This window comes from Channa argus, chromosome 18 (genome assembly GCF_033026475.1).
Source record: "Channa argus isolate prfri chromosome 18, Channa argus male v1.0, whole genome shotgun sequence".
Taxonomy (NCBI): domain Eukaryota; kingdom Metazoa; phylum Chordata; class Actinopteri; order Anabantiformes; family Channidae; genus Channa; species Channa argus.
The window spans coordinates 20,840,438-21,128,795 of NC_090214.1; the positions used below are offsets into that span (position 1 = coordinate 20,840,438).

At 39.3% G+C, this 288,358-nt stretch overlaps 16 protein-coding genes across 33 annotated transcripts in view; 8 read left to right on the top strand and 8 right to left on the bottom strand.

The window, feature by feature from the left end:
• The first annotated feature begins 6,796 nt into the window (after positions 1-6,796).
• Positions 6,797-38,183, top strand: crb2a (crumbs cell polarity complex component 2a). Its single transcript, XM_067483590.1, has 13 exons — positions 6,797-7,046; positions 16,417-17,109; positions 19,073-19,268; positions 20,216-20,355; positions 21,497-21,667; positions 21,766-21,879; positions 22,505-23,458; positions 26,079-26,650; positions 32,224-32,389; positions 32,916-33,786; positions 33,895-34,011; positions 35,582-35,708; positions 35,953-38,183. The coding sequence occupies exons 1-13, from the start codon at positions 6,980-6,982 to the stop codon at positions 36,172-36,174; spliced, it is 4,410 nt and encodes a 1,469-aa protein (XP_067339691.1). The 5' UTR covers positions 6,797-6,979; the 3' UTR covers positions 36,175-38,183.
• A 1,288-nt stretch (positions 38,184-39,471) lies between these two features.
• Positions 39,472-70,871, bottom strand: dennd1a (DENN/MADD domain containing 1A). 5 transcript variants are annotated; one of them, XM_067483591.1, is made up of 23 exons: positions 70,713-70,870; positions 63,209-63,273; positions 59,696-59,739; positions 58,820-58,869; positions 57,365-57,484; positions 57,132-57,201; positions 56,641-56,721; positions 55,241-55,294; positions 53,962-54,072; positions 52,722-52,822; positions 51,540-51,585; positions 51,281-51,382; positions 51,069-51,194; positions 50,775-50,876; positions 50,172-50,259; positions 49,378-49,418; positions 47,799-47,870; positions 46,261-46,317; positions 45,905-46,057; positions 45,531-45,595; positions 44,277-44,414; positions 43,135-43,381; positions 39,472-42,998 (listed from the first exon to the last, which is right to left on the bottom strand). In XM_067483591.1, exons 1-23 carry the CDS (start codon positions 70,727-70,729, stop codon positions 41,934-41,936), a joined length of 3,015 nt encoding a protein of 1,004 aa, XP_067339692.1. In that variant the 5' UTR covers positions 70,730-70,870; the 3' UTR covers positions 39,472-41,933. The 5 variants fall into 5 exon arrangements, 3 of the variants coding, with proteins under 3 accessions (XP_067339692.1, XP_067339693.1, XP_067339694.1); XM_067483592.1 differs by lacking the exon at positions 53,962-54,072; XM_067483593.1 differs by lacking the exon at positions 44,277-44,414.
• Positions 70,872-71,920: 1,049 nt separating this feature from the next.
• Positions 71,921-95,650, top strand: LOC137103424 (serine/threonine-protein kinase Nek6-like). Of its 2 annotated transcripts, none has more exons than XM_067483750.1 (10): positions 71,921-72,176; positions 86,346-86,446; positions 86,957-87,097; positions 88,233-88,295; positions 88,477-88,587; positions 88,899-89,007; positions 89,494-89,601; positions 90,182-90,276; positions 92,353-92,466; positions 93,315-95,650. In XM_067483750.1, the coding sequence occupies exons 2-10, from the start codon at positions 86,369-86,371 to the stop codon at positions 93,423-93,425; spliced, it is 930 nt and encodes a 309-aa protein (XP_067339851.1). In that variant the 5' UTR covers positions 71,921-72,176; positions 86,346-86,368; the 3' UTR covers positions 93,426-95,650. The 2 variants fall into 2 exon arrangements, with proteins under 2 accessions (XP_067339851.1, XP_067339850.1); XM_067483749.1 differs by lacking the exon at positions 71,921-72,176 and adding an exon at positions 84,412-84,462.
• Positions 95,651-96,228: 578 nt separating this feature from the next.
• psmb7 (proteasome 20S subunit beta 7) lies at positions 96,229-102,586 on the bottom strand. Of its 2 annotated transcripts, none has more exons than XM_067483751.1 (8): positions 102,442-102,586; positions 100,672-100,765; positions 99,335-99,432; positions 99,075-99,215; positions 98,816-98,931; positions 97,858-97,916; positions 97,593-97,744; positions 96,229-96,447 (listed from the first exon to the last, which is right to left on the bottom strand). In XM_067483751.1, the coding sequence occupies exons 1-8, from the start codon at positions 102,501-102,503 to the stop codon at positions 96,336-96,338; spliced, it is 834 nt and encodes a 277-aa protein (XP_067339852.1). In that variant the 5' UTR covers positions 102,504-102,586; the 3' UTR covers positions 96,229-96,335. The 2 variants fall into 2 exon arrangements, with proteins under 2 accessions (XP_067339852.1, XP_067339853.1); XM_067483752.1 differs by lacking the exon at positions 96,229-96,447 and adding an exon at positions 97,163-97,389.
• Positions 102,587-104,563: 1,977 nt separating this feature from the next.
• Positions 104,564-115,599, bottom strand: LOC137104229 (nuclear receptor subfamily 5 group A member 2-like). Its single transcript, XM_067485158.1, has 6 exons — positions 115,498-115,599; positions 114,692-114,833; positions 111,691-112,304; positions 109,420-109,539; positions 107,739-107,886; positions 104,564-106,739 (listed from the first exon to the last, which is right to left on the bottom strand). Exons 1-6 carry the CDS (start codon positions 115,597-115,599, stop codon positions 106,489-106,491), a joined length of 1,377 nt encoding a protein of 458 aa, XP_067341259.1. The 3' UTR covers positions 104,564-106,488.
• A 10,243-nt stretch (positions 115,600-125,842) lies between these two features.
• LOC137104043 (helicase SRCAP-like) lies at positions 125,843-143,977 on the top strand. The gene is made up of 4 exons (XM_067484848.1): positions 125,843-125,982; positions 128,157-128,320; positions 132,486-133,888; positions 143,046-143,977. Exons 3-4 carry the CDS (start codon positions 133,720-133,722, stop codon positions 143,687-143,689), a joined length of 813 nt encoding a protein of 270 aa, XP_067340949.1. The 5' UTR covers positions 125,843-125,982; positions 128,157-128,320; positions 132,486-133,719; the 3' UTR covers positions 143,690-143,977.
• Positions 143,978-146,066: 2,089 nt separating this feature from the next.
• psmb10 (proteasome 20S subunit beta 10) lies at positions 146,067-152,351 on the top strand. Its single transcript, XM_067483694.1, has 8 exons — positions 146,067-146,265; positions 148,625-148,718; positions 148,872-148,969; positions 149,383-149,523; positions 149,718-149,833; positions 150,040-150,098; positions 151,076-151,227; positions 152,086-152,351. Exons 1-8 carry the CDS (start codon positions 146,201-146,203, stop codon positions 152,195-152,197), a joined length of 837 nt encoding a protein of 278 aa, XP_067339795.1. The 5' UTR covers positions 146,067-146,200; the 3' UTR covers positions 152,198-152,351.
• Positions 152,352-153,179: 828 nt separating this feature from the next.
• On the top strand, positions 153,180-164,327 carry thnsl2 (threonine synthase-like 2). Of its 3 annotated transcripts, none has more exons than XM_067483692.1 (9): positions 153,180-153,374; positions 154,687-154,918; positions 155,713-155,907; positions 157,271-157,423; positions 157,506-157,742; positions 158,016-158,164; positions 161,637-161,762; positions 161,887-162,041; positions 163,570-164,327. In XM_067483692.1, exons 2-9 carry the CDS (start codon positions 154,696-154,698, stop codon positions 163,781-163,783), a joined length of 1,452 nt encoding a protein of 483 aa, XP_067339793.1. In that variant the 5' UTR covers positions 153,180-153,374; positions 154,687-154,695; the 3' UTR covers positions 163,784-164,327. The 3 variants fall into 3 exon arrangements, with proteins under 3 accessions (XP_067339793.1, XP_067339792.1, XP_067339794.1); XM_067483691.1 differs by having other exon boundaries at positions 153,181-153,374; positions 157,503-157,742; XM_067483693.1 differs by having other exon boundaries at positions 153,181-153,374; positions 155,713-155,844; positions 157,503-157,742.
• Positions 164,328-165,334: 1,007 nt separating this feature from the next.
• On the top strand, positions 165,335-183,218 carry dqx1 (DEAQ box RNA-dependent ATPase 1). Of its 3 annotated transcripts, none has more exons than XM_067483687.1 (12): positions 165,336-165,637; positions 167,284-167,692; positions 168,284-168,477; positions 169,812-170,217; positions 172,188-172,490; positions 172,624-172,723; positions 173,978-174,136; positions 177,291-177,482; positions 178,957-179,079; positions 179,339-179,529; positions 180,272-180,462; positions 182,247-183,218. In XM_067483687.1, exons 2-12 carry the CDS (start codon positions 167,345-167,347, stop codon positions 182,446-182,448), a joined length of 2,409 nt encoding a protein of 802 aa, XP_067339788.1. In that variant the 5' UTR covers positions 165,336-165,637; positions 167,284-167,344; the 3' UTR covers positions 182,449-183,218. The 3 variants fall into 3 exon arrangements, with proteins under 3 accessions (XP_067339790.1, XP_067339788.1, XP_067339789.1); XM_067483688.1 differs by lacking the exon at positions 165,336-165,637 and adding an exon at positions 165,645-165,898; XM_067483689.1 differs by lacking the exon at positions 178,957-179,079 and having other exon boundaries at positions 165,335-165,637.
• Positions 183,219-184,416: 1,198 nt separating this feature from the next.
• Positions 184,417-194,117, bottom strand: smyd1a (SET and MYND domain containing 1a). Its single transcript, XM_067483690.1, has 10 exons — positions 193,829-194,117; positions 191,332-191,508; positions 189,919-190,132; positions 189,683-189,813; positions 189,452-189,490; positions 188,170-188,365; positions 187,954-188,046; positions 187,674-187,837; positions 184,749-184,917; positions 184,417-184,644 (listed from the first exon to the last, which is right to left on the bottom strand). Exons 1-10 carry the CDS (start codon positions 193,963-193,965, stop codon positions 184,492-184,494), a joined length of 1,473 nt encoding a protein of 490 aa, XP_067339791.1. The 5' UTR covers positions 193,966-194,117; the 3' UTR covers positions 184,417-184,491.
• A 4,328-nt stretch (positions 194,118-198,445) lies between these two features.
• spra (sepiapterin reductase a) lies at positions 198,446-201,737 on the bottom strand. The gene is made up of 3 exons (XM_067484783.1): positions 201,219-201,737; positions 199,846-200,136; positions 198,446-199,621 (listed from the first exon to the last, which is right to left on the bottom strand). Exons 1-3 carry the CDS (start codon positions 201,538-201,540, stop codon positions 199,431-199,433), a joined length of 804 nt encoding a protein of 267 aa, XP_067340884.1. The 5' UTR covers positions 201,541-201,737; the 3' UTR covers positions 198,446-199,430.
• Positions 201,738-207,685: 5,948 nt separating this feature from the next.
• Positions 207,686-219,327, bottom strand: LOC137104174 (excitatory amino acid transporter 1-like). Of its 2 annotated transcripts, none has more exons than XM_067485073.1 (10): positions 219,140-219,327; positions 218,166-218,305; positions 217,931-218,068; positions 214,298-214,502; positions 214,173-214,215; positions 212,728-213,008; positions 212,401-212,634; positions 210,409-210,603; positions 210,156-210,290; positions 207,686-208,416 (listed from the first exon to the last, which is right to left on the bottom strand). In XM_067485073.1, exons 2-10 carry the CDS (start codon positions 218,302-218,304, stop codon positions 208,206-208,208), a joined length of 1,581 nt encoding a protein of 526 aa, XP_067341174.1. In that variant the 5' UTR covers position 218,305; positions 219,140-219,327; the 3' UTR covers positions 207,686-208,205. The 2 variants fall into 2 exon arrangements, with proteins under 2 accessions (XP_067341174.1, XP_067341173.1); XM_067485072.1 differs by having other exon boundaries at positions 218,166-218,308; positions 219,140-219,326.
• A 5,945-nt stretch (positions 219,328-225,272) lies between these two features.
• nadk2 (NAD kinase 2, mitochondrial) lies at positions 225,273-232,270 on the top strand. Of its 2 annotated transcripts, none has more exons than XM_067483912.1 (12): positions 225,273-226,081; positions 226,193-226,281; positions 226,369-226,457; positions 226,718-226,799; positions 227,288-227,371; positions 227,973-228,112; positions 228,294-228,384; positions 230,007-230,150; positions 230,749-230,804; positions 230,895-230,948; positions 231,036-231,159; positions 231,247-232,270. In XM_067483912.1, the coding sequence occupies exons 1-12, from the start codon at positions 225,827-225,829 to the stop codon at positions 231,386-231,388; spliced, it is 1,350 nt and encodes a 449-aa protein (XP_067340013.1). In that variant the 5' UTR covers positions 225,273-225,826; the 3' UTR covers positions 231,389-232,270. The 2 variants fall into 2 exon arrangements, with proteins under 2 accessions (XP_067340013.1, XP_067340014.1); XM_067483913.1 differs by having other exon boundaries at positions 225,274-226,081; positions 230,055-230,150.
• Positions 232,271-232,889: 619 nt separating this feature from the next.
• Positions 232,890-239,425, bottom strand: skp2 (S-phase kinase-associated protein 2, E3 ubiquitin protein ligase). 4 transcript variants are annotated; one of them, XM_067483914.1, is made up of 10 exons: positions 239,226-239,425; positions 238,367-238,617; positions 237,941-238,055; positions 236,836-236,979; positions 236,253-236,387; positions 235,898-235,996; positions 235,681-235,808; positions 234,502-234,553; positions 233,884-233,991; positions 232,890-233,808 (listed from the first exon to the last, which is right to left on the bottom strand). In XM_067483914.1, the coding sequence occupies exons 1-10, from the start codon at positions 239,237-239,239 to the stop codon at positions 233,589-233,591; spliced, it is 1,266 nt and encodes a 421-aa protein (XP_067340015.1). In that variant the 5' UTR covers positions 239,240-239,425; the 3' UTR covers positions 232,890-233,588. The 4 variants fall into 4 exon arrangements, with proteins under 4 accessions (XP_067340015.1, XP_067340016.1, XP_067340018.1 ...); XM_067483915.1 differs by having other exon boundaries at positions 237,941-238,052; positions 239,226-239,423; XM_067483917.1 differs by lacking the exon at positions 239,226-239,425 and having other exon boundaries at positions 237,967-238,052; positions 238,367-238,567.
• A 4,143-nt stretch (positions 239,426-243,568) lies between these two features.
• macir (macrophage immunometabolism regulator) lies at positions 243,569-253,516 on the top strand. The gene is made up of 2 exons (XM_067483918.1): positions 243,569-243,723; positions 247,882-253,516. Exon 2 carries the CDS (start codon positions 247,889-247,891, stop codon positions 248,540-248,542), a length of 654 nt encoding a protein of 217 aa, XP_067340019.1. The 5' UTR covers positions 243,569-243,723; positions 247,882-247,888; the 3' UTR covers positions 248,543-253,516.
• Positions 253,517-274,264: 20,748 nt separating this feature from the next.
• Positions 274,265-288,358, bottom strand: part of pam (peptidylglycine alpha-amidating monooxygenase) — a 40,666-nt gene continuing 26,572 nt past the window's right edge. For all 3 annotated transcript variants that reach the window (XM_067484175.1, XM_067484173.1, XM_067484174.1), the window contains 11 exons: positions 285,339-285,468; positions 284,848-284,964; positions 284,667-284,739; positions 283,357-283,567; positions 282,306-282,509; positions 281,879-281,994; positions 280,211-280,307; positions 279,126-279,176; positions 278,781-279,035; positions 278,224-278,283; positions 274,265-276,869 (listed from right to left, as the gene is read on the bottom strand). In XM_067484175.1, the coding sequence (XP_067340276.1) occupies positions 276,691-276,869; positions 278,224-278,283; positions 278,781-279,035; positions 279,126-279,176; positions 280,211-280,307; positions 281,879-281,994; positions 282,306-282,509; positions 283,357-283,567; positions 284,667-284,739; positions 284,848-284,964; positions 285,339-285,468 (1,493 nt within the window). In that variant the 3' untranslated portion in view covers positions 274,265-276,690. The remainder of the gene's footprint in view (positions 276,870-278,223; positions 278,284-278,780; positions 279,036-279,125; positions 279,177-280,210; positions 280,308-281,878; positions 281,995-282,305; positions 282,510-283,356; positions 283,568-284,666; positions 284,740-284,847; positions 284,965-285,338; positions 285,469-288,358) is intronic.

Sequence of the window (288,358 nt, forward strand, 5' to 3'; positions counted from 1 at the left end):
ATATGCTGCCAGCAGTCCGATGACTGTTTTTCTGACCGTAGGCGCGCATAAGAAATCGCGCGAGACAAAAACATTCTGACATGTATTGACGAATTCTGACCACCACAGTGCGATATAACCCCAGATGTTTGCAGTATAGTGGCCTATTTCATCATAAACAATTGATTTAAAAATTAATTCATAGATTTAGTGTAATGTGTCGTTAATCAATTAAATAAGTTGTTCATTATATAAATCTACAGCTCACTCCTGTTCCATAGTCTCTGGAGAACACTGTGTGTCACATTATGTTCTGTTATAACAAGTTATTGACACAAAAGTGGTCGGAAATTCAAAATAGGTTTGATATTGAACTAGTTTGTTGATATAGTATTGCACTTAGTAGCCTTGAACAGTGTGTAAATGTTTTCACTGCCCTTAACCTAGAAATGTTGTTTCCTTCTTGTCTCCTGGAGCTTGTATGACGAGTCTTCGGTCAAGAGGGTTTTCTTAGAACCAAATCTTTTGTTTCCCCAAGAAATCACATTCCTAGGGTTGTGTCCAAATCTAACCCCTGATGCTGGAATTGTAGTGAAGCAGGTCTGCCAAGTCATGGAACTACAACCTGGCAATCTGAAGAATCCCTTCATCATTCATTAGCAAAAAAAAAAAAAAAAAAAGATAATCTTCTCCAAACCACAAATGTATTATTTAGCAAAAGAACCAATGTAAGAATAGCAACATAATTACTACTTTGACACAAGGTCCATTTAGAGCATTTAGAAGCTTCATGAACAGGAAACAAAACCTCATTCCTAAAGATGTGGGGACACTTTGTAAGATGTGGATAATAACAGAATGTACCCATTATGAATAAAAGCATGTTTCAAAAAACTTAGGACAGAAACATATTTACCGCTCATATTTCAACACCACTCTGGACTCCAGTCAGGCCCCACACTGAGTCATGCTATTGTAATACATGCAGGATGTGGTTTGACATTGTGCTGGTGAAATGAGGACGACCTTCCCTGAAAAAGATGTAATCTACATTAGATGGCAGCAATATTATGTTAAACTTTACTGTTTATGATGAAATCCCTATATATATATCTATATAACTATATAGATATAGATATATAGATATATATCCCCTTTGGAATTTTGTAGCTTGTATGACCACAAGCTTGGCTGCACAGATAAACAGAGAAAGTTAAAAGGCGATGATGGTCAGGAACACAGAGAAACCCGAGACAAATGAAGTGACCACACGAGAGACGCTATTTCACGCTGCAGCAGGAACAGAAAAAAACGGCCAGGAGTCAAATCCATGAATACTTTAGTATTTCATTCTGCTTTTAAGGTGTGTAACGCTCAAACTCATTTTTAAATTGCAATAAAAATTTTCTCAATTGTCTCAATTTTTTCATTATTTCTATTACGCAAGCGTTTCGGTCTTTTATTGCCCCTGTCCCAGCTCACCGTTTGAGTGGAGGCTCCAAAGGTTCACTCGTTTCAAAAGGCGGCACCCACAGCTGCATCTGAACACACCACACGGTTTGTGAGTGAACAGGGATTGCTCTTACCTGACTGAGTAATCAGAGTAAGTTTATTAATTTAGTGCTTCTTATTCTTGCTTAGTCAATGATCAGTTATGTCTGCTCTGTACAGACTGTCATGATCAGCTTAATATAATAAATGGGAAATGTGTTTGTAAAGCTGACACTAGAAATGATCTTGGCTAAATAGCTCATGACCTCACCAGTGTGAGAAGTGCCTTTTCAGAGGGACGGTGACTAATATGTTGCGTTGAAAACACTTGTCATGGCTGTTACTCTCTCCTAATGTGCTTTTTTATCTACTACTGATTAGGTAGGAGCCTCTCAAGGACAGAACAACAGCTCTGCTACATCTTTTTCCTCTGTGGGCTTTAGTAAGCATTAATTGCAGGTTGCATTCCTGTTACATTACGTACTGATAGTCCGATGAAATATGTGTAATAAAGCTGTGACTCAGTTTGAGCTGATGTGTCTTTTTAGTCTTGGAGTTGGGGTTGAACACTGATTAAACAAAAGGAAAATATACATTTTATATCTATTTGTCATGTCTCTCAAAACTGAAATATCTTCTCTAATTGGACTTTGCATTCGGTTTTCTCTCTCTGTCTTAGCTTTTTTACTTGCCTTTTACCTCACTTGTAAGTCGTTGTATAAAAGTCTTAAAATAAATGTAAATGCCACAGGAATGAAAGTGTTACTCTGTGTTAGTGTCATATACTAGTTAACAACTTGAAGTATCAGCTTCTCTACATAGTATTTAGTTTATTGCTTTCCTTTTTCTTTCTGTGGCCCCCTGTGAAAGCCAACCTGCCTCTTCATCCGTCCATTATCTGTAACTGCTTATCCTGTTTAGGGGGCCTGGAGCCTATTCCAGCCGTCATTACGTGAGAGGTGGGGTCCACCCTGGACGGGTCTCCAGTCTATCTCAGGGCCAGTGTAGAAAGACATACACAGAAAGACAACCATTCACACCTACAGGCAATTTAAAGTCACCAATTAACCTAATATTCAAGTCTTTGGACTTTGGGAGTAGTGGATGCATGGGTTTGGTTTCTATTGGTGTTGGTTTTCTACTGGTTCAGCAGGTTTTTAATTGGTTACATTAAAAAAAAGAGAGTGGGGGAGAGAGAAAGAGAGAGTTATAAAACACACATTGATCCAGTAGATCAAATCAACAAATCAAAGAACCAAATGTTACAAAAAGTATCCAAGTGTCTCATTATTCCATAAAGCTGGTGCTCACGTATTATTCATGCTTTCACAAATGTTTTGAAAACACTCCGATGATCCAATACTACTACTTTCTAACTTTTTCTTCCTACCTACATAAATACCTAGTTTTGTCTTTCCAAAGAAGAAATTTATTAAATAATCTTTTTTCTTTCTTGTTTTACCATTCATAAAACCAAACACAACAAAAGAGAACATTACTCACTAATTTAAACAAGGGGCACAACAGCTACCTAAACATTTTCTGTGATATTTTGTTTTGGGTTTTTTTGTTCCATCAACATAGCAAAAGTACATTTTTAACGTATGTGCAGGTTTTGAATTTTAACCACACCACTGCATAGCAAGAAGTACCAATATTTAATCGTGTCCATCAGGGCCCCACATTAAAAAAATATTTAGATAAAAAGATGGCAATTGATTAGGATTAAAACTAACAACATGTTTTTCTAATTTCAAATTTCCAACCTGATCTTAAATAAACTTTGAACCATTCAAAAAACTGTGTATGAACTTTAATCTGAAAGCCTCTCTCCTACTATTAAGATGCACTAAACCTGGCCGCATTTCGTTTACATAGAAATGAAATGCTCTGAGGTACCCAGTGTAATTTGTCCCCCCAAAACGTTCAAAATCATTAACAGTCCTGCTGGAGGTTCTATAACTGCAAGACAATGTCATTACACTGAAGCTATCAGATATTCAGATTGTGGTAATCCATCCTATGACATCTGCAGCAACAACCACTGTCATGTATTTAGATCACTCTCTATTCTTTCTATTTATCACCTAAATGAAATCCACTTTCAGACCAAGTAAGTCCTCCTTGTAATTTAAATGAACATTCTAGACTTTACCAAATCTTTATACTCTTATTCCAATTTCCTTTTGATGATGACCTTTCAACAATTTGAGTGAGCTACAGTATCAGCGTTTGTAACTTTCTCATAGCCTAGCACCTCTTAACTTCTTTCTGGGGGCTCAACAGATTAGAGATTAGAGATATAAAACCAGAGGGGAACCAAAAGAACCAGAAACATTCACGTCTTGCTGATGTTCCACCTGGTTGAAAGCCTTTTATTGGTCTCATGAAATAGGATGATGTTGCTGTCTGAATGTATTGGAGGCTTCCAAATCATCAAAAATCAAAATTATATTATCCCTAATAGATGTGTTTGGATTTGTCAAAGTAAATCAAAGGATCTATGGTATATAAGTATATATAAGTACTTGTTTCCCAGTGTCTTTAAACTTTATAGCCTGCACAGAACAGACTTACTGAACTCCAGTTCATTTTCTCACATCCCCTTTCCTTAGGCACCCAGCTGAGCACAGCCTCCTTTGCACTGTTATTGAAGACATCAAGTAAATCCTTCCTCGGTGGAGGCCAAACTGTCTAGAGGTCCACAGGGAGGCCTTCACTGCCAGGACCTTTTCAACTCTCCACGCTGGACAGGAGCACGTGCAGTTCCTGAAGAGATAATTGACATTTTAGCTCAGCATGTCTGGACACTGAGTGGTCTTTTCTATAATTGCTGGTATTTGCTGGAGTTTAGAAAAAAAAAATACACAGCTCTCTTCTTAACGTCAGAGGACTCTGTTAGCTTCTGCCCATCAGCGGCCTGAGCCGAATGATCTTTCTTCTTCTCCAAACTGAAGAAAAACCTTAAAGTGGAATTTATTTCAGCTACTGTATGTTTCTAAATCTCTATCCAATTACTGTTTGATGATTCCAAACAGGTCTGTTTGTACAGTGTTTTTGGCCTTGAGTGTCTGTAAATTCACGTAAACTCCAAAGTTCCACAGTCTGAGTCCCTAAATCCTTTATTGATCCTTAATTGATTGTTTAAGTTACATGCAAAATCTATTGATTACAAAACTGATAATATCTCATTTCCCCACATCCCACCATTGTTGCAAACATCTAAAATACTCTAACTTTCTAACTTTTTGCTTATTGATCATTTCAAATTGAAATATGTGCCAATATGCACCTTTAGATCTCACATAATTAGTAAACATATCTCCAGGTATAATTAATGATCTGAATACTTGCTGCTGACTATGAACAAGAATTACAAATCTCTAAATGATGCTTATGCTAGCTATGCATCTGGTCGTTAAGATTTAACAGTACTACTACTCGCATATTGTTTAGTGATCAAGTACTTTAACTTTTTTTTATCAGATAAAAGGAAACAACTTTAACTTTTTTTTTATCAGATAAAAGGAAACAATCTGTAAGGTGTTGCAGTGTTTTATTCTTAGAAGCCACCAGATCTCGCTATACTTTCTTTGAAGCTTTAATCGAAGCTTTGAATAAATTTTTGGCACAAATTAACCATAAAGCTTTAAGAGGCTTCCTCTGCCCATCACTACAGTAACCTACCTTTAACGTTACTGCGTTATTGACCTCTTCACATTACTATGAAAAATAGAGAATAAACTCCTCTGCTAGTTGAATTTGTTTAACTAAGAACTACATTACCTTCCCTTTGCTCCTGCCATCCATCCTCACTGTCACCAGAGTTTCTTGGGTGTTAACTCTTGACTTTATTCACACAAGTTGGCCCATGAGCACAATGCACAAGATCCTGATCATGTGGCAGTTACTATAGGTGACACAAAGTTCATGGGTGCAAATGGACCAGGGGGTGTCAGGCGCAGCTGGTATTTAGGGAAAGGAGGGGTAACAGGCTGAGTGATGTATGTCTGACTGCTAAGCTCCAAGCTACAAAGGAGCCACTAAAGCTGCTGAAGACACTAATGAGACAGTGATTAAAACCCGGTCTCTGGATTCACTGGACTGCACACAGTGAAGACAACACAATGCTGGAAGCTAATTGGTTCACACAAACACAACTTGTGGATTTGGCCTTAGCAAGGATGACACAAAATGAAAACTACATGGAGACATGGTCAAAAATAAAATATTATTTAAATTTACTGTAGTTCAGAACAGCATTCAATAAAAACATGATAAACACAGGTGGTTGTAAGTGGTGTTTAAACAGATTGAATTTTGAGAAAGGCACAAACCCAATGTGTTTCACAAGGATGACTGAACAAAATAATAAATGTGATTACACTACTACGTATAAAATGTTTTTAGATGTTTTCTGTGAAAATATGGCAACAAAATTATAATAAAATTATAATAAATTATGATAAACTATAGTTGACATAACCGAAACAGGATTCAACAAAATCAAATTTAAAGGGTGACTTCCCCATTTTTTAACCTTCTGTCTATGGATCTTCTTTGGGGAGAACATATGAATGAGATTGCATTTCCATATTCTTTTCTAGCTGGAATACTCCTTCAGATGATATCATGAGGATGCAATGAACCTACTTTGGAGGGAGTTTTTTGTCCTGCTCCCTCAGAACTCCCCCAAAACCACAGGGAGTGGGTGGAAAAATCATTGAAGTTATCCTTTATTATTATATATTTATCATATTTTACAAGGAACACTGATCACTTCTGAACAAGAGTGAAATCTTCAGAAAATATTCAATTTATTTGTGTTTAACTAGTAGTCAGCAGTGGCTTGTTTCAAAGGTCTGCTCTTGTTTCACAAACAGTGAACTGCATAAGAGTAATTGTTATTTTAATCTTATTGTTTTATTGTTTTACTTTGAAACTGTTGAAAAGTGCACTTCACCTGAATGGAAATTTGCAGTTTGTTAGAAGCCTTCAGTATAATGAATTATTAAAAAGTAATATCTGCATAAATAGAATGAAACTGAAAAGTTATTCTTCTAAGATTCATATTTTTACTAAGATTGTTTAAAAGTCCAGCAAGTTTTTAAAAAATATGCTTTCTTTTGATCATGCATTAGTTTTTTTTGTTTTTTTCTTTCATGGCTGCCACTACGCTATCCTACCTTTTCAATAGCTCAGTGAATGAAGAGTGTTGGCCAGTGTTAGTCCAGGTCACATTTTGTTGTTGTCTCTGTGCTCTCATGGCTGATTAGACTTAGTGAGTCCAGAGCAGGGAGGGCTGTCCGTTTGAATCCAGGGCTGCGCTCATTAGCAGCCAAGCATAGGCAGTGTACAGCATGCCAGCCTGAACACAGGGCAACAGCAGTACAGTGGGAACCTTTTCCATCACACAGGAGCACGGCAGGACAGTAGGGCTTCTCGTGTCTTTTAGATTTAATTTTCCGTGCAGTGTTGTGTCATACAGACCCAGTTCAGCGGTTTAACCATGGAGTTGGAAAAAGTTCATCTGAATCTAAAGACAGTGCTGCTGACAATGATGATGTTCAAGTGGGGTGAGTATAAATATCAATTCTGTCATTGTTACCTGTGATACTAACTATAATTAAATGTTAGTACTGACAACTATGTCCAGTTTTGCATCTTGATGACAAACTTTTTTAGCACCAGGTAATATTGGATTCTCACACTTATTATACCACATGTACTTACTGTGTGCTTACAAACAAAAACATTAGTGCCAGCATTTTTATCCTATGTTGGAAAGTCTAGACAACAATGCCACAACAATTGTCCCTTTCTCTGAACCTCTCAGTTAAGAGGACCAGGTCTCAGGAATGTCAATGTGCTCTCAGAGATACTGGCCCATGAACAAGTATCTTTTGAGAGGTGCTTATTGGGCTGTTTGGCTCTGCCACTATATTGAGACACTCACATAGATGGACATAAGATGGAGATGCTTTGTCGTTTTTAACAGTGAGGAGAGGATTGGATAGTTTCTAGTGACATCTCACAATAATGGGGACCCACAAGCGTTAGTGGAGTTAATTGTTTTAATCACCGAAGCTGTTGGACTTTGAAAAAATATCTTAAAACCTGTCATTTATTGTATTATTGTATCGAAGGCGTCATTTCAGAGAAGAGTTTTTGCTAGTTCCTATATGTCAGTAATGCAAACTGAGCAATGGGCATGAGATGAACAGAATGACCCTCATTCAGATCTGCCATGTTTTTCAAATTTAATACAAATCATACAAAAAATAAACTGCTATTTAAAAATGTGCAGTATATATTGATTGGATTTCACCTGTAGCATTTACTTGGACATAGTTTAGTAAGACAAATGTAGAAGGTCCTACAGAGTTCACACTTCATGTCAGGACATAAATCCAGTCATTCAAGACTGAGGAACTCTCTGTAGACCCAGTCCGAGTAAAACTCAATAAGACAACTAACACTGTTAGTCAAATGGCATTTAAAGAGCTGAGAACATGAGAAAAAAGATTCAAAGAGGACGCTCTTGAGAGCACGTGACCCGAGACTGTGGTGACAGTTCATCTTTCAGCAAGACATGGACCTGAAGCAAACAGCCAAGATAATGGTGACGTAGCTTCAGGACAAGCTCTGACTGTCCTTGAATGGCCTCCTAAAGACAGACTAGATATGTGTTTTGCAGTTAAGGTGTGTGTGTGTGTGTGTGTCCATGTGTTGCAGTACCTGAGCTATGGTCCTCTAAAGAAGAACACGGCTAATTTCTGGGACATGCTTGTCTATACTTGTTCACAAGATGCCCCATGTGTCTCTGTATCAGTAAATAGGACATATACAGTACAGTATGTCCCCCAACTCTCACTATTTGATCTGTTGGACAAAATCAGTACATTCCTTAACAATTGTTGGAACTGTTCTGTCCTATTATGTTTTTATGAAATGTGTTTACTGTACATCCTCCCAGAACAGTTCCCAAGACAACAGGAGTATGGTCAGCATCTGGGTGATGACTTTTTTTGCCCCCTACAAAAAAATAAAACAAATATGGTACAAATCAGAGTGATAATTGTTTGGCGATTTAAACTTTTAAGAAATGTATACATTATTTATGTTGGTGGCAATGTGTGTAATAGAAAGACGTAGTAAGAAATAGTCCAACACACTGGGAAATAATAGTGCACTTAAAGGATCAACATGGATTTAATGTCTGGTTGGAGTCAGTCCGTGGCCTTATTTAGCATAATACTGAAGGCGTGGGGGAGACAGTCTGGCTCTGTCACAATTAATGAGGGTTTGAGTAAGAGGAAGAGTACGTGGGGGAGACTTTTGTGACAGTATAGGTGGCAGAGTGGACACAGGCTTGAGACCGAAAGCTTGAAGCTGTAATCTGTGCAGGTACCTTGACACCAGGAGATTAGAGGAGCAAGGGGATTGGCCCAAAGAAGCCAGAGGGATTACAACATGGAAAAGCTCTGGAGGTCAGGGAGACCATAAAACCTGCTCTGCTGAAAGAGGGGGAGGGAAATTAGGACGAAGAGTAGAAGGAAGGTGGTTGGATAACGAAAAGGGGGTGAAGTCTGGGATCAAAACACAGCGAAAGGGTGTGAACACTGAAAACCAATGTATTGACTGAGTGAGAGAGCGATAGAGAGAAATTAGAGATTACAAGTGACAGGTGTTTAAAATCACAGTGAACTTCTCTGTCATGAAGGTGCTTCTGCTTATGTTTAATTTGTACTTGTGTGCCAAGCGCAGGTTGGGACATAGGCTACACAAGGGGCCTATATTGTTGCAAGACTTACAGCCCTATGTGAGACCTATGGTGTAGAGTCGATGCATTAGTGTAAATCCGGCTTTACAGGCGTAGTGCTACCAGGAAGTGCAGTGGGTAGAGTTTCGAACTTATTGCTGATTGCAAAACGGATGTATAGAGGAGAACTGCTGATTTTATTTTTCATTGTGCAGGACAGGGTTGTTTGAGAATCCCAGTGTGAAATGTATTCAGCACCAACATTCGGTGCCAGTGCATCACAGATATATAACCGCAAACATTTATGTCATTAGTCTAGAAAAGGGGATTCAATGTGAACTCACTGCAAATGGTAAAATTTGCCCTGACTCCTAACATTTATTGTAAATTTTTGGTAAAAATAAACTGCTAATAGATGTTTTTCAAGAACATCATTGCAAACCGATTATTGTTGAAATGACCCTAATGAGTATATGTTGGAAATTAACATACATAAGTTGCAAACGTATTACACTTAGCATATCAATAAAATGTTCCCAGACAGAGTAATTTTGTCCATAATTTTGTAATACAATATCTGGATTATTAAACTTCCTAATGGTTGTGTTAAGGCACTCAAAGCACTTAGTTATGGTTAGAAACACATTATGATTTGGATTAATAGAAAAAAATTATATCTGGTTTTCAACACAACCACAATTTTTCCACAATTTTAACCTCGACTAAGATGCTTTTTTAACCACACACAGGACTTTGTCTGGAGCATGACAGTCCTGCACTTTTTTACAATTACACATTTAGCAGACAATTTTATCCAAAGTGACTTACAACTAAGAAGGAGACAGTAGGAACTACATTGAGGTCAGTGTCTTGCTCAAGGACACTTTGAGACATAGTCAGAAGGAACCGGGAGTAAAACCAATGACCTTGTCTTCCATGGACGGCTGCACTACCAACTGAGCTACAACTGGGCCAGTTTTATAAACCTGCCACCCACACCCACCTACTTTAAGTTGTTTGCTTTACTAAATGTAATGCTTTATTTGGTCAAATATTAAATTGAATGGGAACATATCATCTCCTGACTCCAGTCCTTTCAAAAACATAATCTCGTTTGCAACATACTTGCATAGGAGTCCCATTTTATAGAGACAAGGCAGCAATTATGTTCATGAATCAGTAAAGGTGGACCGAGAACTGAGCCTTGATGGATGCTACATAAGAAAACACTCACAGTAAAACACAATAATCACAACTTCTAATAGAGAGATACTAATAAAGTTTGGAATGTAGAGTTGGCAAGTGTAGACATTCACACAGACTAGTGGTATATGAATCAAATTAATAAATAAAAACTAACTGAGCCTTTCAAATCCATTGAATAAAATAGTTTACGGTTAAAATAATTTCCCATACGACACTTCACTGAACAGTGTAACTCTACTCATGTTTTACCTTATAACTCAAGCAATGGTTTGTCTTTCTCACTCAATTAACACACTTATTCTTGCCTCCTTATGACACCAAGAAGACTAATCTTGACAACCTTGACAGCCACCTGTGACTCTTGTAATCTCCAGGTAGCTAACACTGTCTTATAGTCCACTGTAATCTTTAAAGTTCAAACACACTTAGTGTCTAGAGGGCAGAGTCAGGGGATGGTGCGTCTCAATCCCAATTGGAAATGGCAACAACCTTCTGCTTCAAAGGTCCAAGCCTGGGTCATTGTAGTAGGACTGTCCAAAGAGCATACGGAATGTAGACTGATATTTGTTCCATCATCTCATTATCAGGCATATTCTCACTATGTTATGTCTTATTATAAGAAGAATGTTTTCTCAAATTGTGTATTTTTAATTCTTTAATGATCCTGGATTGTTTCAAATCAGTTTTTTGTTTAACTCAAATTAATAATGTAACTAATACAGAGATTGAGTTAATATTTCACACCCATCAGAATTATACATGACCCTCATGTGAGGTTATCTATGAGGAGCTTTGAGAGGTACAGTACAACTGGTCCACCAATCACAGAGTCGGGTGGTTTAATTCCCAGGTCCTACTGTCCATATGATGAAGGTCCATATGATCTTCTTCTTTTTTTTTCGGCTATTCCCTTTTAGGGGTCACCACAGCGAATCATCTGCCTACAATTTCTTCTCTGAACATGTCCAAACCACCTTAATCTGGCCTCTCTGACTTTAACTCCAAAACATCTAACATGAGCTGTCTCTTAGACGTACTCATTCCTGATCCTGTCCATCCTTGAACTCCTCTGTCACACCTACAGCACCTCACTACGGTCTTACAGCTCTCATACATGTCCTGCACCAGTCTAACATACGTCACTCCAGACGTCCTCATACAATACCACAGCTCCTCTCTCTGCACCCTGTCATACACTTTCTCTAAATCTACGAAGACACAATGCTACTCCCTCTGACCTTCTCTGTACTTCTCCATCAGCATCCTCAAAGCAAATACTGCATCTGTTGTTCTCTTTCTAGGCATGAAACCATATTTCTGCTCACAAATGTTCACCTCTGCCCTTAGCCGAGCTTCCACTACTCTTTCCCACAACTTCATTGTGTGGCTTATCAGCTTTATTACTCTGTCACCAATCAAGCTTATTTGTGAATAGTGGGGGTAAAACTCCGGAGAAGTGAGTGGGCTTGTTGATGACATCCATTGCCTGCGACTGCCTCAAAACTGGGCAAATACAAACAGATGAAGATGAAGAACTCGTTCAGTCATACGAACACAACAACAATGTTGAACTGGAAGGACAACAAAATTTAAGAACTTCTGTCGGTAAGGACAGACCTGGAAATCATCAAACAAATACAAAAAAAACAGCACGAGATTTGGTGGTATACTACCAGATTACAGAGCAAAACACAGTCGCTTCCGCAGCTTTGTTTTTGCATCATGTCCTGCCCCCTGATCAAAGTGCCCAAGGACCACCACCATGCAAAATTACATGCAGTATTTTTTCACAATTGAGAATGCATCTCGCATGGGCTATGTCCCGATGCTGAGAGGGAAACTCCAGACAATGTCAGGACCTGATCCTCCAAACATTCTTTAGAGTTCAAGTTAGAAACGGGCTATAGACACTTCCACTTCCTTTCCACTCTTCATCCTCTTCAACGCCATCCTTGCTTCAATCTTACTATTCTTTGCTACTTCCTGCTCCACACCAGTACTTACATATTGTGTATTTTGGTTACAATATTTATATGTGAGAAGGCATGTGAGTTACTCTGGGAGCTGTAACAGTAAAGCTTCATAAAAAATCCCCCAAACTTTTTCATGTAAAGAGCAATGATAAGTAAAGAACATATAATTAGTGATAACGTGTAATGCACCGTGATAAGCAAAGTTCAGCTGCTAAATTTATGATACAGCATTGTGGCAGTATGTCCCCATGATAAGGAACAGAAATAAAGACAGTTTTACTAATAAAAAAATAAAAAAACTTTAATCCTACAAAGACTTAATTAAGCAAAATCTGAAATCTGAAATGACAGTTATTTGGCTCAACAGATAACAATATGTAATACTCAATAAGAGACAGAGTATACTCGCTGACCACTTCATTGGGTGGGTGCAGGGGCAAAAACGTCAGAACCACCTCTTAATATACTGCACTCAAGTAGACCGTCACCACCCACTATGACCTAAATAATAAACATGTAGTGGAATTGTCACCTTTCTGACAGTTTCAACTTAAAACCTAAGAAGTTATAACCTTCTAAAAAGTAGAATTTAATGAAGAAAAACTTACTCAACAAAAACTAAGAGCAGCCATCTGTCTGACTACTAGTTGATCTCATTAAATACTCGTTCTCTCTCTGCCCCCTCCCTCCTCTCCATAACTCCCTTCACAGTTATTATCTTCCCCTTCAGTGACAATTTGGTAATAGGACACTGATCAAAGTGTTGGGGGTTGGGAGGCTGGGAGTGGTGGACGAAGGTATTTTGCACAGAGAGTTGAGTTGGGCCTAATAAAAGGAATGTGGACTGATTCAACAGAAACCTCATAGCATTGGCTGGTGAGGGGAGACAGCGTATGTATTGTAAATCCTCACTGAACCCCCCCTTAAAGTGTTCACTTTGTGAATTGACATACACAATGGCCTCACAGGCCCAGAGAACAGCTATTCATTGAGGATAAAGCACAGTATGGTCATTCTTGTCAGCCGCTAGCTCAAAGCAAATTAAGACAAGAAACACAATTGTAGCTAATTTAAGGAACAAACTGTTGGACTGGTCCAATACTAGGAAAACTTGTACCTACTGTATGAATGATGACTAGATGACTAGTAGTGGCTCCAGTGGCCATAGACAGATCGTAAGAGACCTGTAGTTATTTCTTTCCAAATATAGTCTATTCATTTGTCTAATATATGTATATATATTTATTAACCCACAGACATTTATATGGACTCAACATGAAATGAGTGTCATGGCATTATTGGGTTTGAAGTCATTACTTTAAACAGTTTAAAACCCAAGAATTTGCACATTGCTTATTTTTATTTATTTAGTTTTACCTCAACACAGGATCAAAAATATACATGCAGCGCAGATATTATTTAGTCATATTCCACAACTAATAAATTTACATTTAACCAAAAGTGCATAAGTGTTTGAGGAAAACTTTGATCTTCACCAGCTTTTTGAATATTGCAAGTGAGTCTGCTGAGCTTGCAGAGTTGAGTAAATGGTCTGTACATGAGTTCTGTAGCTCATTCCACAATTGTGGGACCCCTGAGCTCAGCAAGTTTCCTCTTCTCGCCTTTCAGTTGGTAATGTTCAATTAAATTTGTTTGTTTTGTGGCAAAGATCTAAGCTGGTCCTAGTGATGAAATTCTAAGAGAATTTTTAGGCTTGTGACATTTTCTAAGAACTACCCATAAACCTGACATTGTCTAATAAAGATTAGATCCCAGCAAAGATAAAAGTATCTTAGCCCTTGTAGTTGTAGACACATATGTGCTGCATTCTGATACTTGCCTCACAGTCATATTAGTAGATCCTTCTGTTAATATCAAATATATCAAAAATTAGTCAAACATAAGCAGAATAAATATAACAATCAGCATGTGAAAAGGCAGCTTCACAAACAAGTCTGTGAGGCTGCTTTAAAAGTACAGCTACTAGTAACTTATAACAGTGTTGATAGTGGGAACACGTTTGATTAATTCAATTGGATTCACTGTCAGTAAATTATTATGGCAATTTCCATATGCCATATATCTTATAGGACGACGGCCTTTTTTGTTTTGCATTTACATTGACTTCATAAATAGGACGACTGACCAGGAACACTACCTTGATTATGGTGTTAAAATTGCTTTTACTTACACCCACTGGCACTACATCATACCAAGCAACAAGGTCAACTGCACTTTCTCACAGAGACAAAAGTTTTCGTCCTTTCTTACTCAGATTCTGAGGAAATCTTCCTTCATTATTCCATCCACTCCGTACAAAGCAGCAGTTCCGCTGGCAGCAGAACAGCCTCAGAGCAGGATGCTAGAGCTTATCAGTAGGTCCGCTGTTCTTGGGTTTGAATGTCTCAACTTTACTCCTTCAAACAGATCAGTTTTTGTCTCGTCTGACCCTATAACTTTCCTCCTGAAGTATATTTCTTTTCTGTCCTTCTTTTCTTCTCTGTTTTTTCTGTCCATTTGGCCAGTCAAAACTCTAGTGGAGCTATAAGGTGTTAGCTTTAGAGCAGAAGCTTCTTTCTTGGACAGCAGTCTTTTAGTCCATGTAAAACTCACTTGACTGTAGACAGTGACACTGGTGTTCCAGCAGCTTCCACTTTATGACAGACCTGTGTCATGATGGTTCCTGGGTTGTTCCTGACCATCTGAACCAATGTCCTCTCACCTGACTCACACAGTTCTGGTCTTCTTCCAGACCCTGGAAAGAGGCTCCACCTCCCAATCCCTTGGATTCACGTACAATTGTTTAAACCGATTATGTTGGAATCTGCTGTTTTTTTAGAAATGTCTTCTAGAGACATTTCTGACTACCAAACCCTTTTTATGTTGGTACAGAACCCACCAGCTGTAGTGTTCACTAACAGAAGCTTAAGGTGTCTCAAGCTTAACAAATTAAAAGGCATATTAAGTTTCAGCACCACCACATCAACAAAGGTGGTCAACATGGATGTATGTATTTTTTTGAGCGTCAAGACCCTATTGAAATAAACCCTGAGCACCCTGAGCTTTTTTTGTTTAGAGAAAGTCTCGGCCATTGTAGAGCTTTTTCTTCAAATGTTACCAACTTATCTGGAATGACCCAAGGTAAGTATTTTGACCTACAACCAAACTAACAGACACGTGAGAGGGTTTAGCTGTATACAAAAGGATTGAAGTCTTGTGCCAGGAGCGTGTGCCAGATTGGAGTCAGTGTCAGAATGAGTAAGAGTCACAAGCAGGTAACCACATGTTAGCCATTCTCCAGCCCGTCCATGTCTTTGCTGCTATAAATGAAGACAGATATTTTATACATAAAGTGTATCTACTGAGTAACTACAGACAGGAAGAGGGTGAGAGACTCCACTTTAAATTACAGCCCTCATCTGTTTGTTTGAGCCGTAGGCTTTCTTGCAGAGCACAGTTTGGTGTCCTATTCTTGAAGTCTCAATTCACTGTTTATCTACCAGTAGCTGGTGCTTTGCTTCTCTGGTGTCACTACCAATTCCTTTCTGGGCTCTGCTCACGTATGGATCCATGTGCCTGCTCATCTTAACCACTACGGTGACAGACAGGAGCTTGCATGTTGTGTATAGGTAGGTTATTGGCAAGTAGTTGGATGGGACAGCTCCCTCCTCGGGGTTCTTCAGGACAGTATGGCCTTTGATTAACCATTCAGTGTGGGTTCCAGCCTCATTTATGCAGCCAGGTGCTCATGGAGTTAGATACTTTAACCTGTAGCTCTGGATCATGTCAGGGCCGGCTGCTGTCCAGCTGTTCACACGTGAGACCCTGTCGTGGATGTCTCCTTATGTTATTACAATATAATAGAATAGAATCAAGTATTCAAAATAAACAATTAAAAACAGCAGGTAAATATATATTATCCTTTGCAAAATTCTGTGATGCCTCAACATTTTGTTGGGCCATGACACTTCAGTTGCATTAGCTGATCTTCTTTATGGTTTTCAGGTATCCTCTGTACAGCCTCATCAGACAAATGTCTGTCTGCTCCATGTCAGAATGGAGCTACATGTGTCGACACCATGGATGATTATGCCTGTATATGTGCCAGAGATGGTGTGCGATACATGGGCAAAGACTGTGATGAACTTTATGATGCCTGCTTCTTTGCTCCGTGTGAAAACTGTACCAGCACCCCTGGTACCGCAGAGTACCACTGCATCTGCCTGGAAGGGCTAACTGGTGATAACTGCACAGAGGAGGTGGACGAGTGTCAGAGTAACCCCTGCCTCAAACCACGCTCTCTGTGTGTGGACCAGCTGAATGGATACTTCTGTAGATGTCCTGCTGGGTTCGGCGGACAGGACTGCAGGACGCATGTAACGGACTGTATTGATGAGCCCTGTAGGAACAATGGGACTTGTGTGTTACAACCAGAGGGCTTTGAATGTCACTGTGCCCCAGGGTTCAAAGGAAAGACCTGCGAGGAAGATATTAATGAGTGTTTGTCAGAACCCTGTCAGAATGGCGCCATATGTATAGATGGAGTAGCAGAGTACCACTGCTTCTGTGTGCCTGGGTTTCAGGGCTACAATTGTGAAATCGACATTAACGAGTGTGCTTCACGACCCTGTGAGAACAACGCCACCTGTATCAATGAGAAGGACCACTATGAGTGTGAGTGCTTGCTGGGCTTTTCAGGTATGTACACACACACACACACACACACACACCTCCAGAGTGACTGTTACTGTACATTTCTTTCTTAAGCCAAACTATGATCTGTCTCTGACCTTAACTAAGTGATGTCAGTGTCTATAATAATGTAGTCAGACAAGATCTGATATTTTGGAAGAAAAACATTTAAGTGCATTGCAACTTGCCATTTAAGTTAAATGTTCTGCACTTATATAGAGCTTTTCTACCTATTGGCACTCAAAGCACTTTACACTGCTTCTTATTCACCCATTCACACTCACAATCACAAACACCTATGTGGGAGCTGCTATGCAGCTGGCCAACACTCACTGGGAGCAACTAAGTTGGGGTTCAGTGTCTTGCTCAAGGACACTTTGACATGTGACTGGAGGAGGTGGGGATTGAACCAACAACTGTGAGATTGGTGGACAACTGCTCTACCTTCCTGAGCCACAGTCGCCCTCAATTACATATCAATATGTCCTGATGTAATAGAAAGTGTAATTGCAATTATGTTCTGTAGAAAAACTGTGTTTGCAGTTTTAGTTGTATAGAAATTGGATCTTTAGGAGACGGGTTTCTGCGGGAAAGTTTAATTCTAAGACACCAAACGGCATTAAAAATGAACAGCCTGGTGGCTCAATGGGTAGAGCATCAGGCTGCGATGTCTCCTTAAATAAATCCCTGCCCATGAACCAGGTGTGTCCTTGAGTGAGACACTGTGCTAGCTCCTTGTGAGCCACCTGTAGTGGACAAATTTTACTGTATCATGTATGTACAACATGCATATGTGCTCAAAAGTAGTAATAACACTGTTAGTTTTTAAGAAGCCTGGGCTTCTAGTCTGCTGTCAGGAATCACCAAACTAAAACTGCACATGTGAGAGGCGACTGCGGCGTCGACCTACCTCAGTCAGTTCGATTCTTGGCTCTTCCAGTCACATGTTTGATTGTCCTTGACCAAGACACTGAGCTGCATAACAGCTCCCCCATCAGTGTGTGTGAGTGTGAATGGGTGAATGAGAAGCAGTGTTAAGGGCTTTTTCAATAGGTATATAAGTGCAGACATATGTAATTGAGCTGTACTGACAGAAATGAAAAGGTCAGTGGTTCCAATTCAATGAAGTTAGACAATAAAAAACAACTTTGTAAAACAAAGTGCTCCACGACTAATGTGTGAGGAGGTCAGGATGACTCTCACTGTGATAGTACAGACATGTGCAAGCTTCTGGAACCAACCAAAGCACTAATACTGTATCTACACTAGCTCAGTCACTGGCAGCCACGACCATCACGACTGAGAGAACAGAACATTAGTTGAGCCTTCAATTTGTCAGTTATATATGCTACTCAAGGCCCAGTGTCACACATCCTATCATACACGTGTTTCATTAGATTTAATCTGAATCAACATGTTTAGTATGAAATCTTTATTCATCTTCTCGTCAAAGGGAGACAAGAACGTTCTGCTGCTGACAGCATTTTTCTCTGTTCCTACAAAGTTTTTTTCTACTTCTTGTTCCTCACTATTGTTACAGTGTTTTGTCTGTTAGAGATAAAGTGAACATGAGGAGTATTTTAAGTGCACAGTAAGATGTTATTAGTCAGGCATCTTATCTGTGGCTCAGATAAAGTCACCGTGCGGAGTGAGAGAAAACACTCCTGTCTTGCTTTTTCCATGAGCCTGCTCTGTGTCACAGGGGCTCCCTGTTCATCTGGGAACGCTCAGGTTACAATAGCACTTCGGCATCACTTTCTTTGGATAATGTGAAAAAAATGTTTATTACTGCAGATATGTTGGGATCAGAATAGACACAGTAATAGGGAAATTTGGGCAGATCAGTGTTTATGTGTTGATTCAGAAAAATGTGTCAGATCATTTAGATGTAGCTGCATTTCCCAAATATGACAATCTTCACTTACTGTTATCATCATCACTGTTCCCTGACTATCCCCCCCTTCCCCAGGAGTCAACTGTGAGTTTGAAATAGATGAATGTCAGTCCAACCCCTGTCGCAACGGAGCCACCTGCCATGACATGATTGGCATGTACTCATGTGAATGTCTGCCTGGGTTTGATGGCGTTACCTGTGAGGTTGACGTGGACGAGTGTGCAAGCGAGCCCTGTCAAAATGGAGCTGTGTGCCACGACATGGTGAACAGGTATGTTCGTTTGTCAGGGTCCACAGCGCTGCCGTGTGCTGCTGCTAAACATCCACCAAAAGAAAGAATGAAACGGGATGGAATCAAAACTAAAAATATAGGCCAAATCAAGAACTATTGCAAGAGGAGACATCACAACTCCACAAGTGAGGGTGGGTGCTGCTCCAGCCTATGCACACTGGACCAAATACACCTGAAGTTTTGAAAGAATTCACATTAGTATTTAAATACAGTCAATGCTGGGTCAGACAAAGGGAGACATGTCACCTTAAACCCTATAGCTCCAAGTTGATTTTCACACTACAACCTCTCTGCACAGTGTTCTCCTACAGGAGAAAACATGCATGCATCTGAGTCTCCTTCAGTTCTTTCTAGCAGACATAACGTCATTGACATCAGCTTTTTAAACTGTTTCACATCTAAGGTTATTTACGTTCAACATTTATGTGAGAATAGTTAGGTCTGTGTTGTATCTGAAATTAAACATGAAGCCTTTTAGCAAATAAGAATAGGAAAATGAAATCCATAGCTGCTTTAGAAGCCCGGAGTCTGGACTTTTCTCATGATGCATCTGTTTTGAATCAGCAACCAAACATTTAGAACAGGTGGGAAAAGCTGTGTGCAACTGAGATGAGATAAGAAACTCTGGGCTCTAAGAACTGTGAGTATCATATCAATGCATATAAGTGACTCTGTAATGGTAGAAACATCACTTAAAATCACCACCAGGAACTATATTAAAAGTGAAAATTGGCTGGAACTTTGACTATTTGGAGTCAGCCTCCAGTAATCAGAATTTTTAATCATCATTGGACTTCAGCATTCACTTACTTCGTATATGCTAATTGATTCTATCTGAGGCTGAGGACAAGTCCATGTTCTTGGAGAAATCCACACAGTGCTGCTTTTTTGACAACTCGCTAAATAAAAACCCGTGTGTGTTACAGCTACAACTGTGACTGCAGTAATACAGGATTCGAGGGTGACCACTGTGAGGTAGACATCCTGGAGTGTGCCTCTGATCCCTGTCAGCACGGTGCCTCATGTCTTGATGGAGTCAAAGGATACACCTGCCTCTGCTGGCCAGGTACTAAACCACAGTACCACTGCACACCAAGTATTTCTGTTCCAACATTGCGACAACCAAATAAACAGACTGGGCTCTGATCACTTAGCATCGGTAGCTGCAGGTTTCCACAGAACCCAGAGACTGTAGAGCTCCCACTGACACACAACTGATGTAAATGGCCACTCAAAACTCATCTGACCTAAAGCAATATATTTTGCATTTAGGAGTCGCCTAGAATAGGTTGTCTGGGATTGAATTTATTAACTGCTATAGTAGCTAAAGAAGTACACAAGCTCAATATTCAAGTCCAAAAAAATCCACTACAAGTACTACTTCAAATTCACTTGGAAAATTTAGTATTTAAAACACTATAGATACTGTTGAGAACATAAATATACAAGTCTAGTCCATATTTGTTCCACTTTAACAAGGTTTCTGCAGGTTACACACCAGAGAAACTCAACTTCTTCAAATGACTAAACACTGATTGTGAATTCATGTCACATTCGTGCTGTAAAATGCAAACTTTAAAAAAGTGAAAAGTTGCTGTTCTTGTTACACTCTGTAGCTTTGGTGAATAAACTCTTAGAGACAAGCAGCATTTGATAAAGTTGGAGTAGATTTTAACCATTTTACATTTCCATTTTTCATCCATAATAATACGTCAATATATTTTGTTCTAATTTTTAGTTCTAATAAACTAAAGCTGTCAAATAAATGGTACAACAGCTCCCCCCTAAATAAATGACAGTAAAAGTACTGTAAATGAAAAATTAAATGGAAACAAATTACATCAGTAAAGTACAACTCACCATTTCCTTGGTTATATGTTTATATGTTTTTATTATTAAAAGACAATAGAAAATGTTTAATGTTGTAAAAAAATAACAGAATTGAACAACGAAACCTAACATGAATGCAACAACAGTGTTCTTGTTGTTAATTTAAAGGAATAGATTGTTGGTAACGAGACGTAGATGTATGCAACCTGCCAGCAGCTCAGTGTGGTACTGTGGTAATTTCACGCCAAAAAAACTAAAAACAAAAACACCACAACATAAGTTGGAGGTTGTTCTCTCATCTTTCTGTGTCACTTCGATTTTAGTTGTTGCTACATCCACACTGGAGTAAAACTACATAATATGTTTTGCTTACGTAGGTTATGAAGGACCACATTGTGAGATTGACATTGACGAGTGTGCTGAGCAGCCCTGTGAGAATGGTGGGGAGTGCTATGAGCGTTCAGATCCATCTCACTGGGAGCTGGACTGGGAGCTCAGCTTCACAGATGCAGCTGGATATATTTGTCAGTGTCAGCCAGGGTTTGCAGGTCAGTAAAACTGCAGAAACTACTCGGGTACTAGCTCACGTCATTTTTTTTTTTTTTTTGATTCCTGTGATCATTGCATGATTTTTGTCACATTACAGGAGAGAACTGCTCTGTCAACATTGATGAGTGTGAGTCTGAACCATGCCAGAACAGAGGCATATGTGAGGATAAGATCAATGGCTACATCTGTACATGCCCTCCTGGATTTCTTGGTGAGTCCTGTACCTCCTCATAAACGGAAAATAATATGTTTCAAGATAGTGTTTTGAACTGTCTAGGGTGTATCACATCTGTCACACAGGGATAAGCTCCAGTACCTGGCAAACCTTAAAAGCACAATAGATGAATGTGTGATAAATCTGTGTTGTTCAAGTCCAATGGACTTAAACATGGTGTACAGGAGGAATTCCCAGCTCTGGTCCTCAGGAATCTACTTCTTTTCCAACCTACATACTACAGATTACTTGAATCAGGTGTTTTTGCTTTGTCTTTCTCCAACCCACCCTCATCTAAGTCGGTATCTTCCAGCTTCTGATTGACTGAACACACCTGATCCAGGTAATTAGCAGTTGCTGAAAAACTATCAGGCTGTGTTCCCTAAGGGCCTGGGTTGGGAATCTTAGGCCTACAGTAGCCAGTTTCAGTAGAGGAATGTACATTTCATGTCTTTGGGTTTAACCATAATGATGTCCCAAGTTCATGTCCAACAATGGACCATCACTGCATGTCCTCCTCTTGCTCTCCCTCCTCCTTTCCTATCATATATTTACTGAGTTGAGTTGCAATTTTCTTGTCAGCACCTCATGATATTAAACTATCAGTGCCATCTCCCCCCAGGTATGCTGTGTGAAGTGAACATTGATGAATGTGAGAGCCAACCCTGTCAGAATGGTGGCTGGTGTGAAGACGGCAGGGCGTCCTACTCTTGCCACTGTCCTGAGGCAGAGCCCGGTAGACTTTCTTGGGGAGGGAATCACTGTGATGTAAAACTCAGCGGCTGTGTGGACCATGAATGCCAGAATGGAGCCACCTGCCATCCGTGGCTGGAAGGTGGAAAACATGGCTACACGTGCTTATGCCCTCATGGCTTCTACGATGAGCAGTGCTCCACGAGAACAACGTTTTCTTTCTCCACCCCAGGATTTATTAACATCCAGGTCGTTCTAGAAGAAAGGAGCCGGAGGGAGGTCAAGCATTATGGTCACAGAGGTGTGGGAGTGCAACTACGCTTTCGGACAACTCTACCCAATATGTTGCTCTTTTACAGAGGATATGTGAACAACCACCTACTGCTGGAGATTGTGAATGGTCGTCTTTATGCAAAAGCTTTTTCTGAGGAGTCTGAACTGGATGTAACATTTCCTGGCTTGGCTAGTGACGGAGACTGGAGGGATGCTCATGTTTATTTAGATAATGAAGGTCTGGTTTTGATTGTGAAAGGCCCGGGCTGTGATAGAGATGGGTGCAGAGTTTTAGATGGTGGAACAAATGACCCACCTTTCCAGCCCTCTGAGGCCTTCACTCAACTTTATATAGGTGGAGTACCAGAGGAGCTTTTAGAGTACTCTGTAAGTCGTGCAGGCTTCATTGGATGTATAGAAGACCTGATGATAGACTCCAAGCCTATCTTACCTCAAACATTTCCAGAGGGCCAAGGTCATGAGCTTGGATGTAGTAAGACTGAATGGTGTAAACCTGACCCCTGCAATGGACATGGACGCTGTGTGGACCTGTGGACCAGTTACATGTGTGATTGCTATCGTCCCTTCTACAGTGAGAGCTGCTCAAAAGGTACAATAAGCACATTCACCACCAGCAAGTTCTTTAAAACTCTTGATGAATGTTGTTAAACCAGATGTGAGAGATGTCATTTACTTGGACAAAAGTAGCAATACCATAGTGCACAATTATTCTCAAAAAAAAAGTAAAATATGTATGTTTTTAGAACATTTTTATTGTTTAGTAAAAATGTGGAGAGGTAAGGTTAAAGTCTTAGTGACCCAGATTCACACAATGGCACTGGAAGCTGATCATTTCTTAAATATGTGGTGCTGTGCTATTCTGTGATTTTCACAAAAGGCCTTGAGTGAAGATTTCTGCTGGATTTGTAATTTTTTAGATCACTTGGGAAGCGTAGCAGAGCAGAGAGAGGGAGGGCTGTGCAGAGTAGAGTAGACTGGTTTCCAGTCTTGTATAATTAATATTCATCAGTACACATTAAGCAGAGTTTTTCTTTTGTCACTCATCCAAGCAGTTCTTCTGTACTTTTTTTTTTCGGCTTTTTCCACAAAATTTTCAGTAATGTTTTCACTACAATATGCAATTCTTGTGAATAAAACATGCTGTAACAAGAGACTTAATCCACCCACTGGATCAAATATTGACAGTGTCAAAGTCTGTGGCATCTCATAATTATGCACAATTTGCCTCATCGCTATTATTATTTATGTTTGACAGCACCTGTCTACATTAAGATAGGGTTTGAACCTATCTACTGAAAATTTTAAAAAAAGCTACATACTGTAATGTGTAATGTCATAATGCTCATTCATTACATAATTATGTATTAGTATCTATAAATTTTGACGGCTTGCCTCAGCTGTTGCATTATGATTCTTAATTCAATTGAATTCAATTCAACTTTATTTATATAGCACCAATTCACAACAAAGTCATCTCAAGGAACTGTACAGAATAAAGTCAAGACTATAAAGATGTATAGAGAGAACCCAACAATTCATCATATTTCTGAGATTATTGGGCCCAAATACTAAAAAATTGTAGGACATCCAGGCCTTTATGTGTTGTAGGCTTGAAGCTTTATTAACTGATTATTTTCATCTGGTTCCATAGATAAATATAGCTGAGTATCATCAGCATAACAGTGGAAATTTATGGAGTGTTTTCTAATAATGTTGCCTAAAGGAGACATATATAAAGTAAAAGTATTGGTCCTAACACAGAGCCTTGTGGAACTCCATAGCTAACCTTTGTGTGCATGGAGGCTTCATCATTAACATGAACAAATTGAAATCTATCAGACAGATAAGATTTAAACCAACCTAGTGCAGTTTCTTTAATCCCAATCTCATCTTCCAGTCTCTGTAATAAAATGTTATGATCAATGGTATCGAATGCAGCACTAAGCTCTAACAGAACAAGTATAGAGACTAGTCCATTATCTGAGGCCATGAGAAGATCGTTGGTGACTTTTACCAGTGCTGTTTCTGTACTATGGTGAACTCTAAATCCTGACTGAAAGTCTTCATACAAATTATTCCTGTACGGGTGATCACATAATTGTTTTGAACTACTTTTTCAATTATTTTCGAAATAAAGTGGAGATTAGATATTGGTCTGTAATTGGCTAAAACACCTGGGTCAAGACAGGGTTTTTTAAGTAGTGGTTTAATTACAGCTACCTTATAGGCCTGTGGTACATAGCCTGTTTCTAAAGATAGATTGATGATATCTAATATGAACGTATCTATTAAGGGTAAAGCTTCCTTGAGCAGTTTAGTTGGAATAGGGTCTAGCAGACAAGTTGTTGGTTTAGTCTTAACCTTCTGGAGTCCAGGGAATATCTAATCATTTTGAATAGTTTTGATTTTAATGTATATATTTACCCTTAAAACGCTTTACCATGCTAGATGTGTCCTAATTTGTACAATTGAACACACGTGAATAATTCATCATAACTTCTGGTTTTCCTTGATGTATCCACACCATTCAAAAACTGCCATAGAGTTTCACATCTGTACTTTCGACACACAAAACAATCCAGCGTCTGCAGCACTTCATCTTCCTGCTACTTTATCTTAAAGACTGTGTGAGATTTGGACATGTCGGTGAGTCCATCATGTCCAGAGAGTTGAGTAAGAGCCAAGATTCTATGTGGGGTAGCCGGTGGGGTGGACCAGACTTTAGCCAGGAGTGGTCATGGCCCCCCTGGCCACCCTCCAGAACTGCGTCTGTTCTGGCTACAATTAGTCTTGAAACAAGATATTCTGCTCTGATATTGTGATAATTGTAATACTTTATCAGTTGATTTTTGTGATTTCATTTATAAAGATTTAACATTGTTTCTGTGGCAAAAGATGTGGCACTAGCTGGAAAACATCAGTTTTCTCATGTCAGGATTCATAAACAGAAGCAAGATTAGCTGCGGCTGCACTACTGCTGCAAAAACAATTCAATTCACATTAAAAAGACACATTACACAGACAATAATGCAAACTTCATGTTTGAAGTCCTCCTGCAGTAAAAGTCTTGCTGTCCACAGGTTTGACATCCTGAAACAACATTTGCTGGGGTATTTGTCATACTCAAATGCTAATGCTAATGAAGTTCTAGAACAGTTCTTATGCACTTTTCATTTCAGTAACCAATATTTCTGATTGTTTTCTGACAGAATTCCCCTCATGGACATACAGCCATGAGGACACAGAAAGTTTCAGTGCCTACATTGTAGGTAAGAACCACGGGAGCAGCTTTAACGTGTCCTTCTTCCTGAAGTCATTAAAGCAAGATGGGCTGCTGTTCCAGCTGAGGAGACCCACAAAGAAAGAAGGAACAGAAGTCTATTTCTCAGTCTACCTGGGGATGGGGAGGGTGCTGGTCAGCTCCCTACCCAGCGGTGCCTCACTGACAGCTCCGATATTCGTGAGCACTGGTGAGAAGCAGCTTGTGCAGGTGGAGGTTCAACACAGACAGGTGATCTTTGAGCATGCAGGCCTGCGCTACAGAATAGGAGAAGTCCCTGAAGTGAGTGTTAGCAGTGGAGACCAGGCCTACGTAGGAGGACTTCCTGGACACTGGGCCTCTGATGTGTGGGGAGGACATTATAAAGGTTGCATGCAGGATCTTCGTCTAGACTCAGTGCATCTAGACGTGGAACCCTGGAACTCAGATGAGGAGAATGTATATTTAGCAAGTGATGCTGAAAATGTACTGAAAGACTGTGTCAGTGATGATACCTGCAAGGTAGGAAAACTTTGATCCTTATAGCATTGTGTTCCATTTCTGGGGGCTGATAGTGTAAATGTGTTCATACCATACGCCAACAAATATCTAGTTTCATACTTATGCTTTCATGAGACCACCGGTCATCTAAACATTCTGTGGCTGCAAAGGCTCCATACCAGACAGTCCAAGAAAACAAAAATGCAAATCAGAGGATAATTGATGTCAGAGTTTTGCTTTAACTTCCACAAATGTTACAGTAAGGATATATATCGAGTTCAATTCAATTCAACTTTATTTATATAGCGCCAATTTGCAAAAGTAATTTCAAGGTGAAAGGAGAAAGACAACTACGGGAGAAAACACACAGGGTTAATGTCATACAGTGGTAAAAATTGTGGGGTGAGAGGAGAGGAGAGAGGGACAAGAGGAGGAAAGTATATATACAGTTATAGTTATATAACTATAACTAAGTATAAGCTTTATCAAACAGAAAGGTTTTAAGCCTAGACTTAAAAGTAGAGAGGGTGTCTGCTTCCTGAATCTGAACTGGGAGCTGGTTCCACAGGAGAGAAGCTTGATAGCTAATGGTGGTCTAATGGGATGATATGGTGCTATGAGGTCTTCTTTATATGATGGAGCCTGAGCCATTCAGAGCTTTATATGTAAGAAGCAGGGTTTTAAATTCTATTCTAGATTTAATGGGAAGCCAATGGAGAGAAGTAATGGTTTAATTACAGCTACCTTATAGGCCTGTGGTACATAGCCTGTTTCTAAAGATAGATTTATGATATCTAATATGAACGTATCTATTAAGGGTAAAGCTTCCTTGAGCAGCTTAGTTGGAATAGGGTCTAGCAAACAGGTTGTTGGTTTAGATGAGGTAATAATTGAAGTTAGCTCAGAGAGATCTATGGGTAAAAAGCAGTTTAACAGGGAGTGGGGCCTTATTGATGATTCTAGCACTACTGTATGTGAAGATCTATCTGTAATATTTGGGGGGAGGATCTGGTGAATTCTTTCTCTAATAGCTACAATTTTATTCATAAAGAAGGTCATGAAGTCATTGTTGATCAGAGTTAAGGGAAAACTAGGCTCAACAGAACTATGTCTCTTAGTCAGCCTGGCTACAGTGCTGAACAGAAACCGGGGGTTGTTCTTGTTTTCTTCTATTAATGATGAATAATATGCTGTTCTGGCATCACTGAGAGCTTTTTTGTACATTTTTAAACTGTTTTTCCAGGCTAAATGAGATTCTTCTAACTTTCTGGAACAACACTTCCTTTCTAACTTTCATGTTGCCTGTTTTAAGTTGCGTGTTTGTGAACTATACCATGGAGATCACCTCTGCTGGTTTACTGCCTTCTTTTTCAGAGGGGCAACACTATCGAGTATTGTACGTAGTGAGGCTGCAGAATTGTAAACAAGATAATCTACTTGTGCAGGAGTAACATTAAAGTGGCTACTTTCCATTGTATTAACATATGCTGTAGCAAATGATGAAAAAATAATTTCTTTAAATTTGTTGACAGCTTTTTTACTTAAGCATCTGCTATAGTGGAATTTTTCCCAAACTGCTAAGTGTAAATTCAAATTTTATTAGAAAATGATCAGACAGGAGAGAGTTGTGAGGAAATATGGTTAAATTATCCATTTCAATTCCATACGTAAGGACAAGGTCTAGGATGTGACTAAAACAGTGTTTATTTACATTTTGGGAAAAACCAACTGAATCTAATAATAATTTAAACACAGTGCTCAGGCAGTTACTGTCAGCATCTACATGAATGTTAAAGTCACCCACTATAATGACTTTATCTGTACTAAGCACTAAATCAGATAGAAAATCAGAAAATTCAATCAAAAACTCTGAATAAGGGACTGGAGCAGGGGTCACCAAGCGAATAGCTACCAGTTTAATATAAACGTTTGAAATAACAAATTTGCTCAGTTTACCTTTAATTATATGTTATTATTAATAATTAATTCAATTAATGATATTCATCTATGTGAAGACACTGATCTTGTTAATGATTACTCAAAATAACTATCAAATGGGATTTAAAAAAGAATAGCAACCAAAAAATTTAAATGCAGTTCATTGGTAAGTGGTGCTATGGCGAGCTATTTATAGAACAGGACCACTCATGTGGTCCTTCCGGGCAACCTGGGAACCCACGGACACCTGGTGACCCCTGGACCGGAGTTTTCCAGTTTGGGTGTGAAAGACTAGAAGTAACGCTCTCAAATGAGTTATAGCTATGTTCAGGTCTAGGAATTATTGATAAGCTAGAATGGAAGATTGCTGCTACTCCTCCACCTCGGCCTGTGCTTCTAGGAACATGATCATTAATATGAATCATTTAAACTGACATATTCTTCTTGTTGCGACCAAGTTTCAGTGAGACAAAATAAATCGAATTGATGATCGCTTATTAAGTCATTTACTAACAGAGATTTAGAAGAGAGAGATATGATATTTAATAATCCACATTTAATAGTTTTGGGGTTTTGTTCTGTAAGAGAAGTAGTCCTAACTTTTATTAGGTTATTATGATTAACTCCTCTAATAATCTTGCTGTATTTACATTTATCCTTAGCCAGGAGTTTCCAATATGATTCAACGTCGCCCGCTCTGGCCCCAGGAAGACATTTGACTATGGCCACTGGATTCTAACTTCATGTTTCCGACTATAGAGCTCCTAATTTTGGCAATGTTCCGCAGGTGGAAGAAGGCTGTACTCTTGCTTTTCCCCCCCACTTGTCGCCGAGTGGGGGAAATTTATTAGAAATGTGAGCCGACTGGTGGTGAACCTCGGGCGTCTGTTTAGCATTCGATCTCTTACGAACCGTCACCCAGCCGGACTGGCTTCCGGGCTGCTCAGGAACTGCAGGGGGGACAGCTAGCTGGGGCTACGCTAGGTCAGCCCGCACCAGCTACGGACTCAGGCTCCGTACCCTGGGGCGACTGTGGCGCAGGAAGGTAGAGCGGTTGTCCACCAATCTCACAGTTGTTGGTTCAATCCCCGGCTCCTTCGGTCACATGTTGAAGTGTCCTTGAGCAAGACACTGAACCCCAACTTAGTTGCTCCTGGTGAGTGTTGGCCAGCTGCATAGCAGCTCCCCCATCGGTGTATGAATGTGTGTGTGAATGGGTAAATAAGAAGCAGTGTAAAGCGCTTTGAGTGCCAATAGGTAGAAAAGCGCTATATAAGTGCAGACCATTTACCATTTACTGAGTAGCTGGATTATTTTCCATGCTGCTTCCACAGCTGCAAAAACCTTACACTTATTACATAAACCATTATCACTAAAGGAGGCAGAGGAAAAACTGAACATGAGACACACCGAGCAAGTGAGAGACAGAGGGAGACAGAGAAGACATTTCTAACAGATAACTGCTAAGATAGCGAAGCTAAAATAGGTAAAATAAGCAAACGTTAGCTAGTTATGTTTGAGAAGAGCACGTGCTTGTGTAATACAAGCGTATGTCACATCTCAAGTATTAATTTTTGTGTGGAGAAATCACTTATTTAGGTAAAATAGGAGCTGCAATTAAACAGTAAGGTAGAAAGCCAAGATTGTGCAGAAACAGGAAGTGATGCAATACGCTCACCCCACGATTCTGCAGATGAGGAGGAGTCAGCCCCTTTTTTTCAACAGTAACTATAAAACATTTATTAACATTTGAACAAAAAAACCTCAGACTGGGCCAACTGATGGATGTTACCTCCTCCACAGCAGTAACAAAAAATATCACATATGATTGGCACCGTCTCCATGGTGCATCTCAGACTGTAGCACTTTGGATGCACTACAACAATGGGTGCAATAGGTTGCGGTATCTGCTGGGAGGGAATCGTAATTAAGATGTCTCTAAATCCTGCTGGTAGCATCTTTCATCAAAACATAAGCGGAGATAGTCCAAACTTGGGGATCAGGCTGAGCACTGGGAGAACATTTTAATAGTCAGTGGTACTGATCTGGTGACCCTCCGAGCTACATGTTGGATGTTCAGTAAAACCCAAAATTACAGAAAAGGATTACATGACAGACTTCCCAGTTTCTCTGGGACAAACCCACAGTGATAACCTGGGAGCTTTACAGTGACACAGTTTATTGACCAATCACCTGCTCAGGTGAACCACCATTCGCCCATAGTGATTAGGTGCTTAGGATAACTAATAAACTCAAACAACAAAGCAACAATCATAGGATATCAGGATACTTCAGTTAAGTCAAAACACCAGGAGATCTTGGGTGGAGCGGAGGATGAAGAGTGCTGTTGTTCTGTTGTTTTGATGGGTGCAGGAATTGAGTTAAGAACTGACAGGATATAGATTAGACATTTGTTATGATCTGGCCCTCAGATTCACTTCCTGTTCTGGACTTTTAGTTTTTACCCCTTTTCTCCACTTCCTGTCCCAGTGTGTTTCTCCATCTTTACCACTTGTCAGTGTTCACAATTGTTTTCACCTGTTCCCTGCCTTTTTAAACCCAGCTCACCCCTTGGTTCTCTCTCAGATCATTTCCTTTGTTATCCGTGCAAGACCCTGTCTGCAAGTTTACCTGTCTCGTGGTTTTTGAACTCCTGGCTCCTGTTCATGTGCGTTTCTGTAATCTGGTTTGCATTTGTTGTCCTAGTCACCTTTTCTGTGCTCGTCTTCTGCTTTTGAGAATTCCTTCTTTCTCTCTAACGATTTCACATTGATGTTTCAGGTTCAATTCCCTTATTGAGTTCCGTAGTTTCTTTAGCCCTTGTTCAAGTTTAGGTCTTAGTTTTCCTGTGTTGATATTAAGGTTCATGTTTTTGTTTCATGGTCCCCACTATTGGTTCTCTTCCGGTTTATAGTGTCTACAACTCAGTTTTAGTTTTCCTTCTGGTTCTTCAGCGTGTCCACTGAGTCCCGCAATGTATAAATGTTTGGGCCTATGGTCGAGTTAATTTCTAGTCTTTAGTTTAATTGTGCCAGTTTATTCTTCCTTGTGGAGTGTATTTGTGTTAGTAGTTATTGTCTTCCTTTATAATTATCAATAAAACCATCTTCTCACGGAACTCTTGGGTCCACCCTAATGACCAGACCTGACATTATCGGTCAGCTGGTAGATGAATGGACAGTGGATGAATGAGCCAGTAAAGGCATAGCCGCTAATGACATTCATTGAATGCAAGAGTGCAACCTGATTTTTGACTCTGCTCCATGCAATGTGGTAAAAAAGTGTAATTTATGCTTCAAATCCTTTTAGCTGGTATGAGCCTCGTGCAACCTTGCCCAAAGTTACAATAATGAGCTGTTTCCCCAATTGAATGACCTGAATGCTGCAAATATGCAATTGTGAAGAGTACATCTTCTCCTTATCCCAAATAACCTGGTCTACAGAGGTTTTACTATAGTGTCAGAACATTTGTTTTTGTCTTTTTGACCAAAATTAAACAATTTGATTTTTAGCTGCTGTAACCAATGGGACAACCTGGGTAACGTGTTGTAGTGCCCCTCACTTTACCACAGCTAACACTATCGAGCTTTCTAGTTTGACCTGCTGTGTGGGTTCTTTGTGTCTGATCATAACAAATCTCAATGTTACTTTTGCAGATGAAGCCTTGTCTAAATGGAGGAACGTGCACCATCACCTTTAATGATTATACATGCTCGTGTGTGGAGCAATTCACCGGGAAAACCTGTGAAACACGTGTGTGGTGTGTTAGTGATCCCTGTGTCCATGGTGGCCTCTGTGTGGATCTCCCTGATGGATATGAATGTAAGAATATCTGCATCATTTTATCAGAATTTAGCCATATTCAAAAGCACAGTGATAGATTAATATAGGGAAGGCAAAGGGAGGTTTAATATAATTCATGTATAATTACTAAAACTAAAACCATAGGAAGTGTTGAAGCATTGGTCATCCTTTAAGATAGTATCTGGAAGTATTATGTACATTTAAGGTGGTTTCATATGTTTTTTCACCACATATTTTTGTTGCAGTTGTAACCAGACAGATTATCCCTGCAAATGATGGATACTTACCAGTTTATTTATTTGTGGATATAGGTTACGTATCAGACATTTCTGACACTGAATAAACCCTTTATAAACACACTGTTAGCCTTTATAATATACAGTTTATTTATTTTGACTTTAAAACCTTTAAAATCATTTTCCAAATGTGCCACCCTATTTTGAGTCTGGCCACGCCTGGTAGCTAAACAGCTCTTGGCTCCTTAAATGAATTAAATCAAAACAATGCAGTAATAATGCAGATGTTTCTCCATGTTGACTTTTAGGTGTGTACAATGCCACATTTGAGAACAACCCTGTGCAGTACAGTGCGGGAGGCTCCCTGGCTAAACCCGTCTTTAACATATACCTGGAGCTGCGGACTCGCTCAGAGAACGCTGTGCTTCTGAGGGCCTCCTGGGGGTCTGACATGCTGATGGTGAGTCTGCTGGACTCTGCAGTTCGGGTAGAGATCCACATTGGCAACAGTGTGGAGACGCTGACCTTTACAGGAGTTCGTGGAGTGTCTGACGGGCGCTGGCATCGAGTGAACATTTCAATGGCTGAGAAGAAGCGTAGAGCCTCACCCTGGATCATCACTGTGGATGGAGTCACAGATGCCAGCAGCAGTCCAGAGCGCACAGGAAGCCTCAGTTTCCTCAATGAAAAGGGGGCCACGTTGAACATTGCGGAGAGCTTTACCGGCTGCTTGGGTGCAGTAAGAGTAGGAGAAGTTTACCTGCCTTTTGTGGATGACTACAAAGCTCCACAGTTGTCTCAGTTTTATTTAGTTGGAAAACCAAAGATTAAATTAGGATGCACGAGTTCCCCTGTTTGTGATTCAGATCCCTGTCTAAATGGAGCTACCTGTGAGGATCTCTTTAACAAATTCGGCTGTGTGTGTGAACCTGGTTGGGAGGGAGAACAGTGTGAGATGGACACTGATGACTGTGTGTCTCAGCCCTGCATACATGGAAGCTGTAAGGACTACTTAGCTGGGTTTGAGTGTCATTGCCACCCTGGATATGCTGGCAATCTGTGTGATGAGGATCTTGATGAGTGTGAGCATCACACGTGTGAACATGGAGGTACCTGCCAGGACGGACCCAATATGTACACCTGTATATGTCCCAAGGAGTACAGTGGCCCCAGCTGTCAGTAAGTACTCATCTATCGTCAATAGTATGACCAGGCTTCTTCGGATTTAGCGGTGCAAATATTTCATTCATGATTCTTTAAAGGGAAGTTTAACTTTTTTTCCACCAGGTGGGATTATCCTCCAAAACAGTGTGGAAAAGATGTCCAGTGTGTCAATTATGGAATCTGCAATGAAGGGCTGTGGGGAGCCAACTGTACATGCATGCCGGGATTTACAGGCAGCAGGTAGGATCACTTGCAAAAAGTAAAGTTATCTGCCTCATCTCTGACCACGTATGTAGTTTTGCTTTCTCAGTATCTGCTGAGATTTTGAGAAATAATTTTGAGAAAAATAATCCATTGTGGCTCTGAACTGTTTCGGTGCTTGGAATGTTGGGTGGTACATTAAAAAAATGAAACGGCTTTTACAGGGATATAGGCTTCAGCCCCCGTTCACCTAAATAGGATAAGTAGTTTAGATAATAGATACATAGACATGACTAAACTAAAACCACAAAATGCCAGTATCATTTCATCCTATATCAAAGAGTCAACATCCAATGATAACTAATATTGACAGGCCCACATTTTTACATTTATTTTTCCACGTATTGCTAACGTTAGTGTGATATGATTGCCAGGGGGGCCTGGTGGGTCAGCATTAGGTTGGGATGCAGAAAGCCTGAATCCCACCCCACCAGGTGTGGCCTCGCCCACCCAGCAAGGTCCAGATAAAATGGGAAGGTGGTGGCAAGAAGGGGATCCGGCTTAAAACCCATGCCAAACCAACCTGCATAACACGAACTGCTGTGGGGACCCCTGAAGGGTGTGGTATGATTGCTGACAGTGAATTTATGATTTAAAACAAATGTATTTATAATGTAACGTGGTACATTGGTGTCCATGTGTTTATTGAGTCTAAAACAAGACTGCTCATTGAGCTCTAATAATGTGTACTGGTCTTGAAGGGCTGTTTTCACCACCTCTGACTGATTTGAGGGGAAATTTGAAGTAAAAACGAATTAGTAATGGCCTTCAGACAACTAACCTTATGACATTGTCAAAAGTTGTTTGATCAACTTTGAGACACAAATTTCCCCTGCTGCATTTATTATTCTGCCTTTTGTTACCTTAGATAAGGTAATAATAAGGTAAGTTGTGCATGTCATCAGAAATAAACGCTAAGAGCAAACACAATACAATCCCAGTATGAGGAGTTCAGTAGCAACTCTGAATCCCTAAACAACAAAGTGATGGGGAAAACATATTATGCTTGTCCACAGCTACATGCAGGACCTACCCTTTTGCCAGTGTTTGTGCTGTGTCACCAAGGCTTCTGCTTATGTCGTGAAAAACCAAAAGATCACTTGGAAGAAATCTGTTGAAGTCATTCTGTACCAAATGTGGGGCTGCTACTATTTTTGTTTTTTCTACTTCAGCTTATACTCTGAGGTTGTGGTTTCTACAGCAGATCATGTGGCCTGCACATTGATTTTTTGTAATTTTTTTATGCTGGATCCCCCTCCTGATGCAACCCTCCCCAAATTTAGATGGTTTGGGGCTGGCGACCAGAGGTGAACAGTTGGGGTTATGGCAGTTAAAAAATATCCAAAAAACCTCGAGCACAAGTTAATTTGAGTTCCCAAATGGTCTGATTTGAATGATGTACATATACATATTTACATTTGTTTATCAAGAAAAACGTGGCTGATTTTACAAAATTCCCAATTACTGTATTGCAGTGTAAATGATTTCCTTCTCTCCTGGATGTAATGTTCTTATAATATGTGATATATGTTTTTTTCTTGTCTTGCAGTTGTGAAACAGAGATCGATGAATGCATGTCTAACCCCTGTCGAAACGGTGGTTCCTGTTTAGATCGATTAAACATGTTTGCGTGCGAGTGCCCGCCTGGCTACAGCGGTCAAGTCTGTGACACTAACGTACGTTTGTTCTATCTTTGCTGTAGTACAGGGGAACACATGGAGTTTTTATTTTTTTGTTCAGCAACATGTAACCGATAAAGCAAATTCTTCTTCTTCTATTGTTTTCAGTTATGAGCATTCTGAAAATATTAGTTAATATCATAACTTATGTTGTTTTGTGAGAATTCATATCCACATGATGAATACATTCATGAACCTTTCTGCCACGAATGTCATCTGAATTATGTTCTTCCCTCTGTAGAAACAGGCCACTAAGCAGATCGTCCCCTGGCTGGTGGTAGTCATCCCGCTGCTCTGCTTCTGTGTGCTGATTCTCATCATCGGCTTGACCTTCATGGTGCTCACGGCGAGAAAGAAGCGTCAATCGGAGGGTGCGTACAGCCCCAGTGCTCAGGAGCTGGCTGGAGCTCGGCTGGAGATGGACAGCATGCTCAAAGTGCCACCAGAGGAGAGGCTCATCTGACACAAAGGCTTAGAAAACAAAGTGATCCAGGCACTGCAGGCAGATGCAAGGGACTCACTGTGAGACTTTTACCTGGGCTTCACTCAAGGACATGTTGTATTACAAGCCCCCCTCCTGGTAGAGACCAGGTGTTTTGGTTAAAAGATTCTGAACATTTGAGGAAACAGCTCTGAGTTCTTTCCTTGAAATCTCATCAATTGCATGGCAGCACCTTAGACCTGGCTGTAGCAAACTTTTTGTATTGTGGGTTTCAGTTAATTGGACAAATACCCTTCCACTTGGTTGTGACCCATGGTTTAAACACATTATTGTGTATTCTATAAATAACACAAAATGCAGTGGAAAATGACGATGTGCATTGATCGTCTGATAATCAGATGATTTAAATGTCACTCATCCTTTCCGGTGAAGTGACAAAACAACCAGATGTGTGTTTGTGTGTGTGTGGATCATCATCATGGTCAAAGGTGCATAAAAAGGTGGCATCAACAGCTTCTATCCAATTTCATAAACCACTACTAACCTACACACCAGCATACATGGAGACGAGGAGCAACAACATGTAGGATAGAACAGGTGTATGTTACCAGAATGTTGTCAGGTGCTGTCAGAAACCTCGTTGTGCTGTCGGAATTGTTACAGACTTTCTCAACCTGGCAAAAAACAAACAAACATCAGGTCCTGCAGATGTTCTACGAGTCTGTGGTAGCCAGCTCCATCTCTTTATGCTGCTGCTGGAGCAGCAATATGAAGGTGGCCGACAGTAACAGACTAGACAAACTAATAAGGAGACTGGTTCTGTTCTAGGGGAGAAGCTGGACCCTCTGCCATGTTGTGGCTGAGAGGAGAATGTTGTCCAAACTCCTCTCAATCCTGGACAATACCACCCACCCACCCACTCCACTGTGTGCTGGCTGCACAGAGGAGCATCTTCAATGCTCCACAGAACTCCACAGGAGATCCTTTTCTCCCAGTGGCCATTAATACTGTTTAACTCATCCTCCTTCTGTAAAAAGGAGGGGGATGCTCAAAGTGGACAAATATTATTGTTTTATTTTAGGTTTACTCCTCTAGCTGGGTTTTTCTGTTACTTATTGATCATTAGTTTGTACTTGTATATTGTCTTGGTTTGGTGAAAGTTTTTTCCTTTCTTTTCTACTTTTTCCCGTGGAGAGCAACTGTAGAAAGGCAACACAATTTACCTATGGGATCAATAAAGCTGTATGAATCTGGAACACAACAAAACCAGAACACAACAAAACATGCAAAACCCAGGTCAGTTTTAAATGTCCTCCATAACAAATATTGAAAGCAATAAAAGACTGATTGTAAATGTTTCATATCGAAGAAAAAAGGAAACATAAAATACTATTTTAATTTTCTTTTGTGGAAAAAGTACAGTATTTTATTTAGTATGTATTAATTTAGTTTTGGCCTTTTTGCACAGTATGTCACCGTTTCGTTTTCTTTATTTCTGTGTACAAAATCCAGTCTTTTATCAGTTATGTTATAAACGTACAATAAATTGATGTTGTTTGGAAGTAATATATATTCCATCATTGTTCAGGGATGATAAATATGCAAATGTTTATGGTATAAAATGTTTTCATCTACTATGGACTAGACCAGGGAAACTGGTGTATTCAACAGACTAGAAAAACATGTAATAGTTGGTTCTTTATGTCAGTCAGGGTCTCATGCTAATCTATTGTCTTGATCTGGCCTGCTTGTTTTCAGAATTACTTTTAGTTTCATAATTGGTCCTTCACATCATGAACTCACTGAGTAAAATGCAAAAATTACGTTTTAAAAATTTGGTGCTACAATAAAGGTCCATTTTATCAAGAACACATAGATAATAGGTGAGACATGCCTCCTGTTCTTCCTGTATTTACTTCTGTTAAGGGGCGGCAGTGGTGCAGTTTGTAAAATGGCTGCCTACTGCCCATAGTGTCGGAGGTTCGCTCCTCCCACCCACATGTCAAAGTCTCCCTGGACAATACACTAAACCCCCAGCAGCCCATTTCCCCATCCCCAGCCGTGAAGTGCCCGGTAGAAATTGGTGAGGGTTGTGTCAGGAAGGGTATCTGGATAACCTGAGAGGAAAATTAATTAAATCAACTGTATTTAGTTCTGTTAATTGGTATAGGTCAGGTGGATTTTCACACTAAAGTCTTTGTGGTTGATAAAAAATGTGGCTCTGCAAAAGCTTTAGGGCAGTCATATCACACCATTTGATGATGCACAAGACAAGAGCAGCTGGGAATCAAACCACTGACTTGTGGACAACTGCTCTACCTCCTGTCACAATCAGTGATTAAAAACGGCGAGAAACAATATATAATAGCACTGAAAATTGCTGAGGGAGCTCAAATTTAAAGAGAAAGATTAAACTTCCAGTTTGTAGGCGCAAATACAAAAACTATGTTCAACCCAAGAGGTGCCACTGTACAATTTCAAAAACAAAAAAAGGTTGATCATTTTCAGATCACAGTGTTACTGTAGGCTACTGTAGCTCTGATCAGGCCATGACTTTCTACATCATTTTCTGTCGCACATGTTCACTGAGCTTTCTGTGATGTTCCTTTTGAGTCATTGCCTAGCAACACTTAAGAGCACTCAAAGAACTACTTCATCTACAGTATCTTAGCTCTATAATAACTTTCTTTTCTGGAACTCTTTCCAGCTTAATGCAAATGAACGCAAGTCTTTTTTGGGAGGCAGGGTTCACATTAGCAGATACTTCATGTAAATAGCACTGAAAATATTATAAAATAAAGTAGTAATTAGAGTAGTAATTATAGTAGCCTCAATTTTGCGTTCTTTGCCTGGACTCCAGGTTTCATTCCCAGGTGGTGCAGGTGGACTCATTGTTTATCCGCTGAGCTTAGTTGTGTCTACAATCTAATTAAGTTAAATCCAATTACATTTGCTATGACCACATTTGCTGCTACATATTTGCTAACAAGATGGAACACAGTGTTGCGGAGTTTAATATTTTAATAATGATTTTAATCTTTCTTTTGTACAAGGGATCTTTTGTGTGGGATGGTTAGTGCTGGTCAGGGAGTCACAAAAACAAGATTCATTCTCTGAAAACCACAATTTTATAAACCAAGATGATGCTTTAGGTGTATAGTGTCATATACTAAGTGTGTGAAAGTCTTTCATAATGGTAGTAGTGGATAGAAGACGGGTTAAGAAATGATAACCAGGGGCTGTTATGGTTAATTGTAATGGAATTATGAACTTTAGTCCAACCTGGTAATTCTGGTAATGAAAATGTCCTGTGTAGAGTGAGTTGTAAAGATTTAATTAAGTGAAGATGACATAAAGAAAAATATGCATTTTAACCAAGTGCAGTAAGATATCAGTCAACACTGTTTAATCAGTCTTATAGAATAAATATAGTGTCATCTGTATACATACAACAGCTATTAGACCTGTACAGCATTTTGAAGCAATTAGGACTTTTTGGCATTCACCACACATGGACACCCCAAATCACCTGAAAAGAAGTAAAAGGCCGACAAGAAATGACAGCCAAACCATGTCTGTTGCTGGAGAAGTCACAACAGCTCAAATACATACTGCTGGCAAAACTGTGACAACCTGTCACTCATCAGGCATCACTGTTAAACACAAGAAAATACTGGAACAAGGCAAAACCATCACAAAATTTTTTTTTAGAGTGCATATATCAGCAGCAACATAGATGAATTATTCCTTTAAAAGTTTTTCCCATATATTTAATTAGAAGTGTCTCAAATCATAGTCATCATAGTCCATTGTAGGTTTGTAGGTTTTCTTACAACGATTTTCTTTTTAAATGGCAGGAGGCAACACATTTTACAGATCAGGGAGAGAAGCCAAATATGGAAGTAATGATAAACGCAAAAAAAAAAAAAAAAAAAGCACTTTGCATGAAGCTACTAAAAACACTGATATGACTGAGATCCACCACACTTTCTAGCTACAGTACAATAATGCCCTTAGGATGTTAATCAACTACAGCAGACTAGCTACTACTAATTGTACAAGCTAATTGTAGAAGATGACATCATTAAGACATATGCATTTGTGAGTGTGACACATATGCTCTTGCAGAAAATACTGCATGCTATTATTAAAGTCACAAATCTATACTGAGCGTGGCACTAATGTGGTGGTAGTAAGGACAGATGACGTCAGAGGGTGCTGGCAATATGCTGACTTTGTGTGCAATTTCCTCAATGGAATAGGCAAAGTGGGGTGTAGTTAATCCTTACGCAGATAAAGCTGAGTCACATGGGTTGCGGGCTGGTTTTACAGCCCACATTCTACAGTCATTGGTCTGCAACAAAGATGATCGCAGTAGGGAGAGGACGTGTGTGTGGACTTTTACCAAAAGACCAATCCTATCTATTGGAAAAGGACCTGTTGCAGTTAATGATACATCACCTCTGAAGAACGGACAAAGCTGTACTCCACATGCACACAGAAGATTGTCAGTAGTGTAGAACAAAAGTCATAAAACAAACAAATCTTTTTCACCACGTATGATTGGACCAGATATTAGTAGAAAAAAAAAAAAAAAAACTATCCGGGTCCTAGTTGATTAGGTGACAACTGTGTTGGTCCTGATTGAGAGCACATCTATATCACCCACTAGGGGAAAGAAATACACCTGGAGCAACTACTCAACTTCAACTGGTGTACATTTTACAATGTGCATTTACAATGAAGCCTCAGAAAATCTGGGCTGAGAGGATTCATCATGTTGTTTAAATTGTTATTCTAGGAACCGCCAACCACCTCCTAAAGAATCAGTTTATGATACAATAAAAATCTTAGGAATTGTGACCTTTTATAAAATATAACTTAGGTGTTCTGCTAGGTCCTACTGCCACCAAGCAGCACAATACAAATACTTGAGTGGTAACTAGACTTGCTTATGTTTTTGAAGTTGTTTTGCCTCTTATTCCAAGGTATTTAAACCTCAGTGGTCAAACTCTATGGGACTCCCAACCCCTCAGTAAGCTCCGACACCTATAAGGTCTAATACTCGGGATTTGCGAGAAGTCAAGCCGGTCTTGCTTAAGCTTCTTGAAGAACGCCTCTCATCCAACAGGCTTTGTGTTTTAACTCAAGTTGGAAGTTTTGACTGAGAGTCCCAAGTCTTTAGCCTCAGAGGATAAATACAGTACCTGGGATCCTTCAACAGTAGGTTTAAACACAAGGAAACATTTCAGGTGAAAGACATTTTCAACTTCAAGAACTCCAGTCAACACCAAGTAGCACCTTTGGGTTAACTATGGTCTTGATGACTGAGAGTCTCCACAGACATGTAAGAGCTGAACATGTAACATGTTTAACAGGGGACAGCAGACTATTGGCAAACACTTAGAATCCACAGGTTACTGCTTTTACCTAAACTCATCAACCTGTTAAATTAAGAACATAGTAGCTCAGTTCAGTGTTGAGGAACAGCAACAGCAACAGGTCACTGCTGCTGAAGTGTATGATTCAGTGAATTCAAGTCCTAGTACAAAATGAGCTTTACATCATTTTCTTCTCTACGGTGTGTAGAGATTCAATGGTCACAGTGAGCTGCAGTAGCAAATTCAGAATGTTTCAGTCGCAATGAACTCTACAAATGTGGGTTGCTTAAGCAGAAATGAGGGTATTTAAGCTGATGTGCTAGTAACTGCAACAGAATGTCCTGATAGACTAGTGAGGGAACATTATGTTATGACTGCAAAGGGGCATAATCCCACATTTCAGTCAAATGTTTCCCACTTCCTCCGAAGGTCTTCCACCTTCTTTTTTTGGGGTGCCACTGGCTTGATCATAGTTAGCAGGTCCCCAAAAGGATCCTGAGTCTTCTGGCTGTCTGTCTCAGAATGGACTGGCTTAGCCATTGTGTTCATGGCTGTACTGGGGACAGATATGGAATCTGCCAGGCTGGAGAGGGTATGACTGCTGGCGGAGGCATGAGGAAGGGGGTTCACTGAGGGGTTTAGGGCTGATGGGTGCAGTCCATAGCTTGGTGGCAGAGCCGAACTGCCTGGTGAATGCTGTCTGTAGAGCCCCGGTAGTGCTGAAATAGACTGTGGCTTGGGGGAAGTGTGTAAGTAAGGGCCTTGTGGAGGCATGTAGACTTGGCTGAAAGGATTCCCACTTACAGTTGAGGAGTAATGCAATTGAGGGGAGGTGTGGTGCAGAGACTGGGCAAAAGGATTGAGTGATGTGTGAGGATGGGCTGGGAATGGCGGCAAGCACTGTGGGTAAGACTTGGGTGGTAGCTTGCAGGAAGATGACGACATACTTATATCCACCCCATCACTTAGAGAAGTGGAACTTGACTGTACTGAGGTGCTAAGGGGGTCTAGGAGGCTTATCAGATCTATACTGTCCTCTGTGGCTTTGGTGGGTTTCATCAGTTCTCCTTCAGTGGTCATACTCAGTGCTTGCCTAAACTCTTGTCCCCCTGATGTAGTCCTTCCTTCAACAGTTCCTGCTGGTTTAGAGCGGGACTGGGTCACAGGCAGTGCCAGGACAGTACCAAGCTCAGGGGTCTTTCTCCCATGAGGACGTGGAATAGTGATGTTACCAGGGGTGGAAAGCTCCAAAGAATCAGAACCAGGGCCAGAGATTTCATGGCTTGGTGAATGGGATTCAGTGTGCACAGGAAGCTGAACCGACGGTGCTCTGTCACTGCCGGAAGGGGCACAAATGGGAACGGTTGTTTCATCCTGCCCTATACTCCACAACTTGTTGTAGGGATTGGAAAGCTTGAGGCCTGGAAGTGGCCATGAGTGTTCCCCTAAACTGAGGTCCATGCGCTGCAAACACAAGAAATAATTCAAGCAATAACAGGTGATGTAGAAACAGATTTCAGATTCAGATTTTAGCATGTAGCAATACAATACAGATATAACTCTTGATTAAGGCAAAATGACAGCAATTTAAACTTCTGACCTGGTATGTAAATTTGGTTTGTAGTTCATCGAAGTTTTTGGGAGTCCTCAGGTCCTCAAGGCTTTTAGCTAGGGTAATTGGTTGGCTGTCAGGCTCATCCTGGCAGCCAAAGATATCCCCAAGCAGGTTGACATTGGAGAACTTCTCACTTACAGGGCTGGGAGGCGCAGTGTGACACTCTGCCCCAAACGTAGGGTCAACCTTTTCTATCAACTCAACCTCCTTCAGGGAGCGATACGGCTGTGGCCTGTGGGAGCAGTGTTTGACTTGTGGTTATTCCTTCCACAAACTAGAGGTCGTCAATGGTCAAAACAATATATTAAACACAACGAAGACCAATAACCGTTTTACCAAAGATAAGGATGAACCTTCGTCCTGAAGCCTTGGTTTTGATTGTCACAAACATGTCATTAATCTCTCTGGATAAGGTTGGCTGCTTTTCTATACTGACAACTCATTGATTATGACCAATGAGGTGAACTAAAACTGGATAATGTGAACAATTTATTGGGGAAACCAGTTATATTCTATTGCAATTGCTTGCTGATATGACACAGGGTAGCGGTTGACTATATGAGACCCTCATTGGGGTTAAAGTGGTCAATGTGAAAACGATGCCTCATGCTTCCTGGACCCCTCTTTCATTATTGGAGCCCTGTAAATCCTGGCATTGCCATCTAAAAATATGCCCCTGCTGTCAGGGAAGATAAAATAAATGAATGGAAAAAACTGGTCATTCAGAATATTAAGGAACTCAACTACTTATTGAATCAGTTAGGGCTGAATAACCTGTTGCCAGCTGAGACATTAATCACTGCAGTAATTATCCAAATGAAGCTTCTAACTGCTAAAAACTACTGCATATTAAAAATAAGCTAAAGCCCAATAATTTCTGAGTCTTAATTATGTATACTTAGGTGAATTTCTATTAACTCTAAGACCACCTAGATCTTCTTTTCCAGATATTTGTTGAGCACTCTGTGTGTGTGCTTTTTTGTTACCTGGTTAGGGTTTGAAAAAGTAAGTGAATGTATTATGTAAATTAAACAAATACTATATACAAATACGTCAGAATAAAGAGAAAGGAAATAAGAGTGGGGAGAGGAGAAAAGCTAATTAATCAACAGGGAAAAGATGCATACAGAGGTGACCACTCAAAAGGGACGGAGAAGAGAAAATTCTCAGGAAACCCAGAGATGGAATCATTGTCGTATTGAAGCTCATCTCCAGAAGAATCCTCCGAGAGAAAGACTGTGTAGTGACGAGTAGGACGCATAGAACTACAGTGAGGAGAGGACAGACAAAGAACATTTACTGCTCATTACAAATATGTTGATGAAAAAGAATAGTAAAGAAGCTGAACATTAAGAATAGTGGGTGTTAGTAATCTTAAAAGGTTTCATATTGTTTTAATGTGTTCCCAGCTCATCCCAGGTCTGATGTTCCGATATTGGATATTATTTGATTTTGTTCTTGAACGAGCCTAAAGCAGGCTGTAAATTTTACTTGATGAGGACATTAGACCATGGTGAAAACAAGAAACAAACTACTTAGCCAAATCTTTCATTGCTAAAAGAAATTATAAAGAAAGTCAGGGTATTGACAGCTGAATGGAATCTGATTCTGTACTCAGTCTCCATCTCCATTATTAGTCAATTAAGAACATTTCAATTATAACAGTAACAAAACTTATAATAACAATAAATTCTTACTGGCTTTTAGTAAATTAAGTAACTGTCCTGAAGTGATGAGTGGTCTTAATAAAAACTAGATGGCACAAATTCTCTCCATAGAATATCTACACCAAAATCAAATCCCGCCAAATTATTGCAGATAATATTTAACATAACGAGATATAGTTAAAACCATCAGTCTGCTTACTCAAGGCTTATATATGCTGAGCTGAAGGTGGCTGGAAACAACCCATACTTGAAGCACCAAGGTCTTTACACATCGGTAGTGACACAAATAAATTTGCTAATATGCTTTTAGACCTACTTCAGGATCTCTTATCTTAAATATGCAAAGGTTACTGCCGAAATACACTGTGTGGATTTTTTTGGGAAGAGGTTGTAGAAAGCTGCATTGTGATTAGTCAAAGATGCTCATTTCGCTAGAGAAAAGATACAATACTGAGCAGAGTAGAAAAATGCACAGAAAAAACAGTCCCTGATGTAAAATGGGTCATTGACAGGTTACTGATTTAAAAAATGTCTTGGGCATGCAAGAAAATCTCTCAGGAAATTAGTCATCGAGTATGTAATGACCTTAAAATTTGCATTAACGCACTATATTCAGAAGGCTAACACTGTTACCTTATGCTCTATTCTAAAAACTCAATGTCCTAATTGATTCACGAGCAGAGGGATATGCTGTATATAATGGAGTTGGCTTACTGGTCAGTGCTGGTTTCCAGACTCACATTGCTGCTTGGTCTCTTCAGCAACACAGGTGGTTGAGCCTGTGACAGTGAGTAAATAATTGACCAAACAAATATGCAAAGATTGAAAACAATTTCTTATTTATTTAACATTAATCCATATTGCTAGTTTTTTTTTACTAATGCAGTAAAAAAAAAAAACAAATCTTAATATAAATGCAAAAAAGGTAAGAGTTCAAGTTAGTTTTCAGTCTTTAACCACTAACACAAACTGCAAAAAGAGATAAACGGATCCATACAAAGGTTATTTTTCAAATGTATCATTTGTGTAAATCTGTGCATCCACACATGCTATATTATTTGCGTTTCTACAACCTCACGTGCACCCACCTGTCCAAAGTGCACAGTGATAGGCCTGTGGTCATCCCAGGTCTGTAGTGACCCCTCCCTTCTTACTGCACCAGTGGAGGGGACAAAGCCTGCTGCACTGTTGTCATCAATGACTGCTGAGCCTCCTGTGGAGAAGCCATTTTCTGCCTGCTCCTGCAGGGGGCACATAGGGAGGTAGACAATGACGTGTGAAATGAGCCATAGTACTGCAGAGGAAGTAGGGAGGAGGCTGCACGCTGTGGCTGGGATGCTCATAACTAAGTTAGGGTAGTTATGTTAGGGAAGTCTTAAAGGTTCTACCAGGGTACCCATGTTCAAATTGCTAGCAAGAATGAACGCAGAATTGTTGTGCATACCTTCTGCTTTAGCCGACTCTTGACTTCCCTGATGCGCATTTTTGCATGGTCCTTAGCCTGTCAAACACAAAGACACAGCCAGATATTCCATGTATCATTCAAAAAAACAAAAAACAAACAAACAAAAAAAAAAACGGATGACTACTCATATTCTGTTTTTGTTTTTTCATTCATCCAGACGCCGCTAGCATGACTGGGAAGCGACCATTAATGTACGCACTGAGATTCGAGCCAGCCAGCAATAGAATTCACATTCCAACAATGCAGCTAATTACCTGCTATATCATTGTTTATAAATCAGTCTTACATGTGTTTAGTTTTAAACACATATTTCAAAGAAATGATTTGCAACTTAACAGATGTCCACAGTGTTAATGAGGGGGAATTCACACTGGCTCATGTTTGCATTTGAATGTCAGGATTGAGCTCATTCACACACCTGTGTTACAGTGATGAGTCATAAGGAGCAATAACGGTAGTAAAGACATGTCTTGGATGACAAACTAACAGGAAATAAAGAACAGGAGAAAAGACGGTGGTAAGTTGAGCAGATGGCGATTAAACAGAATAAATAGCGTTAGCTAAATGCTGCAGGTGTAGCTTTAATTTTGGTGAGGAGACAGTTGAATAACAGAACTTCCAATCGTATCACATCGTTGCTTTTGTTCACTGTGACCTTTAACATGAGCTAACTTAGCTAACTAAGTTAGCAGAGCAGCCTAATGCGTCACCAGAAGTCCACTTGTTAGCTTAGCTAGCAGGCTGCACATAATCCGCTAACATCAACAATACTTTTCCTGTAGCAAACTGATGAAAGCTGTGTTTGACTAAGCTAACTGTCAAGCTATGAATGCTAAGTTATGAAATTCAAATGCAAAGAATTTTGGACAAGTGTACTATAAATTACTACGACGTATTACTGCGCTATGTGCAGTATGGTGTGTATTTTATTGTATTGTATGTATATTTTTTCCAAAGAACATGGGTTTTATGATGCATACATTTTTCCCTAGGGCCCCAACAGACTCTATGATCACGACTGTGTACTGGAATAAGGAAGTGAAAGTCCTGTCAGTCTGCAGAAGCCGGAGGCAAGAGACAGGATGTTGCAGTTTGTTTAAGAAAAGCTGCCAGTGATTAGGATAGTGTCTCTGTTAGTAGCTCAGGACTAATGGTTTCCCTCAACCTGCGGTTAAATGGCTCCTAGTTTCAACAGGTGTTTAACACACCTGGCCAGCTAACTCTCAGCAGGTAGAGTAATGGTTCCTTCTGGGTCATGCTACTGAAGTCGGATTAAAAAACATAAATAGAATGTGGTTAGAGTGATTATTTTTTCCATTTTTCATCTGAGCAAAATAAAAAAAAACAAAATTAATAGTTTTTTACTTTGGTTTTGGAAAAATATAGTTTTTAGTTTGTCTTTTGATTTTATTTTCAAAAGTAAAAAAAAGGAAGTATACAGGGATTCCAGATTATTGGCTTTCTGATTTCTGACAACTAATTTCCTAGATTGTAGAAGAAGCCATGGAGGTTCTTACAAACTTGTAAACGGTCTTCATGGCTGGGTTTGCCTTTGTCTTCACTGTGTTAAAGATAGCCCCACCGCCTTTCTGTAAGAAAACAAAAAGACTAAAAGCATTAGTCAGGGATTTGTGATATGTACAGCAGCACACTCAGTTAAGTACAGAGTAATAGTTGCTCCGAAAAAGCAAATGAACAAACCTCAACATGCTACCAGCACGTAGTGTAAAAGCTTCCGAATATATTAGGCACAAATATTATAATATTAGATACATATCTAGTGCAGCTCCATATAACCACTAAGTCTATTTTTACAAGGTGTAATGTTTAATTTTAGTAGTAATTCATAAGGTGTTATAGTTTGCAATGATGAAGAGATGGGCTGCATTTAATGTTTGTGTTTGTGAGGTGGAGAGGAAAAAAAAAAGCCCTTTTAGAAAATTACTTTAAGCAAACACGATACGACGGAACACAATTTAGTACCAAAGGAAAAGGTGTGAGATTTTAGTTTTGGATTTTTAATTATTTAGTTAAATTGTCTGAAAACAAGTTTTCACTTTGTCACACTCAGTGACCCCTATTGACAAAAATAAATCTATCAAACAATGCATGCAGAAAGCGAAGGTGTCCAAATATAGATAGAGTAGATGTCCCTAATAAAGTGGCCAGGAATTAGAGGATTCCAGGCTAGAGTCAACTCATTCTGACTTTGTGGTCCGATCTAACCACTGAAATGTCTAAAGGCCCTTAGAGATCCTTTTAGATGGACTTCCTGAGCTCTGACAGTTCCAGACTTATGCAGTAGAAACGGGTGGTGCTAGAAAATAGGGCAACAGGGTGGATAAATATAATAATCAAATATTAATAACATTTATTAATATAGGCCAAGTTCTGCATTTCAGGTATTTCATTTTATTCAGGGGCAGAACTATTTCTCTAGCCCACTCATGCGGAGTTCCCTCTCCTCTGATAGGCCAAATTGTAATAGCTGGCCAGTGGGTGAAGCACATTAGGAAAACGTGGATGTAATATAAGTGTGGATGGACTTTGTAGATTATGGTAGTGCAGACGTAAAACAGAGGTCAGTTAAAATTAACAACATTCAGAGGTAGAAAAAATTTGGTTGGGCTCAGAGAAAGTCTCTGGTAGAATGTTTTGCAAATGCTAGAGTCAAGAGAGCAGACAGCTTCTGTTGGGGAACTTTGGTTTAATATGGACACTCATCATCACAACAGTTAAGTACCAACTCCAAAAACCTTTGGTTGAAAAAAACCTTTTTAAATTACACAAAGATCACCAACATCAAGAAGAAAACACCTTTACTTATCCTCCGAGGGAAATATGTATAGAAAAAATAAACCCTGAAAGGAACTGGAAGGAATGTCTACCTATCATTACTTTTATTGCTAATCATACCAACAGTTGTCCAGACATCTTTTGGTGGACAAATGGACAGATGCAAACTACAAAGGTGCACAGACATCCCTATTTCCTGCTGTTGTTAAGGTGCATGATATAAATGCTGAACATTTTACAGATGATGTAAACATCTATAAAATGTATTCATTATAGTAATGTGTCTTCAGACTAGCTCACCTTCACAGTGAACAGCCACTGGTGATAAGTCTTGTCGCTGCCTGGGGGTCATAACAATAAAAGGTTAACATCAGGCACAATCTTAGAATGTCTAGAGAAAATGTAGTTTGGCATCTTATCTGAGAACAATGTATTATTATGTATTAGTGTGCTACTAAGTCATTATTATTATTATCATGTCGTCTTAACCATATGCGGTTTAATAAGCTCTTGATCTTTTACCTTTTGTCTACACCTAAAGTGGTGATTAACACCTATTTGATCATCTTTTACCTGCATCTTATGCAATTTTCTATCTGAGCAGTTTGATAATGTAATTTATATTAATGATTTATTTTACAGCAGTCTGCCAAAACTGATTTTTACACAGACAAGCTTATTTGGTTTTCACCTCTTTGTTGGGCTTTTTACTGTTATGATGACAGAATGTGGTGTATTTGCTTTTTATGTATTTATAATGACATTATATCTCAGCACAAGTAGTCTGAGTTCTATAAATTTACATTAGTCAATATTTCTTCATCTAAAACATAGTGCAATGCATATAGAATACATTTTTATATACATTCTACCTTCTTGTAAGGTATTAGTACCACATTTCTTTGGGGGACGTGGTACTGTCCAGTCACATTACCTCCTCAATAATGTGCTCATTTGTTCCTAATTCTGCTTTTTAGAGCCAATAATAGTAATCATACCACAAACTGGAAATGGAACAAACTTAAAAAAAAAAAAAAAAAAGTAAAAAAGAACATTTGTCACATGTCTCCACTAACAAATTCCCATTCACTTACCTGCGTATTCACCCATGTTAATCTCCTCCTCGAAGATGTCATTAAAACCCTCTCCTGAGTTCAACAGGTCCAAACGGCCGTCAATGAACTCCAGGAAGAATCACAAAATGGATTAAGGTCTTGGTTTTACAGTTTAAGGTACAAATCAGGTAAAGCTGAGGACTGACATGGTGACGGTTAAAGGCTAGTTTCACTCATTTTCTAAATTCATTGTGTTTTTAGCAATTCACCCACACAGTTCACACAAAAACCGACAATGAACTGCCTTTACTCTTGTTTTCGGACAGTCTGTAACCTGTATGCTTGTTAGTGTTGAAGACTTCTGTTGTACAAAAAAAATAAAAAACATGTCAGCCAGGAACTCTGCTCCACGGAGTGACATGCTTTTGCATTCTAAAACTCTTTAGGGAAGAAAAAAAAAGCCCCAAATTATAGACTGTTGGATATCAACCATTAGTAGAGCTAACTCAGTGTCAGTTTGATGGTCTGTATGGAGAATTTATTTTGAAAAAAATTATTTATAGTAATTTAAAAAATGATTATGTTAACACTGTAAGGTTATTAGGATGGGCCTGGGAATGCATTATGTGATTGTGTGTGCACCTGTTTGAAGAGCTGCAGCTGAATGGCATTCTGGAGGAACTGTCTCATGGCACTGGAGCGATGGTTCATGAAGGTTTCTTCATTAAATGTAATGGGCTCCTCCTACAAATACAGGGGAAAAACACCAACTGTCATATCAATATGCTTAACACCCTCACCAGTTTGGATGGAGTATCCAGCAGCCCCGGGCCTTGTTGTCTTCAATGTGTAACTTTAATCATCATCATTAATGTTAAGTCTGTCACTCTGTTTGTCCCTGGCATCCTTGGTATGTGGTGTGCAGCAGGTACTGACCGACTCAATCTTCAGAGCGTTTCTGTAGCTGCCGAATAGGGCCACCTGACTCTTGAGGAAGGCTCGAGCCACGCCGTCTCCTGTTGTTGTTGAAACCTTCTTCAAACGATTTTTTAAAGATGAAACCTACATGAAAGCAGTAAATACAGATTAGCATATCAGCTGTCATAAAATAAAATTTCAGACATCAATACCATAAAGTTGGTGCACACCACATCATTGGGCAGGCTTTGGAGGTCATCATAGGGGGTTTCTAGGGTGTTTGTGTCCACATTCAGGAGCACCACATCATCCAGAGCCATCCCTCGAACTTTCTACAACAAGACAGTGGAGTGGAGTAAAAACACTGAATGTGTAAGACAGGTGCATACACACAATATGAAGAGAATCAGGGCAAATACATTTTTTTTTTAAAATTCTGTAGTGTTTTTCTCTAAATCTCGAATGACCCAGATCCTGATAGACACCTACCTCCATCAGGCTTGAATGAACTCCGATGAGGTAGGGCATTGGGGCACTGAAAAAAAGAGCCAGATATATTTATTCCATCAGTCGATACAACTTTGTTCCAGATCTCTACTCTGATCTGTTGTTTTCCTGAGCTGAACCTGGACTTTGTTGCTGAGGTTTAGCAGGGGGTTGCATCCTGCAATGAACCCTTTAAAATTAACCCATATGTCACCCATCACTCTATACCTAATACCAAGGTGCTGTACAGCCATATTAGTGTGACAATAAGCAAATACAGTAAACACAGACATCTTTATCACTGTACACTTTGATTCATATTAATGATCTCATAGTCTCTTTTATAACCTGAATGTTAAGCTGAAGATTATCAGCTGTCAGACCCAGACGTAGGCATTTGCTATGATGACATCATGAGCCAATTAGTTGAAGACAGATACAAGGACTCACATGTATTTGATTTGGGATCTGTGGATCTTGTGAAAGATTGTTTAATTAATTTCCAGTGAAAGACTTTGTATGTTGAGTTGTACATTTCTGGTAAACGGATTTAACTAAATGCACCCACAGAATATGGCCAAATAGCAAAAGCAATGATGCAGCACATATGGAACTGTGAACCGACTGAGCCACATGGAAGCGGACAACTGCACCAAGCTTTTGCTCAGTTGCCAGTATTCAAGCTGTGGTCACTTGAATGAGAGAACAAAGAGCTGAAAGGGGGAAAGGGGATGTAACACGATACAGCAGCTGGTCTTTGTGGCTACTAGTTTGACATCCGTTTGGTCTGCCACAGCAAAACCAAAGCTGTGTATTAGAGAGCCACCAGGGCTTCTACAGGGTTAATCGAGGTAAATCTAAGACTAAAACCACAAACAATGCAACTTATCGTTTAGTGAACTCAATAAAAAGTTGACTTCAAAACTTAAAAAAGTGCCATTCATTGAGTGATACGTGTTTATATTTCCACTTTAGTGTTTCATCATCTCATCCAGAGAAATCATCGCGTTCATTGTAACATTCAACTAATCTACTATCTATGAAGGAGAAGGGGTTCATTGGTGTTTGCAAAGATGTATAAATCCAGTATGTGGACAGTCATTGGTGCTAAACATATTTAGCTGTATGAGAAGTACAGTATGTTGAAACCCAAAGCTCTGGAGAGATGAAAATCAGCACACTCACCAGCAGTAGTCTAATAGATGCTGAGGAAGGACAGGAATGTAAACATGTTGCCAGTGCATTGGATATAGCATGGCTGCAGACCCATGGACACAAGCTGTTAACTGAGGACAAGGACAAATAAATACCTGACCTGTAATATCAAATGTTTATACAGCTAATTAAACAGCTAACAGCTGAAATTTAATGGTTAGGAATAATAAACAAGATCTTTCTACACGTACAGTATACAGTACATAAATTGTTGGGATGGACTGTGTGTGATTGTATAAAATTGCATGCATGCATCTTTGCTTTAATAATAATAATGTGGGAAAACCAAGGAGCCCAGTAAGAGTCATAGATCAATTTGGTCTTGCAAATACTTTATTCATTCTGTTGTATATTTACACAACCAGCAATTACAGAGCACCATTGTAATTTACTGGGAATTGTCTAGATGTCTAGTCTTCTAGCTCTGTATTTGGGGTTTCATAGCACCTCCTGCAAGGAATAGCCTCCTTTAGTTGCTAATTGTCTCGCTAAAATATATTCACCAGTTCATTTCTGTTTGCCTGCTTTTTGCTGCTAAGCACAGTGTACAGTGTGTTTTTACAGCCTCTAAAATCTGTCTTTTCTAACAGTGAGAGTGACCTAAACAGCAAAAATTGTTGGCAGGACACTAAACAATAAGCAGACTCCATAAATCTGAGGGGAGCTGCAGGCTCAATAGAGAAGATTCTTTAAATAATTATGAGTTTAGTCATATGGTTTTCAAATGTGCCATTTGATAATCTATTATTATTGATAGTAGGTGCTTTGAACTTTCAGATGTCTGACTTATACTTTGTTAATGTGTAAGTCATACATATTAACTTGTGGCATAAAATAAGTAAAAAAACTTGCAGATTTTTCTCCATGACACTTTCTGGGCTCCGGTGCAACTTTGACAAAACCGACACTAGTACAAAGTAAGAAAACTGTAATGAACTAAAAGAATCAATTTGTCGGCTCTTCATTGTGATATTTAATGGCATTTATTATGATATAATATAATAAAAACAGAGTTTTTATTTATTTTATAAATTAAATAAAAAGGCCAAAATAATCACTTAAGGTCCCAAAATGACAACAACACAGGGTAATTGATGTGGTCCTGAACACAATAGATTCTAACAGTCCTTCTTATTATTGAATCCATTTAGAGACTATAATAAGCATCGCTGTAAAAAGCAAGAAGATGCAGAATGTGGGCTCTACTTACAGTGCTTAGTTTGCTACAGCAGATGAGGATTCGACGTTCATAAAGCATACTAGCGTACAGATGAAGCATGTTATTGACATCTACTGCTACAAAGTACTCTGTTAGGTTTCTCTGCAAGGGTCAAGCACAGAAAGAGAAAAACAAATAAGAGACACAGACTATAAGTCACCATGAATGCAGAGAAAGGATTGAATAATACCATCAACTGGAGTAGAAATAACTTTCCACATAAAACTAAGGAATAATCTCAAAACAACAGAAGCACCACCTAAAAACACCAAACCACCTCGCTATTTGGGATATTGTGTAAAATGCAAATAAAAAGTGAATGCAAATCTTTCGAATGATTAGCAAATCACTACATTCTTTGTTTTATTTATGGTTTGCACAATATCTCAAGTTTCTTGGAAATGAGGTTTGCACATTACTCATAGTCTCAAATTTTATAATGCAGTGTCAGCAGAATGAAAAGACTAAGTAAAAAAACAACCTTTTTCCAACCTAAGAATGTTCAGGCACTATTCAAAGGTGGTTAGTAACCTCACTGGATAAACAGCCTAACTTTGCCTATTGTGCTGCATTGCAGTTCAGCCAATTTGGCCAGGGCAACCAACAACCCACAGCTGACCTTAACAGCTCTAAACTCCATGATGGTTAAACGCTTGAAACTTCCCTTCAGTCAAAACTTTTAGATGACACATCTTCAAGAACATCAAGTCACTCAAGTTTTTTTACTAGAAATCACTACAGGACCTTTAAAATTCACCCATTTCCCATAAGAGGCTTTAAAGGAAAAGTGCAACAAACATTTTTCAACTCCAAACTAAATCCTACATGACAAAAACGTTGTAAAATATTCAGCTGGTTTGCAGAACTATGATAAATAAATCTTGTCTTAAATATGCAATATTACAATATTTATTCAGTACAGTATTCTTTGCATATAGATAATCTGCTCTACATTCATACATGTGATTGCTTAATCTCATTGTGTGCACAACCACAAGTGGTTAGCATTTTTGCACAGACACAACATGATGTTGTACCTTGCTTGGGCTTGTTTTAGAAATCCACGGTTTCTATTTATAGAAAACATTTGATGTATTTAATTATAATCGGAATTTCTCTTTGAAAACATTTTTTATATTAGCAGTGAGTTCCTTTTTAGCCAAATGTGAGGGACTATGAAGGTTTTACTGTGATATTTTTCAGCCTTTTATCAGTGATCTCAAATAAGTTGTGTCAGCCTGGCAGATAAAGATAAAAAAGTAGCACTCACATTCTCTGGTATGCTGGGGAGTTCACTTGAGTCAGGCACAGTGAAGAAGGAATGCTGGAGAAAACACAACCTTTTGGATCTATTATGAATACTTTTGATCTTTGATATAGTCAGAAACACACACAAACTTACAAATCCGTTTTAAACAGAACACAATCTTTAGTATATTCTTGGAAAGTGAAGGTTTGAATTAAGGCTGGGTGACAGTAAATATTTATATCGTGCCACATTTACATGTAATCTTGGAAGTCAAACGTCAGCACTGGGAGTGAGGTCACACTTAAGTTGACCATGATCCAGTGCACCAAGCCGGGTTAACTATAACCCCAATTCTATTATTAAGGTAAAACCCTGAGCCTGCACCACTGTATGTCATTAACTCTGTGTTCTCTCCTGTAGTTGTCTTTGTCCTCCTCTGTCCCCCTCTCTCTGTCCCTTTCTGCAGGTGTCCCCCGGCTTTGAAGCTGTGTGTCTTCCAGCGTGCAGCTACTGGTCCTACCAACCTGCCCAATGTTTTGTTGTTGCTTTCTGTTGCTCTGTTCTTTTCTCTCTTCACTTTCCACTCAACCCAACCGGTCGAGGCAGATGTCCGTCCACCCTGAGCCTGGTTCTGCTGGAGGTTTCTTCTGTTAAAGGGAGTTTTTCCTCTCCACTGTTGCCTATGGCTTGCTCCAGGGGGAATTGTTGGGTTCTCTCTTTACATCTTTATAATCTTGACTTTATTCTGTAAAGTGCCCTGAGATGACTTTGTTGTGAATTGGCGCTATATAAATAAAGTTGAATTGAATTGAATTGAATTGCAGTTTGTGGACGACTGCTCTACCAGCCGAGCCACAGTTTCCCCCTTTTTGGATTCAAGTTTCTCACACAACGTGCAAATTGTGGAAACATGATTTACGTCTGATTTGTTGCTGAACCATTTCCAAATGACAGAGGAATTATTTATTTCAGAATACCCTTCCTCAAACTCTTCTGAGGTGTGATCTTGGCCTTCAACCCTTTCTGTTTGTAGGCTTGTGTGAGACGTCTACATAAAGGATGCAAATGCGAACACGTGATAATGCAGCTGTATGTTCATCACATTGCACATTTTGAGCATGGGCTGAAACTACTGAAATTTACAATTATGATATAATGATGATACAAAGTGGCACAGCCTAATTTTAAATTAAAAAAATATGTTGTCAATGTCCCTGGCTTCTGTCAGCAAATCAGCACCCAGCTACAATTATTAACTTCCTGTTGCGAAAAACTGCATGCACACCTGGATGCACGTCACATGTCTTCCTGCACAACTCAGTTGCAGCAGCGTAACTTTCATATAAGACGAAGCAGATACTTGCAGTGTTTCTAGGTTAAACTGAGCTGAGGTGGATGTGAGGTGGTGAAGTCAGACTCACCACGCCGAGATGAACAGGGACTCCAGGCTCAGGGATAGGGAGTGTATGTAGTGAGACCAGGAGCTCTTGCCACTGACTTTCCTGAAATATTTGGTAAATCCATACAGTAGCCATTAGAAAAACATGTTCTATGTAAGAACTATGTTTGCACAAAATAATTTCTGCAATGTCATAAAAGAATTAACATCTGGGGTTATCTGTTTGTTTGAAGAGGAAAATAGAGTCAGGTGTTTCTGTCAATGGGAAGATAATCAGTTGTGAGTTTGTCTTATTTAAAGTAGAAAAACCCTGGGTCTTCTCTATAACAGTATTATCGTAACCATACACGTTTTTATAAGAGTGTCAAAAAAAGTAGATTTCCGAAGACCTGAGAAGTTGTTGATGCTCATCAGGCTGGAATGGCTTAAAAAACTATTTCTAAAAAGCCGATGGTCAGGATGATAGTGTACTGCAGAAGGTGCAAAAAAGATAAAAGTTGTGTCATGACTTGCCTCTCCTTTGATGGTATAATCTGCAAGGATATTAAGCAGCTTGTAGAAAACTTCAAACCAAGGCAGGTAGCTGAGAAATGAAAACAGTTCAGCGTTTCACTAAGTATGTAACTAACAGCACATTGTTAAAATAGTTTTGACTTTTTCAAAACAGTGGGACCCATCAAATCAGAAACTTATTCTCAAAATATGCCTATAACCTGGTCCTGATGAAGATCGACACACGTGCTTACCTGAGGATGCAGTAGCAGGTGTGTGCGCCTGAGGATAAGCGACAGAAGCCAAATCTCTGCTTGCTTTCAATGTCAGTCAAAACAAAGGTGAAGTTCTGGCCCACCTGGGAGACGGTCAGGCTACAGAGTAAAAGACGTTTAAAAAGCATAAAAATAAATAAAAAATTATTATATAAAAAATTATTATATAAAAAATAAAGATTATTATAAAAATAAAACTTGAATAATAATAAATAAAATAAACCACTTACGTAGCTAAAAAAAGGTTGAAAAGACTCTTCCCTTAGTGCAGTACCTGTGGCCCATAATATATTTTTTGCCTGAATCCCTCGTTAACAGTTTGGATTGACATAATATTTCTGGCCTCAACCTTTAAATAAGTTTGTTCCATCTGTGGGCTTATGTAAGATGCTCATGTTATGGTCATATATGCAAAAACTTTATAACCCAGCTACATAATCAACAATGAAATATTGACCACATGACCAAATTGTTACTTAGAGGAATAATTACAACATATCGTTTGTGATACGATGTAGCAGAACCGTACTGCAAAGGAAATTACTAGTTTCCTTGTTGTTTGCCTATAATTGGTCGGCTGACTAAGTGATAGCGATGGTTCAGTGATAGTGACAGATTTCTCTTTTATTCTTTCTATACTTCACCCAGTGATTAATGTCGAGGTTATTTTCAATGTACATTCTAAGTGCTAAAACTGTTTTAGAGAAGTTGATTAATTCGCTGTATGATCATTGTGCAGGATGACGCTGTTGAGATGCTGTTCTCACCCCGCTTCATTCATAGAGATAAAATAAATATTAGAAAATTCTGTTAGTAGAACCCAACACAACTCAACAGCATTGAACACTACGACCTTTAAGATGATCATACAGTTGAATCAACACACATCATTGTAAGCTTCATGAAATGCAAATTTATCAGTGGAATAGTTTTAGCTATGTGTGAGTGTTTGATCATTTAGAAATACAGTAGTTTGTCAGATTAGTTGTTGCTCTACAAATAATTTTAAAATACAATTTAGATCCAATTTGGTTATAAATCCATTTATTTTGCTTAATGCAAATTTTTTATTTTCAATTATTATTTGAAATAATTCACAATATTTTTAATATTTACCAAATGTTAATTTAAGACAAGCATATTTGTCTTTTATTTGTTATTTTCAAATTACATTCTTTATGATGCAAAAAGAAAAAAAATTAATTGGCATTAAATTGGTATTAAGAGGCTATAACCACCAGAATCAAATCCAGCTGTGCCACTGTCATTTTCATTTCTAATTATTGATGCTAGTAAAGTAGAAATGTCTTCTGTCTGTCTTCAAGAGTCAACTAACATAGGAAGACATTTGAACATCAATTCATCACTGTACTTTTTATGTTGGTGCACTACCCCTGAAATTCCTCTATGTCAAATCTGTAAGTGTGTGTATACCTGTCCATGCTGAAGGGGAAGCAAAACTTGGGCACCGTTTGAAGAGTTTCCTGTGGGAAACAAAGAGTAAATGGTAAATGGTCTGCACTTATATAGCGCTTTTCTACATATTGGCACTCAAAGCACTTTACACTGCTTCTTATTCACCCATTCACACTCACAATCACACACACATTCATACACCGATGGGGGAGCTTCTATGCAGCTGGCCAACACTCACCGGGAGCAGCTAAGTTGGGGTTCAGTGTCTTGCTCAAGGACACTTCGACATGTGACCGGAGGAGCCGGGGATTGAACCAACAACTGTGAGATTGGTGGACAACCGCTCTACCTTCCTGCGCCACAGTCGCCCACTAATAGTAATAAAGTTCACTTGTAACTCCTTCCATTTATTAGCATGTAAGGAGGTGCAAACTTAACCCTAAACCTTACATACTTCAGTTGGCAGAGATTTTACCATCACAAGTTACAAAAATAATCTAGGAGTGTGTGAAAAAGGTTACAGTAAAATAAAGAAAATATACCTGTCCAAAAGTTTGCATCACCCCATATCAATTAATTAAAAACTAACTGTAATTATAATTATTTTTCTGGAAAAGCAACATTTTGCCAGGTGTGGCATCAACTGTATGTGCTAATGATGTTGCACTGTAATCAAGTGAAATAGTAGAGGGACTAAATGGAAAGCTGTAATGTGGAGGAACAGAAATGACAGGATACATGGACAAAAAAGTAAAGAAAAATGAAATCACTTTTAAGTTTCAGTTCCTGATTGACCAAGCTGCCCATCTCAGACGTAAATAAACACAATAAATATGGGTACATGCACTGGTTAGGGTTAAGCATTTCTTATTTTTTATTTTTTTAAATTCATACCTTGTCTGTGTAGTCTTCAGGGAACTGCCTTCTCACCTCTGGCCCTATTGGAAATGACATAATTGTGAATATGACTTCATAATACACTTTCATGCCGATGCTCATATATATAGCCAAGTTAGATTTAACAACAAAAATTGCTCTAACCAGAACATTAACCTGATGACGCCCCAGTTCAACAAATACGACATGTTCTGACGTCTTGTCTAACATCTATGGACAACTAGGTTTACCTGGCAAAGCGTGGATTGATCAACCTGGTGCATGTGGCCTTTGATGATTTATGAGTTTACAAATTTGTAGCAGTAAATCAGGAGTTTTAGCCTCACAGAAGAATGGAGGCGGATTCTCTATTGTCAACTATCACGTATAGAGCTATGATTTTATATTAGACAGCTTCAGATCTTCAGACTACACAAATGAAACAATAAAACAAAGGGAAACTTAAGATACAAATAAACAAACAAATAAATAAACAAACAAATAAAAAGAAATATATTTATTGAAGTAAAAGGTGTTGTAATACCAACTAGAGCATTTAGCTTTAAGGCCAAGGCGATTTAATATTTGCAAAAGATAATTTCTGCTCTCTACCAGAGAATCTTGCAGGAGAACGTCAGCTCAGTTGCAACTGGGTTTAACAGCAAGACAATGATTCCAAGCATCAGAATAAGCTGAGCTCAGAACGACTCAAATGAACCAAAATGAATGAATGCGGTGGCCTTGTCAAAGTTCATAATGGAACTTTGTATTAAGTTCAGGGAAGAATTCTTTTCTTTTTTTTTTTTGGTGGTTTAGGATTTTTGCTTCAATAAAGTTCTTATTTCAAATTTGTATTTGCTGTTTGCTTAGGTTGCCTCTGTTGAATGTAAGATTTAGTTTGAAGATCTAAAACATTTAGGAATGTAAAACACAAAAAGAAATAATCCGGAGGGTCCAATATTTTTTCAATTCAAAAAGTAGTCAATTCAAATAATGACCTGTGTCCCTGTTCTTCCTTCTGTTCTATGAACAAAGACATTTACAAGATAAGTAAATGCTTGAACCTATCTAAAAGAATCCAGTTTCAAAAACTGCAGAAATCAGACTGAAGATTCACATTTCACAAAGATGGAGGTGGCATCTTCACAAATGAACAGGAAATGATGAGGCACAAGACTCCAACAGGAAGACATTCTTAGAATTACAGCCGAAAGTTTCTCCTCAGTACCCAGGAAATTAGTCACATACCACAGATTAAAAAAAGCCTCAGAGACGAGAATTAGCACCATTTCTCCTTTAAACAAGCTGTTCTCTACCTTTTTGACTTGTGGCCCCATTCATAAACCAGGGTCTACTCGTGAAGCACATTATGAGCAAATGATGAAGTGTTAAGCAAGTAATTTTTTTCTCCCAAACCTCCTTAGATTATTTTAATAAATAACTTCCAAAGGCCCAAATCTTTACACTTGACATGTATCAACTGTGAGTGTCAATTTATGGGCTAAAATACATTTATGTATTTTAAATGATATCAATATAAACTGGGGTTTGAAAGTTTGTGAAGACTTTGCAGTGATCTCTGTATAACCTAAAACATAATCAGATTGTAAATCCTAAAGTGGAATCTACTTTTACAAATGAGGCAAACATTAATCATATGTTTATCCTAAATACCTATGTGTGGTAAAAGTACTATATGTAAACCAATGAATTCATTTACTAGTGAGACTTTGTTTTGCAACAATAACTTTATCTAAACTTTTCTACTGTTTTTAAGCTCTGAACCACAACTTGGAGGGATTTGAACCCATTCCATCTTACAGAACAGCTTCAACTCAGAGATGCCCATTTGCTTCCTCACACAAACTGCCTCCTTAAGGTCTTTCTGCCACATATCTCTAGTATTAAGGTCAGAACTTTGATTTGACCATTCCAAAATATTAAATTTCTTCTACTTCAACATTTCTTGTGTTTTTTGTCATTGTCCTGCTGCATGTTCCATTTCCTATCAAGCATCAACTTACTGATGGATATTCAAGATTTAAACAGCTAAGTATTCCCAGTGTGAGCGCTATTTGAATTGCCATATTGCAGCTGCTCCAAAAGGAGGAACCACACTGACAAAAAAGCAAAAACCTCCATGAATAAGAATTTAAATAAAATTATTAAGAGTACTTTTTTCTGTACAATGGTTATCTTGACTTTTTCTGTGGAATGTGCCTGTACATTTGTTTTACCCATAGATCTCTCTGAGCTAACTTCAATTATTACCTCATCTAAACCAACAACCTGTCTGCTAGACCCTATTCCAACTAAGCTGCTCAAGGAAGCTTTACCCTTAATAGATACGTTTGTTTTAGATATCATCAATCTATCTTTAGAAACAGGCTATGTACCACAGGCCTATAAGGTAGCTGTAATCAAACCACTAGTTAAAAACCCTGTCTTGACCCAGGTGTTTTAGCCAATTACAGACCAATATCTAAGGATTTTATGCTGGAATGCAGCTTCAAACTCTTCTTTGACCCTTTCCTGCCTGCTGAGCATCAACATCTTTTCCTATGAAGTCGTCAGAAATCTGCTTTGTTTGACCCATGACACACTTCCACAAACCAGTGTTGGCAAAATCAGACTTAGTGAAGACCCAGACTCACTCCTTATCATCATCCCATTGACAGAAAATCCTAACTCCAATTTCCTCTTCATGTGAATTCTTAATTGTTTATCAGTGACCAAGTCTTTGCCTCATTTGTTTAATTGGGTTTCCATTATCTAGTTTTCACTAGACTTTGAAGTGCCACAAAGAGTGTGATAACTTTCTGGTCATTAATCTTTTTCTGATTCTCCATAGGGCAGCACAGTAGTGGATGAGTTAGTGCCGCCTTCCCACAAGCACAAGATCCCCAGTGCAGCAACTGGCAGGGATCTCCTGCTTGGAGTTTGCAGGTTCTGCCTGTGCTTGCCTGGGTTTCCTTTAGGTACCTTGCTTTTTTTCCCATAGTCCAAGGACATGTATGTTAGGTCAACTGGTGACTTTAAATTGCCTATAATTGTGAATGTGAATTTGCTGTCTGTGAATCAAAGCTGGGATAGACTCTAAGGCCTCCGCAACCCTGAACAGGATAAGCAGTTAAGATAATGGATGATTCTCCTTAAATCTGCCAAAAAACTAAACAAATCAAAACAAGATGTCAGACTGTCTAGTCTATAACACCAACTATTCATCAAAACTAAATAATCATTTAAGGTTATAGACTTAGGAGAGGGTATCAGTAGTTTTCACTAAACAGTTAAAAGACAAAAACCTAAGCTGTCAGTTTTATCTAAACTGTTTCATGATATGAGATTGTTATATTCTTTGCAACTCCTCTGCAGGACAAATTAAGTGTTGCTCTGTGTCATGGTTTGGTGCGTACTCTTAGTGTTCTGACAACAGCAAAAGTGTTGCCATGACAATATCTGCACGTTGAAATTTCATACATAAAATGAAAATGTGTGTGAGTCACATGGGCCTTGTGCCTTCAGACTTACCAGAACTGTGTGTGCCTGGATTAGCTACCTCCAGATACATCTCAAACGTGGACTCTGGACTCTCCCTGGAAGTAAGCAGAAAAACTTTGAAGCAACAGAAAGTCTTACTAAAACGTTTAGATTAATCTTCCAGGCAAACTATTCTATGGCTATTATGTTAAAAAATGTACCATGTCAGAACTATGTTTCAGGGTTTATGGTTAGGGGAAACAGAATTTCAGTTCTCTGCAGAGATGGGAGAACCTGGCAAGAGGATAAACATCCCAGTAACACTCTATAAATCAGAGCTTTATATTAGAGTGGAGAGACGGGAGCCGCTGCCTGTCTGAAGTTTGCCAAAGAGCATTTTTAGGCGTCAGCAGCACAGTGGAGAAAGATTCTTATTTAGATTTTATTTATTAAAAAATAAATAAATAAACTATCTGCCTCTGAATAAATACTTTTTTTAAATAATATTTTAAACAAAAAATTATCTAAGAAATAAAACTCGTTACTTTCAGTGTTCAGTTGTCATAAAAGCACAAATTGTATTTATCATTTTAATATACTAGACACACATGTATATAATAGCAGTGTATGAAAAAGCCATATAATTCTTTCAGTAGTCATCAAAGTGCTTTGAATTTGTTTTTATAAATTATAAATAATAAACTATGTCTGTGGATATTTGGAGTATTACAACAATCCAGGTGCAGTCCACTTGACGTGCCTTTGTGCCGCTTGTTATGTAGCATCGCTTAAATTAGATGAAAACCATGCCCACTGTACAAGAACCGGCACTGTACCGGGGAGGTTTTGGAGCGGACCTAATGTAGTTAAAGTTTATTCTAAAGCTTATTCTATAATCACCATACAGATGCAAACAGGACGGTAAGGTACGTCAGTTGGTAACGAGGTCGTCCAATCACCTGTAGCCAGAAGGGACTGGGAGTTGAAGCAAGGACCCTTCTGGCTACATGTCAAAATGTACTTAGGCAAAACAATGAACCACAAGTAGCTCCCAGTGGGCCAGGTGAGTACCTTGCATGGCAGCCACCGCCATCAGTGTGTGAATGTGTGTGTGAATGAGAAGCCACATTGTAAAGTGCTTTCAATCAAAGCACTATATAAAAACAGACTATTTACCATTTAACATTAAAAGCCAGCACGGAATTCTACTCACATCTGGTTATTTATTTGCTTGCATCTGTATTTGCTTGCTCTCTGGTGCCATAGACCTTCATTGCTGTCCAAATATTATTAAAAACACATCAGCCACACACACATTTTTTTTTCATACTTTTTTGACAACAAAGAAGGAGCCAATTTAGGCTCCAGGCTAACAACTAACCAAATGCAACCAGAGAAGACTTTTTGTTTGAAGTTTGGCTTAAGTGTCTGTATGGTGATTGTGGACAACTAGTTATTTTGGAAAATGACTGAAGTTATTCTTTAAGTAGCCTGCATAAAATCATAAAAGATTTAAAATATCTTGATAAAAATACTACTAGCTCCTATTTAAATGTGACTAACAATTAGGAATAGATGTTGAGTTTGATAAACATTTCACAATTAACTTAGTTCATAATGAATATGGTGTTGAAATTGCCTGCTGACAGAATTATAGTCATATTTCTACAATTATAAGAATAAAATGAAATACTATGCTCACTTAAACATTTTTCACCCATTTTCACAGTATATGTTTAGTCTGCAACTTTTATTTAAATATATTCAGTCTACAAAGCATTTTCAAAGTTTGTCAAGCTGTTAAATTCCCAAATTCCAGGAGACAAAAAAGTGTGTAAAATATTCACAAAAAGAGAACGCAATGATTTTCAAGTAATTGGAAAACTTGTGTTAAATTGTAACAATGCAACCGCAAGAGGAGACAAGCCAGTGTCTTCTTGTGCCAGTCCCAGGTCTGGATAAATGCAGAGGGTTGTGTCAGGAAGGGCATGTGACGTAAAACACATGCCAAATTTAAAATGCGAATCATGACTTTCACACCGAAAATGTGCTGTTGACCTACAGGGTACCGGTGGAAATTAGACTACTGTTGGTCGAAGAAGGAGAGAAGGATGGTGTGTTCATAGGCAGAAAGAGAAGAGGGAAGCTAAGAAGGTAGGACTGACAGTAGGGACTTTAAAAGTTGGTACTATGACAGGGAAGGCTAGGGAGTTGATCGACATGATGCAGAGAAGGAAGGTGGACATACTGTGTGTCCAGGAGACCAGGTGGAAAGGTAGCAAGGCTAGAAGCTTAGGAGCAGGGTTCAAGTTGTTCTACCATGAGTCAGATAGGAAGAGAAATGGAGTAGGAGTTATACTGAAAGAGAATTTGGTGAGGAATGTTCTAGAGGTGATTAGAGTATTAGACAGGTTGATGAGTCTGAAGCTGGAAATTGAAGGGGTGATGTTCAATGTTGTGAGTGGTTATGTCCCACAGGTAGGATGTGAGTTAGAAGAGAAAGAGAAATTCTGGAGTGAGTTAGATGAAGTGATGCAGAGGTGAGAGAATGGTGATTGGTGCAGATTTCAATGGACATGTAGGTGAAGGGAACAGAGGTGATGAGAATGTGATGGGCAGGTTTGGTCTTCAGGACAGGAATGCAGAAAGACAGATGATGGTAGACTTTCCAAAGAGGATGGAAATGGCTGTAGTGAACACTTTCTTCCAGAAGAGGCAGGAACATAGGGTGACGTATAAGAGCGGAGGTAGAAGCACTCAGGTAGACTACATCTTGTGTAGACGCTGTAATCTGAAAGAGATCAGTGACTGTAAAGCATTGGTAGGGGAGAGTGTAGCCAGACAACACAGGATGGTGGTGTGTAAAATGACTCTGGTGGTGAGGAAGATGAAGACAACAAAGGCAGAGCAGAGGACGAAGTGGTGGAAGTTGAAAAAGGAAGAATGTTGTGTAGTTTTCAGGGAGGAGCTGAGACAGACTCTGGGTGGTCAGGAGGTGCTTCCAGATGACTGGACCACTACAGCTAATGTGATCAGGGAGACAGGCAGGAGGGTACTCGGTGTGTCATCTGGAAAGAGCAAAGTGAACAAGAACACTTGGTGGTGGAACAAGGAAGTTCAGGAGTGTATACAGAGAAAGAGGTTAGCTGAGAAGAAGTGGGACACTGAGAGGACTGAAGAGAGTAGACAGGAGTACAGGGAGATACAGCGTAAGGTGAAGGTAGAGGTGGCAAAGGCCAAACAAAGAGCATATGAGGACTTGTATATTAGGTTGGACACTAAAGGGGAGAAGGTGGATTTGTACAGGTTGGCCAGACAAAGAGATAGAGATGGGAAGGATGTGCAGCAGGTTAGTGTGATTAAAGATAAGGATGGAAATGCATTGACAGGTGCCAGGAGTGTGATGGGAAGATGGAAGGAGAACTTTGAAGAGTTGATGAATGAGGAAAATGAAAGGGAACAAAGAGTAGAAGAGGTGACTGGTGTGGAGCAGGAAGTAGCAAAGATTAGTAAGAGTGAAGTGAGGAGGATGTTGAAGAGGATGAAGAGTGGAAAGGCAGTTGGTCCTGGTGACATACCTGTGGAGGTATGGAAGTGTCTAGGAGAGGTGGCAGTAGAGTTTCTGACTAGTTTGTTCAACAAGAACTTGGAGAGTGAGAGGATGCCAGAGGACTGAAGGAGAAGTGTACTGGTACCAATTTTTAAGAACAAGGGAGATGTGCAGAGCTGTGGCAACTACAGAGGAATAAAACTGATGAGCCACACAATGAAGTTGTGGGAAAGAGTAGTGGAAGCCTGGCTAAGGGCAGAGGTGAACATTTGTGAGCAGCAATATGGTTTCATGCCTAGAAAGAGTCCAACAGATGCAGTATTTGGTTTGAGGATGCTGATGGAGACGTACAGAGAAGGTCAGAGGGAGTTGCATTGTGTCTTCGTAGATTTAGAGAAAGCGTATGACAGGGTGCAGAGAGAGGAGCTGTAGTATTGTATGAGGACGTCTGGAGTGACAGAGAAGTATGTTAGAGTGGTGCAGGACATGTATGAGAGCTGTAAGACAGTGGTGAGGTGCTGTAGGTGTGACAGAGGAGTTCAAGGTGGAGGTGGGTCTGCATCAAGGATCAGCTCTGAGCCCCTTCTTGTTTGCTCTGGTGATGGACAGACTGACAGATGAGGTTAGACAGGAATCTCCATGGACTATGATGTTTGCAGATGACATTGTGATTTGTAGTGAGAGCAGGGAGCAGGTGGAGGAAAATCTAGAGAGGTGGAGGTCTGCTCTGGAAAACAGAGGAATGAAGCTTAGCCGCAGCAAGACAGAATACATGTGTGTGAATGAGAGGGACCCAGGTGGAACGGTGAGGTTACAGGGAGCAGAGGTGAAGAAGATGAAGGACTTTAAGTACTTATGGTCAATGGTTTAGAGCAACGGTGAGTGTGGAAAAGAGGTGAAGAGGCGAGTGCAGGCAGGTTGGAACGGGTGGAGAAAAGTGTCAGGTGTGTTGTGTGATAAAAGAGTATCAGCGAGAATGAAAGGAAAGGTGTTCAAGATGGTGGTGAGGCCAGCGATGTTGTTCTGCTTAGACACAGTGGCACTGAAGAAAAGACAGGAGGCAGAGCTGGTTGTAGCAGAGCTTAAGATGCTGAGGTTCTCTTTGGGAGTGACGAGGATGGACAGGATCAGGAATGAGGACATCAGAGGGACAGCTCATGTTAGATGTGTTGGAGATAAAGTCAGAGAGGCCAGATTGAGGTGGTTTGGACATGTTCAGAGGAGAAACTGTGAATATATCAGTAGAAGGATGCTGAGGTTGGAGCTGCCAGACAGGAGGTCTAGAGGAAGAGCAAAGAGGAGATTTATGGATGTAGTGAGGGAGGACATGAAGTTAGTTGCTGTGAGAGAAGAGGATGCAGAGGACAGAGTTAGATGGAGGCACATGATTCACTGTGGTGACACCTGAAAGAGAACAGGTGAAATGAAAAGAAAAAGAAGATGTTAAATTGTAACAGAAGTCTGCGAAGTCAGCCTACCCAACAAATGTGCCCATGAGTGAGACACTCAGAGCTCCCTGAGTGCCTAAAAAAAACAACAAAAAAATATTTTGTAACATCTCTTAACTTATGATCAACTGGCAATGGGACAGTATCATGACTGGATATAAAAAGAGCATCCAAGAAAAGCTGAGTCTTTTAGAAGAAAACACAGGACACGGTTCATCACTCTGAAAAGAATGTGTGTTCAATGCCTTGAGAATTAAGTTTCTCAACTCAACATTGTAAAGACTTCAGAATTTGGGGTTTTCATAAATGGTAAATGTTCTGCACTTATATAGCACTTTTCTACCTATTGGCACTCAAAGCAATTTACACTACACTGCTTCTTACTCACCCATTCAACCTCACAATCACACACACACTCACACACCGATGGGGGAGCTGCTATGCAGCTGACCAACACTCACCGGGAGCAACTAAGTTGGGGTTCAGTGTCTTGCTCAAGGACACTTCGACATGTGACCGGAGGAGATGGGGATTGAACCAACAACTGCGAGATTGGTGGACAACCGCTCTACCTTCCTGCGCCACAGTTGCCCCTCATAATCTTCATAAATTCATAATCCACGATTCGTATCATATTAGAAATAGTCAGAGAATCCAGAGAAATGTGTGCGCACAAGGAACAAGGTTAAAAACTAATACTGAACAGCAGCAATCTTTAGGCCCTGAGGCAGCACATATAAGATTTTGTAGTGGAAATCACTGCAGGGGCTCAGGAACACCTCTGAAAACCATTGTCAGACAGCTCAGTCTGTCTCTGCATCCACAAATGCAAGTTAAAGCTTTAAACAATCGCATATACTGTATATATAAACATCCAGAAACACTGCTGGCTTCTCTCAGGCCAAGCTCATTTAAAATGGACTGAGGGGAAGTGGAACATGGTCTGGGGGTCTGATGATTTCAAATTTGAAATGGGCACCGTGTTCTCAGTGCTATAAAGAAGAAGAATCATCTGACTTGTTATTAGCATTCAGTTCAAAAGCATTGCAATGCTGTAGGGCTGCATTAATGCACACAGCATGAGTAACTTACTCATCTGTAAAGCCTTCATTAACCATTCTCTGCAGGACTTTGTGGACCTTCTTATGCTTGTTGCAGCCTTAAAAGGCTGATTTCACGACAGCTTTTAAGAAAATTGTAATGTATTGTTTTTACGATGTTTTGAATTGCAAGGTTGTGAAGAACTTATTGGATATTAGTTAAATTCTTTTTTGGAATTGCAACACTGCAAATTCATAGAGGGACTGATTAATGCTGAATGATATATACAAGTTTTGGAGCGACATATGCTGCCAATTAGACAACGCCTTTTTCAGGGAAGATCTAGATTATTTCATCAACACAATGTTAAACCACATTCTGCATAAAGGAGATTGCAACAACAAGGCTCACAGTAGTAAGATGGAGCAGGTGCTGAAAACAATCCAGACCTTTCACCGACTGGAAGAATTTAGAGCATTATCAAATGAAAATACAACAAAGGAGGCCCTAAACTGTTCAGCGGCTGATAACCTATATAAATTTTAAAACTAAAGCAATCGGTCTTCTCAGTTCCCAAATTAAAAGTAGGGGTGATGCAACACAGTAGTAAGTATGTCCATATCCAAACTTTTTGAAAACATCTTGTAGTCAATACAGGCTCCCTGCATTTACCGTTACATTTAATCTAACGAGCCTTTAATGCAACCGGTTTTTTATTGTACAAACACTGAGATGTTTGACTTTCCAGATCTATTTAATGAAACATTGTTAACTATATTCTATTTGCAGGAGTTCATGGTCAATTAGCAAACGTGTCGTGGACACTTTTCCAGTGTGTAGAAAGATTGTAACTTTAGTTCTGTCAATCAGCTTATTGCTGTGTTACTGTGTGTGCAGCTGTCTCATAAAGACCTTTACTGTTTTGTTTTACAAATATGGTTATAGATGTGACAGTAATCTCCCTGTAATTATAATTACTATAAACTTCGTTAAGCTTGCATAAATACAGTGTTAAAAGGAGACTAAAACTGCTTCTTTGACCAAAGCAATGTCACCTTAGTCCTAGACCTACAATGTTTACAGTGGGTTAAAAGAGTGGGATTAGGCTGCAGGCAAAAACAAGCACCTCTTATGAAAACGCAGCATTTTGCTCTAGTCCTCACTTCTGAAAACTAGCACCGGGTTCAGGGCAAAAATGTGACACAGTTCTCATGGTAACCCCACTGATTGTAACGTTTCCCAGCTCACACAAATATGTTCAACGCTAATCATCCCTGTGTCAGCCTGTGTCCACTGTAAGATACCAGCACATCTCAAAACCACCAGAGACATTAAAAACGTTGTGTTGTTTTCGTGCTCCAGGACAGTGGAATGCCACCAGTGTTTTTAGCCTATGTAGCAACAAGTGAGGGCCTTGCACGGTTACTGTTATCTTTCCCAAATGACACTGGCACAAAGCTAACGGAACAGCAGGCTGCTAACAGCCTCCGTTAAAGCAGCGGATAAACATTCTTACTTGATTCGGGACCCCATCGTTATCTTTCGCCCTGCCGTGGCTAGTAGCAGATTACAGTGCGCAGACGCGTCTGTCCGGTGTTTTTCGGAGGCTAGCCTAACAGACAGAGATGTACAACACCATGGCTCGTCTCCACACGCAGATCACGTTCCGCCTACTCTGAACTCTGGGAGTTGGAGTTCTCTTTTAGTAGACATGTGAGTTTGTGAAAGGGAATAAGCTAGTACTAGAAACTACAGCTTCCATAATGCATGCGGTGGACGACGAATGGGTCTCGTGATAAGATCGCCAATGTGGTAGATAATTATTATTTACAGTTTATTTTAGGTTACATGACGATTTAGGAATAAAAACGTACTTAGATCAATATCGAAATGACATATGATATACATTTTAATTAAGTACAAGGTATGAACAACTTAGTAACTTAGTGTTAAACGTAGTGGTAAAAGTCTCATGAATTCAAAAGTACAAAACTATTTTTGTACTTAGAAAGAATCAAAGTACCTTTATACACAATGTCTATACATTGTTATATACTTATACTTCATTTTTGATATATATACTTTACTTAAGTATTTCAACATTTTGCTAATTCATACTCAGAAAGCAGGCATTTTAAAGCATGGTGGTAGTAAGTTGTTTGTATTCAGTATTTGGTGGTGTAGTTATCCATTTTTTGTCACAGGATCTATAAATACATGTAATTCCCCTGGAGTGATGAATGTATTTTATTTTCTTTCTGTCACGTGTGTAAGTACCAGTAAATGAGTGCTGGCGAAAGACCCTTTACCCGAGTAAAAGTATGAATACTACTATGTAAAATACTCAGTTACAAGGAAAAGCGAGTCATTGTAATTATTGCAGCACTACTGGTGAGTCATTTTAAAGAAAGCATCATATTGTATAAACTCATGTGCACGCAAGCAGCTCATCATTCTACTTTAACTAGATCTAGATAAAAATACATTCCCCTCCTCCCCAAAAAAAGAATGAGACCTAGCCTACAAAGTAGATTAAAAAGTCCAAAAAAGTACCTTAAATTTACTTGAATCAATGCACTTAGTTCACTTTGCAGCAGTGGAACTTACTCTCATATCATATATCATCAAACAATAGCCTCATACCACATGCAGGGGGCATATGAGGAGACTGGGAGCTGTGACGTTTGACCTACTTTTCAGCAAACACTTGCCACAACCTCACCACCACTTTACTACGCAGAGGTTTAAAACTTTGAAGTATCCCTCCCCTCATTCACTAGCTGTGTGTAAAGTCAGTAGAGCCTCCTGCGTGGCAGCAGCGGCACTAAACAGAGCGAGCGAGAGACTCGGGGGAGGGGGTTTGTCTGTATCTCTGTGTGTCTCTGTCCGTGCGTCCCGTCTGTCGAAGTTGCACAACTCTTACCAATGTAAGTCGTTGAAAGCTTTCAAGTTAAACAGGACACTCTGGACTCATCTTCAGGTAAGCCACGACACGCACGCACTAAACCACAGTCGCCAGTGGCGCCTTCACAACCAGCATGCAGAGTTAGCGTATGCTCACAGTAACTTTGCTGACATTGCGGCTCTATCACGCGCGCGCACATACACACGTCTTGTCGACCAGTCTGTTTACTCATTTAGGAAAGCTGCAAAACCTACTTAGCACATGCCTGGCTAGCAACAACCTAGAGCTGTGGGAACCCATATGGAAATGATATTTGCCCGCTGCCTGGGACGGAAATTAGGCTGTATTAATTTCTGTTATCTGCTTTAAATCCATTATTTTCTTGCAGAGGTTTTTTATTTACAAATCGCTGTATGTATCCCGTTTGCTTTGTCAGTGTAAGAAAATATCTGACCACAGTGGCTGAAATTCAAGTCCAGTTAATTGGTCACATTCTTCATTCAACATGTGGTCGTTGCTTTCACATAGTGAGTGAATAGTAGAGTAACTAAGCTCGCTGTCATACTGGCTAAACCATAATCAAGCTATTGATATATTTATTTCCTTTATGTTGGCTATTCTTTCATAACAGGAAACCACTGCAACACATGCTCCTTTCTACAGTTTCTGTATTTTTTAAAATTGAATGTTTTGAATATTTTGGATTAAACCCAATTTAGAATACCTTAACTATGCCTGCAGTACAGTGCAACTTAATCACTATTTCCTTTCATTTTAAAGGATCTGAAATGTGATAATCTACAATCTCAAACAAATTTTAGAAATATACAATTATTGGATTATTATACTGTTGTAACACTCGAACACACAACTCCATCGAGGAACAGTATCTCGACACATTACAATTGTACTGGCAGAGTGAAAGCAGAGCCTCGTGTCTGTATTTCTGGCGTGTGGTTTGTGGGTTTCTGTGGGTCTAAATGAAGATTTCATGCATTGCATGAAAAAGAAGCAGCAAGGAGGGTGAGCACTGGCTCCAGACTGGAGAGGGTGGTGTTAAAGGTTGTCGGTGGTTTTAAGGATGCCTGGGCATTCAAGGTCGAATAACTGGCTAAAATTAGTCACGTGTCAGCTGTGACAAGGAGCCTGTGTCCTGTGTAACTGGGGGGGGGGCTGGTTAAGTTTCCGCCCAGCAGGAAGCCATGTCATCTACACATGTCCTCACTGAGTGTGTTTAATGCTGTTCTACTGCTTATTATTATTATTGTTATTATTATTTTTGACAGGTTTGAGGTTTGGAGGAATTTTCTTTGAAGTTTGAAAAACCTCATTGTATTATATAACAGATTATTATTTGAACACAGAAGTCATTGTTACAGTTTTATTTATTTATGTTGAAGTTAAACAGGCCACACTGTGTTAAGCACGCATCCTTGCCTGGTTATGCTCTGTATTTCAACATTTTTAAATGGAAGAATGTCAGACTAAAGGAATTAAGGGATCCTTAGCAAACATCTTTGTTAAAAACATGATTATTTTGATTGTATTTTTCTTCTGAGCGAGTAAATAGCGAGCTCACATTATTAGTGCCAGCATTCTGTTCACAGCTGTTAGAAGATTATAATGCTACAGCAATCAGCAATATAGTATGCACATGATAATCACGAGCTGGCTGCTGTAGCTTAATGACAAAATTTAACTTACAAACGCTGGTGCTTAAGCACGCAAAAGTTCCCAGTGTTAACCACTTGTTCCTCTTGCTTGCTGATGTTACAAGTTATAGCAGGGCAGCTGCAGCGCACATATAAGCAGACCATTTGTAGGAGCCATTATTGGGTTTTGCTGTGTTGATGTTTAATCCTCCGACCACCACGAAGCACTTCAGTGTGGAAATGGTGTGGAAGCATATTTAAGGAATTTAGGACTGATTAGTGCCAGGTGTGTTGCTGTTTTCTGAAGACACAAACAGGTTTTATAAATCAGTTGGCAAGGTAGTCATTTACAGACCACAGGGTCAGTGGTTCGATCCTCGGACCCGGCTATATGTTGAAGTGTCTCTGGGCAAGACACTGAACCTACCACAGCCCTGTTTATATCCCTATCAGCACAGTGCCAGTACCCAGCCTGGTAGAGATTGGGGAGGGTTGCGTCAGGAGGGGCATCCTTTGTAATGTGCCAAATCCACATGCGGACAGTGACCCTGAACTCACGGGATAAGCCGAAAGGACAAACAAACAAGTAAATAAATGACATCTGAACGATGGATGAAATATAGATTTTTGAACAATGTAAAAATAGGCTGAATTGAAAAAGTCATTATTACTTGCTGTAGTTATTCTCTTGTGTTACGACAGTACTATGAGCTGTCTCAGTTTCCTTGTAAAATCACACTGAAAATAATGTGAGATTTATTCATCAATCATATGGCATTTCGAATAGGTTTTTGAATGCATTGCACTTGAAGAAGGATCTGTACTGTAATTCAAAAGGATAACTTTGTAAAAGCAAGCGGTTGTTAGTAGCAGTTAGTAGTAGCAGTGAACAACAGACTGTTGAGTGATTTTATTTATCAAACTGCTTTGTCTTTATGTTTTTACAACAGAGATAAAGTGTTGTACATCCAGAGAATCATAATTGTTGACAGGTGTAAGGTGACTTAGTTGTAATTCCAGTTTCATTAGGACCATTTATTCTCCTTAACACCAATATAAATATAGAAAGTAGAAGGGGCAGACGAAGAGAACATCATTTGAAAATGCAACATTTTAATGCAATTGTGTGTAAAGAGCATCAGCTTTATTAATTTTTTTTTTAAACTTTCAATATCTAAATATTGTGGATAGTGATTCATGTCTTAATGGCTAAGCTTTACTTGAAAGCAAAAGAAATGATCTCGAGGCATTTTGGAATACTGTATCCTTTAAATACTAATTAAACACAAACTATGCTTATTTTGTACATCACTTTTTTATATGTATTATTAATGAGTCAGCCACAATAATAGGCATCTGTCAAGTACTTTGTTTAAGGTATACTGTCCTATTGACATGTTGGAGGTTTTAGGATTACAGATGTGGTTGTAAAGATGCTTGCAGTAGATGACTTCCCCTATAATTTGATATGCAGAGAAAACCCTCTCTAACTTATTGAGTGTAAATGAAATGTTTGGAGTTATTTAACCTAACTACATAGAGGAAAGCACACTGTTCTCTATATTTTGCATTTCAAAAAAATATTTTTGTCATCAAAAAGTTGAAGAGATGGGGATTTCCAGATGACCTATATGTGGCAACCTAATTGTTGCATGATTTGAAAGCTCTGACCTTGTTTGGCCTCCTCAGTGCATGACATGATTATATTTGCTTTGTGTCTCCTTTCTGCCCAAGGGAGGCAGAAACATAATATGTATTTCAGTTTGTCACGAGACAATATTTGACTCATAGAAGGTGTGTTTATACTAAATAGTCTCCTGACTTGATCATTGTAGATTTAGCACCTTAAATATTATTTAGTGTCCTCCAGAGTTTATACATGTTCCACAAATTCCCTTTTACCTAATTCCCTCTCCATTTTCTTGTGTTGTGAGGGAATTTTCAAAATGCACTAGATTTTTCTTGTATATAACACTATGCAAAAATAATATTTACTATGTAGAGACACACACACTTACAGTCCCTTCCAAAAGTACTGAAATGCAATGCTGATTCAATTGTCTTTGTGTTTGTCTTCATTTGATTCATTTGCACACTGGAAAAATTTGGTTAAGATCAAAAGATGAATCAGACATGAAAGATGAAAGATCAAAAGCTTTAATTTGATGGTATTTACACCTTGGTACAACGTAGAAGATGGCACTTCCCTTATCAACTCACCCACATCTTATCTTTGCAGAAAGTATTGCAACATGCAACCTAATCCGTGTCCTGTGACATTGATTATAGATACATTTAAATGACTACTCTTGGCATTAGTCTTTTCTGTAAAGACTGTATTTGTTGTTAAAAAGGGATGAATCTATACGTATCTATATATAAGAGCTGTCTATGGGAGAAAAGCAAGCCATTTTGAATATGAGACATGAATGGAAAACCATTAAATGCATTACAGAAACATAGGGCATGGCCTATACAACAATTTGAAATTCCTTGAAAAAGAAAGAAACCACTGTTGTACTGAGGAATATACACAGATCTGCCATGAAAACTAACCTAATCATTGTGAGAACCGTGAAGAAAACCCCCAAAAGAACATTCAGTGACATTAAGAACATTTATGGAGGTTCAGGGTTTTGTGTTTATGGACTGATTACACCAGGATTAATCTTTACCAAACTGATGGAAAGGCCAAAGTGTGGCAAAAAAATGGATCCGCTCATGATGCAAAACATACAAGCTTATCTGTGAAGCACATTGGAGGTAGTGCCATGGCTTGGAACCTCAAACAGGTTCACTAATATTTATTGGCTACCATCATGATGCAACTCATAATGGTAGGAGATTAAATACAGGGGTCAACTCAAACTTTCCATCAATATATTATCCTTTACATAAGTATTCACCACCATTGCCGTGACACTCAAAATTGAACTCTGGGGGATCCTGTTTTCACTGATCCTCCTTGAGATGTTTCTACTACTTGATTGGAGTCAGGTTCAGTTGATTGGACATGATTTGGCATGTGAGGTACAAGGCAGCAAAAATCTAAGTCAAGGAGGAAACATAAACCAAAGTCCTATCAGAAAAGTGTTTACATTTCACGAAATGCAAGTGCACCAAAGAACAGAAAGGAAGGTTTTTTAAGAGATTTAAGTGCATAGGAAAATGCTGAAGAGTTCTGTTTTCAGCAGTTTTTTCCATATTGGGAGTGAGTCTGTTGAGCGTGCAGAGTGTGGTAGCTCGTTACACCATCTTGGGATCATTGCGCTTGGAGAGTTTTGCTTGGTGTCTTCTGTGTGTTGCTGGGACCACCAGACGAAGTTGAGGTAAGCAGGAGCCGTTGAGGTGATCACCCTGTAGGCAAGAGACAGAGCTCTGAACCTGATGCGAGCAGCTACAGGAAGCCAGTGTAGAGATCTGAATAGTGGTGTGACATGAGTCCTTTTTGGCTGATTAAAAAGAGGCATGGTGCCGCGTTTTGGATCATCTATATAAGTGCACAAACCAAGCCATTAAGTCCAAGGAATTTTCTGTAGACCTCCAAGACAGCACACAGCCGAGATAACACAGGAGTGGCTACTGGATAACTCTGTGAATGTCCGTGAGTGGCCCAGCCGGAGCCCAGACTTGAACCCAATTGAACATCTCTGAAGATATCAGAAAATTGACGCTCTTCATCCAACCTGATGGAGTTTGAGAGGTACTGCAAAGAAGAATGGGAGAAACTGCCCAGAAATAGTTGTGCCAAGCTTGTAGCATCAAACTCAAAAAGACTTGAGGCTCTAATTGGTGCTAAAGGTGCTTTAACAAAGTATTACGGCAAAGGCAGTAAACACTTATGTATAAGTGATTGTTTTTTATTTTTAATAAATTTGCAAAGATTTCAAATAAACTTCTTCCATGTTGAGATTATGGGATATTGTTTGTAGAACTTTGAGGAAAATAATGAATTTAATCCATTTTGAAATAAGCCGCTGGGAATACTTTCTGGATGCACTGTAAAAAAAAAAAGTGGCTATTCTGCAGGAGTACAAAAAAGTTCTTAATCTGCTGTACTATAAAAACTTTCCTACTCTGCTAAAATGTAAAAATTCTCCTAAACTGCAGGAATGAAAGCAGCTCCTATTCTGCAGGAGTGTAAAACAATTCTGGAAGTTTAAAAAAGTTACTACTCTATCAGAGTTTGAAAAGGTTCCCTGCTCTGTGGTAGGACAAAAATTAGGACAGTAAAATCTTCTCATACTGCTGAAGTCAAAAAAATGTAGTGTGAAAATGTTCTTATTCTGCTGTAAACAAAAAAACAAAAAACTTCTATTCCTGTATGCTTCATAATGCAATATGTATCACAGAAAAGCTTGCTCTATATGCTCTATATGAGTTTAAAAACCTTTTACTCCACAGTAGTGTGAAAAACTTATTACACTGCCAAATGGTAAGACAAGTTCCTACTCTGCAAGAAGAAGCTGTCCCCAAGTGATCTGGAAAGTGAATGAGAGACAGTGATGATGATTACCAGACAACAAAATTATACGTTATATAGAAAGACACTGCTCATATTTTCATGTTGGTTACTTATGGCTGGGCCATAGAAAAAAAACTTTTAGCCTAATACATTTATTTCTTAAGCTTTTTGTGCATTTATTTGAAATTAGACAGTATAGAGAGACAGGAAACCACGGCAGAGAGATAGTAATGACACTAGGTGCCGAGGAGTCTGTTATTAACATCTGTCATATTCTTTTTCTTATATTGGTGTTTTAATATCAGGTAGGTAGGTAGTGCAATAAATTCTGTATGTTGGTTCTTTTAGGTTTGTTGGTTTTTGTTCTGACACAACTCATGTGCAAATCATGTGTGTTTGGTTCACATCTGATTAGTTGCCAAATAATTTCCAAATGACATTTCAGAATAAACTCTTCCTCAAATGCTGTGAGTTGTGAGTTTGGCCTTCCTCTTTGCTTGTTCTGTTTGTAGCCTCGTGTAGCTATATAGTCAATCATTTTTTTCATTTATTTTTTATCAGTTATTGGTCATATATAATAGTGGATAAAAAATGGCAAAGCCCAATTCTAAAGCAGAAAATGCTATGTATCAGACTCTCAGCAGATTGCGTGTTATTGCAAAACCATAGTGTCCTAGACTTTTCACCACCTACCACTTATTTTAAGTGACCCTCTGAATTCAATAGAAACATAGCTGCTGTTGTTTCTTCATCTTTGCTAATTGTGTCCCAAATTTGTTTTCCTCCTCCAAGGTGTGACAATGCCAACAGGAATCTTAAAAAGGTCATTTTAATGTCTAATGTAGATCTTGTGTTTCACAATGAGTATTCGGTTTTATATTAGCCATTTATTTGCTGTAATTCTCAAAATTCACAGGAGAGTTTCTGCATCTGTGCAAAGTATAGTTGGTCTCGTTTTCAGTTGTCTTAAATTGACAGTGTCACTTTCTGCTAATCTTGCAGGCAAATTAAGAATTCAGAAGGCAGGAAGCTGAAGTAAAACACCCAGCCTGTTTAGTCCGGAGGCGGTAGTTTCCCAGTAAAAAGTCTGCTTAAAGTTGCTCTGCCTATTGTAATGTTGTTTTGGGGTGTTCTCTCTAACTACAGTGGACATATAACTAATTGTTCACTGCAGCCGAGTGAAGAATATCTCAGCATCCCTTGGGCAGGAAGCAGCCAGTTGTCAGTCTATTCCAGCATTAAACAGTATTGGCACTTAGTATTTCCACACACTCACAGGTAGCAGGTATCTCTTTGACCCCTTATCATGTAAAAATATTGTGTTCGAACTAATTCTTTGGAGATTTATGTAGCAATTTTGAAAGGCTGTTTTTCAATGTAGTAGAGGAAGAGGAAGCAGCTGCAGTGGTTCAAGTTGATAATAACTGAAATTAGGGTTAGTAGCTCCAGGTAAAAAGAAATGAAAAGACATGAGAGGGCATCAGGTTCTGGATTCAGCCACTATTTTTTCCTGGTATTATTCAGAATTTGGAAAGAGAAACAGGGCACACAAAAAACAATGGTGACAAATCTATGGGAAAAATTATGAAGAAATGGATCTCTAAGATTCGATTCAATTCAATTCAACTTTATTTATATAGATAAAATTCACAACAAAGTCTCCAAGCACTTTACAGTATAAAGTCAAGACCATAAAGATGTATAGCCAGAACCCAACAACCAGGCTCAGGGTGTGCGGCCATCTGCCTTGACCGGTTGGGGTGAGTGGAAAGTGAAGAGAGAAATGAAAAGAGGAACAAAAGCAACAACAAAACATCGGGCAGGTTGGTAGGACCAGTAGCTGCACACTGGAAAACACACTGTGTTTGGATGATAATCTCCAAGCTAATCAAACAGCTGATTGGATATTTCTCTGTACTTTAAACTCCCAATAGATGTAGGAATGAATATTTCCTACCACATTAAAGAAAACACATACCTATCCAGAAAATTGATATGCAAATCTCTGAATATTCAGAGGATGGGGCTGATCCAATTGATTATCTGTGGCAAGCTGATTTGGACTAGTTCAGCCAGTGGTTTGTTTCAAGGTCCAACTGCTGAACTAGGTTGCTGTGTCCCAGGATTCTTGTCTGCTTGTCCCCCAAACTGTTTATATGTTCTAGATCGCTTACCTCTCAAGGTTTTACAGTGGTGCCACACTTCTCAGTTAACCTGTCACCCCGGAACCTGCTCTATTCACTGTAAGACAACGTTTTTGCTGGCCTACCCTTAGAGCAGATCTCCTAGAATTTGTTTCCGCATGTCCTGGGCCCAATCCAAGAGCTCCAGAAGATTGGCTGCTGGCCTCCTACATTCTCTGCCAGTTCTTTGATTTCCATGGTCCCATATTTTCCTGGATTTTGTCACTGGTCATCCTTTATCCTATGGTAAACATCGTCATTCTTACAGTTGTCGACAGGTTCTCCAAGAAGGTCCATTTCATCCCCTCTCTAAACTCCCATCAGCCAAGGAAACTGCTGATATTCTCATTCAGTATGTTTTTTTTTCTCCACTGTCTCCCCGCAACATCAATTCTATTGGAGGACCCCAATTCACGGCCAAGTTCTAAACAGAATTTTGCAGGTGGCTAGGAATCTCAGTCAGTCTCTGCTCAGGCTTCCATGTGGCAGTTCGACTAAGACTTCCCAGACCGCTTCGCATCCATCCAACCTTCCATGTCTCCAGTGTTAAGCCTGTTGTTCAGAGTGACCTCATGCCTGCCCCCTAACCCCCACCGCCTGCCTGACTTGTCGATGGCTCACGAGTGTACTCTGTACATCGGTTACTTAAGTCTCGGTGGTGGGCACGTGGTCTCCAACACGTAGTCGACTGGGAGGGTTATGGCCCAGACGAACACCATTGGGTTCCGGCAAGATTCATACTGGACACTAATCTCATTACTCAATTCCACCAAGATCATCCTCAGCAACCTTTTCGTTGGGGGTTGGGTACTTTCAGCATCACCAGCTTTACTTCCTGTTTCCAGCTTTAATTTTCGTAAGCTGCATTTCCTGCTCCATTGGACTTCTGCCAATATACTACTCATCCTTAATCCTAATCACTTTCACCCGTCCTTCTGGCTATGTATACTCAGCTCTCTGCCAGATTGTCTTGTGCTCACTTGTGCTCCTGACTCTCCAGCCATTTTTTCTTTTTCACACAGATTTACTGGGTTTTTGCCTGTCCTCTTGCCTGTCTTTACTGCTCCCTGCCTGCCAGACACATTGCCTAATAGGACCCCCATTGCTCCCACAGAAGACCCCAGACCTTTCCTCTTCTCAGATAAAAAGTTCATTTAACATTTAGCTTGTGCTGCCTGTTAGAGAAATCTTGCCATATTTATGTTATCAAACCATTATAGTATTCTATTATAGTCATGGCCAAAAATATCGACACCCTTGCACTTCTCTCAGAAACTTGTTCCAATCGCAAATGTTCTGGTATTCACGTGTTTACTGTTTTTGTTTGCACTGGAACAACACAAAAAAACTAAAGTCAAACTTGATAAAAATACACACAGACCTCAAAAATGGACTGGACAAAATTACTGGCACCTTGTCAAAATTGTATGTAATTTTTGTAACAAGACTAAGACTATAAGTAAAAAAACAAAACAAAATTGGGTGCCACAATTGACACTGATGCCGGCAACATGTTTGATACTGTGGTGGATCGCAGATTCTTCTGGGAACATTTTAAGTGTTGGGAAATAGAGACCTTATTATTTATTATTGAAAGCAACAATCTTTGCCATTCTTGCTTGATATAGGGTTTCAGCTGCTCAACAGTTCATGGCCTCACCTGTCATAATTATTTGCTTCATAATACACCACATACTTTTATTGAATGACAAGTCTGACCTTTAGGCAGGCCAGTTTAGCACCTTGACTCTAATTATAATTGCTGCATACTGTTATTAGATGTACAGAATGTGGTTTGGCATTGTGTTGCTAAAATTGCCAAGCCCTTCTCGATGGCAGCATATTTTGCTGCCAAACATTTATATACAAACTTTTTATATGTATCATTCTGGGTTAAAGTGGTCTCCACAGATTATGGCAAAATGACTAGATGCGTATGAATATCAGATGAGCTCTAGCAAGAATGAGAATAGAAACAAGCCTGGCTATAATGGAAAACAATACTCAGTTTCATTTAATGAAAGAGCAGTCAGTTCCTTTAACATCACACCACACAGCAAATTCTTCTCACTAAGCCAGTTAGACAAGAACATTGTTCTGTCAAAGTGGGTAATATTGGAAAGTTTATCTGTCATGGCCTTTGGGGGCACACTGGGTCACCAATAGACATGTCATATTAATGTAGCCATCCTCTGACCTCTGAATCTATACGTATGCTCTTTAGGGGCCCCCGTGTTAGTGTGTCTCTACCCCTTAACTTTTTTTTAATCTGCTCCTGGCAGTGACTGAAATAGTGCCTTGTTTTAAATTTTATTTTACAGTTTTATGGCTTAAATATTGTGCAATAGAAGAATAACAGAATCACTGACTTTGAAAAGAATCATAAATCTGATGTATTAGTCCAGATGAGAGTTGATTTCTTTTGGGGTGAGTTGTTTACTCAGCAAGGGTCCACCACACAGTGGGCTTTCATGGAAAACCATACAACTGGAGACACAAACCCTACAAGCTGTCAATTATAACATTTTAATGGTTACTAGAGCTGAGTATGTTAGTCTAAGTGCACATGTGAATGTAATGTGGGGTTTCAGCATAACCCAGTGTGCACATTTAGGGCCTATTTGTGGTCATGTGTTACTCTGTTAGTTTGTCTTATGGGAATCCAGCTGGATGGAGGTAGCACAAGATCACACTTAGATGACTCAGCTAGTCACAAGAAAAACTAAGAGGTCACAATTTTGCAGCTATTCAAATGCTCACTCTGTGACACACTTGTTTGGACAAGGGCCTTCACATTTCCAGTTAGAAGTAGAGCAAAGACTCCACCATCATGAGTCATCACAACAGGCACCCAGCAACCAATAACTCCACTGTCAGAGTGTTTAGTGCTCAGTTATGTTTTAGAGTTAGCAGTTAGTTCACAGCATATGTAGCTGTAACCGAGGTGACCTAAAGCTATCATTTCTTTTCTTTCAGTTTGCTGTCGATCATGTATTGATATAATGATTTTTTTATTTTTTTTTTATCTCAATGTTTTTGGAGTTGATGGAGTTTATTTTATTTTGTAATTGTTTGAAATGGAAACCAAAAATCAATGTAGCACTATAGATAAGAAAATTCAAATGTAAGAGCTTCGTCTGCTTGGGAATGTGAACATAATCAGTGCTCTAGATTTGGGACAAGAAGTAGTGAAATTGCCATTTCTCCAATAAAAATAAAAGAATATTGAATTTAGTGTGTTTGTCCTTCAGTGTGGTATTAATATTGTGTAGATATAAATACATAAGAATTTTTAAGGCAAAAGCTGTTGCCCCTTATTTCAGGCTATCGCAAGACAAATGTCTATTTATTTGCTCACACAGTGAATAGGGTTGTTTAAATGAAGTGTGCCTCCAGATTAGAGCAGGCAGCAGCAGCATGGATGGAGACAAAACCCTGCAGTCAAGACACTTTCACAACTTTCTATTACCAGTAAAGTTATGGTCTAAAAGAAAAAGTACTCACACACCACAAGGTCCAATCCATATTAAATACAATTTTACCTTATTAATATTTAGGATTATGTACTTTTAACACTGATGGTTTGTGTTATGATTATGGTTTATGACCCACATAGTGTATTTCAAATTGAATCGATTAAAATTATCATAAAATGCAGGTAATATATCAGTTTGCTGCTGTATATAAATGACCTGACTAATTGGATATGAAACATAACTGGCACAAACATTGGGGGAAACAGGACGTACATTTTCATTTTTGATCCGTCAGATATTTGACTGTGATGACTTTACAACTATACAGATGATATGTTAAGAAACTGCGCCTATTCTTCCCTTGCTTGCATGGGTTTTCTCCGGTTACTGTAGTTTCCCCCCCACAGTCTGACGACTTGCATTTTTGAATATTGGTGACTCTGAATTGCCTCTAGATGTGAGTGCGAGTGTAAATGGTTTTCTGTCTGTGTAAGTCTCTCTGTGTTGGCCTTTAGACTGGAGACCTGTTCGGGATGTAAACCGCCTCTTGCTCAATGACAGCTGGGATAGACTCTAGCCCCCCAGGTATCTGAGCAGGATAAATGGTTAAAATAAAAGATGGATGGAGGGATGGTTCCACGGGTTCAGCTTATAACAGAAGGCTAATTGTTTAACAATACAGCAAGAATGCTGTTAGCTAAACATTTAACCATCTAAGCTTTGTCATGTTGGCAGGCTTCTGCATTTTCATATCAGTCTTTTAGCTCTTTTTGCATCATGTTTTCTAATTGTCAGCAAATGAATGTAGTTATTAAACCCACTAAGGTCAGATGACAGAAAGTTATTGACCATAAGAAACTTTTCGATAATGGTGACACTACTACACTTGGCCAAGTGGCTAAATTTACTTTTAAACTATAAATAGTTCTCTTCATGTCTGTTCATCCCCTTTTCACATAGTTTAGTTTCTATTCACTGATGAAAAGTATAAAATCTAATTAAATTCTCCATCATTGATTATTTTCTTTATAGTTTTCATTATGGTTGTTATGTTATGGTTAAAAATAAAGGGTTGGGGGGGGTTTAAAGCCAGGCAACAGAAAGTTACTGTAGAACAGTCAAACATATGCTAACAGTCAACTGTCTTATTAAAACAGTAATTCAGGACACTAACCAAGATATGGGAGTGAGGGGGATGGAAGGAACTAACCTTTAAAGAACCAGGGTGACAAGGGAGGAAAATACAGAAAACAACAGGGCCAATATTAACAGAATTAAGTGCCAAACCAAAGAGTCTGAGAGAAGTAATATAACTGAAAGAAGTGCGTTCATACAAAACAAGAGAAAGACCTAAAACAATAAAACCAAAGACTGCACACAAGTCAGGGCTGCAGTGAGCGAAAAACCAAGAAATACATTACCAAACCTAACCTCAGACCAAAAAGTAAAGGGAAGAGAGTCCAAAAGCAAAGGTTTGGCTACAGAAAAGTTTACTGTAAGGCTCACTATCAGGTGAAGAGACGATCCGAACAGTGGGGGGAGCTGGGTTTAAATAAGCAGGGGCATAGGTGAAAGCAATCAGGATTATCAAGGTGGGTAAAGAAGCCAAAGAAAGTAAGAACAGGAAGTGGTGCTGAGGGACTACAAAATAAAAGCCAGGGGCAGGAAGTAAATCTAGGAAAGTCAGATTAAAGTCCAGAAGTCCAAATTAAAGTGGGACACTGTCAGTCAGTCTGGTGACAAATTGCTGTTGTGATGCTGAACATATGTCAGAGTCATAATGTTGCTTTATGTGTTGCTTTCAGTATGAATTGCAAGTAATTTATTCTGGCTGCAGACTTTTAATCCTGTTTTAATGTCAATGCTTTTAACTACAGTAACAGCCACAACTGCTACTATACATTTAATGAAATTCCAAGGCAGGATGATTTTTTTTTAATAGAAATTGTAAACATCTATTTCCCCCCAGTTTAAACTTTTTATGTGACCTAAATAATGAAGTATTCCCACCCTGGATTCTTCTATTCTCTTCTGCATTTCCTGTGTTGAGCTATGTTCATACAGTAGGTCTAACATGTAGACAGTTCTGCAACCTCTTAAGGTTTGTGGACTCTGTGCTGTTATGTCTGGAAAATGATAATGGTAAATGTTCTGCTTCTATAGCACTTTTATCCAAACTGCTTTACAATGTTGGTTCTCATTTACGGGTTCACACTCTCACTCACGCATCAATGACAGCGCCTGCCATGCAAGGTGCACAACTTAGAGTCAAATGTCTTAGATTATTCTAACACAGTTAACTAATCTCCCCTAAATTGTCTTAGTGATGAATTGTAATGATGCAAATGTCAGCCCATATAATTCCAGTTAGAGAGTTTGTATTTTTTATGCTCTGTAAAGCAAAAATGATCTGTGATTATAATAGTGCTGTATAAATACTGTTTTTAACTCTTTCTTCCTCATTACAGTATTGGGTAGTTGTGATGCCACCATGGAGGCACAGAATAACAACCAGCCCACTTTGGACCACCACAACAATCTTTACAAGATACCTGGTCAGGAGGATCAGGTAAGACATTTAACTCAGTGATTATAATGAATAAAGTCCAGGCAGTGCAGACAAACTTTCCTTTGCAACTGTGTTGCTTACATTAATATTTCCTTTTCATAGCTTTAGTTATTAGCCTAACTATCTTCTCACTTGAATAGTCAACTCTTTACTCTTCATGTTGACAGATAACTACACCTCAATCTAAATGGTAACTCAACTCCTAGTATGAGCTCTTTTGTAAATGAAGTAGCATTGAAACCTCACACCGTTGCCCAATGAATGAAACATTTTAGACGCTAAGTTTACAACCGCTTTTGAATACTGTCTTCACTCTGTGCTTTAGTTCTGTCCATTTATGTTGGTAGTTTCAGCAGCCATCTTTCAGTATAAATCACCCATAAAATAAATCATACTTCGCTGGTTCCAAGCTGGTCAGATTTGACTGCGCTGTCAGTAGATGAGGACACCTCAGACCAATTTAGTGAAATACATTCATGATACACTGGATTGTTTTTTTTTTTTGTGCAGAAAAACATGTCAAGCTGCAAGTACTGCTGCACACTGGCAAATTTCCGGATTGAGAAGAAGATTGGTCGGGGCCAGTTTAGTGAGGTCTATAAAGCCACATACCTGCTTGAGGGACAGCTGGTCGCACTCAAGAAAGTCCAGGTATAGTTCACTGCTATGTGTCTCATACTGCTTTACTACTGCATCTTAGAAAATGCTGATTTATAACTTGCACAGCAGCTGGGCAGGAAACAAAGCAAAGGGTAGTTGGTATCACTACTAACAGCAAAGTAGAAATCCAGCTGCAGAATCAGAGATATTTGGAGAATGGTACAGGGAGAGGAGGAGGGAGAAAATTTTCACTGCTAAATATTGCTTCTCCACTGAGTATTTAATATTTAATTTTTTGGTAAACTAATTATCTATGGGTTTAGACTGCTGCTCAAACAAAATACGTCTATTTAAACATATCACCTTAGACTCAGGTAAGCTCTGAAGAAAATTTTGTTCTAGGTTTCATATTTTATAGAGAGTTGTAAATTTATTAATCAAATGTTTGACAAAAATCATCAGAATGACAAATATCAGTTACCTAGTTTGATAACACTTTACATATCTCAGTTGGCCAATGGAGAGTTATCAATGTTTTATATAGATATCATTGCAGATGGCAAAACTGATGGTAAACGCTAAAAGCATTGGTGATACTTTAAGTGAGAGAACAATTGTAGCTCATCACATATGTAATTGTTTCAATGTATGTGTGGGGTGATAAGTAATCTGAAATATCAGGGGAGGAAATCCAAACTTATAAAAATGGGAATGTAAGTTGTAAAAAAAAACAAAAAAAAGCAAACATTTGCTAATTATCAATAAACGTATATTTCATTGATCTACGATCATTTTGAATTTGTTGAGGTTAGGATTATTTTTACAATCTAAAAAACTGTCCTATTACGGGCAGCTGTGGCTCAGGAGGTACAGCAGTCGTCCATCAATCCCATATTTTTCTGATTCTGCGGTCATATGTTAAGTGTCCTTGAGCAAGCTGAACAAGTAGTTGTAAGAAGTGTGAAGCGTGTGAAGCGTGTATATATATATATATATATATATATATATATATATATATATATATATACACACACATACATACACACACACACACACACACACATATCTGTATCTGGAAGGTCTGTTTACTGCTACATCAGGCCAAAAACTACACCATAGTGACAAAATGGTCGGCTTTTCTTATGCATTCGGACATTTTTTTTTTCATTTCATTCTGTCATTACAGATCTTTGAAATGATGGATGCCAAGGCTCGTCAGGACTGTGTCAAAGAGATAGATCTTCTGAAGGTAAGGTCGATTCATCACAGTCATTTTGAGAGCATCAGTGAAAAAATGTAAATCATTGACTGACTTTGGAACATTTTCTAAATAGAATGTGAAAAAACAAAGTTAGACTACACTTGAATTCGTATTTGATACTTTTCAAATGTCAGCAAATAACCGTCTTTCTCCTGTTTGGCCACTGCAGCAGCTGAATCACCCCAATATAATCAAATACCTAGACTCCTTTATTGAAGACAGTGAGCTCAACATTGTTTTGGAACTGGCGGATGCTGGAGATCTGTCCCAGATGATAAAGGTCAGGAATTACTCATAGGCCTATGTCCGATAAAGTGAAACACAACAGATGTTAGAATAACACTATTTCAACACTGGTGTGGAAACTTCAGAGATGAAATCCCATTATTTTGCAAGAATTCTCACCAGAATATACTGCCTGTTACCATCATCTATACTTTCGATACTAATCCTACTGATGTGAGATGAGAACACTCCTTTGTCCTCATACAATTCCATAATATTCTCCATATAAATGTGCTACTTGTGGCGTCTTTCAGATGAGCATTGTAACCTTTTGCTGACTAACAATTCCTTCTTCTTTGTGTTCAGTACTTCAAGAAGAAGAGGCGACTCATTCCAGAGAGGACTATATGGAAATACTTTGTGCAGCTCTGCAGTGCTCTGGAGCACATGCATTCACGCAGAATAATGCATCGTGGTAAACTGCTACCCTCAGATTTACCCACTTCTCACCCCTCCAGTCATCGCTCGTTTTTACCATTTACTTCATATTTGTTTATTTATTTAAATATTTAAATAAATAAACAAATATTTATTTATTTAAATATTTCTTCATATTTGTTTCTACTAATCAATGCCATCCTGCTATTCACCATCAGGCTTTGCCACACATTCCTCTCAACTGATTTCATTCAACTTTCTTTTCCTTTACTAACCGTATTTTTTTTTTTTTTTTTAATTTATAGTTAAACCTAAAACACAAATATAGTATATGCAATGTATGGCTGTACATAACAGTGTATAGACTGGAGAGAAAGTCCTAATCCTAAACATTTGCGGTTTACTACAAAGGTGTGTACAGTATGTTCCAATATGATTCAAATATGAGTGTGATGAAATTATTAGTTTAGATTAGTTTTTCCCAGTTTAAGTGTTTGTGCATGTGTGTTTGTGTGTGTCGTAGATATCAAGCCAGCCAATGTGTTCATAACAGCCACAGGGGAGGTGAAGCTGGGTGACCTGGGATTAGGCCGCTTCTTCAGCTCTAAGACAACTGCAGCTCACTCCTTAGGTAAAACATATGCATGTGCACAGATAACATACATGTACACGTGAACCTGAATGTATAACTTTTCGTTTCTATTGGGTTTTTACACGTGTGTGCAGTTCTGTTTCATTTTTTTGTGAGAGCCAGTGGCAGTAAAATGTGTGAATACATCTTCTTGCAATTTATGCAAACAAAGTCTCGTGTGTAGGCTACGTGTGGGTCTATAAATAAGCATGTGTCTTTGTTGATATTAGATCTCAACCTTCTCGACCTGAGACATATGCACATTGTTTAGTGCCACTGGCAGTCACTTCACAGAACCATAGTTACCTTTGTAACTTTTTAGTGCAAAACAACAGATTGCTACTGTGCTGTGTAATATTCTGTTATTAATTCAAGAAATGGCAGATTTATTCAAATTAATGATATGTCAGATATATGTTTTATCTCCTAGTGTGTTTGGGCACTAAGTGCTGATTCATGTTTTCCTCTACTACTATAAACTACTCTCATTTTCTTCTTATTACTTATTCATTCATGTTACATTCATTCATTCATTTATTTCTTGGAGCAAAATGTACATTCTCTTCTCTGTCTGTGCCAGTGGGGACACCTTACTATATGTCACCGGAGAGGATCCATGAGAATGGATACAATTTTAAGTCTGATATCTGGTCCCTGGGGTGTCTTCTGTATGAAGTAAGTCATGTAAACCTTTGTGACCTTTATTCACCTTGAATGATTCAGACAAATAACTTTGATGTGTTGTAAGCAGAAACCTCCAGCTTGTGGCCCCTGGAAGCTGTACAGTGTATTGTATTTGGCACCCAAAGGGCTTTACACTACTTCTCATTCACACATTTACACACACACACATCAGTGAGGGAGCTGCTGAACAGCTGAGCTGCCAGGTTTATCTTGGGGTTTATTGTGTATAGGAAAAACCTGGAATAGAACGAACAAGAGTCGACAATTGTTCCACCTCCTGAGCCACTTGGGAATTTTGTTTACAAAGGTGAACTTGTCACTGATCCATTGCAGAGAATTGGTATCTGCACTGATCTGTGCATTTTTATACAGGAGTGGTATCGTTTGAAAATCAAGCCGATCTAAGTCTGATCCTTGAATAACTGAATTGTGTTTTGTCTGAACCCGTCAGTGTTTATACTATATACTACTATATATTATTTTTTTAGTGCTTTATACGCATTCAGCTGCATGTGACTTTTGAGTTTTTGAATGCGAAAACGTATTTATACAAATTGGAGAGTGACTCTAAGTTCAGAAACTGATGTTGAAAAAAAGGACAAAAATGGATTCTCCAATCATAATTTGTTTTATGGCAAGTCAGGGTTCTCAAAGCCTCTTGTCATACGTCAGCTGAGTGGTAAGAACTGTCTTCTTTACTAACTTGTGGCACCCAGTAAAACCAGCCTGGTTATCGGGCTTCTCTACTGGAGCTGCCTTGCTCAGAGCACAGTTTTCTATTCATGCTGTCAGATTGTTTTCATTATTTGATTTTAGCAATTCGGAAATAAATGTTCCTGCTATTGTACATGAAGGCGTCAGCGTACATATTGGATGTTATCAAAAGGTTTTACTATTGATTTTAGTCTGCAAAACTAAAAAGAAAGGAAACCAGAGGAAAAGAAGCAACATCCTCTGTGACTGGAAGTGGAACAATATGATTTTAAAGAAAGTAAAATAAAAAAATAAAAATAACAGTAACACTGTTTATTTACATTTCTACATTTCAGTAGATAGAGATATATAGATATGTTATCAGGATATAAGAGCTTATCTAATTGATTATGATCAACTTATTTATGCTATGTGTTTATAATAAAACACAAATGATACTAGCAGAGCAGTTTTTCCCCAACTCTTTCACCAGTCGCAGTGCAGGAATTATTTTTGTAATTAAGATGAATCTAAACCATATCAAATATACATTTCTCCGCTTTGGGGTTGGGATTTGTTTTTCTCAAACAATAACACAGGACATGTGATTCACAGAGCAGGTATGTGTGCTGGAGCAGGAAAAAGGCTATTTAGTTTCAGCTGGGACTTTCACATGCCTCCATATGCCTGCCATCACTCTGAACATAACAAGCCCTATTCTTAGTCACATTTCCTCGTATTTCCTTCATTGGAATGCTGAGCCATTGTTGAGACAGTCATCTCCAGAGACAGTGGTTCCATAGTTGTGTGTTCTGGAGGCTCAGGGAGTGGTTTTGATTGGCCAACACAGCCTGAATGAACAGCATTATGTGTCAGCGTATTTATTCTCTAGTTAAAGATACCAGATAGTGTACTTTTTACTCTTTGTCTCTCTTGACATATTTCTTAATTTCTTGTCCTACTCAAAAATCTCTAATTATAGTCCTTTTAACACATTTACACAGCTTTCAGAGGTTCGTGATGTGGCTGTAGCTCAGCTGGTAAAATGTCCAAGTGTCTGTGGGCAAGACACTGAACCCTGAACAGCCCATTCTCCTCCCCAGCTGTGCAATGCCGGTCCAAGCCCGGTAGAAATTGGGGTGGGTTGCGTCAGGAAGGGCATCCAAACTGTGCCAAGTCAACATGCGGACAACGATCCGCTGTGGCGACACTGAACTCACGGGATAAAACGAAAGGACAAAAAATAAATAAAAATTCACTGTATCAACTCTCCTTCCAGTCATTTAATGCCACTTACGTGACTGTCTACACATCAGTGCTTCTTTCCTCTTCCCGGAAATGTGCCTTATCCAGCCTGTCTTCCTTTTCCTTCAGATGGCAGCGCTGCAGAGCCCTTTTTATGGAGACAAGATGAACCTGCTCTCCCTCTGTCAGAAAATTGAGCAGTGTGATTACCCTCCTCTCCCACCTGACCATTACTCCGAGAAGGTAAAGTGGCAGCCACAGATCGTTACCAGTGATGAATGTCCGTATACAGTTCCTTCCCAAAGTATTGGACCAGCAAGACTAAACGAATTCCTTTTGCTGTACGCTGAAGACATTAGGATTTAAGAATTTCAGCATTTATTGTGTGGTATTTACACCTAGATACGTTGCTTTCTGCGATACATAGAGTTCTTCTTTTGATCAGGCTTTTACTGCTGCGGGGATGTGGTTAGTTATAGTTTGTTTTAATCTTTTGCCATTTCAAAATAAGGGGATGCAAACGTTTGCACCCAACTGCAAGACAGCAGTCTGACTGTGTTCATATTTAAGATTTGGCAGTTTAAGCAGAATGATTGTTGAATATCAGGCTAGAAATTTAAGCCAATAGATCCCTTTAACTCTTGCAAATTGTCAGTTTAAATACTTGGATCTTGTGTTCCTGAGCTCAACACTTCATTCGCTCACACCCTGAATTTTATTGTTCTGCAATAGCCAAGTCAATCACCTGAAATCTTGAATACAGCAGAGCTGTGTTTCATTTGCTAAAGACAAAAAACAAGCAGGAAGTGAAGGCAGCTGCAGTGAAGTACTGGCACGGCATCCCCAGAAATGAAACCTAGCATCTGGTGACTGTGGGTTTTAGGGCAGTCATCTATGACAAAGGTTTTGTAATCATTCAAACTGACAATTTAAAATCCTTATTTTAGTTTGTCCAGATACTATCCGAGTCCTTAAAATTGGGGGTTTATCGATACAAAAATCCTACAAGCTGCATGTAATGGTTTCAGCCAAAACCCTTAAATAAAAGCCAACACTCTGTCCTTTAAACTAACACGACTTACTTTCCACAGCTGCGGGACCTAGTTAGCATGTGCATCAACCCGGACCCAGACCAGCGGCCAGATATCGTCTTTGTGCTGCAGTTTGCCAAACAGATGCACATGTGGACGTCAAGCACCTGAAAAACCATTTCTGCTCTGCTCAGTCTGAGGACCTTCAGCCACGATGTAAACTCTGGATGGTCCTGCAGAAAAGTGTTTGCTTTACCCTCATCTTGACAAGAGGAAACCGTGGAAAGAATTGGAAAGTGGACTGTGATGTTTCAACGTCCAAACGCCCACTTATTTTCTGTCTTGGAGAGTTTGAAGGGATGTGTCAGTGATAACGCTTGTGGAAAATGGAGTTTGTGAAGCCACACTTGTTTATTTGAGAGGTATCTGCATCTCTGATCTTCTGTTTTGCTGAGGATAGAGAGCTGTGTGTCCCTATGATCACAGATTTCTCTAAGCTTTTTTTATACTCCACAGCAGTTGCATTCCAAGTTCATACCTTGTATTTCAGGTAACATATGCAGAAGAGCTGAGACATATATATTACAATATGTGGCATCTAACATTGTAATCTTATTATCCATTGTTGTCTTTTTTTAGGCCTTTAAATGGACAATCAAAATGTACATCGTATCTGTTATTGATGGAGCTGAGCTGTGATACATTTCTTTATTTCTATCCATTGGCTTTCTGACCAAAAACCAGATTGACTGTGGTGAGTTAGATCTTTTCTAGGCCCACTGCCCAAAGATTATCTCAGTATTCACTTGAGATTGAGCTTTGGTTTTGGTCTTTGGTCGCCTTCTGAGGAAAACCGCTGGCTCTTTAGCTGCAAAATTCTTCACTATGTTTACCAGCTAATCTCTAACTTTGGCTCTGTCTCAATACCAACACTTTCAGTATTAGTGAGTGTAAGTAGTCAAGTCCCTGCTCGACATGTTTAATGTGTCTCTATTCAGGCTGCAGAGAGTTTAGGTTCATTAGAGCTCACTGGGATACATCCAGTCACTCCTGTGCTTCATGCAGATACAAATACATTGATCGGTGCAGTTCAGGTGCTTCATTGGCTGATTGTATTCTTAAATAAAATCAATCGTAATAATACTGATAACATGAGAAATCAGATTACGATCAAATGCCATACTCTGTTCAGTAGCATTATAAGAAATGTAGGCTTGCGTCTTTCAAGTGGTTCACCTAAATTAGCAGAGGTATTTTAGCACATATTATAGTGTCAGCAGTGCTGTTTTAGGTGGTGACACTATTACATCTGTTTAATGATGTTGATGTGACTGATGTCTTCAACCTTAGAGGATCCGTCTGAAATTTCACCACAGCTGCTCTTGGCTTTTCGTGTAAATATTGGAAAGGACTGGACTTTTTTCTCATGGCTGTCTCTCCATGTATGAACATGTGTCCTTGCTCTTGGGTTTAATTTCTTACAAACTGTACCAGCCTCTGATTTTATTCTTTTGGCTCAAAAGTTTTTATTTTGCCTTTTGTGTCATCTCCAGTGTTTAGTCAAATTAAGAAGGAATTGTTTGTCTGACTTATTATTGTAATAAAGATTTAGAACTTATATGATCATTACCCATGTAAAACTGAAGAAATGGCTAAATATTGTATTACTGTGCTTTTTATCTTGAATTTCATAAGAATGAAAAAAAAAAAACATTGATGCCACGATGGGGGTTTTATTTAGGTTTCTAAATAGTTATATGATCTTTAAGTGTTTATATGTGCAAATCTAGACCGTTACTGTGAATTTGCAAACCCAATAGGAAGGACATGCTGTGAACCTCCTTTTGATACAGTGCCGATCAAAGACTCAGTCCTTATCCAAGGATCATTTACACACGCTGGCCACTTTATTAGGTACACCTATACAATCTTATGCAATCAAATACAGCAGCTTTGCCAAGAATTGTGCTTTCCTTTTACACCCCAGATCATTACAAATAGTTCAGACATTAGAACCACCTCTTAACGTGCTGCCATACAACTGCACCAGTTTCAACTTAAAAATTGAGAAATTCTAACCTTAAAAGTAGAATTCATGGCAGAGCTGCTGTATGGGATTTTCTTAATGTAAAGTTAGTGTGTGATCAGTGCCTTACTAGACGGAAGAACCATTTATTTGCCAAGGACAACTTGTATTCTTTGATAATGGCATAAATGTTACCATGCTTCAACAACTTGTATTTTTAGCATCCATTTACTGTACTTAAGTATTGTGCATTATATTTTTATAAACTTTCGTGTCACTTGAAATTTCCCTGTCTGTGGAAACAGAGCCAACTGCTTCCAATGCATTTGTAGTAGAATGTGTTTTCAAATTAAACTTATTTTCAACTTTGTTTCTTGTTTAAACTGTTTTTAATAAGTCCCCAAAATCATTGAAATTACCATAGTAACACACATGTGGCTTACAAAACAAAACCTCTGGAGAAGAGGTATCCATAGGGCTTTCATTTTATAGCTGAAAAATAATAGTTTGGTAAAATTATTTTTTAAAATAGATCATGGGGGCTTCCACTAGCAGCATCTATGGTGTGGATCTACTACGCCCCCTACTGACTGTGGCAACATTTGGTATTCTTGGTGCTTTATGCACCCGTTTCTCATTACCAGACAAGTGACACACACAAGAAAACGCCTTGAGAAAATAATGCTACTTAGTAATTTCTTTTTTTTTTTTAAATTTAAAATAAAAAAAAATAAGGACCACATCTGGACCTCTGTTGCAAGGTCACTTTCTTAAATCAGCTTTCCTGTCTACTGCTAGACACACTAACTCTATACCAAATTTTCAACTACTGGCTGTTTATACATTTAGCTAAGAGTTGGTTAAAGTAATTCATAAGATCTCTTCTCAGAAACCCTGCAGATGGAACACAGTACAGGATACAGCTATTTTATATCTAAACAGAACAAATCACGAATCAACTTATTTTTATTGAGAACCATGAAGAAGAAAAAAAACATGCCACGTGTGTTAGGAATTCTACAGGGTGGTGATTTACACGAGGAAGCCCAAGTATTTTAGGACGTATCCATGGTCTGTACTGACTCTTCCACTACCTCTATGTTCAGTGGGGTCACCACCCTTGTCAACACGCCGGTGGTTCCTCTTTTGTACTTGTAGTCCCCGGTTCTGCGTCAGAGGGAATAAGACAGATTCAATAATACTAATACTAATACTAATAATAATAGAAATTGGTTAGTTAATGTGATCTGGTCATCAGCAAAGTCAAAACGACAAAATATTACTAAGTGATAAAACAGTCATGATCCTTCCTTCTGATCTTTATTGGACACACTTGTGTCCAATAAGATTCTATCTGATAAAACACAGATACAATCTTTCATGTTTTTGATGAACACACCCATCAAACATACAAAGGGATAGTGAAAAATTGAATGACAACCCTAGACTTAACAGATGTCATCAATTATTGAAGAATGGAGATTGGGTTGAGTTGTACCTTGACCTACACAAAAACAGTCAGTGTGCTATTCTCAGGCAGCATCAACTAATGTTTCACCCAAAAGAGATCTCAGAAGATCTACAACCCAGAGTTATTGATAAGCATGTGGTTGGAAAGACTTACAGCATAATCTCAAAGACTTAAGCTATTCATCAATCCATAGTTAGACATAACTATATGACATTAGGATACTTTTTCCACCATCACTTTGTATGTTTGATGGGTGTGTTCATTAAAAGACATGAAAGATTGTAGCTGTGTTTTATCAGCTTAGATATATTGGGCTTTTGATATTTTTGACTTTGGTGATGTGACCAATTTATGCCAAAAAGATAAATAAGAATTGCAAACAGTGTTTCAGTCAGAGTAAGGGAAAATCAATAACATGAAACAAGTCTTAGTTTAATGTGGTTCCACACATTAAAGATGTCCTCAGCACAGCATGCCAGTCTCAACACACACATGCATGTTAGTTAGGCAAGTCAAGTATTTGGATTAAAAAACAAAGGGTAGTAAAATCTAGTGTGAGGTGACGGCTGTTAACTCTGTACTCTACTCAAAGATTTCCCATCTGGACTCACAGCTGCACAGCTTCAAACTCATGTGTTCTTCATGAAGAACAAGCAATAAGACTAGTCATCCACCAGTTTTATCAAGTGATGGCAAGTTAATCATTTTATATGATGGTTACAGTGTTATTAACATGCTCTGTGATGATGTGACATGATGCATTCTGTTACAGCAGACACAAACAACAGCACATCCTCCTGTTCACGTGAATCATGGTGGCTTCCTTTCTACGTGTGCTCACCTGACCCCCTTCTTGTTGGCCTCATCATGGGGCCGAATGTAATCCACCTTGCCCTTGGTGATAACACACAGGTCAATGTTGCTGCCAGAGCCCAGGTCGTTGAAGATGCCAGCAGCTATGGCGTCACGCACCAAACGCTTGGCCTCCTCTTCCTTCAGTATCAAACATAACAAGGAATCAAATTTACCTTTTTGGGATGAGCGCACACACACACACACACACACACACACACAGCAGGACAGTCTCTTGTGAGTCGGTAACTAACCTCCATGTCAGGCTTGTAGCGGTCCTCAAACACAGCCATGGCAGCCAGGGACCCAGAGCCTTTACAAATAGAAAAACTAAAAGCTGCATCATTGATATTTCAGCTTAGATTAAAAATGGTTGGTGGTCTGTAAATCAAAATCCAGATGAGATCAGACTGTATCTGTAGCCAGAGAGGTAAAACCCAGAGCAACACAAATCAGAAAATCACTGCTGTTTGTTGAGCTTCCTGCTGTAAACACAGTACTCCTCTCTCATCTGGCAGAAGACCACAGAGAGCTCAGTCTGACACAGGCCAGACTTTGGTTATTCGGAGCAGCTTCGATGGTTTGTCCACTAGAGAGCACTGCAGCTCCACTGCTTCCACACACTGATTAACTAAAAGCAGGGTAGCTGAGCTGGCAGAGCAGAGTGCAACAAGTCAATGTTTGTGGTTTTGTATCTTAATACTGAGGTCCTTATTACCTGAAATACACGACTGGAATGTTAAACTACGGCACCTCATTTCTCTGTAGAACCTAGATAAGATCATCACCACTTTAAAACTGAAATCTTCTGTCCAGCAAATATGTTTCTAACTTCTACTCTATGTGGTTTGAAAGCTAATTAGCTAGAAGACAGCTACAGTGAGTTAGAGTTTTGTACTACGTGTGAGTGTATATCCAAAAGGGATTCAAAACATTTACTTATGTTGAGCATTTGTGTCAAAACCCAAATTTCCGTCAAATGTCTAGTATTGGTTAGACACAGCAACACCACTGTTTAACATCTTCTAAAAATGTAAAGCAGAACATGATGTAGATCAAGGTCTGCACCTCCCCCGATGCATCTGGCAAACACCACGTATCAGTAAAATAAAATAAAACTAACATTTTTAAAACGCAAGATAACAAATTACGAGTGAAATATAAGAAGCACACACCAATACACACAGTGGTGTGTTGGTGTGGGAGACTAACCCATGGTGACGTAGGGCAGCTTGTCAGTTGAGCCGTGGGGGTAGATGCTATAAAGATGAGGACCATTACAGTCCATTCCACCCAGAACCAGAGCAGCCCCAATGTAGCCCTGATATCTGAAGCCACAAACACACACGGAGCAGCACATGACACTTGGATCTTCAGACAAACTCCAAAAACACATCTTCTTTGGGTTATTAGATTTATCAACACTCATGGTTCAATGATGTGACAGAGGGATCCAGCCCAGAGAGCGTACCTGAAGAGCATCTGTTTGAGCATGCGGTTAGCTGTGGCCACGCGTGGCAGCCTTCCTGTAGAGAGGGAGTGAAGCTCCAGGTTGGAGGAGATGATCTGGGTGGTCATCTCTGTGTCTGCAGCTGTTCCTGCTCCGCAACAGCTGGGCAACAACACAATGACATAGCAGGCTAGTAGTTAGACAACTAAACTCTCAAGAGAACACATGTTCTTCAGCTCATTATCTGGAGGGTATAGAAAACCGGAGCAGCTGTCACTTACTAAATGTTGGGAGAGATGTAGTGGATCTTGGAGCAGTTCTTGTCAGCCACCACCATGCCCTCAGTGGCTCTGGTGTCAGCGCCAAGGATGACGCCATTCTTGACAGACACAAGCAAATCAGACTCAATAAAATTGTCCTGTACTTCTGACTTAACTGTTTTACATGTCTAATCCAAATTTAAGAGGGGAGAAGCTTTTCCTGTGTGTAATGTGTGTTTGGTGAAAGTCCAACATACAGGCAGTTTGATACATGACACATTGGTACAGATTGGTACATGGTAAGGCAGTCACAGATCAAAGGGTCAGTGGTTTGATCCCCGGTGCCAGCTATACGTTGAAGTGTCTCTGGGCAAGACACTGATCCCCTAACAGCCCTTTCTCCTCCCCAGCTGTGCAGTGCTGGTCCAAGCCCGGTAGAAATTGGGGAGGGTTTTGTCAGGAAGAGCATCCAGAGTAAAAACTGTGCCAAACATGCGGACAATGATCTGCTGCGGCGACACTGAACTCATGGGATTTTTAAAAATGTATTTTATAACAAAGCAAAATTTTGTAGACAAGAGCTATTGGACAAAACTGACTTACTCTTCTCTGCCTTTCACATGGCTATAATTTATAGCTATATATCTCCCATAGATTCGGTGCACTGGATTACATTTGATTTTACAGGTCTACTTAATAAAGTGGCCAGTAAATGTGTATTGTTATATGAAGTACAAAAATCTTTACCATAAAACTTAAATAGCTCTAGCTGCAAAGAGTTAATCAGTCTAGAATGATTTTGTAAGTTAGGCTAGTGATGAAAATGTGCTTTATGTTTCTCTTGCATTGTCTGTGTCGTCTTATTTCATTCTAAAATAAAAACAGTGCATCAAACAGCACCCAGTGTGGATACAGGTTAGGACCTCTGCTAATCATTAGTAAGTAGCATACGCTGCCTATTAATCCTAATCCCATAACTACGGGTGTGTTTGTTTTATCTCCTATGTAACGGGAGTGGGTGGTGAATTATCAGCTGTTCCGTGTTGGGTACAGCAGCATTGAAGTCAGACTCCAAAAACATCACTCCTGAAATTTGTAGAGAGGAAAAGACTTCTCTTGCAGAAGATTCATGGAAAATGAGAATGATGCAAGTTTTTCTTTGGTTATATGCAACAAACATATTGCACATCTGGTAATGAGACTGTTGCACATGCGCACATTGTGATGACAATGCTGAAATGACATATTGTCCAAACCAACATAAACCAGCATACTAGTAGCTACTAAACTTTTTATTTCGGATTAAACTACATCTTCAGTTCTGACTTATTTGAAGCAGCCTGGTTTGTGCAACTCACCTTGAAGACAACACCACAGATAGTTGTTCCCGTTTTACGGGCAGCCGGTAAGCTGCATCCCACTTGGTTCAGTTCACCTTCTAATAAAGCATTTCTGAAAATAAATCAAAAATGAAAAGCTGAACAGAAGGAAAAAACAGGAGGAAAAAAAGAAAAAAATAGAACACCTGCCCAATTATTGCCTTGAGTGAAGTCTTCAATATCAAATCACAGGTTGCATATTTATTAAACGGTTGGTCTTCTGAATTAATGAACCAATGAAATGGTTTATCCTGAGTAAAATCAACAACGGTCAATTTGTGGCTTGCTGCTCTTTGTTTTCGGTTTCCCAAAAACATATTGCTGATGACTACATAGAGCTTTTTAAAAAACGTACATACAAACGTACATAATTTCTAATTGAAATTTTTAAAAAAAAGGCTTAAATGTATGAATGTACACATTAGCATCTACTGCTGTAAGTGCTGCCCTGCAGCAGTAGAACTGTACCCATCAGCCACAACAAAACTACTGCTGATATGAATAATGACACGAAGGACATGGGTCAGCTCGGCTACTGAGCAAGCTGCAGCTACGCAGCCTCATACGCAGCAAAATGGGATCCACTGTGTGCAGAGGTGGTAGAACTACATAAACATAATACTCACAGTATTGGCCTAAGAATATTCTCTACTACAAGTGCCACTTTAAATCTTTCACTCAAGTTAAAATACTAGGCAAAATACTAAGTACTTAAAGTACACAAGTAAGAACTAAGAAAACAGTGCATTTTAAACAATACATATGGTAATTATGGCAAAACATGTACAATCCATAATGGTTCATCAGCATTTATTGGTTCGTAATATTTTTATAAAACACATGTAATTTTTTATGTTTAAACCACTTTGTGCAGGTAATGCAACTTTCAGTGTTTTATGGAAAATATATTTTTCAGGATTTAATGGAGTTACAGTTGGATACAAGTTGGGAAGAACAGTTTAGATTGTTTATGTTTTCTACTCTGTTGGCAGCAAATTAAAACCCCAAAAATCCATCCTGAAATTTCTGCCATTGTGTTTTATAGAAACATTATTTAAAGGGCAGATGTTTTAATGATTAAACATGTGTTTCATTATGAACTGCATACATACTATGGCCCAAATAAGATGTGTTATATTGTCATTTTAGCAACTAAAAAAAGTCAAACATGGCATCGTTTTCTTTATGTGAAAAGTAGAAACGCCAATGATAAACAGATGCTGGAATTTTAATGTAATTATTTTAAAACGTTAGAATTTAAGTCTCCAAGAGCCGACACAGGTTATTTCTATTTAAACCATGAGAAATAATTGTTTTGTTTTTTTTTAAACAGTGTTTGTGATGCAGGCGATGATCAAAGTGAAGAAATGTATCACAGACAGGCAACAGTTAGCAGAGTAACGAGAAGAAACGTTCGGAGCCGCGATTTTCTTTGGAAAACAACACTGTATAACGTTACTAACACAGTTTCTTAAAATGCTACATGTGACCTGTATGTTTTAATCTGTGAAATATAATGTTCTTAAGGTAGAAACAACCAAAGTGAGCATTAAGGTTATTAACGTTACAAGCGTGGCAAAATGCCTGAGTCATTGTAAGGTTAGAGAAGCCTACTCAACATATCTATCACCAGAAAACCGTCTGAAAAACCTCTATTTTACGCACCATCTATATGAAAATGTCGGACCCTTATTAAATCAAGTGATGTAGTTCGCCTGATCCGGTTTTCATTCAATGAAAAGCGCTCACCTTTTACAGTTTTCGAAACTGAAACCGCTAAACTGTGGCCGCCTCACTGTCAACGTCGCCATCTTGGTGAATGAAGCTTTGGGCTTCCGGGAAGTTGAGGAAGCGGCTTGTTGACGGTGCTGCGTTTGAGGACACCTTGTAAAGAAGCGGCGTTTAAACGCCCAGGAAATGATTTGGCACTTTCTCACAAACTGTGATACCACCACACAGGGGAGTAAGAAAAATCATTTAAAATCATTTAATCAAATACTGTGCTTTTTAGGCAATTGTACTATTTTTAGGCACTTGTACATAGCTGGAGTATTTATATCTTGTGTTTCATGAGGGATTCAGTGGGAAATAATGTAGGTTTATACTCCATTTGATTTAGCTCATGGGTTTAGTTACTACTTTACAAATGTAGTAATAAATAAATAAATTAATTAATTAATTAACTAGCAAAGTCTTTGACTCATTTTTACCTTTTCTATAGCTTGTTCTTGGCTGGATTTATTGGAATATTTGATAAATACCCTATTTTGTCCTTACAGGCAACTTGAGAACACTAGATTTTGTAGAGGGTCTCCTGCTTTTCTCAAATGTGCGTGGTCTCATTTGGCTGCCTTGTCTACGGTTGTCTAAACTTTTATATTAGCTGCAGATACATAAATGCAGGCTACTTGAAATGAAAAGGATCAAATGATAGTTTAATCTATGTGGGAATTGTTTCATTTGGACTAAAACCTCATGACTGTCATGAAGCCGCTCTGCTCCCAAACTCTGGAACTCGCTCCCACCGGACATTAGAAATATTGACTCTTCTGGTCTTCAAATCCAGACTCAAAACCTGCCTGTTCAAGATCAACTACTCACTATAATCTCTAATGGCATTTTCCTGTCAATATCTTCTGTTTTATATGTTTGTTGATTGTTTGTAGAGTGTCCTTGAGTGTTTTGAAAAGTGTTTATAAATAAAATGTATTATTATTATTATTATTATTATTATTATTATTATTATTATTATTATTATTATTATTATTATTATTATTATTTGAAAGATGAGAACAGATTTAGCAGTTTAAATATTTTAGCAGCAGGACTGTGGTTCTTGGAAAGTGACACAACAAGGTAGAGCAGGAAATCTTTAGCCTGTGGAAAAGTATGCAGAAAACTGGTAAACTGTAAAAATAAATTCTTCTATATCAGATTCGTTTTCTAAATGAGAAACAAAGATAAACACATTACAATATTACTGTTTACCGTCTAATCAGTACACAAAAGAATCAAAAGAAGTCACCAGAGGATTTACTTTTGCGTATAGTTGTAATAAAGTAATGTAAAAAAAAAAAACACAGAAATACAAAATCTTTTGGGGATTTTGGAGCATTTAAGCAATAGTATTGAGATGACTTTAAAATAATCTGTTCTGTTCTCAACTCAGCCTGTCTACTGTAAAATACACTGAACAGTGAACAGTGAACTTCACATCATTCAGATTATAATTTGTCACTTTCAATTAAAATGTTCTATATTATGCATAAAATATTCCCTGGTTGTCCAGACAACAGAAACACAACAACGTATAGTTCCCACATTTTCAGCACTACCACAAGTTCTAATAAATTTCTGTTTGATTAGGGTGTTGAGGTTTCACACACAAATATTCCTAAAAACAAATAAAACAGAAACTACCTTCTTAGACCTACATAGAAAGCAGTGAGTTGAGATTCCTGTAAATTGGATGAGTAGCCATTGGTAGTTCTGGATGTCCTCTATAATATGGCATGTGATGGTTAAAGTACAGTAAGGATCTGTTCTTTTTAAAAATATTTGCTGCTCCAAAACATATCTTTATGTGGGGAGGTGCCTCCTTTGCCACAGACTCGAATAACAACCCTTGGAGCGTTGCAAAAATATTCACTTTGACAGCTTTTTTGCTTTTTTTTGTTTTTTAAATTGAGTCTTCCCCTGTATCAAGATTATTTTTGCTGGACTGTACATTTTGTAACTTCTTTCGTTTTGTACTTTCATGATGACTTATAGCTACTGCAAAGGGCTGAACAGAGTGAGGCAGAGCAGATACTAAACTAAAATGTATTTGTCTTGATAAACACATTCTACAATTAAGCGATTCCCCATTTTTGTTTTATTTCTGCCTTATTTATTTTATTACCAGAATGCAAGAACAAAGTCACCAACCTGAAAGGCTGAAAATTTTGAGAGGCTGACTTTCTTTTACTTCGTATAATTATGAAATGCCTTTAAATTTGTAACTTTCTGTAGCCATGACTGCAGCAGATTCTGTATTGATGTGTAGTGAACATGCTGCCATGTTCTGTCCTTGAACAGAATTGGTGCCAACTTGATGCCAGGTGGACGTCAAGGTCGCGTAGGAAATGGGCTCCAGTGAGGTGGACAAGATCAGATAGGGAACCTCCACACAACAAGATGAGTGCATTACGTTGATTAAGCCTTTTATTAAAGCAGAGAGGGCAAAACAGGTGGTTAAAGGTGTAATCTGGGGATCTCAATAACTGATAACAAGGGTTTAATGTACTCTGTCTTTAACCTGCAGGAAATGTGCCTGTGTTCCCATCATCCATTGCCTTCATGTTCCAGTGCATTTATCTTGGACTAAACAAGCTTCAGGTATCACAGCATGTGTATCCAAGGGATGCGTTGGGAAGATTTCCAAAAACGGAGGACTTATCGACTGTGTCACTGAAGTCTCCACCCCTGCTGGACTAAACAATGGACCCTTGTTTTATGGCCAGGAGGTGCTGAAGGCCACAGACTTTTATTCAAGTTGGTGTTTTCTGCAAAGTCTGAGGGTTTTAAAAACATCACAAAAGTCGTGCTGTTGTTTTTTTGTTTTTTAATGTAATGTAATAATGTAATGGTGCCCTCAGAAAAAGTGCGGTTGTTTCAATGAAAGGTTGTAGTAAACAGATACAAATACAACGATGTCACACGTAGAACAACTTTATAAAACAACCATAATTTCTGTTATATTGACAGTGGGTGACTACCAGTTACTTAGCTCGACAGGACTTTTTTGCCTCTTTCTGATTATTATTTAATAATTCCGGTTTCATCTTACTGCTCTCGTGAACATCCAGCAACAGCAGGTGGTGGTTTTCATTCAAAAAGCTGTGATAAGTCTACTGCACACTTTACACTTACATTCACACCGATGGGGGAGCTGCTATGCAGCTGGCCAACACTCACCGGGAGCAACTAAGTTGGGGTTCAGTGTCTTGCTCAAAGACACTTCAACATGTGACTGGAGGATATGGGGATTGAACCAACAACTATGAGATTGGTGGACGACCGCTCTACCTTCCTGCACCACAGTCGCCGACTGACAGAGTTAGACACTATTTAGAGACAGCTGTATATCCACAGCTGTCTCTGACAGGCTCTTTGCAAAGCAAAAGCACAGCAAGAATAACTTCATGAGAACTTTATTTGTCTCTGCTATTACTGCAGGAATTACACACATGCAGAGTTATGTACACCGGTGGTCTACATGATATGCTTTACGCTTTACTGAATGCACTAGAATAACACACAGTCTATGAGGCTTTAAACAAAACTGACAATAAATCTTCTCCGCTCATATGTACATTGTCAGTGAGCAGCCTGGATCAGCTTGTTCAGCTGTGTTGATGACCAAAAATGATTAAAAACACACGAGAAAGACACACTGCTCCACTGGTTGACCACTGGTGAATTATTAAACAAATATTGTCCCAAACGCTATAAATCCCCTTAGTTTAACTGTAGATCTCATGTCCGGTTAACTGGCTATTCCTATTTCCTATTTACTTTACAGAGTAACTTTTATTAAAATTAGAAACTCATCTCAAACTTCAGCGTCTTCATGCTAGATTTGATAGCAAACACACATTTGCCATAATGTCCCATAATGTCCTAAGTAAAATGTTACAAGGTTCAATTGATAGATGCCACATATAATACAAAAGTTAATCAGATTTTATTAGACACTCTTTGGACAACCTAATGCTTTCATGGTCTAACAAGCAATCACAGACCCTCTCTGAGGCTTCATTCCCAGCTGTGCTTGGCGTGGAGCATCTCAGTGAGCAGGTTGTTACAGGGCACCTCCGCACTCAGGTTGCAGTACAGGTATTCTTCAGCAAGGACACTGAGGGAGTGTAACTCAGACAGACACAGCAACAGGTGAGCAAAGCGTCTGAGGTACTGGGAAGAGGGGCTCCATGTGTACTCCAGCAAGGCTCCTTTGACCTGCTCCTGCACACTCTTTACAAACTGTTGGTCTTCTAGCTCTGTTACATCTTGTCAGTGTAGAAAAGGGAAAACAGCAAGACATGAATATTCATGGAGCAAGAATTGTGAAACCATTTCATGTCAGAGAGTGGAAAACTAACTTGAGTTCTCTGGACAGCCTCTTTCTGACCACATTAATCTGGGACTGACCTAAACTCTCAGCTAAGGAACTAAAGATCAGATAAATTATACAAAAATTAAAGTAGAAGGAAAATTAGAAAGGAGGGTCGAACGTGATGCTTCGTGACTGAAGCTGCTACCACATCAGCCACCAGGTCAATTCAATTGCAAAAGCTGGGTTACAACCAGCAGAGGGCACCGCCTATGCATATTTATAAACATATGCACAAAAATATCAAGATTTGGACCTAAATCAATAAACAGCATTATGTAATACCCATATACACGGATTGTGGGGGGGGGGGGGGGGGGTAGTTTTTGTTTATAGTTTGTTTTTATTAACAAGAACTGGACTGATTTGTTTAAAAAGCCGGACCCCATCATCACAACCATGAAATGCTATACAATGTTTGAAACCTCTACAGTAAATGAGAAAACTGTAATGATGCTTATTTTAGTGCCATTGTCAAGTACTTTTACAGACAAGTGGTCCAGACATCTCCAAAGTGTACTTCACCTAATAGCTAATACTACAGGCCTTATGTTATATTATATATACATATTTTTGTGTTTGTACAAGGATTTAGGTGCATAGCAAAGGGATAAGCACTTGGTTAAAAAGATTATGGTCTGGCTTTATAGAGAATAATGTAACAATGACATACAACGTGTTTTTGCTTTTAAACAAAACCACAACCTTTCTCTAACTTTAACCAAAGTGTTTTTTGTTGGGTCTTTGGGATGACAGTCCTGCACTTTCTACATCTGCCTGCCCAGCCACATCATTGCAAGTCATTTCTCAGTGCTAAATATTGCGTGTCATTCATTTAAAAACTGTTCACACTGATCACATTAACTTCAAAATGTGTCACTATGTTGTCACTAACCTGGGTTAAAGAGGATGAGAAACTTCATGCAGGCAAACACTTGGCGGTCCATGTTTAGGATATGCAGCTTCTCAATCAGCTCCTGTCCTTTGTGGACCAGGCTGGCTAAGGTAGGACTAGCAGAGGAGGTTATGTCTGACAGCTCCACCTAAACCCAGTGGTAAACATACACCATCAGTGTAATTACAGTCTGTCCCTGTTTGATGCACAACTATAAAATAAAAATTAAAATAATCACAATTGAAGACATTGCTTGGTAATGTCCAACTTTTCTCACCTGCTTAGACTTTACCCACATACTCAGTGATGTTGTGTAAAATTATATTTGACCAAGCTCTGCACAGCTTTAACTATGAGGTTTTTACCATGTGTCACTTCCTGGCAAAATACACAGTACACACGGGTCCCAGTAGTGTTGGAGACACTCATGCAGGGTTTGGATGGGCTCCATTACATTTAGTCCTGTGCACAATTTTGTGTGGTGACATTTTCTCTAAATTTTATTATAAGCAATGAGAGGGAAGTTTCTATAAGTTTTAAGTAGTTTTCTTTTTTCTGAAATTCAGTAAAACCAACATCTGTAATTGGTTAATTCTCCTAAAGTTTTATCTATTTGACAAAACACAAAGAAAGGTTGTACATAATTGGCTGACTAACTTCATTGTATTTCGTAATTATAAGCAAATTTAGAGTTTGATATCTGCAACACTCACAAAAGGTTGGGACAGTGTCATATCTACCACTGTGTTACATCACCTTTACTTTTTTAATGGGTTGGGAAATAATGATACTGTAACGTTGCAGTTTGGGTGCTGGATCAAAACAATTCAGCCGCTCAACACCCTGTTGCCATCATTGTTTGATTCTCCTTTTCATGATGCTTCATACACTTTTAATTCATTCAGCAAAACACACAATCTGGGTTCAGCTTCACCAAGCTGGAATTGTACTGATGAAATATCCACTGACTTCCAGAGAAAGTCCCTGATGGCAATTTTCTCTGAAATCCCAATGTACAGCTTTGTGTTGTGTTGTGTTCATACTTACGCAAGTCACTGATGCCGTGAGCATTGCCGCACCCCCACACATCACAGATGCTGTGATGCCTTTTTGGATCGTTGGCACTGGGAACCTGATCAAACTCTAAATTTGTTTATATTTATAGAATATAGAGACATTTTATTTCAGAAAACCTCTCTCATCTAACACTATTATGTCTCAGTAGCCCAGAACTTGGACAGTGTTTTTCTCAGGATAACTGGTGCAAACTACGCCTGATACAGTAGACTGATGATGGTGTAGTATATATCCATGCAAGGTGACAAAATGACACACATAGTGTTTGCAGCATATAGACAAAGAAGATGAGAATAATCAAATGATCAGCATCAAGTCCTACAAATTATAAACCTGGTAAAAATAAAATAAAAACAACAACAACAATGCAGCTACGAATGTCCCATTAACTAGCCAGTAAACAGCACAAGCAAGGAAAATGTTGTGTATTTCCATCCCATTAATCCATTACAGGGGCTCACTGCACACTAGGTGACACCAGCCCCCTGCAACCAAGAACCCAAACTAGGATAGATTTGGATTAACTGGGGACTAGAAATAAAGGTCACCCAAGCAAAGGAGGCAGAGATGAAAAGAAAGCGGCAGAGCAGCAGAGGTGACTCACTTCCTGCCCAGTGACCAGGAGCAGACTGCCTTCTTTGCCATATAGGACCTGCCTGGAGATGACGTCCAGAAGCAACAGTTCACTCCAGCAGTTGTGCAGCAGCTTCATCTGGTCACTCAACTTAGAGCAGAAACAGACGTTTATCAGGCTCCTGATCAATCTACATTCAATCTAAACTCAGACAGTTCAAAACAACTTTAACTTCTTCCCGTTTCCATGACTCAACACCGAGTGTGGTGAGTATTAGGAGAGGATTATATGGCTCAGGAAAACCCCTCAGTTTGCATTTGAAGCTTAATTTACGTTTCTGAGCATGTGGTCACACGGTGGTCGCTGTGTGATTTTGTCATTATAATGATCCCACAATAAATGCCTGCATTCAAATAGCATTGTTGTGCCATAAAGAAAGTGAGAGCCACATTTCAAACATCTCTAATGTTTTTCTATTTCTGAAATAAATAATTTCTGAAATTTCAAAATCATCTTCCAGTCTCTTTGCTAAGCTAAGCCAACTGGTACCTTAAGATGTATGAGCAAATATAATTCTCATCTATTTCTTCACCCGAAAAAGCATTATTTCTGAAAATGATTTCTGAAAAGGTATGTCTACAGACCATATGCACTTTGGCAATATTGTCACCCCAATTTCAAATAAATGAGGGGGCCAGAACATTCTACTATAGATCCACTACCAACTTTGACTTTAATTCTAAATGTTAGTAGAATGATCACCTTTCTGACTGAGAAACTTTAACTTGGTAAAAGCAGAATTCAGGGCAGAGATGCTGTATTGGACTGTATGAGATGGTATATGAAGTGACAAGTGAGTATATAGATATTCCTACCACTGGTTTCCAGTGTTCTAGAGTTGGCAGAAGCAATGCATCAAGTATTGCAACAATGTGCCAACAAAGACAGGGGCTGAAGAAAACTGCTAACAAGCAAACGTGGAGTCAAACTGGAGAAAGCAAAAACATTTGTTAAACTTCATGGATGCACAGAAAATGCATTTTGAGACACGTGAATGTAAACACCTTTAATCGTTGATGGGCCTGTGGACACAGAAAGTGGCAGCTATTTTGGTTTAAATCTAGCAGTGAGGTTGCAGTAAGAACCACCCCTGCAAAAGGGAGCCTGTGGCCTCCATCCGATGCCACGACATCACCTATGCCCTCATGGAGTAGCAGTATGTCAGGTGATAAGGCTACTTGTATATTTAGAAAGTACATTTAATCAACCTATACTGCTTCTATGTAAGATATTGCAGTGTAACTTTTTCCTGCTTTGTGGTACTGTTTTATTGTCATCGTTACCTTGGCGATACAAAAACATTACAAAGGATTGGCAAAAGTCAAAGGTCGGACAGTCCATACACTGACTTTATGGAGTTTATGGAGCATAGAAGAGGGCGAGATGATGGAGCCAGGGGAAGGTAAGGACGCAAGAAGTAACAGAGGATTGCAGTTATAACACTTTTATATTGTATTGCCCATTTACATCCATGTTGTAGTTAAAGCAATCAAAACTAAATTACATTTAGGTCATATGTTAGGCTGAATTACGCAAATTTAGCATCACTCTAGTATTTGTCTCTCCTAATGAGGCCACTCTTAACCTTGTTTGTGCCACTACCTTGTCCCATTTTCATTCTGCTTCCCCTTGTCGGTGTTTCTTTGACAACAAGTTGTGGACCCACAACTTACGCGGATATGCATCCATTATCTGTAATCACTTATCTTGTTAATGCTCACAGGGGGCTGTCATAAGATGAGAGGCGGGGTCCACCCTAGACAGGTCTCCAGTCGTTCTCGGGGCCAACTTATGTGGATATCAAAGGTTTATTTACTATGGTAAACCTTTATTTTAAGGTTTATTTAAGTTTAGTTGAATATCCTAGGGTTTTTGGTTTTGCCCACAAACAAGAGATCAACAAACTGAACTGGAGTAATAAGCTTCAATCATTTTCAGGTACAAACAGGGTCTGAAGCTATGATCTTGAATTTAGACTAACACCGTTTTAATTGGGATCTGACGGGCCTGGTGGATATGTGGTAGAGCATTGGTTTGGGATGCAGAAGGCTGTGGGTTCGAATCCCTCCCCACCACGTGCGGCCCTGCCCAGTTACCAAGTGCCACCTTGGTGCAGGGCCCGAGCTCGGATAAAATGGGAGGGTTGCAGCAGGAAGGACATCTGGCATAAAAGCTCAACCAAATCAACATGACAACCGCTGTGGTGACTCTTGAAGGGGAAATTTCAAAATGCAACCTTACTTTAAGTTGTTTGAAGAACATGGCTGTGCGAGCCCACTCCACCATGAAGAACAGCATCTGGTCAGCCATGATGCACATCAGGCTGAAGGTGCTGGGACTCTCTTGTTGGTTCCAGCCAGCCTGCTCCTGCAGGAGGCGAGCAGCCATCTTATTCTGCAGCTGTAGCTCATCGGGATCACAGTGCAGGAACTCTAGCACCAGCTGAGGTATCCTGAGACCTTGTGGAGAGCTTGAGCACAGCTTATCGGATTTGATGCAGACTCCTGCAACGGGACTTGGTAAACCTGCACAGTCGCTGTGTTCTGACTTGACCGACCAGTTCAAGATGAAGGCGCATTGGCACTGGGTATAACCAGGTGAGTTGAAGGGCAGGGGTGGACACAGTGACAGAGGTTGGTGGTTGATGCTGTCATTTTGTGCAGTGGGTAAAGAAGGTTCTGTTCGGAGGCAACCAGCAAAGGTAAAGTCTCTCTGGTAGGTTGAAGAGTCCAGAGGTGGTCTTCTGAATTCACTGGCTTGAATCAGAGCTTTTCTCTGCTGCTTGAGGGCACGATCACGCTTGTACATGGGGCCAAACTTGTTTCTGCCACCTCGCATCCGATCCGCACGAACAGCTGATGAGAAAAATGTGTTTACAGCAGTTACTCATGGTGATGTGTTAATGGGAAAAGTCCACCCATCCACTAAAACAGCTGTGCTATTTCAACAAACAGATCACTGGATCGTATGAGAGCATAGGGACAAACGGCCTCTATGGGCATTAAGGTGGGAGAACAGGTTGGCTTTTCCTGTTCAGGGTCATGGGGTTGCTGGAGCTGATCCTAGCTGTCATAGAGATGAAAGGCAGAGTACAGCTGGAACAAGATGACAGTGTATGTCAGGGCTGCACATCATTCATACTCACATTCACACATTTGATACATTAGTATTTTAAAGTACCTACAAATAAGTACATTGTACAGTAATACTGTCAGTGGATAAAAAGTCGGACAATGTGATTTTTTTCTTTTTTGATTTTGTAAAAAACAACAGTATTAGTACTTTACTATGCATTGGGGAATTATATTGTAAAGTTTTAAAATAATGTATAAATTATTGTTGCCTCTGAGAAGTAAGATATTTAGCTGAGCCTGAGAAGTCTTCACGTGTAGAGCTACGCACTGCAAAACATAGTACAGGATTTTAGGGTTAGGGTTAGAATTCACATCAACCCTCATACAGACACTAAAGCCTGTCAATCAGTCTGCAACGTAAATTAAGTTATTTGTCTCTGCCGTAGACCTCTCAGCTGGACATACTGCTCCACTGGGTGAATGTTTTTTTATTCAAACTTTTCGGTTTAACAAAAGTTGCCCCAGAGACTATGATTTCTCATACAACCTTGTACAGTGGTCTGAAGTAAACTTGTCTACTCAGCATGTGTGAGATCTTGCCTTGGATTCACAATGGTTCAGAGCTTCATGAGCAACATTTGGTAACAATACTGATGTGTTTGAAATACTGTTTTTAGTCATTTTGGGGCAACAACATGGGTTTATGTTACAGACAAACAAGCTAGTGTTGGTTACACACTAGGAATTTTTTTGGGTGCTTGTTAATTCCCTTAAATAATTGTTCCTCAATTTTTGGTGGCCCCGGAAGTTGTTCCAGTCCTCAGTGTTGAAGGGTGCCTCCTATATCGCTTTGTGGATTGAGGATCAAAGGTTGAGGGTTGAGGAGTGATGTTTGAGGAGAGATAAGCGAGGACACACAAGAGCATCCTTTAAGGACTGACACATAACTTTTTATTTATTTATTTATTTTTTTTTTAGAAATTAGTGATACACAAATAGAAAACAAAATAGAAGCAATGTAAGACAGCCAAGTTTTTATTTGATTTATTTTCACATCTGATCAAAGCTGTGCATCTGTGTTGTTATGGAGCCATAAACCACTTTATTTATAAACTAGAAATGTTTTTCTCTATAAATGACATTGAGTTCAGGAAAGTTTGATGTCTTCCAGTAATTACCTAATTTGGACCTTCCTGTGTGTTTAGTATAAAAATAGGGCTGCAATATATTCACCTAATTTATTTATTTAAATGTGTCTTAACTAATTAAAGGGAAAGTTGAGTTTATGCAAATCAATAATCATGATCTAAATTCTTGAATTTACCAATAAATGTTCAGGGAAATAATTTGTTTATTGAATAAATAAGTGCATTGCTCTCGTTAGGCACATTAAAAATAGAGAATTCCGGGGTTAATACATGAGCAGAGTTCAGTGTTTTGCCCAAGAACACGACAACAATATGTGACTGTGAGGAGCAGGGAACCAAAGCACTGACCCTGCAGTTTATGGGTGACTGTAATTAGCTGAGCCACAGTTGTTTGTATGGGGATTGTTGAAAATACAATTAATTGAGTTAACTTGCATTTTCAGGGCCAAATTCTAAAGTTAGATGGAATTACAATATAACAATATTACAACTTTTTGTCCTGTTCTATCATCAGATTATAAAAAGGGGGAAGCGTAACATACTTTCACATCAACCCTTTTATTATTGCAGCAGTTACAAGATATTCTTCCTGTTTTAGCTGTAATTTAGGTGTAACTGACATGGATCCCAGCATTTCATGTCCCTTCAGGACTCGGGAGACTAAAACATGTAGACAAATAGAAAACCATTCAAAGTTCTTTTCATTCGAACCTGTCCTGAGCCCCAAAACTTGAATCTTTAACAAATACTAGATCATTCCACTGTATATACTGTATTCTTACTAATAAATGGTCTTTCTTGTATAATAAAATGATTTTACATTCACAAATTATTAACAAATGTTATACAGGTCTGGATTTTCTGTTCATGTTATTATTATTATTATTATTATTATTATTATTATTATTATTATTATTATTATTATTATTATTATTATTATTATGTTAGGCCTAAATATTAAGTTGTCGCTTTGTTGAAAAACATTAGTGTCACTCCACTCACTGGTACTTTAGTACTTACCTTCCAGTCGCATGCCGACTAATAGACACTTCTGAAACCTGCAGAACGGACAGCGTTTCCTCTGAGTCTTATCAATCCTGCACTCCTGGCTTTCTGCACAGATGTACTTCTTGTTGTTTTGCACGGTTCTTTTGAAAAAGCCCTGTGGGTGTCGAAGAAGAAGGAGACACTTGTTCTCGCAATGTGGACTGGACGAGTTCACATAGAAGAAGAGAAACCAACATCTCCTATAGGCAATTTCTAAGAGCTGACTGGGACTGTTTTCTTGGATTATTTATGAGAAACAAACATAATAATAATAATAATAATAATAATAATAATAATAATAATAATAATAATAATAATAATAATAATAATAAACTGGCTCCATTTGCGGCTCAGAAAAAACTCTCCGACACCACAACCTGCTGCGCAAACCAACATCCATGTCCAACACGAACATAAACTGAGAGAAATCCCATAGTCACACACTTTATTCCCTAATCATATACTTAAAATATGACCAATTCTATGAAAACGATTTTTATGTAATTTATTAAAATTAAATATACTGAAAGAAAATATGATTAATTCATATTTTGTGTGGTCAATGAGGTGTTTTGGATTCAAATCAAAACTAATTCAAATTTAATCCATATTCGAGTCAACTCACCTGAGAAAATCGTTTTGAGCCAGAACATATAAAGACTCTGGACGTGCATACGTGAGCCTGATAATAATTTAGCACTAACTGCTAGTAATAAAAAAAAACCTCCCTAGTAAAAGAAAGTTACACAACTGCACGCAGTACAAAAACCTGAACGGACCTTGCAGCTTTCACAGGTCAGCAGACCGTAGTGGTACCCAGAGACTCGATCTCCACAGACTGGACACAGTTCCTCCAAGTTCACATTATGTCTGTACTCCATTCTGCAAACATCAGCCTCCATCAGAATATTCTCACAATTAACTGAATGTGACAAAATGATACCAAATCTTACGCACATCTTTAGAAATAGCTGTGACAAACAGGAAACAGTGACTGTGACTATCTTACCTGCTGTTCGGCCTAAAGCTGCTATTACTCCCGACTATTCGTCCCCTGTCTACCTGTACATGTGTCCGCGGTGCTCACAGCATCACCGGTCTCATGTGATCATCCTTCTGAGGACGGACGCAGTACTTTTACTGTACTGTACTTCTGGCTGCTTTTTTTTTTTTTTACTTCCCTGCATCTAAGATCAAATATTACATTTCACTACATTTCTAATAAAAGTTGCGTTAAAAATCACATTACACATTTCATAATATGCCACCTTTTCCGTTTTTTTTTTATGAAAAGGAATCAATGGCTCCATTAAACCAATAAAATATGATTTAAGACAAGATTCAGACTGAACAAAAGTCACGATTGTTTACCGCATATTACAATAGGAGGGGCTGATATATACGGGACTGATTTACCGGAGAAACAGGGAGAAGACGGTGGTCACGTTTTCAGTGACACAGCTCAACCAGTCACGTCTTATTAAACCTAACTAGAGCCCAGTCTAACAACATTTTAACAGTTACTTGGTTTGCATCAAAACTCTACACACAAATGTATAAAAACAAATTATACTTTTCTCAACAACAACTACTTGCGTGATAATTGGAAAACATTCCATTGTGTCTGTTGTAGGTTTAGCGTGTAGGGCACAACAATGTGCTGCAAAGTTATTACAGCACTCATACATACATGTATTTTCATAATTTATATGGGCCATGCAGATTCAGTATATACACACACACACACTAAAAACACCAATGTAAGGAAGTTTTGTTTGTTCTGTTTTTTTATAATGTTTTATTTTGCTATGAACCGTAACAGACAATCAGGGGCAAATTTAAAAATGTTTCACTGGGGTGGGCAAACTGAGGCACATACTAAAAATAGATTGCCACAGTTAGAAAATGGTTTAAAAATATTAAAACTCAACTTAAAACTTTTTCTGAAATAATAGACTGTATAACAAAACCCTAATAATGTTTATATAAAGTTTTCAGGGTACAAAATGTCTATGGCCAGAGCCCCCCTAGGCCCCCCTCTGGCCCTGCTTTTAAAGTTATTTATTATCAGACCTTCCTCTTTCTTCCCCAAAAAAGAAACCAGCCCCAGCAGGAAAAGAGGAAGGCCAGTGGCAGTGAGAAGACTCATCCAGTGCCTCTGATGTATCGCTTCCTTCTCGGGGGGAGAAAGTGAAAAGAGTCAGCCTTGGGGTGATGATACCCCAGGAATAAGGTGTATAGCACAGTCCTAGAGTCTATGTGGAGGTAGAAAGGTAGGTTGTTGAAAACTTCTTTCAAATCAGAGTACACGTATGGCACTTAAGATATATCGGGAAAAACAGTTTCAGACACAGTGGGCACAAATGCTGAACGCAGACATGACTCAGTATATGAAGCCACCCACTCCAAAATCTTACCTGACTTCCAGTCCAGGTGTGGGCTGTGGTTCTCCACCCACAGAATTTTAATACCACTTGATGGTGAGGGGACTGAATAATGAGGAGTGAGATGGATTCCACATGGTTGTCAATGGTATAAAGAGAGGGGCAGTTTTGTGTGAAACCTGATGTGAGTGTTGATTGTTGAGGGAGCACACCTGAAAAAACTGAGGTTAGGGTATTGTTTCCACATTGATTTTCTGGGCAAAATGACGGTCAATGAAGTTGGCATAAGAGCCTGAGTCAATAAACACAGAGACAGGAGTGCGAGTGGGACCAACGCTGACCTAAGCAGGAGTGAGAGGACGGGAGGCTGGTGGTGATGTCAGAGATCGGCTCCACAGTGTCCTCCCGACCCGTGCTGTGCCCCCTCTTTTACTGGACCTGATACGGACCGTTGGCCTGGGCCGCCAGATATTGTAAGGACTAGGAGGGGGGAAATAACTTGCTCAACAAGAAAGACAGAGAGAAAGGTCAAAGACTAAATAAAAACTGTAACTCATGACGTAAACCAAAATGCAGAAGTGGGGAAGATAACTAAACTACAACTGTGCTGGGAAAACAGGGAAATGGGATAGAAACATACCGGGTAAGTGCCAAAGAAAATAGCAATTAACCAAAAAGCACACATGCACACATACTAAAAAACAGGATCAGGACTACACAAAAACTAAAGGTTGTGTACACACAGGAATCAGACAGAATAGTAACTAATATCAAGACACACTTGTGCAAAAGGTTAAATAAAAGGGTTAAAAAGAGCTCTAAAGCTCAGAGCTCTAAACCGAGACTGACAGACCAGTCCAAACCGGGAAAAGATCCGGGGGCTTGCTGTCCAGGAGCATTCAACACAATGACCACAATAAAGACGAACTGGCAGGAAACTGTGGGGAAAGCTGGAGCTAAATAAGCAGAGGCACACGTGAAAGAATCATGACACATGAGGTGGGTAAAGAAACCCAAGAGACAGCAAACAGGAAGTGGAACAGGGACAACAATATAAAAGCCTAGGGTAGGAAGTAAAGCTGGGGAAAACAGGAACAAACTAAACACGGAACAGGATCGCGAGTAGAACATGAGTAGCCTCGGTCTCCGGTTTGGCAGGGTTGAATGTTCTCAAAAGTTCTGTGGAGAATTTCTCAAATGTGGAGCAGCACTCAACCTTGGATGCCCACTCAGCGGTACAAATTAGTGCAAGGAGTGTAGGTGATCATCAGGTGGGGAGACGTATCTGGGAAGACAGGAGAAGTCAGTTAGAAGCAGGTCCGTGCAATGCATATGAGGAATACAAGATGGCAGATGGCATGTACTGCGATAGGCACCAGGTGGAGGGTAGTGGAAAAAGAAGGCAGTAGTTGAGTTGAGGAAACGTCCAAACAAGGTTAAATACATGAAGTTAGGTCAAAACACAAAGATAAGAATGATGGAGACTTGACACAAAGTGATCAGACAATCTGCCAAACGAGGTAGAGAATGTGGGCTGCTTAAATAGAGTCTTCATACAACAATTTGTATAAAAACTTTCAATCAGGATTTAGAGTTCATCATAGTACAGAAACAGCTGTACAAAATTGAAGTCATAGTATTTGGGCCTAAAAATCTCAAAAATAAGCTGTCGAACCATATTCGTTACTCTAGATGACATAAGTCTGGCCCTCAGTACTAATGCAAGGAACCTCTTGAGTTATTTTTGACCAGGATTTGTCCTTTATATCAAATATAAAACAAATCTCTAGAATAGCCTTCTTCCACCTGTGGAATATTGCCAAAATTAGGAGCATCCTGTCTCAAAGTGACCTTGAAAAACGTACTTCTAAATGGTAAATGGTCTGTACTTACGAAAATATTGGCAATTCTGTCAGAAAAAGCAACCCTTCTCTCTGAAAATTGTTGCAATTTCAAATGTTTTGGTATTCAGGTGCTTATTGTTTTTGTTTGAACTGGAACAACACAAAAAACAAGAAGAAAAGAAAATTCAGACTCGATAAAATTCACACAGAACTCAAAAATGGCCTGGACAAAATTATTGGCACCTTGTCAAAATAGTAAGAAAAAATTGTTTTTCAAGCATGTGATGCTTCTGTAATTTGTATTTAAACACACCTGTGGCAAGTAACAGGTAAAAGGGAAAAAATAGTAATCACACATGCAACCAGTTAAAATAGAAAAAGTTGACTCAACCTTTTGTATTGTGTGTCACACTGAGCATGGAGAAAAGAAAGAAGTGTAAAAAGGTGTCTGTGGATTTGAGAGAAAAAATTGTGGAAAAGCATGGACAATCTCAAGGTCACAAGTCCATCTCCAAGGATCTTAATGTTCCTGTGTCCACTGTATGCAATATCATCAAGAGGTTTACAGCCAATGGCACTGTAGCTAACCTCCCTGGATGTGGATGGATAAGCAAAATTAATGAAATATTACAACAAAGGATTGTTTGAATGGTGGATAAAGAACCCCGATTAACTTCCAAACAAATTCAAGCTGATCTGCAGACACAGGGTACAACAGCACTATGCGTCGCTATCTGAATAAAAAGGGATGCTATGGTAGGAGACCCAGGAGGACACCACTGCACCAGAGAGGAGTTTGACAAAACGACAGTCCTTCTGGAAACATATTGTGGACAGACATTGTGGAGACAATGTGAAGCTTTTTGGTAAAGGACATCTTGGCACTGTTTACAGAAAAAGGAATAAGGCCTTGAAAAAAAACAACACCGTCCCTACAGTCAAACATGTTGGAGGTTCAAAGATGTTTTGGGGTTACTTTGGTGCTTTACTGTGTGAACAATATCATGAAATCTGATGACTACCAAAGAATTTTAGTGTGCAATGTTAGTGGCCAGTGTCAGAAAGCTGCATCTCCAAAAGAGGTCATGGGTCTTCCAGCAAGACAATGACCCCAAAACCCACTTTAAAAAGCACGCAGAAATTGATACAAACAAAGCTCTAAAGAGTTCTGCGAGGGCCAGCAATGAGTCAAGTTCTGAATCCCATAGAACACCTGTAGAGAGATCTCAAAACAGCAGTTGCGAAAAGGCTCCTTCAAATCTGAATTACCTGGAGGAGGTTGAAAAAGAAGAGTGGTCCACTAGAGAGGTATGAGAAACTCATTCATGGTTACAGGAGGCGATTGATTTTAGTTATTTTTTCCAAAGGGGGTGCTACCAAATATTAAGTTAAGGGCGCCAATAATTTTTTCCAGTGCATTTTTTGGGTTCGGTGTGGAATTGTATCATATTTGACTTTTCTTCTCTGTTTTTTTGTGTTGCTCCAGTGCAAACAAAAACAAAAAGCATGTGAGGTTTAAATGGTTGCATTTTCTGACAGAATTGTGGTGCTGATATTTTTGGCCATGACTGTATAAAGTGCTTTTCTACCTATTGGTACTCAACGTGCTTTACACTGCTTCTTATTCTCCCATTAACACTCACAATCAAACACACCAATGGGGGAGCTCCTATGCTGCTGGCCAACGCTCACTGGGAGCAACTATGTTTGGCTTCAGTGTCTTGCTCAAGGACACTTCAACATGTGACCGGAGGAGGCAGGGATCGAACCAGCAACTGGGGAATTAGTGGACGACCGCTCTATCGCCTACACCACAGTTGCCCTTTATAGTTGCCCCAACATCTAGGTTGGACTGCTGTAATTCCCTACTTTCAGGATGCCCCAGTAACTCCCTAAAGAGCCTGCAATTAATCCAAAATGCGTACTGAGTACTGACTGGAACTAGCAAGAGAGATCATATTTCACCTTCACTAGCTTGTCTCCATTGGCTTCCCATTAAATCTAGAATAGAATTTAAAACCCTGCTTCTTACATATAAAGCTCTGAATGGTCAGGCTCCATCATATATAGAAGACCTCATAGTACCATATCATCCCAGTAGACCACTTCGTTCTCAGAATGCAGGCCTACTTGTGGTTCCCAGAATTTTCAAAGGTAGAATGGGAGGTAGAGCCTTTAACTATCAAGCTCCTCTCTTGTGGAACCAGCTCCCAGTTCAGATTCGGGAAGCAGACACCCTCTCTACTTTTAAGTCTAGGCTTAAAACCTTCCTCTTTAATAAAGCACATAGTTAGTTATAGTTATGCTGCCATAGGCTTAGACTGCTGGGGGACCCACCCCCCAATGCACTGAGCTCCTTTCCTCCTCTTGTCCCTCTCTGCTCTCACCCCGCAATTGTCACCACTGTATGTCATTAACTCTGTGTGTTCTCTCCCGTAGTTGTCTTTGTCCTTCTCTGTCCCCCTCTCTCTGTCCCTTTCTGCAGGTGTCCGTGGCTTTGAACCTGTGTGTCTTCCAGCGTGCAGCTACTGGTCCTACCAATCTGCCCGATGTTTTGTTGTTGCTTTTTGTTGCGCTGTTCTTTTCTCTCTCCCCTTTCCACTCACCCCAACCGGTCGAGGCAGATGGCCGTCCACCCTGAGCCTGGTTCTGCTGGAGGTTTCTTCCGTTAAAGGGAGTTTTTCCTCTCCACTGTTGCCTAGGGCTTGCTCCAGGGGGAATTGTTGGGTTCTCTTTATACATCTTTATAATCTTGACTTTATTCTGTAAAGTGCCCTGAGATGACTTTGTTGTGAATTGGCGCTTACTGTCAGCATCTACATGAATGTTAAGTCACCAACTATAATGACTTTATCTGTAATAAGCACTAAATCAGATAGAAAATCAGAAAATTCAATCAAAAACTCTGAATAAGGGACTGGAGGACGGTACATGATAACAAATAATAGTGGTTTTTGAGTTTTCCAGTTTGGGTGTGAAAGGCTAAGAGTAAGACTCTCAAATGAGTTATAACTATGTTTAGGTCTAGGAATTATTGATAAGCTTGAATGGAAGATTGTTGCTACTCCTCCACCTCGGCCTGTGCTTCTAGGAACATGGCAACATTGGCAACATTAATATGACTTGAGGGTGTTGACTCATTTAGACTGACAAATTCTTCCTGCTGCAACCTGTTACTGTCATGGAATGACTGAGTTTCAGTTGTAGATTCCTTTTGTTTTACATTATTGGTACATAAAACCAATAATGGTCTCTCATGTCTTTTAACTGTGGAAAAAGTCTTTAATGGGTGAGGGCAAAATGAACAACTTTTAAAGAAAGCACTGTAGAATTTTTGTAGCACTCAAAATGTGTGGTTCAGCTATCTTGTAAAATTGTAAAACTAAACAAAATAATATCAACACAAGCAGTAAAGAAACACGATTGAATCCAGCATGCAAGGATATCAAGACCAAAACATTTAAATAAATGTTACCATATAAGTTAAGATAAACCTTGATTTGTCCCATAGTGGGGACATTTCCAAGCAGCAGCAAAAGTGTGCAAATGTGCGTCAAAAACATTTGTATAGAATGAAAAACAAAAAGTCAATATTAAAAAATCTTTATTAAAAAGAAAATGGGCAGTCCCTGTTGTCAAAACTGCGTCATCACCCTGTACAGCTTGACTTGCATGACTAGTACGTATAAGTATCCAGGGTAATAACAAAACCTTTACAAGAAACATATGACTAAGAATGAAACATATGCAAACATCCCATAAATTGTTCTAGTGATCACTGTCACAGAGAACAATAGGGCAGTCGAAGCAATTGATTTCCCTTAATTCCATTGCTTTTCTGGTAAACTCCTATCCCCAGCTTTCATTCTTCAGGACTCACAGCATTCCTACACTTGAACCTGTAACGTCAAAGCTTTGTGTGGAATGATGTCGAAAGGAGAAACGGGGTGAAATCTTTTTCTTTTTCTTTTTGTTTCCTTTCTTTTCCTCTATAGCAGTAATAGACTTGAGACCAAGAACCACTGTTAAACGTCAGTCAGTTAAGATGTCATTTGACTGAAAGGCAAAGACTATACAAAACATTAAGAAGAAATCACATCACTGTTACATCCATGTTACTTCAAAGTGAGGTTGTTTTAATATTAATAAAATTATTTGTGTGCGTATGTTGTGCATAATATTGGTGTGTAGGGTTGTGTCTATGTGTATTTCACCTGGTGGTAAAAGTTACAATAGGAGTTTTGTTAGGAGAACTTAAAAAAAGCAAAAATAAAAGGTGGAAACAACAATTACGAATAAAATTAGGAAACAGAATATCTAAAAAATGTTCCAGTCACAGATTAAATGTTATTTCAAGCGATGAAGGGCTGTATTTCATCTGCCATAGGGAGTCACACCTTAGACCTTGTCCTTACATATGGAATTAAAGCGGATAATTTAACAATATTTCCTCACAACTCTCTTCTGTCTGACCATTTTGTAATAACATTTGAATTTACAATAACAGACTATACAGCAGTTAGGGAAAAATTCCACTGTAGCAGACGCTTAAGTGAAAAAGCTGTAAACAAATATAGAGAAATAATTTTTTCATCATTTGCTTCACCATATGTTAATACAATGGAAATAGTCTCCTTAATGTTACTCCTGCACAAGTAAATTATGTTGTTGACGATTCTGCAGCTTCACTACGTACAATACTCCCCTCTGAAAACTCCCCTCTGTTGCCCCTCTGAAAAAGAAGGCAGTAAACCAGAAGAGGGTATAGTTTGCAAACATAAACAAATTAAACAGGCAACACGAAAGTTAGAAAGGACTAAGCTATGTACCACAGGACTATAAGCGAGCTGTAATTAAACCGCTACTTAAAAATCCCTGTCTTCAGACCCAGGTGTTTTAGCCAATTACAGACCGATATCTAATCTCCCCTTTATTTCTAAAATCCTTCGTAAAACAATTATGTGATCACCTTCATAGGAATAATTTGTATGAAGACTTTCAGTCAGGATTTAGAATTCATCATAGTACAGAAACAGCGCTGGTAAAAGTCACCAATGATCTTCTCATGGCCTCAGATAATGGACTCATCTCTATACTTGTTCTGTTAGAGCTTAGTGCTGCATTTGATACCATTGATCACAACATTTTATTACAGAGACTGGAACATGAAATTGGGATTAAAGGAACTGCACTAGGTTGGTTTAAATCTTATCTGTCTGATAGATTTCAATTTGTTCATGTTAATGATGAATCCTCCATGCACACAAAGGTTAGCTATGGAGTTCCACAAGGCTCTGTGTTAGGACCAATACTTCCATTGGCGTGTGTGTAAGGACACACTTACACATAGTATCTATCCTATATTGTAAAAATATTATCCTAGAGTGGATCATATTTTGATGCTTAGACAAAACATAAATAACCTTGTTACTTATGTATTACTCATTCAAAGCAACATATGTTTTATTTTTAATCACATCTGTTGCTTTTCCCATCACTTCCTAATGAGCTCTATCACCAGTAACTCTATTCAGATATGGATAAGTACTATGTCATACTGTAATAAAAATGTCTGGAGCAGCACTAGAACATTCAGTTTGGAAGTATAGTGATTTTTTTACAGTCTGTCCTTGGCTTTTATTTTGTTGCTCCTCCTGTGCCCCTTCCTGTTAGTCTATTTGGTTTCTTTACCTTCCTCGTTTTGTCCTGATTTGTTTCACCTGTTCCCCAGTCCTTTTATACCCAGCTCTCCCCACTGTTCTCTGCCAGTTTTTTTGTTTTCTGTATATTCCGTAGTTTGTACTTGGTATTCTGTATGCAGCACCCAGTTGCTCACCCCCCTGGTTTGTCCCCGTTCTGGACACTCAAGTTTTGGTCTGTGGTTTGGTTACCCCTTTTTATGTTTTTGACTTAGTTTATCCTCTGTCTGTTTTGTTTTTTTTATCCTACTCCCTGTATTAGTTACTCTTGTTAATTTCCCTCTGCCTCAAGTTTAGTTTCATTATGATTTTTTTCCCATCTGTCAGTTCCTGTTTAGTTCTGTTCATTTATACCTTATATTGGTTCCGTCTAGTCATTGTCTTGTCTGTCTTGTATGTGTGCACCCTGTTCGTTAAGTAGCTGTCCTGTCTGTTGTTTTCCCTGTACGTGTATAGTCTGTTTTCGTTGCTCCCCTGGCACAGTCCCCAGTCTAAGTTGACCTCCCCTTTTGGGTATTTAAGTTTACATTTTGGATTTATGTTGTTTTGTTCTGCAAGTTCTGTACCCTTCTCGTGGAGTGATTTTTAGCTGTGTTCACCCCTCCAAATTCTTTATATTAAATGCCTTTTTTTTCTTTCTACCTCCTCTTGCCGTCTCCTTACTTGGGTCCTTGCAAATTACTTATACAGACCATAACTGTGAACTTTTATTTAGCTGGAAAAGGCAAAGCCACTGGCAATTCTTGAAACAAAGGGATGAATTAATTCAATTATTAACATGAAATGTGTTTAGAGAGGCTGTATTTTCAGGGACAGTTGGAATTAAAAGAGATAAATTTACCTCTGTAGTCATAATAATATTACCATGATATTCTAATAGAGCTATGAGCTTACTAATCTTTTTGTTTACAATTATTGATTTGTAGCAGTAGAGTAAATGCAGTACTTTTCACAAAGCAGATATTCTGAAAACTTTAGCAAACCAAAACTAAATACACTCAGAAATAAAGTTTAGGAAGACAAACTGGAGAATAATTGTGCACCACATACACAATGTGTTGGGGCCTACAAACTGATACTTGCTCCTCCCTTCAAACTTGAAAACCAGCATTCCACTTCTTACGTACTTGGTAAGACAATGACAAAATTGCTAAGAGACAAGATGTCACACAGTATAAATATGTGCAGTCACTCCAACGCACCCTAGCAAACCTCGTTTGTCTGCAAAAAATCCAAACATTAATTATAGTTGTAATAAAGATCTTTTGAAAACAACTGTAGAAGGTGAACTTTGGCTACCCCACAATCCAGGGTTGGCTCATAAAAGAATCGGCCTGGTAAGTCTAATTAAAATTACACCTGTTTCTCAAAATGTACAGTAGGGGTTTTTTGTATGTCGTTTTGGGACTGTTATAGGCTGTAATGCGTTGATGAGCTTACAAACGTTTGCAGTCACTTGTTTTCTTTTTGGCATTTGCGTTCGATATTATTTTATTGTCTGTTAGTGACATTTTTAACATTTTAATGTTTTTAGACCCAGTGTTTTTTTCATCAACATAGGTGTTCTGTCTCTCTTCTGTATGAGTACCTTTATATTAATACTAGTACATTGGCTTGCATCAGGAAGGGAATCAAGTATAAATAACTGTGCCAAATCAATATGTGGACAATGACACTGAAAACAGACGACACTGAATTCATTGGATAAGCTGAAAGGTCAAAAAAAAAAAATAAAAAATTGTAAATTGTAAATAAATTAGCCCTGTGTGTATTTTGGTGCTTGGATAAAACATAAGTAAACTTTTTACTTATGCGTTACTAGTATTGTATTGCTAAATCAGCAGCTGTCACAGTTTAAAGTTACCTAAAAACAATGTGGGTGTGACAATTGCAGAAATGCTGGTGTGTTGTCTGTTGGTCACTGGCCTGTTGTCTCAGTTGTTTGAATGAACGACTAATATAATTTTTCTGAATGCAAGATTTTTGCTAATAGCAGTGTCAGGTCAAGTTGTTACTCCAGTTTTATACATAGCATTTGTTTTTTACATTTTTGAGTTATAGTGGAAGTGCAAGCTCAGGAAGATACCCCAATTCAAAAAAAGTTTGGACAATGTGTAAAACATAAATAAAAAACAGAATGCAATGATTTGCAGAGCAACAAAGTGCTGGAAAAGTAATTGCGGCAAATCAAAAAACAAATGGAGAAGCATTTTACAACTAATTAGGTTACTTGGCACCAGGTCAGTAACATGACTGGCTGTAAAAGTAGCATTTCAGAGAGGCAGAGCCTTTCAAATGTAATAAGCAGAAGTTCACCAATCTGTGACAAACAAACAAACAAAACAAAGAATCAGGAGAAATCTCTAAGCGCAAGGGACAAGTCCAAAGGTCAAAACTGGATGCGTGTGATCTTTGGGCCCTCAGGCAGCACTGCATCAAAAACATGCACGATTCTCTACTGGACATCACTGCATGGGCCCTGGAAATCTTCCAGAAATCACTGTCTGTGAACCTAGTTTGCTGTGCAATCCACAAATGTTAATCAAAGCTGTATCATGCAAAGAAGTCATATGCCAACACCATCCGGAAACACCGCCGTGTTGTCTGGGTCAAATCTCATTTAAAATGGACTGAGGGAAAATGAAAAACTGTTTTTGAAACCATGGATGCCGTGTCCTGTGTACTAAAGAGGAGATGGCACATCCAAGTGGTTAACAGTGGACAGTTTAAAAGCCTGCATCTCTGATGGTGTGGGGGTGCATTAGTGCTTATGGCATGGGCAGCTTACAAATCTGGAAAGGCACCATCAATGCTGAAAAGTACCTGGAGGTTTTAAAGCAACATATGCTCCCATCCAGACAACGTCTCCTTTGGGGAAGACCTTGCATATTTCAGCAAGACAATGCTAAACCAGATACTGCATCCATCACAAGAGCATGGCTTTGCTGAAGAACAGTCCGGGTGTTGAACTGGCCTGTCTGCAGACCTTTCACCAATAGAAAACATTTGGCAACAAAGGCCCAGGACTCTTAAGCAGCTAGAATCCTGCAGGAGACAAGAATATGACAATATTCCTCTCCTACACTCCAGCAACTGGTCTCCTCACTTCCCAGATGTTTAAAGACAGTTGTTAAAAGAAAAGGGGATGTTAAACAATGGTAAACCTCACCCTGTTCCAACTTTTTTGAGATGTGTTGCTGCCTAATTCAAAAAGAGTTGTGAAAATGCAATGGCAAAATGTCTAGGTTTCAACATCTGATATGTTTTTTATGATATTTGTTGTTGTTTATAATGTGTTTTAATCTATTGATCATTAATTAAATATTATTGGTTAGTGTTTTATACTGTATACTATTACAATGGTTCAACTGTTTTGATTTTTTATTCTCATTTTGGCCATGCCAGCAACTGGCCACTTTACGATTGAGAGATTGCAATTGTCTTTTACAAGCTTTTTTTGCAGTGTTTCAGTCCAGTGTTTTGAAACTACATTTTCCAAACTTTGCAATAGATGCAAGAAGAAATGGGAAGGAGGGAAGATATGTCCACTTTAGACATGTCTAAAGTGCCCAAGCCCTTTCAGTTCTGCTTCATTGAGCTGGTAGACGCACATGTCCATCATTTGAGTCAGTACCGTGGCTTCGTCACCCGCAGCAGTAGAGGACCACAGACGATGTAAGCTACCTTCTCTTTGGAGAATTGAACTTTCAGATAATTGGGTTAATGCTACAGTAGTTGTCTGCTAAACACAATTCTACCAACTTGTATGTATCTTGTATCATGACAGTAGCAGACATAAGAAATTTGGTAGATAATAAAAGTAAATAGTGAATGTGCCATACTCTGGGCCACACCACATATCACAGAATTTGTGTTTTTTAACATTAAAGATTGTTTTCAAACTGTTAGGAAGTTTCTCTGTTCTTACTTTAAATCTGAGTTTACAAGCTTGATATTTGACACTGGAAGTCAGTCCTTGCCCCACAATTACCAAGCAATGTATTTGATAGCTTTATCAGTTAATTACTTTGCAGATTTAGAATCCTAATATAAAATAAATGAACCAATACATTTTTTACAGGCCAACCATCTGCCAGTACATAAAGTTGAAACCAGATATTTACATACACTGTACAAAAGACAAATAACCTTTTTTTTTTTTCTCATGGTCTGACATTATAACGGACTAAACTTGTCCTGTTTTAGGTCAGTTAGAATTTTAAAAATAATTTCTATTTGCTAAATGCCAGAATAATGAGAGAGAGAAATTGTAGAGAATTTTTTTTAAGGTCTGAAGTTTACATACACTTCTTTAGTATTTGGGAGCATTGCCTTGCCTGAACTGTATGACTTGGGTCAAACATTTGAAATGTCCTTCCACAAGCTTCTCACAATAGTTTGCAGAAATTTTGCTCATTCCTCTTGACAGATCTGGTGTAAATGGTAAATGTTCTGCTTTTCTACCTATTGGCACTGAAAGCACTTTACACTGCTTCTTATTTACCCATTCACACTCAGAATCACACACACACTCATACTCAAGGACACTTCGACATGTGACCAGAGGAGCCGGATTGAACCAACAACTGTGAGATTGGTGGACAACCGCTCTACTTTCCTGTGCCACCGTCGCCCCACTGAGTCACTGTAGCTGAGTCATGTTTGTTGGCCGCCTTGAAAAACAACCCCACAACATGACCCTGCTACCCCCATACTTCATAGTTTGGATGGTGTTCTCAGGCTCACAAGCTTTCCCCTTTTTCCTCCAAATGTAATAGATGGTTATTTACTACCAAACAGTCCATTTTTAGTTTCACCAGACCACAGGACATGTCTTCAGAAATGAATGTCTTTGTCCCTGTGTCAATTTGCAAACTTGTAATCTGGATTTCTTATGTTGCTTTTGGTGTAATGGCTACTTCCTCGCTGAGTGGATTAACTGTGAAAAATGACACTCTCTTACCAGCTTCACCCAGCATCTTCACAAGTTGATTTGCTTTTGTTCTGGGGCTGATGCCCACATGTTGCACCAAAGCATGTTCATCTCTGGGACACAAAACCTGTCTCCTTAAAGAGGCGTATGATGACTGGACATTTCCACAGTGTTTATACTTGCATATAATAGTTTAACCAGATTAAAGTGGCACCTTCAGGCATCTGGAAATTGTACTGTGGAAGCACGCGCAATTCCCAAGGTCAACCTTGCTTGAGTCTCCTTAACTCAAGTGCTTCTCTGTTAAGAATTGACCCGCTATGACTTTCAACTCTTTGTGTGTCTTTTATTGGAGAATACCTCTGTTATATATTAACTGTGTAAACACTCTGTCTTTTAGACTCTTCAATTTCACCTCTGGTTAATATCATCATGTTCATCATCATTCAGGCAAGCGCACATTTCAGCGCTATTTCATCTGGTAGTTTCCCTTCCTGAATTTTAAAATCACTTCTAAAATTCTGTTTTGTGTTTCTACCAACCAGTAGATAGAGGGAGGAAACACTTATTTAGTCTTGGGTACTCGGCATCCTTACCCTTTGTGCCCCCTCTTGGTGCTTATAATCTTAACCTCTTCTTTTATTTGAGATTATAAAATTTTAGAAATGCTTACCCAAAAGGAGATGAGTCCCAGGCAGTGGAGTCTTTCAAAAGTTTATTGAAGAATATCAGCAATAAAAAAAGTCTCAGCAGTTGCAGTCAACAGTAGAGTCTATAGAAGGGTTGTTCTCTAATTCTCAGTCCTGAGCAAAAAACTACTAAGAAAGCAAACTCTCAACTCTCTATTTCTCCAAACCCTACTCTCTTCTACTGGCTTCTCCTCACTCCCATCACTGGCAAATTCTCTTCACCTTTTATACAGTTTTTTTAATGCTGCCTGCCCTACTTTTACACTTAATGCATCATAACTTGACCTGGTCATGCTGAAGCATGCTATGTCTCAGTCATTTCCAGGGAAATCTACTGTCTCATGTGGTTAAAGCTATCTGCGCCATCTGCAGACACTTTGTTTACTAAGGCATATCTTCCGCTTTCTATTGCGGTCTTCGATGTTTACTTGAGCAATTGGGTGTTTTTCTGTTCCAATTTGACCTGGTCATGTTGAGAAAGCACTGTGCCTCAAGGTTGAACTTCAGCAAGGTGATTTCCTGCTCAACTTAGATCAGGTCATGTTAAAAGCATGCAATGGTTCAATCATTGCTCATACAGCACAAGCATAAACATTTTTCCATTCCTTCAACAGTACCCAAAGTTGATTGAGACTTGTGGAGCTCCCCAATTCCTTTCCTAATATCTTGGCTGATTTCCTTTGATTTTCCCATGATGTCACAAAAGGAAGCAGTGTGTTTGAGATGTGCCATAAAAATACATCCACATCTTACATCTTCAATAAACTCAGATGTTGTCAGTTAACCTATCAGAAGCTTCCAAAGCCATGACATCATCATCTGGGTTCTTCCAAATTATGTAAACCTTAAAGAAAGTTCTCTCCTTATTCTGGCATTTAGCAAATAGATATTCTAAAAAAAAAAAAAAAAAAACACTGACCTAAAACAGGAAAAGTTTAGTCTGATTTAATGTCAGACCGTGTGAAAGAAAGTTATGTATCTTTTTAAATAGTGTATGTAAACATTTAGGTGTAACTCTACATTTAAATTTAGCAGAATTTTCAACACCTTCAGTATAGGTGATGTTTACATAATTACACATAATTACTTTGGCAAGTAAATTTGGAGACACCTTATGTCTAATAGTAAAGTCAAAGAAATGTTAATGTTATTATGTAATGTAGTTTAATCAGTTTTACACAAAGACAAATTATAGATGATTTCTGATTTTAGATGATGTTGCCCTACTTTATTTGGCAGTAATGTTTTGATATTATACAGTTTCTATCAACAGTTCCTGTTGATTATACTGCCTAAAAAAGTACACTCCTGTTTCTAAGCAAAAATACATGGCACAGGTAAATTTAATCACTACTAAGTCTTATGGCTATATCAATTATTGGGCCACGACCTTTAGTTCAGATTATGTCATCTTATTGCTCACATCATGCACTTTGTAATTATGGTCAATTTGCTTTTCTAGAGCTCAGATGATTCCTAATGATGAAAACTCCGTCGCTGATGTTATCTGGAGATTTTCAGCTAGAAGCAGAGAAATGTTTTAATAAAATTAAGTCAAAAGCATCAATGCACATTTAAACACTAAACTAAAGCCATAGAGAGCAAGTTGAAAGTTGGTGAAGTCACCCAAAAGATACTTTCAGTTTTGCAGTTGATTCATGACCAAAAGCAAATGGGGTCACCCCATTTCAAATACACATGAATGCAAAGGAATTTGAAGGATCCTATTCCTGCTTCCTACTTGCTTCTTTGTGTTTATTTATACTATAGTATAGTATAGTACACACTTAGTATCAAAATAATTATTACAGTTAAGCAAATGACATCAAGAAAAAATAAATGTCTAGATTTTAGTTTAGTGTATTGCCAAAAATAATGAAGCATGTTGTATTTCTTTGGTCTGACTCCTTAGTACTGAGTATACTAAAGCATGATAGTGCAGTTTCTGAGTCTGGCCTTTGACTGTCCGTCATAAAAAGATGATATTAGCCAGTCTATCAGTAATAAACATTTGACCATGACCACCTTTGATCACTAATAAGGTATAACGTTTCAGAAGCCAGAATTAAATTAGGTCTGAAAACTTTTAAATTAGTAAAGAAACACTGAAGACCTTTAGAAAGGGCCAGTTTCAACGGGATGAATGTCGGGAAGTATGTGAGATAGATTTGGAAAAATGTGAACTCTTTAATTTTTGATTTAATAATTTCTCATTCAGGAGGAAGAAGCCATCCACGTTCCAGAGAGAGGATGCCCAGGAATCTTTTGTGCACGACTGTAATGAAAGGAAGTATATAAAAAATTTTGAGGAAATTTCAATTTATACAATTAATGGTTTCCTTGCTAGCGAACATGAAAAAGTGAAGTGCATATTGATTTATACTTATCATATTCTATGTTTAACGTTTATAAAACTTAAAATCAATGTATTTACTCTGGTGACATATTATGACATATTCATATTCTTAGACAAATTTACACAACAGTTCTATTGGACTGAAAATTATTTGTTAAATATGTTTTTACACCCATACAAAAATAATTCTTGTATAAATGAATCAATTAGAGCGTTTTTATCACTAATTAAGCAAGAGCTTAAGAAGGTACAACAGACAGGAAAAAAACAATTTGCATTTGCCATTTTGATTTATGAAGGTTATTATAAAACAACTAATCCAGTTTATCCAAATCATGAGAAATCACAGCACAGTGAGGAAATTTTAATCTATCTAATTAATGGTTTCCTTGCTGCTAAACATGAAAAAGTGAAGGGCATATTGATTTATACTTATTATAGTCCATGTTTACAAAATAAAAACAAAAAATGTTGTATGAAACAACTTGAAGACAATGTACATTTGTGGCAAGAAGAAGGAATTTTTACTCTGGTGACATATTCTGTGTGTTATGGATTAACGGGTCCAAACCATTTTAGACATAAGAAATATGGCACCATTCTAAAGCCATCCAGTGATCTCTATCCGTATATTGAAAAATGCAAAGGGGATCCTCTGAAATTGAAAAACATTCAACGTTTTAAGAAAATGACCTCTTCAGACCTCTATAATACTATCAAAGATGTTGATGAGAAAAAAACAAGAGCTGAAAAAATTACATTTGCTCTGGATACATTTGTGACACAGGCAAAAAATTGGATTTGTCCTCGTGATAAACAGTTACAACGTGGCACAAAAACAATCACTAATCACTTTAATTTTGTGCCAGATAAAGTTAAAGAAAAACTTCTTAATAAATGGTTTGAACTGGTTAACGAATGTACATTGGAACACTTAAGAGAACGAATCACTACAGATTTTAACAATAAGACAGTTCAAGATTATATAAGTTCGTTAGGAAAGGATAGCCCCCTGCACCTTCTGCAAATTCCTGAATCATTTTTTTAAATAGATATCAGTAATACTTAAACGCCATATATACTGCTCAAAACTAACATGTTATCTTTTTCTCCTTCTCCTCTGTGTTTTGTGTGGGTGTGTCTGAGGGGGGGGTTGAGCCACAGGTGGTCGGCACAGATTGGGCCATTCAAATTCGTTGTCGCCACGGGATTGGACAGGATGGAGCGTCTCGTTCCATATATAGGGGTGACTGTGGCGCAGGAAGGTAGAGTGGTCGTCCACCAATCTCACAGTTGTTGGTTCAATTCCTGGCTCCTCCAGGCACATGTCGAAGTGTCCTTGAGCAAGACACTGAACCCCAACTTAGTTCTGCTGGTGAGTGTTGGCCAGCTGCATTGCAGCTCCCCCATCGGTGTGTGATTGAGAGTGTCACTCACTGCAACTCACTGTATATATCGAGCACCAGGTAGCCACAGTAGGTGTAGAGGATCTTACTCGAATCTGACGCTTTAGCACATATTTCACTCCAGAGATTGTTGTTAGACAAACACTTGCGTCTCAACTTAGCTGATGACAGATCAATTGTACATACAACTTTAAGCACAGTGATCTCACAAGCAAGTTCACTAGCTGTTTCATCAAACAAGTTTCTCAAAGTATGTGAAGCTGGGCAAATGACACTCCACACTTCAAATAAATTTTATGTGGGTTCTTTATTTCTTAAAAGTATTAAAGGTATTATTTCCCACTGATGGACAGTGACTAAAGTTTTTTAACAAATGTAGAAATTTCAAAAAGAAACAAACAAAAACAAACAAACACTAGAAGCCCAGTGCAAGTTCTATGGTAAATAGAATAAAAATAATAACCCTCAAAAAGGATAATTTGACAAACTGTGTAGCACAACTAGATTCAAATGTTCACACAAATAACGTACAAATACGGCAGTGGCACCTCTAAAGGGTGGAAGAAACAGAAAACGTTCACAACTCCACACCGCATGGTGCTCATTAACCGTCATATTTCTCGTTGCTTTGAAATAATGTACAGGAAATACTATTAAACACTTTAGAAAACATTCATTTATCTCAACTCGCATATCACGCTGTGGGGCATGTGTTTTTAATACACAAATATTTCCACTCCGTGTCCAACTGCAGTACTCTCCACACGTCGAGCGCGTGTTTTCCTACTTCCTGTATTTTTCCTGGCAGCCCTTCACCTGAGCGCAATACACCGCTGTTCACACAGTTATGACTTTGCCCTCTGGCTGCTTCATTTACGGTGTCACGTCTGCACCCTTCAGTAGCTGAGCTAAACTGCATCTCTCTTTAACAAACCCTTAGCATTGCATTGTTTCCTTGACCACTGGTCAACAAACTTAAAAGGTAAACTATCAAAGCAATATGATGTCACTAATGACATCATCAGTACATAGACACATCACAAACACACATTACATAAACAATTACATAAAATAAATAACTAAACTAACCCCCTTGGTTGGCTCATACATACCTGGGCTCTATTGTTCTCCATTATTAGAGACATTTAATGTTGGAAACAATTAATTCAATTCAATTCAATTCAACTTTATTTATATAGCGCCAATTCACAACAAAGTCATCTCAGGGCACTTTACAGAATAAAGTCAAGATTATAAAGATGTATAAAGAGAACCCAACAATTCCCCCTGGAACAAGCCATAGGCAACAGTGGAGAGGAAAAACTCCCTTTAACGGAAGAAACCTCCAGCAGAACCAGGCTCAGGAGGGACGGCCATCTGCCTCGACCGGTTGGGGTGAGTGGAAAGGGTAGAGAGAAAAGAACAGAGCAACAAAAAGCAACAACAAAACATCGGGCAGATTGGTAGGACCAGTAGCTGCACGCTGGAAGACACACAGCTTCAAAGCCGGAGGACACCTGCAGAAAGGGACAGAGAGAGTTAATGACATACAGTGGTGACAATTGCGGGGTGAGAGGAGAGGAGAAATGGTCAAGAGGAGGAAAGGAGCTCAGTGCATTGGGGGGTGGGTCCCCCAGCAGTCTAAGCCTAAAAGGAAGGTTTTAAGCCTAGACTTAAAAGTAGAGAGGGTGTCTCCTTCCCGAATCTGAACTGGGAGCTGGTTCCACAAGAGAGGAGCTTGATAGCTAAAGGCTCTACCTCCCATTCTACTTTTGGAAATTCTGGGAACCACAAGTAGACCTGCATTCTGAGAGCGAAGTGGTCTACTGGGATGATATGGTGCTATGAGGTCTTCTATATATGATGGACCCTGACCATTCAGAGCTTTATATGTAAGAAGCAGGGTTTTAAATTCTATTCTACATTTAATGGGAAGCCAATTGAGAGAAGCTAGTGAAGGTGAAATATGATCTCTCTTGCTAGTTACAGTCAGCACTCTTGCTACAGCATTTTGGATTAATTGCAGGCTCTTTAGGGAGTTACTGGGGCATCCTGAAAGTAGGGAATTACAGTAGTCCAACCTAGAGGTAACAAATGCATGGACCAGTTTTTCGGCATCACTTTGAGACAGGATGCTCCTAATTTTGGCAATGTTCCGTAGGTGGAAGAAGGCTGTTCTAGAGATTTGTTTTATATGTGAGTTAAAGGACAGATCCTGATCAAAAATAACTCCAAGGTTCCTTGCAGTAGTATTGGAGGCCAGACTTATGCCATCTAGTGTAACAATATGGTTGGACATCATATCTCTGAGATTTTTGGGCCCAAATACTATGACTTCAGTTTTGTCTGAGTTTAAAAGTAAAAAATTGTGGGACATCCAGGCCTTTATGTCTTGTAGGCAGGCTTGAAGCTTTATTAACTGATTATTTTCATCTGGTTCCATAGATAAATATAGCTGGGTATCATCAGCATAACAGTGGAAATTTATGGAGTGTTTTCTAATAATGTTGCCTTGAGAGCCTTGTGGAACTCCATAGCTAACCTTTGTGTGCATGGAGGCTTCATCATTAACATGAACAAATTGAAATCTATCAGACAGATAAGATTTAAACCAACCTAGTGCAGTTCCTTTAATCCCAATTTCATGTTCCAGTCTCTGTAATAAAATGTTATGATCAATGGTATCGAATGCAGCACTAAGCTCTAACAGAACAAGTATAGAGATGAGTTCATTATCTGAGGCCATGAGAAGATCGTTGGTGACTTTTACCAGTGCTGTTTCTGTACTATGATGAACTCTAAATCCTGACTGAAAGTCTTCATACAAATTATTCCTATGAAGGTGATCACAGAATTGTTTTGCGACTACTTTTTCAATTATTTTAGAAATAAAGGGGAGATTAGATATTGGTCTGTAATTGGCTAAGACACCTGGGTTAAGACAGGGTTTTTTAAGTAATGGTTTAATTACAGCTACCTTATAGGCCTGTGGTACATAGCCTGTTTCTAAAGATAGATTTATGATATCTAATATGAACGTATCTATTAAGGGTAAAGCTTCCTTGAGCAGCTTAGTTGGAATAGGGTCTAGCAAACAGGTTGTTGGTTTAGATGAGGTAATAATTGAAGTTAGCTCAGAGAGATCTATGGGTAAAAAGCAGTCTAACAGGGAGTGGGGCCTTATCGATGACTCTAGCACTACTGTACATGAAGCTCTATCTGTAATATTTGGGGGGAGGATCTGGTGAATTCTTTCTCTAATAGCTACAATTTTATTCATAAAGAAAGTCAGGAAGTCATTGCTGCTCAGAGTTAAGGGAAAACTAGGCTCAACAGAACTATGGCTCTTAGTCAGTCTGTTTACAGTGCTGAACAGAGACCGGGGGTTGTTCTTGTTTTCTTCTATTAATGATGAATAATATGCTGTTCTGGCATCACAGAGCTTTTTTGTACATTTTTAAACTGTTTTTCCAGGCCAAATGAGATTCTTCTAACTTTCTGGAACAACACTTCCTTTCTAACTTTCATGTTGCCTGTTTTAAGTTGCGTGTTTGTGAACTATACCATGGAGATCACCTCTGCTGGTTTACTGCCTTCTTTTTCAGAGGGGCAACACTATCGAGTATTGTACGTAGTGAGGCTGCAGAATTGTCAACAAGATAATCTAGTTGTGCAGGAGTAACATTAAGGAGACTACTTTCCATTGTATTAACATATGGTGAAGCAAATGATGAAGAAATAATTTCTTTAAATTTGTTGACAGCTTTTTCACTTAAGCATCTGCTATAGTGGAATTTTTCCCTAACTGCTATATAGTCCGTTATTGTAAATTCAAATGTAATTATAAAATGGTCAGACAGAAGAGAGTTGTGAGGAAATATGGTTAAATTATCCGCTTCATTTCCATACGTAAGGACAAGGTCTAACATGTGACTAAAACAGTGAGTGGGTTTATTTACATTTTGGGAAAAACCAATTGAATCTAATAATGAATTAAACAAAGTGCTGAGACAGTTACTGTCAGCATCTACATGAATGTTAAAGTCACCCACTACAATGACTTTATCTGTACTAAGCACTAAATCAGATAGAAAATCAGAAAATTCAATCAAAAACTCTGAATAAGGGACTGGAGGACGGTACATGATAACAAATAATAGTGGTTTTTGAGTTTTCCAGTTTGGGTGTGAAAGGCTAAGAGTAAGGCTCTAAAATGAGTTATAACTATGTTTAGGTCTAGGGTTTATTGATAAGCTAGAATGGAAGATTGCTGCTGCTCCTCCACCTCGGCCTGTGCTTCTAGGAACATGATCATTAATATGACTCATTTAAACTGACATATTCTTCCTGCTGCAACCAAGTTTCAGTGAGACAAAATAAATGGAATTGATGATCGTTTATTAAGTCATTTACTTACAGAGATTTAGAAGAGAGAGATCTGATATTTAATAATCCACATTTAATAGTTTTGGGGTTTTGTTCTGTAAGAGAAGTAGTCCTAACTTTTATTAGGTTATCATGATTAACTCCTCTTGTTGTCATATTTACTTTATGTAATTTAGGTCGGGGAACAGACACTGTCTCTATAGGTATGTGGGAGTTGTGGGGGGGTGACGGTTGTAAGGACACTGCAGAGAGGCGTGTAGGACTGGATCTCTGCATCCTAGGCTCAACTCTGGATTGTCATACTTTTGGTTGTTTAATAAAACCAGCCATATTTCTGGATAAGAAAGCTGCACCATCTAAAGTAGGATGGATGCCATCTCTCCTAATCAGCCTAGGTTTTCCCCAAAAACGTTTCCAATTGTCTATGTAGCCCACATCGTTTGCTGGACACCACCTAGACAGCCAGCGGTTGAATGACGACATGCGGGTGTAAATGTCGTCACTGGTCAGATTTGGCAGGGGACCAGAGAAAATTACGGAGTCCGACATTGTTTTTGCAAAGTTACACACCGATTCAACATTCATTTTAGTGACCTCCGATTTGCATAATCGGGCGTCATTAACTCCCACGTGAATAATAATATTACTGTATTTACTAATTACTAAATGACTTTCCACAAACCCAAAACAAATCATACACTAATCCACAAAAATCCTTTGGCTATTCTTCTATGGTGTTCTTTCTTCTTTCTTCTGGTGCCAGAGGTTACCAGCACTTAACACACCGTAGGAGATCAGTCTTTACCACTGTCTCACTCTTGATGCACCATCTGCCGGATTAAGCTGAGAGTTTACTTACTGCCACTGTGAGACTTGAGGTCTGCTGAATCGCCGACACCCTGTTAGCTACAAACGTGCGAAACCTTGATGTTTCGTTGCTGATGTACTTTAGCACCGCTGTACTGTCAGTCCAGTACACAGAGTCTTCCAGTGGTAGTTCCAACTCCTTTCTTAGCATTTTGTCTATATGAACTGCTAAGGTTGCTGCAGTAAGCTCCAGACGAGGGATAGTCATGGGTTTAAAGGGGGCAACTCTCGCCTTTGCCAACACAAAGGCACTGTGAGCTTGGTTACTGATGTTACGCTGGACTAATTATGTTACTGTCCCATAGCCATTCTCACTAGCGTCTGCAAAATGATGCAGTTGAGCGGACACAGTCTGACCAAAGCCTTTTGGCTTGAAACATCTCTCAATTCCAAAGTCAGTTAGCTTCTCAAGACCTTGCACCCACTGAGACCACCTTTGGGCAAGATGTTCAGGGACCGTTTCATACCATCCCAACTTCATTCTGCAAAGCTCCTGCATAATGTTCCTAGCATATAAATTCACAGTTGCAAGCATTCCCAATGAATCATCCACTGAGCTCAACATGGATAATATCCCTCTTCTGGTGGGGGGCTTACTTTGAATAACGACCCTGAACTTGAATTGATCAGACTGAATGCACCATTGCACGCCCAATATCCTTTCCATTGGAAGTGCATTTTTGTCCAAGTCTAGATCCATGCTTCCTTAAAAGAAACCTGGCCCTGTGATATCCTTCGCTTGGTTGCATGCCAAAGCAACTTTGCACAATCTCCTTAGGTTGTCCTCTCGTGTGCTGCTGCAACAGGTAGAGTCACTGTCATCACCCCCGCTATTCTTCACCGCGTGCTCAAATGCTTTGATGAAAACATTAAATTCTAAAGGATCTCCACTAAAGGTAGGAATCGGTTGAGGAGGGTGAGCATAAACCCTGTGTTGTTTATCTGGAACTTCAGTACGGTCGGTTTGACACTGAGCACCATTAAACAATACATGTCGACCCTTTGATTCTGGAAGCTGATTAACAGCCCTTGCTTGGGTATCACAGCCGCGAGCCCCAGTCGTTACTTCCCCACTGTAATCTGTACTGTACCCTAAGCTGTACCCCCTAACAGCTTCTTCTCTTGCCCTTTCAATCTGAACAGCCACATCACCGACAACAGGTACCTCCTCCCCAGCATACGTCGTCTTTCCCTGACTAAGATGGAAGTCATCAGTGACCACATTTGGATCACGTGACTCAGTGAGGTGTGCATGTTTATTCATGATCTGACTTCGTGCGTTAGCAGCTGCAAGAGCGGCGTTCATTTCCAATTCTTCTTTCTCGTCTTTGAGCTTAGCTTCTTCTACCTTAAGCTTAGCTTCTCGCTGCTATCGCTGTTTCTCTCTTTAACAAACCCTTAGCATTGCATTGTTTCCTTGACCACTGGTCAGCAAACTTAAAAGTAAATTACAAAGGCAAACTATCAAAGCCATACAATGTCACGTCAGTACATAGACACATCACAAACACACGTTACATAAACAATTACATAAAACAAATAACTAAACTAACCCCCTTGCTTGGCTCATACAGTAGGAGTGAGAAGCCCTTTTGTTACTACCTTTTCTCCTGTTTTGGGTTATAAGTTCAGGTTATTTGTTTTGTATTTATTTGGTTGCTTAGGTAAGACAGCGATGGTGGTAGAGTTTTTGTTTGTTGTTTTGGGCATTGCTCACATCCGAAGCTCGTCCAATCTAATTTAACTCACTTCGTTTCACTTTTGGCATAAGTATTGGCTCGGTAGTTGTTTTGTCTGTTTGGAAGTTTTTTCTTTTGTGGTGGTGGCAGCATGGAGTTTAAATTGAAGGAGTTCACAACTAATCCGACCAGAGACAAGTTGGACAGATGTCGAAAAGCTGATTTGGCTCTGATAGCAGACTTTTTTGATGTGCGTTACCCTTTAAATGCTAAAAAAGAGGAATTTGAACAGCTCCTCACAGCAAAGCTCATCGAAAGTGTTTTTTCTTGTCAAGCCGACGCCCTTCAGGGTAGTTGAGATGGGTGACTTAGCTGGTGCTCCTGCCCCACTCTAAGACCTACCACTCACTCCTGGCATGACCATGGAGGAATTAAAATTAACCCTGCGGATAAGGGAGGTGGAGGTGAGAAACTGGGAGTTAGAGGTCGAGGCCATGCTGCTAAAGGTGAAAGCTCTGGAGATAGAGCGGGGAGCCGCTGTACCTGCCAGTCCTGGACCTCTGTCCCCCTCATCTGGCCGTGAAGACGGATTTGACATGAGTAAAAAAAACACTTTTCATGAGCTTTGTTGTGAGGAGATGTTTTTTCTTGTCAAACCGATGCCCTTCAGGGCAGTTGAGATGGGTGACTTAGCTGGTGCTCCTGCCCCACTCCAAGACCTACCACTCACTCCTGGCATGACCATGGAGGAATTAAAATTAACCCTGCAGATAAGGGAGGTGGAGGTGAGAAACTGGGAGTTGGAGATGGAGGCCATGCTGCTAAAGGTGAAAGCTCTGGAGATAGAGCGGGGAGCCGCTGTACTTGCCAGTCCTGGACCTCTGTCCCCCTCATCTGGCCGTGAAGACGGATTTGACGTGAGTAAAAAAACACTTTCCATGAGCTTTGTTGTGAGGAGCTGTTTCAATTCCTCTTTTTTAGCATTTAAAGGGACACGCACATCAAAAAAGTCTGCTATCAAAGCCAATCAGCTTTTCGACATCTGTCGAACTTGTCTCTGGTCGGATTAGTTGTGAACTCCTTCAATTTAAACTCCATGCTGCCACCACCACAAAAGAAAAAACTTCCAAACAGACAAAACAACTACCGAGCTAATACTTACGCCAAAAGTGAAACAAAGTGAGTTAAATTAGGACGGACGAGCCCCCAAATCATATTATGCCCCTGGTCTAGGGGAACCTAGACATAACAGGATGTGCCCCACCACTGCTTCCATTCCCAAGCAAAACCAGACCAAGTGTTGTAAACGGTCGCTATTTTATTTACTTCGGACGTAAGCAATGCCCAAAACAACAAACAAAAACTCTACCACCATCCCTGTCTTACCTAAGCAACCAAATAAATACAAAACAAATGACAGGGTGCCTAACCTGAACTCTTAACCCAACACAGGAGAAAAGGTAGTAACAAAAAAAGGGCTTCTCACTCCTACTGTGGCTACCTGGTGCTCAATATGTGCAGTGAGTTATATTTACAGTTATTTACAGAAATATCAAAACACAGTTTGTGACACTCTCTGTGAGTAGGCACATTACACTCGTTCCGCCATTCAGAGAATCAGAGGTTGATTCATACTTCAATGCCTTCGAACGTATAGTGGCTATGTTAAAGTGGCCAAAGACTGTGTGGCCTCTGCTGCTTCAGTGTAAATTTGTGAGCAAAGCCCAGGAAGTATGCACTTCTTTGTCTATTGAAGACAGCTTGGACTATGACAAAGTAAAGCTACTTTTCTTCGTACATATGAGCTGGTTCCGGAGGCCTACAGACAGAGATTTAGGAAATGTGAAAAAACTTCCACACAGACAAATGTAGTTTGTGTTCTGTTTGACAAATGGTTGTTTGTTCCTGTCCTGCTTGTGTTCCTGTCGCGGCCCTGAGGTCGGCGACCACTCATATAGCTCCTGCTTCTGTTCCTGTCGCGGCCCTGAGGTCGGCGACCGCTCGTCTAGTTCCTGTTCCTGTCCCGGCGACGAGGTCGGCCACCATTTGTCCTGTGTCTGTTTGTTCTGTGTCTGTCTACCAAGGCCCTGCTGCAGTTCCTGTTCTTCTCTCTGTGTCGGCCGTTGCCAGCCCAGCTCCCGACTCTGGTCCTGCCCCCAGACTGGTCAGTGCTCCGCCTGGCCCCGAGTCCGATCCTGCTCTGGCACCTTCCTCCGGGTCACTCGATGCCTTGTCCGGTCTCGACTCAGATCCTGATCCAGCACCTGCCTCCTGGTCGCTCACCACCTCGCCCAGCCTAGACCCTAGTTCTGTTCCTGTTCCTGGCTCGGGGTCGGCCGTGGTCCGGCCTTGCTCTGTTCCTGCTCCTGGCTCCTGGCTCCAGGTCTGCTGTGGTCTGGTATCGACCCTGGTTCTGTTCCTGCTCCTGGCTCCAGGGCGGCCATGGTCTGGTTCTGTTCCTGCTCCTGGCTCCGGGTCTGTCGTGGTCCGGCCTGGTTCTTTTCCTGTTCCTTGCTCGGGGTTGGCCGTGGTCGGGCCTGGCTCTGTTCCTGCTCCTGGCTCCTGGCTCTGGGTCTGCTGTGGTCTGGCCTCGACCCTGGTTCTGTTTCTGCTCCTGGCTCCGGTTCGGCTGAGGTCCGGCCCGTTCCTAAACCTACTCCAGGCCCCAGGCCGGCTGACCCTCCTTCTGGTCCATCTCCTGGTCCTCCACTACAGGGATCCTGTTTAGTAGTTTTTGTTTACCCGTATCTTACTTGTTTAAGTTTCTTTCTGTTTGTTAGTTTCCTAAAATCCTGTTTAGTAGTTTTTGTTTACCCGTGTCTTATTTGTTTAAGTTTAAGTTTTAGTGTGTTCATTTAGATTTTATTCTTTCATGTCCCAGCCTTATTTATCCCTGAGCCTTTAATTTTGGTAATTGTCTTGTCTGTTCTAGCCTGTTTCTTTGTACCCTCCGACATTAGGAGCGATTTCTGTTTATTGTTAAGTTGTGCCAATAAAAGCCTTTTGTTATTTTCAATCGCTCGCACAGTCTTATCTCTCTCTTTTTTACCGGCAACTTTTGGTCTGAGGTTGGGTGTTTTATTTTGTTGTTTGTTTCTTCAGTCGTTCCCTGTGTGTTCATTCTGACTTAGTAGTTTTATGTTTCTTATCCGTGTCTTATTTTATTTGGGGTGGTTCTGTTTACTAGTTTCCATAGTCTTTCCCCATGTGTTCATTCAGGTTTAGTAAGTTTAAGTTTCTCATTCGTGTTTTATTTTATTTCTCAGCCGTTTCGCTAGTGTTTATTTTGTTAACTATATTTCACTCTGGTTGTCGATGTTTGACCTGTTTTGTTTTCTTTAAGTTAATTTCCCTAGTGTTTAGTTGAGTTGATAGTTTGTGTTTAGGTTTTTGTTCAGTGTTCACTCCCTGCTATTAGCCTTTTTTCTTTTAATCTGAACGTCTTCTGTTGATCCTTGGATTTATATCAATAAACTTGTTTTTTGTTTAAGTCAATCCCTCTCTGTCCCCTCACTTGAGTCCGCCTTTGCCCTATTTGTGCTAGTAGGATCTGGCCAATTTGTGATACTAGTAGCAACCCCTCCTAGTAGCCACTAAATCTCAGCACCATCATCACATGCAGTGTAGCGTGCACACAAGGCTGCAGAGACATAGCTAACAAACTGACCTTAAACGCATTTCCCAGAGAAAGGAGAGTGGACTCCCTCCTTTTTTAGACCATGTCTTGGAAAGCTTAAATAAACTTCACATAAACTTCACATAAACTGCACATGAACACTGAACCCCTGAATTTAATTGTAAATTATCAACACTCCCCTACAAGAGGACCACACAGGATATAACTCAGGTTTAACCCAGGGCATCTTGACATGGATGAGTCTCCCTCATATGCCCCAAACTTGAGGTGACGGAGACACTGTCGTAAAACCATAACCCTTAGCCAAGGAAAGAGACTGACTTTAATTTGGTACAAGTCCAATATCTGTATGAACTAATGGCTTTATGACACCTGAATAATACATTTCCATAAGTGATTTCATGATGTTTGATCCAGCATAATATATTGTTGGAAAAATTAGTGAATGTATAATGGAACCACAGTGCCACCAAATGGTAATAATCGTTATTAAATCAAATGACAAACCTGACCTTTGTCCCAGTTTAGAGTTTGAAATGGCTTGAAATGTATTCATAATATCTGATTTTATATCACATGACCCAATTGCATGCTTTGTTTATGATATTTGGTTTCTTGATTACATGCGATTTTGACAATAAGAGGTTAGAAATGATTAAAGATAACAATATTATCCTCATTACTTACTCTGTAGATTAATCATGTACATGATGCCTAAATGTCCAAAATATGAAGCACACTTTGTCAGTATGATTATACATGTTTTTTGGCTGCCATTGTCTAAAATACTGTACAGTCATTGTTCAAAGATTGTCGTTTAGGCAGCTGCTTCACTTTGTAACACCAGTGTACAACTGCATGTGAACTGAGTGTGTGTGACCTACCGTATATTGCCAGTGTGAGTGTGACTCTAAATGCAGGTCTAATTTAAAACAACTTTCTTCTTCGCACACTAAGAAAAAGTAAACTGGGGGGTGGGACTAGGTGCTGGACTTTTAATGTTAAAACACCTAAGAGTAATTGGAAGTAAAGCATCAAATAAGCTCGGCGTCTATAGGCTCAATACTTTTTTTTTCTAAAAGCAAGGAGGAATAAACTAAATGGTTTGTTTATTCTGAGTCACCTGATCTAGCATATAAGATCAGCAAGAACCAGGTTTTGTCCTGACAAGTTTTTAATAGTAATACACTGTAAGAAGTATCTTGCGGAGTAAGCTTTGCAACAGAGAGTGAAGTAATTCACAGATACAGTATTAAGAGGAGCTTCACTGGGACATACAGTATTAAGAGGAGCTTCACTGGGAGAAAATAGAAAACTGCTTCCTCTAATCTCACTTCTGGAAGTTGTCAGACTCAGTATCAGTACAGATGTTCAATAATACTCACGTTAACAAAGTCAAAGGTTAAATTGGATTTTTTTTTTTTACAGTGGGAATGAGGAAGGCTTGGCTTGGGTGAGAAAATGAAAGTAAAAGTAAAAATAAAAAAAAAAAGCTTAGAAGCTTACACATACACACAGCCTGACTGGTCTTTTGTTGAAGGTTCTTATATTTTGAGAACCAGTTCTCCGCTTAGCCTTATCTATTCCGTTTAGAGACAGAAGATGCTCCACAGTATGAAATCCTGCGAGCAGCTGAGTGGAGGTTTCTGCTTTGAGAACAGCCGCAGGTAAGAAGAGCGGCGGTGCAATGGTGCACGGGAGGAAAAGCTGTCATGAGGCCCGTGGTGATCTCTTTAGAAAACTCAGAAATGATTGTTTCTTACAGCCTGTGTAACTGTAGCAGTGTCATTAGCCAAGGTATAGGCTAAGTAAAGTGTGGCTCTATTGGCGCTACAAATATATTATACATCGCCAGAAAAACCGTATCGCCGCCATTGCTTTACTGTAACTTAAGTGAACAATCTCGTTAGTACAAAATCTTGGCTCATCTCATCAACCTGGGGAGGCAGCTGGGGCCACCACGCAGCGATACTACGTTAGAGATTTACACTGGCGGACCAAGGCGCTGAAAAACGAGTTTGTCCATGACACCGGTTGGTTTCTGTGTCGGGTCGTCCACTAGCGCAAGTGTGGACGCGCTTCATGTGCGAGCAAGAAGGGGGGAAAAAAGCGTCATTGCAGTGAATTGGGGGATTTGGAATCGGTAACTTTGGGTCCTCACCTCTCAAAGTTTGATGTTATTAAGTAGTCTCAGTTGCTGGCCTAGGTGGGAGGTCTTGAACTTCTCTCTCTGTCAGTGTATTTGGCTGAGGATGATGTGGGCTTGATGTGACACAGTATGTCAGAATCCTCACAGTACTGACAATCACATCTGAGCTGAACTGAGGAGCATTGTCCAATATAATCACATCTTGAACACTGTGTTTTGCAAATCGTAAATTCAGACAGTTGCTCTTCAACTGTCCTGTTCCCTAAATATTTGTAATAGTCCACAATGAGTTGCTATTCAGTAAAGAGAACACTGAGCAGCTGTTGTCCATTTGTGATATTTCTTTTGACACTCCAGGCCAAAAGAGTTGATCCCTTGCTCTTAGTGAGCATGAAACAATGATTCTATGTCCCTTGAATAGAATTCCATCACCGCATGAAGTCTTGAATGTATGCACCACTTCCCTCAGTGTCTATAAGTCGATACGTGTTTCATCCTTATCTGTCATAGGCAAGATTGATAGTGTTTACATGCATCTCTGTTTCTTGATCCTGTGTTGTTGACCCTGGTATGTATGGTCTTTGTCACTGCAATTTCTTCATCTGATTATTTCAAATGACATCATTGTACCTTTGTTATCTCGTTTTGTTATCTCAGTAATAATCTCTGTATTCTTGGAGGTGCAGAACTGATTTTGTGTAAGTCTAACAAAAGCAAAATACCACCCAGTTACTTCTGTTTTCTCATTTCTTATAAACACATAATCTATTCTGTCTATGAACTACGTAAGCAGCATTTCCTCCATCTCCATTATTGTTATATTTGCAAGCTCCGTATTTTATGCTGCATTCAGACCAGGGCAGCAGAATGAGAAGAATAGTTTCCATAGAAATGATGTGGTAGTTCAAGATGGTGCCTGTCACTTAGCTAGCTGCACTGTTTCTGCCACTAAAGTAGCCTGGATTAGTTCACTAGTTCAGCTTACTAGCCAGCTAGGTTATATCTACATTAATGGTCTATTTTAGGTTGTTATAGTATCCATAGGGGCGCGATGGAGGAGCGGTTAGCGCTGCTCCCTCCAGGTTCCTCACCCGGCCCTAAATATGATAAGCGGTTACAGATAATAGACGTATCTTTTTAATTATATCAATCAATTTAATTAGTTGATTTTCATCATGATCTCCTTATTAGTTCTAATTACTTCTAATTAATTCTGAGTGGCTTTCAGTCTTCGAGATGTACACAGTGTCATGGTCTTATTTTTATTTGGTTTTGGTCTGGCCCTTGTTTCCAGCTTCCTTTTCTTCCTCCTGGCCATTCTCTTCCTGCGTTGCCCATTCCCCACTTTTGCTTTATTCATTTATTATTTATTCCAGCCTTTATTTTTTTATGCCAACCTTCCTGGACTGCAGCTTTGCAGTAGTAATCAGTTTGAGCCCTGTCAGCCACACTTATGTTCGGTCACTTGTTTACTACCACTTACTCCTTGTCCCTGTCCTGCATTTGGGTGAGATTTTAAAACAAATGTGACACACAGCTTGTTGATGACATTGCTCAGGAAACATGCTTATAATTTTTAAACCACTCTGGAGGTCTATGGTATTACGAGTAAGCTAAAATTAGGTTCTAGAGTCACAAATTACACAGTTGGTGTTGTGCTGATTTTAATGTTTGTATGTGATTTGGTGGCAATAACAAGCAAAGAAAGTAACCAACCCTTATTATTTAACATCTCTGTGTGCAGGTTTGTTCAGAAGGTGTAGAATGTGGACTACTATAAAAGATTAGGCCCAGTTAGGCTAGCAAAACAACACCAGTATCCCCAAAATTCAAAGTTCTTTAAATATTTTTGTCTAATGCTCTTCAATCATTTCCAGGAATGCAGCGTTGGAGTCCAGTTTCTCAGAGCTTGGGTACAAAGCTCCCAGTGCCAGAAAGACGGGGACAACCATTGCTGGGATTCTTTACAAGGTGAGGATCAAACTTCAATGTTTTTATTGACTGGCATACAAATTGACATAAACCATGCACTACAGAACCACTCTAAGCTATTGATTAGTGTTTAGGAAGTAAACACCGGACATGAACCAGATGTGTTATGTACATCCTGTCCTTGTCTTTCAGGATGGAGTGATCCTGGGAGCAGATACCAGGGCTACAGACGACATGGTGGTGGCTGACAAAAACTGCATGAAGATTCACTACATTGCTCCCAAGATCTAGTGAGTGAAACCAGTTTGTGGATCAGATCAAATCTTAGCTCAGGGTCACTATTTATTTACACAGTATATAACAATATAGCATGTTTCATTATTTTTACTTTTTAATTTACATGGACTGGGTCAAATGTTTGTATTGCATACGTAAATTGTTGAAATCTGATATTTCTAGGTCTTTATATGTGACCTTGTTTACTGCATGGGGTTCAGTATTTTGATTGTTAATTTAAAGCAGTCTCCTGCTAAATTTTGATTTTGTGTTAGTGTTATTTTTAAGCACACTGAAACAGTAAAAACAGACTTACTTCACTAACTATTCAGTTACAGCATAACTGAAAATACAGCAAAATGATGATGATTATGTTTGCAATTTGTCCACCCCTGGACCTGTAATTAAAGAGCTGCATGTCTTGTAGCTGCTGTGGGGCCGGTGTGGCTGCGGATGCAGAAATCACCACACAGATCATGGCTTCTAACGTAGAGTTGCACTCTCTCAACACTGGGCGGCCTCCCCTTGTTGCCATGGTAACCCGACAGCTAAAACAGATGCTTTTCAGGTGAGGGTAACAAAGATAGAGAAATCAGAATCACTAATAATGAAATGTTAATTTGAGTTGGATGCATTATAATTGTCAACAAAACGTCATAAATGTTCCACCATCACAAAGAGCTGACAGCATCCTTGGATCCTAGGATAATCCCATGAAAATCAGGATGTTGTAATAATTGTGATGACTGGTTGGTTTTCCAGATACCAGGGTCATGTTGGTGCATCCTTGATTGTTGGAGGAGTTGATGTAAATGGAGCTCACCTCTACAGTGTATATCCACATGGATCCTATGACAAACTGCCTTTCCTCACCATGGGTGAGTGTTTATGGATTTTGGGTACTTTATATGTTTGTGTGTTATGGCCCCATGTGTTTACTGTACTGTATTTTTGACCAGATTTTGCAGGTGTCTGAATGTAAAGAAGAAAGAAAAGAAAAATCTGAGATAAAACCGACAAATAGAACCTGCTTAGTAAACAATAAATTTAAAAAGAAATTTCTGAAATTTAATTCTGATTTCAGGTTCTGGCGCTGCAGCTGCTGTTTCTGTATTTGAAGACAGATTTAAACCAAATATGGAGGTGAGACTGTTTTATTACATTTTAATCACAGTTGATTCTGAAAGTACTCGCTGCATTTTTTGCTGTGTTGAGTTTTTATTTTTGGAAAAAATACTGCAAGCGAAACAATCTACATTTAACAAGCCATGATAAAGGTAAAGTAATATCAGCACAATGTACTAACACTTACCTTATGTCTGTTAAAGGTGGGGCTCACAATTTTTCCCAATTCTAATAACAAATAATGAAACATTGCATTTCTATTGCAGCTACTTCTCTATATACAGCTTTTTGGCAGTTTTGGTTGTTTTTTTGGACGATGCTCATCCCCACTGTTTTCAAAGATGTTGTATGTGCTTTAACTTTGGGCTTTTGGGACGTATTTCTCAGTAGGTGCATATCATCATACCAGCTCATAACAATCCACTCGAGCTTAAAGCGTTGAGTCCCGACACAAGTAAAATATAATTTCCTAGAATCACAGTATTTTTTTCAGGTATTTCAAATAGATTATCAGTTTTTAGTTTGCTTCATAAATGCAATAACATGTGCAGCAGTCAACACTAAACCTGGTTAAGGGTGCCAACAAAGGCCATGGGACTGTGGGCTTTGTCTGGACAACTCAAGGCTGATCACCTCACTGACCAAGGATGTTGTTGTTTGCTTTCTCAGTTTGTCCTGACAGCCAACGCTACGATGAGTCCTTCTGGTTTAAACTGCTTCCATTTTATAATTATTGCCTATAGCTTAAGAAATTGTTTTCCCCTGTTTGTGCCTCACCACAGAGTACTTCCCTTTTTATTTTTAATTAATGTGCAAATTGCATGTAGATTTACAAGTAAAATTGTCTGTATGGGAAATGTAAGGTGTGTTAATGTAAAGGTCAGTGGAAATGAGCTGTCAACAACATGATACCTGAATCAGTACTGTATGTCCCTAATTTAAGTGCTTCTGCCATTGCAGGCATGTTCAAGTTTTTGTTTCTCTCACCCTTACAGCTGGAGGAGGCAAAGCAGCTTGTACGAGATGCAATAGCTGCAGGGATTTTCTGTGACCTGGGCTCAGGAAGCAATGTGGATTTATGTGTTATCACGGAAGCTGGAGTGGAGTATTTGCGAGGCTATGACAAACCTACAATAAAGGGAAAAAGGTGAGGCAGCATCTGTACATTTTAATAGAGGAGACCCACATAGTAACTTTCAGTTCTTTTTCTTTTAATATGCTTTTACATTAAAAATAGAAAAAAAAAATAAAACAGGACGGCTTTAGCTAATTTTGTAGATCAGATGTGGGTGCGTTTTAAGGGCATGATCAGCTGTAGCCTGTTCTGTTCTAAGCTTGTCGTATGAGGAAAAACTTGTTGAGAGGTTATGAGCAGTTGGTCAGTATCTAGCCTCTGTTTTCCATTTCACCGGTTAATACTGCAGTAGTTTAATATACATTAGCATGTTCTGTATTTATTCCTGGGCTTCAGTCAAATAAATTTTACAGCATATATAAAAACCTGCAGTTAAAATAAGATTACCAGACTTAGTGGACACAATGAACTGTGTTAAAATCAATCAATCAACCAATCAATGTGAGGAACCTACTACAGTCAATTGTGTTGTCTTTTTAAGATTCTACCATATTTATTTAATAACAGGACTGAAAAGTACTGGTGTTGGTTCAAGTTCAGACTTGGAGTAGGACTACTGCCATCCTGACTGATGTTATACTGTATATTATTTTAAAATCCAATAATATTTGAAAGATTGCCTTATTGTTTTATACATTTTTTTACATGTCCAACATTAAAATAAAGGTTTGTTCTGTGATTTAGCAAAAGTCAACAGTACCTATTGGTTGAAATCTAAAAATATGATGTGTTTGTTTTTTTTTTTTTTTACAAAAACATGAACTAATACGTAGATGTTGATGTGTCATTGTGGGTAAACCAGGTGTCAACATAGACAGTGGTTAAAATGACCTCCACCTTTACCAACAGTGACCTTTTTTCTTTTTCCAGAGAGGGACAGTACAAGTATGCTCCCGGAACCACAGCTATCCTGACCAAATCTGTGACCCCACTCTCACTGGATGTGGTCAAGCAGTCTGTTCAGATAATGGATGTGGAATAAAATGTTACAAAAATGCTCCTGCTGAACAAAAAGAAAGACAGTTGTGCTGTGATTTAAGGATATAGAAAAGGTTATTGTTTCTAAAGCATCAGTGACTATAAGAATTAGTTTGTATTAAAGGCTTGTATGATAAATAATAAACAAGAGGCTCATAGTCATCTTTTCTTACTAATCTGTGCCTTTCATCAACCAAAGATCATGCAAGTCTTGATAATACCAAGATACACATGTACACACACACAAACACACACACACACATACATACAGAAGCCCGTGGGTATAAATGTAAAAGAAATATTAAATAATAAAATATTCTAATCTATTAAATACTAAATTCTTGGTTAAGCACATGACACAACATAAAATCTGCTCCAATTTTACAAATAGTGATCTTTGACCTTTAAAATAGGGGACTCAAGATAAAATGGGAGGGTTGTGGCAGGAAGGGCACCCGGTGTACAAACTCATGGAACAAGCCAAAAGCCGTTGACTAACTTTTTATATATTTGGCCCTCATAAACATGTGACTTGGGCCTCCTATGAACTACATTCAAAATTATAAAATGCATAATTTTGAATGCAATTTATATGAGGACTCCTACAAAGGTATTCAAAAGGTATTCAACCCCCCCCCCCCTTTTTTTTTCAATTTTGTCATATTGCAGCCTGGTACTACAATCGTTCAAATTAATATTTTCTCATTAATCTACACTCTGTACCCCATAATGACACAGATTTTTAAAAATGTATGTAAATGAATTAAAAAAGAAAAACTGAACTATTGCAATAGCCTAAGTATTTCGACACTTTGCAACAACACTTGAGTTTTTTTTTTATAATTATTTGTAATGTGTCAACACTAGCACAAACTAGTTATTCAATTCCATACAGAGTTAAAAAGCTAAAGTTAAATTTGGCCTTTATCGCTCTCCTTACAACCACAGTTGTACACGCGCACAACGTTATGGGGACGAGCCTGTCGTTGGTCTCGCGCTCCCTTTGCTGTTTTCACGGAGGCGGGGCGAAGGGAAACTTGGAGAAACAGACATTACAACAGACACATTACAGGGTTTCAGGTCAAAAGCAGTAGCTTAAAAATAGCTTTTGTAAAGTGATTGTGGTTAAAGTAAAAAAAAAAAAAAAACATCTGTGGAGACTAACTTGCTGAACAAGACGTGTAAGTATCATAGACCTCTGATCACCACGCTGTTTATTTTCTCCCATAATCCAGATGTTAAAGGAAAGATCCAATTGGCTTTTTGTCGGGGGAACCAGGAAGGTGCTCATGGGTTTGTCTTGAAAAAAACAAAAAAACATAATTTTTACAGCACTGTATACATCCATGTGTGTGTGCGTGTGTCTCGGTGGTTCGGTAGAGGCTATTGTCATAAAGGGGAAATAACTCATTCATTTTACATACAGCAGAAATTAGCACAAGCTGCTGTGGGGTCAATTTTAATAATTAAAAACAAAGGACTGATTCAGCTGATTAGTTTTTATGGAGAAATATTACTTTACTATAATTACACAAAGAGACAGGAACGGTTACTCAAGCAATGTGTGTACTAGTACTAGACAGATCAAACGAATAGAAAAAAATGTAAGTAAAATGTTTTATATAAGACAAAACATAAAAAAAACCATACAAAATGTTTTTGTATATGAATGTGTAGGAAAAGCAGGGAGAAGGTCCAAAGCTTTTACGTCCATCCAAACTAATTAAACAGCAATGTAGTGGGGGGCAAGCCTCCTGTAAAATGACAAGATTTAGCTTGTTTGACAGAGATTGAGGAGTAAAGCATCTTTCAGTCCTTCTATTACTGAATGGGAAACGTTTAGCTTGCTCTTTGAACGAGTAGGCTTAATGTTTGCTGGCTACAGTATGATAACCACCATAAACCATGAGCTCCACTAAAGTGAATTTTTAACAGTAGTGACTTCATTCACTTTTTTCAGCTTGTCAGTGACCTGACGCGTAAGGTGCTTTGCAGTGTGTTGTGTGGGAATAGCATCCAAACAAAAGAAACATGGTAGAATTTCAAGCTGCATTTGGGAATCCAGCAACAAACTTTTCTCACAGTGGTTTTTGGAGGTGTTCCTGAGCCCATGCACTGATTTCTACGACAGAATTGTGGCTGTTTTTTATGCAGTGCTGCCTGACGGCCTGAAGATCATGGTCCTTCAGTATTAGTTTTCTTTTATGTATCACAGAGGATTATATGTTATGTTATTTATTAATGTGAAATTGTTGAACTATTTCACCACAATCGTTCAGAGTGGTGAACCTCATCCAATCCTGACTTCTGAAAGGGTCAGATTCTCTGGGATGCTCTTTTTATAGTCAATCACGAGATTGACCTCTTACAAAATGTGTTTTTGGCATCAAATTCATACTGATCAACTATTTAAAAATATATATTTCTCATGTTTTACATTTAATATGTTGTCTTTGTTTTATTTACTATCAAAAATTGTATCTCTATTCATAGGTTTGTCCAATGCAGTACTGCAGTACTAGGGGTGGGGTCCATGGATGGGACTTCCGTGATGTTCTATTTTCAGGTTATGCTCCAGATGGGGGGATGTTCATGCCAGAGAGTGTTCCTGTGCTGAGCGCAGACACCCTTAGGTGCTGGAGAGGGCTGCCCTACAACAAACTTGTGGTGGAGGTTTCTTCTCTGTTCATCCCTAGTAATCTGATACCCAGAGAGGACCTGGAGGGTGAGCTGGACAAATATTCACATTACATGTAATTCAACATTTTTAAATAAAACAAGGAACATCATATAATGCCAGGCATTGATATTGCAGTCAGTAAGTCAGTAAGTACTAGTAATTTAAGTGTCCATCAAATATCACTTATTATCACTTTGATTTGCTGGATTTTATACACCAGTACCAAAGGTGCAATGTGTTTTAGCTAAGTTTGCAAACTATGGTACCAAGTTTTAGGAAAAGAAAAGTTAAACTATGTAACAAGCATTCAGGGGGCGGCTGTAGCTCAATTGGTAAGCCAGTAGTCTATGGACCACATGGTCAGTGGTTTGATCCCCGGTCCCGGCTATATGTCGTGCAGTTCAGTGTCTCTGGGCAAGACACTGAACCCCCAATAGCCCATTCATTCCCATCCTCCGCTGTGCAGTGCCCGTCCAAACCCGGTAGTAATTGGGGAGGGTTGCGTCAGGAAGGGCATTCGGTGTAAAAAAAAAAAAACTGCCAAATCAACATGTGGACAATGATCCGCTGTGGCGACTCTGAACTCATGCGACAAGCCGAAAGGACAAAAAAAAAAAAAAAAATCAACAAGCATTTAGCAATGGTCTACACACATTAAAATAACTAAATAAGTATATAGGTATTGTCTTTAACTTAAATGGCACGTAGTTCTTTGTTAAAAGCAGCAAAAGTAATTGACTGACACAAAAGTGAAAGCCGCCCCCCCACACTGTAATGACTCTGAGCACCAAGAAAATCAACATTTTCTCTCCACTCTCTCACCTTTTATTTGTCCCTAGTCCTGGTAGGTGAAGCCCTGTCTGGTTTCTCAGTGCCTGAGGTGGTGAGAATCGCTCGATTAAAAGACGGTCTGTCAGTCCTGGAGCTCTTTCATGGGGTGACTTTGGCCTTTAAGGACCTGGCTATGACGTGTACGGTGCGATTCCTTAATTACTTCTTGCAGAAAGAGAAGGGCAGAGCTACTGTTCTTGTAGGTAGGAAACACCTGTAATGCTACACGATTAAACTAAGGAACTAGTTTTATGCAGTCACTCTATGCTGCATAAAACTATGCTTTATGCTTTCACACTTTACAACCAGAGATGCTCCCAGTGAACCAGTACCCACTATATTATACATGTGCAATAACATCAATCCTTGTACTGTATACTGACTTTTTGTTTTTTTATCCTGTAAAAAATTCTCGCTGTGCATTTGCAAAAAACGTTTATGCTGCTGTAACATGAAAATGTCCCCACTGTGGCAGGAATAAAGGTTTATCTTATGTTTATCTTATCTTTAATCAGGGCATGAATCAATATTTGACTTTGGTACATGTGGTTGTGTAGAGTTGAGAAGTGTTGGTTTGGTTCCAGTATTTCAGTTTGAAGCCCCTTTCAGACATGCACTGGAATTCAGACATTTTCCAGACTTTCTCTGCGGTAGGTGTATGTGTGAACGCAAGCACCCATGTGTGTTGGCCCTGACATTGCTTGGATTTTACACAGCCAGCTCCATAGGGCAAAGTTCAGATTGTCTCCATTCGAGCCTTATTTGTGATTAGAGGAGGTAATATGGAAGATTCACCATGAGTGAGTGGGCGTGTTGATGACATCCATTTCCTGCCACTGCCCTGAAATCGGGAAAATACACACACCTGGAAAAAGGGGAGACCTGGAAATCGTCAAACAAATACAAGGAACAGCATGAGATTTTGTGGTATATGACCAGATTACCAAGCAAAACACTTCCATAGTCAGGACATGATCCTCCTTACATTCTCTAGAGTTCATGTCTAAAAGGGACTTCAGGTCTAATCTTGACTACATGTTTTCAGCATGCACTCAATCCAGACAGTACCTGTAGACCTGTTTTTGAGCCCATATCATACATCATGTAAGCTCGAGGGAAAATATGTGTAACAAAAGGCTGCAGACAGGAAAACAAAACTGTGTAAAAATCTAAATAAGTCACTTTCTCCTGCAGATTTATTAAAATTAGACATTTCCTGTTCAGCTGCATGTACTGTATCTCCTCTTTTTCCTTTCTCTGTCCCTGCGCTGTCACTCTGCTACAACATGAACATATACACAAAAAAGAGAAGTCAAAAAGCGTTTTCTGTCACTATACAGTAAAAAATCTGCGTGCCAGGCTTTTGGAAGACCAATCAGATTACACTTCTGCTGCATGTTTCTTAAGTGCATGTCAATGCAGTCAGTGTTATCGCATTTACTAGCACCCTCATGGCCATTAGTTTCTCCTGAAGCACCAAACTAAAATTCCCTATCAAAGTCCTCCCCACCATAAATGATACATGTAATGAATCTGAGTCTGTCCTCTCATGACTTTCCCTTCCAGGGACATCAGGAGACACAGGCGGCTCTGCCATCCAAAGCGCTAAAGGTCTTCCTGGGTTGGATGTGATAGTTGTTTATCCTCGAGGACGCATCACTCCAGTCCAAGAGAAACAAATGATCACTTGCCTTGAGGATAATGTCCATGTGTTTGCAGGTAAAAAGACTAGTAATGATTATTTAGCTAAAAAAAAACAAGTCATACCGTTTCTCAAAGTGAAAAACGGCATCTGCAGCAGACGGCAGCTCTGATGACATAGACCAGCCTTTGCGCTGTCTGTTTGCTGATGAAGAGTTGGTGAAGTCTCATGGCCTCATAAGCCTCAACTCAGTGAACTGGTCTAGAGTCATGATCCAGCTTGCCCACTTCATATACGCTTACCTGGAGCTCAGTGACATGGCACAGGACCAGGCCGCAGCCGCTTTGCCCGAGCTGGAAGTGGTAGTGCCCACTGGAGGGGCAGGAAACGTCACAGGTAGGCTGCTTACTGCTGTAACAACATTATTTGGCAGTGTGTTTGTGCGTTACACACACACACATTGTCATTATTAAATGAATAAATGAATCTATCCGTTACCCATACTGCTTATCCTGTTAAGGGTTGCAGGGTGCCGCAGCTTGTCCCAGATGCCACTTGGTGATAGGAGGGTTGCGCCGTGATTGGCCTCTTATTGTGGGGAATAAACTGAGAAACAACTGACCATCTTCCCTTTTCTCTCTGTGTCTCCATGTCTCTCTGTGTCCTCAGCTGGCTTAATTGTAAAGCAGATGGGGATACCCCTCAAGCTGGTGGCCATGGTCAATTCTAATGACATACTTCACAGGGCTGTGTCCACTGGTGACTTTTCCATGGCAGCAAAAGTCACACAAACTTTGGCTCCTGCTATAGACATCCAGGTACTGCAGTAATGACAGCAGGATTGCTTTATGACTGCTTTATTACTGGATTTTACAACCTGACTGTGATCATATCTTGTGTTGTCAGATTTTAAAGGAATGGTTCAGGTTTTTTTAAGCTGCCCTTATATAATTGATAAAAATTTACTTCATTAAATTTCACTACGACCACAATTGAACAGTAGGTAATCAGGGCCAAAAAAGTTCAGTTGAGAATTATATGAAACGTTATTAGTCCCTCTAAGCTAAAATGAACCAGCATCTTTTAACATTACATTGTATTTATAACTAATGTCACTCTTTTTTCTCTTATAGTTGCTTCCTTGCATACTGTGGCATTAAAAATAATTTATCCTAGTCATTTTCAGGGTTATTATTCCCCAGATCTTTCCTTCACAAGTTGTAAACCGAGTCAACTTGGAAGCAATTTTTTACTTTGCAGTTGGAGTCTTACTGGAGTAAGTCACTTCACTCTGGCTTTGTTTGAATTGTATGTGTGTGTGGTTGTGGGGGGGACTTTTGGAGTTCCTTAAAATTTCACCTGCTGTCATCCATTGGTTTGTTCCTGTCAAATAAGATACAGTTTGACTTTATCTCTGTTTGGAAGGAAACAAGCAATGCGTAAAACTGCAGATTTCTTCCTGAGCAATCCTGATTGGACCGGGTTTTGGCGGTCAGTGGTCAAAATTGATGTAAATACACCTTTGCAATGAGACAGTTACAGGTATGTAGAACTATTTCTCAGAGGACCATCAGAGTGGAGTTACTGTGTACTCTTTGCAGCAGCTCAGGAGAACAAAAAGAGTGACATAAACAGTAATAAATAGACTGAAAGATTCCCACGCTTACAGTGAGCTTCAGCTAAACTTTGGAATGGATTTTCTACACAAAACTGCAGCTGTGCCCAGCTGATCTGATTACTCAGTGTAATTGCATTCCAGGTAAAATTGGGTGAAGTGTGTTTTATAAAAAAGAGACGGAGTGGCAAGAGGACTAGGAAGAGTTAAACAACTGGAGGTAGAGCAGACGTGCACCAATTCCACAGTTGCTGGTTCGATCCCCGGCTCCTCCGGTCAAATTTCAAGGTGTCCTTGAGCAGAACACTGAACCCCAACTCCCAGTGAGTGTAGGCCAGCTGCATTGCAGTTCCTGCATCTGTGTGTGACTGAGAGTGCGATTGGGGAATGAGAAACAGTGTAAAGCACTTTGAGTAACAATAGGTGGAAAAGCACTATAAGTGCAGCCTATTTACCATAAAAATATCCTCTGTTTATTGCTGATATGATTGGATAGTATAGCCTCAGTGGCTTTTGATTATACACCTGAATGTTGAAATTCTGTTGAATTTTGAACAGTTTGAACAAAATTTTATTTCGAAACATTCCTTAAAATCTACTGGATTTATCAGAAATACACTTTCTGAGCTACATAAGAAGGTTGATATCAATGGGTTGTCTGTGTGTTAAGCACAGAGCTGTATTCATGCAATGGTTAACCTACTTTAGCATAAAGACTGGATGCAGAGGAGTCATGCTGACTCTATCCAAAGTTCAACAATATTCCTTTAAAGCTACAAAGGAGCATGGGAGTTTGTGAAATCTTTTTATGCAAGTCCTACAACTGGATAATCGGGAAGTCAATTAAGACAAATAAAAATAAGGCAAAACAGTTACACTTCATTTGTTAATTGTATGAAGTGATCCATATCCTGATCTAAAATATGTTTGTGAAGGATTATCAATTTATTTACAGGGTAAATTTAAGTCAGGCATTTCAGTTATTTGGATTACAATTAGATGTGAGTGTGAGAGGCCCTGCTTTTACTTAAGGGAGACAAACCTGGGTCTTCAGTATCAAAGATTTATCTTGACAACAAAGGTTTGTAGAAGTGTGTCATGGCTCTAACAAAGAAGATTTGTGAAGACCTTATAAGAAAAGTTGTTAATGCTCAGAAGGCTGAAAAGGATTACAACAGATTTCTGAAGATTTTGGACTTGACTGGATTTTACCAGTTGACTGTGAGGCAGATTATGTACAAATGGAGAACTTTCCCAGAAAGACTTGACGAACAAGAATCAAGATCAACCCTAGTGTAATGTTTAGGAAACTAAAGGCCTCTCTTGAATTGGCTAATAGTGTTGATGAGTCCGCTATCAGGAGAACATTGAACACAGTGTTGTATGGTGAAGCTACAAGGAGGTGATGCCACTCTCCAAAAAGAACATGGTTTCTTGTTTACAGTTTGTTCAGTGTCATGTGAATGAATTAGAAGACTATTGGACTAATGTTATGTGGACACATGAGACCAAAGTAGAACTATTGAATAAGAAGGGGTATGTTTGGTGACAACCAAACTCTACATTTCAGCATAAGTACTAAAGTGCCTTGCAAAAATATTCATTTGCCTTAAACTTTTTCAAGTTTTGTCACGTTACAACCTCAAACATAAAATGATTTTATTGAGATTTTATACGATAGACCAACACAAAGTGGCGCATAATTGTGAAATGAAAGGAAAATGATAAATGGTTTTTAAAGTTTTTTCCAAATATCTGAAAAGTATAGCATGCATTTGTATACAGCCCCCTTTACCCTGATACCCCTAACTAAAATACAGTTCAAACAATTGCCTTCAGAATTCTCCCAATTAGTAAATAGAGTCCACCTGTGTGTAATTTAATGTCAGTATAAACTGCACTCCACAAATCTGGCCTTTATGGCAAGAAGAAAGCCATTTTTGAAAGAAAGTTGTAAGAAGTCCCATTTGCAGTTTGTGACAAGCCATGTGAAGGACACAGCAAACATGTGGAAGAATGTGCTCTGGTCAGATGAGACCAAAATTGAACATTTTGCCCTAAATGAAAATGCTATCTGTGCTGGAAACCTAACACTGCACATCACCCTGAACACACCATCCCCAGCATGTAACATGGTGCTGTGGCGGCATCATGTTGCGGAGCTGAGCTTTTCTTCAGCAGGGACAGGGAAGCTGGTCAGAGTTGATGAGAAGATGGCTGGAGCCAGATACAGGGCAATCTTAGAAGAAAACCTGTTAGAGTCTCCAAAAGACTTGAGATGGGGGAGAAGGGTCACCTTCTAGCAGGACAAAAACCGTAAAAAACTGCCAGAGCTTCAATGGAATGATTTAGATCAAAGCATATTCATGTATTAGAATGGGTTCAGATCCTACCAAACTGATTTACATGGATGACAAATGGTAACTAGAAACAGTTTATTGGCTTTGATGATCCAACACATGGGCTGCAAGAACTGGGAGTGGTGGTTCAGTAGGTAGAGAATGCCTTGAAAAGATGCAACCACAACCCTGTAGTCAAGCTTATTAGACTTTGATCTTTCCTGACATTTCCTGTAAATTAAATTGTCACACAAAATGATAGACCCATCCACCATCAGCAAACAAATGTTGCTTTACTTACAATTATGTGTCATGCTGCTTGACTTTGGCTTGTAGGACCCGTACAACATGGAGCGTGTGTTCTGGCTGCTGCTGGACAGAGATGGACTGACAGTGAAGACCATGATGGAAGAGTTTCAGCATACACATAGACTCTCTCTGCCTGAAAACCACTGCAAGCTGGTAACAGTCCTCAACATTTGTATAATGTTTGTCCATCTACCTCATACCAAACCCAAACCATAGCTTACCCCCCAGTTACAAGTCAAATACTTTTCTGTTCTTTCCATCTTTTTTCTTTCTGTAGTTGTCACAAGTTTTATCTACTGGAACAGTGACTGATGAAGGAATCCTGGAAACCATGAGAAGATGCTGGGAGGACAACCGATATGTGCTGTGTCCTCATACTGCTGTGGCTGTCTGGCATCACTACCACTGCCCTCACAGTCCTGGGGTCAAAAGGTTAAATGTTTTATTCCATTAGCTACTTACGCACATGACAGTTTTGACTTCAGTGTAATACATGAACCAGCAGAGTATGTTCCTGAAGTCACTGAGCCTTCTGGAGGAAGCAGAGCAGATAACATTTTACACTTTAAAGGTGACTACCACAAGTGCAATGTGTAACTTAACTGAAATAGGAAAGCAGTCAAACATGATGGCTATTAGAAGGAGGTGTAGGCCTGCTGCACTTGTCTTTAATGTCCTCTGACATAGTGCAGACCAAATCCACAGCAGCTACACCAGAGATATTTGAGAGTACACACAATAAAAATGTGTCAGCTAAAATAAAGATCTGAACAAAAGTAAAGGATTAGGACAAGAGAAGTGTTTTTCTAAAATGTTTTTTTTTTTTTTTTTTTTTTTACATATTATAGACTTAATCCAAATAGTCACACAACAAAACCTGTTGCTGAATTAGTGTCCTCTCAGCTGAGCTGGACATTTTGAGTCTTCTTTTAGACCTTGGAAAGTGGCTTCAACTTCCCATCACTTGGATTTATGTACAATTGTTTGAACTGATCGTTGGGATCTGCAGTTGTTATGAAATGTATCCAAGAGACATTCCTGACTTTCCTGAATTCAGTGTCATTCTACCATCCACTTTCTCAGATCTGCTCTGAGCTCCCGTGTGTTCGTCAATCCAACAATGCTTTCAAACAACCCCTTTTTAGATTGGCACAGAGAAGCCAGCCACTGTGTCCCTGCTACTTTTTCAGACTGAAAAGGTAGAAAGAGTCACTGCTGCTGGAGTTTGAATGAATGTTAATTCATAGGTTTATTACCATCATCAAACATCTGTTGTTTTTTGGGGAATTTGTCGCCCTATGGCCATCCAATAATATAACAAGAAACTGTTGTTAGGTTGTTGTCCTTGCAAATTTAGAAATAATAAACCTATGTTAAACAGAAGCATGTGGTAAGACGCTATTTTCACCTGACTGACCCGTTGACTTATAGTAAGGCCTGTGGGGGAATAAAGTAAATTTAATCATATGGTTAGATAATTGGCAAATACTCAACCAAGATGGGTTTATGAAGAGGTCACAAAGAGGACAAGAAGTCACAGGGTTTGTCGTGTTTAAAGGTCTGCTTAAGATCACCGTAGGCACTTTGTTGTTACAAGGCCCAAAGCAATGTAGTAGATAGTGGGTCCTGGGGTCACAAGATCTACAAGAAGATGCAATAAAAGGGTTTTATTGGTTCTCAACTGACATCTTCAGATAACCTATAAAGGGACAAGAGTGATGATTGTCAACTGCGTGCACCTGGTTTCCTCATTCATGTTTTGTGAGGGTGGTTCCTTTCTTGGGTTTGAGTATAAATAGAAAGGGTTTGAGTCAGAAGACACCAACATCCATGTGTTCTTCTCCATGCCTGCATGTATTAAACTGAAATGGTTCCTCACGCTGAGTTCTGTCTACAATTCTTCCAAGAGGGAAAATTTCTATCACAGGCCAAATCTGTTTTACTTCAACTTATATTGCAGGTGTTATGTTGCAACAGCATCTCCAGCCAAGTTTCAGACAGCAGTGCAAAGGGCCGGCCTGACCTTTCACATACCTGAGGCGGTGAGGATGCTGGACAAGTTAGCTACTCGTTACCAGAACCTGGAGTGGAGCCCGAACTGGTGCAAAGACTGGGAGGAAAGACTGAGAGCAAAAATCCAGTTTGTGAGTTCAACCAGGAAATTAGGCTCATAAATATTGATTATAAAAGATTGTATTATACAGGAAAAGAGGCTCAGAAGTCCCGTATAAGACTGCACAGTACAATATATGGGTGAAGTCAGCTGACTATCCTGATCTTTACTGGGTTTAGTAAATGATGTTAATGAAAAAATACTTTTCCAATGTCTTTTTGATGAACCATTATCTGTTGTCATACACAACAAACCAATCAGCTGTTCCGAATCTTCTATCCACAACTTTAACATTAATATAAAAATAATAAATCATCAAGGAGTGTTTAAGTTAGAGTGTTTAATTGTACCAGTGACTCTTTTGGAATGTCCTGACAGTGTTTATGTTACACATGAATGTAGTAAAAACACTAAATTAAAAGAAAATGATCATGTTTTAGGCACTTACATTTGTCTTATGTTGACAATCAGTATATGTCCTTTTATGCACTTTTTTTTTTTTCAGGTTAATCAGTCCATAATAATATAAAGCAAAATAAAAATTATATTTGTTAGGGCATACAAAACATGTCTTTTCTAAGGTTTTAATAAACATTTTGACACAACCATATTGTACTTAGTTGGTTTTCATATTTTAAATATTGCATGTTAGTGCTTATCCTGCTATGATGTTTCCATGTAAATAAGATCTCTTTAACATAACTCACAGTATAAAAATGTAATGATGAAAATGCATTATATGGTAAATTATCTGCACTTATATAGCACTTTTCTACCTTTTTGGCACTTAAAGCACTTTACATTGCTTCTCATTCACCCACTCACACACACACTCATACACTGATGGTGGAGCTGCTATGCAGCTGGCCAACACTCACCGGGAGCAACTAACTTCAGTGTCTTGCTCAAGGACACTTTGACATGTGACTGCAGGAGCCAGGGATTGAACCAACAACTGTGATGTTGGTGGACAACCGCTCTACCTTCCTGTGCCAGAGTTGCCCTATATGCATGTTTGTTTGTAATAAAGTGATTTGAACATTAGTAGAACCACTGATATAAAGCACAATAGCTGTTGGACTTTTACTGGCCAGATTACGTAAATTATTGACTACTGTTATCTGCACCTCCATCCATCCATAAAGACTAAGACCATCACGACCAGTAACAGTCATCTGCTCGAAATATTCACTAGGAATATATATTTGTAATGATATTTTTACACTTACTGCACCCCAGAATTTTATAAAATACAAAGTATATTGTCTTTACTGCAGCTTATGTAGTACCTGGACTTCGTATAAAGTGGTAAAAGCCCCCTAATATAGTGCTTTTATCCAAAGCGCTTTGTAATGTTGCTTCTCATTCACCCATTCACACACCAATGGCTGCTATGCAACGTGCTCACCTGACCCTTCAACACATAGCCAGATTGTACTGAATTACTGTATACATACAAGTTTTTTGAGGTATTGTAATACAATCATATTTGGGTATATTAAACAAACAAGTTAAAATCACTAATAAATGCTGTACAACGTTAAATTAACCTTTTCCCCACTGGGACAGGGCAGGTGCCAAACCACATTCTGCGATGTACGAGGAGCCGTAAATGCAACACAAGGTTTGACAGCTAGGCAGCCAAACATGGCGGCGACAGACTGAAGCAACCAGGCAACGCCTGCGTCTTTTATTATCATTTACAGCAGCCAGGAAATAACCAGACCTATAAGGTTTCACAGAAATAGACGGCAAACAACTGTCGTCCATGTTTTCCCCAGCTGTTGTCAGGCATGTGAAGGCGGGTTGAGAGAGAACAGACGGCAGAGTGGAGTGAGCGGGACTCAACAACAGCGGGCTGAGGGCGGACTGGTTCTGTTAGCTTTCTTCACCTGTCTGCTGACATGTCACACAGGTAGCTTCGGATACTGCTCCACTCTTTGATCCGTTTCTTTTTTCCCCTGCGTAGTTTGGCAATTTCTGTGTGTTTCTCCGTTGTTTCGTTCAGCCTCTGTGGCTGTCAGCTGACACGTTTGCCCTGGCACCATTTAAATGGCAAATAGAGATAACAAATGAGAAAAGAGGAGCTTGTTGTTGGGCTGAGAGACTGAGGGGGAAGCGTCGTTAGCACATATGTCCTCACCTGGATGACCGGATTATTCGGAACAGACATAATGTGAGTTTTACATTCTGGCCCACATATTAATTTATTCAAATTTACAGCAGTAGTGCACCTTAGAAAAGAGTCACAAGCGTCGAGAGCATCCTTTGTTTTGTAGTGACGTGACACAAACTGGAATTGTGTCTCCACCCGTGGCTGATTCCTATATTATTATATTGGTATCGCCCCAGATGTAGCAATGGGATAATATGTCGCCCAGTCTTAACAAAAACAGCAAAGGTAGTGAAAATATCCTTTTGTAATATCCGAATGTAGTGAAAAAACACTTTGTTTTTTATCTAACGTTATTATCTCAACCCTTAACCCCTCTCTGTTCTTCACACAACTGTTAATTCATGAGGAAATTTAAATGTTGAAAGGTTTTTTTTCCAGATTTTTCATCATCAGTCTCAGCCATGAAGTAGCATTTTGCAGTATGTAGGTCACCTATCGACTCCACCAACGTACTTTTTCACTTTTTAAATGTCTGATCCAAAAAAACTTAATGTTGGTCGTGATTGTGTCATGTGTCAAACCACACAGTGCATCACAGCCTGGTGTGTATGGGGCTGTGTAGCAGCCACCTAGTCGGTGCCCATGGTGACCTCCTGCCTCCCACCACATCGAAACCAGGTGGTCCTGATGTTGTGGTGGATTAGAGTGCTCCAAGGCTTTAAGTATCCTCGCATGATACAACACTGTGATTAAGTTACTACTTTTTATATATTTACTGTAATGCACTAGATTAATCTATAACAGATAAGTAAGCATACAGTACACTGATCAGCAATAACATTTTAATATAAAAATATTATATTTTTTTAATAAAAAAATATTTTGACCTATTAAATACTAAATTATTATTGCAGTTAAGCACCTGACCCCACATAAAAACAGCTCCAGCTCGACAAACCTTGATCTTTAATCTTTAACCGTTGACATAGTTTGCTGTTCACGTTTTGTCACACTTACTGCAATCAGCGGTGTATAAAATACATACACACACATTTTGCTGTGTATAGAGCACAGAAGAGCTGTGTAGTTGCAGGCTCAGAGTGACTCTCTTCCTTTTATGACTTTATTTTAGGCCCACCAATGCTAATGCTGTGGGCCTCTCTGACACACAACAGAAACTTATTTCAACTTATTTCCAGTTACTCTGTTATTGATTGCCTTTGCATCTGGGTGGACACAAACATTCCACGCTTAAACACTAAACAACCTATATGTTTCTGTGAAGGGCACATTGAGGGGATGGAGAAAAAGTTTAGTAAAAACAAGAAGTGAGGCCCCTGACATCTACCTTACTACACATTTGTGGAAAGTGTTATTGCTTTGTCACTTGGTGTGTCATTATCTCCTCTTGACTCCTACCACTGCTTCATGTGACCTCTTTGCAGGTAATCTCTGGCCTTTCTGTGAACCGGCCCCTTACTCCTTCCTAATGCTCACACACAACTGATGATGTCATCACCACCAGCAAAACACTCCACCACATCCCTCTCCCGGGGGTCCCGGTTGCATCCTTCCACAGTCCTTGACTCCATGTCCATATCTTCCCTCCTGAGTGGGGATTTGGACAATGAAGGCGATGGAGGTGAAGGTGGAGGAGAAGGTGGGGAAGAAGGGCTGGGAGACCTAGAGGTGAACCCATATGATGGTTTGCCCTTCTCTTCACGCTATTACTCCCTGCTGGAAGAGAGGCAGAAGTTGCCTGTTTGGAGCCTCAGGAAGAGTTTACTGGAACACCTGGAGAGACACAGCATGGTGCTTCTCAGTGCACCCAGTGGAGCTGGAAAAAGCACCCAGGTAAGCAGTAAACGGCAGGACTACAGGCACCGTAGTCCCCTTAATTATTTAGCTCAGTCTCAAAATAAATGTTGGACATATTCAATGTGAAAGTTCTTCTTGTAATTCTAGTTAAACGCTATAAACAGGAAAGTTAGCTGTGTTATTGATGTGACTGAAATATTCCCATAACACACTTTAAAAAGGTTTAAATTAAATGTGCCAATTTGAAAAATGCGAAATGTATCTTAGATTTCAACCAAATCTGAACTATCATCTTCATAGAGGAGGATTTATTGCAGGATGGTCAGCCAACAAAGTACAGTACGTGAGCAAAAGTACTTAACACCTCTAATTGATATTTTATATTAAAAAAAAACAGTGGAATAAATGATTACATGTAATGGAAAAGCCCACTGAATTTGTTTTGAATTGTCATATTTGAAATGACGTTGTGGTGTGAGGTATAGTCCCATTATGATTCTTTTAGCTACGGTTCTAGTTTTAGCTTTTCACACCTGGAACCTAGATGATAACATTAGTAAAATTACGGGATGTCTAACACACTTCCTCTGTTTTTTTTTTTCTTTTCTTCACCTTTCCTCTCTGCAGGTGCCACAGTGGTGTGTGGAGTATGCTTTGTCTTTTGAGTTCTCTCAGGGGCTGGTGTGTTGTTCACAGCCTTATTCAGTAGCAGCAATGAGCCTGGCCCTCTGTGTGGCTGATGAGATGGACCTCAGCCTGGGTCTGGAGGTGGGCTACAGGGTGTCTCATGATGACAGCTGTACACCAGACACCCTCCTCAGGTTAGCATGGATGGCCAGTGCAGGGTGCAGGGTGTTGGCTTAGGCTGCAATAAAGGCTGGCAGTAACTGGCCTGAGCTCTGTCCCTAGGTGAAGTGACTTTCTGAAGACTTTGCTGGTTGCTTGGCAGCTTCACAGCAATGACAGGATTCCAGCAAGTCACTGTGCCCAGAGAGAAATAATTCTCATATAAGTCCCTATAAAACCACCACTAGTTTTACATACTGTATACAGTAAGTTAATAAATGAGTCTTAGAGGTAATATTAGATATTTCTGAGCATTGAAATCAGGTTCTAGTCCTTATGTTCTAAGCTAGGTTAACTGAGTACTGCCTCAAGTTAATTTGTACAGACAGGAGAGTGGTACTGATCTTCTCAGTAAAGGATGACCTCCTGTTGCCCTACTTAAAGGAGTACATGTAGTCGAATTGTATAAAACTTCACTTGCCTTTACTATGCTATATTAAATATGTCTGTACTTTTAGCTGATACACTATGAGTTTTTCAGTTCAGTTGATATCATCTAAAAGAGTTTTGGAGGGGCATGCTGACCAAGACTACAGACTCGCTAGTATGAGTAACCAGATAGTATCAGAACAGAAAAAAATATGCCTCTAGATGATGTCATCCTGAGGAGCTTTTTAGCAAGTAGCAGAAAGTAATTTTAGATTGTGGAAGGCAGAGGAAAGTTTAATACTATTCATATACATAAACTAACTAACTAGAACAGTAGGATGCAACTTGACAATCAGGGAAATTCCACTCTAAGATGAAACGAGTGTAGTTCCCAACTTGTCAAACCATTTCTTTGCTTATATGTTCCTTGGGGTGTTCGTTGGCACAAGACCTGCTTTTGAAAATCTTATACTCCTTGGGGATAATTTGGACCTACTTTAAAAAGTTGTACAAATCTTTCATCAAAATATTGTTACTTATAATACGCTTGTTGTCTCTCATTGTTCATTTGTCCTGCTGATTTGTATTATGTGAAGTAAGATTCTCCTCTCCTGTAGACAGCTTCATTGGATCTTTTATTTTTTTAGGATAATGTTACGTGGCCTTTCTTTTGCTTACAGCCACACCTTGACTTTTTGTTCTCTCCCCTAAAGTTTGCTGTTCAACGTCACAGTGAAGCATTCTCATCTGCAATACAGTCACTGAAAACTGATCCGTCCTATACCCAGGAATAATGGAACAAATCATTTCAGTTCAGAGGCTCATGTCTACATTTTCTAGCCATGTTTCAATGTTAAAGGGTATTTTTGTTTGTGTAAAAAAAAAAAAAAAAAAAATCCATTAGTTCAAAGGTTTCCTTCATCTGTTTCACTCTCTCCAGGTTTGTTGGTGACCATGTGCTGCTAGAGGAAATGATGTCAGACCCTCTGCTTCATCAGTACAGTGTTGTTGTGTTGGATGAACTCCAGGAGCGCACTGTGGCCACTGACGTGCTGCTTGGCTTGCTGTGTGATGTCTGTCGCCAGAGGCCAGACAACTTCCGGGTGGTTCTCCTCACTCACCCGACACTAGCACCTCGTCTCTCTGCCTTCCTTGGTCCCTCTGTCCCTCACCTCATTCTGGACCCTAGTAACAGCAACCAAGATGTGGACGTGAACAAGGTGGAGATTTTGTACAGAGAGCTGTCATCTGGAAAGGAGCCTGTGGCAGCTGCCTGTCACATGGTGTTGGATCTGCACAGAAGAGGAGAGGAAGGAGATGTGATGGTGTTTTTGGCCAGTGCACAGGTACAACTTTTAATATCCAGTGCCTATATAAGTATTAAACCCCCTTGTAAGATTTATGCACATTTATAACACTGGATTTCTAGTGCTGGGTAGTAAAATGTCAAGATGTTTGACCAGAATCAATTAAAAATACTAATAAATACGCATATACATTGGTTTTCAGCAGATAGAAGTTGTTTGGATTGATTGCTAAGTTTGTCCCTGGTGAGTTCTCCTGTGTGCCATGTGTTAGTACGGCACTTCTTCTTTTATATTCATCACTGCATTGAACTGCATATACATGTACTGCATTGCTCTGATTATGTCTGGGTTTTTTGTCTTCAAGATGGACAAGTCCCCATCTCTCAGTATGTTGCTGTGTTTGAAAAGCACAGATGTTGTGTTTGTGTAAGATCTTCCTGAGCATTTCAGGATTATATTAAATGGAATGACAGCGTTGTTTTTATAGGATCCTGTGGTAAATTTGATGAAGATTCAGTTTGGTCAGTGCTCACAGAGGTAACACTTTGTGGGTTCTTTTTAATAAATGAATTAAAAACATAATGCACAAGTATGGTAATATGCAAAGGCTCCTGCAGAGGGCTATGCTGTACATGTAACAGCTCACCTACAGTATAGGACTAATGCTTAAAAAGGTTTACTCTTCCGATTATGTAGGCTACTTCTTTACTAGTTTAAATTTCCAACAACTCAGATTATCTGTCACTAACTAACATTGTTTCCACGATTTACACTGATAACAGGACAAAATGAAATTTCTTTCTGTGCTCCGAGAAGAGACAAACATGTTACCACTGTCTCTAGCCAACGATCATCTGCTATTGGTCCGATGCTTCCTGAAACAATTAAGAGAGGGCAGGTATATAATGTAGGCATAGTGAATATCGATAAATCTATCATAGTAATAGATGTAGGTATCAACATGGTACAAACATATTCATTTCTCCAGTGTATTCTTTGTGTCTTTTGAACAAAAGGTCAAACCAACCTGTGCTCTGTGCTGTGGTGAGTTTCACCATCTTTGTTTTGTACAGGAGGGAATCAAGGACACCTCAGCCTGAGAGGCCTCTTGTGTAATATGTCTGGTGTCTGGTGTCCTGGTTCTCACACACACACACACACACACACACACACACACTAGCAAAGAACAGTGTATACAAAACACAGGCACAGTATAACTTGTGCAAATCTATCTGTGCATATTGAACTTGAGTGTGTCTCCCGTGCTAATTTCCCTCCCTTTTTGTCAACATCACCACACCTGCTGCTCCTTCACTGGCTGTCATGGTTCCCATAAAATAATGGCACCATTTGCAGTCCTTTAAGTCTTTTCTTGTTACTCTATGGTTCTTTTTAACCACATTGAACATTCTGTGTTGTGTCCTTGGAGTGATCTTGGCTGAGCACCCACTTCTATTGAGACTCATCACAGTACCAAATCATCTCTATTTATAGACAACATATCTAACTGTGGATGATATCTGCTAAACTCTTAGAGATTAACACTTTGGCTTTCCAGCTTTATGCAAATTTGCATCATGCAAAACTCTTGATCATAGCTCTTCTCAGATCTGCTTGTGAATAGCACACTTACACTGTTTAAGTGGTTTTATGAGTCAAGGTAGTTCTAAACCACATCTCCATTCTTGTTTCATAGATTGGAGTCCAGGGTTGCTAACACCTGACTCCAGCTGACATTCAGTGCCATCAGAAGCCTAGTGTTGCCATTATGTTTTCCACCATCACTTTGTGTGCAATCATGATTGCTTGTTTTTACAGCTAAAAACAATGTTTTTGTGACTTTGCTGAAGTTTAGGTCACATTTCATAAATGTATGAAAATCAGCAAAGTGCAATGGCCACTAGTGCCTTTTTGTTTGCTCATGGAATTGGATGCTTTGAGATGTGTGTAGATGTTTGAAAGATTAAACCATGGCTTCCCTTCTCTCCTTTTTTCACTGTTTTGTGTAGGAAATAGATGAATGTGTGGCACTACTGGAAAAGGAGTGTGTAGCTCTGAGTCCTCAGCTTGGTCTTCTTAGGATCCTCCCTCTCCATCCAGGGCTAGGTGGACAAACCCAGAGGGTCTATGAATCAGATCCCGAATCTTCTACGAGTGAGAACAACTCAGAGGGTGTGGGTGGCAGCTCTGCACTAAAAGCTGAGAGTTCAGGAGTCAAGAGGAAGGTTATCCTCACTGATACGCTAGCAGAGGCTTCCTTCACCCTGCCAGCCATTCGCTATGTCATAGACACAGGTCTTCAACTTAAAGCTGTGAGTTAATGTGTGATATTTTAGATATTTTACAGACCGTAATTGTACTGATAGCTGGAGTTGTTTGATATTAAATATATTCAGGCTATCGTATAAAAACCAAGTTATATGTATACTTCATATTCTGTCTCAGATCTACAACCCACAAATAAGGGCAAACTCACAGTTCCTGAGGACTATAAGCAAACACCAGGCTGACATGAGAGCTCAGAGGGTAAACAGTCACCTTCCAGGTAGGTAAGAGGTCACTGCTGCATTTCTGGTTACCAGCTGATGCACAGAGACATTTTCTAAACACTAAGGGTCCTTTCCATCACCTTAAATTGGCTTCTCTGTCCTCACACTTGCATCTTAGTATCTCCTACAAAGATGTGAGGAAATGACACGAGAGACAAATGGAGGAGACACTGTTTAGGGGAAATGAAATGTCTTGTTCTCATACTGTCATCTGAAAGTGACTTGTGCTTTTAATGCCTTTCAGTTTGTATTTGCACTGTTAATGCCGTGTAATTTGCAAATTATAGTAAAGGTGCAAATTTGCTGCCAGACAGCGATGTGAATGTGAATCATCTTTGCATGTTTCCCTTAAATAAACTGTTTTACAAGCTGTCTTACAGCCCTAAGAAGACTGTTCAGTGATTAGGCACAACATTCACACCACCTGCTGGATTTAATATAAAACCATTACGACTAATCCTTTATAATTTATCCTGTAAATGCTGATGTCTCATTATGTGTTGATAAGTGATGAAACCATAAAGTGGTTAAAATCAGCTCAACCTTTACCAGCAGTGATCTTGTTTTTTTTTTTTTATCATTTACTGTTTTGTATGAATATTATTATAAGTATTGTTTTCGTAGTGAAGCACTTTTACCTTTGTACTTTAAGTTAAAGGTAGATAATCAACTTTTACTTCAGTTAAAGATTTGACGTGGTTCTTGTAGTGGAGATTTTTTTTAACCCAATACTTGCACTTTTACTTGGGTGTTTAGTTTGTGTACTTGTACCACCTCTGCACACAGTTTCACACAAGTTGCTATTTGAGAATTATGACCTAAAAATAAATCCACAACATCCCCACACCTAATGATCAGTTATGTATGCCATTGGTGACAGGTGAGAAACTGAAAAAAGAAATGATTTTGTTACTGTAATGAAATGTTGATGGATATTTAATCAGTTTTTGAGACCACCTAACTTAAGATTGTCTTAGTTATGGGGGAGGTCAGGTCTCTTTTGGTGAACGTGTATTTAAAACCCTGCAACAGACTTTATTATTATTATCATGATGCAGTTTTTAAAAGACACGGTCCTTTAAATGTTGCATAAAGGTATTTTATACAAATTTTATAATCCAGCTACAGTATCAGTAATTAATGAAACATGATAGTGATACGAGATGTATCTCATGCATATACATCTAATTGTAAAACTACAGTATTTGGCAGTTATGTGACTGGTTACTACTTTTCTTTTTGTTTTTTAGGGCTGTGTCTTCGTCTATATCCCCAGTCTCTGTATGATGATGGGATGGGGGAGTCTCATTGTCCAGGCGTGGTAGAGGAAAACCTCAGCCACTTGGTGCTGTTGCTGAAGAGGCTTGATATTGCTGACATGGGACAGTGCAAGTTCCTGGACAGACCAGGTACCTATAGAAACTACTTCGGACGACAGTTATTTATTGTATTTCTTTGATAGTATAAAGGGCAAGTTCACCAATTTTCAACTTGATCCCCATGGCTTTAGTTTAGGGTGTAAATATACAATACTCCTTTTAAACGTGTCTCTGACTTTGTTCTATTAACATATCTGTCTTCTTCTGGCTGAAAAGTGCCTCCAGATGACATCACTTGGAGGAACCTTCAGTTCAGATTATGTTATCTTGTTGCTCACACTATGGAGGTTGTGATCATGGTCAACCTGCTTTTCCAGAGCTCCCTCAGATGATATTATCTCAACATAAAACCGAATGTAAAACTCCTCTGGGTGATGTCGTGAGGAGATGCTGACCAAAATTTAGGATGCTGTGGAATTGGGACTGACCACTTAAAGAAGGCACAGACATGGGATAGAGCTGAAATAATAGATTTGATATATGGACATTATCACTGTACTTTGATATTATTTATATATGATGTCATCAAAAATAGTCTCAAACAGAGAATTTTCTCCTTTTTGAGGGAAGCATGATGATTATCAAAGTGAATAATGCTATATATTTTTGACAAATTAAATAATTATCTGCTGGAGTGATGCTTTGAAGTGGCACCATGAGGTAGTTACTTGGATGGCAAAGACAATCAGGAGTTCCCACAAGCCTGAGCAAGTTGGCTGTGTTTCCTACACTTTGTAGTCAAAGGCGTCCCAAATTATCTTACTTCTACTGAAGTCAGCTGATTGAGAAGGCCAGGAGATTATTATTATTATTATTATTTTTAGTCACATAGCCCTCACATAGCCTGAAGATGTGGTTGGCACAAACAAGTTATGGTGTCAAATGTAATATGTTTTTTTTTCTAATCTTTTAGGCAATATCTTTAAAAATAAGGCTATTTTTTCAAAACTCTAAACAATAACCACATAACTAACATACCGAATCACCAAAACATTAAACATGTTGCAAAACAATTTTAGTGCTAATCAAGATGGTATTTGCATCAAAATTCTACACACAAATATCAAATGAATATCTTTTTCTACACACCAACAACACACATGATAAATGGAAAACACTAACTCGTGTCTTATGTATTTTTAGCACGCAGGGGACAGCAGTCCTGTAAATAGAAAAATAAATGTTAATTGCGATTAATCACAGACTGGCAATAGTTAATTGTAAAATATTGGAAATTAATCACATGTTAAATCACATCTATTCAGACTTAGTGATTACAGTTATAAGTCCCTTTCACTCAATAATCCCTTCTCCTTCTGATATATCGACCACTGGTAGCTGCTACAGGTAGAGATTGTGGAGGCTGCTGATAGAATACAGCAGAACTTGCTCACTTATTAGGTTTATGTGACAAATTAGGCTAATTGGTCAGCATTCTTACTATTTAGCATATTCAGTCACTTGCAATGTCAAACTGCATAGATGAGGCAACAGGTCAAAATAAGAGAACCCATGTTAGCAGTGCCATTCATGTTGACAGCTACCTTAATGGTACTTTTGTCAGTAGTCTCATCACTAATTTTTGTTATTTATTTATTCTTTTTTTTGATAAAACAAAATTAATAACAGAATTGAAATTGCTTTATTTTCTGATATGTACTATATTCAATTCAAATCAACTTTATTTATATAGAGCCAATTCACAACAAAGTCATCTCAAGGCGCATATATATATATATATATATATATATATATATATATATATATATATATATATATATATATATATATATATATATATATATATATATATATATGTGTGTGTGTGTATATATGTGTGTATATATGTATATGTGTGTGTGTGTGTGTATATATGTGTGTATATATGTATATGTGTGTGTGTGTGTATATATGTGTGTGTGTGTGTGTGTGTATGTATATGTGTGTGTGTGTGTGTGTATGTATATGTGTGTGTGTGTGTGTGTATGTATATGTGTGTGTGTGTGTGTGTGTATGTATATATGTGTGTGTGTGTGTGTGTATGTATATATGTGTGTGTGTGTGTGTATGTATATATGTGTGTGTGTGTGTGTGTATGTATGCATATATGTGTGTGTGTGTGTATGTATATATGCATGTGTATGTATATATGTGTGTGTATGTATATATGTATGTGTATGTATATATATATATATATGTGTGTGTGTGTGTATATATATATGTGTGTGTGTGTATATATATATATATGTGAATACATTTTTGAGTTGCAACAGCTGTAGAAGAGGGAAGAGTTAGTCAGTTGGACAGGTGCTTTTATAAATTCAGTTTGACCATTTGCTTGAAACCAGCTCAAATTCTGACTTATTTATTATTTAAACAGAACAAAACTACGGAAGTCTCACAGTGACATCTGGGAGAAAAAATACCCCATGGCCACAGCTTACTAAGGCGTAGGAACAAGATCATTTATCTTCTAATTAAGATGCAATGCTTGTGGTTTCACCGCAGGAAAGTTACTTTGAAGCTGGATGTCAGTGCTCTTAATAGCACTTAAGTGGATCAATACTGTCTTTGGTGTCACCACTTTCATAGCAGCTGAACTGCTAGCAAAAATGTGCTGTAGCCCACTCTGAACTTCCATTTGGAAGTTGTAGCTAATCACATTTTCTGTCTGTGGTAGACTTAGGCTAATAACCTAAATCCCTTTTGTATAGAATGGATTATCTGCAGCAAAATCATGCTGAGCTCACTGATATAGTTTACAAAATATAACTGGCATATCCTGTCCAATTGTCATTATTGACAGAAGAGAGACTATCCAATTTCTACTTCACCACAGCAAAGCCACAGGCATCCTCTCTTAATTACAACATGAATGATCTCATCCGCAGGCCATATTTAGTTGCTGCTATGGGATATTTAAATTTTTCCCAAAGGTCATTGTGGGAAATCAGTAGGGTGGCGAAATTTCTGCAGTAATAAAAGAAAGTTTCAGATCTTTTTGAGAAAACATTCTGGGCTTAAGTGCCAGAAGCCACTCCTCCATGTTTACTCCATGTTTTTCTGTCAGTTTAACATTGAGGGTAGGACATAGCTTTCTTTTAACGTTTAGAGACATTTAATAAGTAATTATAATTTACTGGTGGGAGTAATTGTTGTTTATGTATTTTAAATGTGTTCCCAGCACCTGAAGCTCTAATGCAGGCCTTGGAGGACTTAGACTACCTGGCAGCACTGGATGATGATGGCAACTTGTCTGCGGTGGGCATCATAATGTCGGAGCTGCCGCTGGAGCCACCGCTGGCTAAAGCTCTGATCGCTGCCTGCGAGTATGACTGTGTTGATGAACTTCTCACTATAGCTGCCATGCTCACAGGTAACTAAAGAAAAGTCCTTATTTGCCATATCTATAGTAAGGGTAGTGGGAACTTAATAAATCTCATAATAATGCTCATTCAGCATCATCAGAAGTAAAAAAAAAAAAGGTCAAGAAGTTTATAAAAAGAAGGTGGTAGTACAATAGTGAATTTTATATTGTTGCAAAAAATTTGCATCTTCCTTGGTTTAAAAAAAAAAACACCTCTTAATTAAATAATAAAAAGGAACATTTGTATTAGATCACTGTAATAAATATTATCGTAATAGAAAAAAAACTACTTTACTCATTGTCATTTTAAAACAAGGAGATGCAAACTCTTGCACTGTCAAGATGATGAATGCATTCAGTGAGATAAGACAACATACAACTCCAATTCAAAATAGTTGGGAAGACATAAATAAAAATGTAAATAAAAACAGTATGCAATGAATTGCAAATCTCATCAACCCATAAACTATTCACAATAGAGCAGTGGTTCGATCCCCGGTCCCGGCCATATGTCGAAGTGTCTCTGGGCAAGAGACTGAACCCCGAACAGCCCTTTCCCATCCCCAGCTGTGCAGTGCCAGGCCAAGCCTGGTAGAAATTGGGGAGGTTTGCCTCAGGAAGGTCATTCGGCATAAAAAAAAAAAAAAGTAAAACTGTGAAGTCTACAGTATCTAATATCATCAACAGATTCAGAGAATCAGGAGGATTCTCTGTGTGCAAAGGACAAGGCCAAAGGTCAAAACTGGATGCACGTGATCCTCGGGCCCTCAGGCAGCACTGCATTAAAAACAGGCATGAGTCTCTACTGGACATCACTGCATGGGCACTGTAATCTCAGTTCACTGTGCAATCCACAAATGTCAGTTAAAGCTTAAAATGGTCTGAGGCAAAATGGAAAACTGTTCTGTGGTCTGATGAAACACAATGTTTAATTCTTTTGGAAACTATGGTCACGGTGTCCTACTGACTAAAAAGTAGAGGGACCACCCACCTTGTTATTAGCGGACAGTTCAAAAGTCTGCATCTTTGGTGGTGTGGGGGGCATTAGTGCCTATGGCGGGGGCATTTTACAGATATGGGAAGGAAACATCAATGCTGAAAAGTACGAAGATGTTTTAGAGCAACATATTCTCGCATCCAGACAACGTCTCTTTCAGTGAAGACCCTGCATATTTCAGCAACAAGTTCCAACTTTTCTGAGATGTGTTGCTGACATCAAATTTTCAAATGAGCAAATATTTTCCATGAAATGGTAAAATGTCTCTGTTTCAATATCTGATATGATGTTTATGTTCTATTGTGAATAAAATATGTGTTAATAAGATTTGAAACTTTTTAAAATTGGGGTTGAAAAAGATTCATTCACATAGCCAAAGGCCCTTGACCTGATGTTGTTCTAGCACTGTCATACCTGATTAAATAACGACCAACAACAGCAGATTTTCATCTGTACTTGTCTAAAATAAACCTATTCTGATTTCAGCCCCTTCCTGCTTCATAACAGCAGAGCCCAACAGAGAAGTTGCTGTTACACACTGGCGAAATCTAATGCACACCGAAGGGGACCACATGACACTTATTAATATTTATAACGCCTTCATAAATGGTATGCACACTTTACCCATATACATTGTTTGTTTGTATTTTGGGATTGTGGCTTTAATATTAGCAATGTTGTTATTAGCCAAACAGAAAAGATCCCAGAATTTTGGCTTTGTGTTTGGAGAATCCTAGAAAAGTCCTGAAAGTTAACATCATCCTAACAGTGGGGAAACGTCAATAGTGCTATTATTGTGTTGATTACCATACATACTGTAGAAGACTTTCCTGAATTTGTGAATGCTGTGTGTGTGGTGTTATTGCAGATAATCAGGATGAGGCTTGGTGCACAGCAAACTTCCTCAGTCACGCCTCCTTACGACTGGCTGTGGTGATCAGGGCAGAGCTGCTGGATGTAATGCAGAGAATAGAGCTTCCTGTTTCTCCCCCTGCTTTTGGATGCCAGGACAACTGCACTAATATAAAGCGTGCTCTCATCTCAGGCTTCTTCCTCAAAGTAAATGCTTTGTTTTCTTCAAAAACCAGACATTTTCTTTTGATTTATGTTTATGTTAACCTTTAATATCAGACCAAAATTCACAATTTTAGCTATTATGCAAACTCAAGCCTATGGCAGAGGCTCCTCATTTGACTATTCAGGAAGTCTTAACAAATAAATCCTAGGGCTAAAATCAAGGGTGGTCTTTTCAAAGTATTTATTGTTTGAAATCTCAAGACAAACCTGGATAACAAACATTGCCTGTCAGTCACACATTTCAATATTGTAATTCACTTAAAATTTGGGTATTCAGACATAAAAGGTGCTTTGTTCCATGTTGTTTAACTTATATAGGTGTAAATATCTTTGAACAAGATAATTCATGTTCTAATTAAGATACTTCAATAGGCTCAAAAATGGTACATTTTTTTTCTTTTCTCCTTCACAAAGATTTGTATTAAAATATTAAGTACAGCTTGGTGGTTTTATTGAAGCCGTGGTTTTGAGTTGTGTACCAGGTTGCTCTGTCTCAGGGTTTTTATTTTTGTCACGCAGTTTTTTGTAATTCATGATAATCTGTACAGACCACGAGAAAATTCCATTGACAGCCATTGAATTAATCAGTTGCATAATGAATAAATACTTTTAGGACAATGTGGACAGTTTTTCTTAGGTTTGTTTCTTTACATTTATGAATTCTTCACAATTCATTGTGTTTTCTCTTTCTTTGTATGATGACAAATGTTCTATTCTTCCATAGGTGGCTCATGATGTGGACGGCTCGGGTAACTACCTCCTGCTAACTCACCGCCATGTGGCTCACCTGCATCCCTTCTCTTCCTACTTGTGTCTCGAGCCATGCCCAAAACCCCCCAGCTGGGTCCTCTACCATGAATTCACGATCTCCAGCGATAACTGCATTTGCATCGCTTCTGAAGTCCACCCTCAGATGTGAGTCAGAGGGGGACTTTGGTTACAGAAATGCTTTTGATGTTATACTTGATACTTACAAGATTTAACACATCACCTTTTATTATTTTAGATGCTTTTCTTGGTTAAGCTGTTAACAGTCGCAAGAAAAAAGTTATAGCACTATTTGCAATTTCCTGGTTTTCTACACAAATTGGTCATGAAATGTGATTTACTAATTACATAATAATCACAAGCAAGTGCTTCCTGTAGCTGTGCATTAGACCTGCACAAGGGAAGGAAGATTTTTGTACCATTCTTCCTTCCAGAACAGCTTCAGCGTAGCTCTATCATTAAGAGGTCTAGGGTGAACAGTTCTCTTGCTTCCCGAGCATCTCTTATGGGTTGAGGTATGGGCTCTGACTGGGCTACTCTGAAATGCAGATTTTATGGCCCCAAAGCCATTTTGTAGTAAATTTACTCCAATGATTTGTCCTGCTGCATTACCTAGCTTCTTTCAACTTTCAGCCACCCTGACATTGTCCTGTAGTATACCTTGATTATATTTGGGAATTCATTGTTCTCACTTCTATCGAGAGTAGTCACAATACCAAATTGTGTCTATATAAAGACAACATGTCTACAGTAACTGTGTACTGATGAATATCTTAAGTTTCTCAGATTACTCTGTTTCCTTTTCCAGCTACAAAAAAACCAACAACTCTTAATATTAAATATTCTGAGAGCTCTGTTTTTTGTGAAGCATGGCTCTTATCAGCTGATGCTGCTTGTGGGTGTGTTTAATAATGACATGTAACAACAAATAGTGGTTGTGTTGTAATTTGCTTAGAGAATGTGTTTGATGATAATTGTGGTTTTGGTGAAGATCAGATCACATTGCATGACGAGTTTATGCAGAAAACCATTATTGTTTTTTGCGATTGTATAGATATTCATCTGGGATCTGTGGTTCCCATCTGAAATATTCATCAATCTACACATTTCGATCAATGCCTATTTATAGACTTAATTTCCAATGCTGTACTTTACACATTATTGACATCTTTAATGATATCCTTTTAATTAAATCCTAAACTGGGAAGTATCCCGCTTTGTTCCTTTCAACATGAGCGCTGTAACTTAATAATCAATCACCTTTGGACATTTAATGTCAATTGAGAAAAAAAGTGTTCATGTTTATCATATCATGTGTGTGATAACAACTGTGTTTGGTGCTGAGAGCACTGAGCTTCCATTTTGCTGTTCGTTCTTCACATTGACATAATCATAAGTGATGGAAGGGCACAAGTACCATGCAAACGGAAGTTTCAAGATGTTTCTGCCATCCGTTTGTTATGAAATAGAAGTGGAAATGAGTTTCCATACGCCATTAGTTCAACATTGACTGAAAACAGAAACCAGTTGTTGTTATTATTCCCATTACACAGGATCCCAACTTCTTGTTGGTCATACTGATCATAAAATAAACCAATTAATCAGTTTGTGAAAAGCTGAATAAAAAGTGAATAAGTACAATTTTAGCTCTATTCATTCAGACGATCTGAGGTACAGTGAGATTCTTTGTGATTTTAGGTCCAGCAGCATACTTAATATACGAACATGTGACTGACCACTCTCTTGGAAGAAAAGTGTATTTTCCAAAATGTTGGAAAAATTTGTGTAATAAATGTTCCTTTCTCTTAGGGCCACTAACAACATTACATGGTTTAACATTTGTCTGTAGAGTGCCGGTTCTTACCATACTTAATAACAATCCATTAACACCTTCAGCTAACTGGTGATTTTTTTTCCCCCCTGTGGTGCAGGCTTGTCGAGCTGGCCCCTATGTACTACCTGGGAAACCTACCATCAAGTGATGGTAAAGAGCTGCTGATGGAGCTGAGGCAGAGTCTCGAGCCTCATGGGTACAAGCAGGACAGAGTGTCAGCTGATCATAGCAGGACTCACAGAGACAGTGATGGGACGGGAGAAACTCAGTCCAGCACTGAGCTCTGTGTTGTCCAATAATAAAAAAAGATGATGAGATGAAGCTGCTCAGGAGAAAAACATGTATCTGTCACTTTATTGTTTGAGATTAGATTTGGTACTTTGAATAATTTAGAAGTCATTTTTATGTGTGATTTTAAAAGTGACTTTTCCTTAAAAACACTAAATAATAATGTACAAACAATGTGTTGTTAAATTTTCCACACAGTGACTGGTAAATATTTGAAACCTTTTCATATTCTTCATGCTTTGCTGTGCTGTTCTCCTGGTTTAAAATGTATTTTCTAATGTGTTTTTTATGTTTTCTATAGAATATTTCCTGAAACCAGTCTCAGAAGTTTGTATCACTACTGTCACTGTGTAACTGTGTCATTTGATGTGACACAATTATATTTTTAAATAAAAGAACAAAAATTTCAAAAAGTAAAGGACATTAAAGCTTAAAAACCCTTGTTAAAAGCAATAACACTTACTCCTTTTGGTGAGCTCAGCTGCTGTTACTGTGCAACCTTTAACCTCTATGCAGATCTGGGTTCTCAGGATTGGCTGTGACCTGTGCTGAGATACTGTAGCCGTGATGCACACAGCTTGTTTTTTGCTTGTTGATAGTTTATGTCCACAATATATGTTTGGATTTTCCTCTTAAATCTTTGTTCTGCCTTTTTCTGTCGGACCTTGTGTCAAAAATGAACACAATAACTTGTGTAAAGTTAAACAATATGTCCTATTGAATAGGATTCATCCATCAGGACAGAATGAGCTTCTAATAAAAGTGGGTTTTCATATTGGAAGTATGTCAACTGATTGTTCTCATATGACTGACTCAGTGAGCTTCACTGTGGTCACTGTCTACACAACTAATTCTGGCAATTTATGGATTAATTTCTCAGTATTCTTGCTTTTATTCATGTTGAATTCAGGCCATTGCACATGCTCATTTATTAATGAACTGGGCTGTGTTCAGCAGGGGAGGAGAACTGCTAACTGGTTAAGGATTTTGTCAACCACTCTCCTGCAACACATCCACTGTGGAGGAAGCACAATATCAACTTGGGAAGAAGCCTCACTCATAGCAGCAGAAAGGTTTCTGAGGTCTGGAAGCTCCTCAGTGGCAACATGACCGGTGTGGATTTTTTGGGGTTTTTTTTTTTTTTTTTTTGTCCTTTCAGTTTATCCCGTGAGTTCAGTGTCGCCACTGGGATCGTTGTCCACATGTTGATTTGGCACAGTTTTTACGCCGGATGCCCTTCCGGACGCAACCCTCGCCAATTTCTGCCGGGCTTGGACCAGCGCTGCACAGTTCCTCACTGGCAACATGACCAGTGTGTGGGTGTTATTTATAAATTCTTCACCAGCAACATGGACAGATTACTGTAGAGATTATAGCAGTGTTCAAATGGACTCAGAGAAGCTTAAAACTGTTAAAACCTGGTGGTTTTAATATAAAAATATATTATTTATATAATAATGTCTTGAAGTAATAAATACTGAGGAGTTCCTCAGATCAAACTATATTCCGTTTTGCTTTGTGTAGCTGCAGACTTCTCAGAGTGGTCGTGCTGACCCTTGTCGTGCAGTGTACAGTATATGTACTGTATATGTTTTAGTAAGATACTTTGGTTTGGTCAGTAAGCACCACGCAAAGTTGTCAGAGCCACCTTCACTTTAACTAGTGCTTAACAATGAAGAAGCTTTTGACTAATACCTGGAGCAGGTGTTTTAAGCCATAGGTCTGAACATTTACTAGGAAAATAATTAAGTAGTTCACTCAATAACAATTTAAAAACACTGAATATTATGCAAAAATGTAAGGGGGTCACTTGCCTCTCAGGATTATTTATTGTGTGTATGTGATCACAACCAAACTTGTTTGTACGCTAACATGTACTTAAAACGTACTTACATGTGTTGCCTTTAACAGGGCAGTGTATTATCAGACACAGCAGTAACTCAGAGACAGGGACGACTGGAAATATTGTACACTATATGTACGTGTTGAAAATTTCAGAACATCGGCTTTTTATTGATCATTTATTGTTATTGATAAATTAGTGGCGAACGTGACTAATGCTTGTGGAAAGAGCCTTTGGTCGTCTCAGCAGCAGCAGAGCTAATGGCCATTGGCTGGTTCTTCAGAGCAGCATCCCTCATGGTGTGATACTCATGCTCATTCTTCTTAAACATCTTCAGCTCCATCTCAGTTTGTATACGTATGGACTGAAGGCAAAAACACACAAGATTATTGATGGTGTTTAACTTCCAAATTATGGTCAGAAAATCATATTTTCGCCAAGCATAAAGCAAACCACTGTATAACAGACCTCCAGGTCTCTGGTGATGGAGTGGTTGGGTCCGTGGGTGATCATGAGAATGCCATAGGCCTTGCAGATGAAGCCATGGCCAACTTCAATCAGCCCAGCATGCCAGTGGGTAACCCCTGCCCGCATAAGGGCCATGCCCAACTGAGCGTTGTTTGGGTGGTACAACTTCCTGTTCGAGAGAGGGGGGAGAACAGTGAGAGGAGCCAGTGAAGGATCCCTCTTAGCTAAACAGTATTTGTGAATTGGGACCATGAAAAACCAGAGCAGTGGATTAGTTTACAGTTGAGTAAGGCTGAAAGGAGATCCAGCATTAGGATTAAAATTTAGGGTTTAAGAGTTTAACTGGACTCTGATGGAAAGAAACGAAGAATTAAGAAATCTGAAGAAGGAGGAGCAAAACATGATGCTTGAAGATGGATGAACAAGTTGAATACTTTCAGATAAGCCAGTGTATGACAACACACACATCTCATCTGACCCCATAGTTATGAAGACAAGTTAAAAAGTGAGGTACCATTTTGTTTTCTTTTTAGCAGACAGTATTCGTTTTACAGTTTTTAAGAAGAGGGTTTAAGGTTATTCAATTTATAGTATTTATTTATTTATTTATTTTTCATTACCATTGTATGACATCACTACAGAGTTAATGTCATACGGTGGTGACAAATAAATGTGGGGTGAGAGGACAGGAGAGAGGGACGAAAGGAGCTCAGTGCATCGGGGGATGGGTCCCCTACAATTCATCTGAACATAAATCTTTCAGTTTTTCTTTGTCCATGTGGTCTACTTGTGGTTCCCAGAATTTCCAATGGTAGAATGGGAGGCAGAGCCTTTAGCTATCAAGCTTCTCTCCTGTGGAACCAGCTCCCAGTTCAGATTCGGGAAGCAGACACCCTCTCTACTTTTATGTCTAGGCTTAAAACCTTCCTCTTTAATAAAGCATATAGTTATAGTTATGCTGCTATAGGCTTAGACTGCTGGGGGACCCACCCCCCCCAATGCACTGAGCTCCTTTCCTCCTCTTGACCATCTCTCCTCTCACCCCGCAATTGTCACCACTGTATGACATTAACTCTGTGTGTTTTCTCCTGTAGTTGTCTCTCTCCTTCTCTGTCCCCCACTCTCTGCTTTGAAGCTGTGTGTCTTCCAGCGTGCAGCTACTGGTCCTACCAACCTGCTCGATGTTTTGTTTTTGCTTTTGTTGCTCTTTTTCTTATCTCTCTCCACTTTCCACTCACCCCAACCGGTCGAGGCAGATGGCCGTCCACCCTGAGCCTGGTTCTGTTAGAGGTTTCTTCGGTTAAAGGGAGTTTTTCCTCTCCACTGTTGCATAGGGTTCTCTCTACACATCTGTATAGTCTTGACTTTATTCTGTAAAGTGCCCTGAGATGACTTTGTTGTGAATTGGAGCTATATAAGTAAAGTTTAATTGAATAGAATAGAACCAGTCTATTTGGGGTATGTTTCTACCTGCTTTGCACATCTAGAGAGTAAAATAGCTCAAGTTCAGTCAGATTGGATGGAGAGCAACTTTTTTCAATTCCTTTTTATTCTGCACTTATATAGATTTAGCTATAGCTTTCCTCACAATTCTCTTTTGTCTGACTATTTTCTAATAACATTTGAATTTAGAATAATGGAATGATAAATGATCTGGACTTATATAGCTTTTCTACCTATTGCTTTACACTGCTTCTTATTCACACCTTCGCACTCACAATCAGCAACTAAGCAACTAAGTTGGGATTCTTGTCTTACTCAAGGACACTTTGACATGTGACGGGAGGAGCCGGTCACCATCAGTGGGGATGGTGTGTTCAGGGTGATGTGCAGTGTTAGGTTACAGCCACACAACATTTTCCATTTAGGCCAAAAAGTTCAATTTTGGTCTCATCTGACCAGAGCATCTTCTTCCACATGTTGGCTGTGTCCCCCACATGGCTTGTTGCAAACTGCAAACAGACCTGAGCTGTGGATCTTTGCAGCTCCTCCAGAGTTACCATGGGCCTTTTGGCTGCTTCTCTCATTGATGCTCTCTGTGTACAGTGCTCAGTGAGATGTTCAAAGCTTGGGATATTTTTTTATACCATAACCCTGCTTTAAACTTCTCTAGAACTTTATCCCTGGCCTGTCTTGTCTTACGTGGACTTCATGATGCTGTTTGTTCACTAATGTTCTCTAACAAACCTCTGAGGGCTTCACACAACAGCTGTATTTATACTGATTAGGTGACTTCTGAAGACAATTGGTTCTCTTGGATTTTAGTTAGGGATATCAGAGTAAAGGGGGCTAAATACAAAGGCACTTTTCAGATATTTATTTGTAAAAGATTCTAAAAAAACATTTATCATGTGGCCTTCACTTCACAATTATGTACCACTTTGTGTTGGTCTATGGCATAAATTCCCAATAAAATAACATTACATTTGTGGTTGTAACGTGACAAAAGGGTATGACTACTTTTTCAAGGCACGGATTGTATGTCTTTATTATTATTATTATTATTATTATTACTTAGGAAAATAAGAAATAAATAATTCAAAGCTCATGATGGGCCTATGTAAACTTTGTATACTGATCGTGAGTCTGGCAGAAGCCAGAGAGCGACTGTGGCGGAGGAAGGTAGAGCGGTTGTCCACCAATCTCACAGTTGTGCTCCTCCGGTCACATGTCGAAGTGTCCTTGAGCAAGACACTGAACCCCAACTTAGTTGCTCCCGGTGAGTGTTGGCCAGGTGCATAGCAGCTCCCCCATCGGTGTATGAATGTGTGTGTGATTGTGAGTGTGAATTAGTAAATAAGAAGCAGTGTAAAGTGCTTTGAGTGCCAATAGGTAGAAAAGCGCTATATAAGTGCAGAACATTTACCATTTCTATGTGTTCAGTGAGATCATTTTGCGTGTGGATATCCCTTCATGACAACTCACATGTATCCCTCCACCATCCTGCGGGTCAAGTCTGCAGCCTCTGCGAAGTGTTTCAGATATGACAGCACCTCGCTGGCAACGCTGAGCACACGCAGCTTGTAGAGGTGAGTGTCAGCCAGGATGTTCTCCTGCTTCCCCAGACACTCCTGACACAGCTTCACCACCTGAGAGAGGACGGACAAAAAGACGCTGACACACGTGTTGTCAAAAGAATATGAATTGAGAAAAAAGAAGGGAGAAGGAAAAGAAGAGAAGCTGATAGTAGTGAGGTGAGGTTTACCTCATGGTAATCTCCTTTTATACGGGACTTCTCAATCTTCTCCAGACACTCTTTACTAAAGGCAGTCACCTCTTTTACCTTATCAGCAGGGGGCTGACAGCAAAACATAACAGGAAGGACAAATCAAGACACAAAGAAAAAGTAAAATATCTTTATTCTGTCATAGTTTTTAAATGTGTATTGTCCTTTTAGATTGCAACATTCCCTGTGTCTCACTTTTTTCTCTCCGCTCTCTGCGACAGCCATCATCAGCTCATCTTTGATGTGGTGGCTGCAGTGCTCGCAGGCGCAGTCAAAGAGGAACTGCTCCCTCAGCTTCTTTTTGCGGTCAGCAGACAGATTGAGGAAGTCCACGTAGCTCACAGTCAGCTCCTCACCCTCAGGGATTTTCTGCAGCGTTCGCAGCTCGATCCTGGAGGAAGAGCGGCAACAAATGAGAAGTAACAATGTAGTAGTATTTGGCTGGGTTATACTGCAACATATATATTTGCCAAAAAATAATGAAACCCCCTCCAAGCTACGCCAAGTCAGAGTGTGGCAGTTTTTTTTTATATAATTAGTAAATTCTTGGACCAGTTTAGCTTGAGAACATATGAACCACTGGGTGAGTTTTAAGATGAAGCTGCTACCTAAGCCAGCCACCGAAGCTTAGTTTCAACAAAGAGAATGTAGATATGACATTGGATCAAGCGGCTGAGTGTGCGAAGATTTGGATAGGTCTAAATAAGGTTTTCAAGAAATAATGGGCAAAGTATAGCAAAGTCATTTAACTGCATTATTATAACTGACATGCAGTTTATGCTTTTTTGTGTCTGAATGTCCTAAATCAGTGCATGACAGCTTTTAGTGAGTAGAAGTGAAAGATCATTGTTGTTCAGTAACTATTCACACCTGGCCAGTAATGAGTGTGTATGTGTGTTTGTGTGTGTGTTTATGACAGTAAACAAACATGTTACCGAGTGTAACAGTGCAGCACCCTGATCTGGATTTAGCAGCTTGAGGCTACAATATGTAAGAGCATGAGACCTGAAAGAAATCCACTTTGCTGTACTCAGCCCTGCTTCTCCCTGCTCTATTATGTTCCGCCACCATCTGCCCAGCACTGCTAGTTGTGACTGTAAAAGTACAATCAATTCCAATGTTTTAAAACTTACTTATTAGGCAGAAATAATTGATTTTCTCACAAATGTGAGTGAGTCTCATGTGTCTCATGTGACTCATCAATAAGTCATTTATCATTTCTATAAAGCATAAAGCATAACACGCTATAAAGCGTGTTTTGGATTCAGTCATGTGACGCTACCCGCTTGCTTGAATAGAAAGCCTCCAGATAATCTCACCACAGTTCTCAACATATTCTAATTATTATGTAGTAAATAAAATTGATTTAAGACACATTTTATGGCCAACGATGTGTGTGTCTCTGTTTCAGCTAGTTTATTAACGCCACTGCACACATCATGTGACAGGTCGAGGGGTAAATATGTGTAATACATACCTGCTCTGAGAGTGGAGAGCAGAACTCAGAGCTGACTGGCTACAAATAAAAGAGATAGACAGTCAATGTATAGTTTTCTATATGTTGCATAGGGCTGATATTAAGCTTTTGTTTAAGCCAATAACAAGGCAGTATTATTGACGTGATCCATTGAAATCAAGTTTTACTATTATAAATTATGCTGTGCTCACATAATCCATGTATCTACAGAATGTACTGGTGGGTACCTACTTGCCATGGTTGAGGATGACAGTGCAGTTGGGCCAGCAGTCATGGTTGACCAGACACAAGTTGGGGAAAAGGCCGACACCAACAGCCTGCAGGCCCCTCTGATCACTCAGCGTGAAGGCATTACACTTGATCTACAGAGACACACAGAGGGCAAATGGTTCCGTTGTCACTTTGCTGATATATAACGCATTACGTAATTAAGATTAATGAAGCACTTTACAAGAATTCCCACTTACAATGCCAAACATCTTTGAGATGCAGTCACCGGAGAGCTGCTTTCTTCCACAAGACCAGTATTCAAGGAAGCTGTGGACGTCTGTCTTGAGATGCTTGAGATCTTCTTCAGGCAGGTCAGACACATGGTCTTCCAAATGATCCACAGGGATCAGCTGACTGTCTGACACAATGCCTGTGTCCTTATGTATGCGCCACAGCACCCGAGCGGCCAGACTGTGCAGGGAAGAAGAGGAGATATGAGCCGGTTAGCGAGTCTATCTCTGATTCAGTCCTAGACAGATAAAAAAGTCTTTCTGTCCAAAGCTCAGACCTGTTCTTCCCCCAGATGGATTTAGAGGGAGTCTGGTCCACATAACAGCAGGATGACTATTCTGCTGACTATGCTGCTCATTATTTTTGCTTTGCGCCTACATCCCCCAAAACTACCCCCAGTGCAATTTAACTACCAACGATTCAGACAGAGATTTGAGATTAGTGGTAATAATCATCACCACCATCATGATTATCATCATCATCATACTCGTATTTGTTCTGAGGGGGAATAAATGTATCTACCAAAAGTCATGACAGTCTATCCATAGTTGAAACATTTCACTCGAAACCACAAAGGTCAGTAGATCATCAATGTCAGCACAGTATTTGTTCTCAGGGAATGTTTGTGCAGAATCAAAGTGGTGCATCAACACTGTACCCACAGACCCTAAAACGTCCTAAAAGCACATACTACTTTCTGTGAGGAGCATGAATATCAACATTCAACCTGCTCAGTGTGTGTGGTCAGTTATGGTTTATTTGTGACACATGGGGAAGCTAAGGATTCACTAAACCCACTGGAAGTCACCCTCTGGGCACAAACACAAAGATCTGAATCTAATTTCACCCCCTTCTGGCAAATAGTTGTTCAGATTGACAGGGACTGTGGTGCAGGAAGGTAGAGTGGTCGTCCACCAACCCCCCCATTGTTTGTTTGATCCTGACTCCTCCGGTCACACATTAAAGTGTCCTTGAGCAAGACACTGAACCCCAACTTAGTTGCTCCCGGTGAGTGTTGGTCAGCTACATAGCAGCTCCCACATCAGTGTGTGAGTGAGTGTGTGTGGTGAATGAAAAGCAGTGTAAAGCGCTTTGAGCACCAATAGGTAAAAAAAAGCACTATATAAGTACAATTTAAGTGTTGACCCCCCCATCTGCCAGAATTGACCACCTGAACATACAGTAATAATTTGGACGGTATTATTTAAACTTGCTGTTTGTTCCTAACATATGTGAAACGACCAAGCAGCTGTGGCATTAACAACGTGACTGTATCAGATTTAAGACAAAAGCATCTTTTTAGGGTCATCTTAATTCCTGTCCAGTGACACTTTTATTAATTGTGTCCCGCAGCATCTTCAGACAGGATGGACACTTACCGGACATTCTCATTGGGTGCCCTGATAATCTTCCTGATGGCTGCACACTCCTGCTTATGTTCTTCCCAGCATGCAGTCTGGCAGGTACGGTTGCAGTAGTGGGCAAACTTGCACTGAGCACATCGGTGCAGCTTAGCCTGGTGCCGGAAACAGCTGTGGCAAACCTGAGAGGCCAAACTGACAGACAAAACAGAGATGCATCAAAAACGTGTTTTACATGTCACAACACTGCTGTGAGAGGTGTTGTGTGATTGTTTTATATAATGTGAGGGTTTAGCACAAAAGAGGTTTCCACCTTTCACAGTGTAGCACCAGTTTTTCCTTTTCCATTCAACATCAAATCCCTGCAACATGTTACCCAACTAATCTTGCTTCAGTCAAATTGGACATATTCGATAAAATATGAATTATTGTCAAGGTCTATCAAAATTGCAGCTCTGCACTGTGCTGGACTAAGTATTTTTTGCATGTGACGTGTCTATCATGTGGTTTGGTCCAGCTCCCCATTTCTACATTTCTCAGACGTACAACCCCAATTCAAAAAAGTTGGAACAATTTGTAAAACACAAATAAAATCAGAATGCAATGATTTCCAAATCTCATCAACCCATATTTTATTCATAATACAGCATTAACAACACATCAGATGTTGAAACTAAGACATTTTACTAATTCATGGAAAATAATAGCTCATTTTGAACTTAATGGCAGCAACATTGGTCAACATTCAGAGTCACTTAATGTGACTCTGAATGTTGACCAATCATCACATGCACATTTCCTTTGTCTTTATACAGTAGAAATGTCCATTACACATCCATAAGTTTCAAATGGAAGTTTTTGAAGTGTCTTTTTTGTCTCTTTTTTGTCTTCGTAATTCATCAGAAGTAAAGCTCATCAGTTTAAGAAGTAACATGTATCTGAAGGTTCACTTACTGGTGAATCAGTACACACAAAGTGTTCATGTATGTTCTGTTTTAGTAACTTTTTAGTAATTTAAATTATTTTGCAAGTTTTAATTTTGCCATAAAACGTTTTTGTAATCGATTTTGTATCAATAAAAGCCTACACTACTTTTTATTGGAGCTATAAGTTTAATTGTCATTATTACAAAAAATATCAAATGCTGAAACTGAGAAATCTGGATGTTTTCTGAAAAATATATGCTCATTTTTAATTTGTTAATGCAGCAGGAGGTGATGCATCACTGGTAAATATGCCCCCATAAAAAGTTTTCGTATTGTTTCCTGCATTAAAGTAAAAATGGGCATATATTTAAACCAAAACATTTGACATATAGTCTTTTTACTATAACAAAAAGTATTATTTTTTTACAAGAAGACTTCTTTAGTGAGACTGAGGAGAGGGACAAAACCAGTACAAACAGGGTCCAAGCATTTTCAGCAGACTGGATATCAACAACATACAGAAGCCTCGAGTGTTTGTGTGTGTGTGTGTGTGTGTGTGTGTGTGTGTGTGTGTGTGTGTGTGTGTGAGTAAATGCTCTGTACTTAGAGATCGGTGGACCTTCCTATATCCGTGTGTGTGGCTGTGTATATTCACAGGTCTTAGGAGGACAGCAGCCTGCATCTGTGTTTAAACAGTTTATCTGGCACAGTCTCCCTGTCCAAAGGACACACACACACACACACACACACACACACACACACACTTGCTCCCAGTCAGCCTTACATTAGGCAGATCTTCTCAGTGCATGCCTGCTGTGTTGGACTCTTTCAGTGACTCATCCTACATCCCGAAGCTACTCTTATATGGTTTTAACTTTTGTGTCTGTGTGTAACATTCCAGCCCACAAACAAACCACATTTGTTTTGCAGAAAAGGACAGAATAGTGTGTGCATATATTATTGTCCAACATTCAATATTCTTATTTTGTTGCAGAATTAGTGGAGTCTTCTGTTTGCTTCCTTAAAACGAACGATATACAGCATATTAAGATGATCAGTGAGCTTCAGCCATTTTGGTGGGTTTATTTTTGAGCTGGACAGAAGCAGGTTAGCTGTCTGGCGTTTAAAAAGTCCAGCTCCTGATATTTAGTAAAGCAGGTAATCTCTGAAACTGAAACATGTTGAGAGTTTTAACCTTTTCCATTTTTGATAATAACAAAAAACACTATAGTTGGTTTCTAAAGCAAAGAACCTGCTGCTGCAGTATGAGGCTTCCAGACTTCACAGTATTAAAATACAAATATTAAATATAAATATTTTTTAAAGCTAATTATCAGTATCATTTTTGGCAGAACAGATGCCTCCTTGCTCTTGAATCTAAATCCAAAAATACATCCTGCTCAAGTTCACATGACACCTTGACAGATTTCTTGTTGCTGGTGTCATGACCATTTGGGAATGCAGAAAGGAGGTCATAGCTCAGAAAAGGTTCAAGAAGTCTGACCTACAGCCCACCTGCAGGGGATCCACTAGATCTGCAAACAGTCGCCTCATTATGAAGAAATCCGCTGTAATCCAGAGACTCATACCTGTCAAAGACCACAGCGGAGAAACTGGGCTCTGCAAAGACCACTTCCCCAGCGCTGAGCTCTCTGTTGGCTTTAAGACCTCGGCCTTTCTTCCCTGCATCAAACAGAACAGCATTCTCCATGTTCCCCACAGTCATTGTGCTGGCCAAACAAAACACAGAGGAGACAGAGAGGGAAGAGACGGCAGCTGAGAGTGGGACGGGCTCAGGAACAAGGCTGCAGAGACTGGAGAGTTCTCATGAAATTCTCCCCAACATTCAGGAACACATGCTTTCTCCTTAACCCAACCCCTGCTAACGCTAAAAATAAATTAGCCCCCTCTAGGGGTTGTCGCACCTCCACAGTGTGGGATGGGGAGTGAGGTGTGGTAGATGAGACAGGCCGGGCAGCAGCGGGGTGGTAGTAAAGGTAGACGGGAACTGTGGGTGCTGTCCCCTTGTTTGGGTTGGTTTCTCCAGTGGTATTTTGGTCCGTAGCAGCTGTGGCTGTCTGTCGGAGGCACATGACAGGAAACAGAGCTGCTCATACACTCAGTGGAAGCCGCTCTGCTCTATGGGTTTTTTCTTTCTCACAAGCTGTAAACACAACACAGACATACTGCATTATTACCAGATCGAGCTGACTGGATACACGTGTTTGCAATGAGTTGCTCATTTACACCTCCAGCAGCAACATGGGGATTCACTCAGAGTTCAGAGAGCAGAGTTTGTGATAATGAGGATGATGATGAATCTGATGAATCTATTAGATAGTATCTCTCCTTTACTTCTGCTTTTCGTCTCCACCATCTCCTGAGGAAATTATCTGACTTCATTTGCTAAACTGCTTAGCATCAGTTTGTAGTTTCCACCTACAAACACTAATTCATTTGTTGCTAGTTTATTCTTTTTCTCAAACAAATGCATTTTTCGTTATATAATATATATATATATGTATATATAATATATATTATATATATGTATATATTATATATATATGTATATATGTGTGTGTATATATATATATATATATATATATATATACACACACACACACACACACACACACACACAGAATAAAGTCAAGATTATATATATATATATATATATATATATATATATATATATATATATATATATATATATATATATATATATATATATATATATATATATATATATAATCTTGACTTTATTCTGCAAAGTGCCCTGAGATGACTTTGTTGTGAATTGGTGCTAAATAAAGTTGAATTGAATATATATTTCGTTAATATTTTCGCATCCAGTAGGGACTAATAATTAGTTTAAATCAGAGGACAATACAGTAGATCCATAGCACCCAGTAGTTTTCCTTGGAAGATACAGTACATAGTACACTTTGGGAGTTGTGTTGCATGTGCATTCATTTAAATGTGAATACATTCAATTCAATTCAACTTTATTTATATAGTGCCAATTCACAACAAAGTCATCTCAAGGCACTTTACAGAATAAAGTCAATACTATAAAGATGTATAGAGAGAACCCAACAATTCCCCCTTGAACAAGCCATAGGCAACAGTGGGGAGGAAAAACTTTTTAACGGAAGAAACCTCCAGCAGAACCAGGCTCAGGGTGGGCAGATCTGCCTTGACCGGTTGGGATGAGTGGAAAGTGAAGACAGAAAAGAAAAGAGCTACAAAAGCAACAACAAAACATCGGGCAGGTTGGTCGGACCAGTAGCTGCACGCTGGAAAACACACAGCTTAATACTAGGCTCAACAGAACTCAGCCTGGCTACAGTGCTGAACAGAAACCGGGGGTTGTTCTTGTTTTCTTCTATGAATAATAATGAATAATATGCTGTTCTGGCATCACAGAGCTTTTTTGTAAACTTTTTTGTAAAAACTGTTTTTCCAGGATAAATGAGATTCTTCTAAATTTCTTTAACGCCACTTCCTTTTTTAACTTTCGTGTTGCCTGTTTTAAGTTGCGTTTTTTTTCTCTTTTTCAGAGGGGCAACACTATCGAGTATTGTACGTAGTGATGCTGCAGAATTGTCAACAAGATAATCTATTTGTGCAGGAGTAGCATTAAGGAGACTACTTTCCATTGTATTAACATATGGTGAAGCAAATGATGAAGAAATAATTTCTTTAAATTTGTTGACAGCTTTTTCACTTAAGCATCTGCTATAGTGGAATTTTTCCCTAACTGCTAACTGTAAATTCAAATGTTATTAGAAAATGGTCAGACAGAAGAGAGTTGTGAGGAAATATTGTTAAATTATCCGCTTCAATTCCATACGTAAGGACAAGGTCTAATGTGTGACTAAAACAGTGAGTGGGTTTATTTACATTTTGGGAAAAACCAATTGAATCTAATAATGAATTAAACGCAGTGCTCAGGCAGTTACTGTCAGCATCTACATGAATGTTAAAGTCACCAGCTATAATGACTTTATCTGTACTAAGCACTAAATTCAATTCAATTCAATTCAACTTTATTTATATAGCGCCAATTCACAACAAAGTCATCTCAGGGCACTTTACAGAATAAAGTCAAGATTATAAAGATATATAAAGAGAACCCAACAATTCCCCCTGGAGCAAGCCATAGGCAACAGTGGAGAGGAAAAACTCCCTTTAACGGAAGAAACCTCCAGCAGAACCAGGCTCAGGGTGGACGGCCATCTGCCTCGACCGGTTGGGGTGAGTGGAAAGTGAAGAGAGAAAAGAAAGAGCAACAAAAAGCAACAACAAAACATCGGATAGAAAATTAGAAAATTCAATCAAAAACTCTGAATAAGGGACTGGAGGACGGTACACGATAACAAATAATAGTGGTTTTTGAGTTTTCCAGTTTGGGTGTGAAAGGCTAAGAGTAAGGCTCTCAAATGAGTTATAACTATGTTTAGGTCTAGGAATTATTGATAAGCTTGAATGGAAGATTGTTGCTACTCCTCCAACTCAGCCTGTGCTTCTAGGAACATGATCATTAATATGACTCATTTAAACTGAGATATTCTTCCTGCTGCAACCAAGTTTCAGTGAGACAAAATAAATTAAATTGATGATCAGTTATTAAGTCATTTACTAACAGAGATTTAGAAGAGAGAGATCTGATATTTAATAATCCACATTTAATAGTTTTGTTATGTAAGAGGATCAGTCTTAACTTTTATTAGATTATCATGATTAACTCCTCTTGTTGTTGTTTTTGGTTTATGTAATTTAGGTCGGGGAACAGACACAGTCTCTATAGGTGTGTGGGAGTTGTGGGGGGGTGACGGTTGTAAGGACACTGCAGAGAGACGTGTAGGACTGGATCTCTGCATCCTAGGCTCAACTCTGGATTGTCATACTTTTGGTTGTCTAATAAAACCAGCCATATTTCTGGATAAGAAAGCGGCACCATCTAAAGTAGGATGGATGCCATCTCTCCTAATCAGGCTAGGTTTTCCCCAAAAACGTTTCCAATTGTCTATGTAGCCCACATCGTTTGCTGGACACCACCTAGACAGCCAGCGGTTGAATGACGGCATGCGGGTGTACATGTCGTCACTGGTCAGATGTGAGAGGGTTCCAAAGAAAACTACGGAGTTCGACATTGTTTATACTTGAAAGCTGTCCAGGGAGGATCCCGCCTTTCGCCCACAGCTGGAATAGGCTCCCAGCTGTCATTTGTGGGCCCCACAACGTGAATCTGAATGACTTTGATGACCCAGTGCTTCTTCTTTTGCACCACCAAGGATGCAAAAATAATAGGGATGGATTTCTATCAAATGTTTCATTACTGTGAATCCTCAGGAGGGGCAAACCAGGCAAATGTTTGGGGATTATATTTGCACATTTTAGAACTATTTTGACAACTATCCACCCTATTAACGCCCCCATAAGACCACTATACAGAGCCTAGCCCTATTGTACCCTACTATTACAAGGTCTGGGGGGGCAAAATGGACTTCTTTGCAACTTAGTCCCTGTTGCAAATTAGCAAGTGTAAAGAGTACTGCAGCATAAGTGTACTAACATGCTCTAAAATGTGCTTAAATCAAAGTAATAATACTCTGCTCACTAACAAAATCAAATTATTTTAAAATGACCGAATATGATGCTGTTGGTTAAATAAATGTCTATTTCAAATTTGTTCCATAAAAACTTTTAAAGATTAAAATTATGACAAGAAACCCAACAGATTAATGAATAAACATTAAGAACAGAGACTGTGTTACTATAAAACCCTAGTGTGGAACAAAACCAGCAGCAGGCGAAGGTGGAGCTGATTTTAACCACTTTCAACTATCAACATGCAGTTTGAGTCTGTTTTGTAATAACAGCTGTTAATCTTCTAAGCAACTAAAGCCCTGAAATAAATGTAGTGAAGTAAAAGTAACATAAAATGGAAATATTACAGTAAATTTGTACCAAAGTACAGTTGTTGTTTTGTTTTTTTGTCCTTTCAGCTTATCCTGTGAGCTCAGTGTCGCCACAACGGATCATTGTCTGCATGATAATTTGGCACAGTTTTTACACCGGATGCCCTTCGTGACACAACGCTGCCCAATTTCTACCGGCACTGCACAGCTGGGGAGGGGAATGGGCTGTTATGGGTTCAGTGTCTTGCAAACATTTCTAATTTGAATGATGGACACATGAGAAAACCTTGGAATGTAGGTTTTATTATGGATTTCAATTGAATTGTTGTTCTTTTCACCTTGGTCACTAATAGAACAGTTCACACGGTTCATTCAACAGACAAATCTGTACCTTCAGTTCCGTCCCTGCAACACTCAGCAAACCACTTCTCTGACAGCCCTGTTTATAATAAAGCAGAGGACGGTTCAAGAAACGTGAAACAGAGCAAACAAACTTAAATGACATTCTTCACTGTGGACTTTGTCCTTTGTCCCATTAAAAATCAGCAGTGCACTAGTGGTGTAAATCAAGTGAATAAAAGGGGTGAGGGTGTTGTATATTAAACATCAAGAGTTACAGTAATTAGCTCAAAACACGCCTAAAAGTTTTTTGTAATAAGATGAGTGAGAAATGTAAAATGCCTTCATTTTATAGTATAGTGGTAAAGACAGACGACATGACAGCTCTCCAGAAATGAGGCCATCTTAAGCCACAGTTATTGTATAAGCCATTTAAAGGATGCTCTGAAAAGTTATATTTGAGAGTTATAAATGTAAATAATTTTCCTTTGAATCTGATGGAATAAAGCTTAAAAAACAAATAATAACGTAATAATAATGTAATAATGTTCTGTATATTCATTCTGCCTCAGCCAGTTTGGTCACTACTTGATACTTTGGTTTTTGACTTGATTTGTTGATATTGTTTGTCTTTATGATATGTAACACGAGATATATGACACAATGATATATTCTATGAGCAAATACATGGAATGTGTCAGTTACTGACTAAAATCTGGGACAATGTTCCACATTTGAATGTTGTTCTTGTACACGGTTAATCATATAACTCAGTAAATATGCATTAGGCCTGAGGTGTTTTACTCCAAGTTAATTACTGATTTTACTTGCACTTTGAGTCTGCACTTTGAACTGCAGGTATAAATGAGTTTCAATTCAAACCAAAGCACATATACAAGTCCTCTAAGTGGCTGGCGGCTCATGGTCTCTAGACATCATAGATGTCTATGTGAGCTCCAGATGTGTATTTGTCTTCCAGCAGCAACTTCATCAGTTTGGCACAGGACTCTTCACAGGTGAGAAGCTGACCTTGAGCAAACATGTCTGAAAAAGATTTCCTGATAGTGGGATCAGCTGTTTTGGATCTGGCCAACATCTGCATGTCCGTGTCCAGAGGCCCTGATTTAAACCAAATGACAGAGAACAATGTTCTTCTTTTCATTTCATCAAAAAAGACTGGAATGGACAGAACAAGGCAATTGTGTCTAGAGAGATGAGATAACTAGTCTTTATTCTGCATCATGAGTAATTCGTTCTAACTTACCATTATATTTCAAACTGGTGACAAAAATAAATGGATATACAGATACCAGAATTCCTATTTTTATTCAAACTTTCCCCACCTGGAGAATAGTTGAGCACCCGGATGTCCGGCTCCTCCTCTGCCAGCACCCTGAACATCATCTCTCGGGCAGCCTTGCCAGTGCAGTATAGCACCCAGGAGCAGAAAGGCTTCAGGGCGCAGAGCGAGGAGACATTGATCACGGTCCGCCGCAGACCTGAACGCTGTGGAAAAGCCTGCAGGATTTTGGCGGTGAGGCACAGGGAGGAGCTGACATTGAGAGACAAGTAGGAGTCTACCTCAGCCATGTTAGTGAAGCTTTTAGCATAGCGGGTCACATCACCCAGAGAAGCTATGAGGAGAGAGGGGAGATGTTTCATACATGAGTGTTATGCAAAAAGAGGCCATGAAATTACAAAATATTGGTTTCACTTGTATTCTCACAAGGCTGAGCCCTACTGAGAGTTTAACCACTGTGACAGCGCTTACACAAGACACAGATAAGCAGAACATCAAACTCAAATCATGGAAAAAGAAAAAACGCACGTTTGCTCACTCATTAAGTACGTAGCTGGATGACTGCTGTTTATTTTTATAGTTTATTTCTTAGGGTTCTGATGTTTATCTCTCTAAGATCTTTGCCACAAACGTAAACACATACACACACAGACACACTATTTCATGGAGGACAAGGGTCAGTATTACTACTCCGAGCATGTACACAGCCTCATACACAGCAACATGTATGCAGACTGTGTACAGACGTAGTACAAGTACACACTCAATACTCATGTAAAAGTGCAAGTATTGGCCTAAAAACTTTACATCTTTTACTCAAGTAAAAGTACTAAGCAGATTATCTACATTTTACCTGAAGTACAAAAGTAAAAATACTTAGAAGATACTAAGAAAACTATGTATTTTAAACAATACTGATTATGGTAATTATCACAAAACATGTAGAGTATTTAAGAAAAATAAGAGTCAAAGATCAGCTGATACTGATGGTAAGCCTGATTTTAACAATTTCAACAAATGGACAAATATTTTTTTATAAAAACCATTTAGTAGTTTTATATTAAAACCACAACCTGGTATTTATGTCGTGGCTGATCGGTGTAAGTATCACAATGTAAAGTATAACTAGTGTTCAGGAATAAAAATGCATCACGTGACAGTCATACTGTTACATGTCACCAGATTAATAATTAGTGAATGCTGTATTGCCTTTTAAACAAACTTCATATGATTTGTATAATAATAATAATTTAATAATGATTTAATTATACTGGCATATAGTAATTACCGAATGAAAAAGCATTTAAATATGTACTTAGACATATACCAAGGGAAGTAAAAGTTCCGTTTTAGAATAGATGGAATCCATGGAACGATCCCTAAAAGCAATAAAAAGCAGACTGTGCAGAGACTTACCAGCGTTGTTGACAAGTATAACATGATCGATTTGGTTGGAAAAAGCCTCTTCACACGTCGTCACTACGCTTTCCACTCCCTCCATGTCACTCAGATCCGCCACCACACACTCGACCACCAGCCCCGCTTTGCCTGCCTCCGATTGGCCCAGCTCCGCTTGGAGAGCCCGCAGCTCGTCCCCGGATCGAGCCACCAGGACGAACGCGGACCCCGGCTCCATCAGCCGGGCCACGTCCCTGGCTACAGTCCGTCCAAAGCCTCTGGAGGCGCCGGTGATGATGCAGAGCGCGCAGCCCAGGTCTGTGCGTTCTGTGGCCGCCATGGTGCTGTGTGTGTGTGTGTGCGTGTGTTTGTGTGTGTGAGAAAGAGATAATATACGGTGATGTGGAGGTAAGAGAGGCCAGGAGCAAAGTGGTTTTCATCCAAAAGCAGCCGCTCGCTCTTCTTCTGAGATTTTCTTGCCAGTGTTAATCCACTTGTTGCATTATCGCCATCTCTCGGTTTCACACCACTTCACACGCATTAAACAGTGGGAAGAGCGCTGAGCGCGGGGAAAAGCAAGCTTTCATAATTATGACGTCATAATGAGGCAGAGCCACGCTGGGACTAATTAATCAAAGCTTGCACACTTCCAAACTAGATGTGTTAATTAGGTTAATTTTCCTGAACCAGCTCTGCAATATTTCATTTTTCTTTTACTTTTCCCCAAATTAAATATTAAAGCTAGACTTTAGTCGATTATTTAAGTTTATTTTAGTTTATTTGAGTTTATTAATCCACAGTTTACAGTTATTCAGTTAAATTTATTATCATCTGTTGAGATGAAATACACCTGGAAATACAAACCATGACAAGCTGGAACTTTGGAGCTTTTCCTAATGGGACCTGGCTGCAGACTGAGCCTCAGCCGGAAGTGATAAACGTTTCCGGAAGTTGGACACAAAGGCACCTAACGTCACAGAATCACATGACACTTTTGTAGCGCATTTTTTAGATGAGCGCCTCAGTTCTTGATCTTGTCTAAAGAGCTCACAGTACATTTCAGAACATACAAAGTCTATAAAAACGTATATTTTGTAGTATGTTGAGGGTCCACAATGTGAAGCATTGAGTGCTACTCCAGAGTCAGGGGGCTAAGATTAAGCGAAAAAAAAGCATGTAGATGAACCTGAAAGAGAAAACCAAGCAGAAAAAATACTTTGAAAGGTGCTAGATAGTAAGTTATATAGATCATAATATTCTGCTGGACACACTGAGGCACTGGGTGGGTATATCAGCCACAGCGTTAAACTGGTTTGCTTCATAATTATCTAATAGGAAATCTTGTGTCTCCATTGACAATTATATGTCATCCCCCTCCCCCTCTGAGGATGGTGTTTCCCAAGGATTGATGCTTGGCCCAATTGTTTTCTCAATCTAGATGCTTCCACTGGGTGATGTTATACGCAGGTATAATATTTAATTTCACTGTTGTGCTGATGACACTCAGCTGTATCTCCCTATTACTCTTATAGTTCATAGTAGGTTGAGTTCGCTACAAGATTGTATGTTCGATATTAGAAACTGAATGTCCTTACATTTTCTAAATTACATTCAAATAAATCAGAAATTCTTATAATTTGACGTCAAAATCTAACCAGTAATATTCTCCCATCTTTAGGGCCTTTATTAAAATTTGTTAAGCCAGTTGTCAGAAATATTGGTGTTTTATTTGACTGCAACGTGAGTTTTGAGCATCACATCACTAAACTAGAACAGTCCTGCTATTATCATCTTAGGAATATTGCAAAAATCAGACCTATGTTAAATTTTAATGACACTGAGACTATTATTCATGCTTTTATCTCCTCTTGTCTAGATTATTGCAATAGGCTATTTTCCTCACTTCACCCAAAAGACTTGAAACACCTAGAAATTGTTCAGAACTCGGCAGCTCGGCTCCTGACTAGAACCAGGAAGTTCGGCCACATTACTCCTTGTCTTGCATCTCTGGATTGGCTCCTTCTTCATCTTAGGATAAATTTTAAGATTTTACTGATTACTTATAATGCACTGCATGGCACCATCCTATATTTCTGATCTTTTAATTCCATATGTGCCATTACGAAACTTAAGATAATCAGACAGTGGACTGTTGTCTGTTCCAATTTCCCGGTTAAAAACCAAAGGGGATGGAGCATTTTCCATCATGGCTACAAACTGTGGAATGTCCTGCCTGAGGAAATCAGGCTCTATGACTCAGTGTCATCCTGTCCTGTCTGAAAACGCATTTTTCGAATTGTCTCGAATCGCATCGAATTGCCTTTCCTGAGATGTGAGATCCTTGTTATAGTATAAATAGTATATTCTATCTAGTATATTCTAGTATATTCTATCTATGTCACTTGATGTAGTTTTTACTTTATTTAACCTCATTTGATTTATTTATTTATCCTTATTTTCCTTTTAATGTACAGCACTTTGTACTTTGTTTGATAAGTGCTTTATAAATAAAGCTATTATTATTATTATTATTATTATTATTATTATATAATTATTTGAAAAAACATTGAATTGCTAAACCTACTTAGAGCTTACTTGTAAAGATATCAGGTTTTAATCGAAGCTTTTGATTCATTTGAACCCAAAAGTGGTTCATCTGTTGACGCTTCAGATGACAACAAGCCACCTAGTGGTCAAAATAATTCATTATAGGTATTTGGGCACTTATGATTATGGTTTATGAGTAAATAGACTGAGGTGAGACTCGTGCATCGGTGTGTGAGTGTGTGTGTGAATGGGAATCAACACTGTAAAGCACTTTGAATAAAAGCGCTATAAAAGTGGCCATTTACCATTTTTCATTGACACTTACAAAACGAGGGAGAGCTGCAATGCCAACACTCACTGAGAGCAACTAAATTGGGGTTCAGTGTGTCTTGCTCAAGGACACTTCAACTTGTGACCGGAGGAGCTGGGGATCAAATCAACAACTGCTGGATTGGTGGACGACCGCTCTACCTCCTGTGCCACAGTTGCCTGCAACAAGTAAAGGCACCTTCCTTCAATTTTCTGGTTTTCTGCATAAATTTATCATTAAATGTGATCCGTTCTCCATCAAAGTCGTCCATGAAAACTAATTAGGAAGAGCTTCATCATGCAGCAGACCAAGCACTTGCTTTTGTATCCATACTTTTTGCTGTGACAGCAACACAACAATCCTAGCGTGAGCAGCCTATCACCGCTGTGTGTATACACATGAGGCATTCAGGGACCTTCAGAGAGCTGAACAGCTCAAATATCAGCTAACACAACACCGTCATGATCCTTTTATTGAATTTATTGGGGCAACTGTGGTGCATGAGTAACAGTGATAGTGAAAAGTGATATATAAGTGCAGAGCATTTACCATTTCACAAACAAGGTGCTGCTGGAAAAATCTATGGCAGCAGTGTTTAAAAACTAGTCGAACCACTCACCATCATGGAGAGGAAAACTGATTCCCAAGTTTACCAAGGTGACCTTCAGGATAATATCAGCATGAATGCTCACAAGCTGAAACTCAGTAAAGCTCAGTGATGCACAAGGATAATTAACCTAAACAAAAATGTAAATCTTCTACAGAATCACTCTGGAAAAACAAACACTGCCTTATAAATTTGCCCAGTCAGAGCCCAGAACTAACCACAATACAGATGCTGTTAAATGACCTCAAGAGAACTGTGCAATTTTTCTCCTGAATGTTGTGCAGGTCTAATCCACAGCTTCAGGAAGAACTCACTTGAGATTATTGCCGCCAAAGATGGTTCAACCTGTGATTAAAACACTGCTGCCATTACGTTTTTTACTATCACTTGTATGTTTAATGGGTATGTTCAATGAAGACATGAAGGATCATGGCTGTTTGTTTTATCAGCTTAGAAATGTTGTGTTTGTTGATAATTGTAACTTTGGTGACAATCAGATCACATTTCATGAGCAATTCTTACATTAAAAGAGAAAATTGTAAACAGTGCCATTAGTTTTTGCTGTAAATCATATTGACTAACGAGACCAAGATGAACCTCATCCAGACTGTGGCAGTTACTGGAAACAGTGTTTAAGTGGGAACTGTCCAGTCTTTAAAAGGCTTCAGGTGTGTCTCTATCGATAACCTCTCTACCTCCTGCACAACAGTTGCCTTATGATGAGCAGGTGATGATCCCCAAATTGAACCTTCAAAATTGTAATGTAAAGATTGTCTTGTATTGTACAGAGACTACAAAAGGAAAACCATTTGAGGAGACTGAGTTTGGCCTGGTAGCTCCATGAGTATAGCAGCAGGATGGGATGCAGAAGTCTGACGGATCCACCCAGCTTACCCACCAGATGTGTCCCTGGGTGAGGCACCCCCCTGTGGCTGCCCGGGGGGGGCACGAGACAGGCAACGAGGGCACGAGACAGCCAACATTTATGTCCTATCTCCTGGCTCGAAGGAAGAGAATTGCAAATGATCTTCTCTGCTGTCCTTACCACTCTCTGGGGACACTTCCAGTCTGCCGCACCATACAGAGAGGCAGTTTGTCAAAGGGTACTAAAAAGTAGTACGTTTTGGAGAGGGGACCAAGCAGAGAAGATGCACCAGAGATGCAAGGTTCTCAGTCCAGGTTAATCTGCCTGTGATGTGCATCCCCAGGAACTTGGTACTCCCCACCACCTCCACTGCTGTGTTGTTAATTACAATCATTTTCTTTGTTTTGTCAACATTCAGGAAGAGGTTGTTTCTCCCACACCAGTCCACCAGCTGCTCTACCTCCTCTCTGTTGGACCTGTCATCATCATTGTGAATGAGGCCCACTACTGTTGCATCATCAGCGTATTTAATTATATTGTTAGTAGTGGACCTGCTGACACAATCGTGGGTCATCAGGGATGCCTAGGGATGCCAGTTTGTTTACTGTGTGCTGGGGGGTAATCGTTGTTGAATACTGACCTAACGTATTCAAGTTGCTCCTGTTGAATGAAGGCCAGCTGCACAGCAGCTCTCTCATCGCTGTGTGACTCTGTATGATTGTGAGTTCGAATGAGTGAATGAGAAGCACTGTAAAGTGCTTTCAGTACCAATAGGTAGAACAGTGCTATATAAATGAAGACCATTTACCATTTTCTGTCCATGTGTGTGCTTTGTTGTATGATGGCCTAGTTGAGATTGGCTCTGGCTGTTTGAAGAGCCACCGTGTTGCCAGATTTAAAAACCGTGTTTCATGCTTACAGCATGCTGCGCACTTCTGTGGTCAATCAGATGTATGTACTCTGACACAGGCGTAGCATACTCATCCACACGGATGTGCTGATTGTATGTTGCTGCTGCTCTCATCATGAAAACAGTTGTGCAGTGTATTCATGGCCCCCTAAAGCTGAACCCTCACCTGCTTAACAGAGGGTATCTCCCTAATTACCAGGTGCCTGTATGCTGGAATGAACATAATGGAGAGATGATCCGAGGACCGTTTGTCATGAAATGAGTCACAGGGGAATGTGTTTATTGATTGCTTGGCAGGTATGATCAATTGTGTTGTTTCAGGAGCTGATCGTTTGCAGCCACTTATCAGAATGTTGAAACACCATTTCTCCCCGTTAAAAAGGGGACTCTTCTCTCCCTTGCTGCCCCATCCTGTTGATGCAGTTTGATTTGACCTGGTGTAAATAAGATTGTTCTATAGCAGGAAACTTTTCGTAAGCGTTGGGATAGAAGTTTAGGTAATTCTTTGGTTTAGGTAAGAACAGGGTGTTCTGGCTAGTTACGCTTTGTTTGTTATTTTGCTGGACCCACCCTGAGCTCATTTATTTTTCCTGATTGATTGTGGTTTCTGTGTGCTGGGAAGAGGGGGAGTCTTTTGTGATTTTGTGATGCGTCCTGGTTTCCCCTAGGCCAGGGTATAAAACATGACACACCCTCACCCCCCCTACCAGTGCAGGCCCTTGTGTTAAAGTGCTGCAGGGGGTTGTGTTTGATTGCAGACCATGTGAAAACTGCCATAAAAAGCCGACAACAACAGCAACTGATGACAGTTGTGAGTGCGGTTTAACAGGTTTGACCTCATGGGAGGGTCAATAGCAGTTAATAATAATAAAAGGTTTAGAACACTTTGCCACTAAAAACATATGTAAAAAACATTTTAAATGCTGTAACATTAACCGCATTAGTTTTATGATGTTTTTCACGGCTTTTCCAGTTTGTGTCCCAGCTGTTTTGAAACAAGTTGCTGGCATCTAATTAAAAATGGGCAAAAAACTATAACAATTATTTAGTCCCAATGGTTGATATGTTTTTTTTTGTACTATTTAAAATCAAAAATAGGTTACAAAAGATTTGCAAATCATTGCTGCAATGGTTGTCTTACAGTCTATTTAATGTGAAACTACACAGTTTGGGTACAAATTGATTCCAGTATATTAATTAATCCCACTGAAATTGACAGTTTGAATGAGTGACAAACAGGCAGGAATGTTTTTATTCTATTTATTTCACTGAAGTTATAATAAACAACTATATATCTGTCTTTTGCCTTCATAATGAAATCTGAGAGTTTAGCATAAGACATGCAATACATATGCACTTGGTTAGTAAAAAACTGGGAAAATATTGTTGATTTAATGAGTCTGAACAAAAAACTTTTCCCCAAGTATCCATTTAAAAGTGTCAGCCTACTTTTCATTCTGCTCTGACATCATTTACTAAGTCCTGCATGCAGACAGCATTTTCATGTCAGCCTCTAAATGAGGGGAAAATACATTGATGTTACAAGTGTTAACTAAAGTAGCAAACACACAGACATGAAACTATCAGTCCTATTTAAACACATGACAGAAACTTGTATTAAAGAAGCTTTGTCAGTTTAAATTGAAAATGAATGTAAGAAATCCATTGTTTCTACCACATTAATTTTTTTTATAAATCTCAAGTGGGAAATAATAACTATAAAAACTAGGGTTAACAACAACAGGGCCAGTGTAAATGCAAATGAATTACATATTGGATTCAGTGTGAGCATGTCTGTCATTTTCAAAATCGCTATCCTGGGAGATGAGCTTGTAAGGTTTCTTCTTCTCCTTCTCCTCCACCACCGAGTTGCCCATCTCCACATCTCTACTGCAGAGCTCGTGTCGAGATAAAAACTCAATAATGCCGGCACCGATTGAATCCCCCAAAACATTGGTGGTGGTACGTAGACGGTCCCTATGTCCCAGCAAAAAAATTAAATAAAAAATTCAGTTTCATGCATCGTATTGATAAGTCACAAAGCAAACACATTTGAATGGGTAACCCACCCTAAATACCTCCCTGCAAAAGCACACAGAATGTATATGTATTTTTCACTAGGAAGGTACTGGTGTTCCATCTTTGACTCAAATATGAAACTAAATGATTCCATTGGGAATTCTGGCAGCAGAAGAAAAAAGCTTGAACACTGACTACTTGCTTTCCAAACAAAGTAATGCAGCCGATGAAAGCCACTGTCAGGAAGAAGCGAGATAAATATTGGTCTTATTATTATTTATTGATAAATAATATTTTTTTAATAATAAAATATAAATTTAACTATAAATAATATTATTCAAAATTTCCGTGAGAGTGACTAATGTTATAAACCTCAACAAAAACCACTATATGGGTGAAAGTATACGAACAAGACGCAGTGTATTGGAGACCAACATAACATTTATGTAATATACAGTACATGACTCCTGTCTGTTAGCTGAGTTTATGATTTTTAAAGGCATGTCCTGCATGACAATAATATTACGCATGCAAATGCTGTAAGGCTTTAAATTTAAGCAGCCAAATGGAAAGAAAAAAGGTTTGACTTACAAACTCTTACTTCCAGAAAATAAGGTTTGGTAAAGTGAACAACATTTTTAAATAAATTCTGAATTCTGAATGTCTATGTGACAGCTGAGCTGTCTGAGCCATAGAAATGTACACAATGTGTATAAATCCTGTCGTGTTCTCTGGGATCATTATTAGTTAGTTACATATTTTGTTTCGAGCATGACACAGAGCCTGAAATGTTTCATGCTAAAAGAGAGATGGCATCGTCTGACAGGTCATAAGAAACTTCACACACTGTTCAATGTGAGAAGGGCCTGTGTTCATGAGTTGAGGTTGTGTGGACAGTATTTGGTCCATCCTAGTTAAAGGAGATAAGGGTTTCTTTCTATTAACCCAGTTAGCTGAGTAATTTCTAATTGAAATGATTAATTTGGGAAACCTAATTATGTTTCTATGTAAAAGCTCATTGCAAAAAATATTGAGTATTAAGGGACAATGTGGAACAACACTCCTGGGAGACCAGAGAAGTGTGTCACTAGGTGGTAGTGGATAGAGAGCTGATTTTGACCTTAAAAAAGTGAGAAGTTTACATCGGGATGTGAGGTTGCGTTTACAGCACTCAACTCAACAACATGTTTAAAATGGGGCTGTGAAAACGAATGCAGGACACATTGGGCAAAAAAAAAGAAAGAAAGAACTGCTCTGTTTTCTGATATTGTGAACAGGCTGGTCTGTCTCAGTTGGCTCATTGGAAAGGTGGAGTAGGTCCTATAGTCTCAAGGGGTCTTAAATATTGGCTTACTGGCTTATAGCACCTTAGTAGATGTCTTTGACCTGAAACAGACACGTGGAAAACAGACCCAAAAGAAATGAAAGCCCAAACCCAGGATACAAATTACAGTTGCCCGTTACTCTTGCATTTGGCTGTGAGGCCTTCGATATTTGCGGGACTCACAAGGCCACAAGTCGTGGCCTCATAAGGTCTAACAGAGCTCAAAACAGATCACTTCTGAACCAGATGAACTGGGTTACACTGGGTCCAAAGTCTGGTTAATCGATTAATTGCACTTAATCACATTCCTAATTTAAATAGATGTTACACTTGATTTACTGTTCATGGGTTCACAATGCTGCAAGCTACTCACAGGAACCAATCAACTGCAATGATGAGAGTGATGTCATCAGTAGGAAGTCCAACAGAGGTCAGTACAATCACCATTGTGACCAAACCTGCCTGAGGGATCCCAGCAGCTCCGATACTGGCTGCAGTTGCTGTAATACTAGATTGAATAGAAGCACACAGACAGATCAAACAATGCCTGTCTCTGATGTATTTGCATTTTTTTTTTCATTTTCATTACATTTTCACCATTACTGTCTTCTTTCTTTTAATCTCACCTTATGGTGATGATCTGACCAAAGTTCATCTCCATGTTGTTGACCTGAGCAATGAAGATGGCTGCCAGTGCTTCATACAGAGCCGTTCCATCCATGTTGATGGTGGCACCCACAGGCAGCACAAATCTTGTGACTCTCTTATCAATTCGGTTGTTTTCCTCCAGACATTTAAACGTGACAGGAAGAGTGGCTGAGCTGGCAGGTGAAAGACCAAACACAATTTTAATTTAGAACTGGAAACATCAGCGGTGGTTTTGAATGATGTTGCTTTAAAGGTTGGTGATGTTTACAAATTTACATTCTATGATTTTGCAAAACTCTGTACAATCCCTGTACAGTATCTAGCAATACACAGGCTTACGTGTACTGTCTGTACAATGTACATACAAAAGTTTGCTCGTTATTCACTACGAACACACTAAAATGAGATGTATGTATAATGACATTTAGCCTAAGTTAGCATCTTAACTCTGATCAACTTCTGGTGGTCTCGCTCTAAAATATGAAAGTTCTTCTACTCCCAGACAGCCTCAAACAGTGGAAAAATAAAACAAGATTTGTTACATAATGTAGCTCTTTTTTTTTTTTTTTTTAATGAATTTGTAGAAGTGGTATCAAAAAGTATCATTCAGGAAGTTATATTGAAGTCAGTGTATGGTATTAGTGCCACCACATTGAGCTCAATTCAACACAAGGCCCACAAAAGCATCGTTTAAAGCTCAGCGGTAAAAATTCAACAAGCAGCAGAGATTAAAATATGTCTAAAATTTATTTAGACAGTAGTAAAAAAAACTGTTGTAATGTACCTGTGTTGCCAACAGACCTGTTTAAATGAAACAATGTTTCTGTGCTGTCTGGCTCATGTTTAACTTAACACAAACTGGACACAGAAGCAGTAGCAGGGTGTTGATGTCATGATAAATCCATCTATATGTGAAAACCAATCTATACACAACTTCATTCTGCCTGAACCTGAGTCAACTGGCAGTCAAAAATTAAAGTCTAAAGTCTAAAGTCCAAAGATAGACTATCTTTGCCCTCCTGGGAGTCCAGTCACCAATGTGTGTATGACTTGTCATTTTTGTTAAAAATGTAGTGATAGTGCTGAACTAACCCCGAACATAAGCTCGATTATATGTTTGCTGAGCAGAAGCTTCTGTAGGTTCCACGAGTCTACAAGACATGAAACATTTAAATGATTAATATAGTTAAAGGCTCTCACTGATTTTGAACTTGCTTCTTTTGGTTCTAGTTTGAGTAGTAGATGTAAATGAATGCTATTGAACTTCCCTTTGACTTCCATCTTTTATCCATTATCTGTCACCACTTTTCCTATTTGGATCGCGGGGTGGAGCTTATCCCAGCTATCCCCATTCTAACTCAGGGCAACAGAGAGACATACCCAGACAGAGAAATGTGTGGGGGCCAGCAATGTGAAGCATGACGCAGATCGTACCACAATTCGGTGCATGTGGTTACTATAGTAAGGAAGTGGTCATTGTTTGTACCATTTGCTTTTTATGTAATTTATCTTGTAACTTAACCTTACACTAAAGTTTTGGTCCCTAACAATGTTGTCTGTTAATGTAACCTTACCCTGAACCCAACGCAGTTTTTGTGTATAGGCTTCCTATACTGATGCCAAAGTCTACCTGTATTCAAAATCAGAGGCCATTGTTCCCAGGGCAATCAGAATAGCACATATGTCACACAGGGAGTAATGACAATTGATGATGATATTACTACCGAAACAGCCTCGATTATGTCTGTAATTAAACCAAATTTCATGAGCTTTTTTATTTTGACAGAGGGGAGACTATGCTTGACAGAGGTAAGCACAGGCAGGTTCCACCTGCCTCCAGCCTATGGACTAAAAACTAGCTCCTACATTCGACCCTGGTAGATGCTCATCTTTGTGCATTTGGCCGCAAACACATTTTTAAAAATATTTCCTGTAATACATTACTGAAGTGTGATAGTTATAATATTTACCTGGAAGAGGTTCCCAGGGCTGTTACAAGAGCTTGCAGTAGCCCAGCAATAAAGATAAAGGGGTTCTGCCGAGTGATGACAAAATATAGAGTGGGCAGAATAAGAACACCGTGGATCAATAAGCCAATGATGACCGTGATAGTATACATGCCCAGCTGGCCACCCATTTGTGTCAAATCATCCATCTCCACAATCTTTCCTGCAATTAGGAACAGGATGCCGATGGGAGCATACCTGAGAGGGGAAACAGTGAGTTATTGATTGTATACACTAATGCTGGTAATATTTGTCAAACAGGAAGCATCTTTCCTGAAAGTGAAGCCTCACCACATGATGATGGCGACCAGACGCATAATGGCTTCATTGAGGCTGTCAAAGAAATCCCTCAGGATCTGGCCCTGCTCCTTCATGCTACCAATTATCAGACCAAAGCACATGGAGAAGACCACCAGCCCAAGGGCGTTGACCCCATTCACCTGACCTGGCACAGGGATCACTTCCTCCCGTGTGATGTCCATGACCTCCTGGGTGACATTGGTCATGTTGAAGAGGGTGTCGTTCACTGTCACTGTCACATGGACGACTCGCTTTCCATATTTGGTTTTGAACTGGAGAATAAAAGAATTGAAGAATCAAGGTTAAACTAGTGGAGTTTGAGACAACTGAAAAAGACCACTACACTAAGCCCAACCTTCAGAATCAGGTTATAATACTTGTTAAATTAATCTTTCATGATTGTTCAAATGGGAAATAAGTGCACCAGCAGTTTAAATGTAGAATGCTACTGATGATCCTCAACTTTTTTCTAGTAGCACCAGCAGTAGTAGCACTACAGCAGTGACAGCAGGGTCACTGGGTGTGACTCTGCACCAGTTAACCCGCATGCCTTTACACATAGATCTACCAAAACAAATCTATTTTCCATGAAATTGGTTTTGGTTATTCCGCCATAAATCCTGCTAATGGTGACCTAACCACCTTTCCCATACCAGGAATGTCATGGTGAACTCTTTTTCAGAAAGGTATTTAAGCGGACTAAGAAATTTGCCGTAGATATTCAGGGGATGGATCCTGAAGTAATCAATAATTAGTTGGCATTCAGTCATTTAGAAGACTTATTGACTTTTATCCAAAGCAACTGACAAGTGAACATATACACACTAAGAGAAACTTGGGGTTCAGTGTCTTGCTCAAGGACCTTCAACATTTCGACCAGAATAGACAGGGATTGAACTGCCAACCCTGTTGGTGAGTGACCACAGGATCGTCTGTGCGGAGTGCTGGTGTTTTCAAAGGAGACTGAGACTGGATTTCTGAGTCCATGGTTATTCATGATAACAACATACGCATGACTCCAAGAGATTACTAATGTTGTACTGTGTTTCCATTAGGAGCCAAAACTACTAAGATTTGCTAGTTATACTGTGATTAAGACTAAACTCCCAGTATAAAGTGTGTAGTGGATGTCTATACATTGTCAACTTTGTCGAGAAATTTGCTTTGTAGAAGCTGTGGAGAGTTTTTAAGAGATAGTCTGAAAAATGTAGCGAGCTGTGGGTCCTGCTGGGCTGGGGTCTACTTAAATCATGTTGGACCAAGCCAGTACCAAGTTTCTAAACAGATGAAGTAATTTCTACCTGTGTCCTTTAACCTTCCTCACCATGTGATAAAAATTTCCACTGGAGCACAAGAGAAGTCTAATAGACAGTGTGAGCTCAGTAGGTTTTTACACTGGTTATTTTGAATGAAGCCAGGAGATTATCACTGCTCACCTGCTGAGTGCAAGCTTGGACCAAGTTTGGTGGAAACATGTTTCTGAAATGAGAAATCACAGTCATTAAAACGATGTTGGCTGTTTACTGTCAAACATCATGACTAACACGTCTATGCAGGCTACCTGATCAGGTCCAAGAAGGCATCAGCAGGACTGACTTGCTCTATCGTCTGCTGCTTTCCAAACTCATCTTTGGATCCTTTTCCTGGGTGGATGATGAGGACAACTAAGATCCCAATGAAAACTGCGATAAAGGTCGTGGTCATGTAGTAAATCACAGCTCGCATGCCCATTTTTCCTGAGGCTTTACTGTCCAAAGCTGCCATTCCTGTAGGACAGAGGATGGAAATATTGTTTCTGATTATTAAGACATGTACAAATATTCTTTATATACAAACAAGCCCCAATTCATGTTTCCTCTGACTAGTGTGTTTATTCCTAATCAGTAGAATATGAATAAAATGTGTTACAGTGTGTTAGCTGGTTCTTTACCATATCCTGTCTTTAAGTCAACACTTTTGAATACATTATGGTGGCAAACTGGGGCACTGTGAACTCTACTGCATTGGAAAAGTGATGAACAAGAATGCAGGAAGGACACGAGCAGATGTGGAAAGTAAGTCCTTTACTTGCACTACTTAAGCTCCACCTCAGTTCATCATTTGTTGCTGTTCATGTATTTGACTTACTGTAAGTGAAAACCCTGCACAGAGGCTGGACAGGTAATACAGAACAGTGGAATGAGTTATTCTGAATGATCTGCACTTAAATTGTCTCCACCCATGTAGTAGTTTCTACATTATCAGTATCCAAAACCCTTTACAGTGTTTCTGTAAACAGCTACTCTTTTACACATTAAACAACAGTCAATGATTCACTATGGCTGAAGCATGTTTGAATTTTAGCAGTTACATTAAGTCCATAATCCCAGTTACATTTCAACAAGATTTGTAAAAGTAGATTTGGCAGATGACACTGCCTGGAAGAATGAGTGAGGTTATGCCACTGCAGCAAGCAATGAGAACAGACCAGTGCAGTAAGAGGCCACAAGAATGATACATCTTCTGTAATTAAACTAAAGTAAGCCTCCTCTGCACCGAATCAGTGGGAATCTCTTCATCACCAGGCTGGAGGAAAGGCTGATGTCCTCACTGATTACTGGCTTGTAAAGATGACCTCCCCGTGAACCACCTAAGCTGAGGTGGTTCTGTCACAGAAACAAAGAAAACCCATTTTTTTTATTTTTTATTACACATCTTTAAGACACAATTGATTTAGTCACAACATGAAAAATGCAAAACTTTGTGTCTTTAAAATGTCACTGAATACCACAGTTCCAGTTTACCTCACATAGAGTTGTTACACTTGAATCATAGAGTTAAGTATCCAATTTTTGGTGTCACTTCATAAATGTTGATCCATTGTTACTGCACAAAGATCTGTAGTTTGGGAATTTAGAGACTCCATCTTCCTTTTGTTAAAACAACTGTGCCTATACGAGCAGCTTATTATTACAGCTTATTATGAACCATAGGTTGTTTTGTTAGGTGTATTATAGAAGTTCCAGTTTGACGGGAGCAAAGCAGGACATTGGGTGAGGCACTGATGAAGTGAGAAAGTCTGCACAGAGAGGAGGTTGGGGAGGATTTGATAGTTGGGGTTCTTACCATGACTTGGTTCTAACCAAATTCAACAAATCGTTTAGGTTGAAGTGACTCTGTGTAAAGGATTTCCTGTGCAGATGAACCTAAATTAAAGGGCAATTTCACCAAATTTCTAACTCGCCTTCTATGGCTTTACTTTAAATGGTCTGCATTTTTACATAGGCTGCGTTTTAGGTTGCTTTTCATTTACTCATTCGCACTCACACACCGATGCTACAGTCACCAGGAGCAACTAAGTTGTTGTTCAGTCTCTTGCTCAAAGACAATTCGACATTTTACCAGAAGAGCTAGGGATCGAACCAACGACTGTGAGATTGATAGCCGACTGCTCTACTTCCTGCGCCCTATAGTATAATATTTCTCTGCTTCTAGCTGAAAGACTGCTCCAGATGACATTACCCAGAGGGGTATTTCATCAATAGGAGTCTAGATGATGTAATGTGGAGGAGCTCTAAAAAAGCATGTTGACCGTAAATACAAACACCACAGTGAGATGACAAAATCTGAACTGAGGGTTCTTCAAAGTGATGCCATCTGGTGGCATTTTTCAGGTAAAAGTAGAAAGACATTCTCGGAAGGAAGTCAGAGGGAGGTTTAATGACATTTATTTACATGAGATTTACATTTATATTTATCTCAGAACTGTAGTGGAGTAAAATGAAAAGCAACATAAAATATAAATATTCCACAATTCAAGTACCTCAGCATATTTAGTTACCGTCCATCTCTAAGGATCTAGTTCTAAATCCATTCTCGACTTTGAAAGGAAACTAGTGGGACCAAACATTTCTCAAATACTATTTCCAAGGTCAAGAATATTTTTATTTCAACATTGTTGTATGAAACCACAGAAGATGGCTTATATCTACACAGCCTATACCTTGATTTACTGGCATATTTCATATCAAGCATATGATTGTCTATTTCAAGTTGTTTAAACAAGTATCAGATGGTGGTCTATATCAGATCTATTAAATAAATAATAATAATGATCTATAAATTAAGCATGGAAATTGTGAGTACCTTAAGCCATAGACAGAACCACGTTTGCTCTTTAAACAGCAGACATGTGGAAAACCAAAAAGTCTTTTATCAACTGATAGATGAGGTGCATGTACAACCTCAATCCCGAAAATGTTGGGACAATGTGGAAAACATAAATAAAAACAGAATGTAATGATTTGCAAGTATCTTCAAATTCTATATAAATATATGTATTTCACAATAGAACATTAACAACATATCAGATGTTGAAACTGAGAACTGTTATCATTTAATGCTAAATATTACCTCATTTTGAATTAGGCAGCAGCACTTCAAACAAAGTTGGAACATGGTGATGTTTACCATTTTGTAGCATCCCCTCTTCTATTAACAACTGTCTGTGAACGTCTGGGAAGTGAGGAGACCAGTTGCTGGACTTTTAGGAGAGGAATGTTGTCCTGTTCTTGGCTGATGCGGGATTCTAGCTGCTTAAGAGTCCGGGACCTTTGTTGCCAGATTTTTTGTTTTATGATGCACCAAATGTTTTCTATAGGTGCAGCATTTCTGGATCATGTTCACATTTGGCTTCTTCTTTACATGATACACCTTTAACCTACATTTGTGGATTGCACAGCGTACTGTGTTCACAGACAGGGATTGCTGGAAGTGTTCCTGAGCCCATGCAGTGATGTCCAGTAGAGAATCATGCCTGTTTTTAATACAATGCTGCCTGAGGGCCCATGCACACCCAGTTTTGACCTTAAGCCTTGTCCCTTGCACACTGAGATGGTGGAAAGAAACATTTTCCTGAAATGGTTCCACAATTGTCACATATTAGCTAATCTCTGCTCATCTTTACATTAGAGAGACTCTGCCTCTCAGAAATGCTCCTTTTATACCCAGTCATGTTATTGACCTGTTGCCAATATTTTCCATGAAATGATAAAATATGTCAGTTTCAACATCCGATATGTTGTTTATGTTCTATTGAGAATAAAATATGAGTTGATGAGATTTGCAAATCATTGCATTCTGTTTTTATTTATGCTTTACACATCGTCCCACAACTTTTTTGGAATTGGGGTTGCATTGTGTGATGGTGTTGTACCTGTTATTAGACTGGAGACCAGCAAGGGCAGAACAAGCATCTGAAGCATTCTCATCAGCAACTCTCCTGGGAAGGAGAAGTACTTTACTTCTCGATAGGTCATCTTATAGGGACGAAGAGTAAATCCCAGAACAATACCTGCAGAAGCGAAGAACATGCTTTGTGTCCCCATTGCATTGACAAGACTCTGACTGAATGAAGTCAATTGGAGTTTAGCTTGCAGAGGCATACACACCTACAATAACTGCCCCGACTGTGAAGAGTACAAAGGCATTCTTTTTCAAAAAAGCTTGGACGTCCTCCTTGGAGATCTCCTCCACTTTCCTCTTTGCCTTCATGGTGCGTATGTGAATGCCTTCCCTGATACGCTGCATCCTGCTGTAAACCCACATACATGTATTACTGAAAATGGACGTTGCAAAGTAACTTCACTGCTGGATGATGAAGAAGTGTTTGGCAGTCACCTGGGTCTCAATGGACATGTATCTAAGGATATTTGCTGCTAGTTAAACCTATACTGTAAGTCCTGTACTGTAGCTGGGCTCCTTGTAAATCTGTTGCAGCCTTATGAGCCTTATAAAGTGTGAACAGCTCTTTACAATATGAGATAGAAGAGATAAAACCACCCCAGAGTTGTCATTCCGTGCAAGAACATTCTAAGGACAATGTTAAATGAGTAAATGAGCCCTCAGCAGTCTGCTCTGGACAAAGCCAAGGCAGTGTGTTCCAAAGTTAAACTTGTTCAGTCCAAAATTCCCCATTTGGTTTTGGTGAGTTTGCAGTGCGATAATTTTTGTTGGTAGAACCACTTTCCCATGAGCATGTGCTAAATGTGAAACTAATCTTTGCCTTTTCAGAGTGAAATTATTCCATTAAAAATTACTATTATTATTATACTATTATTATTAAAAAAGTACTAATGAGATGATGAATGTTGATCCAGAAAGTTCAACTGATCCACGAGTTTAAAAGTTTAACAGCCTTCAGCCTTTCCCACTTTGCTGTGCGTGTGAAAAGTATATTTTCTCTTCCAAGATGATTCCTCTTCCCCTGCCGTTATCTACTGAAAAAATCTCTACATTTGTTTGGAATAAAAAGTGTTTGCATCATCTTGAGTCCAGCACTGAAGCAATGAAATTTACAATTACTCTGCAAAATAGAACAAAAACAGAACAGAACAAAAAGAGAGGTTTTTTTTTTATCTCATACCTTTTTGGGCCAGTGTTTGCTCCTCAGTTAACAGTGCCGATGGTCCAGTGGACAGGGCTGTGAAGCAGAAACAGAGCAGGGTAAGAAGTGCAGGAGTTTTTCACGAGCGTCTAGCAGGTCCTGGTTTAGCAGGACGGAGTGAATGGTAGATGAAGCTGTAAAGTCAAAGTGATCTTCTGCACCTATTGGAATGGGAAGAGAAGGGAGGGAGAGACGCCCACAAGAGAGAGAGAAGGGAGGAGGGGGGAGACAAATTAGAAACTGGCCCTACCATAATATCACTGTTAGCCCTGTGACACAGTTTCATGTAAAACCCAGATGAATGAGAAACTTTGTTGAGGGCTGCTATGAAAATCAGTGTTTGCTTTGGGAATGATCTAAAATTAGACATTATTCTCTGATCTCATTAGCTCTTATTTTTCTGTTCTCTTGTCCTCGTTCATCCGTCCCTTTAAAAAACTCTGTGCTTGTTTTAGTGGAGTCTTGTTGATACATATACAGAATTGTTTCACAGTAAATCAGTGTAAGTGATACACATGCTCTCATTTGGGAAGTGTCATAGTTTAAGGTAATTCCACAGACTAAATGACACCACAATTAGCAGACAAAAAGTAGATCTTGTGCTGTAATAAGTGACCTCACTGTATGGAAAACTATTCCCATGTGAAGTTGAATGTAATTAGTGAAGAATACCCCTGAAATCAGGTCACACAGCTTTTTACAAACATTATTCCCAGGTCACTGTCACACTAATGAATGAAACATTTCTGTAGATGTTAGAGACTCAAACTCGGAAAAATGTTGATTTGTGTCACTGAATCTACAGTTTGTGGATTTCAGCTCAGCTGCAGTTTATTTCTCAGTCTGCCTCATTCAACCCAAAACTTGAAGATGAACTGTCTTGGTATGGTTAGTCGAGTTCCACTTATCTTATTCTTTATGTTCACATGTCCAACAAATAAATACGCTCTGTTTAGGGAAGACACTGCATTTCACTCAAAACTGGACTATGTATTAAACTTAAAGAACCAATTTCCAGTGTTTTTGCTGAGCAACTTCATTGTACTTTGTAAACACACTCAAAAATGCAGGAACCAAAGTTTAAAAACAATTCAGGAAACCAAGTTAGTACATTTTAAGTACAATTCAAACAATGGGACTTTAAAAGTTATTCACAAACATACAAACTATTGTTCACTACAAACAAATGAGAAACAATAATATAAATCACTGAGTAATATTAAACATGATGAGTGGGTTAACTGGCAACAGGTGAGGGAGTCTCAGTCCAGATGCTCAGTTTTTGGAAACAAAGCTCTGTGAGAGAATTATTATTACTATTAGTTAGTTCTAAAAGAATATTTCTCAATACAAGATTGCAAAGAATTTAGGTTTTTATCCATCTACAGTTCATAATATTGTGAAAAGATTTAGAGGCTGTAGTAAACTATACAGCAGTTCTGCGCAGAAATGCCAGAGTTTTCTGGGCCCCAGAGAGAAACATGGTCTGTGATCAGGTAAGTCCACATATGGACTAGTTCTGGTAAAAAAAATTGCTGTTTGGTTGTCCGTGCCAAAGACAAAAGAGACTATCCACACCTCTCATTGTCCAAAGAGTGAAAGTACAATACAGACAGACGTATGCTGCCATCACTGCAATGTCCTTTCCAAGGAAGAAAGTATATATTTTCTATATTTATTTTCTATGTATTTCTTCCTTCTTTGCTGTGTTTTCTGTTGAAGAGTCCAGTTAGAATATCCTAACATTATTCTGATGAGTGTGACCTCTTCCTATCTTGTTCCACTAAAAGTACTGTATGTTTTGTCAACTTTGTTGTTAAAGCTACAAAAGAATCTCTCTTGTTTCCGTGTTCCACTGCTCCTGACATTTCAGTTCTATTCTTTTGATTGCTGCTTTACTTGAGAGCATTCTTCTGTATTGCTTGCTTTGCCAGCTCATCTGCTTCCTCATTGGCCATCAAACCTTCATCTGCCGGCTCCCCACAAACTGTACTGATTTACGTGGTTGGGCAGTTCTTGAATATAAGATTCAAGAATTGAGATATAAGATTCAAAGAACTTTACTGTTCCGTAGGGAAATTGCGTTGCCTTGTTACAGCTGCTCTCCACAAGAAAAGTAGAAAAGAAAGGAAAAGTAAGGAAAAGCACCTCAACCAAACCAAGGAGAAATCACATGAACAAAGACAAACTACTGAAGTACAACTAAACACAAATTAAGATAGATGACGTAACTTATTAATTGACTTAAAATAAAATAAAGTAAATAATAGATTGTCAATTTAGACCCGTCAGTCCCCCTCCTTTGAGCCAGCACGCAGTGGAGTGGGTGGGAGGGATTGTCCAGGATTGAGATGACTTTGGACAACATGCAGAGGTTCTAGCTCCCCCCTAGAACAGAACAAGCCTTCCTCATTAGTTTGTCCAGTCTGTTACTACCTGCCACCTTCATATTGCTGCCCCAGCAAACCACAGCATAGAAGATGGAGCTGGTAACCAGGCTCATAACCTTAGTCTCCTTAGAAAATACAGCCTGCTCTGTGTTTTCCTGTAGATTGATGCTGCATTAACTGACCAGTTCAGTTTATTGTCCAGGTGAACACCCAGGAATTTGTACTCCAAAACCATCTCCACCCCCTCTCCCACATAGAGAGAGGATTGAGCGGAGTCCCAGACTTCCTGAAGTCCACTACCAGTTCCTTGGTTCTGCTGATGTTGAGCTGCAGATGATTGTGCTCACACCAGTTAACAAAACTGTCCACCACTAATAGATACTCTGTGATATCTTCACCCTGGATACATCCTACAACAGCAGAGTCATCAGAAAACTTCTGAAGGTGGCAGGACTTAATCCATGGCCCAGAAACATCCCTGCATTGCATTTATGGCCACCTCAAACCACCTTCCTACTGCTTTGGTGGTGGGAGACTGCCTTTGAACCAGGGGCTTCTGCACAGGCAGGAGGTGGATCAGGATGGGCTCTGACTTGCCCAGGGGGGCAGAATAGATTTAGGCTTCTTGAACATTTGAATACAGGTCCAGTGTCTTCTTCCCCCAGTGTGACAATCCACACACTATGTGATGGTGGGGAGGATCTTGGTGAAGGTTGCATGATTGAAGTCACCGGTGATCATATAGAGGATGTCAGGATGTCGGATCTGGAGTCTGGCTGTGACTGAGTGTATGAAGTCACATGCGCTGTCTGCAGGGCGGAGGGAGCAATATAGATGGGGATCAATATGGCATGTGAGAGCTCTCTGGGCACTTATATAGCGCCTTTCTACCTATTGGCACTCAAAGCGCTTTACACTGCTTCTTATTCACCCATTCACACTCACAATCACATACACATTCATACACCGATGGGGGAGCTGCTATGCAGCTGGCCAACACTCACCGGGAGCAGCTAAGTTGGGGTTCAGTGTCTTGCTCAAGGACACTTTGACATGTGACTGGAAGAGTTGGGGATCGAAACAGCTGTGGGATTGGTGGATGACCGCTCTATGTGCACTTGCTGGCGATCACTCACTGGGAGCAACTAAGTTGACACTTCAACATTTTTTACACTATGATGAAACTAACACTAAGTGTCACATTTCACATTTAGTCATTTAGCAGACGCTTTTATCCAAAGTGACTTACAAGTGAGGTACAAGGCAGCAAAAATCTAAGTCAAGGCGAAAACATCAAAGCAAAGTCCTATCAGAAAAGATGCAAGTGCGAGAAAGAGCAGAAAGGATTTTTTTTTAAAGAGATTTAAGTTTTTTTTAAGAGTTTTAAGTGTCATTTTTGTTTGACAATATAAAATATCACTGTTAATCAAAATTAACTCCAATAGTATTTACTCTAAATGAGTGTTATACTTAATCATAACACAGTGTTTTATTTTTAATTACTACAGAATTTTTAATTTTCTACTTTACTCCATTTAATAAATGTTGCAGATTGGTCACAACAACAACAACAATAACAACACATTCATGTCTAAATAAAAATGTATTAAAAGTATAGAAATTTAAATATTAATCTTTAGAGCTTTGTTTGTAAAAAGATATTCACTGTATGTATACAGTGTGAAATACGTTCCCTTGACTTCTAAAAATCTAATATATCAATGATGTCTTTTATATAATAAATTCATGTCTATATTCTCTACTTTAATGCACCTCTTTATCAGTCTACACAAAAAAGCATGGCTGTTGACTAGCTCATGATTACCTTAAAAATGTATATTAATCTTAATTAGTATATGATTCATTTTGTTAAATTAGTCTCAGTGACAAAACAGTAACACTGCTGTTCTCCCACAGCTCAGTCTTATCAAATTTGATGGTGTAAGACCAGGAAGACTACTGCATTAATGATAAGTGTTCTGCACTTATATAGCGCTTTTCTACCTATTGGCACTCAAAGCGCTTTACACTGCTTCTTATTCACCCATTCACACTGACAATCACACACACACTTATACACTGATGGGGGAGCTGCTATGCAGCTGGCCAACACTCACCAGGAGCAACTAAGTTGGGGTTCGGTGTCTTGCTCAAGGACACTTCAATATGTGACTGGAGGAGCCGGGGATTGAACCAACAACTGTGAGATTGATGGACAACCACTCTACCTTCCTGCACCACAGTCGCCCACAAGAAAAATTATATCTTATTCATCCCCTTCTTATTCTTCTTATTAATTTGGTTTCTCATAGCACAGTGTGGGTTTGTGTCTGCATAGAGCTCAGCCTCAACACCATGTATCTCACTCATGGAGCCTGTTTAACATTATTGTTTTATGCACCACCCTTTTCAGAAACTGTAGAAAACAACACTTTGTTATGTTACTTAATCTGGGTCTGGGACAACCATGCTGAGAAAAATTGCTCACTTGCCACCACACTAACAAAAAATTAAGACAACTCTGACTTGTTTTCACCACTTTAGCATTACAACTTCTAATAATTAAGCCATTAATCATTGTGACTTGATAGAATTGCGCTGGCAAACAAGGATAATGTTAGCCATTTGTAACTCGTGACTAAAAGGTTGCTGCTTATATACCATTCATGGTAGCAAACTCCCAACACAGTCTTTTCTATTTCTTTTTGGGACATCTCAAATACAACACAATCACAACACAATCACACAGTCACCAAATGTATGTCACACCTTTCAGCTAGTCACTGACTATGCCCTGTTAGCCCTTTGACTCAGTGACTCAGTGGTAGAGCCTTGGGTTGGGATGCAGAAGACAGTAGGCTTGAATCCCACCGCACCAGGTGTGGCCCCACCCAGTCACTGAGCCTGGATAAGCTGGGAGGTTATCCAGGCTCCCAGCTCCGATGTAAAAACTCATGTTAAATCAACCTGTGCGACATGTGTCGCTGTGGCGACACCTGAAGAGACAAGCTGAAAGCCATTGATCTGTTGTTGTACTACTACATGTCATTTAAACTGAACTTTGTTTTTTATCAATTTTATAATTATTGAAACCAGACCAATTGTAAGTGCCTTGTTATTTCATTTGTATTAGCTGAATTTGTTCATTTTTCTCAGTGATAGTTAGTTATTAGAATTTGCCATGACATTTAAAAAAAGTCTGCACATTTCATGTAGATTTATTATTAAGTTATAGTCTCCACTGATATTAATAAAGAAAAAAGGTTGACAAAAATGAGGTTTTGTGATTTTTTTATGACAATTGTTTCCACCATGAAATTCACTTGCATTCACTTCACGCAATCCTGTCACCAACTCTTTCATATAACAACTATTCATTGAAATTGGTTGACAAACGTTAACATAATCATGTTTTTATCATGTATTTATAAACAAGCCAGTCATGCCCGTTCCAATATGGCGGTGACGTTGATATACCGAAGCAGCGTGCTGAGGTGTCCAATGCAACGTTTACGTATATAGTCCATACGTTCAGCGCATTACAACGCCTATGTTTAAATGTCTTTGGGCTGGATCATCCCACGCCGCAAAAAAAGTTTAAACAGCTGACCCCGCCTTCCCGCGGGCTGCAGCGAGAATCCTATGAAAACAACGGCTCAACATGACGTCACCGGCTCTGCCCTTCGAACTAATAGCCGCGTATCCAATCAAATGTAACTCTACGTATCAGGCGTACAACACCAAATACGTGCGAGGTAGCATGGTACGTGCAGTGTAGCTAGGGTCTTGTTTTCCTTTAGTCTCTCCTGCACATGTGTTTTACTTCGTGTTTAAAAGACTTTTGGCCTTGGACTATGTGAAACAGCCTCTCTGTGGTGTGTGGTAAGGGTAACTCCAATCGAAATATGTGATATGCAGTACTAGTTGTTTACGCTTTGGGAGTAAGCTAAAAGCTACTTTTAGCCTTTTAAGCTCTTCTGGAAACGTTAACTTACGACTCGCTGTTAACATTACCAAATGCGGCTAGTGCGATAAGGTTAAGAAGGTAAACTGCTAGGCTGGGTAGCAGCTGTCCTTGCTGTTTAGTTATTTTCCAACTACGTTTGATGCTGATCACTTTTAAACCAGGAAAGGTTTTGCTGGACCATGTGACCTTCCTCGACAATAACTACAACTGGCCAGAGGACTGAAATGACCCGGTACCTCAGCTACGTAGGAACAGTAACGTTAGCGAACAGGATCCTTACTAAGTGCTTGTAATTCGACATTTCAGTTCATGCTCGTGTGCTCGGTTGTAAGGATGACTCGCTGCTCATTAGGGAACTTGGTAAGCTTTGGGGGTCGCGCTATCACCCTCCTATGTGGAAAATCACCCCACCCCCTCTACACCTCAGTTTGCAACAGTTCATCCCAGGCAAAAGCAGGATTCAAACCGGAAAGGGTGGCAGTGGTTACAAAGACTACCCGATATGAGTTTGAACAGCAGCGTTATCGCTATGCAGGGCTCTCTGAAGAGGATCTTAAACAACTGGTAAAGTTTTATTTTGAAGACTAATTGTGATGCCCCTACAAAACAAACTTTGAAATCTTTATTTACCTGTCTATGGATCTTCTGACTTTTGCTTTGTCCCTGTTTTTGCAGCTTGCTATGAAGGGCTCCAGCTACAGCGGCCTACTGGAAAGACATCACATCCACAATAACAATGTGGAACATATTGTGAAAAGCCTGCAGTAAGATGCTCACAGACTGAGATGGGTTTGTTGTTTTTTTTGCAACTGAGACACTTGTTTGTCATATGACTAATTCAATCTTTGCAGGAGAGAAGGCATTGATGTACGAGTGGTGAAGCGAGGTGAATATAATGAAGAAATAGTGCGATGGGCAGATGCCATTATCTCAGCAGGAGGTAAAATTTCCCTTTGTTTCATAATTTGATTTTTCAGTTTTTCAAATCCTAAACTGACTCTGACTTTGAATAATTAAGAATAGACACACTGTTTAAGTCCTAGGAAAGTCAGAATAAGTAAATTTACTGAATTAAAGAAACTTCTCTGCACACAACCTTTTGTGTCCAGGCACAACATATTCAGCTGAAGGGGGGGAAAGACACATGACCAAAAGCTTATGACATATGTAAAGTTTGCTAACCAAAGTTTGTTTTGTTAGGTGATGGGACAATGCTCCTGGTTGCTAGTAAGGTTTTAAGCAAGGACAAACCTGTTGTTGGAGTTAACACTGACCCTGAAAGGTAAACACTCAACTGAACCCTGGATTAAACGCTAAAGCATCTCTTCAGAGCTTAAGTTACTTATCAGAATATGATTAATAATATAAAATGGAGTATAATGATCCATTTAATTATAATGATACGTTGAACTGCATTGTACAATTCACAAGCTCCCCAGCAGTATGTAAAGTGATTCAAATTATACAATTATTACAAATGATTGAAATGGCATATAAACTTGTTAAAATCATTGCCAGCTGCAACATTAAAGTGATGAGCATATGCTTCATGGATAATGCATCAATCATTATAATCCAGTATTTACTCTGGGGAAATGAGACACACTGCATAAAAAGTACATTTACTTTCGTTACTGCAAGTATTTTCTTTGCTAATACATTTGTAACTATTATTTGTAACAGAGTGATTTTACGCTGTGATATCTGTGCTATTAAAGAGTCATCGTATACTCAGCTATGTCCTTTTCATTTTGCTCTTGTCGTCTGAAGGTCAGAGGGTCATCTCTGCCTGCCTGTACGGTACACTCGTGCTTTCCCAGAGGCACTCGGGAAACTCTGTCGTGGAGAGTTTAGGTACGTGTTTTGATCTGAGAGCTTTCTTGCCTCCCTCTGATGAACATGTTGTGTGATCTCTCCAGTATCCCTAAAAGTACTCACTTGTTTACTTGTAAATTGGTTAACGCGTAAGGGTGCTGCCCCACCCTTAGCTTAGAGGCCAGGAAAAGTGTAAAGCTGTTTTGTCTGGACAGTCACATGGTGTCTAAAACCCTACTGCTATGTAGGTTAGCCTAAATCCAGTTAGTGTGTCCTGTAACGTGACCCAACTGCTATTGGAGGTCATTGTATATGAGGTTTACACTATACCTGTTGCTCAGGGTGGTTCTAATGAAGTGTACTTCACATGGTGGTGTAGGTGTTGCCAGCATTATTAGGGACTCAAAAGTCATTAACACTCAGCTTCTTACCTGCAATTTGTTAATTGTTCTGGAGGTTTTTTGCCTCCAGTTGTCTGAAGTGTTATGGTGTTTTTAGATAGCCTAACATTTTACATTATCAGTGAGCATCTTACCAAAGAATGACAAATAGATTAAAGATGTAGAGGAAAAATGCCTTGCTATGGCAGCCTAACGTTGCATCAGACCTTGCCTCCTCACCTCATGTGTGCCGTGTTTAGGTGGCTTTGGCGTCAGAGGATCCGTCTGCATTTAGAGGGAACAGGAATTAACCCCACACCCTTGGACCTGCATGAACAGCAGCTGAGCCTGGAGCAGCACAGCCAAGCCCATCGCATCACTACCATGGATAGCCAGTGGAGTATGTCTCCACCGTCCAACATGTGTTCTTGTCTGCCCTCCTATGTGACTGAATCACTGATGCTTTTGCACTAGTACAATTATGTGTGTTTGGATAGATGAAGAATTGGATTGTTTCATGTCCGGAAGTTTATATTTGTGTTCTCTAGTTGTTGTTCTACTAATTCATTGAGATTTCTCAGGGACAGGAACTCTACATGAACACTCAAAGCCCAGTCTCCTTCCTGTCAGAAGCCTAAATGAAATCTTCATCGGAGAGTCTCTGTCTTCCAGGTACTTAAGTTATTTAAACCGATGCATTTAACTCTATCTAAGCCTGTTTACCTACAATATTGCTTAAAAGTTTGTAAAACCTTTAGAATTGTCTCTGCTTCTACAGAAATATGATCTAAAACATGATCATTGTGGAAAACGATCGAATATTTGATCAAATATTCGATAAATTTCCATATGCAATCATTAGGATTTTTTTCGTGACCACATTATAACATCTCTTGTCCTTTTACCTTCTCCTAGTGTCCTAGTTCTTTTTTTACTTTTTGTTAAGCTTTTTTTTTTAAAAACATATTAATACTTTGCATTGCAGCATAAGAAACTGACAGTTTGATCGTCACCACATATAACTTCTCATTCCAGCCAAAGAGTTCAACTTTGGGCTCGTGTCCTTTGAACATTCTTCCAACAGCCTTCTGGTTTGTCCACATGTAGACAGGAAACAATGTTCTCTCCAATGTACATCACCACTGTTCATCTTTATCCCAGTGGTGGACTCATTAGCATTGATATTAGCCTTTACTTTCTTACATGTTACTCTGGGGTTCCTCGTCACATCTAAGCCCCTTTCAGACATGCACTGGAAATCACACATTTTCCAGAATTTCTCTGGGGCTGGGTGTATGTGTGAACGCAAATGCCCAAGTCTGTTGGCCCTGACATTACTCGGATTCTAGCCTACCACCTCCCTAGTGCAAAGTCCGGATATAGCACAGCATGAGATGCTCTTGTATACGACCAGATTACAAAGCAAAACAGTGTCACTTCTGCAGCTTTGTTTTTGCGTCATGTTCTGCCCCGTTTCCCAATTACACGAGTATTTCTTCACTAGTGAGAATGCATCTCACACGGACTATCTCCCAATGTTGGCTACATGTCTGAGAGGGAAACTCCAGACAATCTCAGGACCTGATCTTCCTGACATTCTCTATAGTTCATGTCTGAAACAGGCTTTAGGCTCATCCACACTTTAATCTTGGTGTGAACTTTGTTGGTCTGTACACAGTTTGCCTGATAGTTGACTAGTCCAAATTCTTTAGAAATTCTTTTGAGTCTTTCAGCCTTCTATGGAGGTCTTCAGAAATCTTCTTTTTTGAAGGCATGACTTACTTCTGCAAATTTATAGAACTGATATTGAAAATAACTATATATATTTTTTATGTTTGGGTTTGGTTCTCTCTTCTTTATATAGATTTAGGATTTAAGTGAAAATCTAATCATGTTTTAGTTAATATTTAAGCATAGAGAAGTTTAAAAGGTTTAAAAACTTTCAAGCATGTCTATGTCTGTGTTAGGGATGTCCCGATACTACTTTTTCTTAAACTGAATACAAGTAGTTCGTAATTTGAGACCTTGCCAATACTAAGTGACGAGCACTAAACTTCAAAGCATAGAGTTTGTCGTTGTCACTTTTTGTAAAACACCTTCAAATCACATTGTTCCACCTTCGCTAATCTGCTCAACCATTGTGGGGTTGACACAATATCAGAAGTGTGAGCACTGTGTCATTATCGGGACATCTCTAGGTACATATTTTGTAACCCTCATTAATCCGTAGCTGCTTTATCACCCACCCTGCTCACCTCTCCAGCACTCATCAGATGAATTTCTGTCCACCACAGGGTGAAGTTAAAATCCTTCAAACACCATGTTAACCTCTTGCTCCATAGGGCTTCCTACTATGAGATCTCTGTGGATGATGGGCCATGGGAAAAGCAGAAGAGTTCAGGACTCAGCATTTGTACAGGAACAGGATCCAAAGCCTGGTAAGTATAATGACCTTTTTAATTTTACTTGAGGTTGGAATGTGGTTAACATCAGAACCTGAGAGACAGCACTGTAGCTAATCTAACAGAGTCCCAGGCAACTGTGCATACAGACTAGATTTGCACAGAATTATGGTTTTAGTTTTACATATATGAGTGGTATGAAATGTCCCCCCACCTTCTTTGTATTAAAATATCTCAAGTCATCTGAGGGAGGATTTCAGTTCAGATGATATGTAATAACTTTTTATAGGAAATTGTGTAGACTTTGTAGCTCACACATTCATTAATTTATGGACTCTCCAAACTAAAAACATAGGAGTCTAGCTGAAAGCATTGATTTAAATAGTGCTTAGTTATCAGACCTCAATCATAAATCAATCACTGGTAAACTAAAGCCATGAAAGTAAAATGTCAATGACACAATCACAAACTCTACAGGATATTGACTTTGTATCTTAACTAGGATAAAACACTGAGTTAGCAACCATATTTTTATTTGAGTTTATCATTGTCTTCAAACTTAATCATCACAGTACTTTGTATTTAGACATCCCATGTTATTCCAACCTGGTGGTGTCTTTTTTGGTGTCCACAGGTCATATAACATCAACAAACTTGCTGAACAAGCTGTGGAGGAGGTTTTAAAAATTGGTATGTATGTATGGAGGTTTTGATGCTATAAGCCCCATGAAATATATCTAAAAATACAAATGTTTTTTTGGTTTTTTTATGTTTCCCCAGGAAAATCCCTTACAGGTCTCCATATACCACTTAATCGTGAATTTATTGAAAAGGGTGAGTTGATTAATGCTGTGTTAATGCTCGACTTCCATTTTTGTTTCTCGCCACTGTTTAATGTCATTATGGCTTGTGTGTGTTCAGTCACTGATCAGTACAACGAGTCTCTAGTGTTCAGTCCAGAGGACGGACGCTTGTTCTACAGTGTCAGGGAGCCCATCGTCAACAGAGTGTTCTCCAACAGTCGGCAGAGAGGCTTCGCCAGCAAGTCAGTTAACATTCCTCCATCTCCCAACACACTGTACTGAAAAGATGTTGAATTTTTTATTCTATTTTTTCTCTTTCTGCTTTTCAGAGTATGTGTCCGCTCGAGATGTTGGGACGCTTGCATGGTAGTTGACGGTGGAACTTCATTTGAGTTTAACGATGGTGCCATTGCCACAATCAGAATTAGTGAGGAAGACCAGCTCCGGACAGTGGTCCTAGAAACCTCATGAAACCAGAGCGCAGGACAACTATGGTCAAAGACCTCCAACAAGTGTTGCATATTTTTATACCTTACTACGTATTACTTTTTATTATGAAATGTCTTCCAACTTCCTAATCAGTTATTTTAGAATCAAGTTGTTTTTCCTCTAGGTTTTTGTCTCCAACCCATTGCCACAAGTCCTGACAAGACCTAATGAACCTGGCTGAAATCCATTTTATACTTGATTCTGTTTTTGTTTTGTTTTTATTAAATGAGCCTTTATTTGTTCTGTGTAATTTTATTGGGAGGAACACCCTGATTACACTCCCAGCAGGAAGCAGTTGTGGGTTAAAAGCCCTGCTCAGGGGCACAGTGGCTTTTTTTTTACCTGTCCCTCTCCGGATAATGCTGCTGGTCTTTGGGCTAATCTGACAGCCTTTCCTCAAACTTTAACCTATTATTAACTGGAGCGATGAATGAGAAGGTATAAGGAGGGCGGATGCTAATAGAAAGCACATTGAGTGTTAGGTTTGCCTCTCATTCACAAGGCTTCTTCGGTGCTCAGATCAAAAGATGTGTTCTTGCATTTGTCTAACTGCTGATTAAGGACTTTGTTGTCTAAATATTTTTTTGGAATATAGTGCATTCTGTTTGTGCACTAGCTCTTTGCTTTAGGTCAGAGTCCTGTACCTCTTTCAAGACATGAACATTAAGTTTGGTAGTGCTCTTCAAGAAAGTGTTTCTGGGGTGAACATGCTTAATATCTCCACAACACATACATTTTATCTGATGTACACTTGTTTTTACACAGCAAAGCCACTTTGCACCAAATGCATGACCAATGCTGTTCAGTGATTCAGAAAATTTAAAGATGATCCAGTTTGAAGAATAAATGTATAAAATACCTAAATCTCTTGTAATTGATTCCCTTTGAATCATTCCGAGCTTGACTTACTCTGGGCTCATCATTATGTTGCAGTTAAAAATAAGATCCAATTCAGACATGAGCTGACATTCTCCTTCAGTATGTTATCTAGTAGAGAGCAGAAATAATTTTTTGCAGCCATCACACAGTAAAGCATGGCCACACCACCACTGTAGGTATAGTGTGTGGTTCGCACCACATGTAGAGGGACCCACGTCTTCTAAACAGTTCAATTTTACCCATGAATTTGAATATTCTAGATGAGGTTTGAGGCTCAAGATGAGTATGGAAGAATTCAGATGAGCCTGGGTTTGGATTAGCACCAAATTTGCACTTCACCATTCCCATTTCTACCCAGTGTCTTTTAGTGTTATGAAAGCTGACCTTTGAGGTAGAAGAGATGGTGCAGCTCCTTGACCTTGACTCAAATATTCCAAGTCTTAACCATTTGTGAAGAGTGTCCTTCACTGCTGATCTAGAGTCCCAGAACCTTAGAAATTGCTCTAAGCAGACAGAGAATTCAGCTAGGTTGATTTTTTTTCCTGGAAGATCTGATACAGTGTGGGAGTAAAGAACATTTGTCAAGCTTTTTTTCAGCCAGAGACAGTTATCAGTGGTTTACTTAAGACTTACAAGGTAAGCAAAGAGTAAACATATAAGTTAAAACATGTGTTTCATTAGAGTTAAGTCTGTACAATATTTCTAAATCAGTCTAATGTAAAGTATCAAGCATACAGTACATCACTGACATAATGAGATCTCCATAAAACCAGCTGCTGGATCAAAACAAAATGATTACATGGTCAGTAAGATTTACACACTTCAGCTTAGTTATCACAGCATCACACCTTTAACAATGTGGTTCATCAGGACAATTTAAGCTACAATGCCATCATTTCTATTAAAATGTCTGATTAAAATCTGCTGTTCTTTCTTTGAATCTGAAAATAGCACCTCTACAATCATTATACTGTCAAATACGTCCTGTATCTGATGGCATTTCAACTCAGACCATATTTCCCTTAACACGTTTTATAACATAGAACTGATTCAAAATTCCATGGTAAGTTACTGTGAATACATATCAAGAACTGGATTCAACATCCAAAAAAGACTTTCCTGAATAAAAACATTTCTCTAAAAGCTTGTTCAGGACTGAAGACACAGTACCAGACAGGACATTTAAACACTAATGGTAACTTCTGTAACGGAAACATTCAAACGTGGCCGGCTACTATACAAACGGCTCGACACAGTGGGTGTGTTGTAATGCTGCAAACACACACTCACAGAGGCATAGTGGTTACACATTGAACCTTAGTCTACACTTCCTGTTCCACATGATGTGCTCAACAGGGCATCCAATGAGCTGGCAAGCAGGCGTGGGCCGGGCGATGCTGGAGAAAGGCCTGGAGTTGATGCAGACATTAGGCATCTCCTTCTTCAGAGATTTGAGGTGACTGTCATTCACAAGGCCAAACACGTCCAGTAGGCACAGCAAGGGAAATGTTTTAGCCAGGTCACTGTGGAGGTGTGACACCAGTTAGGTTTGGGTATCAACTTAGTAACTCAAAGCAAAAGGAGCAGGGGGAACTTACGTGAGAGCAGCGAGGTGAATGTGATAGCAGCGACTTAGAGAGAGATGCATCAGATGCTGAAGTTGTGCGAGAACAGGGAAGCTGTCAGCCATCAGCAGAGTGCTGTCACTGTAACAGAGCACCCAGGGTGACATTGCTATAACAGACAATATTTACCTAGTGATTTTTGCCCAATGGGGGCAGAAGAATAATCAGAACAATGCTACCTTTAGACACTCGGGTGCAAAAGTTCCCCCCTCTTTAAATTCTGTTTGTGTGTAAAAACATATTGTTGCACACGGTGGTGGAGTGGTGGTGATGATTTGAGCCTGTTTTGCAGCCACAGGAGCTGATCACCCCCTCAATAGCATGTTCTACAGGCAAATGTAAGGCTCTGTCAGTAAATCTACATCAGCATGATGTGACATAACCACATTGTGGTAGAGGAATGTTGTACGATGGCTGATGAATTTTAATTTTTGTTAAAAAAAAAAAAAAAAAAAAGTTCATCTGAGCTTGTATTTGCCTAAACAAAAACCCACTATGATCAGATTATTTGTATTGTACACACAGATTTGTTTTTCTTTTTTTTTAAATAAATGGAAAAGCATCTAAAACACAGAATGAAGTAACATTTACCTTAGATCAAGAGTTTGAATGTGAGGGCATCTTTCCACCAGTACTTTTACATCTGTCGAAACAAGTACAGGACAGTTAGGTCACAGCAACAGTATAATGGTACTGACATTCTAAAGGTTAACATGCTGCTTTTACAGGGGCTGCAGTAACTATACATTATTCTGTGTCCATTATTCTGTGATGGGAGACCATCACCCCTAAGTGGGACTGTCTCGTTGGAAAGATACAAGTTCAGGGTTTCCACTTATTCTTAATTATTGCTGAGTGGTATTTTTATGAACTTTGTCATTAAGCTTGATGCATAATTTTAAATTTAAGACAGGGCAGTGGGAACTGTTCTGGTCTCACAGTCAATAACAATAACAGCATCCTAAGTGTCCATATACACACGCGGTCAACACTACATAAATACTAACAGAATAATTTAGCAATTTAAAGATTAAGACTACCGATTCTCTATATTTCTGTTATTGCTGCTTTAGGGTGTCTGCTCACCCTAAAATAACTTTAAACCTAGTTCTAGATTTTGAGACTTTAGCGATTAGACAGATTAGATTAGTATCTGGGTGGTATTTCCTTTTAAGTAGTGATGGGTTCTGTTAGTCTTTTTGGATTCTGTCCCGAGATGGTAAAACACTTGGATTCACTTAAGCTCCTGCACCAAACAAACCACCTATGGAATCTTTTAATAGCTGTATAGTACTATTTGCTCTCTCTGTGCTGTTGGCATCAATTAAGAAGAAAAGACTAATAATGTATACAAACATGACTTAATGCTATGCATTTGAAGGCAAACACTGTGTGGAGCACCTTAAACATTAGGATGTATAAAGGGCCAACAAGAACTTGACCTATTGATTGACAAGTGCTCAGCCTCAGCATACCATTAGTGTAACAGTGTCCATATTTACCGTGGTAAATGTTTAATTAATTATTGGTGTAAACATTAGAAGGCAATTCATTTTTAAACTTCTATTTTATCTTTTGTTACAAGACAGTTTAAATTGTATACTACTGCACAGAGTAAATTAAACAAGCCAAACATATGCAATATATTCAATAAAAATTAACAAATAGATTTGCTATTACAATACTGGACCAATTCTTGCTTCAAGACATTAGAGCTGGAATTAAATTTAGACATTATGAAATGTTTTGATATCAATACTTGTTACTTACCATCTAGTGTGAGGGTCTCTCTGTAACCACTGAGGTTGAGGTGAGTAACACAGGAACTCAGATTATTGACAACACTCTTCACATGATCATTGTTGAATTCGCACCATGATATGTTCAAATGCTCTAATCTGCACAAGGAAAAAAAAAAAAAAAAACTGTAAGTAAAGGACTGTGATGAGCGATAGTGTTGCCAGATGAAGATGTCTGAGCAACTAACCTAGAGCAGGACTTTAGCAGGTCAGCCAGAGCAGGAGCAGAGAAGCCAGAGCAGCCACACAAGTTAAGCTGCTGCATGTTTGGGTTCATGGCCAGAGAACTAAGAGTCGAATAGGGAGAACAAATCAACCAATATCACCAAAACCAATTCTTTTCACACACAAGTACCTAGGCACACCAAGCCACAGGTCATGAGTATCAACACTAAACTGAAAGCACAATTTAGCACATTTATACAATGTTTGCAGTAATCAGAATACATCAGTAAAGACTGAAATGGGATGGAGCGACTTGTGTCTGATGAGGATGAGCACGAAAGGTTTGCTTATTCATCAGGGCCAGTGCTGAAAACTTACCTGATGATTTTATCAGAGAGGCGCAGCCCCTCCACACTCAAATACTCCAACAGCCTACAGCAACCGATGATGCTCTCCAGATCTGAGGTTAGGATGATGGAACTGGATAGGTCCATCTGAACTATCTGCAGAGGGCTGGAAAAAGGAGAAGGTTTTTTTTTTTTAAGTGTTTAATTCTTCAGGCATTTTGGGGAAAAAAACAAACAAACAAAAAAAACACATGCAGCTCCCACATTGAGGAAATGTAATGTTAATGTTTATACAGCACATTTAAAGTGGGTAGTAAGTCCACAACAGAATGTGACACAAAACATTTAAGAAAACATTGTGAAATTTTCTCTTATGTTATTGTGTTTAACAAAATGTGGTTGCATTGTGCAAAGCTAAAAAAATTTTTTTTTAAAAAGTTTGCATTTTGAAAAGTGGCATAACGAGGTTTGTGATGCATGTTAAATGTGTTGGGACATATTTAGTGCCGTCTTTAACAGGAGCGGCTTTGTCTTTTTAAGAAAGAAACTTAACGCTTGAGTTTTACAAACCAGAATTAATAGTCAAACAAAGCACCTCTACCTGCTGTACTTACCCTGTACCTGTGAAGTGAAGCTCTTCCACAAAAGAGTGAGGGCAACGCAATCTGCGGACCCCAGTTTTCAGCACCTGCTGCAGAGCTGGACCCACGTGGGTCAACCCTTCCAGATCCACACTGTGCCACAAAGACTCATCAAACCTGGGTCACAGACAGGGAGTTGACAGTCAGACTCTATAGCCCCTTTCATGTTACAGTGGTTTTAATGAATCTAATGGAACATGTGAAGTGTCATTTCTGAATGACAACCCAGGTCATTTTTACGTAAATGTTCCAACGGCAATCTTACTAGGTCAGACGTAATAAAAATGTTTGGGTCAGTTTCAATGCAGGACAAGTCTAAACAGCATGACAAACGGACCCAGGCACACACACTAATCAATGACACTACATACTAATGTATTGGTGCATACAATAATTTGAATGAATTCACTGTAGCTGCAGCTCTGTCTGCTGTTATTTAAATACAGACTTGATGTAAAACTACTAATTATATTGTTGATGCACAACGTGTTCTGACATAAATGGTTCAAATATTCAATAACTATCCTTTTACAGTTTGTTTAATAGAAGCCTTGCTCAACTGAAACACACAGCTTCGTTCATGATAATGAAGTTTAGGGTTTGAATATTCACTGGTTTTGCAACACCACACTCATCCGTTTTATTCTTGTGGCTCTTTTTGTGGACTTGAAGCTGTTAGGAACATTTACATAAAAGTGACAAATGTCTCAAAGACACAGAGATAAAAGGCATGTAGGCAGTAAACTCACAGACTAAACGCTGCTCTGTTACTGTAAAGGGTTTCTTTTTGGTTAAGTATGACGTTGCATCTGAAATCCTTTGAGCCTTTAGTTCTGCAGGATACTGATAGGAGGGAGAACTGTTACACTGTGTTGTGTATCAAGATCAAGTAGATGAACCTGATCTTTGTCAGGACTAATGTAATTTAATTTCTTTGCAGGGTTATACTATACAATAGATTAGAGGTTTTAGCTCTACAGTAGTGAGTAAGTCATTATAGGAACTGTAAAATCATCAAGAATGACAGTGACCTGAAGACACTGGAAAATCACCAGTGCAAATCATTGTTAGAACTCACGCTAAGCGGTGCCAGCGCTTGCAAACCTTGGACATCTTGAGAAGATCATGCAGAGGAAAGTAGAAGAGGATCCTGAGAAGTAGTTCATCTGGGAAGTGGTCCCATGAAATAGCTGCTAAGAGAAAAAAGACATTAGAGTTTTATTGTCAATTAAACTGAAACATTTCTGTGCGACTCGGTACCAAATGACCCACAGACCAGTCACTTGGCCCAGTGGTTGGGGGAACACTGCTGTCCAAAATTCCAAAGCATGTGGTGGAACAGTTTTTAAACAAATGTTACCACAAATCCTGTGAATGAACAGAACTTTATTCAGCGGTCTGAAGAAAGCCAGTCGAATTCGGGTTAATTAAGAGCCTTTAAAGGAATATTTAACAGTTGATCTTAGCCACTAACACTACCTGTATGATAAAAGTGGATTCCTACCTGAAGTGGACTCTTTCTTCCTCCTTGATCTCCTGGCGAGGACAAATTGGTTGTCATCGTTCTCTTTGCCCTTGCTGATGAGACACTGGTACTTGTGAGGGGGTGTCCACTGCTGGATAAGCTCGGTTGGGGTGCATTCAGTGTCCAGGCCCTCACTCAGGCAGCCTCTGGACTTGCGCTTGTTGACCCTCTTGGACTGGGACAACATGGAGCCTTGAACACTTAGGCAGGACAGATCCTGCAGAGGCAAACTGAGTGGAAGTCGAAACTGATCAATTACCGATTCACAAATTGCTGATGATAACATGTTGTCCATCCTTTGATAATAAAAGCTCACTCGTTACCCAACTAGCCTCCCCCCCCAAGCGACGAACCTCTTTGCCGCCATATTAATGCAGCTACCAGCGGTGCAACCGCGCAAATTCTTAATGCAAATGAACACGTAAACGCCTCGTCACGTCGATTTCGGGTGATATAAGCGTGTAGAGTAAAACGGACACGTTATTGATTTATTTCGCAGTTAGTTCCCACTTTGTAACAGCAGAAGAGAAGCGCAGGCAGAAGTGAACGAAGGCCTGGCTGAGCTGAAAGCGCGGTATCGATTCTAAATAGCTTTGCTTTCTTGTTAAAGTTCCTCATAAAGACGATTATCCGCGCGCACACAATGACACATACATGCTATCGACTTACACTCTGTTTTGAGAGTTTATATGCAGGTTCTGACTTGTAAATAAGCCAGAAAACATTACCTAACTTGGCGATGTTTATCAATGCTGCTCCCTCATTTACACAGGTCGTCATTGAAAGTTAATACACATAACCACTCAATAAAAACAGTTTAAACACCTTAGTGACTGACCTGTTTTCAGGCATCTCCCCGGTTCCAGATCGGAATGTGTAGCTTCTGTCTGCAGCAGCGGCGTGTTTTCACTGTAACCCTCCAACCGAGGACTCTTTAAACTCAGCGCCAGCGGTGGAGCGCCCTCAATGCACCGCGTCACAAACGTCTTCTTCCGTCCTACCACACCTCTCACTAGCTGTGTGTGGCGTTCCCGTGTGGCTCGTTTTTTTCATCTTCATCACACGTGTGCTAAAAGAAGTGTCTGTACTTTAACATCTAGATTCAGTGTTTATGAGTACGAGTGCTCGTGATTCTACGAAGACAACAATGTAAACAGAAACAAGAATAGAAAAGCATATGAAAACCACACGTTTCTTTTCCACAAGGAAATGTGTGGTTGCTCTCTTAAAGGTACAGTACACTGCGTGATTTTGATGCATCACTAGTCCGCAGCCTAAAGTCACAGACTGCTTTCAGGTGCTCCGCTGAATGAGTCTGCTGATCCAGTGCATTTTGCTGATCGAGTGGATCTACTAGAAAATACGCAAATTCAAAAGCACAAATTCTTTCTGTGATTTCGAAACAGATCCCAAAATGACTTTGTTAGCAAGATATTTTAAACATTTCAGCTTTTATTTCATTAATTGTGATGGGGAACATAGTAAATTGTAGGCAAACACGACAAATTGTCACTGAACCCAACACAAGTCCCAGCTCTGAGGATTGTGACGGCCTGGAGCACCAGTGTGTTTTGTGCATCAGATATGATGAATGCATCAGCTTGAATCCCATAATGCTTGAACTGCATGACCAAGCAAATCTGAAGTAGCAGCTGGAAGCAGCAATGCTAGAGGGTGCACTGGACAAATGTAAAACACAAACTCATTACAACTGGGAATGATATGTGAGTGTTGTTTATTAATGTGAGGAATAGAAGAAAATATCCACAAGGTCATGCATATAAAATTTTGCAAAATGTTGGGGCGACTGTGGCGCAGGAAGGTAGAGCGGTTGTCCAACAATCCCCCAGTTGTTGGTTCCTCCGGTCACATGTCAAAGTGTCCTTGAGCAAGACACTGAACCCCAACTTAGTTGCTGCCAGTGAATGTTGGCCAGCTGCATAGCAGCTCCCCCATCAGTGTATGAGTGTGTGTGTGATTGTGTGTGTGTGAATGGGTGAATAAGAAGCAGTGTAAAGTGCTTTGATTACCAATAGGTAGAAAAGCGCTATATAAGTGCAGAACATTTACCATTTAAATTATTTGTGAATGGGAAATTATTGTTGGACAGCTGCATATATATGATGATGCTCCTACAGCAAGTACAGTGTCTTATCCAAGGAGAGACTTTGATATGTGGTCAGAAGAAACCGGGAATAGTACCACCATGGATGAAACACAAACTACACTATGCAGAGGCTATGGCCGCATGTATTTAAAATTATCAGCAAGATTTTAACATGAGAACCAGAACTAATAGTTTGGATTCTGGACAGCTCAGCAGTGCTCATTCATTGATGACACAGTGTTCACTGATGATGACACAAAAGCTGAGGAAGATCTGGTGTTGATCAAAGTCATCAAAAGGAAGTGCTGGTCCAACCCTCGTTGGGAGGGACCCTACAAAGTCATCTTGTCCACACCAACTGCTGTGAAAATTGAGGAGAGAGCCACCTGGATACACCGTAGTCATTGTAAAAGAGTGACTCCACTGGCCTGCACTGAGTAGCAGTGGAAGCCCGGCTACAAAGGGTGGGAGAATAAAACTCCTGGTCTCAAACTGGTGAAGAAATCAACTGATCTGCGCTCAACAACCATGGCCACGTGGTGGAAACTCATCCTGGCTATCGTCCTGGCAGGTACACTCTTACTCATCTTTCAACAGAAGGAGCCAAGAGGGAACCGGTCACGGAGATGGACACACCTGCACCTAGATGAATGGGACTGGATGGACGTGGACCCAAAACATCCGTGGGAAACCAATGCGTGATATCGTTATGTAAAAACATTAGCCACATCATACGATAAGTCGAGCTGTTATGTGTGTTCTGTAATGCCACATTCGTCAACCCAAATGTCCCTTATTGCATTGGCCATGAATTATACACAAGCTGTATGTTTTGCTAATTGGCAAAGTGATAGCTTACCTGTAGAAGCATACTACAGGTGGATTGTTGTTGCTTTTTGTTGTTCTGTTCTTTTCTCTCTTCACTTTCCACTCACCCCAACCGGTCGAGGCAGATGGCCGTCCACCCTGAGCCTGGTTCTGCTGGAGGTTTCTTCCGTTAAAGGGAGTTTTTCCTCTCCACTGTTGCCCATGGCTTGCTCCAGGGGGAATTGTTGGGTTCTCTTTATACATCTTTATAATCTTGACTTTATTCTGTAAAGTGCCCTGAGATGACTTTGTTGTGAATTGGCGCTATATAAATAAAGTTGAACTGAATTGAATTGAATTGCCGCAGGACAAACTGATGCATGTACAGGTAAAAACATAACTGTAACTCAAAAAATGACACACAAAGATTCCCATTGTGCTTCTCCCAGAAGACAGGTTCAGTACCAGTAGGTAATCTCACAGAAAACCTATGCTGTTTAACACATGAGGGTGGTCCAAATTGGGGTCCAGTACGATGGAATGGTTCATCTAACGGAACATTTTTAACTGAGGGAGGTTGGTGGATATGTGGCACCAACACATATGCCACTTTACCCGTTAATTGGGCTGGAGTATGTGGCCCCATAATGGTAACCGATCACACATTTTTTATTGAGGGAGAGACAGCGCCAACATTAACTGGAACGACAGGCCGGAAACACAGATCGCTTAGACCCAAATTTAAGCCACATGATGCCGTCCGGGGAAGTGATGTGCCAAATGATTTTAAACACTGGTCTCAGGGAGGAAAGATTACTATAGCATTGTTTCTGCATGTAGGAGTGGCAAAAAAAAATGCGTTGAGGCTAGAAACTGTTGATTACCGATTTCAAGTATTTGTGAATCAATGTATTAAAATAATAATTAACTTATTAAAACAGAGAAATAGATGCCTTAAGACTCATGACACTTCAGAACAGGATGGTATTGGACTTCCTGACTGCCTCTGAAGGAGGAGTCTGTGTAAAACTAGGAACAGCCTGCTGTACATATATACCTGATGAAGTACAGACAAACATTTCTGAAGCCATGAATGTGTTAAAGGATTTGCAAAAGGTGATGTCCCAGGACCATGCTGCAGCAGAACCGAATTGGCTGTCATGGTTCCTGGTGGCTTAAGTTACTTAAACTGCTGACTCCATTTTTGATTATGCTGTTTGTATTTCTTTTGCTCTTTGCATGTATTATACCCTGCCTAAGATCCATGATATCCAAAATTTTAACTCAAACCTTTTCTAACTATGTTGCAAAGGATGGATGTTGAAGACCCGAACCTGGGTGAGTCGCAGAGTCCTGCAAAACATTACAGTGGGTGCATGTATGCTGATAATGTTATGTAAAATGAAACTGGTACTGAAAATAGGAAACTAAGTTGTACATATGTTAGGGTTTGTTAATTGTTTCCAACATTAAATGTAATGTTTGCCTGTGTGTGTAATGTAATTGTTTATGTAATGTATGTTTGTGATGTGTCTTTGTACTGATGATGTCATTCGTGACACCATATAGCTTTGATAGTTGCCTTTGATAGTTTACCTTTAAGTTTGTTGACTAGTGGTCAAGGAAACAATGCACTGCTATATTATCATTATGTGATGAATTGCATTTCATATTGTTCTATACTTAGAGGGAGTTGTTTTTCTGCCGTGATCTCTGTTTCCGATAAATAGTGTGAGCAAGGAAGAGCCCGGTGGAGTTGGTTGAGTTCGGGTGAAGTGTTAGGTCACTAAGACCCTGCTGGGCTCCCCTTGATCAAGTAAAACTGCAAAGTCGACTCTTCCGTGTTATTTCACTGAAGTTGAACTGTGTCTCCAGGTGTAATCAGCGCTGTTGTGGTTGTTTGAACCCAACAATATACTTATAATATACTATAAGCCTGTATAAAGATCACACATTGAAAAAAACTCAGATTTGAACCTGCAGCCTTCTGCTTCCCAACCCAATGCTTTACCACTGAGCAGGCAGCCTCATAAGCTCATATTCCACCCACGTTGAAGGGAAAAATGCTATTTATATTAGAATTTTACTTTGGTTGAAAAACAGAAATTGGATTAGCCTTCCATTTCTTGTTTTATTTTTCTTTTGATGGAAATCGGTTTCCATAAGCCAGATCAGCCCTTTTAGATATTTCTAGCTAGCATTCTTTTCACTGGTTAAAACGCGTTGCACAGTTAACTACGACAACAGTCTTGTACCTTGTTGTTAATGTGTAATAACTGAATAGTAGACCCATCTTTTATTTTCCAGAATCTAGACCGGAAGTGATCCTTAAGCTGCTGTTGACGGAACCAAGGCGTGAGCGAGCGGAGGCCGGGGAGACACACACTGAACGTTGACCACCAGATTCTCTGCAGAAAATCAGGTTTGTGTTTTACTGTGTTTTTCTTCGGACACCTTCCTCATAGGAGATGCGAGCAGGAGATATGTGATAACATGTGACGGGACTTTAACGGTGAATAGGAAAAACGCTTCCATCATCCATTTAAACGGCGCCCAGTACTTGATCCTGTCCGGCATGTCCGTGTGACAGTCGCGGTTTAAACGGAGCAGTGCGTCGCTTTAAAGTCTGGCTGCTACGCCGGGGGACAGGACCGTGGTAACATGGTGTCCACTGATCTGCTCCTTCTTATTCAGCAGAGGACACGACGAATCCGGCCTCTCGTTTGTTGCACAGCCGCTTTACGCTGGTAGCTTCCCTTCCTTTCCTACGCCAACGTTACAAGTCATGGCTGTGTGTGAGTGTGTGTGTGTGTGTAAGTGTGTGTGTGATTGTGTAAAGCCTAAAATTTGATGTATCATTTGTCTCAGTATTTACCCGTTTTGCAGTAACGGTCAGTAACGTTAGGTGCCGGTGTGGCAGCGCCATGTCGTCCATCCTGCGGCTCCTGTCTGCCTGCTACTCCATTATGTGGAAATAAGTGATTCTGCTACAACACCGACAGCATTTGGAACAGAAAAGACCCCGTCTTTGTTAAATGGTTGTGTAACCAGACATAAGAACAAGAAATCATCCCATACGTTCATTTTTAATGTATAGTCCCCAAAACTAATTGGACTGAAAAAGGACTTTTAAATCCAACAGCAGAGTCTAATTCAAAAATCAATGTTCCTGTTATTCATCACCCACTGAATACAGTGTTTCCCTCCATAGCTAAAGCTGTTCTATAGAAAAACGCTGGCAGTGATGTTACCAAGAAGCCTACATTGTTTCTGGAAAGACAACATGGTGTTAGATATTTATATAGTTGTTACATCCTGTCTGCATAGCAACAACATGCATCAACTAATGCAGAATTATTATTTATAAATCATGTATTTGTGAAAATACCTATATTATTATACTAACTAAAAGGCCATCACAAATGTGTCTTATGTCTTATTTTGAGCTGATGACAAATTGCTTAAATTCTTTATTCACAAAAATTCGGTTTAACTATGGTTGACCTCTGCTGCCTGAACTCCTAATGATGAAAAACCTCCTCCGGGTTTTGCAATCTGGAAGAACTTTTCTGCTAGAATTGGAGAAATATTTGAATATAGTTACGTCAGAGGGAAGTTTAAAAGCATTGATGTACATTTACAACCTAAACTAAGGCCACAGAGGGAAATTTGAAATGTGGTGAAGTTGCGCTTTAAATGAATAGGCGTTTTTAGGGGACACAGAAAGTTTTGGTTAAGTGTTTTCTGGCTACTTTTCTGCTACTTCCTGCTGAGGTTGATAGCCTGCCATCTTTGTCTTTAACCAGATCCTCCTGTGCCTTTTTATTTTTTTTATGTAAAAACTCTGCCTCAGATGTCTTCTTTAATTTCACATTTTTAATGGCCTTTTATTGTCTTAGGCGTCATTAACATGTAAATAAAAGACTTACATCTTTACATCTGTGTTATTAATTATTTACAAAATGTTGGGATGCAGAAGGCCATGGGTTTGAATCCCACCCCACCAGGTGTGGCCCCACCCAGCCACAGAGGACAACCTTGGTTTAAAAATGAGAGAGTTGCGACAGGAAGGGCATCCGGTGTAAAAACACATTCCAAATCAGCGTTCGGAATATGTTTTGGTGTGCCAACCCTGAAGGGCTAAACCGCTGTTAATTTTAAAGGGGCTTTTAGAGTGGCCGTCCACTGACCATAGGGTCGGAGGTTCGCGCCCACACGTCGAAGTGTCCCTGAGCAAGACACTGAACCCCCAACGCCCATTCCCAATACCCAGCTGCTCAGTGCCAAATCAACATACGGACAGTGATCCGCTGTGGCGACTCTGAACGTATGGGATAAGCTGAAAGGACAAAAATACATTTTTGCACAGCTGGGGTTGGGCTGTTAGGGGTTCAGTGTCTTGCCCATAGACAACTTCAACATTTACCCATATTGTTGACATATTGGAAATAACATGATCAGTAAAAGCAATTTTTTTGTAAAACCACTTAACTGAACACAATATCATACTGTGTGACTCAGCAAATCAAACTCTTAAAATAACATAAATAGTAAAAAAGTATCAATACAATCAGTTTTTCGTATTAAAAATTATTATTCTTTGCATTTTAATATATGCTATTCTGACATGTTAATTATTCGTAAGAGTCAATAAAAAACATTATTATATATTATATTATAACTATTATATAGACTTAGTGTTAGAAGTTGTGCTGCAACAACATCATTTTCTCATTTAATTTCTTTAGTATTATAAAATTAACCTACAGAATCATATTGACTTTACATTGGTAAGACCTTGAAAGCCATGACAGTATCCAACCTCTCAAAAGCAGCAATAATGTGATATATTATTCAATTTTCTTGAAGTTGTCATGATCCTGTCCCTTGGCTTCAGTTTGATTTGGTTTTCACCAGCTTCACTTCCTGTCTCGGACTTTTATTTTTTAGTACCTCAGCCCCACTTGTCGTTGGTCCTTTAGTCTTTTTGTTTCTTTACTCATCTCGTTAGTCATGATTAGTTTGACCTGTTCGCGTTTATTTAAACACAGCTCTCCTCACAGTCCCAGGTCAGTTTGTCTGCTTTGTTCACTCCGGTTAATACTCACCTGTTCAGTCTTTATGCTCTAGTTTTGTTTCTGAGAGACTTTGTTCCTAAAGACTTGTTTGCCAGATATGTTTGTACCTGTCTGCCCACCAGGCCCCCCCTCGTTGGACTCTGGTTCTTCTTGTTTTGTTTTTTGATGTGAGGTTTCGTCCTTCATTTATCCATCTCTGTCTTAGTTAAACATTTGTTGTGTCCCTGTCAGTTTCTTTCTGTTTTAGACTCTGTTTGGTCTTTTGTTTATCTCTCTCTGTTGACCCCAGTAGGAATGGCTTTTGTAAATAAAATGAATTATTATTATTATTATTAATAGGTTTTGTTATATTGTTCACTGTTTTTTTTCCATCCCTGCATGTGTCTGGGTGTTTTTGTGCACACCCATCTTGGTTAATTATTACTGCTTATTAATTATTAGGTTTCCCATAATTTCTGTTTTCACTATTAGTTCTCTATCACAGTTTTGCCTGGTCTGTTTGTTTGCCCTCTGTTAGTGTGGGTTCACTTGTCCTACCTGTTTGTTTGCCCCCCTCTTGTTTTGCATTTATTAATAAAACCCCTTTTACTATAACCCTTCCTCTGGCCATCACATCATTTGGGTCCTTAATAATACACCAATCATCACAAAGGTTTCTTGTATTTTATCATCATAAACCAGTTAGAAATGGTAGATGATCAAGCCTATGCTGGATACTGTCATGACAATGACTAGGCCATAGAAAACAACCAACTTAATTATTATTCCGCCAGACATTCTGTCTTAATCTTGCTTATGCTTTTATTCATTTTCCCTTGTCCATCTCCTACTCCTTCACCATCCCAAAAATAAACTTAGCTTGTGTTTAAAAGACTGACAGCTGACTGGTACCTATCTCTCGGGTCGCGTGAAGTCTGCAGGGACATCTCTGTTGTATTTAAATAACATGTTCTAACCACAGGTTAAACCACAGCTTTGCGGACGTGCATTTAAATCTTCATAGCTGTATTTTTATGTATTTCAAAAGCTGTTTCTTTTTCACACATTTACAGGGGAGATAAATAACAGTAACAGTCATTACATATCTTGATTATCCAACTGCCCAAAACCCCAAGGATAGTTCAACCAGAACGTCATGGAAATTGATTTCTTTGTAATATCCTGATAGGAAAAGTTAAATGCACCGTCAATTGTAATCGTAATACAGTTACACTGCTCAGGAAAGCATTATTGCCAAAATCTGGTGAATGAGGTGAAGAAGATTTGCTTCCCTCTGACACAAAAATAAGAGCTGCCAGCACAGAGAAAGAGAAGAATTTCACAAGAAATTTGATTATTAATTATTGAGATTGTTTCAGAATGTAATTGGTCCGAGAATATAGTTAAGAATGGCTCGGCCCCTCGTTTTTTTGCATTGAGATTTTTAGTGAAATGGTTTGTTTTTCTGCAGACTAGTTAACTAACACAAATGTTACTCAACTAATTGTTTTTCTCTTCCTCAGTCAGGACATGTCTGTAAGGATGGAAATGGAAATCAGTGGAGTGTCTAGGGCGCACGTCTCTATTCTGCCTGCAGCTGAAATCAAAGCCACATTGAAGCCAGACACAGAGAGACCCCGCTGTGCCAGCACACCCTGTTCTCCAATTAGAGGTACTGTTGCAGGGTACCAGATCCTCCACATGGACTCCAACTATCTGGTGGGCTTTACCACTGGTGAGGAGCTACTCAAACTGGCCCACAAGTGGTCAGAGGGCACTCCAGAGAAAGGTTCTGTGTCAGAGGCCGTGTCCAGCCCCATCCAGAGTCCTACCCCAAAGTCTGCGGACCTGGGCGTTCATCGCTCTTCACGCATCTTTAAAGGGAAAAGTCGCTATTACCAACCCTATGACATTCCTGCTGCTAATGGGCGGAGGCGGAGGCGTATGCCCAGCTCCAGTGACACCTCCCTCAGATCTCTGGGACACGGAGAATCTGGGAGAGGTCTGCATGATCCGCTGCCCCTATGTCTACTTAAAGGAAAGGGGGCCCAGTCTAAGTCTCTGGACTACCTTAATCTGGACAAAATAAGTATCCAAGAGTCATCAGACACTGAAGTGTTACAGTACCAACTGCAGCACCTCACCTTGAGAGGTGAGCGCATGTTTACCAGGAACAAGACATGAAGAATGGTGGACGGCCTTTTTTTAGGCATCTTTTCACCCTCTGGGGGATCTAGGTGCTATTTCCAGCTTGGTTTCTTTCTACTCGGATTATTAACAGCTCTTGAAGGAGACATTCTGATAATCTTGTTATATTATTAACCTGGTTTTTCCTGTGTACTGTACACATAACATGAAGAAAATCTTTAAATTAGTCCTCACATTGTACTGAGGTTATTGAGGTTAAAAATGTGAATTATATTAACTTAGCAATAACTGGTCAACCTATTTATTGAAAGTGTTTTGCGTTTGTACTAGTCAGAGTCAGACACGCACTGATACATCAGCTTACAGCTGATAAATGCACATATCACATACTGTATCAGCTTTAAGATGCACCACTACTATAAGGCCAATAATAGGTTTATTGCTTATCTGTGAGAAGTTGTTTTAGTGGACATTTGTGAATTAATTTTGGATTATGGCACTGCATACAGTAACTGTGAAGTTCACAAGACCATACTTTTTTGTTGCTAATCAATTCAGTTATTGCTTCAATATTGGTATCACTTAGCATCAATGTGTATTTCAACCTCTTGTTTACCATGAGATGGGCTTGGGAGGAAAATGTATTGATTCTCAATTCAAAGCCTCTTTACTGAAGTTTGTCTTAATACATGCTCACATGCCATATGTACATTTATCCACTATACTGGTGCTAAAATGATCTTTTCCCATTTAAAAACATATTTGGGAATATGAGGTTTCTCTTTGTAGAAAAAGACAGAAGAGATGCAACAAAGACTCGAGAAAAGACCTGAGCACCAGGAGGTTTCAAAACAATCCCTTCCTATTGTGACTACACTGTACGTAATGTGGCTGAGAAAGTGGATTTGTCTTCAAGCCCTTAGAGTTAGTTGCACAAACTTCACAGCTAGTGTGACAAGATGATTGGCGACGTCATCATTATTAGAGCGAATATATCTGTCAATGTACATATGGCATATGTGTATTATATTAGGAGAACTTTGAAGAACAATTCTTACAGACAGTCAGACAGTCAACCCATTGGATTATTTGTTGTTGTAGCTTGACTTCTTATAGAGAAAAGCAAATTTGGACATTTTGACCTCATGTTGACAACAGTAGTAACCTGTTATAGTCACAGGTAATAAAACATCTATGGAAACTACTAAAGCTATGCCTGTTGCATCATCTACTACAGATTAAGAGTGAGCGAATTCAGCATATAGAAGAGGAGGTTCAAAAGTCTGTTCACCTTAATAGAAATATGCAAGATAATCCCCAGTTCTTTCTCAGAAACCTTATTTCATTTCTGGTTGTTTTTTGTAGGATCCCTTCGCCACCTGTGACCTTCCTCTATGAAGTTTGCATGTTCTGCACGTCCTTACGTGGGTTTCCTCCGGTTTCCTCCTACAGTCCAAAGACATGCACGTTAGCTTAATTGGTCACTCTAAATTGCCCGTATGTGTGAATGAATGTGTGTTTGAATGGTTGCCTGTCTGTTTATGTCTCTCTGTGTTGGCCCTGAGACATACTGGAGATAGACTCTAGCCCCCTGTGACCCTGAACAGAATAAGTGGTTACAGATAATGGATGGATGTTCTTTGTAGGCCTACAATGCAACATGAAATTAAGGAAGTAGAGATTTTTACTTTCTAATGTAAGAAAAAGGGAGTGCTCATGGGTAACCATTTTCATTTCGGTTCATTTCACTGGGGCAGAGAGCTTTAACGTGATAGAAGCTTATCACAAACTCAAAGATCTGTCCAAAAGTTGTTTGCTTATTTGGGAACTGGTCATTTATGCACCAAAGATAATCCAAGAGAGGGACGCCTTAGGACATCAACATCTGATGCTTTTGCAAAATGTGAAAAAACTGTTGTTGAAGAAGACCAACTGCTGCTACATAGCCTTAGTGTGGACCACAGCGTGACACACCACAAAGCAGACGGGCAGGTAGTGCTGCACATTTTGCGCTTGCATGGACCCTGGAACCACGACTATACCTAACTGTTAACAAAGTAGTGTTGCTTAACATTTTTGGTCTCATTCACCACAGTAAATAACTACTTCTAATCGAGGATCTGCCTGATAACAAGTTACAAGTTGTACTGGCATTGTTATGACTGTGGTCTCTTCTCATTCACTAAACCTGAACAACCAGTCTCAGTGCTCTCTTTCAGTGATGATTCAACGCAGATTTAACACGTCAAATTTCCCAAAAAGCCGCCAACAGGGGCCTGACAAGCACCATTGATGAAGATGATGCTGCAAAAACTAGACCGACGGACCTTCACTGACGTGCTACTATTGGCTGACAGTCAGCTTGGTGTGTCACGAGCATTCGGTTCCTTCCTTCCTTCAAGAGCCAACAAGACCATCCACTTCATTGCTTCTGGGACCAGCCTTCCTGGATGACCTCACTACCCTGACGTACCCTTCGCCCTTTTGATTTCGGGCTCTTGCCTAAAATCAAGGCTGACGTGTGGAAAAGGGAACAGGGATTGAGAAGCTGTGATGAATGAATAAAGAGGTCGCTAAGCAGACAAAAGAAGAGTTTGAAAAAGTCTCTTGAAAAAGAAAAATGTTCACTGAGGTCTGAGAAAGGTCTCTTGAGAAGTAGAGATTAAATAAGGTTTCTGTGGATGAAAGTTTATTTTTTTAATTCTTGCAAAGCAAATGGACTTTGGGAACTTCCCCTTGTACATTTTAATGAAATATCATTTAAATCTTTTTTTGAATCTGTTTATTGGTTATTGTTAGCTTCAGAATTATGTTGGCTTTAGTTAACCACGTTAGTGCATTTGGTTGGTGTAGCTGGTTATGGGTGTACAACTGTCTGTAAAGGGATGTCTTCTAATGAGTCTCCATGTTCCCCTTACAACTAGTAATGGATGTGTTTCCAATGCCTCAACTGCAGAGAATCTTCTGCACTTTATTGCACTGTTGGACATCTACCACAAACTCTGGAAGTGTCAGTGCACCTTGATATTGTGGCACCACTGTGGCACCAACTAGGCTTTCACAGTAAGTGCTGCAATATTGTACATAAGCAAGCCACATGAACATGGAATGGAAAAATCTGTACACCCCTCAGATCTTTGCACATTTTCCTGTGCTGCCTTGGAAGGAATTTGTGATCTTTGTCTCATCGTTTTTAAGTACTTTAACCCTAATACACACAAGTAGAGAGTTTGGTAGGACTTTACGCTACAGCTTTGTAATAACGAGGCAGAAGGAAGTGCGTTGTGCACCCTGAGTGATTTTCTCTCATGAGAGAAAATACGTGCTCATGCTCAATGGAATGGGCTAATGTCATTGTCAATGCAAATGTAACAAAGTAACATCAATGTAATTACCAAAGTAATAACCGGGTAATAGCTTAGTATTACCAGCAGATATACCAGTTTGTATTTAATAAACACAGGCTGTATATAAAGATGGACTACGTGATGGGTCCCTAGATATTCGGCCACTTTAAGATGAGGTTGTAGTAAAAATCATAAACCAAACCCAGTGTTTCCAGTCAGCTGTTTCAGTGCTTTGATGAAAATAAGTAGAAACAGGTAATTTTGCATTTCCCCTTTATGTTTCATGAATATTACTACAAAGTACCAGGAGATGAATGGATGAGATGATGGAAAATCTCTGACTGGTCAGAATCCTCATTCAGAAAGTCTTTGAAGTGAGCCTCACTGCACCTCCACTGGTACTGCTGTGTGAGCCTGGATCCCAGGAGGCATCAGCACCACTTCCCACATACTCCCCAACATACTTTTTTGGAACTTACTTCAATTAAAAACCATCTTAAAAAAACACATACTGTAACTTCAAATACTAATGCCCCAATACCTGGTTATTACTAAATATTTCCATTAATTCTTGAAAAGCTTAAAGTATCTGTGTTTAATCTTTATGTGATAATAACATCTTTGAAATGTTCTGTTTTGGCAAATGAAACAATCTAAGCAAAATTGGTGCAGTTTACATTGATTTAAACCCATTGAACTCCGTAGGTGGAGCGTGCATTACTGTCTGCATCGGTGTCTTTGTCTAATATATCTGCAAGCCACCAGTCAGAAATGCTACACATTAAATATAAATTATACATATGTGTAATATATAGTGTGTTTTTCATTTATAATTTACACTTTTTTAAAAATGTTCAAGCTCATAGAAACACAGGAAATGTTCTTCATATTTGAGTCAATGTGAAGAATGTTATTGTGTTATAGGATGATTTTAAAAAAGTTGAATTTATCAAAATAAGAATTTCATCCACACATAAATTAGCATTCGGGACATTCTGTAAATGCATTTCCAGCCACCTGTTTTTATGCAACGTTAGCAAAGTTAAAAAAGTGTCAGTACAAGTAAATGCAACGAAGCAATGGAAACACATAGCAAACTAATCATGAAATGAAGCATTAAACATTAGTTCTGATGGATAGTAAAAAAATAACCAGACCTTTTTTCTATGTAGTTTGCAATCATTTCAGCTTTGACTATAGTGCGTCAGCTTCCTAACTGGTTTAATGGTACAGACTGTAAAATTAGCTTCTCCAACTGTTTGCCATCATTTGCTAAAATGTTTGCATAAATGTAGAGGATGGAAATGCATGGTAATTCACATGCTGTGTTGATGATGGTCTGGAAATGTGGTTAAAATATGCACTACGTTTGGATGGATCCTGCGTCTTACCCAACATTCACACTATCTCTAAATTCTTTGAATTTCCACACATTATTCCACACATTGGTGAATAAAAAAGACAGAATTGGAATTTTTAATGGATGATGCCTCTCTGTAACTCAAACCTGAAAAGAAAATGAGCAGCAGAAGATGTGAAATGTTTCCCTGATATGTGTAAATGACAAGTTGAGGTAACTGGGATGTAGACTGTGTAGACATGTTTGGTGAAAATATTCTATTCTTTGACATTGTTGTACTTGCCTTATTTATTCTTTTTATTTAATTTTTCAGTTAATAAATTAATTAAAGGTACTGCACTTGTCTATTTTAACTGCATCAGTGCGGGTCGACTGTGTCACATGTCACGGAACCGCACCTTAGTTGCTCCTGGTGAGTGTTGGCCAGGTGCATAACAGCTCCCCCATCCACATCTGTGTGTGTGTGTGTGTGTGTGTGTGAGAGAGAGAGAGAGAGAGAGAGACTGTGAGTACAAATGGGTGAATGAGAAGCATTGTAAAGTGCAATATTGGACAGATCACTGACTGTACTGTTTGGCCAAGGGTTCACATTTTTGTATCAGTTATACACACATACACACACAGAGTCAGGAATACTCTTCTTACCAGAGCCTTGATGACCACAAGTATTAGAAAGCAGAGTTGAAATCTATCTACTTAATGAATAACCACTTTCTATAAAGTAACTGTAGAGGGTGATGAAAAGGTCAATGTAAGATGAAGGTACTTGATCAGCCACAATATCTATGTTCACATTGTTTACTAATATATGTCTTCCCCGGCTCATCTCTCCCTAAATATTCATCCATGGGAATGTTGTCTTTATCAATAAGGTTAAGGGTTAAAGACCCCAAAGCATGTTATCTCAATATGTTTCTGATGGGCTCCCACAAAAATATGAAGCGTCTTGTTTTTCAGACAGTTGTGGTCATAGTCCAAAAGAAACCTTGGTTGTTGAATTTAAACAAAATAGAAAAAATGTAAAAAGTCATCCTTTAAGTTTACATTTTTATTCAGTCAATGCATTTTTCTGTATGTTGCATGCTGAGTTATACACACGTATATATTAAAAGCAGTATCAAAAGCACACTTACATTCTAAAAGTTTAGAGTAATATAGATTTAAAATATACAGTATTTCACATCACAAACTGAACTGAAATGTTTAATTCTTGAAACAGAATGAATGCGGCATTTTAAAATGACACTTGAGTGACTGCTATAATAAGGGGTTTCTAGATGTCGTTGACATAGAAGAATACAATTACAAAGGTCAATTACCTTTAATTCAAAGAGTATTAGGTCAAAAATGACTATTTAAAATAAGGAATGAAAAAGTGCTTTAAATGACGAATTCATATAAAAATGTGATCTGATAATGTACAAAGAAACAGAACAACATTTGTGAATTTCCTGTTGGGATGAACAAAGTATCTATATATCAACATGAAAACCTCTAACTGAAAGTTAACTGAAACGATCCTCCATAAAGAATCATCAGGATCATCCAGAGCGTCTCACATTCTGGTCTCCTCCGGTACTCGATTCATGTAGTCCTGAAGGGCCTGATGTAAAGGCACCCACTTCTTTATAGAAGCTTCGATAGCTACAATCCATCTGTGAAGAACAGGAACATCGTCATGACACGATCTTCACTAACCTGGTTAGACTGCTTCCTACAGTGACAGTGAGAAAACTGTCTACTATTACAAAGACAGGTAACAAAATAACATCGGTACTGAATTTTAAGTCTCTGGAACTGTAAGGGAGGAATGGAACAACTTCAATCCATCAATTTTGTTCCGTTTTATTCTGAGTCAGGTTCATTAAGGAAGTCCAGATGTCCATCTCCCAAAAGCCATGTTATCCAGCTCCTCCTTCGGGATCCCAAGATGTTGCCAAGCCAGATACATCACATAATCTATGCTGAGGGTTTTAGGTCTGGATGTGACTAGAAAACAAATCCATTTAGAGACATCTGGACACATGTGATAAGACATCCAGACCACCTCATGATGTTTTGCTGTGAAGCAGCAGAGGCTCTTTTCCAAATTCCCTTTAGAAGTCAGAACTCTGCTCTCCACCTCTTAAGCTGAGCTTGTCCACCCAACAGAGTTAACTCATTTTCCCATTTTCGCCTATTAAACTCTACCCCAAGTAGTGGGGTAGAGTTTAATGGGACAACAGCCTTCTATGACAAATACATTTCCTGTCTCTCCTTCACAATAAAATTATCCAATAAATCTAGACCAGTGGTGGCTGTAGTAGTCAGAATATAGTGTAACAGCTCAGGTTTACCACAGATAATCACTGTGAAGAGAAAAATGTCAAATAAAAATAAACCCATAAAAAACATTAGGAACCACAATGTTCCATAAGAAAACACTTGCATCAAACCTCTTAAATGGAGCTACAGTGTCGTCCTTACCTTTTATTCTCATTAGGATTTTCAGCACAGAGGTAGAAAGTCTTGAACTCATCAGATGCAGGTTTCAGCTCAATGGTGGATTTCTTGGATCCATAGGGCTGCTCTCGCACCATGTACCCCTGAAGATACATCCCACCTAAGGGGCAGAGATGATGATGTCTGCTAATCAGTTTATAGCTCTTACAGTTCTAGTCATTGCTTCACTTGTGCTGATTTTGGGGAAGTTCAATTGAGAGCTAAGAGAAAAATACGTTTGAAGCATTGATGTGATTCAAAGATTTAAGCAGAGGGAAATTTCCCCTCGTTAGTTTGTTAGTTTGATTCCATCTGACATCACACCAGATAACCATAAAATTGAATCATAATGTTGCTCGAGAACATTGCCCAAAACCTTAATGTCCTTCTCTTCTTCTTGGTTCAGATGCAATGAAGAAAAGCTACTATGTTCACAGGGGAAGTTGAAACCTGACACATACCATGTGCACGAGTTGCACGGATGCCACTGTACAAGTAGAGACAGCCGTCCTTCAGGATGCAGTAGTGCTGTACCCACATGTCCTTGTTTCTGTCGATCTTATGAAGCAATCCAAGACACTCTGGGTTCTTCACAGCCAGTGGGGGCAGATTAGCGTTATGCCTGGTGACATCCACCCACACGTGGTTCTAAAATAAGGGTTAATTGAGGAGAATAGTGTTGGTAAGAAAGCTCAATATTAGTGTGCTAATGAGCCATTTTATTACATCTTACAGGCACAGCACTATTCTTGGTTTTTAATAAACACAGTCCCATTTGACTTCTGACAGATTTAGATGATACCTGTGTGATAGGATGAATAGCTTTCTCCATAGCTTCCAGCCACCTGGGATCACAGAGACAAAGCTTGAACACACTGATCAATGTTGATGTTTAACACTCAAAAGTATCATCACTGGCTAGAATAATTACTTTATGAACGCGATTCTTTATTTTAACATTTACGCCACATCAGATGAGCATAAAAATGTTTAAAATGTACAGGTGATTACAGATTTGCAGTATTTCTATTCAGCTCATTGTCCCAAAAAACACAACAGATACATGTACTTATTTTAGGTTTTTGCATACTTAAAGGACTGGTCTGGGTTTTTTGAAGGTGGTCTTGTTGCAATATTGACCTCCATGTATATTTGAATGTCTTTTGGTTTCTCTTTCAGCTTATCACAGTGGAATGTGACGGCTAACTCGGCTTGTCACAGCCTGAAATGAATGTAATGGACAAGGACTTTAGCAATCCAGTATTCCCTGTGCAAAATAGCTGGGTGCTTTGCTTTTAATGCCATGGCAGATCGGCTTAATCGACCCCCCTACTCGCAGCCCTCCATCTTGCGAATACGGATTTAACTTGGAGATGTGACTAAAATCACATGAATCTTTTCTTCGTGCAGGGCTTTTATTTCCTCTGTGTAATTCTATCTATTTGACAAAGATAATGTCTAGAAATGTTTAGAAATGTCTGTTTAGACATGTCTTCAGTTGTGAGCACTGCTTGTATTTGGGCGTCTTTTCTTCAAGAGAAGATTATGCTTTCGCTGAGCTGCTATCACACTGGTAAAACTTGCAGGAACGTCCTTATTTTCTGTTTCAGTCTTAGCCTTTAGGCGCAGGAGCCAAGCTGCTGCTTTATTGAGTTTGTACCAGCTTGAGAATTGATTTACAAACAGAATCACTTGGTCTGTTTTTTCCATCAGTGTATGAATAAAACCTTTGCTGAGATTTTTAGCTCTGCTCCTTCTTCTGTTGAGTTATTGAATTGATCTGGTCGTATTGGCCATTCACATTCTGGTCTTAACAGGAATTCTGGTCCTTGTATCCAGTTTGTGCTCTGTAGCAGGTTCTCAGCACTTACTCCCCTTAAAGCTGTTGCAGCATTGTTTGCTGTGTTAACATACAGTGAAAATAAGTATTTAATCCCCTACCAGCCAACAATAATTCTCGCTACCACAGACTTGGTATGTGCTCATGTGCTCACTGATTAGTCAATTTAAGAAGGTGCTCCTGATGAAAACTCGTTATGTGTATAAAAGACACCTGTCCACAGAATCTCTATCTTCCATTCAAACCTCACCACCATGGGCAAGACCAAAGAGCTTTCAAACGAAGTCAGGGACAAGATTGAATGAGCTACAAGACCATCAGCAAGACGCTTGGTGAGAAGGAGACAACTGTTGGAGCGATAATTCGCAAATAGAAGAAGAAAAAAAGCAGCAACCGTCCTCAGTCTCATGGGGTAAGGATGATCATGGGATAAGTGAGGGATCAGCCCAAAACTACATGGGGGGAGCTTCTGAATGGTCTCAAGGCAGTTGAGTCACCAAACAAACCATTGGTAGCACAATAACATAATAATGAGTTTCAATAATGATTGAAAATCTGCAATGCCCACAAGGTCTCTCTCCTCAAGACGGCACATCTACAGGCCCGTCTGAAGTTTGCCAGTGAACATCTAAATGATTCAGAGAAGGACTGTGAGAAAGTTCTGTGGTCAAATGAGACCAAAATTGAGCTCTTTGCCATCAGCTTGACTCGCCGTGTTTGGACCACACTACATACCAAACCAAACTCTCGCATCACAGCAATCAAACTTTCTCTTTAGGTACTTTGGCAGAATATCCCTTCTCCAGCAGATCCTTTATAAATCCACTGTACTCACTGTGAAATTCTGGGTTCTTGTCAAACTTCCTTTTGAGGCTTGTAAGGTGCTGTTCTGCTACAGCTCTGTTGTCAGGGATTTTTCTGTCTTTGATTTTCAGAGGTAGCCCCATGCAGCAGTGACCTTCAGTCAGCCATTTTGATCTTCCTGTGACATCCTAACTTTATCATCGTAACTCTTTTCACCCAACCCAAATACTTCTATATCTGAAAGAACATGAGTGCTCACCCTTCTTTCTGTTCCCATTGTGGTTAGTAAGAGGTCTGCTTTCCTTCCTTTTATATTAAGCAGCTGCATAATCTCCTCTGGACAGAAGGTTGCTGTGCTTCCCTGACCTAAGAATGCATAGACCTGAATGACTTCGTCCCTGCTTTTGGACTTTATTTTCACTGGCACTATGGAAGGGATAGGTTCTCTATTGCCTGCCCCAGTTTCTCTCCTGCTTTCATGTTCTGTTCCCAGAAAAGTCTTAGTGACTCCAGTCTTTTGGATTTTAGAAATCTGATTCTGTCTTTGCAGCATTTGGCTGAATCTGAGCAGAGTATGTAGTTTATATAAACTTCAGAATGCATCCTGCTAGTTTTATCACCATTCAGATTATTAACCTGAGCTGGTTCCACTGGTGGTGATACATGCTAGTGCCATAACACTGCCTCCACCAAGTTTGATAGATGATGGGATGATGCTTTGGATCATGAGCTGTTCCTTTACTTACCTATACTTTTATCTTCCCATCATTAAAGTGTAAGTTAGTCTTGGATTCATCAGTCCAAGGAGTCCCAAAGAGTCTTATTCTAGAACCGAGCAGGCGTTTTAGGTGTTTTCTGGTCTAAGTCTAATCTGGACTTCTCTCCTTAAGCATTGCCCGTGGTTTGCACTTTTTCTGCACCTTGAGCTTTTCATTTCAAATTCAAATTTATTTGAAATTTCATTTCAATGCCAAAGTCAAAAAGATGAATTATTGTTCTAATATACACTTACTGGCCACTTTATGAGATGCATACACTATGTACATGCAATGCAATCCAATACAGCAGCTCTGCCATTAATTCTACTTTTAAAATGTTATAATTTCTCAGTTTTAATTTGAAACAGTTAGAAAGCTGATAATTCTACTATGTGTTAATTACTGAAGTCAAAGTGGGCAGTGGAGTTTTACTGGAGTGCATTAGATTGTACAGGTGTACCTAAAAAAGTGGCCAGTGAGTGTATATGAACCCGGGTTTATAGAAATGAATATTAAAAAGTCCAGCTTTAAAAAACCCAAACCATTCATGAAAAGCAATTATTTTTATTAGTTATTTAGCTAATTATTTTCGTGAATTATTATCAGCTAATAATTGCAACTCTACTTACAACTATGTGCTTTAGAAATGTCCTATCCCTGCTGTACCTTTTCATCTCCTGGTTGGATGTGGCACACAAGTAGTACATTCTATTACCGGACTGAGGGTGGCACTTGAACACGAATGGTTTTCCCAGGGAACTGTCTTTTCCCACTTCGGCACCTTCCAGCTTTACTGCTGACAAAGGTCTCCTCTTGCCTTCATCCTGGAAAAAAACAAACAAACACAAAAAATGCTCATTTCATATTTGTGTTTTTAGTAACCAGATGGCATAATGATGTCTGCTCCCTGCTCACCCTCCTGTGTCTGTAGTAGTAAAGGCAGCAGTCATGTTTGAGAACAAACCACCTTTTCCTCCAGCCTTTAATCAGACCAGACTGGGTGCGCTTGTGAAGGTAACCACGACATGCTGGGCGTGGGGTGTTAGGACCACGAGCGACGTCTGAACCAATGGTCAGTGTTAAAATATCTGGACCTGAAACATTGACGACATTGCATTAGAAACACTCAATATTCAGTTTTAAAAACCAAACATTCTGGAAGTCTGAAACAAAAAATGAGGCTGAAAGTAAACTACGTGTCAGGTCTGAAAGCAGCTTACCTTGCCTGGCCAAATTAGCAGCCTCAGAGTGAGGGATGCTGGTGACATCAGTTCCATTGACAGCTAGGACATAGTCCCCCACCAACAACCCGGCTTCCTCAGCAGCTCCATCTGAAACCACGCATTGGAAAAAAAAAAAAATGCTCACAACGAATCGTAAAGCTCCTAAACGTAACACAATCTCAGCTGATTGCCTAATGCTTGGAACTTCCACCCTCCAACAATTAAGTCCAAAACCCAGTACTGCGCAGGGCCAGGGAAAGCGTTGTAAATTGTCTGTCCACATGCATCAGCCTTGTAACCCGACTCTTTCCTGATACATACAGTCTTTACTACATTCTTTGGATAACAATCGTATGACCTGAACACTTACACTGCTGTTTTGACACTGCTAGTAAGGAATTCACTTACTTGTGTCGACCTCTGTGACCACAATGGGTTTGGAAAACTGTATTCGAAAGCCCCAAGGATACTCTCCTGTCCCTTTGCTTATCTTGACGGTCCTCTCACGAACTAGGACAGGAAGAGGCAGGTTAATTCAGTGTATTCCTTTCTTCTGTCTACAGTATTGTCAATGAATTGTGTTTAAAACCCATCTTCAAGCAAGTCTTCATTCATTCCATTAAAAAACGTCAAGTGAAATCGAATCGAAATCAATTGTCTCAGTGACCATTAATTTTATATTTAAATCAAAAAAATCTCCATCTTACTTGAGACAACTCGAGTTCTGGCATTGAGGGTGGCTGTAACGGCCTCTGAGCCTGCATTATCTCCTTGAAAAATCCATGCTGAAGAGTGGAAACTCTCTGTGTAAAAGCCCCTGTCTTCCATGTCTTGGACTGTCATGTCCAAAGAGCATGTGTCCTCTGATACTAAAAACCAAAGATAAAAGAGTGAATATGATCAATCGTATCTTGTCATAACTTTTTCAAATTATAAAACTTTGATTAAATGGATACACCCCCTTCACACCCCTTTTGAGAGGTTAGAGATGTGTCCAGGCTCAGCCCAACAATTACCAGATTCTTCTGTGATGTCACTGGTCATCGAGCTTCCTCCAGCAGAGCTCCACTGCTTTGTCTCCTTGAAGAGCTTACGCCTTCTGGCCCAGTGGTCTGAGCCACTGCTATCTGGGTCTTTATGGAGGGCAGGTTTCAGATGCTCTTTGGTCTCTAAGGAGGCTGGAAATTACAATGAATAGCCACAATAGGTGAGTGTTCTGTTCATGTTTACCATATTCATATACACTCATTGGCCACTTTATTAGGTACACCTATTTATGTACATTTTAATGCCAGAACTAATCAGCTAATCACATGGCAGGAAATGAAGGCACGGCCAAAACAATCTGCTGATTTTCAAACCAAGAATGGAGAAGAAAGATGATGTAAGCGACTTTGAATGTGACATGTTTCTTATTGCCAGATGGGCTGTACTTCAGAAACTGCAGATTTTGTCTGATTTTCATGCACAATCATCTCTAGGGTTCACAGAAAATGGTCTAAAAAAGGGGAAAAGTAGTAGTTCTCTGGGCAAAAAAGCCTTGTTGATGCTAGAGGTCAGAGGTTCAAGTTCAACAATACCTCAATTAACTACTGGTTACAACCAAGCAGGCGATGGACTAAAGCAGCAGAAAAAGTGCTCACCAAAACTGGACAATAGAGGTATAGAAAAATGTCATTTGGTCTGATGAGCGTCAATATTGAACGATCGGGTAAGAATTTGGCATAAACAACATGAAAACATGGATCCATCCTGTTTTGTATCAATGGTGCAGGCTGGTGGAGGTGCTTTAATGTTGTGGGGGATATGTTCTCTGCAAATTCTAGGACCCTTAGTACCAACTGAGCATTGTTTAAATGCCACAGCCCACCTGAGTATTATTGCTGACCATCCCATCCGTCCCTTTATGATCAGTGTATCCATTTTCGGATGGCTACTTCCAGCAAGATAACAAGCCATGTCACAAAGCTAAAAATCATCTTAAACTGGTTTCTGGAACATAGTGCGTGCACTGAACTCAAATGGCCTCCGATCTAAATCCAATGGCACACTGGAAAGGGAGATTAACATCATATATGTGCAATCAACAGCACAGCAACTGCTCGATGCTCTTATGTCAATATGGATCAAAATCTGTAAAGAATTTTTCCAGCATTTTGTTGAAACTATGCCATTAAGAATTAGGGCAGCTCTGAAAGCAAAAGAGGGTCCAGCCTGGTACTAGCAAGGTGTACCTAAAGCAGTGGATGGGAGTGTACACATTTGGAAGCATCTGACAGTACATTTACACTATGTAACTTACATCTTGGTACAATCTGTTTCTCTGCCTTGTCAGGTTTACTGAGCTTTATTGCATTGATTTCTGCATCTGTAGAACCTTTGGCTGAACATAATGTAGTGACTAGAGATTTAACTGAATCCCCTCTTGCCCTTCCTCCTTTGTCCAACTGCAGATGATTTCTCTCCTCAATATTCAGTGGCAGGGAAGAACTGGTGTTTTCTGTTTCTTCACTATATTCTCTAGGTTCATTCTTCTCTAAAATCTCACTTGAGTATGATGGATGAACATCTATGTCCTGTGAAGGGGATATATCGGGGTCATCTGAGGCAGTCCCAATATGCTTGTCCATGCAACTACATGATGTTCTCGAGTCCATCTGCATGAACCTTTCCTCGAGTACACCTACAGTTATTGTCCTGACTGAGGACTTCCTGTGCTTGGGTGAAACTGGGACTGAATCCCCTTGGCTTGTATTGTTCTGGAATAATATTACTGGGTGACTCTGAGGTATTTGTTCTTCTGAGCCACTGCAGGATGGAGGGATGATTTGTATAGCAAAGGCTCTGTGGCTGAGCTCCTCGGTCAGCGGTTCAGGACTGCAATACTCTGCATCTCCTGTTTGGTCAAATCCACTGTCTGCTACTTCACTATGATAAACTTTATATTCACAGTCATCAGTATCCAAACTTTCCATGTCTTTAGAATCTCTCTGATTGAAGTCTTCATTCTGTTGACTCAGGTCTCTATGGCATATGATGTTAGTTCGTTGACATCGCTCACTGACCGCGAACTCGTCACCTTGATTATCGTTAGATCTGGTCATATAGAAGGGACTCAGGTATGACTGCTTTCCATCATGGCTGTCTGGTACGGGTATAGAGATTCCCTTAGTTTTTGAAGGGTTACAATGTTCAATTCCACATGCAGGAGACTTTTCATTGCACTGCTTCTCAGTTTGGAGATGAAACGAGCACATGAACAAAGAGGATAAAGACTCACTATAGGGCATCAGAAAGTCTTCTTGCATTAAGCTTAGACCGTCTGATATCCCGGGAAATGTTTGACGTCTTTTCTTGGGTACCATACATGCTCTGTGTTCTACAGTGGCAATACTGTTGTTTCTAATCCAAGACTTTCTCTTTTGACAGTTGACAAAATCCTTGGTAAAACTGGACCTGTTGGTAGACAAGGAAGGTCTCATGAACATGGGCTCATAGTTGTCAGACACTGATAGCTGATCAAAAGAAGGTGTCCTTTCTTTTTCTTCTTGTTTTTCAGCTGTACTACAAGTACCAATCCTGCAGGAAGCCAGGTCCAGTGTTAGGTCATCTAAGCTGTTACGTCTAACATCTGCAAATTCTTGGGGAGGTGGAATGTCCCATGACTGCTCACTGCTAAGCCTTTTGTGGACATGTTTTTTCTTCACTTGAGGTTTTATATTTAACAGCACAGGTGGACTTGATGGATGGTTTGTCAATGTACAATCCATAGTTTTTTGTTGTTTGTGATCACTGCAGCACTGACAGTAGTTTGTTGGACTGGGTGATTTTGAATTACTTTGAGCCTCTGTTTGTTCATTCATACTCCCAAACATATACGTGTAATTGGTAGTTTGATCTCCATTGTCATTGGGCACTTTATGTGTTGGTTGCTCAAACTCAAAATCATTGCTTGGTATCCACGTCTTCTCACATTTGCTTTTCAAAAACGTCTCAGAACTGTCCCCGTTTTCATTCATTAAAACAATGATAGTCTTGATACCCGAATTATTAAGTTGCCGAATTTCTTGAATTTCAAGCTTGACATGCGACCCACTGCAGTTAATGTTCATGATGTTAGTAACCGGTGTTGGTAATTGAGTTACATTTTCAGACAAGGGTTCATGCGACTGCTGAAAGGTGATCTTTGGGGAGCAATCTTCCATGTCGCTGACAGACACGGACGTTACAATCTTCACTCCATTCTCTTTGTCCTCTGTCGTTTTGGCATAAATACTCTTTTGGTTTGGATATAAATTTACATGATAATCCTGTTTAAATCTTTTTTCCTTTGGTGGAGAATTGTTGTATCTTTCCTCATCTTCAGATCCTGGCAGGACACTTTCCTTTCGAAGAGAATCCTGTTCTCCCTTTTCAACAAGATCATCTTTGTAGCTGACATTATTACTTTTGTTCTGCTTTTGAAATATGTATGTAGAGACACTCTCTGAAAATATATAAAAAGAACAAGCTTTATGTTAACATATTAAAACAATTATTCCAATTATACTTAAAGAATACTTTGGGATCACTATTGGCATACTGGTAACACAAACATATGAGTATTAACTGAAGAACAAGTAAGACTTGACCTGACAATTACAAATGATTAATTTGTAGTTCTTCAATAACTCTGAATCATGGATAATGTAGCAGATGATAAATTAGCAGAGGACTGTAGGGCAGATACTACATAAACTTTTAGTGAGTTACTGGGGCATCCTGAAAGTAGGGAATTACAGTAGTCCAACCTACAAGTAACAAATACATGGACTAGTTTTTCAGCATCACTTTGAGAAATGATGCTCCTAATTTTGGCAATGTTCCATGGATGGAAGTATATGTGAGGTAGAGGAAAAATCCTGGTCAAAAATAACTCGATATGGTTGGACAGCATATTTCTGATATTTATATGTCCAAATACAACCCCAATCCAAAGAAAGTTGGGACATGTAAAATATAAATAAAAACAGAATGCATTGATTTCAACTCAATGATCAACTCATATTTTGTTCAAAATAGCACATAAAGAACATCTCAGACATTGAAACTGAGACATTTCACCATTTCATGGAAAATATTAGCTCACTTTGAATTTGATGGCAGCTAACTAATCTCAAAAAAGTTGGAATAGGGGCAACAAAAGGCTGGAAAAGTAATTGCTGCAAATAACAAAAACAAAGGAGCAACAGGTCAGTAACATGACTGGGTATAAAAGGAGCATTTCAGAGAGGCAGAGTCTCTCGAATGTAAAGATGGGCAGAGGTTCACCAATCTGTGAATCTAAAAATGAAAAATGTTCCTCAATGTAAAATTGCGAAGACTTTGAAGATCCAACCATCTACAGGATATCAACAAAATATTCAGAGAATGAGGAGGAATCTCTGTTTACATGGCAAGGCTGAAGGCCAAAACTGGATGTGCATGGTCTTGTGGTACTGTACTGCATTAAAATAATTCTCTACTGGACATTACTGCATGGGCTTCGAAACTTTCAGAAATCAAAGTCTGTGACCACAGTTCGCTTTGCAATCAACAAATGTAAGTTAAAGCTGTATCATGCAATAAAGAAGCCATATGTGAACACGATCCAGAAATGCTGCCATGGTCTCTGGGCCAAAGCTCTTTTAAAATGGTATGAGGCAAAATGGAAAACTGATTTGTGGTCAGATGAATCCAAATTTGAAACTGTTTTTGGACACCATGGACGCTGTGTTCAGAGGACTAAAGAGGAGAGGGACCATCCAGCTTGTTATCACCGCACAGTTCAAAGGCCTCCATCTTTGAAGGTATGAGGGTGCATTAGTGCCTATGGCATGGGCAGCTTACACATCTGGAAAGGCTCCATCAATGCTGAAAAGTACTTAGAGGTTTTAAATAGTAAATGTTCTTCACTTATATAGCGCCTTTCTACCTATTGGCACGCAAAGCACTTTACACTGCTTCTTATTCACCCACACACTCACACACCAATGGGGGAGCTGCTATGCAACACTCACCAGGAGCAACTAAGTTGGGGTTCAGTGTCTTGCTCAAGGACACTTTGAGATGTGACTGGAGGAGGCAGGGATTGAACCAAGAACTGTAAGATTGGTGGACAACCGCTATACCTTCCTGCGACACCCCTATTCATTTTAGAGCAACCTACGCTCCCATCCAGATGTCTCTTTCAGGGAAGGCCTTGCAGATTTCAGCAAGACAATGCTAAATCACATACTGCATCCATCAAAACCGCATAACTTCGATGGAGAAGAGTTGGGGTGCTGAACTGGACTGCCTGCAGTCCAGACCTTTCACCAATAGAAAAACAAAAATTCTACAACAAAGGCCCAGGACTGTTGAACAGCTAGAATCCTGCATCAGACAAGAATGGGACAATATTCCTCTTCTAAAAGTCCAGCAACTGGTCTCCTCACTTCCCAGATGTTTACAGACAGTTGTTAAAAGAAGACGGGATGCTACACAATAGTAAACATTCCCCTGTTCCAACTTTTTTGAGCTTTGTTGCTGCAATCAAATTCAAACTTAGATAATATTTTCCATGAAATACTAAAATGTCTCAGTTTCAACATCTGATATGTTGTTTATGTACTATTGTGAATAAAAGATGGGTTGATGAGATTTGTAAATTATTACATTCTGATTTTGATTTATGTTTACACTTCACAACTTTTTTGAATTGGGGCTGTACTATGACTTTTGTCTGAGTTTAGAAGAAAGAAATTGTAGGACATCCAGGCCTTATGCCTTTTAGACACATCTGAAGCACGATTCATTTATTTTTTTAACTGGTTCCATAGATAGAGATAACTGGGTGTCATCACAATAGCAATGGAAATTTATGGAGTGTTTTCTAACAATGTTGCCTAAAGGAGACATATATAAAGTAAAAAAGTATTGGTCCTAACACAGAGCCTTGTGGAACTCGATAGAAACTAGGTATGTATGAGTTCATAATTAATTGTGACACAGAATAACCATCCCTTTCTTTGTACTGTAAGTTGTCCGGAATGAAAAAGTCCTCCAACTTTAACACCTTTAAGTATGTTAGGTTAGGAATTATACTTTTCCATCAATACATGTTGACGTCGAAGGAGGGAATTATAAGTAACCGTAGGATGCAGAGGCTTGTAGAGGCCCTGACATGCCCACCTTCCAAATCTCAACAACACTTTTTGTGCAGATGTGCATCAAGCAAGCTGATTGGATAATGTCAGTGGCTGAAAACCTTTTGGACAGCAACATATTTCAAAAATGTTGGAATAAGCAACAAAAGACTGGAAAAGTTGTCTAGTAACATTTCACAACTAATGAGACCAACTGGCAACGTCAGTATCATGATGTCAGCATCCTAGAGAAGCTGAGGTTTTCAGAAGGAAGTAAGGGGTGAACTTTATATCTTTGTGCAAGGGAACATTTTAATGGGTGTGATCTTTAAACTTTCAGGGACTAATAAAAAAGTAATGCTTCTGTAGTGGAAATCCTGGACTCAGCAACACCTTTGAAAATCACTATGGACACAGTTTGTCTCTGTACACACAAATGCAAGTTAAAACTCTGCCATGCAGAGAAACAACCACATATAAACCAGGTCCAAAAACACCACCACCTTCTCTAAAACCATTTAAAATGGACTGAGGCAAAGGGGCAAACTGTCCTGTGGTCCGACAGGTCAAAATTTGAAATTCTTTTTTGGAAAACTGGCTTTAGAACAACATGGCTCAGTAGTAAAAGAGTCCCGGTGCTTTACTGACCTGCCTGCAGTTCAGACCAGAGCGTTCCAAAGTAAATTTTGACAAGGAGCCTCCAAAATGTTAAGAATCTGAAATACTATGTTAAACAAATATGGCAAAAATTGGCCTCCTCAGTTCCCAAATGTAAACAGAGTTGATGAGGTGAAGCAACACAGAGGTAAACATGCCCCTATCCCCACTTTTTTGGGACGTCTTGCTGGCATTAAATTTAAAATGAACAAATGTTTTTCAAAAAATTCCTGTTTCAACTTCTGATTTATTGTCTTTTTACTATTTACAATCAAAATTTGATTTGAAATGGTTTGTAAATCATTGACGTCTTAATATATTCACATTTTACACAACAACATCTGGCAACTTGTCTGTAAATGAAGTTTGTAATTTCTCAAAGTCTTTTCTCTGATATCTCATTATCTCTTCTGCAGTCCTTTAGTTCATTCAGTCATTTTCGAGGTAAATGTGTTGTCTCCTTCCTCTTCCCTCAGTAAGTTTACTGTTACTGTTAAATTAGATACTGTAAACAGTGTGTGAGTTCAGGTAGGGAGTCGATAACTATTCCATGTGAATGTATGTGAGGCCTGAAATTTGTTCTTAAGCACAGTATTTAGTTACTTCCCATCTGTGCAGCTGTCAGTGTTTGCCAGTGGAGATCTGACAGGGCTTGTACTTTGTGACGGACACGTGCCATAAGGTGAAACTGACAAATGCTGACCACTTGCCAGCATGACCCTTTGGGGACACTATGAGGACAGGCTGAAACTGATTGCCAGAACACACACCCCGTGGACAGCAGTAGTAAGCCTAACACGTTTTTACACTCACAGTGCAGCATCACGAGTCATGCGGAGGCCTGAGGACACTGGCAGACTGTGTGCAGGTGTGTGAAAAATGTGACTCGGCTAAGCACATGATTAGCCTTGCTGCACCCTCCACGCCACCCAAAGCTCCAACTCACGTTTACTGCTGCTGGAGCTCTTCCTCCTGCTGTTTCGCCTCCTTCCCCTCTTGCTCATTCTTAAATTTACCACAGCCTCACATCAACTGCAAGACAGGCCAAAGTAAATGAACAAGAACTGGGACACTTGATAGTTTCAATTTAAAGCTCCGCACACATGGGAACGAAGGAGCCTCATTGTACAATATTCATACATCATTATTAAAAATGACTGCAATCTAATTTTTAAAGAGCAGTAAAAGTATTTTATTGTTCAAACTGTAAATATCTGAATAAGACAGAGTTGACACGTTTGTTGCCAACAGATCCCAGATTAAGCAGCTGTTTAGAGTTCATTCATTCTGTCTGAGTAAACACAGCTGTAATAGATGAATCTAAAAAGACTTTAATATCAATGTTGTTACAGAAATACTTTGCATAATTCCAAAAGATTTTCAAAAACATTGCACAGATTCATTTTTTTTAATGAAAACAAAAACTGTAAAGTCAGACTAGCAGACAGCAGGCAAGTTATGCATGTTCAGAATCTGGACTCTCTGAGGTGATGAGATGTTAATCAGGCAGATATTTTGTCTACAGAAGCAGTGGACTTACCTTTTGGTGTCAAGTCCTAATGGGTCCTGGCAAAATGGAAGCAGACAGGCAGACAGTGTTTGAGGAGCTGCTGCTTCTCCACACAGTCCACATTGCCTGTGTGTCAGACTGCTCCACTTATTGTTTCTATTCTCACCGTAAAGCAGCTTATCACGTTTAATCTCATGAGTCTCTGGTGATGTCCGTTTGAAGCTCGTAATTGACTGGCCATTCTTTTCCATTGGCAGAGGGGAGCTGAGATCAAATCTGAAGGGAGTGCAGCTGGATGTCTAAACAAGTTCCTACCATGGATGTCCTGATCTAGTTATGTTGGCCTCCATCCTGATTAGAGTATCTGGGTGGTGCTGAGCCCATTCAGTGCTTTTAACTACACAATCATGTCTGTGATCCTGTTGGTGTTGCCTGACGATCATGGTAGGTGGTCGTGTCACTTGCCCACACAAATTTCTCTGGATTCTCTTAATGTTTTGATATTATGAACCGTAGATGATAAAACCCGAAATTCTTAGCAATTTTATGTTTTTTAAGGTGTTGAACACACATTTTTTCAGAGTGATGAACCTTGCACCATCCTTACTCCTGACACACTCAGTTTCTCTAGGAAGCTCCTTTCATACCCAGTCATGATTCTGACCCATTGGTGTTTGTTGTCTTTTTTACCTGTAATTGTTTCATTAATGGCAGATTTGGGATTGACAAACTACAAACAGCAGAAAATAAACAGAAATCTATCTCCTATTATATAAAGATCAGTTCCGAGTTTGTGGCCAACGTTCAGCAGTGTTTTTAGGAGTTTGTGCTGCTCATTGTCTCACTCACCTCTATGTTACCAGCTTTCCTGCCCTTTCAGTACCTTCTGTATACAGAAAAGGTAATTGGTCTGCTATTGGTACCCAAAGTGCTTTACACTGCTTCTAATTCAGCCATGTACACTCACAATCACACACACACACACACACACACACACACACACACACACACACGAAAGGTTCTCACTGTAAGTCAATTTTCTTTATTATCCCAGAATTGTCCCAGATCCTAAACAGATCCTGAATCTTTGTGTCCTGAGACCCTGGCTGTTTTAATTAGTTATGATAATCATTTGTGAATGATTAATTCAGAGGGTGATGCTAAGAAAACTAATTTGTTTTTCAGACGTCCCATTCAGAGCAAGGCATACAACCAAAACAACACATAGTAAAGTACAGTAGTAAAAATGACTAAAAATCAGTAGAACAATCAAAGTGCTCCAGTGGTAACTTGAAATCCAAAATTGACTCTGCAGCGATTGAAATAGTACTACAGAATAAAAGAGGATAAACAAAATAAACCAGTGAGTAACAATTTAAGTAAGGAGGTAGAACTCCACAAAAAGAAAATGTACAGACGTTTCCATTTGTTCATCAGTGTAATAGCAGCAGGAACAAAGCTGTTCTTAAAACGTCCAGTTTTACTCCTTGGAACTAAAAACCTGTGTCCAGAGGGAACCAGCTGAAACTCAGAGTGCAAAGGATGCTTCCTGTCTTTAAAATACTCTGTGACATCCACTGCAACTGTCTGATGTACAGGGAGTCTGGGCTGGTCGGAGGCTGACCAGGGAGTTTACTTACCCATTTCATCACTTGATTCAGGGAGTTCTTGTTTTTAACAGAAATACTCCTAAACCATGAGACCAAAGAATTACTCAGAATAGAATTTTCTCAGACAGTGTTCGCGTTGGTTCCTGGAATCAATGAGGGTTACAAGGTATTTATATGACTGATTTAGGGACTGGGACGACAACAGCATCTTTGCAAACTTGTGAGACACGTTGTACTTTGCATAGACAAAATGTACTGAAATATCAAACTCAGCTCTTGTGCACAATGTTTAAGTAAAGTGTGTGTGAGAGGTTGTGTGTGTGAATGGGTGAATGAGAAGCAGTGTGAAGCACTTTAAGCATCAATAGGTAGAAAAGCACCATATAAATGCAGACCATTTACCATTTAGATAGACCCCAAGTGACACACAACAGGAGGGTGTCTGGTATATAAAGGAGTTTATTCAAAAGCACAAGGTATCAGGAAAGATCAACTATAATTCACACCAGTAGGGAGAACATAACTATTATGAACAAAAAAAAAAAAAGAAATGTCGGTGGTCTCCCATAAACTAGAAGGGCTAATCATAAGCAACAAAACAGAGCGGGTCAGGAACAGGTGTAATCAGGAAACCAACATGTGTACAGAGAGGCTCCAAACAGGTACAAAAAACAAACTAAGCGTGTGCATAGACAGAGCGGGAACAGATATGAACAAAGAACCAAAATGTGCACACATACAGAACATCAATAAAACTAAATGTGCGTACAACTGAGCAGCAGAGATGAACCAAACCCTAGATCAAAAAGAGATGTTGGCTGGGTGTTCAACTGGGGGAAAACAGCAAGGATCTGGCAGTGAGTAAATCTATAGCTGGAGGTTTGAATAGACCGGGGGACACGTTTGGTGGTGTGTGTGCTTGTGAGGGGGGGGGAGCAAAACATATTCTCACACAGGGCACCAAAATGGCTAGAGCCAGCTGTGAGTCAGTGCATCTACATCATAGCAGTCTCAGTCTCAATCTCTTTAAGTAGCATACAGAAGACCAACTCCTTTATAGTTTTCAGAGCCCTGATTCCAGGTGCCCAAAATCTAGCAGTTATCTCCAGCCTAGAGGGAGGGAACATCCAGTTCCCTGCCACTCCACACTACGTGGGGGCCGTCACAGTGAACTGTTCTCATGACACTGTATTTTGCATCATTTTCCTAAATCAGAAAGTTAACTAGTAGTTCTCAAATAAATGTACTGGAATAAAAGTACAGTATATGCCTCTTAAGTAGGATGTGGTGGGAAACTGAAATGCTCAAGTAAGATAGAAATAACTTTAATTTACTTAGATACTTTCCACCACCGATCAGTCTTTTGTTGCCCATTCAAAAATGTTTGCGACACGTCAAATAAAACTCAAGCTGAGAAAAAAAAAGAAGAAAAATCTGCGTGAATGTTTGATTTGTTGTCATTGTTGTGTTTGATATTACAGTTGATTATGTTTCAAATGATTTGCTAATCATTGAATAGTTTTTTTTGAAGGAGGGTTGTGTGTGTGTTTCACCATGTTGGAAAAATCAAACGCTGTCCTGCTGGACGCTTACAATTTCGTGACAAATATGAACAGTTGTGAGTAAAAAAAGAAGGTAAAAAAAGAAGAGAAACAAGTTCAACCTCTGGCTCCCTTAGGACCAATTAGATGTGAAGTGGCTGTAAATGCACTTCACAGGCCGTTGTCACAGACTGTTGTTAAAAAAAAAAAACAACAAGTTATGCAAATAACTGGCTTAGGGGTCTGACTCCACAAACTCCACGACGCTGCCATGCTTTGCAGACACTTTATTACACAAATAACATAGTTACTGAAAATAGTACTCTTGCAGCAAAAACCAGTGTCACAATAAATACAAATAGCCCACGTGTGACGGCAACATCAGAAAAGCATTTTCTATGGCATGCTGTTAAGTAAATCATTCAAAAACCTTTATGACAAACTGTGTTTAATGAAGGTCGGCGAATGACGACTAATGCAAGGCTGTGCAAATGAAGTGAAACCTGAGAGCACAGGATGAGACTGAATATTCTATACTTGTCATCTTTGTGTTTCCTCTGTGTGTGTTTTTATGAGGTGTGTGCTGGAAATAAGCTCATACTCATGGACACTATTGTAGGTACTGGGGCGACTTGTGCAAATTATTTTTGCAACCAGATTTCACTGAATGACTTAGTTTTGATTAGCCTACAGTCTGTGCTGTGAGTGTTAATAAAAATAAGAGTAAATTCACATTCTTTTTTCCCCCCATTCAGTCTAATTATACAATTAGTCAAATCCAACATCATTAACAATGTGTTAATGCACTAAATAAAAGTACATATTCTGGGACCAGAAAAAAAAAAAAAAGACAAAAAAAGATTTGTCCTACGTAAAGCTGCTAATGCAGATTAATTGAAGTGCAGAACACACCTGTGAACAGTCTTTATGAAAACCTTTATGTAACCTGTCCTGTCCAAAGGATGCGGCTCACTCATGGCTCTATCACTGAACGCTTACTGGAAACGTTTTAGGAGCGAAGGGTCTGTCTTTCTGTAGCCACATGCTAACTAACTCTGTCGTAGCTCATCTTAGCCGATCGCACAGCACAAGTGCTTTTGTGTAGTGTGGCTACAAATGCATTGTTTTTAATGATCACAGGCTCAGCATTTTAAATGCCCGATCATCTTGTCTATATTTTGAAGTGGGCTTGGGCAAGACACTCAAACCCGCTACATTTACTACATTTTATCTAGTTTTTTTGCATTATAACAAAATCAGCAACAAATGAATTGACTGTGTCTGGCAGCCAAGAAAGAGCCGGAACATGACACCTGCAGAGTACACCGGGGATCAGCTAGTCTGCTACACAATGTTTCAATTTGTTACCATATAACACATTTGCTCTGATTTACCTGAACATAATGTATATGAGTAGATATGATTTGTAGGATTTCAAAACAGAGTAATATCATTACTTTAAGGCTCTAAAAAGACTATAAATCAAGATTTTTGTGGTTTCTTTATATTGTCTGAAGTTAATGAGTTTCAATGCTGCAAGTATCAATTGTTACAATGCTTGACACTTGGTTGTTAATACAATGCGCGCACGCGCACACACACACACACACACACAGCAACTGGCCACAACATTACCATTCGTGGTCTTAACAATCTCAGGGAGGACAAGGATCAGCATGACAACTCTGATCAGTCTGCAGCTACAAGGGGCTGTGACACACAGCAACATGTGACAGATTCTGTGCAGAGGTGTAAAAGTACACAGAGTCCATCCTCAAGTAAAAGGGCAGGTGTTGGCCTAAGATATTCCCCATTACTTAGTACTACTTTAAATCTTTTACTCAACTACATCTACAAGCAAATTTCACAAGTAAAAAGTCTAAAATTAAAAGTACTCCAATAAAACACAATGTATTTTAAACAATATCGATTATGATAATCATGGTGAAACATAAATCATAAAATACAAAAAAAAAAAAAAAAAAGGATCAAAGGTCAATGTTGGTAAAAGTGGAGCTGATTTTACCACTTTATGTCATGACAGATGGTTACTCAGCATCTTTTTAATAAAGAAAAAACATACAATTTGTTGTTTCTGATCAGCGCATGCACACATCAAAAACATTATGAACTAATAGATGTTGGTGTATCATTATATGTTAACAACCTGTCAGCACATAAACTGGTTAAACCCAACTTCTTACTTAAGTAATATATTTTAAGTAGTACTTGTAGTGATTCTTTTAGGCCAACACTTGCACTTTTACTAGTACTGAGTTGGTATTGTATGTATGTATGTATGTATGTATGTATGTATGTGTATATATACACATACATATACACACACACACAGCTTGATTTGGAAGGGAAGATAAAAATCTGTAAAATAAGATCTAATCTAATAGCAGCAGCTGTTGTAGTCCTGGAACATTTTGTAATGGCAGGTGCTGCAGAAAAGGCAGATACAGACATGAAAAGGCACAGTTACAAGTGAAAAGTTACAGAACAGAAACATGGCCCAACCTACACCTGTGAGTAACATTAGTTCATTTATGCAATTTTCCATTAAATCTAAAATGTATATATAGCTTTTTTTTAAAATCATCATCAGTAAAAAAACTGTCTGGTCCTGACTTAACGGTTAAAACACTGATCATTAAATGAAACTGATGAGTAGAAAGGTGACAGTTTTATCATTGGGGCCCTATTTCAACGAAACACAGTGACCAGCACATAGAGTTGGCAGGCACACAGACTGTGGGGCCTTCTGAGTTTGCAGCATAAAGTGCACAACAAAGCAGTCAATCACAAGACAGCTGTCATTGCTCTGAAACAACTGAACCATTAGCCACGAAGCATGATATGATCAACATGTTTAAAATACTTGTCCCAGAAAAATCATACTATTTGGAAGGTGCAGAGCTGCACAGTGTGGACACACAGCACCACATATCTGCATCTGGTGAGGCCACTTACATGATATCAATTTCTGTCTTATTGTCAAAGGTCACACCATATAAAATATCACTCTGGTTCTCAAGCATAAAAATGTCACAAACAATGAGATTGTGGATGGGAACACAGCAAACGTAACTGACTCATGTATGTGGAGGTGTGAAGTTAAACGTGGCGATGAATGACAGCATTTCACGCTGTAGTTCGATACAAACACATGTTATGGTGGCTACAGAGAATTCTCCAAACTTCACTTCACCAAAAGAAAACTCCCAATGACCTGCACCTGTCTTGTAGAAGTTTGGCTAAAAATCTGAAAATTCTGTCACTGTGCCGCTTGGGCTGGTCGTAGTGTCGCCATGAGAACAGCCCACTTTGAATGGGAAATACTTTCGCATTCCAGTCATAAGAATCCCCCCATCTAAAAAAATGAATTCAGTGAAGTTTGGTTAATTTCTTAAGAGTTAAAATTATAATCCAGAGTTGGGCTGAAATTAGTTTGACCCTTTCCCAGTATAAAATAACTCACTTAAACATTTTAATACAATTGACTGGTTGCTGATACTCATTTTAAGAAAATCCCTGAAACAAGGGAAACTACACGAAGAGAAGATATGAGGATCAGTGCCCATTAGCGGGATTTGTCTCGATTTAAGGCTGAATCTGACGCCTGATAGTTTAAACACTTGTTCCATGAATTGTGATAACAACTTTACTAATGTAGTCTGACTATGAGAAAAAGAATGTGTGAACAATGTCACCAAGGCTGTATTAAGACCACAGGGAAATTAAATAAAGCTTAAATTAACTGTCTAAATTCTGCCAAATTATTTGTATATACAGTTTATATTTAAATACATAAACAATAAAATTGGCAGCTAACACAACACACATGATGAAGAACGTACACCCTGGCAATGTAGGCCGGAAGTGGGTGGCTGGCCTTTTAGCATCTAGGAGGTGGACTGAGGAGGCGGCAGAGCAGAGTACTCTTCATTCTCAGAGTCGCTGCTGTCCTCATCGTTCCGCTCTTGGTCGCTGCCTTCAGTGCTCAGCTGGTCAAAGCCCTGGCGGCTGTAGCCCTTATGGGAAGCAAAGAAGTTCCCCAGGTTCAAACCACCAACTGCTTTACCTGGCCAGAGAGGAGAAAACACCAGTCACTGACAGGATATTATCTCCCATTTACATCTCAGGAACTGGCCAAGCAGTCGTACATGTGCATTTAAAATTTATACCACATGTGAAATCACGGTTGATGTAATAATAACTCAACTCTTTTATGTTTGTAAGGTTTTCTGCTTTGGGCAAACAGTGTGAAGATCAGCTTCATTTCCACTGTCTGTTCTGTTGACATGTTGGGACATTAAAAGGGGGCAGTTTGCCTGCGGCCGAGCTCAGCACCATTTAAACGGTTTATCAGTACCTGAGATGCTGCTGTGGCTTTAATGAGACGGACATAGTTGATGCTCCAAAGTTATATGGTTAAAAATATCAGCAGACGCACACAACCAGCCTCAGTGAGCGAGTCATCTGGCTGCAGGTGCTTTGCCTTTACGGTTTTAAGATCTGAGTCCAATTATCAATAGTTTTAAAGTATTGTACTTAATTTTTGAATGTTCGTTTTATTGTATGTTGAATGGGTCGCTGCCTCTCTTGGTAAGCACATTCTTGAAAAACAGGTTTGCTTGGTAAAATAAAAAAATACACAGTGTTGAAAGACTTATTCTTATTTTCAACGGAGAAAAAGCAGAAACACCACACTGTAAATTACTGTTCAGAATTGTAATTCTAGCTACAATATGCAACTTAATATAAATGGAGAGACTAAGGTAAACTAAGAGTATGTATATATAAGTAAATATGTCAGAGAAGTAGTTGAGAAAATGTAATTGGTTACTTTCCACCTCTGCCCCCAGTGTTTAGATGCACTTTTCTTGATGGTTTTTCATATTTCTGCCCACATTTCACCCTATCAGAACCTACCAGAATTATCTCCTTTAGCTTGAGATGCACTGGGTTACTTTTGTATAGAAAAACTCATTTTGCTTTGATGGTAATTTTAAGGTCCTTTCCAAGAGCATAGAAAGACAAAGGACAATTTATTTATTTTTGCTGTACACAGAAGACATCAGGTTTTCTGCTTTTTTTTTCTATGGTGTTCAATGAATTGAGGCACAAGTATGATCGAATAAAAATTGAAATTCTACACTGTAACCTGATATCATCTAAACAATCTGAAATAAACTTAAATATTTTCAGAGCCTTGCCATTCCAGTACTTTTGGAAGGGGACTGTGTATTACATAGCTTTGGCTTGTTTATTTTATTATCTTAATAAAAGGTGGGGAATAAAATAAATAAATAAAAATCAGACCCTAAATCAGGTCACAAAGACAGTACAACTAGAATTCTGCATAGCTCAAACAAGATAAGGTCGGTAAAACAATCACAACATAAAGATTTATGTTTAACGTAATAATGACTTACCTCTTATTTTTCCCAAAATTCCTCCTACGGAACTGGGCTCACTTTTCACCTCATATCGATCTGGAAAGATTCAACAGTACATAGCTGAATAATGAGCAAACACAGGGGAGTATATAAGAAACAAGCACACAGAGCAGAGCAGTCAGGTTACGCTCAGATTTGGACAGAAATATTCTTTTTTGCACTGCACAGTGATCATATACTGCTCCAATCAAAAAAATGTGTAAATGTAAAAAGTGCTTCACAGGAATTAAGCCTCTGGTCTATTACTACTACTGTCAGCAAGTAAGATTCTCCAGGATTTTACCTATAATGTTCTATCAAATTTTGGAACACTACTGAATCTTAATTAGATATTATTAGTTATTTTGCTTAAATAGATACATACTGGCCTATAGAAGTTTTACACATAAATGATATTAATAAATGGATTGTTTTAGGGCTCGGTGATCAGTACATCAGTGATTAGTAACCCCATGCACTGCACATATGGAGTAACGTACTTAAAGACAGGGACCTGTTCTCTAAACTGCCCATGGCCTTATTGTCATACATACTGTTTCTTTTCCAGCAGATGAAGAGCCCTAAAGTGATGACTATCAGCAGAGGGATGAGCAGTAGTGTAGTGATGATGATGACTGGAAGAACACCCGCCGCTCTCTCTGCCTTTGGGGCACTTTGCTTTCTCTCTTCTTCTTCTGCTTCTTCATGTGATTGAGGCTGTTGAGCCACAGTGTGCTTCTCTGGCTTGACTGCTGTCTTTGACACATTGAGATCAGGCCTTAGCTTAGTCTGGAAAAATGTCTCCTTTTCTAAACAAAAACAGAAATATTACGATTTTGACTATAGACACTATATGATAAGATATGATATGATATGATAGGACATTATATGATTCTAACCTTCAAGTTGTTGAACCTCGATTCCGGCTTTCTTCACAGAGCGGTGAAATTCTAAATAATAAAGTGAGAAAATGTTAAAAGGTGTTTTTGAAAATACAGTGTTAAAAAGCTTGATAACACTGCAGTTAAATAACAAATACACACAGGTCTGTTGTAAAATCTTCTCTGGCCACTTTTTAGGTAAACCTTGCTATTACAGGGTTGTACTAGGTTGTACTCTAAACTACTTTAGAACTGCTGAAATAGTCCATGGCATAGATTATACGAGGTGTTGGAAACATTCCTTAGATTTTGCTCCACACTGACATGATCATCATGCACATGATAGCACAGATATTGCAGATTTGTTGGTCCATGATGCAAATCTCCCATGGCACCACATTCTGCATTGAGATCGGGTGACTGAGGAGGTCACTTGCCCTTTGGCATTTAAATGATGTTTAGCCATGTTTTACCACCAGCCTGAACCATTGTTACAAAACAAGATGGTTCCTGCTTTCACGTTGTTAATGTCAAATTCTGAACCTGGCACCTAAACGTCGTAGCAGAAATCAAGACTCATCCGACCAGGCTACGTTTTCCCGATCTTCGGTTGTCAAACTTTGGTGATTTTGGTGGTTTTTCCTTGTGAATTGTTGCCTCAGTTTCCTGCTTTTAGCTGCCATGAGTGGCACCTGGTGTGGTCTTCTGCTGTGGTAGCCCATCTGTTCTATTTGGTGTTGTATATTTAGAGATGCTTTACTACATACCCCAGTTGTAAAGCGTGGTTGAGTTACTGTTGCCTTTCTATCAGCTTAGATCAGCAATTTCTGAAATACTCAAAACAGCCTGTCAGGCAACAAGCGTGCCATGTTTAGAGTCACTTAAATGACCTTTCCTCCCTATTTTTGAGGCATGTCTACATGCATAATTGCACTGAGCTGCTGCCATATCATTGGCTCATTCGATATTTGCATTTTATAGTGTAGTTTTGTTTTCACCTGTATCTTGCTGCAGTGAATCAGAATTATACATATTACAGGCACAAAAGTAGATTCTGTGCATAAAAACATTTAACAGGTTGACTTTAATAAAACTGAACTTACTCTCAGTGGTGAACTTGAAGACTAAGTTACTGACTGCATCCCCGACAAAGACACTGCCATCGCTGCTTTCAATTATGTCGTGAGGCATTTTAAAATCCTGCAAATTAAGGAAAATACAATTTCATGTCTAAGTAACAAAAATTATACATTATCCCACAAGACTGATTTCTGATTGAAAGGTCTTGGTGCAGTACCCCTCTGGTAGGCAACAAAGTTAGACTGGAGAAGAACCCTGACTGAGGTACTGTAGTGTAGAGCAAGTTTCACTTCTCTCCCTCCTCGGTACCAGGTTCTTCATTTTCCATTGCAGCTACAGTATAGTGCTCTATAATTCGCAAGGTAGCTGGTCATCACAGTGATACTGAATGAAACCCCGGTGATATTATCTTTATCAGAGCACACAGGAACAATGAAGGATATCAAAGGACAGGTGTCACAGCAAGTAGACAAAGTTTGTTTCAGAAGAGGTTGAAGGCACAATGACCAACCAATGGTGAGAGAAATCAGAAGGGTTTGGGAACCTTGGAATCTCAATAAAGGTGGTACCAAAAAAGTACCAGGTTACAGGTACTATCAACAACTTTTACCTGATGGCAAACCAAAAGCGTTTAGTAGAGTTGTGCAGAGTCATACCAAGTGGCATAAAACTACTTAAAATTAGATTGTATGAATTCTGGAAAACACCACAGGTAGGTTGCAATAAGCTAGTCTTAAATGAGGGCGTTATTGAAGATGACAGCACTTACCACATTAAGGACCCTACTTTACATTAGGGTAGTGATCTACAAACTAAAAAAACAGACCCAGGCGGGTCAAACCCAGGCAGGATTCTGAGATACTTGCCCCACCACTGATCATATCACCTGACCTGATTACTGATTGTCTGTAATTTCTGTTGTCCTATGTGGAGTTTGGTTAATATTGTTTCGCTTGTGCTGTTAATCTAGTCCCCTTTTGTTTGCAACATGAGTTTTTTTTTGTCTTTGTTCTGTTTTCAAATGAAAATTGCGTGCGCATGATTTTGATGAAAATTGTATATGTATGATGAGGTTATAATAGAATGTGTCTGAGACATAGTGACTGTTTTTCTTTTATGAATATAGATGGACCAAGAGGAAATTGTTCTTTGCCTGAAACATTTCTATGTTACTTGTATCTCTTGTGCCTACGGCCATAGGACGGTCCAAGAAAACAAAAATACACACATCACCCATCCCTTATTCCCTCATTCCAGCCCACTGCAGTTTATATGTATACATTTTCAATGGTAACTCATTATTGTTTATAGTGCATCAAGTTTTACTGCTTTATCTTTACCTGTCACTGTGTTGCTGTAACAAGTGGGATCAATAAAGTCTTATTGAAACAGTCTGAGTAAGATTTGAATACACCCAGAAAGAATTGTGTTTAGTTTGTGAGTCATTGTTGGCAAATCTTGGCACCACAAATCTGGGTCACCAGTTTCCTCCTACAGACTGGTCTAAAAGCAGATAATGTAACTGCACCCTCTGTGGTTTATTTGTAAACCAGCTTTAGAAATAATCCATTAAAAAACAATAATTGGCTCCATATGTTGCTGGCTATCACGTAACGCTTACACCAATGTTTTGGTACAGTCAGAACTGAGTGAGAGCATTTGTGTGTGTGCGTGCGCAGTTGTGTGTTTACCTTTGTGCTCGGGCTGAAGGTATCCAAGATATCCTCAGTAGAATAATTTATTACGAAACCTCTGAGTGGAGCTGAGGCATACTGAGATTGTCCATTTACTGCAAAGATCAAGCCATCTTCATGCACACACACAAACACACACACACACACAATTATTAAATCTTTAGAATCTTACATTCACAAATCTACACACTACAACCCTAAGCCCAAATTTCCCTTAATGCAATTCAGCCACATCTTTGTTAGATTTTCTAAGCCTGATAACATCACAATGATATTATCATCATCTTTTGAAATATTCATTGTGACTGAAATGGGATTGAAAATAAAAATATATATGTAATGGAAAAAAAAAATTGTAAAACACAAAGTTCTACAGCTAAATTAAAAAAGATGCAACGTGGCCAGCTTAGTCAAATCAGCTCACCTCCACCAGGGCTGTAGGTGATGGCAAACACTTCCCCTCCAAACTCTGCTTTCTTGATTTCCTTGACAAACTCTCCAGTTTCAGCTATGAAGCACTGAATGCGTCCATTCTCCCTGTCAGCCACACAGACTTCCCGTCTGTCTGGAAGGAAAACCAGGCTGTGGGGGATCTTGAACGGTACGCGTCTCCTCCTGTCTGAAGACCCTGTAGTCAGAAACATAAGAGCAGAGAGTTTAATATGCATAGATTGTGTCGACTGGTGCTAATATTGTCTAAATCAGGGGTTACCAACCTTTTTGAAACTGAGAGCTACTTCTTGGGTACCGATTAATGTGAGGGGCTACCAGTTTAATACGCACTTTTGAAATAACAAATTTCCTCAATTTACCTTTAATTATATGTTATTATTAATAATCAATTACATTAATGATATTCATCTATGTGAAGACACAGATCATGTTGATGATTTCTCACAATAACTATCAAATGTGATTTAAAAAAAGAACAGCAACAAAAAAATTAGATGCAGCTCATTGGTATGTTGTGCTATGGTGAGCTAACAGGACCACGGGCTACTCATGTGGTCCTTGTGGGGGACCTGGTGGCCATGGGCACCATGTTGGTGACCCCTGGTCTCAATCAACTGTATAAGTGCAACGTTGTTACAAAATATAGCTTCCCACCTACTATAAAATTAAACACAATTTGAAACAAACAAAAGAAAACATATATAGTATAATTTACAAAAGCAAAAGTATTTAGTTAAATTACAAAAACTCGCAAACCTGACTGTATTGTTTAATCTTCAACAATACAACCCATTTTATGAAGCCTGGGGTTTAGGGACTGGGGATGGAGATGGCGGGGAATCATACATAATATGAATAATCCTAAGTTCAAAAGAGTAAGAGTACAGAGCACAGTAGGGTATAATTAACTAAATCTAAAGGTAAAAATAAATCTTTTCATGCAAACTATTGTTCCTACGCACTATAATTGTCAGATAAATGTTGAGTACAAGCAAAAAGATAACAAATATAAATATTCCTACCTGCAAAAAAACCAGCCAAGTAATTGCCATCAGCAGAGAACTTCAATATCCTAGAGTTGCAGTAGCCATCAGACACAAAGATGTTGCCAGTCTCAGCGTCAACAGCCACATCAGTGGGCTGACAGAAGTGGTTATTGTCAGTTCCTGGTGTGAAAGCTTCTCCCAGTGCCAACAAGATTCTGTCTCTGCCATCACTGCTCACCTTTAACACCTGATGAATGCATAAAAACGATACTCTTCATTGGTGCAGTACAGTATTACTCACACTTCAGTCACAACATGTAATTAATTTGTGTACTATGCATGCAGCACTTTAAATACATTTTGTTTTTGTAATAAATTGCATATTTATATTGGGTAAATAGTGTTAGGAAAGCTGTATGTCCCACGATCAATACACTCTCTTTCTTTGAAATAGCAAATTGAGTAAAACAAAGATTTTTTCGATCAACATAATATTTAATGCGCGTTCAGCTAGTACCATGTGACCGACTTTCAGGTGATGTTTTATCCCATTTTTCATGACATAATTGTGCCGAGTATACCAGAGTGCTTTGTTATTTGCCATGTACTGCTTTAGTCAAATCTATCCACAGGTTTTAAATGATGCTGGGGATGAGGAAGGCCATGGTAAAACTTTTACTTTATTTTTTAAAACCAATCCTGAATTAATGTCCTTTGTGCTTTGATCAAAGTCTTTTTACAGGTTCTTTTACTGCTTCTTCATTTTTAGTTTTTTAATGAAAAGAAGCGTTTTATTGCTTCTGAAATTTGTATGCATTCAATCTTCCTTTCACTTTATGTAGCTGATGCAGACATACATCCTCAAAGCATTTGCAAGCACTCACCATGTTAGACTGTGGGAATGGTTTTCCTCTCCTGTGCAATAAGTTCACATGCTCCTTAGCAGACTCCAGTATCTTAATGCTTTAAGTCTAGAAGCAAGTAAGCTGTTCTACCCAGTGGCAAACCCAATCAAACACACCTGGTGCCACTCGTAAACACCTAAATTTACATATTAACGTTAATCACCTTATCAAGGGGGGTGCAAAGGTTTTGCAATGATATAATTTTCATTACTTTATTATAACTTTCTTTTTAGTCTTAACAATTTTTGTTACTTCTGATGATGAAGAAACATTTTTACTAGCAAAATGTGCATATTGTGTTGGTGAACAAAAAAAACCCCAAAACTTTGTTTTACTCTTTTTGCCCTTCTTAGTGTAAGGGAATGCAAACTCATCTGTAAAACGAATAACTGTTATACGAAAGACAGAAATAATAGTTAAATGTACTCAAGATGAAACTACCTGATGAAGAGCCACATCTGTGACCCAGTAATTATTGTCTTTGTCTGTGGTTATTCCATGAGGTAAGTAAAACCTGCAATATTAGAGAAATGCATCATTAGGAGACTGCTGTTTTTTTACAGTCTGGCTGTAATGCAGAATGTAGAAGTACCCAGTAGTGTCTGTTCACACTCTAACATACATATTTCTGCCAGAGGCCTTTAGGATATTGCCTTTGGCTGGGTCCACAACCAAAATAGTGGACTGCTGGATGGGACCGAGGGACCTCGGCTGGTATCTGTACTGGATGCTAAAAGTGCTGTTAAGAAACACAGATGGGTGTTTTAATGGCAGTTTTACAGGGAGATATTGTGATCACAATTATTTAACTTGATTAGTCATTGACTTTGGAAAATCATGCATTTACTGAACATTAAAAAAATACTGGTGGATTTTCTGTAAAATCGATAGTATTAAAAAACGACCACGTATAACCTAGACTCCAGATGGGTAATCATCCTAATCATTGAGATAAATCCTAGACACTAACAGTCTGCACAGAATACCTCTTCTGGAGTGGTGACAGCAAGCATTACAGTTTAAACAATACACGTTAAGATTTCTCGGTTTCAAAGATTGACAAAAGTCCTCAGTCAACAGAAAATGGCGATATCATAAGTTAAAGGAACTTACTCTGCTTCCCAGCGGTGGTCACCTCTGTGAAAAATCACCAAGTTATAATCTGAATCAAGAGCAAGTCCTGACACTTGTCCCAGCTGGAGAGGATTCTGTGGCCATGCTGAGACTTGCTCCAAATGATAATCTACACCGCAAACAGATACACACAGACACAAGTCCAGACGTTAAGGCAAAACCTTGACCCATTCAGTAATTTAACAAAATAGGATAAACAGGCACTGTAGGTTTTTTCATGCTGATTTCTTTATCTCTGGCTCACAAAAAAACAGTTTTGGGGACCATGAAAAAGCATACACACAAACACAATGTTGGAATGAGTTATTATGCACGTGACAAAAACATGTGGATTACTAAAAATGTGATTTCTTTATCTACTGGCTACACAGCCTCCCAAATGCCAACAGTCTATCTTTATTTGTTTTATTGCAGTTATTATAACAATTTGTACATAACAGGAACATGTATGTAAGGATAGTGTCGAAATGTCCCTTTATCAGGTACTTGTTTTTTAAGGCTATGACAAACCAAACACCTGTTGTCCTAGATTTCAAAGTGTGTCTCGCATTGTCAGCACTAGTCAAACTCCCATTAGACTCTGTCTGTGACTTTTCAGACAATTCAAAGTTTTGAATCGGACTGTTGAGGAGACTGTGATCAATTGTTCAGCTTGGTGAGTGACTGAATGAGAAGAGACCGTGGTAATAACAAAGCCAGTACAATTCCTACAACATAATATCAGACATAATTACCAGTTGTTAAAAATGGTGAGCAAGAATAGTGTGAACATAGTAAGGCTGTTGTTTTTTTACACTTCACACATACATTGTCTCAGGTCTTCTGCTTTGTTTTCCTGTCACACAAGTGGAGACTTTCAGTGCGTTTCAGTGCTACTTGTTGGCCCAGACAAAAGGCAACATGAGCCAAAGCAGTAGTTGATGTTCATCACTGCTATTTCTCTTAAGTGTCCCGGCCCTTGTCTCATCTGACACTTTTTTTTTCAATGTTGCACAATTGTCTTATCTCAGCAATTAACTTAATAAATACAAGATCAATACTAACATTACTATTAAAGTTAAAATATATTTCTAAATTGTAACAAACCAGAAAAAAATGTAAAGCCCCAAATCCTTTGTGAAATTTAGTTCCTCTACCTGTGGTTCCATTGGGGGATTCAGGCCCAAAATTCTGTTTTGGGGTGGAAGTCTACACCCAAAAGTCCCCAGACAGGGGCAGTATTGTCTGCACGTTTAGGAAAACTTGTTGGGGCCTGTAGTGTTGATAGTGGATTGGTCAGACACCATCGAGCATTGCATTCTTGAACACCGGCTGAGAGAGGGTCTTTTTGGTTTGCTTGCTACACTAAAGCAGTAACTGCCCCACTGATTACAGCTGCAATAGTCATTTGAATATGATGCAGATAGCATGAAGTGAATGAAGAAGTTTTCTCTTGGTACTACATTTCCTGTAGGTGTGAAAGTGAGTGTAAATGGTTGTCTGTCTGTGTACGTCTCTCTGCCTTGGTCCTGAGATAGACTGGCGACCTGTCCAGGGTGGACCCTGCCTCTGGCCCAATGGAAGCTGTGACAGGCACGTTGCCACGCTAAAATGAGCTGTGTGAGCATGATGAGCACGGAGGGCCTTGTCATGCTCCTGCTGTTTGACTGTGAAGAGGGTAAACCTGCCAATGAGGATCCAGAGGACAATGCGGGCTCTGACCTCCTTGACATGGGTAATATCGAGGAAAAGGATGACAACTCTAGTTTCCTAGCCCAGCAGTCCAGGCCTTTGAACAGAGTGCTCCCAAAACAGTCACACTGCTGTCTGCCGACTCACGGTTGTCTAAACTTTAGGATGAAAGAGGTGGCAAAATGTTATAGAACAGTGGATCAAAAGTAACTTAGGCTTGTGTCACAGCTCCATAGCTAAAGAGACCCAACAGCTCTATGTGAGGTGCCACTGGGGTCAGTACTAATAAAAATCATTTATGTGCCTTTGTGCGATGCAGGTGCAAAGTTAATCCGGGGGCACAGCCCTGTCGCCCAGGAGAACCTGCTGTGTGTGTGAGTGTTGTGCTTCCTGTAGGAGTTGTTAAAGTAAGGGAAGGCTTTTTCTACAATTAGAACTATTTGGCTGACATTTCAGCTTGTCGTGTGGGTTCTGGTGACCTATCACCTTAACAGCACCCTCTAATTTGTCAATTCATGAAGGGTGCTTGTTGCATGCTCCCAGTCTCTAGGCTCCTGGTCCAACTGTAAAATTTGACAGTAATGTTAGACACTCTCTTTCTTTTGAACCCATCGATGCAGTTTAGAAATTTCTCTCTATCAAAACTGCACTGCTCCTAACCCTTAACATTGCTAAATGAGTAAGTGGTTTCCGAGCATTGGCCATTGGCCGTCCTGCTGTTTGCAGTGGGTCTCAAGGTTTACTTAAGTGTTTCTGTGGCCCAAACCAGCCATCTAAAGTTGGCCCACTGTGGGGCTGTTGACCACTATGCTAGCAATGGCAGATAGGACAACTGCCCAGCAGGATATGTAAGGAACATGATCAACACAACACACGCAGAGAACTACAGCTTCAGCAGAGGCCACCTACAGCCAAATATAGTTTTAGATATAGTATCAAAACAGCATGTTAGAACAGAATAAGTAATATTCTTGAATAGCAAGTCAGGTTCCAGACTCAATCAGAATTGTTTAGTTATATTTACAGTGTTATGTTGCAATATACAACACAATTAATTTCAGTTCTCATTGGCTAATAGTTAACTTTAATACAGTGCAGAGGACCCGCGTACAGAAGTTACAAATACCCATATAGTGTTAAGCAAAGATCTCAAGTCAAACAAATAAATACATTTAGACAAAATCTAACATACAGTTCCACAATGACACCGTTGCTGCTTGCAAGGACAGCATTTCTTTGTTATTAAGATCCCCTGTGTTTCTGGCCTGACTTTACAAGATCCTGTGTCTGCTACATTCTCCTTGGCCTCAAAGCCAGAGCTTTCCTTT

Excerpts from the sequence above, each read along its gene's own strand:
- LOC137104229 (XM_067485158.1), bottom strand. The coding sequence starts at position 115,599 with ATGGAGTACAGACATAATGTGAACTTGGAGGAACTGTGTCCAGTCTGT. Across the intron at positions 112,305-114,691 it reads AGTCGGCATGCGACTGGAAG|CTGTTCGTGCGGATCGGATG; the intron begins GTAAGTACTAAA and ends TTTTCTCATCAG. Across the intron at positions 109,540-111,690 it reads TGTTCTTCAAACAACTTAAA|TTGAGTGACCAGATGAAGCT; the intron begins GTAAGGTTGCAT and ends TTCTGCTCTAAG.
- nadk2 (XM_067483912.1), top strand. The coding sequence starts at position 225,827 with ATGCTCGTGTGCTCGGTTGTAAGGATGACTCGCTGCTCATTAGGGAAC. Across the intron at positions 226,800-227,287 it reads GTTAACACTGACCCTGAAAG|GTCAGAGGGTCATCTCTGCC; the intron begins GTAAACACTCAA and ends TGTCGTCTGAAG. Across the intron at positions 231,160-231,246 it reads CAGAGAGGCTTCGCCAGCAA|AGTATGTGTCCGCTCGAGAT; the intron begins GTCAGTTAACAT and ends TCTGCTTTTCAG.
- dennd1a (XM_067483591.1), bottom strand. Across the intron at positions 59,740-63,208 it reads TCCAGGCACACACAGTTCTG|GGCCAGAGGTGAGAAGGCAG; the intron begins GTAAGTCTGAAG and ends CATTTCCAATAG. Across the intron at positions 50,260-50,774 it reads AGCTGCAGCTCTTCAAACAG|TTCATTGACGGCCGTTTGGA; the intron begins GTGCACACACAA and ends TTCTTCCTGGAG.
- LOC137104174 (XM_067485073.1), bottom strand. The coding sequence starts at position 218,304 with ATGCAGCGTATCAGGGAAGGCATTCACATACGCACCATGAAGGCAAAG. Across the intron at positions 214,503-217,930 it reads GGTCTCCAGTCTAATAACAG|GAATGGCAGCTTTGGACAGT; the intron begins GTACAACACCAT and ends TCTGTCCTACAG. Across the intron at positions 214,216-214,297 it reads GCCTTCTTGGACCTGATCAG|AAACATGTTTCCACCAAACT; the intron begins GTAGCCTGCATA and ends TTCTCATTTCAG.
- LOC137103424 (XM_067483749.1), top strand. The coding sequence starts at position 84,432 with ATGACAGCTGGGATAGACTCTAGCCCCCCAG. Across the intron at positions 87,098-88,232 it reads TCGCACTCAAGAAAGTCCAG|ATCTTTGAAATGATGGATGC; the intron begins GTATAGTTCACT and ends CTGTCATTACAG. Across the intron at positions 88,588-88,898 it reads ATCTGTCCCAGATGATAAAG|TACTTCAAGAAGAAGAGGCG; the intron begins GTCAGGAATTAC and ends CTTTGTGTTCAG.
- macir (XM_067483918.1), top strand. The coding sequence starts at position 247,889 with ATGTCTGTAAGGATGGAAATGGAAATCAGTGGAGTGTCTAGGGCGCAC.
- spra (XM_067484783.1), bottom strand. The coding sequence starts at position 201,540 with ATGGCGGCCACAGAACGCACAGACCTGGGCTGCGCGCTCTGCATCATC. Across the intron at positions 200,137-201,218 it reads TATACTTGTCAACAACGCTG|CTTCTCTGGGTGATGTGACC; the intron begins GTAAGTCTCTGC and ends CTCTCCTCATAG. Across the intron at positions 199,622-199,845 it reads GGTGCTCAACTATTCTCCAG|GGCCTCTGGACACGGACATG; the intron begins GTGGGGAAAGTT and ends GGTTTAAATCAG.
- thnsl2 (XM_067483691.1), top strand. The coding sequence starts at position 154,696 with ATGCAGTACTGCAGTACTAGGGGTGGGGTCCATGGATGGGACTTCCGT. Across the intron at positions 157,424-157,502 it reads TAATGTCCATGTGTTTGCAG|CAGACGGCAGCTCTGATGAC; the intron begins GTAAAAAGACTA and ends CGGCATCTGCAG. Across the intron at positions 162,042-163,569 it reads CACAGTCCTGGGGTCAAAAG|GTGTTATGTTGCAACAGCAT; the intron begins GTTAAATGTTTT and ends CTTATATTGCAG.
- smyd1a (XM_067483690.1), bottom strand. The coding sequence starts at position 193,965 with ATGACTGTGGGGAACATGGAGAATGCTGTTCTGTTTGATGCAGGGAAG. Across the intron at positions 189,491-189,682 it reads GTCATCCTCAACCATGGCAA|CCAGTCAGCTCTGAGTTCTG; the intron begins GTAGGTACCCAC and ends TTTTATTTGTAG. Across the intron at positions 188,047-188,169 it reads CAGAGAGCGGAGAGAAAAAA|CCCCCTGCTGATAAGGTAAA; the intron begins GTGAGACACAGG and ends TTTTGCTGTCAG.
- skp2 (XM_067483914.1), bottom strand. Across the intron at positions 236,388-236,835 it reads CTTCACTTCACAGGTACAGG|CCCTCTGCAGATAGTTCAGA; the intron begins GTAAGTACAGCA and ends TCCTTTTTCCAG. Across the intron at positions 235,809-235,897 it reads CTGCTAAAGTCCTGCTCTAG|ATTAGAGCATTTGAACATAT; the intron begins GTTAGTTGCTCA and ends TTCCTTGTGCAG.
- LOC137104043 (XM_067484848.1), top strand. The coding sequence starts at position 133,720 with ATGTTATCTTTTTCTCCTTCTCCTCTGTGTTTTGTGTGGGTGTGTCTG. Across the intron at positions 133,889-143,045 it reads GGTGACTGTGGCGCAGGAAG|GCCCTGCTGCAGTTCCTGTT; the intron begins GTAGAGTGGTCG and ends CTGTCTACCAAG.
- dqx1 (XM_067483687.1), top strand. The coding sequence starts at position 167,345 with ATGATGTCATCACCACCAGCAAAACACTCCACCACATCCCTCTCCCGG. Across the intron at positions 172,491-172,623 it reads CAGGTCTTCAACTTAAAGCT|ATCTACAACCCACAAATAAG; the intron begins GTGAGTTAATGT and ends ATTCTGTCTCAG. Across the intron at positions 179,080-179,338 it reads TTATAACGCCTTCATAAATG|ATAATCAGGATGAGGCTTGG; the intron begins GTATGCACACTT and ends GTGTTATTGCAG.
- crb2a (XM_067483590.1), top strand. The coding sequence starts at position 6,980 with ATGGAGTTGGAAAAAGTTCATCTGAATCTAAAGACAGTGCTGCTGACA. Across the intron at positions 32,390-32,915 it reads TCTCCCTGATGGATATGAAT|GTGTGTACAATGCCACATTT; the intron begins GTAAGAATATCT and ends GTTGACTTTTAG. Across the intron at positions 34,012-35,581 it reads CCGGGATTTACAGGCAGCAG|TTGTGAAACAGAGATCGATG; the intron begins GTAGGATCACTT and ends CTTGTCTTGCAG.
- psmb7 (XM_067483751.1), bottom strand. The coding sequence starts at position 102,503 with ATGGCGACGTTGACAGTGAGGCGGCCACAGTTTAGCGGTTTCAGTTTC. Across the intron at positions 99,433-100,671 it reads TCTGTGGTGTTGTCTTCAAG|AATGGCGTCATCCTTGGCGC; the intron begins GTGAGTTGCACA and ends GTGTCTGTCAAG. Across the intron at positions 98,932-99,074 it reads CTCAAACAGATGCTCTTCAG|ATATCAGGGCTACATTGGGG; the intron begins GTACGCTCTCTG and ends TTGTGGCTTCAG.
- psmb10 (XM_067483694.1), top strand. The coding sequence starts at position 146,201 with ATGCTCCACAGTATGAAATCCTGCGAGCAGCTGAGTGGAGGTTTCTGC. Across the intron at positions 150,099-151,075 it reads GATTTAAACCAAATATGGAG|CTGGAGGAGGCAAAGCAGCT; the intron begins GTGAGACTGTTT and ends TCACCCTTACAG. Across the intron at positions 151,228-152,085 it reads CCTACAATAAAGGGAAAAAG|AGAGGGACAGTACAAGTATG; the intron begins GTGAGGCAGCAT and ends TTCTTTTTCCAG.